General features: G+C 38.0%; 2 protein-coding genes across 5 annotated transcripts; one reads left to right on the forward strand and one right to left on the reverse strand.

The window, feature by feature from the left end:
- Positions 1-3,898: 3,898 nt before the first annotated feature.
- CFTR (CF transmembrane conductance regulator) lies at positions 3,899-105,411 on the forward strand. Of its 2 annotated transcripts, none has more exons than XM_087934050.1 (27): positions 3,899-4,117; positions 29,544-29,654; positions 33,984-34,092; positions 38,249-38,464; positions 39,734-39,823; positions 41,362-41,525; positions 43,501-43,626; positions 47,852-48,098; positions 51,179-51,271; positions 52,790-52,972; positions 54,183-54,374; positions 60,680-60,774; positions 61,172-61,258; positions 64,429-65,134; positions 65,653-65,781; positions 67,020-67,057; positions 68,128-68,390; positions 70,196-70,275; positions 72,290-72,440; positions 73,940-74,167; positions 75,278-75,378; positions 81,093-81,335; positions 81,484-81,639; positions 90,428-90,517; positions 95,453-95,625; positions 100,746-100,851; positions 104,366-105,411. In XM_087934050.1, the coding sequence occupies exons 3-27, from the start codon at positions 34,063-34,065 to the stop codon at positions 104,570-104,572; spliced, it is 4,194 nt and encodes a 1,397-aa protein (XP_087790176.1). In that variant the 5' UTR covers positions 3,899-4,117; positions 29,544-29,654; positions 33,984-34,062; the 3' UTR covers positions 104,573-105,411. The 2 variants fall into 2 exon arrangements, with proteins under 2 accessions (XP_087790176.1, XP_026568943.1); XM_026713158.2 differs by lacking the exon at positions 3,899-4,117 and adding an exon at positions 4,146-4,349.
- Positions 105,412-112,585: 7,174 nt separating this feature from the next.
- Positions 112,586-218,714, reverse strand: CTTNBP2 (cortactin binding protein 2). 3 transcript variants are annotated; one of them, XM_026713155.2, is made up of 23 exons: positions 218,402-218,714; positions 208,795-208,902; positions 181,589-181,813; positions 168,569-170,219; positions 160,649-160,849; positions 159,420-159,519; positions 150,632-150,782; positions 145,615-145,863; positions 144,438-144,555; positions 140,861-141,136; positions 139,765-139,860; positions 138,668-138,747; positions 136,773-136,859; positions 136,589-136,688; positions 134,061-134,213; positions 133,689-133,876; positions 128,988-129,166; positions 122,388-122,593; positions 121,926-122,111; positions 121,634-121,694; positions 119,981-120,113; positions 116,979-117,080; positions 112,586-114,713 (listed from the first exon to the last, which is right to left on the reverse strand). In XM_026713155.2, exons 1-23 carry the CDS (start codon positions 218,462-218,464, stop codon positions 114,483-114,485), a joined length of 4,944 nt encoding a protein of 1,647 aa, XP_026568940.2. In that variant the 5' UTR covers positions 218,465-218,714; the 3' UTR covers positions 112,586-114,482. The 3 variants fall into 3 exon arrangements, 2 of the variants coding, with proteins under 2 accessions (XP_026568940.2, XP_087790139.1); XR_015743739.1 differs by lacking the exon at positions 128,988-129,166 and having other exon boundaries at positions 218,402-218,628; XM_087934013.1 differs by lacking the exons at positions 112,586-114,713; positions 116,979-117,080 and adding an exon at positions 119,631-119,844.
- Positions 218,715-288,358: the final 69,644 nt, after the last annotated feature.

The raw sequence follows: 288,358 nt of genomic DNA on the forward strand, positions 1-288,358 counted from the left end.
GTTCTATTCCCCCTCCCCACCTGAACATAAATCTGTTCCAAATGCAAAACACAAGCAGAGGAGTTTGAGTTTTAGTTTCACAGCACCAAGCAGCTTTAATACAGAACAGTTGAGCTAAACCACGCCCAGGCTCCTTGTTGTCTCCTTGCTCACACAGCAAATACTGTTTTAGTTTCCAAACAGCCCTCAGCTTTCTCAGACTGACAGGACACTAGCCAGATGAATGCTGATGGATGCTGGTAGGCAGAGGCACAATGTATGGATTAAGGGTTTAAAACTTGTGGTAAGGCAGGTCTTCATTCAGAAATGTTTGTTTTCTTGAATTCCTTTCTCAGTTTATTCAGTAATATATTTCTGCTATTACTTCCTTGGTCTCACTTGTTTCCAGTCTGAGAGATCTTTGTCTTCATGTTGACTGAAAGTCAGAATAGATTATTACTGATCCGATTTAACCAAGAGTGGTTCATTGAAGTGAAATAGCGAAGGTAAAGGAGAATTTACTGTATGCGTCTTGGTGGATTAGAAGCTACTTAGCCACAGCTAAGTAAATGAGTAGAGAATGACAATGTATTTATTTTGGGAAATGCTTGATTCTTGGAGGCAGAGGTGGGTATTCAGTAGGTTCTGGCCAGTTCTGGAGAACGGGTAGCGGAAATTTTGAGTAGTTCAGAGAACCGGCAAATACCGGCTCTGACTGGAGATTTTACAGTCTCCTTCCCCTGCCACGCCCACCAAGCCACTCCCAGAGAACCAGTAGTAAAAAAAAATTGAATCCCACCACTGCTTGTACCCATTTTTCTTTCCAACCTGTCCGTGATATCAATGCATTAAGGAATGTACTGTTAAAGTATGCTTGTCTGATTTTTTAGACTCTCTGTTGTCTAAAAAACAGGGAATGATATAGCTGCAAAAAAAAAAAAGAAAAAAAGATCAAGGTAATACTAGCCTACATAAATTCTATGACAGTGTTGAGATCAAGAAAAATCATTATTTCTTTCTATTCTGCATGACTCAAACCATACAGAATATTGCCTTCAGTTCTGGACCCTGTTAAGCAAGAGCGTGTCCAGAAGAGAGCGAGGAAAGTTGGAGGTACTGGTTCTGTTCAGTCAGACAGAAGACTATGCAGAAGTCTTCAGAGGTCTTTCAGAAGAATTAAGGAACACAGCAGGACATTTCCTAACTATAAAAGGTGTTCAATAATGGAAGAAACTACCTTTAAAAAGTAGTGAACTTTTCTTGGCTCTGGAAGTGTTTAAACAGAGGTTGGATGACCCTCAGTCGGGAATGTCACAGTACTGAATTTCTGCTTTGCTTAGATTATATCCATATCTCTTGCAACTCTGCCATCTTTGATTCTTTAATCCCTGGTTATTGGAATTGGACAAGGAGGGTGAGGTAGAACAGGGAGGTTTAAATAAAAGAGGGTTGAGATTAATAAAATATGTGGCAGTTTGCTTTAGATTGTGGGTAGATATTGACTACAATTTTGTTGGTTATACCTAAGGAGAAATAAATTCCATGCACACCCAACCTTCCTGTTAATTGCCAGAGCAATTCCCACCCAGTTGCAATGGTAGCTTATGTATTCCAGTGAGCCATGGTTTCCCTCTACCTGGGCTGAGCTTGGACCTTTTCAGGTTCCCCTGACCAGGCTCAAGTCTAAGCCTCATACATACCAGATTACTCACTTCCCACCGGATTCATTGTTCCTACCATCTATTAGCCCATACGTAATAAATTATCTTAATTTTCCTTTTTCCATGCTAGTCTGAGCTACTTCTCTGAGGTCTCCAGCACTGGTCTGATTGTATAAATGTGCTACCCCTTAGCTCCTGTGTGTCTGATGTAGCAAAATAATTGATGTCCAGGTATTTGTACGGAGGACGAGCAACTTGATATATGGAGAGGGGAGTAGCAAAATGAGACCCAAGATTGCATGACATAACGTGCACTTCCTGGCCACTAGATAAGCAGTGTTATCATAAGAGTTATGATAACCATGTCATTATGCAAACTGGCATGCATGTGTGCCACTGAACGATACTTAGGCCATATATTTCCTTGCAGATAATAAACAGTTTTGTGTGTTTTAGCGGATTTTTTTTTTTAATGGGCTGGTATCAAATCACCATGGCTCCCTACCCTTGACCACTTGTTTCCAAGAAATCAAGCAGTTCCACAAGAGACTTCCTTCTTGGATGCAGGCAGTGGCTCCCTTCAGATGCAAAACAATCCTTGGCTCTTCCCTCTCACTGCAATGCTAGACAAAGAGACGGTTCCCTATCCACCTACCCCACCCAGGTAAATAATCTCCGGAACCATGCATCATTTCAGACCCAGCTGACACAGCACTTTTTTTTTTTTTTTAAATGTTCTCAAAGAGTAAAATTGTGCGCAGGGAATGGGTGGGATCAGTAAGGTGTCTCTTGTTCAGTTGGCGGAGCGTTTGTTTGCCTGTTTGATGAAGATGCCTGGTGTCATCCAGAGCAAACATTCCAAGCTAGGGTTTGATCAACAGGTGGTGGTGTGGAAGACAAAAATGTGCCTTATTCTCACCTCCATTATGTAACAAATAAGCAAGGAGTTTTACGATTCTAAAACTAGCTGCCGCTATAAACGTTGGTGGAGTGACTTCATAAGGAAATAAATGGGTGTGACGCGAGAATCTTTGCATCACACCAACGAAAACATAGAAGTTAAAAAGAGGCAGGGTTTGCTCCAAGGCCATAAATCCCTTTCCAAACAAGCTGCATTCGTGCCATGCACTTTTCAAGTTAAAAAGAGGCAGAGTTTGCTCCAGGGCCACAAATCCCTTTCCAAACAAGCTTGCATTCGGGCCATGCGCTTTTAACAGGGTAGGCTGGACCAGTTTTCTCGGTTCTGACACAGGTACACGAACTAAATGGGCTGCTTCGAACAATAGTTTATAAAAACAAAACAAAACAAGAAGCCAACATTAAGACTAGCAAGAGCCGCGAATGCTCCAGCACAGAGGTCTCCAACCTTGGCCACTTTCAAACTTGTGGACTTGTGGACTTCAACTCAACAACTTCAACAGCTATGCTGGCTGGAGAATTCTGGGAGTTGAAGTCCACAAGTTTGAAAGTAGCCAAGGTTGGAGACTGGCTAGAGAATTCTGGGAGTTGAAGTCCACAAGTTTGAAAGTGGCCAAGGTTGGAGACTGGCTGGAGAATTCTGGGAGTTGAAGTCCACAAGCCTTAAAGTGGCCAAGCTTGGAGACCTCCGCTCCAGGCAAGTCCTCCATACTCAGCCGCTAAAGCGGGAAAAGGTGGCACCTGAAACTTCGTGGGGGGAAAAAAAACCAAACAACCCCCAAGGGGCCAGGCCCATAACGCGTGTCTAAGCAAGGCGCCACGCCGTCGCCAAACCGAGCGTTACGTTCTTCCTCGCCGCGGCTGGATAAAGCTTTTTGGTCGAAGCCTTGACAAACTTGAGTTGCAGGACCGAGATCTCGTCCCGTGTCGAAGCCCCCCAACTTCGGGAAAAGCCTCGCTGAACCTGAAAACAACAACAAATAAATAAATAAATTTAAAAAAGGCGCTTGGCTTTTCTTGAAGACGGCAGGCTGCCAGCTACCCAACCCGCGGACATACATACATACATACAGAAAGAAAGAAAGAAAGTAAGAAAGAAAGAAAGAAAGAAAGAAAGAAAGAAAGAAAGAAAGGCGCTTGGCTTTTTCTTGAAGACGGCAGGCTGCCAGCTACCCAACCCGCGGAGGGGGAAAGCAGCGCCGCCGGCGACGAAGTTTGAGGGAATCCGATTCCTCTTCCGAGGCCGCGACGGTCGCTAAGCAAAGCTGAAAAGGAAAAAGAGGGAGGAACGGCGGCTTCTTCTTCGCCCTGAGGGAAACTCGCCAGGCGAATTTCGCCGGGAGTCAGGGCGGACGGAGAGAGAGAGAGAGAGGCACCTGGCGCTCGGAGAGCGGGGCCTTTGCAGGTGTGTGAAGGGGGGGCCTTTGCGCTTATGAAGCGGGGAGGGCCGGCTTATGAAGGGGGAGGGCCGACTCGGAGAGGCGGGCTGTGTGTGTGTGTGTGTGTAGGGGGTGAGGGGCAGGAGAAAGAGGGAGGCGGTGACCTCCGAGTCGGAGAAGGTAGGAGAGATTCGGCTTTTATTGGGGAGGGGGGGGGGGGAGAGAAGAAGAGGTGAGGGGGAGGGCAAGGCCAGACTATAAACGGCGCAGTCCGCTGAGGGGAAACTCGTCCCTCCTTTTTTTTTTTTCCTTCCCTTCCCTTAGCTTGCTGCCCTCGGCGGCCCTGCCGGTAGGGGACCATGCAGAGGTCCCCTCTGGAGAAGGCGAACGTTTTCTCCCAGCTTTTTTTCAGGTGAGCCGCCGGGCCCCCGTCGTCCCCCCCCCGGCACACGGGCTACTTTGGCTTGGGTGGGCGAACGGGCAGGTGGGAGGGAAGGGGACGGGAAGAAGGCAAAGCAGCGAAAGCGGACCAGCGACCCGGGACCGGGAGCGCGCGGCTGAGCTCTGAGAGCGCCTGCTGGAGGGCGGGGGGCGCGTTGGCGCCTAGGAAACCGGGGGGGGGGGAGCGTCCTTTCAGGTGGTTGGAAGGGCCGCGGGAAAGGCGACCCTCAGGGACAGTTTTAATGGGGAAAAGGGGTTTTTTATGGTGGTTCTCCTCCTCCTCCTCCTGCTGTAAATCGTCCATAACCTAGAAAACGGGGGAGGGTGGGCGCGTCTTTTCAGGTGGTTGGAAGAGCCGCGGGACAGGCGACCCTCAGGGACAGTTTTATTGGGAAAAGGGGGTTTTTTATGGTGGTTCTCATCCTCCTCCTCTTCATCCTCCTCCTCCTCCTCCTCCTGTAAATCGTCCATAACCTAGAAAACGGGGGGGCGGGTGGGCGTGTCCTTTCAGGTGGTTGGAAGAGCCGCGGGAAAGGCGACCCTCAGGGACAGTTTTAATGGGGAAAAGGGGTTTTTATGGTGGTTCTCATCCTCCTCCTCTTCATCCCTCCTCCTCCTCCTCCTGCTGCTGTAAATCGTCCATAACCTAGAAAAGGGGGGCGGGGGCGTCCTTTCAGGTGGTTGGAAGAGCCGCGGCAAAGGCGAGCCTCAGGGACAGTTTTATTGAGGAAAAAGGGTTCTTATGGTGGTTCTCATCCTCCTCTTCCTCCTCCTCCTCTTCCTCCTCCTCCTCCTGCTGTAAATCGTCCATAACCTAGAAAACGGGGGTGGGGGGGGCGTCCTTTCAGGTGGTTGGAAAGGCCGCGGGAAAGGCGAGCCTCAGGGGACAGCGCTTAGCTTTATTGGGGGAAAAAAGGGGTGTTCTTATGGTGGTTTTCCTCCTCTTCCTCTTCCTCCTCCTGCTGCTGCTGTAGTAAACCGTCCATAACCCGTCCTGCGGCCCGAGGGTATGAAATGGTGGGAGTCAAGTGGAAAAGCCCTGCAGGGAAGGCCCCCCTCCCGTCGACCCTCCTGCTTGGCTTTCTCTCGCGCAAATACCACCGCGCACCGCTTGCCGGAGATGCCAGTAATTAGCCCTTGCAAACAGTTGGCAAAGGAGAGAGAGAGAGAGAGAGAGAGAGAGAGAGAGAAAAGGGGGTGTGTGTGGAGAAATATGCTGGGTAGTTCTAGGAGGGAGAGGAGGAGGAGGAGGAGGAGGAGGGGGAAGACTCTCTTCGCCCCCCCCCCTCTGGACTTGACTTTCCTCCTTTTTGTACCCTTTTGGTGCCCGCCCCGGTCCACAGTGCGCTCCTTGGAAATACCCGCCAAGGCTTCCTCGCCTCAAGCTGCGAGGCTCGTAAAATCGCGCCCGAAGCACGAAGGGAAACGGATTTAAAGCAGATCACTCAAGTAACCCTTGGGTGGGCGAGATGCCGCCTTCCGATGGGATAGAAAGCGACGACTCTTCCTAGGGATGGTTTGCTCAGGAAGCAGGATTTATAAGCGACTTCAGTTTTTCCTAAGGCTGTCCCAGGAAGAGCAGGGCTTAACAGCCTCTGGGAGGTCCTGCTCAACCTTTACAAACTCCGAGTGAGCTCAGAGTAGTCCCTGTTGACTGTGCCACTCATTGAAGTATTGCATAAGAACAATTATTAACTAATGCTTATTAATAAATCACCATATTTCACAATAATCTGCTAGTTCCCATTCACGTTTTTCTTTGTTCCATCATAAAGCCAAAGCTAGAGTCCTTGAGTTTTTCCCGTGAAATTTATGCCAGTAAGTAAAAATCAGATCTGCTGAATTTCATCAAGACCATCATCAGAGCCGAGGAGACCATGGGGGTCTGGTGGTTAAAGGAGACCTACCTTCTAATGGACTGTCAGTCTTGGAAGTGCTCTAAATGAACTATGGGAAGTCACTCTTCTTTAGCCCAGCCTATATCACAGATTTATAAAGGAAATATTTAGGAAGGATTATGTGTATAATTTGAGCTCTGGATTGAAAAGGCAGGATATAAATGGAACAGACCAAAAAGTATGGACCGTGCAATATTGGGTACTCCCTATAGTCTTACATGCCTGTTTTCAGAGCCAACAGTATAGAGCCATAGTTGGCTCTATAGTATAGAGTTGACTGAATTCTTAATATTAGGAATTAATCCATTGCAATGCATTCCACTAATGAATAGAGCCATAGTATAGACTATGTTTTCTGGTAGAAGAGTTACTCGACTGTATGATGGAAAAAGACAGAAGTCTGTGGTTTTCATTTATCCAACACGAATGGGCAAAACAACGTGCGCTATTCATATTACCCTATTAATTTAAGAGTTGATGGCCATCAACATCATTTTGGGTTTGCATACATCATTTTAAAACAGGATTGGGCAAACACAATAGCACAGAATGTATGTGTTACATTCAGGATGGGAGACAGCTTGTTATCTAAAAATGCTTTTAAAGCTGCTTATAGGCTTCATTGATGCTGGGTTGGATGAGATTCTGATTTGAAACAGCAGGTTCTTCTTACGTTCAGATAATTCTTAGTCATTTCAGCTCTAAATTATACTTCCCGGGTAACTTTTTCTTCTTTGCATGTAAGGGCAGAGACACAGATAGCTACTCTTTGCTTCATTTTGGTCTGCTAATAAATATCTGGTCTGTTCATAGATACCAAGGTAGGGATTTTTCCCGGGTAGAAAAGGTACAGACAGTGACATAAGGACACACTTAAATGACAATAACTTTATTAACTTAAAACAACTATAGGCTATTGTCTATAATTCTGTACCCACAAAATTAGGATATCTATTTGACATGGTCACATTGAAGGGAAGAGATAATTGATCTTGCCTTTTGCTTTATGAACAACAGATTAAATATAGCTAAAATATCTTCTTAATATGTATATTTGGGGATGTAGTTTAAGATGGAGAGCATTTAACCCTCTCCCACATCTTCTCTTCCAGTAAATGGAAACAGAGTAGAAGAACGACGTTCAATTGCTTTAAATATATAGCAGGTATGCTATATTAAGGACAAAAATAAAATACGAATGCTAATATGATGTTAATAAATTTTCCATCTTTGACCAGTATATGACTTAGTATTCAGCTTTCAACATTTTACTTCTTCATGTTGAGTTTCAGCAATCCTGTGGAATAATTTTTTAAAAAACACGCAATTAGTGCATGTGCATGCAAGGTGTGTATTAAAAGTACCACACAGAAGCATATTATATTAAAGAGCATAGCTTGCACAAAATTCATGCATTTAGAAAAAAACGTACTGAGAAAATGAAAACGTACTTTTTGATTGATTTAGAAAAGTATTAACCCTAATGCAGAAATTGAAAGACTGGAAAAATGGGGAATAAAATTGGATTTTTTCTCTCTGTTTTGAGAAGAATTTAGTTGGTGTAGTTATAGTTGGTTTATCATTATGAAATGATCAAGTCTTTTAATCTATTCGTTTACTCACTGTACGTGTGTATATGTTTATATGCACAATTCTACTATATAATATGGGATACCAATGCAGAAAAGGCAAAGCATGCTCTATCTGGAATAATGCATTTCCTCACATGTGAGGTACACAAGGCATATTTCTTCCAAGTCAGGACAACAAAGTATACATTTTCTAAAACAATCTACATTTTCTAAAACCATCTACACCAGCCCCATTTCCCCCTTTGTGTATTTTGGAACAGGTCAAGCCACCACAAATTTATCAAGATCAATATTTTGACAGCACAGTTTTTAGATTTGCTGAAAAGTACCATACCAATGACATAGGTCTTAAGATTTATCATAGCCTAATCCCCCAAGGTCTGAAAAATTAAACTTTCCTGCTGATGTTGCCATATTATTCAATCACTTCCTGCAGAACTCAGAGGGTTTTTTTAAATACATGCATATAAACCTACAATTAGTGCTGTAGGCTAGGGGTCTCCAACCCCTGGTCCTTGGACCGGCACCGGGCCGCGGCGTGCCAGAAACTGGGCTGTGCAAGCAAGCAAAGCCCCACCTGCGGGATGTGGGCAGCACACGCAACGACACCTCCTCCAGCCCATAGAAAAATCTTTCTCCGCGGAACTGGTCCCTGGTGCCCAAAATGTTGGGGACCGCTGCTCTGAGCAGAAAATAACGCTAATCACATTTAGCGGGCTATCTTAATTGTCCAGGCAGACTTTATAAGAGGAAAAAGACAAGTAGGAATGGGCAATCTGTATCCTTGGCCTCAATTCACAGAGACTTTGGCTTTTTAAGAATTAAGATCTTGGTTCCTTTATCCCTATGTGTGATTTAGAAAGAGAAACAGAACAGCAATAGAAGGGAGGGGGGAAGGGTGCTTTTTGGTGTCATCTCCATTTATGACTCTTCTTCTGCCCATTGCTTGTTTCACTCTTATCTGCGGCTGAGGCCCTCAACAGATTATCTCTAAAGGAAAGTGTTTATCACCAGAAAAATGGTTGCTTAGCATAAGAGAGTCCCATTCTGTGTATAGAAGAGGAGATAATCTCCACAGCTATTCTTCTTAAAGTCAATTTGTACTACCTCAATTATTGTTTGATTAACATCCAATTTGTCATTGCTTCACATACCTGGTTTATACTTTATCAATTGTTAACCAATGAGCAATATAATTGTATTTGGCAATAATTGGCTAATGCAGGGTACTTACTTGGTATTTACTTCTGAGTAGTTTATACTTATAGGAAGGTTCTGTAAATATTTTCATAGATCACTGAGCAGTAAAAGTTCAATTAAGACTACCTCTTGGATAACAACAAACAGATTTTATTGTTATAAGCCAGGTGATTTGAATCAGGAACACTCCTTCCATAGAGAAGCTGATGCTAATGGATGAAGTATGTTTATGGTCTACAGTTCCTCTTTTGTTAGCTTTATTTTTGCTATGCAACCAATTAAAATATGTAAACATTAAAAGAGTACAAATAATGAATTTACATAATAAACCTTGTACCATGTGTGCCTCGATTATTTTCATATATACCTGATTTTTTTTTAAATGCAGCCTAATATATTATATATTAAATTCTTTTACAATATTACCTGGTGTCCCATCTTCTTCATAATCATTAATAATTGCTATGTAACCATATTATCAACTGGGGCAACCAACTATCCTCACTTTTATCTTTGGTTCACAACTTGTCTTGCTAAGATTGGATGATGCAGAACTCTATCCCAAACCCCCCATTGTCTGTGCAGCTTTTCTTGTTTATATTAAACAAGCTTTTTTCCATCACAAATGGGCTACAGGTAAGCTGGATACAGCCAGTTTGATGTATGAAAGACTAGTCCATTAAGAAGCCTTGTTTGCGTAGGAGAAAACCGATTTATCTCTTGTAATTTTTTCCTTCCCTATGTCAATTTCTAACTTACTATTGGAAAATGAAAATGGCCGTTGAATTCTTTTGATTTCACAGTTATTTGCAAGGATGTTTTGGCGATATCTTCCTGGCCATTATTTCACTTATCCATATTATAATTTTAAAAAATGGTGGTACAGTAGTAAGTTGGGTAATTTCCAAATTAATATTTATGAATTTAAAATCAATGTTTAACTAATAGACATTTAATTTTATATACAATCTTTTTTGAATCCCATGGACTCAAAGATACTGGAATTTAAATTCATAATATGTATAATTTCACATTGATTCAAATAAAGTCAAAGTACAGGTGTGACTAAATTGGTGTTTTCTTCTGCAATACTATGGTATTTAAAGCAATGAAGTAGCCTTTCTTCATTTTTACTAAAATAAATAGGAAAAATAAATTCTATTGACCTTTGCTGACCTCTCTCTCAATATCATACAATATTAATAGTTTATTATAACAATATAGAACTTAAGGAACTATTAATTTAAATTCCTAGAAATAATATGTAGAACTTAAGGAGCATATAATAATAATAAAAAATTAAATATTTAGTTAACTTTAATATTTAGCAATTTATTTGCATTCTTTTGTGGTGGTCAGTCATGTTTAAATTAGGATAAAGTAGTAATCTTGAACAGGTTATTTTTTCTTTGTTTAAAAAAAAGTTTCTCCATTTTAATTTTTCAAAGATTTTTGAATGTAAGACTGAAGACAAAAAAGCTGGTGGTTTTTTTTTCCCCCTTCATACATTTTTCTCACTATAATTTCAGAACTGGCAACAAAAATCCATAGGTCTATTAGATGTTAACAAAGAGTTATTTGCTGCCATCCCTTCCGTGTATCCTTATACCTATTATCCTGTAAGTGATTGACAAATCAAATAAATAAATAAAAATAAATCCCCTCTTGATCAATTTTTTGCGGACCAGAAATAGTGGTCTTACACATTATGACATGACTGCAGGATTTGCTATAATGTAAAAACAGCAGTGGAGCAGGACCAATAATGCTGCATGCATCTTGATCCACCTTTTGAATACAAATCTGTTTCCCCTTTTTGGCTTTTTCAAGTATTTCTGGCATATAGACACTTCCTTTCTATCAGATCAAACTATATGCCCAACAGTGAGTTTCCAACTGTTCAAATAGGAGTTTTTGTACTTGATGTTAGTTATCAAACTTAGGACTTTCTCCATTACAAAGCAAAGATAGTGCTGCCTAAGAATTCCAACATTTTTCAAATGTATTTTTATTTTCTTTGGAGTGGAAGTTTCTGGCTTTGAGTTTGAAATTGGCCTGCAAGAAATCCATATTTGCCCTATTAGGGCTTAATCGAAGACCATTCAATATTTCAAAGCCCCTATGTTTAACTGAGGTGCCCACTCAGGTCAAATGGATTATGTATTACTCCATGACACTTTTTTAAAACCTTATTTGCATGGCGAAAGAATAGCATATATGCCAAAGAGAGCGCCTTACTTTTCTCTATACATAAAGAAATTTGAAGGAAGAAGTCCAACCTAGAGCATCATATATTCCTGGTATTTGGTGTAGAAATATCATTTTTAAATTGCAAACATTGGGAAGAGCAGCAAACAGCTAGAATTTTTGGTTTGTTACTGTTTAGTGATCATGCCACATCTTGCATGTCAGGTTAAGCCGAAGCACGATGAAGAGGGATTCAATAAGAATTCAGTTCTTTATTTACTTACACACAATAGACAAGAGTCTTGACAGACTAAACCTATACTACTCTAACCCTATCTAATCCTGGTGGATTCTAGGGAGTGACTATTGTTAAACTCTTCCTCTTATCTTATATCTTATCTGTGGACTGTGCTGCCTCTTGTCTGACCAGCTCCCTTTCTGGTGTACGATCCCGCATTCCTGAGAAATTGCCAGTTCACTGTAATCCATCAACACCAGTTCCTCTTCTATGGGCACCATTTCTCACATTGCAGCCCAGTTATGGTGCCTTAATCTTGGAAAGTAATAATATTAAAAGCAAAGGCCCTTCTTAGTCCTAGCATGTATTAATACTGGATTTGGAATACTGGATACATCAGCTTTGTCATATGATCATAAATCCAGACAAGAAGTACACCCAGGACTACTAACTCTTAATTTAATGGCAAGGTTATATTAACTGAATCTTGAAAATATAAAAGTACATCTCCCCACCTCACCTTTACAGTCAAGAAACTAGCAAGAGGCCCTACTGAGATTGCTATTGCTTCTGTAGGCTAGGTTGACCCTTGAAGATGACAGTTCCTTGTCTGAGGTTGTGATTTGATTTCTGAATGTTTCATTACCAGCTAGGTCACATTTTCAGTGCTGTTTAGGGGTTATCAATGTCAATGTTCTTCTGTTTATAAGGGCTTCAGGTGCTGGTGTGTTAAGCCTTGTGATGGGTCAAGAGTGAGTCATCAGTGAGTCTTGTAATGGGTCTTTTGATAAGGAGGTTACATCAGGTCAGGGTCATTGGGAGGTGAACTGCTGGTGGGGAGGAGGTTGTGTGGATTGCTTGAGGTGGATGTTGTCTCTGGTTGGCTGTGTGGTTGATTTGGATTCTATGGTGTTCAAGGGCTGGTTGTAGGTCAATGTGTCCGTTGTGGCATACCAGGCTTTGATAAACTCATGAGCATGGTGGGTCGTAGTGTGGCCGGTTAATTTTTTTGGGGTTGCTCCAATCAAACTGGTGTTGGTAGGGGATTAAGGATTTGGGATCATGGCATTTGACTTCCAGCTGGTGTTTGTGGATCCTGGTTTATTTAGTGATGTTTGTCCCAGGTAGAATTGGTTGCAATGGTTACAGTTGATTTTGTAGATTACATTGTTTCTTTCATTCTTCTGTATCTTGTTGAGTTGACTCTTATTTGCCATTATGAAGTTTGTGACTGCAACTCCTGTCTTCACAGGAGGACATTACACCACATGCCTGCAAGGTAGGCATTCTATCTTTGAACTTTAGGTCCTTATGTTGTCAGCTAACAAATACATGTGGTAAGAAATGAATAATAATACATACATCTGTTGTTCTGAAACATGGATTCCTCCAGGATACCTATCCATATCATTTTATACACAGAAAAATGGTCTTTCACCAGAAGATATTTTCATGGATTATTCCTCTGTAACACAATGCAAATAATCGGCAGCTCTGGAGGTAAAAACAATAATTGTGATTAAGTGTTGTGAGAATATCATGTATATACAAGATTTATGAAAGTTTACCTGTTATTATTACTCTTCACATTGAGCATGTTTAGAAAAACACATTATAACCCAAGTATTTTAGTATCATATTTTCATATATTAGTTTAGTTATACAATCTTTGGTACTTCATTACTGAACAGTTTGCTTGGAAGAAAAAGTCAGTGTAATAAATGTATAGCTTTGTAGATACTGAACTCTGGCAGAATTAAAGTGCCAAAATGTTCTTTCTAACCTTCCTTATTGAATGATGCTCAATTTTAATTTAGGCTAGAAAGAACATTTTGGCATTTTATATAGGACAATGATTCTGTCCTATATTATTATAACTGAAATCTTTCACTCAATATGAACACAAAGAAAATATTTTTATTATTACAAGTCATTCTGTTTATGTGTTAATGCCAATGCCAATGCTCAGGAGACAGTGATATTTGTAACTTTATTTGGCATTTGAGCCAATCAACCCAATGAAAATTTGACTTAGAGACACCAAGACAGAATTCACACCACTAATTACTTTGTTTGGACTTGGTTTGTATATTATGTGAACCCAACTATTGAGATTTTGGAAACCATGCTGTATAGTTTACCATGTTTAGGATGCAAAGTTAGGTGATAAATCTCTTGTAATCAATCTTAACGGAGCTCAAAATGTTCAGAAAGATTAGCTAATAAGCAACAAATAAATCAAAGGCTATCAGATTAATCAGCTAATCAGATTAGTCTGGGAGGTAAAATTAATAAATATATTGAAGGAGTATAGTAACAAAATATTTCAGTATTGTTGCTAAGAGAAGTAAGTACAAGGTATGTGTCTATGAACCGAGTCAAGCCTGATTCAAAGGAAACTTACATTGTGTGAACCAATCCAATTGTAACTTTTGTAATAAATCATAGTAAAAAAAATTCTGATTTAGTATGATGTGTAAATGGTTTAGCATAATTCCCTGGCACCAATTTATTCCTACCAATTCTCTATATTAAACAGTTGTAAAGGCTCTTGCTCACTCTCAGCTGCTCAAGTTATTATGTATGAAACATGCCAGTATTTAAAGCATCTATTAATTAAAGAACCTTGGATTTTTTTTTTCTCTAGACCTGCAATAGATGGAGGATAATGGAATCATTTTAAAAAGATGTCTTGCTGAGCACTGTAGGACAACTCTTAGCTGAAGAAGCTTGATATAAATATTTCCGAGGCATTTAGTCACCTGTTTTTCTCTACAGCTTTTACTATTTCTGTAATTAGTCCTGTAAATGTTACATTAACCAATCTAGATTGAAACAAATTACCATATGTGAATTATGGATTTGAGAATTCAGGTATTATCATTTAAGATATTTAAAAATCATCCATAGAGATATAATTTTTCTGCACATGCTTCAAAGTGGGTTGTGGTCAGTTAGTTGTTGTCCCCAAAATGAATACTATAGCTTGATAGGATAAAATACTTATAGTTGTTGTACTTAACTGTGACCCCCCATATACCGGTTGATGATAGCCTAGTCTAAAAGCTAGCTGTGAGAGATCACTCCAGACTTCTGATACGAGCTATTTATCCGTCTCAGCAAACTGCTTCTTGAACAGGAAAAGGAAAGCACATCAGAAACAAAAGAAAGAGGTTGCCTATTGATAACATTTATCCTCTTCTATTTTTGACTCCAGCTCACCCACTTATTATTTGTGCTGTGCCTAAGGTGAGGACTCCAACAGGTTAGGAACCTTTCTGCAAAAGAAAGCACAGATAGAAACTCTTACAAGAATTATTACTGCTCTCCATTGGTGCCGAAACTTTTTTTTTTTATTGCACTTCTAAGCTGATATAATCTTGGGTCTCCCATATACTTATAATACTCTGCAGGTTCCATATAGGCTGAGGGCACTTCTGAAAATTTACGGCATTAGCAACTGATGAAAATTCTTGTCTTATCTCTCCCGAGTCCTTAGATTTCCCTCATGTTGCCTGAAATCAGAACTACTGTACGAGATATATTTGCCACCTGCTTCCACAGTAATCTCTCCCGCCCCACACACTTTTTTTTACAGTGCAAGAAAACCCAGTAGGGAAATTAGATAGGCGAGATCCAGGGCACTAGGTGGAATGTTGATTTTCCCGCTCTTCCATTGGTTAATCTGATGGATTTTTCTTCCTATTTTTCGTTTCTAGAAGATCCAGCACAGGCACAAGGACTTTCACGTAGTGGTGCAAATAAGCTGCAGATATTTTAACGGATGGTTACGTGGAAAGACCATTGCTCTTATTTAGAAGTCTTATATATAACATATCATGTATGTAAAAGTATGTTCTAATTCGAATCAGTGATCCAGTGTTACTTGGTTTGGAAGCTCTTTCTTTTGATTCTCCATACCAGTTTTGGAATAAAGTAGTTTATTTGAAAAAGTGTAGTTGATGGATATAATAGTTGGAAAATGATAATTTTGATAGCATTCTGGCACATGCAATGGTATGTGTGCAAGATTGCTTGTGTTAAATTTGCTGGGAGAGAGTGATATCTTGAGAAATACCCAGTGCTGCTGTTAGTTAGGAGATGGTAGCTGCTCTCAAATAACCTTACGGAGCCTTCCAGCTGCAAATGAAGTCTTTATTTTTACCTGTAACATTAATTACATAGATTTAGGAATATTACTGCTGGGAAGTACCAATCTTTCTTCAATTTATGGAGCAAACAGCAGGTCTGTAAAATTCAATTTACATTAGCTTTTACCCACCTAGCATATTCCAGATGTGCTTGAAGTATATTTCCCAGAATTCTGAGAACTGCAAGCTCCAGCGCATAAGCAAAGTTCCATGTTTGGGAAATCTATTTTAAAGTCTGAGTAAAATGTTGTTCTATTATTCATAATTTCAAGCACAGATAAGAGTTTCTTCAAGAAGGACAAAGGTTGCTGTAACTACTCAGCGTACCTTTTGAACTATTACTGTGGGACACTTAAAGAAATAATTCCTGGGGAACAAATTTCACGATCAGTAATATTAGCACACCCATTTCTCTTTCAAGCACATTTGTCAACCTGAAGAAAAAGAAAAGAATCTCAATTTAAGATAATTACATAAAGTTTGCTGCTTAGCATATTATTAGAATATTAAAGCCCTACAAGGGGTAGGTAGTTAAACATTGTACCTAAGGACAGGAATTGTAAAAGTCTTGAGACAGCTTCACAGAAAGAAAAAGAAAGCCTTCTGTATTTTCATTTACTGATATAGGAAGTTGAGAAACGTTAGAACAAACAGAAGCAAAGACATTGATTAAGGGAGGAAATGTTTAAAAGGGAAAAAGTTATAAAGCAAATAAGAGTTAAGACAATGCCCTATTTACACTGGAGCTTGTATCATTCTTCTAAAGAGTATTTGGTTACTAAATGGTGAAAAGAAGAGGTGGAACTTGTTTTCCTTCTTTTACCTATATAACACTCTTTGTATGTGGCCCTAACATCCCTATTACTGTCAAATGACTGACAGCAGTCAGATGTTTCAGGAAGACTTCCTTTAAATGCCAGCCTATACTACTGAAACCATATACTAGTACGATGCAATAAGTTCTACTTGTCTACCACTTCCTTCCCTATTCTTCCCCGCATATTTTATTTCATTCCTCATTTCAAGATCCTTCAGACGTACCTTGAAGGCTTTCCCCTTAGACTCTGGATAGACTGGAGTGAACTGCTTGAATGACATTGTGTGATTCTGGTTGGCCAAAATATTTAAAACATCTTGTCACATGTCAAGATCTTCTGTCCTGACTCTGAAAATCTGTAGAAGAAAAATCAATTATAGGAAGAAGAAAGTACACGAAGTATATTTTTATGCTTCAGTGACGGATAGCTCAGGGGAGATAGCTAAGACATTATCTCTATATATCTTCATAGATCTTACAAATTTAAATTGTATGTGTATAATTCCAGATTCTCTTGTCTTGAACTAGCTAAAAGACAGCACTGAGACGCTCATTATAACAGCATAGGAACAGGCACTACTAAACACCAGATCTATATCAATAAACAAGTTCCAAAATGCAGATTATACAGAGAGGCCTAGAGAGAGTCCAACATATATTTATTTTATTGATTGATTTGATTTGTCAATCGTTTACAAAACAATAGGTATAAGTATAAACATGGTAAGAATAGAGAAAATAGGTATGATTAAATGGGGACAATAGGACAGGGATGGGAGGCACGATGTTGCACTTATCCACGCCTCTTACAGACCTCTTAGGAATGGGGTGAGGTCAATATAGTGGCAGGATGTAAGATGCAGGCAGGAACAACATACACTGAATGACACAACCAAGTACCTGGCATTCTGTACAGGAACATCTGTACAACGCATTGTCTAGATCCTCCTAAGCCCAGATGGGAGACTCCACAGAACATCATGGAGAATTCAGGATTAAGATCCTGTGGATCTTAACTTTCAGATCTTCCAAGACAGGCAGATACTGTCCAATCAAGCAGACATCATGGTAGTAAACGAAGAACAAGTGACAGAAATATCACACGCACAAAAAAGAACTATGAGAAGCTGGACAGTACCAGACCCTGAAAGAGGAGGAATTTGAGAGGATGTGGAAAGTAAAGGCCAAAGTGGTCTGGATGGTGATAGAAGCCTTTGAAGAGATGATTGCTAAGATGGAATAATGCTTCCAACAATCCCAGGAACAACGTGAGAGTTCTTATACAAAATAGTGCAATGCTAGCAACGGCCAGGGTACTGAACAGAACCTCCAGACTCCCAGGCACCTTATAGCGGACCTGCGATTGAGGAAGACATATAACCCCCTAGGGGTGAGAAGGGAATCTATAATTTTAATTTACAAATGTACAGTATGCCTTTAAGTACATTGGGAAGGTCTATTTGACCTTGGCTGAACTTGAAAAATAAACTACGTTGAACTTGGTTAATAAATGAGTGAAGGAGGAGAAAATCGCAGGAGTATGTATTAGATTGGGAAATCAGAAAAGAAGAATATGGACGTATCCATGATGAGTTGTGTCAAAGAAGCAATGAGCTTGACTGAATTAAGTCTTTACCATATATAGGAGAGTCCAGCAATCATGTAAAAACTTCTGTTTTATTTTGGATCAACTTATTGTATCCTAAAATGTTGGCTACTCAAAACTGTTATTAGAATTATAAGTTAGATTATTGTTTTGTAGTTGATTCCAAGAAAACATGTTATACTTAACAGGACAAAGAAAATATATTAATAATTAGCATCACATTCTTTGTTAATTGCAGAATAATTTGTTAAATGAGTGTGTAGTATAAAGATATACTTTTGAGAGTGCTTTTGAAAGATAAGAGCATAGTACTTCCTACTTATTTTGCTATGGTCATAAAGATAACGGAAAAAAAAATCTCAGCCATGTTTATATCGTATGGTATAATCATGCCACATTCTTGTCTTGATATGCAAACTGGTTTCATTGTTTTTTTCTGTAACTTTTTTGAAACAGAAAATTTTGTGCTATTACATCCACATCCCATATCTAAATTCCTTTAGTTACCATTTTCTGCTCTCAGTTTTGGGTTGAATTTAAACCTTATAGAGTGGATCAAAACATCAATATTAGATTTTTCAACTAGTGAGTATGTGGTTTTGGAGATACACAAATTCCACCTTTCTTTGGTGTAAATCATCCCCTACACAATAATTAATTTAGGTAATAGATATGGAATCAAGGAGGAGTGATTATGAAGTTCTTACATGTCTGGAAAGATTTTTTTAAAGTTTAGAAAAATAAGCGGTAAGTGCAAATGAATAGGCTAACTTTTAGTGATGGCAAAATCAGAATACCAGTTGGGTGGAAAAGTATAGCAAATGGGTATCATGAATATTGCACGCTATGACTGTCTGAAATGCTGAATAGGAACATTCCACCCTGAAAGATTTGGAACCAAGTCCAGCTTGTTATTTTACACTTGGTTAAGCTGCGAATTCAAGCTACTATGTTACTATGCCAGTAATGTTAGAGCAAGAGTCTAAGTTGCCATGAAAATTTATAACTTTAACTGGACACCCTAACTGAGTTAATAAATATTTAAAATGTTTTCAAATATTTTACCACCTGAGCTTTAACTATTTATCCTTTTTATTTTCATGGTTACTTTTCTTTGCAATTCGTTACACACATACGTCAGCTCAACCATCTTTGCTACGTGTCGCTAAGCTTGCTGGCATCCTGCTATCGATGGAGGGATGGGGCAGAGGAAGTTAGGAAAATTATGCACGTGGTGTGAAGAGCGGTGTAAGGGGAAAGTGAAGACATTGACAGGAATCAGAGGTGCCAAATGGCCAGATTCACCACCTCACTGATGCCTGACCTGGGAAAGAAAGGTCATGTAATCACCTTTTGCAAACTTTTGACAAGCAAAATAAATGGAGGAAGCCAGATCTACCTAACAATCATGTTACTAACTTATCAACTACAATGATTCACTTAACAACTGTAGCAAGAAAGGTCATAAAATCGGGGCAAAACTCACTTAACAAATGTCTCACTTAATAACAGAAATATGGGCTCAATTGTAGTCGTACGTCAAGGGTAAGAATCTGTAGTTCTTTCCTGTATCTCTCTTTCCTTTTTCAAAATGTAGATCCAGAATATTGCAAAAGCACAACTTTTGACAATGAGATACCTTTTTTACTCTATTCTGTTTTAACATGTATTTTCAAGAATGAGGAATGCTGATGTTCTTTAAAGTACTTATAACCCTTTTGTTTGTAAACTTTTATAAAAAGAAATATACTTGTTAGGTGCTGTTCTTAAGACAGTATACTCTGTGCTGAAGGGTTCAGTTTTTGTTTGGGGCTCAAAAATCAGATTTTTCCAGTGATGTAACTTCAGATTAACTATTTAAGTTGAGGACTACCTATACTTCTTTGGGTTCGAAATAAGAAATTATTATGAGTAGAATAAAGTCAGTGTTGCACTATCTGGTCTGGGCTTTTGGAATAATAAAACTGAATGTTCCAAGATGCCATTACTTTCTGTGCTTTGATGATTAAAGATGCTCTATCAATGATTAGACGATCGAATTTAATTATAACACTCTGTGTATAGTTTTACTTAATGAAAAGGCTGTACTGATTAAAGATTGAGGTCTACTGAAAAACCTATTGCTTATTTACCAGCCCAGAATTCTCTGAATGGAAGATGTACAGAAAGCCTTGCATGAGAGAACAAGATCTTTACTTCTTGCCCCACTGAAGCAGGGACAGCCTTCAAGTGATAACAAAACCAGAGAACATATAGAAAATCCATATGCCGTCATAAAATTTGAGCAGAAATCTAACTGCTTGTTATGGTTAATAATATAGGTTGCCAAACTTACTACAATGGTTATTGCAAATGGAAATTTGTTGAACAGAGCATTAGCCCTACTCAGACATGTTTTAAATTTCCCTACCAGCCAAAATCAAATAATTTGAACCCAAGGTGCCAGGAAGACATTTCAAAGTTATTTGTAGAATTTTGGCAGCCCAGGAATAATGTTGAAATGTAATACTGTATTCCGAGAGGGAAAAATGTTCTCTGTGTGTGAGATGGGCAGTATACAAATTTGATAAATAATTAAATCATTACATGATCAGCTCATGTAAATAGGAATATGTACTATATTGGATTTCCATAAAATGGTAGATTGATAGGTAGGAGCATTGGTGTTGAAATAGTGGAAAACCTGGACAATCAGCGTGAATTTGAATCCTCCCAAACACTTTGGGGGCTTCAAAATATTTTTTTAATCTAATCTTTTTCGATAGGTTTCCACTGATCAGCAGGGGTAAAACAGTGCATATTTTTGGAATGTCAAAAGTTGCAAAATAAAACGCCCAACTTAGAATACGACCACATTTCATGCTGGGATCCTCTGGTACTACCGTACTGAGGTGGAAGCCATTATAAAGTCATATTGAATATTCAGTATGACTTTATAATGTAATGATTAATTGTCATTCGATAGGACAATGAATTTGGAAAGCAAAAACAAGCTTTCATCAGGATTGAAATCAAGAACATGAGTTACAAGTTGTACAAGGAAGGAATCTACCTTATATTGACATAATCACATACATCTTAGAACATACTTTGGCGTATAAAAATATTACCACTGGAAATGTCTACACTTGCCAAAAGATTACATATTGTGAAAACAAAGAAGGAAATAGAAGGTAAAACTATTTTATTTGGCTAACCTCAAACTCCGAATCCATTCCCAATGAAGTAAGAATGAACCGTTTCCTATTGCTACATGGAGTTATACCATAGTAGCAGCAGCAGTGGCAAGCAATAGTAAGTGCTTGCTTATCCTAAGGTCAGTTTAGGCAGTGGACTATGTTTATCTAATACCAAGTTTTATTTCAGAAATAAGCTACATACTTCATTTATCTGCAAACAATATGACTTGGATGGCTAGACAAAGATAAATAGGTTCATATCAAAAATTGTGCAGCATTATTTTTCTTTAGTTGAGTACAATTATCATTAGTTATAATTATAATTAATTAATTATAATTAATTATAATTATAATAAGAATAAATTCATGCCAATGGGTTTGAAGTTGGGAATGAACTAGATGTGCCCCCCTCTCTCTCTCTCTCTCTCTCTCTCTCTCTCTCTCTCTCACACACACACACACACACACACACACACACACTTGATTGCTTGAAAGGGACAGGCTGTGCTTTGCTTCCACCATAACCACACGCTTCCCACAATCTCTCTCTGTATTCCAGTATAACTTTTGATGATTAGGCATGCATGCAGACCAGGGGTGGAATTCTACCGTTCACATTTATTCGCTAGAACCGGTTGTTAACATTCTGAGCAATTCAGAGAACCAGTTGTTGGAAGAAATCTTTTGGTTTTCCCCCCACTTTACTGGCCTAATCTTGTAAGGAAGTCAGGAAGGAAACATTCTGGTGTTGCTTACATAAACTGCCTCTCCGTTAACCCTTATTACATTCTTAGCAGGACTAGATTTCCTGTCCCTGGAGCTTTTCTGGAGTTTTATTTTCCTCCTTTGCTGGTACTTTGCTTGTGTCAAGCCTGAAATTGACATGTGTAGCTATTTCACTTGGAAACCTGACAGCTTGACTTTCTTAAAAGGGACGGATTGTTTTAAGCTTTTTACACTGCTGTTGGGAGGAAATACTCCCCTGTTGGAGTTTGCCCTTTGAAGAAATAATTGAATAACGAAGCAGAACTGCTGGAAAGAAGCTTTTGATGACAAGGAACCAAGATGAGTGACATTCAACAAGACTTCTTTGCTAGCTGGAAAGATTGATATTCAAACAAGAGTTTACATACCCTTTCTGAGTTTTGGTCTAAACCTGTTTTTTGGTGAAGTTTGATCCTGTGTTTATTGATGGGATAATTTTCCCTATTCAGCTTTGTTTGGAAGGTAAAAGGTTAATCTCCGCTCCTGAAAAGAAACTGGGTTGAGAAATCTGGCTAGATCCTGTGTCTATTTGTTCTAGTAATTGGTTTAACAAGCAACAGCTACCTTTGTGATGTAATATTTGTGTTGTGTTTGAATTTTTTCCTGCCTCACGGTTTCTTTTTCTATCTGGGGAGTGGTATTTGGCATTGTCCTTTTGGGGTGTACTTCCAAGAGGCAGGATGCAAGCTTGGCACTGATTTTTTTACTGCCTTTCTGGGGGGCATGTGATCTTTCCTTAAATCTGGATGATTTCCTTAAGATATCTTGTTGGGTAAGTGAGACCAGCTGGTATCTTTAAGTAGTGTAAATGGATCTAAGGATTGCTTACCTGGGTGTGCTCTTTCTGGAGAGCTTAAATGACCTCTCTGCTAAAGGGTTTCAATTTATGAGCAAGAGTTGGCTGCGGATAGTTATCATTGCATTTTAACTATTTTAATTCCTTAAAGTGCTCTGGCACACTGCCTGATTTGTAACTCCAGCTTGCAGGTATTTTTAATCTAATGATTGGTATTTAGGGCAGCTTTTTGCAAGAAGATTTTTGTATTTTTATACAGGTAATCCTTGACTTACAACAGTTCTTTTAGTGACCATTCAAAGTTACAATGGCACTGAAAAAAGTGACATGACCATTTTTTCACACTTAAAACAGTTGCAGCATCCCCACAGTCACAAGAGGCCAGGTGAGGACAAGTGCCCCTCAATGTGAGTGATGTTGAGTTGGCCACATGACCACCAACCCATGCCCACCAACTAAGCCATGCTCACAGAACCAGTTGTTAAAAAAATTGAATCCCATCCCTGATGCAGACATATATTAATTATACACTGCTCAAAAAAATAAAGGGAACACAAAAATAAGACATCCTAGATCTGAATGAATGAAATATTCTTATTAAATATGTTGTTCATTGCATAGTTGAATGTGCTGACAACAAAATCACACAAAAATTATCAATGAAAATCAAATTTAGCAACCCATGGAGGTCTGGATTTGGAGTTACACTCAAAATTAAAGTGGAAAAAAACACTACAGGCTGATCCAACTTTGATATAATGTCCTTAAAACAAGTCAAAATGAGGCTTGTGTGTGTGGCCTCCATGTGCCTGTATGACCTCCCTACAACACCTGGGCATGCTCCTGATAAGGTGGTGGATGGTCTCCTGAGGGATCTCCTCCCACACCTTGACTAAAGCATCCCCCAACTCCTGGACTGTCTGTGGTGCAATGTGGTGTTGGTGGATGGAGTGAGACATGATGTCCCAGATGTGCTCAATTGGATTCAGGTCTGGGGAATGGGCAAGCCAGTCCATAGCATCAATGCCTTCGTCCTGCAGGAACTGCTGACACACTCCAACCACATGAAGTCTAGCACTGTCTTGCATTAGGATCTCATCTCAGTACCTAATGGCAGTCAGGCTACCTCTGGTGAGCACATGGAGGGCTGTGCGGCCCCCTAAAGAAATGCCACCCCACACCATTACTGATCCACTGCCAAATCGGTCATGCTGGAGGATGTTGCAGGCAGCAGAACATTCTCCACAGCATCTCCAGATCCTATCACGTCTGTCACATAAGCTCAGTGTGAACCTGCTTTCATCTGTGAAGAGCACAGGGCACCAGTGGCGAATTTGCCAATCTTGGTGTTCTCTGGCAAATGCCCAACGGCCTGCACGGTGTTGGGCTGTAAGCACAACCCCCACCTGTGGACATCAGGCCCTCATACCACCCTCATGAAGTCTGTTTCTGATCGTTTGAGCAGCCACATGCACATTTGTGGCCCGCTGTAGGTCATCTTGCAGGGCTCTGGCAGTGCTCCTCCTGTCCCTCCTTGCACAAAGGTGGAGGTAGCGGTCCTGATGCTGGGTTGTTGCCCTCCTACAGCCTCTTCCATGTCTCCTGATGTACTGGCCTTTTTCCTGATAGCACCTCCATGCTCTGGACACTATGCTGACAGACACAGCAAACCTTGCCACAGCTCACATTGATGTGCCATCCTGGATGAGCTGCACTACCTGAGCCATTTGTGTGGGTTGTAGACTCCATCTCATGCTACCACTAGAGTGAAAGCACCGCCAGCATTCAAAAGTGACCGAGCCATCAGCCAGAAAGCATAGGAACTGAGAAGTGGTCTGTGGTCACCACCTGCAGAACTACTCCTTTATTGGAGATGTCTTGCTTAACAGTCTATGCTTTCCACCTGTTGTCTATTCCATTTGCACAACAGCATATGAAATTGATTGTCAATCAGTGTTGCTACCTAAGTGGACAGTTTGATTTCACAGGAGTGTGATTGACTTGGAGTTCCATTGTGTTGTTTAAGCGTTCCCTTTATTTTTTTGAGCAGTGTATATTAATTAGTTCACTGTAGCTGTACAAAAGGAGTATAAGATAAAATGGAACACCCCTTGATTCATAGAACAATCTTTGAGGTTCACACTGGATTTTCCTGGAATGATAGTCACCTCACTTCCATCATCTTTTTGCCTTTCATATTGGCAAAATGCTAATCACATTTTTAATAGAAAAAAATAAATATGTTGTCTATTACACTATATTGGAAACATTTTCCCCAAATATGATATGAAATAGGCTGGGATGATTTATAATCATTCTAAAAATTGTTGAAATGTTTTAGTCATATGAGTAAAATCAGAATCATTCAGGAGGTGTAACTACCCTGGAACGTTCTGTTTTGCATTACTTCTTTATCTTTTTGTTATCAATGGAAATGAAATAAATGTTCAGGGTTTTCTTATCTGAAAGATAAGATTGCATTTATGAAGAGGGAGGTACTGATGCATGTTTTACCATCCTTCTTTTTCAAAAACTTCCACATTTTGGACTTTTTCTCAACACTGTACTCTCCAACTGGGTCGGGATTGCAAGTCACAGATTTCTCAGTCAATATAGTATTGGGCATATTAGGAGGGTGCTAGATTCAGAAAGACCTCTTGTATGTAACAGATAAATAAAAATAAGTATAGCTGTAGATTAATTAATTCATTAAAGAATTCTCAACAGTTTTCACAACAATGCTGTGGGTGTCATTGTGCAGTAAAAAAAAATGCAACTGGCTTGTTGCCTGAGCCCGACATCATAGGTTGAGAGAGAGAAGGACTAGCCCAATGTAACCAAGATGACTTTCATGCCTAGAGTGGGTTCTACAACTCATGGTCTTCTGGTTTCTATCTTGGTGCCTTAGCCACTAGAGCAAATTGGTTCTGTCATATAGTATCTGAATACTGCACACCAAATCGTTTATTTTAACCATGTCTTTAATACTCTTTTTTGTAATACTTTAATTGACACATTTCATTTCTTAATGCTTAAGCAACATTTTAGGCCTTGCAAATTATTGCCCATTGTTTAGCAAATTCTGATGAGTGCTATGTGATCTGATGTCCTGTTGGCATTGGGACTGCACTTTCTAGGAAAACGGCAGCTGGATGCTTGGTCCAGATTGGCAAAATCTCTCTGGAGGAAGGAGAGATCATTGAGATAACCCATATGGCTCCGAACAGCCACTCCTTATAAAAAGACCACAAGAATATGCCGTTTTGTGGTCTGCTGGATGTGGCTTGGAGTCAAGAGATACCCTCAAGTTCACACTTGTAGCACTATTTTTTAAAGACTGAGCTTCATTTTGTAATCAGTTTCCGGAGGGTTTTTTTCTGTATTGGAAATATTAAGACTCTTTGGATTGGCAAGTTTATTATATTCATCAGGTGATTTGTTTTTTTCCTTTGAGAAACAATTATAGCTACGTTGTTTCTCCAAAAATACGGCCTCCCCCAATAGGAAGTCCCAGCATGTTTTATAGGCATGAAATGAAATTAAGCCCCTCCCCCCAAATTAAGGCCTATATTAAAACATGCGAAATGGGGGGGAATGGTGGGAGGGTTTGCCGTTAGGAAGTACTTTTATTGCACACCCGGATATGGTGCTGCCTGTGTTGACCCTGATACGAAGTGTCCCACCAACGCCGAGGTCAACATCCAAGCCATCGCTAGAAGAAAGTTTTATGTTTTTATGTTTATGTCTTATGTGCGTGTGTTTAATTAAGAATTAAATAATAAAATCTCGGAGGAAGACTAGATGAGAATAATTATAAACAAGCCAGAGGAAAATATAAATGTGATGACTGAATAGCAGATAAATTAGAAAGGAAATATGATTGAATAATGATTAAAGAGAAACAATGTGGAATTTGGTAAAGGGAATTTACGTGTTTATATGGAAATGGGATAAATTATAAGTACGTGATATAAAACAATATGTTACCTGCTTTGTAAAGATCTACAATGGAAAGAGGTTTTATGTTTTTAATGTTTAATGATGTTTTGTTTTGTTTGTTTGTTTGTAAAATCAATAAAACTTGTTTAAAAAAAACAAAACATCCAAGCCGTCGCCGCCTGCCCGCTCGAAGATGCAAGCGGGGGGAATTAAGTCATCCCTGAAAAGACAGCCTAGCCATTTTTTCGTGGCTCAAAAAAAAAAAAAAAAAAAAGACCCGGCCTTATTATATGAGAAACACGGTAACATTTTTAAAGTTCTGGAAAATGCTATTTTTTAATTAAATATTGAAAGCATGCATGAAATATGGATTTTAGAAAGTTAACAATGGACTAAGGGTTCAGATGGACTTGCTGTCAATTCTGAATAGAACCTGGATGAAGCCACCTTGTGCTGCTTCATAGTTGTCCCACATTATAGCGGGAGGATAAGGGGGAAATAGCTAGACCATCCCGTAGACACAATAAAGAGCTCTCCCGTGGGAACTAAGATCATCCCAACGGGTGGCAGCGGGAGGAGGAGCGAAAGTGGCTGAGCGGAAATGGCCGACAACTGCTTTGATTGGACAATGTGACTTGTGACACTTGGGAAGGGAAACTTCTGCACTTTTAATTACATGGCAACAGTGGGAAACTTTTAGAGTTGGTTTTCACTGGCTGTGCTGATGAACATGTTCTTCAAAGAATGTTCCTGCCTTGGAATTCTGATTTCTTTGGATGTGTTACTCAGAATGCTGACATTAAATCAGCTCTCCTAATGTTCTGCTCCATCCGGAGCTGGTCTCCAGGGTTCTGAGCCCCGACTGCTCACCCAACTTTAGAGGGGGCAGAGAAGACTCAAGGAAAACCAAGAAGATGGAGTGAGAGAGGGCCACCAGTGCTGGTGCGGTCCCTACTGAGAGCCAGCAGACCACGGTACTACGGGAGGAGGTTGCACTATCATCAGTAACTCGGCCGAAGGTCCAGAAGGAGGCCTCAGCCACTGGAAACCTATACCAGGCCGAGGAGGACCTCAGATGCCAGGACTCAGGCCAGGTATTTGGAATGGAATTCCCACTGACAACCACGCAGGATTTGTCTGCCCTCGCTGCACGCTGGAGGCCAAGAAGACCCATCAAGTTGAACGAATCAGGGGAATGGCGATACCTGACCACCCTCCCTGGCCAGATGGTGGAAAACCTCTGGAGAGGTTTGACTAGATGAGCATTGAGGGGGATGGGACAGGCGTGTAGGTTCAAGCTGCCCAGGTTGCTTCAAATCCAATCCACCCTATCGTTTCCACCCTGCCGCGATTTGACTCCAGCTGTAGCGGCTTGGTCAATATAACATTCAAGAAGAGTTCTTCTTTCAGTATTGAACGGTGTCTGGAACATTGGGAAGGGGCTGGTAAACATCTTAATTAATTTGTTATGTTGCCATCTGAGATGCAGATTACAGCTTCAATAAGAAGACTATTATAACCAAGTCTATGGAGAATGGATACATTAAACCTTATTTATTCATCCCTTGCAGCCTCTGGCTACTGTTTATATTTTTAAAATCCAGAATTAGGTAATGAACACCTTGCTAGCTTTGCAATATAACTTTGAAAGAGAAGCAAACGGTGTGATCTTACTAAAAGTGTTGCTGTTTCAATTTGTATATACAAATTATCTTGTAATTCTTTTTATATGCAGTATACTGTAAATGAAAGTAAAGTCAGATTGCTATAAATTAAAAGCAGTTTATTATAGACAGGATTAACATAGAAAAGATTTAATTTTCAGAAGGGCCACTGTAAACTGCTTCTTTACAATGTACTTTTGTGCAGTTAGTTGTACCAAGATAATGACACCAGATTAAAAATCAACATTTCTACACTCAGGCTTCACAAGCTAATGGATGTGTTTGGGCCTTCAATTTAATATTTCGTTGATGTAGGTAAACATCCAAAGAATCATGCACCCCCTTTTTTTTTTTTTGGGAAGCAAGTAGTTTTAGAATCAATGGCATAAAGCAATGGAATTGTGAAACTTGTGGAGGTGACGGGACTTCTAAAAGCTCTATGCCAGAAGCCTAAAAGAAAAAGAAAAATTGAAATTCTGTTGTTATCTCAAGGGTTTTGGTGTATTCAAAATATTTCAATAAGTTTTGTGAGGGAACCAGGAAGTATTGGAAATGGTTTTTTCATGGCAGTTCCATTATTCAAGTATGCTTCATTCTAGCATATGAAATCAGGTTAAAAAAAAAATCTATGTTTAGGGCAATAAGACATCATAAGCATACATTATGGTTGATAACCGTGTTTATTTATAAAAACTGTGCTCTGTTTTTAAGTAGAAATGAACCTATGTTGTAATCATGCTTTATAAATGTTTGTAAATAGTTTAAACATATTGATCCAAATCATACTTACAGGTATATTCAGGATCTTAGAGGCATTTAGTACTATATTAAGTTTCTTTTTTTCTCCTAACATTTCTCGGATTTAAACATTCACCTGGGTTGAAAATTATGTTGGCCATAAGACATCAGTAATGCGTAGGTTCCCCTTGAGTACTTGCAACAAATTATGCCAGATTTGTTCTGCATCTTCATATTTATTTATTTATTACACCAACTTGCGTGTGCAATCATCACATGATTCTGGAGGGCTAGCAGAACCTAAAAGAAAAACTAGAAACCTAAAAACCGATTTATAAGTCATATGTTATATAAATTTGTAGGTTTAATTTTGAAACACTTGTATTATTTTGCAGATGGACAAAGCCTATTTTGAAAAAGGGCTATAGACAACGCCTAGAATTATCAGACATTTATCAAATCCCTGCTGCAGATTCTGCTGATAATCTGTCTGAAAAATTAGAAAGGTATGTATTACATATTTAGAAGCGTATAATGTTATTTATCCGCCGATTATTTTTCTCCTACTTTTTCTCTTGAATATTCTACATGGCATATATTAGTAGTTTCTTATTTCACTTTCCGAAATATAATTCTGTAAAGGGGATTGGGTTGAATAAAAAAGCCTGACCTATTGTTACTCAACAAATTATGGAGCTGAGTGGAGTTTAGAAATAGACTCCAAGGCCCTGTCTACTTATTACCTTTAACAGAAATTACATTGTAGTCACCCAGATATCATAATTGGTATAGTGCTGATTTAAAAAATATTAATGCACAGCAGTGGTGGGATTCAAATTTTTTACTACTGATTCTGTGATTGTGGCTTATTTGGTGGGTGTGGCTTGGTGGTCATGCGACTGGGTGGGCATGGCTTGGTCATGTGACTGGGTGGGTGTGGCTTGGTCATGTGACTGGGTGGGCGTGCTTAGTAGTCATGTGAATGGACGGGCGGGCTTGGTGGCCATGTGACTGGGTAGGTGTGGCCAACATCCAATGTCACTCACATCAAGAGGTGCCTCGCCTAACCTCTCCTGTCCCAGACATTCTTTGTCAATTAAAAATAATGGCACATAGTTTTTTTTCTCTGTCCCCCCATCCTTCCTACTTCTTTTTCTTTCTCTTTTCTCTATTTCTCTCTTTCTTGCTCTTTCTCTCCTTTCCCTTTCTTTCTTTCTCTCTCCCTCTCTCCCCCACCCCTCCTCACACACACACACACACCTGGTTGGGAGGATGAAACTGGCCATTACACACACACACACACACACACACACTTCCAACCAGCTCTCGTGCCTCAGCCAGTCGCCAGAGTAATTTCCAAGCGCTCAGCAGCATCGCTCATCTTCCAGGAAACTCTGGGTGATTGACTGGGGCGCACGCACCATCTGGCGGTGTGCTTGGATCTGTGCCTCTGTCACGCAAACAAGCCTCTTTCTGGAGCAGCTGTAGGAAGGAGGTGGATTTGCAAGGAGTTAGAAGGGGCGGTGGTCGGGTGGCTTGATTAGACCGTGCGTTGGAATTCCCCGCAGTGGACAGAAAAATGACGAGGTTTCTTCCTTTCTGGGCAACAGTCCCGTGTTGCCCAAAAAGGCCGGCAGGAAAGGCTTCCAGGTCCAAGAAAGGGGCCTTTTGGGGGGAGATTCAAGGGCTGGGAACTTCAAGCGAGGTGTGTGTTCAAGCCTCGCCCACCCCGCCGGCAGCTCTTGGCTAGGTAGCGGTTCGGCTTTCCCGACGGCCTGCGACCTTACCTTCCTCCCATGGCTGGTGGCAGAGGGAAAGGCAAGCTAGCCAGCCCCTGCCAGCCCGCATCTCACTCCAGGCCCGGATTCTTCACAGCTGCTGGAACTTGCCTGCTAGGGGCGACCTGGGAGCACGAGGCTATGCTGCCCTCATCACTCCTCTGCCAGCCCCCCTCCCCCATGGGGCCAAGCGCAAGGAAGGGGCAGCAGGCAAAGGGGCAATGAGGGAGGCGTAGTATTGTGCTCCCTACTCGCCCCTCAGCACCCAAGGCCAGCAGCTGCAGAGAATCCAGGCGGGGAGCGAGATGCAGGCTGGTGGAGACTTGAGTGGTGATGGGTCAGCCCTGGCTCACCTTCCTCTCTGCCACCAGCAATCCAGGCAAGCTGGAGGCTGGAAGCAAGCCAGGCAGGGATGGTGGGCGGGGACGACAACTAGCTAGTATCTCTCCCACCACTCGCTTCTTTTGGGGGGATGAAAGGAAGTGGGAAGCAGTGGTCCTGCTATGGGAGGCAGCCCCAGGAGTCCCTGCCCTCCTGGTTGGAGTTCCTCTGCTGCCACTCATTGCACTGTGGCCACCACGTGGTAGGGAGAGCTGGGAGAGCTTCATGTGGCAGCTTAGCCGAGCCTGGAAATGGTGGGGGGGCAGCTAGCTAGGCCCCAGACAGCGCCACCACCGGGGATGGGACCGCGCCAGTGGGAAACCAAGTCAGCCGAGCCCGGGGACACAGGGGGTGTCCTCAACAAGCTCCAGGAACAGTGGAGGACTAACATGACTCGCAGGCTTACCTGTGAGTAGGCAGATCAGGGCTGCTCAGTTGGGGTGCAGGCACCACGTGGGAAGGCAGGTTAAAGGCAAGTTACAAGAACCCAGTGTGCCGCATAGGAGGTGAAGAATGACTGGGCAGGAGCAGGCATTGGTCAGGCGGGGCAAGCCAGTGGCAACCGGGCGACTGGGTTGGGGGCATGGCCAGCCAGAAGTTACTACTGGCTTGGTGACCCACACCAAATCCTTGCTACCGGTTCAGTTGAACCAGTGCGAACCGGCTGAATACCATCACTGATTTTCCCCCACATCCTATGATAAATAAATCTTTATATCTCTATATTTATTTATCCTGTGATAAATAAATCTCTTTATTTTCAAGCAAATAATCATTTAATGGTTGGATTTTGTTCAAGGTTGGTATATGAACCAAATCTTGTGGGTTATAATCTGTGGTTACAAAATAAAATAAAAATATTCCCAAAATCTGTTAAAAATGGTTTAAACAACCAATTTGGTTCATACCCAAGAACCAAACTAGACCATATAAAAAAGGACTGAATTGCATTAATAAATTTAAGATCAGTACATCTGAGTTCTTTAATTCTAACCAAAACTTATTGTTATAACTAATAACTCTAAGATAAATATCAATAATATATATTCAGTATGGATTTTTTTCTACTTTGTATTTCTGCTACTTAAATAGAAAACTTTCTCTGGTTCAGGGTAAAATAATAAGTAAGTTAGTAAATAATTAATTATGAAAAAATCTTACCTTGCATCTTAGATACTTAAAATTTATCAGAGTATTTATGATTATGTTACTCCTTTTTCAATGGAAGTTGACTAAAGAGTCATTCTGATCACAAAACAAAGCACCCTGGATTCGTGTTGTTAAATTAGTCAGAGAGCTGGAGTTCTATAACCAAATGAACTACTTGTTTTGTGGAGATTTGATTTTCAACTAAAAAATATTATCTCATAAAAAATATTTCACAGGTTTCCCACCGAGTGGAATTTTTAATATCAGATCATTTTCTGGTTAGTTATTTTAATGACTTGAAACAGTGAATATACGTTACAAGCATCATGCTTTTGGCATAAAAAGGACTTGAATACATCAAGGAAATACATCTTAGAAACCTCTGTTTTGCACCAGAGCCTCCTGGTTGACATACTCCAGTTCAGACAGAACGTTGAAGCGTAAGGCTTAAGTCAACATGTTTGTGGTTGGGTAAACAGCTTTTAATGAGCTAACTTATTTAGGCTATCAAATTTGGCCTGAAACTCTGGATAATTCTATATAGTACCAAAAACAAATAAAAACTTGATGATTATTTGAAATTTTGCAGCCCAGATATAGCTCCAAGCAATGATCCTATCAATTATAACCCCATCTAATACCAACTGCTAGACCTGGAAAAAAAAATTGTGCATGCATTTGATACTCTGAAATTTCTCCCTAATTAGAATGGTTACCCTATTGAAAGCTCTAGCGGTCTCTTTAAAAGATACAGCTTAAATAAATTTTCCATAAAACTACATTAGTCTCTCCTGGACTCTTCTGTAAATAACAATAATGAGGTCATGGTTCACATGTCTTCAGCAGTGATTGGATTATACTATGATAGGGTAATGTCTTAAATCACTTCTGAAAAAAATGCCTTAGTATAATCTGTCATATCAGTTGCCTTTTGATATTACTTAATTCCCATATCATATTCAGTGTAGTTAAGAAGTGATCAAATTCCATTTTGATTGGAAATTTTATAAGCATCTAAATATTGTGATTACTTTATATTCCATAAATAATTGTATTATCTGTTAAATCCGATTCTAAAAATGCATCATTCAGGGTTGAATTACACAGGTTTTCAATGTTAGCTGACATGCTTTATTAAAAACAGAACAGAATTGAATTTTTCCTTTTCTTTCCCTTGGTACTGGAAGCAATCCAAAACCTTTATTTGCCTATTATTTGTTTAGTGGTCTGAAGAAGTACAACAGGTTTCTTTAAAACATACACTGTGACCTTTTTAATGAATTAACTTTCTGCAAAATGATGTGTAACGAAGTATTTCCATTGCCAAATATTTAACTGAGCTACACTTGAACTTTTATTGAGCTATCATGTCATGGCGGGTCAGGTCCTTGGGGTCTTTGCAAAGCTTTGAATTCAATGGATTCCTTAACTAAATCTCCTTGGATATTCTTGGATGAAATGAACTATGCTTGGGCCAAAGAATGGTTTATTTGGCCACATAATTCAATGTTCTTTTTTATTCCTCAGAGAATGGGACAGAGAATTGGCTTCAAAGAAAAACCCCAAACTCATCAATGCACTTAGACGGTGTTTCTTCTGGAAATTTATGTTGTATGGAATTATACTATATTTAGGGGTAAGTTTCCTTTTATTTCAGTTAACATATTGCAATATTATATCCTTTTGTAACATGCCTAAGAAATTCTAAGTGGTGTATTTGTCTATGGAAATTTTCAGTCATGGTTGTCCCAAAGGTGCTATAAAGGTATAAATCTTTCTATTCAACACCATCCAGTTAGAGCTGAAGAAACTTCTTGGATGAGAAGCGAAATGGCTTCAAAGAAAAACAAGAAAGTCTAGCTGCCTCTTGAAAAAGCACTTTGGGGACATGAAATTTGTTTGTTTGTTTATGCAACAGAAATCAAGTTAATTATATTAAAGCATGCTTATTAATACTGTTCCTAAATATAAATATTTTAATTAAACTATTTTTCATCTCTGTAATCAAATCCGCATGAGAAATAACGTACAGTAGAAAATTACTCTAATGCTTGTCATCTGGGACAAAACTGAAAATGAGCATGCATAAATACACGGACCTCATTTCAGACAATTTTTAATCGGAAGTGGGGAACTTATGGAATGCCAAATTTGTCAAATTTCAGATCATCCATTGGTCCTAGACATGATATTGAAGTTCAAGAATATTGGAAACTGTAATCCTATATTTGGAAGGCTACAAATTTTCTACCTCGTTCTTGTAAAATATTAAAAATAAACGAATTATTTTCAGATATTTTTACAGTATATCTTCCAGAGATGTTCTTTTTCATGATACACTAGAACAGGGGTGTCAAACTTGCAGCCCGCGGGCCGGATGCATCAAGTGCTGGCCCCGCCCCTGCCAAGTTTAGTGAAGGGGAAAAAAGTCCCAATACATCACGTGATGCCTCTGCGACCACGCGAGTTTGACACCCCTGCACTAGAAGGTAGGATTTTAAGAATAGCATAATTTTAATCATTGCCATAATTTTTAAAAATATTTCATTTATTAAATGTATATGCCCATTACATTACAAGATAAGGGTTATTTTTAAAGTACTTATAGGAAATATACTGGAACTTAGTTATACATACACTTTGAAATTATTTAATAATTAGAATTCATTTGTTCCTTGAATATAGATCAAATTTCTTCAGATTTAGTGGAGGTTTATATTGTTTCAATTGTTTATTACCAGTATTAGCATCTATTTACCCCATATACATAACTTATTTTTCATCTTAGATTTGTGGGATGGAGAAGAGAAATTTCATGGGATGATAGATAGGTAGGTAGATAGATAGATGGATAGATAGATGATAGATATTCTAACTGAAAATTTTCTATAATATACCCAATTCTTTCCATTGAAAACTGTAATTTTTGTTATATACGTTTGAAACTAGGTACATATAACTGATTAAATCCTATGTTGATATAGAGAAAACTGGAAGCTTAAAAATGTGACACATGCTCCTACTCTTTTAACACATATAGAAAGAGATTGGAGAAAAAAATAATCTAAATTAAGTTTAATTTCATGGCTGATAAAGAATTAGAAAGTTGGGATCACCATTTTTATGTGCGTCTGGTGTGTATATGTGTGCTTATTAAGATAGTCACGAACATCCAGCATTAAAATCTGTTGTAAAATTGATGGAGACTTTGACTCTTAAAAATGATGAGTGTATAGTATCCTATGATGAGTGTATAGTATCCTATGCTACCAATATTGTTATCTCTCATAAATATAATGAGAATATAGCAAAGGCTAATAATGCCAGGTGTGTCTACAAAGATTATCAAAGGTAGTTAGAAATTTAAATACACATTTTGTATTCAGTCTTTGCACGTTTGCAAAGAAACAACTGTTAGTCTTGATAGATGGATATCCTGAAGAGCTTGATTTCAGCTTGTCCCTATCACTACTATCTTGCAAATAGTACAGAAATTCTGTTTTTCAGATCATAAGAAAAGCAACTAGAGAGCAAGTATTAACACTATTATTTGGAAAGAGTTTTTCTTTGTTAATCGTTAAAGTGTATTATTGTAGCCTTTTCTTGTTCACTGTTGTAAAAAAATCTATAAATCACTTTGTAACAACAATCTGAAAACACATTGCTATCTTTGTATGGTATACATAACAAACAGTCGTAAAATACAAACTATAGTTCTACACATACGCAGTGTACATATGCAAAGGAATAGAGGTGTGATTTTTTTTTAATCAACTGAAGAGGGAGTTCCAAGGATTTGGAGGATTCCATTATATTCTCTAGCATCATTAAATTATGTTATGTGATTTGACACTAACAGGAATTTTTACCAATAGTGTTCCATTTAAAGGTAATCTGAAGTTTATTAATATAAAGGTTGTTATCTTTCTCTTTATACTGTCCTTTTCTTACACATTTCACGGCCACGCTGTTTCAATTAATTTTTGTAACCTCTGCCCCATCCTGTGCTTTGTAATTTCTGATCTGATGACAGTTTCTGTACAAGTCACAATGTTTTGTGACTCTGTTTAGTTCTGAAAAATGTTCTTTCCATTGTCCAGCTGTGAGTTTTATTCACCAACTTTTTATTTTTGTCCTTTAACATTTATGTATATGTATGTATGTATGTATGTATATGTATATGTATATGCATCGTATATAATCTATCTATCTATCTATCTATCTATCTATCTATCCATCCATCCATCCATCTCTCTATGTAAAAACATGTTTTATTATAGTCTTGATCCTAAACATGGATGCACACCTGCCCAATTCTTTTTTTTAATTATTCTTTTATAAATATTCCTCCTTGTGTACTAAAAACATTGCTCTGTTGGTCAAACATAAGTCTGTTTGTCTTTTTCTAAAATTATACGTAATCACGAAAAACAATGTGAGTACTTAAAACAGGAGCTATGTGATTCAGAGTGTCGGTTTCGGTCCATTTCTGGAAATAAAATGTGTTTTTTTCTAATGGGTGACCACTGAAACCAGTTTTTTCATGCTGACCCATTAGGAAATGGCTATATATAATAATAATAATAATAATAAAGCAATTTGCAATGTTGACCTCAGGTTTAAAGGAGAGTAAACAAATGGTGCTGTGACCTCACTTACAGTATATCTTCTGATGGCATTAACAAAATAAATTGTATGCTATATGATCATTTCATATCAAATATCTAAAATTTCATTTGGGAACTATAAATATTGTTTAATAAAAGTTTTATTTCTAAAATTTGCCATCCTTTTATATATTGTAATAATGCTAAACAATGTATCAAAGCTGGATTTTTTTCCATTTGTTTTAATTTTCATTTAAATATAAAATGAATTTATTAACAATAATCTATGTAAAGAGTCAGATATGATAATTATTAAAGATTTATTAAATTACGACAAATGCAACTAGATGGGGAATCCATCCCCAAATTGCCACAGTTGTTATTGTGGTGAACTTTAGCACCCTTTAATAGACTTGTAAGGAATATGACTCTTATAAATATAGTCCTTTCAGTAATTCAGAGTCATAACTTCAATTTTCATTGTAGGAAAAAAAAATAAACCTTTCTTTATGCTCATACTGGATCCCTGAAATATTCATTATTATCCTCTCCAATAGCTCTCACTGTCATTATAAGTCATTATTTCATTTATTAATGAAATATATACATATATAGCCACCCATCTTACTAACACAAACTAGTGAAAAGTATATAACAAATAATATAATTCTTTTTTATATATATAATTCTTTATAACCCTAAAATTATTTATTCTACAATAAAGAGCAGGTTAGAAAGATGCTACATATTGATCATAAGGCTATTAAGGGACAAATGGAATATGAATTGCTCTGCAACTTTGCGTTTGTTGGTTCCAAAGCAGACGTGTGCAGCTCTGTTTTCCAATATGCCCCAGCCAAATGAATGTTCCCTGAGCCAAAAGACAAACGCTACTATTTCAAAGAACATTGAAAGCTTTCCCTGTAATTCCATAAATAAGAACAAATCAGGGTAGCTGCTGAATTTTTATTTTCTTACTTCCCCTTCTGTTCTTGAGGGAAGTTATAGTTTAGGAAGCATAATATAGTCTGTGACATGCATCCATTTTGCCCACTGCTAACCATCACTTCATCGTCTGAAGATAAGGTTGTAATTCTTCATGCTTAAATCTGCTGAATAAGTGCTCATATGTATTAGCTATTCAAAAAACTGACAAAAATATCTGACTTCTTATTTTAACCACAGGAAGTTACTAAATCCGTGCAGCCTCTTTTACTGGGAAGAATAATTGCTTCTTATGATTCTACTAATATACAAGAACGATCAATAGCTTACTATTTAGCCATAGGACTCTGTCTTCTCTTCATTGTACGAATGTTACTTCTCCACCCAGCAATATTTGGTCTTCATCACATTGGAATGCAAATAAGGATAGCCATGTTTAGTTTAATTTATAAAAAGGTACGTTTGCTATTTTGGTTAAATGAAATTCAAGGCTAATTAAACTGCATAGGAGATTGATAATAACATGCTGCGGCCGCATATTGCTACAGTAATGAAAGCATACTATGTCAAGAAGCATTTCTTTTTTGATGATCTACCCTTAGTTTGTTGTGCAATTTCAGCAGGGAGTATCTTAATACTTTGTTCAAACCAACAGTAACAGAGAAAATGAGAGTAAAAATATGAGTTGTTACATAAGCTACGTGACCAATTTCCCTAGTTGTGAGTAGAATGAAGCCTACATGGACCAATAAGGACTAATTTTGCCTCATGAAGGAGAGAATCTAAATATGCTAGAAAAAAAGGTAGCTAATGAGCCAAGAATGACAGAATTAATTTACCATTACATATAAACTCTCCTATTGCACAAACCTAAAACAAAAAAAACCCTTGTCTTTGTGGATTATTTCTTACAAATGTAATAAACTGTGAAAAGAATCTGAAATTAAAATAAAAACAGAGTCTCTAATCTGATTATTGCATCTACTATAAACTTACTATTTACTTATTTATTTTAAAATCTACCTATTCCTTTTCCATTCAGGGTCCTGAAATGGATGCACAATAAATAATAATAAAGTTAATTTATAATTACGAACACAAAATATAAATTTCAATGGAAATCAAAATTGACCTCAGTTTACTCTCCAAATCTTAACTGGAAAGTATAGTTTAAAAAGATGAATTCAGTGTGGAATTAAGTACAAATCAGAGTTCATCACTTCAGATGCAATTTTTTGCCTGGTTCTTGCAAACTGAAGAGAGAATCAGATGTGAACAAGTAGGATATTTGTGAGTCTGACACTTTATCCACATATACATTTAACTGTACTTCAAAGATGCTTAATTGTTTTTTCAAGAACAAGTCCCAGTGAAGTAGCTTTTACTTCATCTCCAGATTATAAGGCCAATTTTAACTGATATAATGTTAAAATGTTTTCAATTTCTTCCTGGAAAGAGCCTCATGCTATTCATGATTTGTTGTTCTTACGTGGTGATTGGTAATGATACAATCAGGATCTATTGAAATATTTTTTTTACAGAGTAAACCCTTCTGAATATTGTAAGTATTTATGAGTAATCCTGCAGTAGATGGAAAAAAGTGTGTTTGTAATAAAAGAAAAATTATATTGCACAGACCATACTAACATCCTCTGTTGTTTTTATTTCTGTTTGTGCTATTACATGGTTTGGCTGATAAACTTCTTCTTTTGTTCTGTTTTACAGACTTTAAAACTGTCAAGCAGAGTCCTAGATAACATAAGTACTGGACAACTTGTTAGCCTCCTTTCAAACAATCTGAACAAATTTGATGAAGTATGTTGACGATCATGCGTTTAATACATTTCTTTGAAGGAGAAGGAATTGGTTCAATCCATTATTAATGTGCTTAACAGTACTAGAATTAAAGTAAATTCTTTGCAACAACAACAACAACAACACTATTATGTATGCTAACAACATCACTCTTGCCTGAATTTTTGGATCTAAATTATCTGTTTGTATTACATTATTCTTGCTATTTGAAGTGACTTCTTAAACTATTAACAAACTCTGAGAATAGGATATATAATACTAAATTCATAACATTTATCTCTTTTGGATGTATCTATATTATATAGCAATAACACTTAGACTTATATACCGCTTTATAGTGCTTTACAGCCCTCTCTAAGTGGTTTACAGAATGAGCATATTGCCCCCAACAATTTGGGTCCTCGTTTTACCCATCTCGGAAGGATGGAAGGGTGAGTCAACCTTGAGCTTGTTGAGATTCGAACTGCCAAATTGCAGGCAGCCGGTTGTCAGTAGAAGTAGCCTGCACTACTGCACTCTAACTACTGCACTACTGGGGCTCTATATAGTTATTTATTTCCCTACTTTAGTGTTACTCTTCTTTTGGAACAAATGCTACATGTGCTAGTGCTATTGTTTTCCTTGGCTAGCAATAATCAAATGGCAGTAGGAAAATACAGAAAATTATTTGTTGATTTTTAGTGGATGATATTTAAATTGCTTAAACTTTAAGTAGGACAAAAGAATAGTCAACAGTCAGAGATAGACTCCTCCTCCCACTTGAGTGTTTGGTTGGTCTATAAGAATCTTTTTCAAGCTGAGGTCAAAACAAATGACAGCAGCATGGATGTAATTTCTTATTAAAGTGATCATACCATAAAGAATGTTGCACTTCACTGCTGAGATTTCTGCTAGAAGAAACTAAAGCTGTTTATGAAATTATGGTATACAGTTTTATATTTCAGCACCTGAAAGTTGTTGAGGTTGCACTCCCAAGACACTTTCAAGGTGCCGGGTTGCTAAGTCTGGTTTAGATAAAATTCTGTGTTATTCCCAGATTTTGAAATCACAAAAACAGATTTATCTGCTCCGTCGTGTGGTGTTTTTAGGAACAAAATAGGCATTGCAACTGCAGGACCATTAGTCTGATTAAATATGAGAAAATGTGTACAAAGATCAGTGGCACAGTGTAAGTCACTACTGCTGGTAATAGACAGGGAGAGGTTTATATCAAGAGAAGACACTTTTAAGAATTTGGCCACTAACCACTAGTGTTTGTTGTTGCATTGACTCCTCTGTCAACAATACTGAACAAGTCAGGTCATGACTATGAAGCATCAAAAACATCTGCCAACCTATTCCATTGCCTTGACATGGTTGATCAGAAGCTGCATGGAAAAACACCACCTGAAATGGAATAGCTGCTCAACATTGTTGAATATACAGCCAAGATATTTCATTTGGATTGGACAAACACGCCACATTTAGCCAGCTTTCATGTTGCGTTCTCTGTATAGTTTCCTTATGCTTTTATAACGATTTTTCTTTCTTTCTTTCAGGGTCTGGCCTTGGCTCATTTTGTATGGATTGCCCCTTTACAAGTTGTGTTGCTGATGGGGCTTCTCTGGGAGATGTTGCAGGCATCAGCATTTTGTGGGCTTGGATTCTTGATTCTTGTTGTCTTTTTCCAAGCCTGGCTAGGACGAATGATGATGAAATACAGGTGACCCAGTTTTCTCAAATAACGGTAGTCCTCAAATTGACCTGAATTTCAGCCGCTAAGCAATGGCAATCGTGACGATCCCTGTTACCATCTTTAACTGAATTCCACTAACTGAGGACCCACCACAATCTAACCCATTTCAGGTTTAAGTCCCATCCAGCCCCAAGCCTTAGTTCTTATAAGATAAAGGACTGCTTTTACTCCACCACCACCCCCACTCCCTCAATTTCTGCCCTTTTTGCATCCTGCCTTGTATGAAGGCAAGAAGCCTCTTTTGACTCTGGGCAACAAGAAGCCCTTGTTCTGTAGAATGGCACAAAGATGGCAAGGAACAAAATAAGCATTTTTGTTCTGCTGGGAAGCTCCGGCTGTACCAATAACCTGGTGCAAAACTCAGCCACCCCGGCTAGTCCCAGCTGTAGTCGTCCTCATCACCCTGCACTCCGATCCATCTGCCATCTTGCACTTTTTTGCCCCAGCTGGCCTTTGCTGTCTTCTTGGGTGCTGCTGCTGAGGCATGCCCCCCAACCAGGCCCTTCACGAAACAGTTTCTGGCTACACCAGGCCATCTCCCCCAGGTCTCCCGAGGATCCACTGTATGTAAACTTGGGAAGAAAGCCTCACATGGTCAGAAGATGCCTCACACAAGGCCAGGCAGGATACGCTTGGTCATCAGTGGGAGAAAGAGGATGGTGAAAGTCAACAAGGGCAGCAGAGACCTGTAGAATGCAGGTTGCCAAAAGATTGGGGGGAGATAGGAAGAGACTTGAAGTACTGAAGCAGCCATAAATTTAAGCGGACTTCAAGGTGTCTGAATTTTGATCACATGACCACATGGGTGCTACAATGCCCATAACTTTAAGGATTTAATCCCTTTGTTCAGCATCACTGTAATTTTGAACTGTTCTCGAATGGATGCTGTATTAAGGTTCTTAAATAAAACTTCTTAAATAAAGAAGTTGAAACATGGAGCAGAAAAACAGGCAAAAGTCTGGTTGTGGGAAAGCCATGGCCATACTCCTAAGGGAAGAAGCATTTTAGATTTTTCTTCAGCAGCTGAGCCTATTGTATCTGCCTGACCAAGAGTATTTGGAACATCAACTCTGTTTCGTGGGCAACACATATAATCTATATGTAATTTATATATCTGTTATTAAAGGAATAATGTCAAACAAGTGGCTCTATCTTGACATAATTACGATACAGTATATCTTCCTTTGCCTTGATTCCAGTAGCTGTGCTTTGAGAAACTGGAAGTGGCTGAAATAAAGAACAAAACTTGGTTAAGTGGGTAACTCTCTGACTCCTAAGAATTATACTTAACCTTTTGTGGGGCAAAAACATTTAAACTTTCCACAGGTAGCAAGAACAGAAGTAACAATAGTTGATGATTTATTTTAAGCTAGGCCTACTTTAGCATTTATACTACACTTTGCATGCTTTTTCAACTTCCAAATGGCAAAGGGCATGAGCAATTTCCTGTAGGGCTGTGCTATAAGATGCTACCCCTTACGTACAACAAACCTGGTACTACTATTACTTGCTATTTCCACATGGAGTTCAATATACTTCTAAATGTTTATTGTTACATGTTATTCAGAAAAAAAAAATGTTTCATGGACTCAGTGGAAACACACACACACAAGGCTAGTGTTTTTACGTCTATACATAAGGTTACTGTTCTCAAATAAATTTTTGGTTTCTAGCTCTGTATTTTGCATTAAGTTTTACATAACGGCACATCTATACCAATGCAGCTTTTTTAAAAAAGTATTGAATAATCATTTAGACTTGATCATAGGACATTTTAAGTATTTTAGGAACTTGTTATTAGAATAACAAACAATTTTCTGTACACTTCTAGTTTATGGCATGTATAGATAGATACCTTATTGATACCGATAGTATATTGTGTGCAGTGCTTATCAGATTTTCAGTATGATGAATATTAAATATAGAACATAATTATCTACAGAGATCAGCGAGCGGGAAAGATCAACGAAAGACTTGTAATTACCTCAGAAATGATAGAGAATATACAATCAGTAAAGGCTTATTGTTGGGAAGATGCAATGGAAAATATGATTGAAAATCTGCGACAGTAAGTATTTATATTTGTCCATCTTACATGCATGGCATATATGTTGCATAACCCAACAATGAGATAAAAGTTTAGTTTGTAACATAATAGTAGTTTTATTCTTGTTGTAATAAAACTGTTGGGTCATGCTGATCCAAACAATTATTTTTTACCTGCTGTGCTGTCTGTCTTTGTCTATGTTATGATGGCCTATCTGAATAAAAACTTTGCAGAAATCACTTTACCCAGGAGTCACACCTGATTCTATATTTTTATCTGGAAATCAGCCATATAATGAGTAGAATTCATCTTTTAATAGGTCATTTAGAATAGCGTCCCCAACTTTTGCAGCTTGGAGGCCCAGCTGGAGGGGGGGAGAGGGGAACCGGACTGCATAAATGATGGGTTGGAGCACACATATGCGCCTACGCACCTGAAGTCGTGTAAGCGGCAGGCCAGTGCATATGCGCATCCCACATAGCTGGACTGCAGGTTGAACTGCACATGCATGCATGTGCACCAACTGCCTCTCATGCAGCCCGGTTCCAAATAAGCAACAGCTCAGTAGTGGGTGGTGAGCCGGGGTTGGGGACACTTGATTTAGATCAGGGGTCGCCAACCTTTTGGACGTCAGGGACCGCCAAACTCATAATTTTAGATCCCAGGGATCACTAACTGGTTCTGTGGGTGTGGCCTAATTTGTGGGTGTGGCTTAGTCATGTGACTGGCTGGGCGTGGCTTGTATGTAAATGTTATATTTATATAAATATTGATTTTTTTTTTAATTAAAAAAGAGCAACGTTTACCCCAAATCAGGCAAAGCAGGCAGGCAGATTGAGTTGCTCACAGAATCACAGATTCATTCAGAGATCTATCTATCTGCCATTGGCTAGCTCAGTCTGTCACATAAAATTTGCTTGCAAGCAAACTCACAAAATTAACTCACAACACACCATGCATGTAAATATTGATTTTTTTTATAAAAAAAGAGCAACTTTTACCCAAAATCAGGCAAATCAGGCAGATTGAGTTGCTCACAGAATCATTCAATGATCTATCTATCTATCTATCTGCCATCGGCTAGCTCAGTCTCTCAAATTTGCTTGCCGTGAGTCTGCACTGAATTTGCTTGCAAGCAAACCTTCATTCCTAAGGGAGGTTCAACTGTACTTAAAAGCAGAGCCGAAGATTTAAAGACGAGCTGGAAAACAGGAAATCCAACCATTTTCTGCTTCCTAGCTAATCTAAATCTCCCAGCACAGAGAACAGATGATGGTCGGAAAAATGAAAAATAGCAATTTAGCAGGCAAGTTTACTGGGTAAGGACTGAGTGGGCGGGGAGGGTTCCCGCGGGCCATGTGGGCGGCGCAGTACTTGTGTTTCTGCGCAGCCTGGATTAATTGCTTTGGGGGGGGTGCTCCTGGGGTGTGAGTCTCTGCGGCCCACCCAAATTTTCTCACGGCCCACCAGTGGGCCACAGCCCACTGGTTGGCGACTGCTGATTTAGATCGTATAGAATTCTTTTGAATTTCATATCATCTGAAACTGAGATACCCAAAACGAAATGAAACTTTAGCCGTATGCAATTTATTCTGAGATTGTTAAAAAACAATGATATAAATGGAAACATTTTAAACTACAGCCCTGTTTCCCATTTCCTTCTCTCTTTAATTTTTGGAGGCCAGCTGATTTTTTAAGGAGCTATTGACATGGAACTCCAGGGCAGAAATTTCCATTCCCCCGTCTATGGGGGCTGCAGCATACCAGAAAGAGGGCCCCGCAAACAAGATATTTAAAGTCCCACCCGTGGTATGGAGGCAGCACATAAAACCACATCTCCTCCAGGCCACTGGAAGACCTCTTTCCATGGACCTGGTCCCTGTTGCCCCAAAGGTTGGGGACCGCTGCCCTAAGGAACATATTTTTAGGTTTCTTTAAGGTGTTTTTTTTTAAAAGGACACCAAATGTCAAAGAAGCAAAAAGTAATCATTTGTTCACATTCCTGTGTAATTCTACCTCTGTGCTGAAAAATTTAGATAAAATGATAAAAGCCCATATTTGTGAAGAGGTATTTTTCTCAGACTTTGTATCTGGGACTAGATTATTTGCTATTTAGAATTATTTTATGAGTCATTTCCGTAAATATTATATGATTACTCTATGTTTCCCTTAATAAATAGTTTATTATTTGTTTTGCAGAACTTACTGTAGAACTGGGTGTGCCATTGCATTCTATTTTTTCAAAAAGAAAACTTGGAGACTTAGTATCTGGTACACAGGGTACAAATTATAAATAATAAGTTAAAATTTATTAGAGACTCTACTTTTTTAGAAAATAGAAAGAATGCTAAAATTACAACCATAAATCTTCTCAGGTAAAAGAAATTCAATCTAATTTGAAGATCCTTTATACCCTGAAAGTGTGATATCGAAACACAATATTTAAGAATGAAAGGAATGAAAGGAGCTCAGAATAGTGATAGAGAAGTGTTGGCAATGAGACTCTAATTGATATTGATCAAAAATATTTGAATAGATTTATACATTTATACATTGTCAGTATTAAATTGCTTAAATTGTTTTCTTTTTAAAAAAGAAAAATAATAGCCATTTCTGATTTTCAAACATTAAAATACCAGTCTCTTGTTTCAAATTTGTGTTGTATTTAATTTTCTCATTTACTTTTTCCAAATTGTCCGTGAATTTATACCTTAACTGTTTCACCTATACTGATTCACTAGTACCGCTGATTATTTCAGTGCTAAAGATATTTAATTGGAGGTGTGTCCAACTGATTTTTCATATAATATTAGCTATTGCTATTTAGAATAACAATAATATTAAATTTTCTGCAACTTCTTTCTCTCCATTGAAACCAAATCAAAATAATTTAATTGTACCTGGTTTAAGCATAATCTTGAGGCAAAGAATTCCCCACCCTTATCTTATCATGTTCCAAATCTCAACAGTGAATTTGATTTGCTGTCTTTTTGGTCAGATATTTCTGCTATTTTTCTCTCTCTAAAACTCTTCATAATCTGCTTTAGTGTTTGACTGCTTATATCAAATCAAGTCTACTAAAATCTCTGGGAAAAGAGTTTTTCTTCTCAATTCAACCTTGATGATACATACTCCTTGATTGATTGACTTCCTGTTGCTACAGCACTCTGCTAGAGTGAAGTGTGCTTTAAAACAAAATTTACTGTTTTCTCTTCATTATATCACTGTACATATTTCTGTCTGGACTTACTTTAATAAGGGAGCTTTGTTATTTCCTGAACTGTTGCACATACACCCATGCATTCTAACAAGTCAACAGGAAACATTTACTGCACTTTACTTCTCTAGTTAATTTATATTTCAAGACTCCGCTTTCCAGAAGTAATAGAAGTAGATAATTTCTCAAAATGCTTGAATTATTTTATTTGGCAGTAGTTAATTTGAAAACTTCAGATCTAGAATCTTTTAAAAGTCACATTAGAGATCAAGTGAAATAAATGTTAAGACAAAAGAAAAGGGAAGTTGCTTTCATTGTTCTTGTTTCTTTTATAGTATATCACTCTTCCTTACCACGGACATACCCATATTTACACAGAGAAAATAATTATCCTGGCCCTACCCATAGATTCTTTGACTTATATAATTTTCTGAAATCTCTAGAATTCGGACAGCAAAACAGATGCCGTAGCAAATATAATGTCATAACTTGCCAGCTATATCTAATGATGGTTTCAGTGTAATTTGAAGTTGTAGAACTGCATTTTGCTTTAGAACAGGGCTGTCAAATTCCCAGCCCGTGGACCACATGTGTCATGCAGTGGCCAAGTCCACGTTCAGTTTAGTGAAGGGGAAAAAATAGTCCCGATATGTCACGTGATGCCACCATGACAAAAGCTGGGGTTTAACACCCCTGCTTTAAAAGGTAGAGTGTTGTTGTAGCAGTAAGCCCCTTATTTCAAACTTAAAATATTAATCCATGCAGACTATAGGATAGTAGTAAATTCTTTGAATTTAAAATTCCCACTTAGCCCTGAAGCCTACTGGACAATCTTTTTGTTAATTTCTATTACTCAGTTTAATTGTTATGAATAAAAAGGTATTGAGAATACACATTCCAAACTACTGTAACTTTCAAAACGTTTTTTATTTGCATTCATAATCGTTTCATATTTTAGAATTATGCCATTCTAGCTGTAGAGTTTCAATTTTCGTATTGGATTTTCAGTTTTTGCCTATCATTTTACAGAAGTGAACTGAAGCTGACTCAAAAAGCTGCATATGTGAGATACTTCAATAGTTCAGCTTTCTTCTTCTCTGGTTTTTTTGTGGTATTTTTGGCTGTCCTTCCATATGCACTGAGCCATGGAATTTTTCTTAGAAAAATATTTACTACCATATCATACTGCATTGTTCTTCGTATGACAGTCACCAGACAGTTCCCTTGGGCAGTGCAGACATGGTATGATTCTCTTGGAGCAATAAACAAGATACAGGTATAGTATCTAAATCTAATTCATTGCAAGTTATAATTTATTCTTTTGTGGTGTCTTATCTTGCCAATTTATCATACAAAATATGTTAGAGTATTATTTTACTGACTTTTATTAAATGCTATTTGGGAAACCAGTTTTAACTTAGCAGGCAGAAATTCCACCAGGAGGGTATCCCAGATGATGTGGGCAGTGATGGAAAAAGCCCAGAAATGAGGCTTCATTAAGTGACAGTACTGGATTTGGAGACAGTTGATGCTATAGTATACAGATGGAACTCGAAAAATTAGAATATCGTGCAAAAGTTCATTTATTTCAGTCATGCAACTTAAAAGGTGAAACTAATATATGAGATAGACTCATTACATGCAAAGCAAGATAGTTCAAGCCATGAATTGTCATAATTGTGATGATTATGGCTTACAGCTCATGAAAAGCCCAAACCCACAATCTCAGAAAATTAGAATATTGTGAAAAGGTTCAATATTCTAGGCTCAAAGTGTCCCACTCTAATCAGCTAATTAAACCATAACACCCGCAAAGGGTTCCTGAGCCTTTAAATGGTCTCTCAGTCTGGTTCAGTTGGAAACACAATCATGGGAAAGACTGCTGACCTGACAGTTGTGCAGAAAACCATCATTGACATCCTCCATAAGGAGGGAAAGCCTCAAAAGGTAATTGCAAAAGAAGTTGGATGTTCCCAAAGTGCTGTATCAAAGCACATTAATAGAAAGTTATGTGGAAGGGAAAAGTGTGGAAGAAAAAGGTGCACAAGCAGCAGGGATGACTGCAGCCTAGAGAGGATTGTCAGGAAAAGGCCATTCAAAAGTGTTGGGGACTTTCACAAGGAGTGGACTGAGGCTGGAGTCAGTGCACCAAGAGCCACTACACACAGACGGATCCTGGACATGGGCTTCAAATGTCGCATTCCTCTTGTCAAGCTGCTACTGAACAACAAACGTCAGAAGCGTCTTACCTGGGCTAAAGAAAAAAAGAACTGATCTGTTGCTTCTGTTGAGAGCAACTTTTGCATCTCATTTGGAAACCAAGGACCCAGAGTCTGGAGGAAGAATGGAGAGGCACACACTGCAAGATGCTTGAAGTCCAGTGTGAAGTTTCCACAGTCTGTGTTGGTTTGGGGAGCCATGTCATCTGCTGGTGTTGGTCCACTGTGCTTCATTAGGTCCAGAGTCAACGCAGCTGTCTACCAGGAGATTTTGGAGCACTTCATGCTTCCTTCCGCAGACGAGCTTTATGGGGATGCTGACTTCATTTTCCAGCAGGACTTGGCACCTGCCCACATTGCCAAAAGGACCAAAACCTGGTTCAATGACCGTGGGATTACTGTGCTTGATTGGCCAGCAAACTCGCCTGACCTGAACCCCATAGAGAATCTATGGAGCATTGCCAAGAGAAAGATGAGAGACATGAGACCGAACAATGTAGAAGAGCTGAAGGCCGCGATTGAAGCATCCTGGTCTTCCATAACACCTCAGCAGTGCCACAGGCTGATAGCTTCCATACCACACTGCACTGAAGCAGTAATTGCTGCAAAAGGGGCCCAAACCAAGTACTGAGTACATATGCATGCTTCTACTTTTCAGAGGTCCGATATTGCTCTATGTACAATCCTTTTTTTATTGATTGCATGTAATATTCTAATTTTCTGAGATTGTGGATTTGGGGTTTTCATGAGCTGTAAGCCATCATCACAATTATGACAAATCACGGCTTGAACTATCTTGCTTTGCATGTAATGAGTCCATCTCATATATTAGGTTCACCTTTTAAGTTGCGTTACTGAAATAAATGAACTTTTGCACGACATTCTAATTTTTCGAGCTTCACCTGTATGGCTGGATAGGTAGATTGCCAGAGGAGATGGTGTCTTGAATAACTAGAGCCTGGAATGTTGTAGGTGACAAATGGCACTTTGAATCATATTCAGACAACCAATGGATCTTCCAAAGCTAAAGATCACCTAAATATATTGGGGCACACCTATTATGATATTGTCTCACAGATGGGTCTTTTCTCTGAAACTATGTCATCTATTGGGAACCAGCCAGCATGTGTACCTTTTTTCTAGTATCTGCCCTTTGGAACAGCCTCATCTCTGTATTAAGATGGCTTCAACTCTGTCGGTCTTCAGGAAGATCTTGAAGATCTAGCTCAAATGCAGAATTCACTATGTTAGTTGAGACCAGTACTTGTGGCCTGTTTTTGTGTTTTGGTGGGGAAATTCTCTGTTATTTCATGACTTTGTAGTGTGGTATTTTATGCATATTTTTTTATTAACTGTTGAGAGTTATTTCATTAAGATAGGTAGCCACATAAATTTGTTAAGGAAAAAAAATACATTGTTGTATATGCTGCTTCTTGATAGAAAAACAGAAAACTGACAGCAGAAAAATATTTAGTGGTTCGTTAAGTCTATCCTTTGAGTTTTTAATATTTTTTTACATTTTTGTCATATAATGAACATGCATTTATCTCAGGCATGTTTAAACTCAGATGATTGACCCATTACCTCTGCTAGATGTTGGTTCCAAGCCCTCACTACTCTTTCTGTACAATTTGCTAACGTTATTTTTGAACTTCCCACCTGTCAGTTGAAGTTATTAATTTTTGCTTAATATTGAAAGTGCCGCTTTCTAGAGCCTTTTTTACATTAATATATTTAAAGATTTAAACCATGTTCCCCCCGTTCCCTTATTCTTCAAGGATAGCCCCAAGTCCAACTTTTTGTAATAGGAAGCAACTATAGCATAGATTTGGTTAATAGAGGTGAATTTAACTTGTTCATATTTTTGACTTAAGAAGTAATAAGAATCCAGATATAATAAGGAGGACTTGTTTCACTATTAAAATATTTTGCTTGACATTTTCCCACCATATTATGCCACAGCTTTCAATATACATTTTCATTAGAATAGATAGGCTATTTATAGTTATTTATTTCTGTCTTGTAATTAACATTATTTGGTATGAGAACCGGAAAATAAAAAAGAAACATTTAAATGTCCAAAGTTCAGTATATTGTGTTACATTTGTCTTTAAAACTCTCACAATTAAATTTACAGGATTTTTTGCAAAAAGACGAATACAAAACACTGGAATATAATTTAACAACCACGGGCCTTGAACTGGATAAAATAACAGCTTTTTGGGATGAGGTAATACTACAATTTGGTTAGTATTGCATGTCACCATGCCACACTCTAGGAAGGCTGACTATACTCACAGAGTAGTTTCACCCTTAAAATACGACAATGTTTAATGGCTTTGGCAATGGTATAAAAATAGACAGATTAGTATGTAGTAGCAATTGGAGCTACTTCAACTAATTCATTATTACTGAAAGAAGACGATTTGCATTCTAACAATGCTAATAAGTAACATTATTTTCATATTACAAACCTTGTTAGTTGATAACTAACAATGTAAATCCATGGCTATGACTTCTTTAGCTGGTATTGGCCTTCATATACACTGGTTCTTCCCAAGAACCTAGAATGTCATAATATATCGGCATTGTAATATTTTTATTATTGTTATTATTAGTCAGTCTTGTATTATATTCCTTATAATACTTTTGATTACAATAATATATCCAATTAACTATATCTATTCAAAAGAAGAACCAGTTTGATTTTGTGGTTAAGGTACTGGCTTAGAAACCAGGCTGTGAATTCTAGTTCTATTTTGGATATGAAAGTCATCTGGGTACCTTTGGGCCAGCCTCTCTCTCTCTGTCTCACCCCATTTTTTGTGGAGAAAATAGGGGAAAGGAATATTGTGTATCCTTGCTGCCTTGAGTTACTTATAACATAATAAAGGCGAGATAAAAAGCTAATAAATAGAAACAATTGATTTATAGAAAAGATTAATAAAATTTCTTTTAATTCAAAATCTACATCAGGATGTCAAACTGACAGCCCATAGGCTAGATGCCACTTATGCAGGCTATGCCCCCCCCACCAGCTTCGCAAAGGGAAAAACGATGCAATATATCACATGATGGCAACGTGACACCACAAGTTTGACACCTGGGATCTACATCAAATCATAATACTGGATTATGCTGGAAAGAGAAATTTAATCAACCTTGATCATAATTAAAAAGTGTGCTGTGAAATCGCTTAATTGCCAGTAGTATATGCCAGTAGTAGTATAGAGGGAGTAGGAGTCTATCCTAGATCAATAGATAATTGAATTTAAAGCATGTTTTTTAAAGTATATATAAACAAACACATGGTACAGTCTCACTGTAAACTAACAATTAATTCAGATATGCCAGATATTTTTAAAATAACAGCGATGAATGAAATAATTTAATGGGGTAAAGAAATGGACAAAGGATATGAAATAAATATTAGATGGATTGTTATATCTATGAAAAATTCTAGAATAGCAGAGTGTTATACTGTCTCTCAGCCAAACCCACCAATAATAACAATATTGTTATTGTGGTAAAAATAGGAAGTGGGAACATTATGTATCACATGTCCAAATTGTCAAGTCAGACGTACAGTAAACAAACAAGCCTACATTACTCTTTGGCATTTTACAATTTGAAGGACTTTCTTTCTTTCTTTCTTTCTTTCTTTCTTTCTTTCTTTCTTTCTTTCTTTCTTTCTTTCTTTCTTTCTTTCTTTCTTTCTTTCTTTCTTTCTTTCTTTCTTTCTTTCCAGGGAAGTGGAGAGATCTTCACAAAAACAAAACAGGAACACGGTAATAATAAGATACCATCAACAAATGATGGTCTCTTCTTCAGTAATTTCACTCTTCATTTTACTCCTGTCCTTAAAGACATCAATTTCAAAATTGAAAAAGGAAAACTGCTTGCTGTTGCTGGATCTACTGGAGCAGGCAAGGTAAAAAAAAAAAAGGCTGATTGCTAAAGTATAAATATGTTAATCCAGCAATATACTCTGTGTGTGTGTGTGTGTGTGCATAAGGGCATATATATACTGTACATACACAACATACCATACATACTAAGCTACGCTAGTATTGAGTTAAAATACAAATATTGTTCTGCCTATAACATGAGCTTTGTATCTTTGAGTATTGCAATGCAGAATCCACGCCATGTGCCCATGCCATGTGCCATTCATATTCTGTGCAACTGAGATATCAATATAGTTGAGGAAGTCCCCAACATTTAAAATATTTTAAATGAAACATTGTTTCAAAATGTTACAAAATAAATGTTACAGAATAACATTTTTTACAAACATTTTTACTACTGTTACAAAATAAATGTTGCGATTTTTTTTTCAAAAACACTGAAGAGAATCAGAAACAAGGTATTTCCATTCTATTGATGCTTAAGGAATAATACTCTTGACTCTTTAATAAATATAATGTTTTTTTACTCTTATTGTGCTCAATGGTTTTTCATACTAGGTGTGACTGCTTATTTATTTCCATGCTAAGAATGCCAAAATGAGTAAATTCTGCAAAGAACTAAGGAGATCAGATTCTGTGTCCTCAAATAACACATAAAATTGTTTAAAGCTACTTTTTTATTTTGGTGCTTGCATTTACTTTTGACATATATTCTCAATTGTTGATATATGTTGATTGCTAGTAGATTATTATTTCCAATTAAAGTAGGTTCTTGTCATTTGATTTTGGAATATGTATTCCATAGCTTTCTGAAGATTTTTCAAACTAGTATTGAAATAAAATGCTGAAATAAATATTAAGAAATGCAAGACCAGCACAGATTATTTATATAATGAATTAAAAATTAATCAATTTCAAAAGGCACAGGTAAGCACCAGATTTAGAGTTTACAGACAGTTTCACATTTCTTTTGCCTTTGAAAGTTGAAACATTGCCATTAAGACACTAATATCTAGACTGTTTTTCCTGAGTTTTTAATAATTGTACATTTTGAGCTCTGCTAGAATTAAGCAGACACTTAAACATTTCTCTGATATTGTTTTAAAGATTAAATATGACCTTGGTATGTCCCATTAATCTAAAAATAGCCGAATAAGAACAGTTAAGTTTAGTAGACTTGTTGTACAGATCTAATGAACAAATATTAATTATTGCTATCATTCTCAATAATAGACTTCTCTTCTAATGCTGATCATGGGAGAGTTGGAACCTTTAGAAGGTAAAATCAAACACAGTGGAAGAATTTCCTTTTGCCCTCAAGTGTCATGGATTATGCCTGGAACAATTAAAGAAAACATAATATTTGGTGTTTCTTATGATGAATATCGATATAAGAGTGTCATCAAAGCCTGTCAGTTAGAAGAGGTTAGTCTTCAACCTTGTACATTTTCTTCATGATTATAAAAAAAAATACTTGAAAACAAAAGATAATTAAAATTAATCGTAGCGCATTTTAGGAAATACCGTGTAAATTTAAAATAATTAAAACATTTCTATAATTCAGAATAAAGTTATATGAACCTCATCCATATACCATTAATTTCATTGTTGTAGTTATACATCTTTTTTGTTGAAAAGGGGCAATTTTATGCTGATCTTATAAATGGAACAGTGTGTATCATGATAGACCAATCTACCCTCAGAAGTAGACTAAACATTTCTAAATAAAGAAACGAATATTTCTAAATTACAATGATCTTACAGTTAGTTACTTTAAAAAAGTACCCCATTTTGAAAAATATATACTTGTATTTAAGTATAGCTAATCAAAATATGATCTAAAATAAATACTATCAAGAAATATTATTCTGAGCTATTATATGCTGTTCTACAAGCTATTAATAAGCATACCTGAAGAAGAATTAGTTGGTTATATTTTGTAGTATGCCAAATATTACTGTTCCATGAATAAACCCTATTGTCAGGCACTCTGTTTTGAAATCCTGCTACCCAAAGTAGTAAGTAAACTATGTCACAAAGTCAAATGCACGCCACTTGCTAGCTGAATATGGTTAGCAAAGAAAAATATTTTAAAACGTCAATATATTAAATCAAAGGTTCAAAGTCAGAGTCTGATTTATGTATCGCTACAATCCCAATTGTAAGGATGAGGTGGCGGTCATGGCTTGAAGGTCTCTGAACAGCTCTGAATTGTGCATCAGTTATGCCCTTTCCTGGACCCACAATCCTGCTCACAAGTCACCCACACCTTAGTCACCATCTATCTTAATTACTGCAATATACCCTACATGGAGCTGTCCTTGAAAGTATCCAGAAATTCCAATTGGTTCCAAATGGGGTAGCTTGATTTTGTGAAAATCTAGATTTGCACAGCTGTCATCTCTCCTGCAGGAGCTACATTGGCTACTGATTTACTTCTGGGTCCAATTCAAGATGCTGGCTTTAAAGCTTTAAAGGCCTCCATGGCTGGAAATCAGGTTATTTGAAGAAACATCTTTCCACAGTTATATCTAACGGAGTGCAGAGGCAGGATGTGTTTCAGGTCCGCTCTCTTAAGGAGCTCCATCTGGTGGGGTCAAGAAACGCCTTCTTTGAGGGGGTAACACTCTCCCTACGGAACATCATGCAAAAAATAAACGGCCCTCACTTTGACATCTTTCAAAACATGGTTTGCCAATGAAACTGGGGATCCCATGGTAATATGAAGCAATCATGGGTTTAGTTTAATTGTTGTGCCAGGAGGGGTGGAAATTTATTGGCTTTTGTATTGGGTTTTATTTCTGTAAGCCATCCAGAGTCACTGTGTGTGAGTTGACCAACCATATAATTATTTTTTTAATAAATTAAAAACTCATTTAGAATGCTGCATAATTTGGACATCTTATAGTTCTGATATCATCTGATAATCTACAGAATGCCATGCATACAGAAAGTCAGATTAGCTGCTATATATGTATGTTAGGACCCGGAAATACCAGTTCAAAAAAACTATACAGTGTGATATCCAGCATTAGCCCATCTCTGCTTTTTTGCTCATGTATTCCACCTGCAAGATACTGTTATATTTGAATTTGTTCTGGAAATGCCCTGTTTTTGTATGTCATTCATATTATATATTGTCAAGTGAGCAGTCATGTAATTCCTCCTCCGTTCATGCCTCAGTTATTTGGCATCTTGGATTAAGACATTTGTTCACTGAAAGGTTTTTCACCTTTGACTGGTGTGCAATCTGTTCCCTGATAAATTTATCATCAAATTTCTCTGGAGCAATTACAGGAGATGTGTCAGGTATTTTATCAAATAAAATTATGCACTTACGAAAGCAGAAGAAAATAGTTTACATAACTTTCTAGGTCTGAGATATCAGGAGAAAATATTCATGCTGTAATGTGGAATGAAAGCATATTTGAGAGGGTGGAGTACTTTGTTAGTTTTTGATTTTGTGTGTAAGAAGTGTTGGTATAGGTTTCGGTACAAAAGTACTTTGAGCTAGAATTGGGAATATTTAGGTGTCTGCTGTTTAACTCTGAATCACATTATTTTGTTAAATAGGTTTTATGTGAATTAGGGATGCTTTCTCTTTGCCAGCTCATCTTAAAGAAAAAAGCAAGGACAACATAAATTCACATTTAAACCTTGGGACTTAAATTAATGTAGATTCTAATGAGAATATAATAAACAATATCCAAATATTCCAAGTGAGCTGGATTTCGGTTTACATGTAGGCAGAAAACAGAATGACAGTTACCCTCCAAGATGATTGGAATGGAGTGGAATGCAGTAGGTAGAGGAATAGAATAGAATAGAATATTTCCTAACTCACAGTCAATACAGATGGCCTTACTTCTAAGTTACCACTGTGTCTGAACTGTTAATTTATCAATTAGACCCAAGAAATATAGGTTGCTTTCAAATAAAGGATTTTCATAATCAGGGCATTTCTATTCTAATGCAGATATTTAATAAAAACAAATAGCAGCTGTGCTCAACATGAATCTGGATTGTTAAAAATACATCTATGACCGGGTAAACAAGGGTTAATACTCTCACTGGGCTAACCCAAGTTTACAGCAGTTGCAAACTTTTGAGCTTTGCACAGGAAAAGTTTTGATAGCTTGTAAGTTACATGTTTTCAAACGGTTAGGAACTACTCTTATGGATTTGTGATTTTGGTGTTTTATATTTAATGAGTAAAGCTTTTTGAATATAGATTTTAAAAAAATCCTCCATATGGGTTTTTTAAAAAAGGAAGACAAAACAGTCTAAGCTGTGTTTAAATTGCTGTGAGAAAATATGCTGAAAAATTGTTTTGTCATGAACTCAGTCCCTGCAATTTCCCTGTCTCCTTCTCTTTAATTCACTTTACCTACACCTTCCTATTTTTCCTGTGGCCAATTTAGGGCGCATGGCTCTGAAGCCCTAGGTTTAATATTAATCTATAGACGGCTAATGTTTTTAAAACTCTTTCTTTATTCTTTGCCTAGAATGTTCATATTATCTTTCCCTTTATCATTTTCACATTGAATTGAGTGTTAAATTGCTTACGGCTTTATCTTGCATTTTTTTCGTGTTGCTAACTGTTAACTTTGTACCTTTTAGACTGTTTTATAGTTTACGGTATTGGTTTACCATTCTCATTTATGCCCCAGTTCAATCCTGAAGGATGTATCTGTAAGCTTCAAATATCATTTTATAAAATATATTGATTGGTTAGTAATTATAGTTTTTTTTAATAACCTACAATATTTGGTCCCAATAGAATTATCACAATGGGACATTCCAACTTGTTTACAGATGTTTGGGAGTATTTTCTGTTTATTTTAAGATTTGTCTTAGATAAACATGAAACACTAGCATAAGACAAAAATCTATGCACAATGTAAATATATTAATCCATTCAAAGGAAATGTATAAAGTAATTTCAGGTCTATCAAGACTATTTCTTCTTAAGACTTAATGTTACCTCTGTATTAGGGACAACATCCCTTCAAACAGTTGTAATGTAATGTAATGTAATGTTGGGAATAGATCTATATCTTCATCATATTCCTACAAGCATCTCAAGGCTTTTAATTGGCCATTGTAAGAAACAAAATTCTGAATTAAAGTATGCTTTTTATAGTACAGGAAGGCTGCTATGAACTTAGTTGTGTGAGCAACCATAGTTTTGGGTAATCCAGAATGTATATTATTTTTGCAAAGTAATTATACTACTATAGGCAAATATTTCAGATGACAAAATGCCATAATAAATTGTTTAACTAAATAATGTTGTCTTATTAATATGCAATAGTCTTAAAATGCAATTCTGTGAAACAGAATTTATGGCTCTAATTTATGTTATGCAAGAGTGTTAGCGTTAAGATCAACACGAAAGTCATATTGAAAGATCTACTCACACACCTTTGGTAAACATCCATTGTGGTTTGGGAATCTTTAACAGTTGATAAACAATAATGTTTAACTGTGTACTCAGAGTCTTGAAATTCAGGTGCTCATTTTTTCACTGAACAGATTACAGAAATCAGATATGGGAATGTGGAAAGAAAGAATTATGGTAACTTTTGGCTTGTTTTACTGAAAATGAAAGTGCTTAGACTAGGTCAGTTATAATCAGGCTTGTGCAGTTCATCAAATCAATCAATCTATCAATCATCACCTCTTGTTTGACAGATTTGATTCATTGATTATGGATTAGCAAGCTCTTATTAACTTTTAGTCATTACATATAGACCAGGATGATCTGTCCCTAACATGACCCTTCAGGTTTTCCAACAATTCAAGTGTCACTGCTGTAATTGCGACTACCTGTTTGGCTCCTCCTATCTTATGGGGGTGAGTTATGATTGCCTTCTCCTACACAGTATGAAATGATGCCTTTGATGGTATCACCCATATCTTCTTGTATCACCTCTGCCTGCTATAAGTGTCTGTTTGTTTTAGCTGGGCAACTAGGATAAACGTCATGCCTTGGATGATCCTACTGGAAGTATGTTGTCATATATTCTCACTGTTTTTCATTCATCCCTTCTGGAACATCATGACTGCCATCACCCCACAAGTCACATATACTGTCACTATATGAGGCAGTGTAGCAGAACTTCAGAGGCAACACATTTCTAGAGTTTAATTAAAACCAGCCTTTTAAGAACCAAGCCTGTTCTTAAAGAACCTCATGTAAAATTATTGACTTTGTTACTAAATGAGCATTAAATGTTATCAATGTAATGCTAGATAGAAAACAAAGAGAATTCAGGAAATATCACAAATCAGTAGAAAATGTAATTAAAGGGAAAGTCATTCATCCTGTCATTAGTTCCAGAGAAGAAGTCCAATACTTCTTCAAAGGCAGTTTCTGGTACCTCAGCCCCTTGGGATTCCATGACAGTGTCAAACAGAATGTGCCTAGGAATGATTCATTAGCTATTATACATTAGCATATTGCCAAGAATATCTGCCAAGCATCAGGTGAAGCCTATTTAATAAACTAAGCATTGTGGGAGAAGAGTTTTTTCCCCTCTGGTTTAGAAATTATTGAATTACAGGAAAACAAAGTTTAAAAATAAGTTATTATTTGTAATGAAAGGAAGGAATTAGCAGTTTCCAGATGGTTTCAAAAATAGGGCTGGAATATTATTCTGTTCAAAAAAGTTCAAGGGTCAAATACTATGTTGAGTCCCATTAGCTAAATTTTGAATACAAGTAATTTATTAATGACTGATGCAAATATGAAGTGATATGAATGTTGAAAAAAATGAAATAAATAACAATGAATTCTCTGTACTGATAATGTTCAGATTTGCAATTGTTAACTAAATAATAGTTATGGCACATCCAAGGATATTACCACCAAGTTTGCTATATCTATAAACAATACAAATTTTATGCTAGAAATTATTGGGGAAAAAGTTTGAACATAAATTTTCCTGAAATGATTGCCTTACAATTGCCATTATTTCATTAGTAGCCATATGTTATTTAGTCTTTTGTAACCTATATTAACCATGAAACCTGTGCATAAAAATTTAAAAATGCATGATTTCATTTTATTTTGGTCTTCTAGACTTTTTATTCATGTGTTGTTTATGGCATTTTATTAAGGTCTGTGAGTTTTACTCTTAGGTATTTTATCATTATTAAAATAGCAATAGCACTTAGACTTATATACCGCTTTATAGTGCTTTACAGCCCTCTCTAAGCGGTTTACAGAGACAGCATATTGCCCCCAACAATCTGGGTTCTCATTTTACCCACCTCGGAAGGATGGAAGGCTGAGTCAACCTTGAGCCTGGTGGGATTTGAACTGCCAAATTGTAGGCAGTTGGCTGCAGCAGAAGTAGCGTGCAGTACTGCACTCTAACCACTGCGCCACAGAGGCTCCTAATAATTGACCCTCAGTCAGTTATGTGAAAAAAATATTTCCTAAAGAAGAGAATATATTTAGCTCAGCATTGAATTGTGAAGTCCTTGGAGTTTTCCAAGCTTAGTTGTTAATTGCAAATGTTTTATTATCCAACTAGGTAATATCACTGAATCTGGGGTTTTGCTCCCTGTTTTATACAAAGTAGCTTATCTTGTCAGATAAACATAATATTCATCTTCTTAGCCTAAACTAAGAGCATTGTTATGAAAACTTATTCATTTGTTTTGCTTTGGATGCCGTATCTTAAAAATAGAAAAATTAATATCTTTATACAATAATTCAACAGGATATTTCAAAGTTTCCAGAGAAAGATGACACAGTTTTAGGAGAAGGTGGAATAACTCTCAGTGGAGGTCAACGAGCCAGAATTTCTTTAGCTAGGTGAGTAGAAATAATGGTATGTTGTTTTGAATGAAGAGAATTAAATTTCACCTGTTCTTAAGGGGAAGTAACCTTACACACATCTTAAATATTTTTATTTCTAAAGTCAGAATATTGTACCTTTTAATTTAATAGAACTTACTTCTGATGAATGGATATATAAGATTAAAATGGAATATTACATAATTCCTCTATTTTAAAATTTTATAACTGCCAGTTGCTGCATTTTACCTATTTCTTATTTAATTTAATAAAAGAATTTGCTTTGGCTAAATATATTTTATCATATATAACAATAATTCAAGTATAATAAAATCAAAACAATTAATCAAAACAGTATTTGCATTTTAGCATATATTGAATGAGAGCTAACTAAATTTCTTTGACATCTGTTTAGAGCGGTGTATAAAGATGCCGATTTGTACCTTTTGGATTCTCCTTTTGGTTATTTAGACATGTTAACAGAGAAAGAGATATTTAAAAGGTAGGATATGTTTTTATATATTTAGTTAACTCCTAGGTAAAATGATACTGTACAAAGAGATAGCAAATGATTTATAAAGAGCAGTTTTGACATCCAGCAGGGACATCTAACAGAGAACATCAGTTTCTGAAATTTGTACTTGTTAAATTATTTAAGGGCCTATAAATAAAAGCAAACAAATGCTCCAATTCTAATAAATCCTTATGCTCATTTCCACATCATAACTCAATCAGAATATTCATGTTTTATGAATTCCACTATGCATGATAACATTTTCTGCTTGTTGAACTTCCTTTGTAATTTAGCATTATCAGGTTTATAATGGAATTTAAATGATCTCCATCCTTTACAAATGCTTGTGTAACTGAGCCTCAAAAAGATAATTGAAGATCTATTAATCCTCTTTATAAACCTACTGGTATATGATGGTTTCTTTTGTCGATCACTTACAAACGTAAGAGCCACAGCAAATTAAAAACCCATTTTGAGTACCCTTCTCTCGAGGAATCAGAATAGAAAAGGAAATAGAGCTATGAAAGACTTATCCTTGCAGCCAGCTTGACCCATGTCCGGAATGGACCAGCAATCATTTTTGGAGAGAAGGAATGGATTTCATTATCCTGACTTCATCTTCTACCCATCATGAATGTGATTCATTCAAGATTCATTTTCTGGTTCTTTTTAAAAGTGGTGTTTTTCTGCTTTTGTCAACACAGTGTTTCCAGTGTTCCTGCTGCACTTCTAAGCCAGCCATGCACTTTGATTGGTTTCTTTTCCGATGTAAAAATATTCCCCTCATGCTATTTTCCCAGCTTTTCCTGAATAAAGCCTGCTGCAGCTTCTGTTATTGTATGTCTTTCTTACCAATATAATATTGTATAACCTTCCTGGCGTGCAGTTTGAAACTTGCTATTTTTTACTATTTATTTATTTTTCTTCATTCCTCCCTCGCTCCCTCCCTCCTTCCAATGTTTGGTCACATGACCATGGGAACACTGCAACAATCTTAAATGCAAGGGTTGGTCACAAGTCACCTTTTCCAGTTCCATTATATCTTTTGAGTGATAGCTGAATGAACAATTGTAAATTGGGGATCACCTATACCAGGGGTGTCAAACTCGATTTCATTGAGGGCTGCATCAGGGTTGTGTTTGACCTTGGAGGGCTGGGGGCATGATCATGGTGGACATAGCTGGGGTAGGTGTGGCCATGACACAAGACTTGTGTCAGAGGGCATCTGTGGTAGCCAAGTACTAAGACATGACTTCCCTCATTCTCTTCCTCATTCTCATTTCCCCCCCTTTCTTGTCTTCTTTTTCCTTCCTTCTTCATTCTAATTTCTTCTTCCTTCCTTTCTTTCCTTATTTTTCCTTCTTGCTCTCTTCCCATCTTTTTTTTCTTTTTCTTTCCCTTTCCCCTTTCTTGTCCCTTCTTGCATGCTTAAATGCAAAAGGGGAAACATTTCTCCTTTTGTTTTGTTTTTAGTTTTGATAGCCTTCTGCCAGCTAAAATGGGGCATGGGGTCGATGCTAGTCAATTTGAAATAAGAATGAAACCATCAGGAAAAGTCAGCTTGCTTAGAGTTTGTCCCTTTCCTCAAGAAAAGAGTTAGTAGAAGTCAACTCCATTGATGAGCAGGGAACAGAAAGCAACTGTGGCAATTTGACTTTAGTTGAATTATGTGTGTAAAGAGAGAGGGATGGAGGGAGAGGAAAAAAAGACAGAAAGACAGAAAGAAAAAGAGAGGCAGAATCCAAGTCAATATAAGACTCCAGAAACCTCAGCCAAGCCACCGGTCCCTTTTCTGTGACAGGTAGAATCTGTTAAAAAGAAGGACACGTTTAATTACTCTCTGGGGAATATAAATCAGAAAGGGGGAAGATATGATTTTCTGAATAGTCTCAAAAAGAAGAGAAAAGGTGAGTGGAGGAGCAAGTTAAAAAAAGCTGACTGTGGAACAACAAAGCAAATTTGCGAGAGCTTCTTGAACAAAAGTCACAGCAGGAGGTTGCGGAGGAAACTCCAGAAAGAAAAGGAGATTTATCCCAGAAAAGGCAGCGAAGGGAACTGCCTAAGCAAAGAAATAAACCCTTCTGGCTATAGCAAAAAAAAAATGACAATGGATGCAAACTAGAAAGTGCAGTGAAAAGTTGGGGTTAGAAAAAAGCTGAATGGGAGAAAGGAAAGAAATGCCGCTAAGGAGAAGATCATCTTGCCTTGACTAGTTGTAGGCAAAATTCAGATTAAAGCTGCCTAAAGTTGAGTCTGTGTAACCTCAAGAACCCCTTCTGTTGTTCTCTCTGCCACCAAACCAGAAGTCTTCCAGTCCTCTCGATGAGTGTCAGCGAAGCAAAATTAGGGGTTAAAATTTTCCAACTCAGAAACCTCTTGAACCTGCCAGTGCCCAATTTCACTGCCTTAAGAAATTGACCCTGGAAGAGGGATTTCTTGCAACTGGACTGTGTTATCCAGTCGACAGTGTGTTTTTTAACTGCTTTTCTCATTTCTATGCCATCCATATTTTTTCTGTGACAATGTGTCTCCCTGCACTTTATATTGGGACTCCGCTCTCTTTGGCCACCTACTTTTTTGGTGGGGAAAATGCTTTCCTGACCATTTTTTTCTTCTTCTGATGGCTTGTGTATGTTCCCAACAATTTTCTTTCCCAACTATTTTCCTGCAACACTCTCAAAGCCAAAATGGGGCACAGGGGGAACCACCTGAGCCCTTCCCCGCCGTGTCTCATTTAAGGCTTGGATGGCCTCCTACACCATCCTGTCAGCCAAAATGGGGTCCGGGGAGCTACCCATAGTCCTTCCATGTCCGGTTTTGGGCCTGGTTGGTGGTGCTCGGGGCCACTCATTTTGGATAGCAGAGGAACCATGGGCTGGTCCTTTGCTATTTCCAGGCCGGGCCCACAGGCTTGATATAAGCACCCCATGGGCCGGATTGGGCCCATGCGCCTTGAGTTTGACACTCCTTATCTATAGTCAGATATCCAGCACAATTATGATTTGCCTAGAAAATAGGGTTCTTTTTCAATCCCCTAATTTTATTGTCAGCTAAACGAATATAGGATAGCTTTCTTGAATTAGGAAGCACTCGTATAATAAAGTCATCAATATGTAGTACCTAACTTCACATCTGCATTTTTCTTTCTTTTTCTGAAGTTGCGTCTGCAAGCTTATTGTGAATAAAACTAGAATACTTGTCACTTCAAAGTTGGAACACTTAAAGATAGCAGACAAGATATTGATTCTCCATGGAGGATGCTGTTATTTCTATGGAACATTTTCTGAACTTCAGGGTCAGCGACCCAACTTCAGTTCTGAGCTGATGGGATGGGATGCTTTTGACCATTACAGTCCAGAAAGAAGAAACTCCATTCTTACGGAAACGCTGCGGCGCCTCTCTGTTGATAATGATGGCATGACTTCACGAAATGACATGAAAAAAGCATCTTTTAAACAAACACCAGATTTCCCTGAGAAAAGGAAGAACTCTGTCATGAATGCACTAAATTCTAGCCGCAAATTTTCTCTCCTGCGAAAAACATCACTTCAGGTCAACGGTAAGGAAGAAGGTCTTGGAGAACCAGTAGAAAGAAAGTTGTCTTTAGTGCCAGAGTCTGAACAAGGGGAGGCAATTCTGCCTCGCAGCAATGTATTAAATTCAGGACCCACAGTCAGAGGGCAAAGAAGACAATCTGTACTTAATTTAATGACCAGAACATCAATTCGTCCAAGTCAAAGCATTTACAAAAAAGGCAGCATATCAGTGTTTCAGCGATCTTCTGAAGCAGACATCTATGCAAGGCGTTTGTCTCGGGGCAGTCTGGTAGAAATAACTGAAGAACTTAATGAAGATGATTTAAAGGTATATATTTCAAATAATTGTAGCTAAATGGTTGTAAGTGGCCCTGTTTCTTGGATGTCCAGCTTGGTATTGCAAGATAATATTTCCAATTCAGAGAATCATTAGGTTTTAGTTTAATATGCTGATACATTTATCAAGGAAACATGTACCAAAAAAAAAAAAAATGTCAGGGGAAATTGCATTTGAAAGCGTGCTTTCATTTTTAAAAGTAAATGATCCTGAATAGGACATTCTGTTCCAACTACAATAACAATATATCAGGAGAAATCTCAAAGGGAAGTATTCCTCTCACTTTTTAAAGAGCTATGAATATGAATGAATAAGAGGATAAACACAACATTCTTAAACACATAGTTGTCTAAAAGAAAGCTGGAAACCAAAATTGTAAGCATATTAATAGGAATTCTCATGAAAACCAACAGCAATAACACCTAGGCTTATACTGATGATACCAATAGGGTACAAACTAGACGTAATGATATAAAACAGTCTAACTGTATTCTCAATTATTTTGCCAGGAATGTTTCTTTGATGATTCAGATGCCATGAATGCAGTTACTTCATGGAATACATACTTCAGATATATAACCATCCACAAAAAAATGATTTTTGTATTATTTGTATGCTTTATTATTTTTTTAATTGAGGTAAGAATATTATAATCATCAATTCTACTTTTAAAAAATTGCTGATGCAACAATTGTTAAAAAAACAAACAAACCCATTCTTATTTCGTACATGCTGTACAAGATGTATAGAAGAACAAGGCTCTAATAAAGAAAAGAGTGATAGAAACTTCCTTCCTTGGTCATTAGCCAGACTCCTTCTCTGCTGGGTTCACCTCCACCTCAAGTCTCCCCCTCCTCACCCATTTTGCCCTGTATCTCTGCTCTTTTGGCTACTTCGCGCTCTGCTGCCGCTGCCATCTACATCCCATGCCATCCTTAGTTGACTTTCACAGTTTTCTTCCTCCCGCTGCTGCTGAGGCATGCCAGGTAGAGGTAGCTGCTGGATCTTTGCAAGTGTTTTGTGAGGCTTCCCCAAGTCTTTCCTAGCCTTCGCTGTGGAAACCATGATCATTATAAATTCAAGGATTAGCCATAACTGCGTTCAGTTAGCATTGTCCTAAATTTGAACAGTCACTGAATAGTCCTTAAGCAAAGATTATCTATATCGCAGAAACCAAATGTATTAATTCTCGTATTTTACAAGTTTATTATTGTTTATGTTAATATATTTGTATGGCTTTCCATCTTAAACTTTGGCAGCTCCCAGCAATAAAACTATAAAAACCATTAAAAACATAAAAACCTAAAGTCTACCACCTCAGATGTAAATTTTCACTATGTTAAAAGCCTAGACACCAGGATGTTTTGATACTGTAACTTTTTAATTGAGTGATCTCCAACAATATGCATGCAGAAGTACATAATACGGACATTCACTGAACAAAATAAAATAAAAAATGTATGCATTGGGAGAAACAAATGTGAAAACATACACACATTTTGATTCTAACTTTTTTTAAAAAAACCCAGCAAACTAATATAGAAACAGGATGAAATAAGATTGGGAAACGAGTGAAATTGAAATTGACAGATGCATCCAATTTTCAAGGGGTACTTCAACAGGCCTGTAGATAAGAGAATTACAGCACCTGAAATAATTCCTTTGTACAGAATTATTACATTGTAGTTTGGCAGTTCTATTTTATAATTGAACACTTTATAAATTAGAGTAACACTGGACATAAACTTCTGGTTGACTTTATACATGTTACAATCAATATGTGAAATTATATATTTTATAGAATGTGTGAGAAATGTATAGAATGCCAAATATGGAACGTCAAAGTATGAATTAACTATCAATTTTCTATTTTTAGGTGGCTGCTTCCCTAGTTGGGGTATACTATATCAATAGGTGAGTACAATAGTACAATATTAAAGATTTATTTATGTTATGTAACTCTAACATTTCAATGGGGCTAAGTTTTAATATTTAAAGCTAAAGTAATTACCACATGCCCAGTTAAGTGGCATCACATGATGTTGGTGGATCTCAATAAGCTAAGCATTGTCTACTTAGTTGGTATGCTAAGAAATGCCCAGAACAGGTGATGCAAGGAAGCTGAAAAAGACATATCAGAAGATGATAATGGAAAACCATTTCCATTCCATTGTCATGGAGTCATCAGGAGTTGAATTCCACTTGAAGGAGATTGTATTTTTAGTCATAATATTAAATGCATAACTATAATTAATGCATAGCTTGTTCTGAAGGTTGAACAGACCAAAATAATTTCTCTCTTTCTCTCCCTGCCATAAAATGATAAAACTGCTATTTCTATTTCAAGATTCTCCATTGGCATCAATTGGACTCCCTTTAATTTATTCCTACATTTCAAATTTTCATTTGGCTGCCACTTAAAACAAATCTATTAACTGGTAACACTTTTAATCCAGCGCTCGCTTAGTCCTAAATGGATAATTTGTTATTATATGCTCTAGCTCAATTCTGTACTTTTAAAGGTTTCTGTCTCATCTAATTATTCTCAAACATGACCTGCAAATGTCTACTAAAAATATATATTCTTTGAATTCAATGGGATTATTCCTGTGTAAAGGTATAAATGACAGTTTTCCTGTTGTCTTTTTTTTGGACAGGAATATCTTTTATCAAGTGTGGTAGTATAATAATAAATGAGGAATAATGCTAACAATAACAATTTTGATGTCTTATTTTAACTTCATAAGACATCAAAATTGCTGCTGTTAGCATTATTCTTTGCTCCTTTTCAAATACTTAATCATAAATTCACGTCCCTTTAAAACAATCAGTTTTATCAAAACAGCATTCCCATAAACTATCAAATTGTGATTTCAATGCTAGTATGACATATCTTGCTTTTAAAAAATGAAACTCAGTATGCGACTGTAAATTTATAAACAACTATAAACTGATAATAATATGTGTTTGTGTCTATTTTATAGAATTGCTGTTTCAAATGAAACAGAGTCAACAAAAAACAATTCCTCGGATGGACTGAGGAACAGTACAGTTATTGTTACTAAGACTAGCAGCTTTTATATCTTCTACATTTATGTGGGGGTGGCAGATACCTTGCTAGCCCTGGGGGTCTTTAGAGGCCTACCCCTAGTACATACTCTTATAACAATTTCCAAGACTCTTCATCACAAGATGCTTCATGCATTACTTCAAGCTCCTATGTCTTCCCTCAACAAACTCAAAGCAGGTAACTAAGTCACACAATCTGTAGTAATTTTTATATGCTTAGGTAATGTTGAGTTCAGGCAAAGGAGACGTTGGTGATTCATTCCATCATTCAAAATTGGAAGACATTCTCAAAACAGGTTGCAATAATCAGTTTTTAAACATCCAAATATATTGGAGATAGACGTTCGGACGCCATCTTTGATAGAGGATGTCCTCTGGATATTTTAAGAATAGAAGGCATGAATTCTTAATCCAGGTCCATTGCCAGCTTCCACACATCTCTGCATATATTAGCATTGGCAGATTAGATCCTCTCGTGCTATGTAGCGTATCAGGCAGCATGTATGCATAAGAGTGGCAAATTTAAAGTGCAACGGAGATATCTTATAATAAAGCACGTATAGCATAAGCATTTAGGGCAGAATGGGACAACTCGGCATAGCCAGCTTGGCATGGCCAACTCACCAGTACCAAGTTGCTTCTGCTTTTGCCAACTACAACCACTAAGTCGCTGCAGAACATCACAGCCAATTTGCTGTGGGGACAACTTGAGATGGGCAGCTGGAAGGAGAACTGGGTGGGCAGGAGCATGACACAGCATTGGCAAAAATGTATGTGCAAAGGGGGAAATGCCAGGCCTCCACTATCTCAGTGCCACCTGCCCAGCCCACCGCTGGCAAACAGCCCAAACATTGCTACTACCGTCCAATGGCCCGAACTCCAAACATCCCAGAGCTCATCACAGTAGCGGCAGCAGTGGCACTTGAGGTATGTTCAAATAGGAAGCCCCTGGCTGCTGCCGCTCTGCACCCTCCTCACCCACTCGCTTGCCCTCTTCTCCAGCTGCCACGGCATATTGTACCTGCAGTGAAGTGGCCATGTTGAGTCGTCCTACATGGCGGTGTAGTTGGCAGAAGTGATTTGGGTGGCGGTCTGGTAGCAATGAGCTGGTTGCACTAAACTGGTTGCACCAAGTTGTCCCATTCCATCATTACAAGCTTAATTTCTTAAAAAGCAAAACTTTAACTCCACTGCACAGCACACTTTTCACAAGTGAGGTTCGATTAAAAATAGAAGCAATTATTTCTGAACGCTGTCGTAAGTGTACTGAGAAGGAAACAATTGGTGAATCTTATGTTTGCTTAAACTCATCTATGATGTCAAATATTTATTAATTTTATATTATTTATAATCTGCCCTAAGTTTGAAGGCTTCAGCAGCATACAGTATACAGAGCCTGTTCCATCTAGTGGTTAAGGCGCCAAGCTAGAAACCAGGAGACTGTGAGTTCTAGTCCCACCTTAGGCATGAAAGCTGACTGGGTAACTTGGGCCTGTCAATCTCTCCCAATCCAACCCACCTCATGGGGTGTTGTGGAAAAGAGGAAGAGGAAGGAGTATTAATGTATGTTTGCTACCTTGAGTTACTTTAAAATAATAAAGGCAGGATAAAAATAATCTAATATATAAACAAAATAAAGCTTCAAATGTATAACATTATTGGGGGCTGCATCAAATTGATTGGAAGATGCATAGGCATATAAATGTTTTATATGAATAAGTAAAATAACCTTATAACCAAAAAATGTGAATTGTTAACCCATATCCTAAATTAGTATATAAATCTTTTTATGTAAACATTTTCCTACAGCTAATCTGAATGTAAACTAATCCAGTAATAATAAATTATTATTTATTATTAATAAATAATAATTAATAAACAAATCCAGTAATAATAAATTATTATTTATTACTAATAAATCAGTAATCAATACTGATAAAATATTCGATTGATAATTAACTTATTTTTCCCTTCAACATATAGGTGGAATACTTAACAGGTTTTCAAAGGATATAGCAATACTGGATGACTTATTGCCGCTTGCAATATTTGACTTCATTCAGGTTTGTAAATGTTATAATAAACGTTGCAAAAATTGGGACAGTTTAAATCATGATTCTTCAGTTATGTTAGGATTATCCTGAGCTTTTCTTCCCTAAGAATACCTTAAACCAAAAATACCGTAAACCAACGAACAGTAAGACAAAAGTAAGAGACAACTATTTTCTTCATTTTGTAGCTTTTAGAAAAATCTGGTTGTCATATGATACTGTTTGGGGTGAAATTTGGTCTTGATGCACGTCTGTTCAAGTGAGGAAAAACATGTTCCATAAGAGAAATTGTAATAGTACTTAGATTTACCGTATATACCACTTCATAGTGCTTTACAGCGGTGGTCCCCAACGTTTGTGGCCCAGGGGGGAGGGGAACCAGGCTGTCGCTTGCGCAAGTTGAGCTCTGTGCACGGACCAATTCCAAATGGGCCAAGGCTTTATAGTGGACCGCATTCTCTAAGCAAGTTTACAGTGACCCCACATTGGCCCCAACAATCTGGGTCCTCAGTTATATTTCATATAAGTAGCATGATTTATATATTTATGTACTCATTGGAACAAAAGTGTATAAAAGCAGAATTGGGTCATGATTTCATCATGTTTGCCATCATTGTGACATGGTGGTGATGGTATTGTCCCGTAGGATTCTTATCTATGCTGAGGGGTACATTTGGCTTAATAATAATAATTATTTTATAATATATCTAACCTAATATTTCAATAAAATTCCATCAGCATTATTATTAAGTTTCACCTTCCTGCTACCAGCCTAGCCTTGCTTATAACCAATTCTAATATTGTTCAGATGTCATAATTTAGCAACAATGCATGTCAGGTCATGTCATGCCATTTCATAAACTAGTTAAGAAATATGTTTTTACAAACTAATTCCTCACTGTTTAGCATCAGGTCATCCTCCAGTCCTCCACAAATCATATACATACATACATACATACATACATACATACATATTTGCCTTTTAATTAAAATAAATATCTAATTTGCATGATTATTTTGATTTGGTATATATGAAAACAGTATATACTCTCTCAGTTCAAAAATTCTAGGAATTCTATAGGTGATCTTGAAAATCATTTAAAAAATGAGAAGGCTATCAAAGATTTTTGCTAACAAGATTGCAAATTGTGTAATTTTTCATGGCAGAAATCTATCACTAGGATCTATTCCAAGAGAGCATATATCAGGATGTAAGAAGGATCAGACTGAGTGACCGTAGAGTGACCAAATTAGATTTCAAGGGAATGGACACTGAAAACGAACTCAAATTGCTAAGATATTTTGGAGTACAGTTACAGATAGTCCTCAACTTACAACAGTTCATTTAGTGACCATTAAAAGTTACAATGGCACTGAGAAAAGTGACTTATGACCATTTTTTACAGTTACAACCTTTCTCCACGATCATGTGCTCAAATTCAGATTCAAATTCAACTGGTTCATCCTTGTGACCATTGCTGTGGGTCAAGGTTATGTGATCACCTTTTACAATCTTTTGATAAGCAACGTCAATGGGAAAACCAGATTCATTTAACCACCTGATCAATTGCAGTAATATACTTAACAGCTGGTCATAAAACGGGGCAAATGTCTCACTTAACAACAAAAATTTTGGGCTCATTTGTGGTCGTAAGTCGAGGACTAATTGTATAGATCTGACTCAGTGGTGGGATTCAATTTTTTTTAGTATTGGTTCTGTGGGCATGGCTTGGTGGGTGTAGCAGGGGAAGGATACTATAAAATCTCCAGTCAGAGGTGGGATTTGCCCGTTTTCCGAACTACGTTTTCCGCTACCGGTTCTTTAGAACTGGTCAGAACCTGCTGAATACCCACCTCTGATCTGGTCTGACTGCACAGACTAGGATGATGTTCAAAACATTTGAATGGCACCATGTGGAAGAAGGATAATATTATCATAGTAACCTTAGGGAAATCATTTCCTTATAACTTGTACAATTTTGTGAAAAGTTTGCCGTATCAATAGTATTTTTCTTTCCACCCGCAGTTAATGCTCATTGTGATTGGTGCTATAGTAGTAGTCTCTTTCATGAAACCCTATATCTTCCTGGCATCTGTGCCTGTGATAGGAGCCTTCATTATGTTAAGAGCATATTTCCTGCACACATCTCAACAGCTAAAGCAACTGGAGTCTGAAGGTATGATCTAATATAGATACAAATAAAATGAAAAGAGATTTTCTCTCTGTTGCTTTTCATCCCACTCCTATTTTAAGATCTCCTGTCATGCTTTGGTAAGGCCACACTTGGAATACGGCATCCAGTTTTGATCTCCACAATGTAAAGAAAGATGTTGGGACTCTAGAAAGTTTGCAGAGAAGAGCAACAAAGATGATTAGGGGACTGGAGGCTCAAACATATAAAAAACGGTTGCTGGAATGGAGTATGTCTAGCTTGATGAGAAGAGGGACTAGGGGTGACATGATAGCAGTGATGATCCAATCTCTCAGCATAGAGGGAGTCACTCTGTTCTCCAAAGAACCTCAGGGTAGGACGAGAAGCAATGGTTGGAAACTAATCAAGGAGAGAAGCGACTTAGAACTACGGAGAAATTTCCTGACAGTTAGAACAGTGGTCCCCAACCTCCAGGCCCCGGACGGGTACCGGTCCATGGATCATTTTGTACCGGGCCACCTATTTTGCTTGGGCGCCGCCATTCTTGTTTTATGGCACTTGAGAAAGTGCTTCTGGGTGAGCTTGTCGGTCATCGGTTGTTGGAAAGCAGCATTTGGGTGCTGAAGGAATCCTCGCGCCTTAGTTTCATTGAAGGGGGGGCGGCTTCTAACGAAGAGCTGCCCCGATGGTGGTGGAGTCTTGCGTTACTCAGGAGGAGATTAAGAAAGAGCCCGAAAAGCCCATTGACCGCGAGAAGGTACAAAGGAGGAATTGAAGGTAGCGGGGAGAAGCGGGGGACGGCTGGCTGGCCGGTCGCTCGGCTCGCCTTGCCTTGGTCATGCGTGCTGATGCCGGTACTGGTCCATGGATCATTTTGTACATTTTGTACCGGGCCGTGGTACAAAAAAGGTTGGGGGCCACTGAGTTAGAACAATTAATCAGTAGAACAACTTGCTTCCAGAACTTGTAAATGCTCCAACACTTTTAAAGAAGATATTGGATAAACATTTTGTCTTTGTCTCTGAACAATGTTCTCTACAAATATTCAGTGTTTCTCCAGATGCTGATATTAAAGACTACGAATGCTAAATCTGAGGATGAAAGAAAGAGAATCATAGACATAATTAAAATACAACAGAGATAAAAAATAAATTTGGTGTATCTATCTGTTTATAAAAAGTTTACATTAAAAAAGGATTACTGTCTCACATAAAACATTTAGCAGTTCACGAATTTAAGAAGCAACTTACAGTAAGATAGCTTCAAATACATAATAATATGAAATCATAAAAAATTAAAATAAATATATCAAAAAGGTATTATCAAGGACTATGTATCAAAACAATATATAGTCACGTGAGGATTACATACTATTTTTAATGTTCTGTTGACATGATGCAATTAGAAAAGAATGTTTGTGATGGAAATACAAGAATTAGTTGTGTTTGCATCTTTATGCAATTCATTTTTAAAGAAATAACAAACATGTAGTCTTTTTATTTTCATATTTGCATTCCTTATAGCTAGAAGTCCAATTTTCACACATCTTGTTACCAGCTTAAGGGGACTCTGGACATTGAGAGCTTATGGACGGCAACCATATTTTGAAACATTATTCCATAAAGCTCTAAATTTGCATACGGCGAACTGGTTCCTGTATCTGTCTACGTTACGTTGGTTTCAGATGAGAATAGAAATGATTTTTGTAATCTTCTTCATCATTGTGACCTTCGTTTCTATTGCTACTACAGGTATATATTTCTTTGTTTTTATATTAAAGAGAGAAAAAGAGATAGATCAAGACATGTCTGTATAGACAAAAAATATGGTGATTTAAATAATTAATGGACATTAGATGCCGATAGTTTAATCAATGCGCTTTAATCGAGAATGACAAATTTATTTATTTTACTTTTTTATATAGAAAAGTTATGGCTGCCTATATTGCATACATAAACAGCGTACAAAAAAACAATATCATGAACTATTAATCAAGGAAATCCCAAAACAAAATTAAAATAATCATGATACAGGTAGTCCTCGACTTCAGACCACAAGAGCCCAAAATTTCTGTTAAGGGAGACCTTTGTTAAGTGAGTTTTATGACCCCATTTTATGACCTTTCTTGACTCAGTTGCTAAGTTGCAGTTGATAAATTAGCATCTTGATTCTTAAGTGAATCTGGCTTCCTCATGGATTTTGCTTGTCAAAAGGTGATCACGTTACCCTGGGACACAGCAACGGTCATAAATATGAACCAGTTGACCAGCATCTGAATTTGGATCATATGATCATGGAGATGCTACAAATGTTGTAATTGTGAAGAATGGTCATAAGTCACTTTTCCAGGTCCCTTGTAACTTTGAATGGTCACTGAACGAACTGTTGTAAGTCAAGGACTTCCTGTATAACAACTGAGGCACCATAATAACAATCCCACGATGCCAGTCAAAACTCTTAATTGGCTCATGTGGCGTCTCCGTGCAGCACTAGGGGAAAAGAGTTATGTCTTCACAGACTTCCAGAAAGCCAGAAGTATCAGAATCTGCCAGATCTTGAGGAAGTGGAGGCTGTGCCATGAGACAGCAGCTGTTACATAGGAGATACTTAATATTTTTGAACCACATGTATCTGAAGCTGTTAGGGCTAAATTTCCATTGCAAGAGTGATTGCCCTAAATTTAAGGGCTGCCCTAAAGAGCTGATAACTTAGGATATCACTTGTCTTTCCTTCTGTGCAGATTTACCTATGCATAGATGTGTGCATGTGTGCATGAGTTTTATATATGTGCATAATTGCAAGCTAACACATACGCGCACTATGTTTTATGCTGGGATTTTATACATGTTTCTTACTTACAGGCAACGGGGAAGGAAGAGTTGGCATTATTCTTACATTAGCCATGAACATTATGGGAACGTTGCAATGGGCTGTGAACACGAGCATTGATGTAGACAGCTTGGTAAGAATTTTAAACATTTATTTGAAAGTAAATATTTTAATAAAAAAAATAATTAAAAAAAGAAAACGAAGGTAAATATTTTATATTAATTTAGTAAGCTTATGAAATATCTTACATTGTAGAATATGCATTTGATATTAATTTTATAATTGAAGATAAGTATGTATTGATACATGATTAGTAAACAACATATTTTCTTTAAATTTGTTTTTTCATAATTGCGTGTATTGTTTTTAGCACATCCTCAGTCTTCTGTACTTATGATTTTATTTTTACAGATATCAATGTGCAAAACTGCATAGTTGAAGTTCAGAGCTGGAAATGATTAATTTGCATGTCAGGGAATTGTTTCAATTTGGAAAATTTCATACTTCTTTATTTAATATCTCTGTAAACTTGTAATAGATTCCTAGCAGTTAGTTACACAAAATATAAAATCATTATTGTTTTTAACTGTGCTCAACCGCTTAGAATCACTTGGGCGGCCATACAACTTGAATGAATAAATAAATAAAACAATCAAACACAGCAATTACTTAAAACTCAGAATGAAGATTGATCTATCAAACCAAGATCTGAAGCACTACAAGGCTGGTAAAGTCAGGAAATAAAAATCACATGAATTTCTGGAATGATCTTCCTCCTTATTATGGGGTAGAATAATCAAATCTTGAAGGCCTGTCTACAGAGTAGTACAGAAATGGTCTTGAAGAGGGAATGCAAGAATGGATACATGAATACCAACTTACCCCTTAAAGGGAAGAGGGAGCATGAAAGATGCTCAGGATTGCCTTGGTTTGTAAGAGGGTGTTGAGGTAATTCCCTGTTAGGAGAAGGAGCGCATACAGGGAGACATATATGAGAGAAGTGTTTGAATAATACACACACAGCACACAGATACACCGTACAGTAAATGTAGGGTTTTACCTTCAATAAAGTAAGCAAAGTTCAAAATAGGCAGTCCAAAGTCATTCACAGGTAAGATTAATCAGTTTTTCAATCCAGGGGTAATCCAGTAACAAAGTCCAGTGTCAAAAACAGTTCAGTATCCAACTTACATCAAATCCAGAAATAGCAGTCAATTAGGAAAAATGGAGGAACGGCAATACTCTCCAACAGAAGGAAACAGAGACTGACTCACACTTTCTTCTGAGACTAAGACTAAGACAAACCAGGTTTCTGGCTCCAACTTATGGCCGTTTGAGAAACCACACCTAATTACAGTTTTGCATTTTCTTAAAGATACAGTTTTAAAATGTGTATCCTGGTTTATATATTTCTAACCCAAATAGCTGTTAGGTGACTTATATTCCTAACAGAGGGCAAGAGAAAAATTCTATCAGATTTTCAAGGTTCCACAGTTCCACTATTCATTCTGGACTGGCTTCCTTACCTGGCTTACCTTAAAGGGCTAATGCTGCTAAAGCAATTCTAATCAGACTTACTCTTAATTTTTTTTCCTCACATGTATTATCTGCCCTGAACTAAGTAACCTTTTCTGTAACAGGGCTCCTTCCTGTGGATTTGTTCGATTTCCTTGACCTTCCATCACAAAGAAATTCTTCCTAGCTTCTCCCAAAGCCTACCTGAACGATTCTGGCCTTACCACTTATGAAAAACCATTAAAGTAGACGCTAACCTCATTTCAGAGTAAGCTATTCCATAGATTAGAGATTATCGCGTAAAAACACTATAATTGCAGTCCCTAGATTTTTACCTCACAAAATGGAGGGACTTTTTAAAAAATTCAAGAGCGATATTGGATCAATCAATTCCACTTTGAAGAAACAGCTCTGAAGATCCCAGGGAACCAAACCATGTAGGATTAGTAAATTAAACTGATACTTTTTATGTACAGTATCTGGAAACCAATGCAGAGGCTGCAACACAGGAATCATATATCTATTAACTCTTACCTGCCAACAAACTGACCACTGCACTGATGCACAGACAAATGGCATTCTCAGTGGAATAAATTAATAAATACTTCTGTAGATCTCCATTGCAGCCATCATTATCAACACTGCACAATTAGAACTATGCAACTATTACCTGTTTGTCACTAGTCTGCTGTTGTCGTCCATTAGGTTTAATCATTCTGAATGTACAATCCATTCCCCTATATTTGCAGAGCTTCTAAGAGAAAGAAATCATATTGTTTTGGACTTCTACCTCAGTTCTCTAGGATATATGAACTTGAGAGAGAAACTACAACTATTTCTCCAATGTTCTTTTGAGTGTCATTACTGGATACCACGATGGTCTTATAATAGGTGGCTTTATTTACACATTCCCAGGGGTGGGATTTATTTATTTATTTATCTATTTATTTATTCAAAAGCTTACAATACAATAGAAATAAGAATAAACATAAGTTTAAATATAAGAAATAGCAACTAATAATTGGGGACAATAGGACAGGGACGGTAGGCACGATGGTGCGCTTATGCACGCCCCTTACAGACCTCTTAGGAATGGGGTGAGGTCAATAGAGGTTAGTTTGAGGGTAAAGTTAGTTTGAGCAGGTGACAACAAAATCAGGTAGTGAGTTCCAGACATTGACCACTCTGTTGCTGAAATTGTACTTCCCGCAATCAAGTTTGGAGTGATTTACATTAAGTTTATGTCTGTTGTGTGCTCTTGTGTTGTTGTTGTTAAAGCTGAAATATTCATTAACTGGTAAGACATTGTAACATATGATTTTATGGACTATGCTTAAGTCCAATCTTAGCCGGCATAGTTCAAGGTTGTCTAAGTCTAGAATCTCAAGTCTGGTGCTGTAGGGTATTCTGTTGCGAACAGAGGAATGTAGTACTCTTCTGGTAAAATACTTCTGGACTCGCTCAATTGTATTGATGTCTGATATACAGTGAGGATTCCAGACAGCAGAGCTGAATTCAAGTATTGGTCTAACAAAGGTTTTGAATGCCCTAGTTTGCAAATCAGTATTACCAGAGGAGAAGCTTTGTACGATTAAATTTGCAACTCTTAAAGCCTTTTTGGCAATACTGTTGCAGTGAGCTTTGGCGCTTAGGTCTTTCGATATGAGAAATTCCACTGGTATGACAACTGGTTCAGTGATCGCGCCCTTCGCTCCATGGGGAGTCAGAAATTCTGTTGAGGTGCGGGGAGACATCAGAGATGGAATCTGAATATCAGAGGGCGAAGGCAACCTTTTCCGGATTTCACACAGGATCAAATCTCAAAGCAGGGGAATCTCAAACTGCATAGAAAGGACATATGCCAACCACACTCTAAATTCACATAAAGGACCGGGTCCTCCTGTCAAACAAAGCCCCTGTGCCCCATTTTCTTCAAGAGTAGAGCTTTTGTTCTTGAGAATAACATCTTTTGCACGGTATGTCTGAATTTCAATTTTCTTTGATTTGTTCTTGCTTTACCCTGGCTCGTAGAAATCTCAAATTATTCTCTTTACACCACAATCTGTTGTTTTTGCTGCTAGAGCAGATTTTTGGCAATGCTTTGGCCGGATTTGAATGGGAACACTTAGGAATGACCCAAGATAGCTTTTGGACAGCTGTGCATGCATGTGGGAAGGGAACTCTTAGAAGATTCCAGTTCTCTTTGAAATTGGTGGGAAAGTCCTCCATCTTTCTGTTAGTAGTTTCATTTTCTTAAGCACACATGGACTATTAACCTTCACTTTTTGAATTTACTGTTTCATTTTGTTCTTTGCTTTTAAAAGTGGATTACTGGTTGAATGTTGATTTATTTCAACTCCTTGCTGGACTCTCACTTTGATTTATGTTGTTTTCAACAACCTTAGTTCTTGCTGCAAGGAAACAGGCTTTTTGTGGGGATGGTAAAGTATTTCATTTCATATATTAATATTGAATTTCTGTATTTTCTTTGAACTTGAAAAATATTTTGAGTTTATTTCTTTTGATTCTTTTTTCTTTTGACTTTGGATTGAAATATCCAGAAAATGCCTTCCCTGTTTTCTTCTGCTTCTGTGTTTTTTATTCCCCTGATCAAGGTACACACAGCAACAATGAACCAGACGACCTGCAGTTTTTAGTTGAAAGTTTATTAAGAAGTTTGATGAGGTGATAACGCTTGTGGAGAATATACAGAGACATTTAGTTTTAGACAAATTAGATACACAAAAGGACGTTCATTTGAACCAAAGAGATATTCTTATAGCTGTGGAACTGAGTTGATTCCACGCATCTCTTTGAAGCTTAAGTCTGCATTTTCTCACAATACTACAAAGCTTTGCTATAAAGCTCAAAGTCTACCGAGCAGTAGTACTAACTACCATGATGTATGCCAGTGAGACTTGGACTGTATAAAGGAGGGGCGTTAGGCAATTGAACCACTTCCACACAACCTGCCTCAAATCTCTGAGGACTCTGAGGACTCTCTGAGGACTCAGTGGCAAGACAAGGTGCCACACACAGAAGTCTTCTCCAGAGCAGGATGTGGACTGATCAAAGCCCAGACATGCTGGGCAGGCTATGTTGCAAGGATGCCAGACCACCACATCCCTGTCTCAAGGAAAGCGATTGCAAGGGGGATAAAGAAAGGCTGAAAGCCTCTCTCAAGTCTCTGGATAGCGATACTACCTCCTGGGAAACTCTGACACAAGATTGATCGACAATGGCGTATGTTGAAGTCTAACACATTAGCGACAGATACAGTAGTGGGGTCCAATTGGTGGCTGGCACACCAACCACAGAAAACCTTCCACGTGGCATGGTCTTCTGGCCAGCTGGATTGTCTGGATGACCTTTCTGGAAAACGTCTCCTGTTTTAGCCGCCTCCCCGCTCAAGTGCCAGACCATCAACCAGAACCATGCTGGCTCCGGATACTCGATTGGACCGTATGGTCCAATCCCTGTGCGGGTGGATTCTCCTGTGAGGTGCATTCTCCAAGCAGCATTGGGATTTCTGTGTTCTGGCATTTCAGCAGTGTTGAAGAATGCTACTTGAGGGCTGAGGTACTTAAAAAGGTAGTTTAAAATTGCAGCATAACTGAAAGTGTTGAAAGACTAAGTGGAGAATAGCAGTTGGAGCAAGAGATGCTGTGGCTCCATTTCCTCACCATAGGAAATTCCTGTTGCTAGTTTTAACTTCAAAGCTTCAGGTCCTATATGGCATTGCTAGTTCTTAAGTATTCTCTTTCTAGCTCAGGATAAAAGACGAGGGAGAAATCGAGAGATTTTTATCACTCTCCTTCTCTAGCACTAAATTTACCAATGTGCAAAGTGCCAAGGTGATTGGGTGGACAGTGGTTTTCACTTTTCATAGCATCTCCAAGCCAGGGATATGAAGATCACCACTGAGTTAGGAAGTAACATGCCAGCAGTGTTAGGCTAGCCTAAGTGGACCGCAAAAATGAGGATCATCACTAAATTACTGTAAAGAAATATAGAGTTACTACATAACTTTTTGCTATCATCTAGTGACCATCCATATCTTGGCATCAGATTTGGGACTCTAAGTGCTTTACTTTCAGTAACCAAGAATTCCCAAGGACTAGACTGGAGGATATCATTAAAGAAGGAACTGCCTTGGGAAGAAATAAATGTCAGTCCAAATAGTCTGTACTCACAGTTTGAATAACAAAATGTAGAGATAAATGTATTAACATCTGATGTTCTCACTCATACTTTATATCAGTTATATGTGTTTGACCAAGATATATTTCAAGGAAATCATAGCATTTAAGATAAATTTTCTCTGGTTTTCAGATGCGGTCAGTGAGTAGAGTATTTAAATTCATTGATCTGCCAACAGAAGAATCCAAACCTTTACCCGCACCAAAAACTAAAGAGCTTTCTCAGGCTGTCATCATTGGGAATATGCATGCAAAGGAAGAAAACATCTGGCCATCTGGTGGGCAAATGACAGTGAAGAATCTTACTGCTAAATATGTAGATGGAGGATTGGCAGTGTTAGAAAATATTTCCTTTTCAATAGATTCAGGACAAAGGGTAAGACTATTTTCATTTAAGCCTTACCCAACCCCAAAAACATGAAATGGAAGATCCCCCCCAAAAAAAGTTAATTTCTAAATTTGTTAATTTAATCCAATGGATGCACGCCAGTTCCTTCAATATTATATGTTTGTCCATATTTCAGGTGGGCCTTTTAGGAAGAACCGGCTCAGGGAAAAGTACTTTGCTCTTTGCTTTTTTAAGAATCTTGAATACAGAAGGAGATATCCAAATTGATGGTGTTTCCTGGAACACGGTCCCTGTACAGCAGTGGAGAAAAGCATTTGGAGTAATCCCACAGGTAAATCTGTACCAGTTTGTGGATTTTTTTCTTCCATTCATTTCCAATTCTCAGAGACTGCCTGGCCAAATATCTGCAAGATTTTTCAGAAATAACTTTCCATTGCTTCCCTTCAACGGCTGAGAGAAAGTGACCAGACCAAGTTCACTTATCAATACATTTCATTCATATACAACCTTCAGATGCGTTTGAATATTAAGGTTTTTCATTAAGAGACATACAAGGAAGAGAATATAAGTGGCGGATACAGTTGTGAATTTGCAGTGCCTTTTACCTCATTGCATGGGTTTGCTCATACATGTCTGAGTTTTAAATAAATCACAGTTTAATATGCTATCGGAGTGGACAAAGTGTAATTGCACATATTTTATTGACGAAGAAGGTGAAATGCAGTTCAAATTAAATCTATTTGTAAGGCAAATATGTATGCAAATTTTACTTTTCCCAATATAAAAATCATGACACAGTAGAGCATTTGTGGACAACCTAAAATATGTGACTGGAGAAGGAAGCACAAAAAAATGACTCACTTTCATAGAGACATAATTTGTATTTAGAGGAAAATCAGATGATTTTCAAAATGATATTGTAGCGAAAAGGCAAAGATGTATCATATAAGATTGAATATAAGCCATTAATTTCCTAAATTACAATCAAAATTACAAAATATATATATATATCTCTCTACCTCTGGGCTGAAGGATCTTCTAATCCTCAGCTTTGGTCCTCTTTTCCAGTTTGACATAAATCAATATGATATACAGTTTAACTGCTCAGTGAAAAACATTTATTTATTGTATTTTTATTTATTTATTTATTTATTTTTGTCAATTGCTTACAAGATAATAGGTATAAGTAAAAACATAGTTATGAATATATGGATACATATAAGAAAAATAAAAAAAAGAAAGAAACAATAGGACAGGGATGGTAGGCACGTTGGTGCGCTTATGCACGCCCCCTACAGACCTCTTAGGAAAGGGGTGAGGTCAATAGTAGACAGTCTAAGGTTAAAGTTTTTGGGGTTTGGTGAAGAAACCACAGAGTCTGGTAGAGTATTCCAGACATTGACCACTCTGTTGCTGAAGTCGTATTTCCTGCAATCAAGTTTGGTGCGGTTAACCTTGAGCTTTTATCTATTGTGTGCTCTTGTGTTGTTATGGTTGAAGCTGAAGTATTCATTGACAGGTAGGACATTGCAATGTATGATTTTAGATACTATACCTAGATCGGATCGAAGGCGGCGTAGTTCTAGGTTTTCTAGGTCTAGAATTTCGAGTCTGGTGGCATAAGGTATTCTGCAACGAGTAGAGGAGTGGAGAACTCTTCTTGTGAAGTATTTCTGGACTTTCTCAACTGTGTTAATTTCAGTTATATAATGTGGGTTCCAGACTGATGAGCTGTATTTGAGTATTGGTCTAGCAAATGTTTTGTATGTATATGTTATGTATATTAATGTATATTCTAATCTAAGTTTTTTAGTCTTTCTTACAGCTATGAGATTTCTGGTGATCTCCTTCAAAGTAATCACGTATTTTGACCCCTCTTAGCTTTTGGAGATTAGCTAAGATTAGCTCACAATGTTAACAGTTAAACACAGAAGTGAAAGGAATTGCTCAAGTACAGGAGTCACTTTGTTGTAATTTTAGATGCTGTCTTAGTAAATTTTTAGTGTCTATATTACAATTTAATATAGGCTGCATCTTGGACCTCATTTAAAGTGGTTAGTTAGGTTGTTTTATAAATATATTTAACTTTGTCTTAAACTTTATTTTATTTATCACCCACTAAAATAGATTAAACCCACATAAATGCATTTCTACAGAGCGCTTTCCTTGAAATCGGCTATGATGGCAATAAGCTGAATTAAATACAAGAATTAATTAAAAGGAGATGATACAATCAAATTGCATACAATATTTTCGAGCAAGCATGAATAATAGGCTTTAAAGTGACCGTTGAATTATGAAGCAATAAGCAAGAAGGTCCTTCTTTAGGATCTTCAGGATCCTATATTCCAGGGAATAAGATTAATGTTAAAAATGTAAATGTTTGCATTTCTCTTTGTTGGAAGTTATCTTGTTAGTTTCTCCCTGAATCATGATACTGGCATCTAAGTGTTTCCTATTCCCCCCATTTTTGTGTCATCTGCCAATTTGATAATATTTTCTAATCCAAGTCATTTGACAAATATGTTGAACAATAAATGACCTGTTATTGAATCTTATGTCATTCTACATTTCCCTCCATCTTTGCACAGAACAACTATTACGGTATTTAGTTGAGATGATTCAACTAACTTGGTATTCATCTACCAGTAGTGCAATCCAATCCACCCTTTGTCATATCTTTTTTTTTTATTACTGGAATCTCATGAGAGATTGCTGAACTCAAAGTATATATACCTTGTCCATCATGTTCCTTTGGCCAAGTAAATTGATCACTTTATCAAAAAAGGAAATTGGTTTGGTTTGAAATAATTTATTCTGGATAAGCCCATTCCTACTTAATGTTCAAATATTTTGTCTGGCATCTATGTCAAGTTACTGAACTGATCTGTAATTAACAGGATCTTTTCTTCTCCTGTTGTTGATGATTTCTCCATGAACATAAAAAGAGCCTCCAAGAGACCTTCACAACTCATTAAATATCCTTGCTCCCTAATTCTTGACCTTTTTCCTTCCTTGAGTGAATAATTAAAGTAGTGTTTTATTGAAAGAATAAAAACAGTTATTCCACTTCTGTGGTGAAAAAAGTATTTTCACTTGTAAGCTGTATTTCATCATAATTTCTCATTGTGAACACAGGTAGTCTTCAGCTTATGACCGCAACAGAACTTGGACTTTTGGTTGTAAGTCATTGTAGTTATATGTTGAGGTACCTTGTGACTGGATTCAATTTTATGATTGTTTTATGATGATCCTAAAGTAAGTGACCATAGTTAATAAGCAAACCACATGGACATTAAGCAGATGCAGCATATCCAATTGACATCGAAAACACTGTGTCACAAATTGCAGTCACCTAACTGCGGAATGCTTCAACTGGTCAATGCAAGCTGGTTGTCAAAGTGTCAGATGTGATCCCATGACCATAGGTTGAGGTTAGGACAGTTGTAACTTCGAGGACAGTAGGTAGCTTTTTAAAACTTTCTTGTAACTTTGAACAGTTGTTAATGACTGGTCATAAGTTGAAGACTACCTGTACATATCTAATCAAATAAAGAATTGGTCTCTTGGAAATCCAAAGAATTTAAAATCATCCTGATTACCCTATCTTAACAATGGAGGGCAAGCCAAAAACAAATAAAAAATCACCAAAGAAAAGTATTTTTTAATACTTTAGTAATAATATTAATGTTATTCTTTATGTTTCTATATTTTTCTTTTCTCTCCTACAAAAGTTTATAAAACCGAATGAAAATGCTACACTGGCCACAGGCTTTGATAACTGGTATAATAGATTAGATAATGATAGAAGATGAAAGAGAGAGAGAGAGAGAGGATAATTAATAGACAGACAGATCACTGCAGCTGGATTCAATTCTGTCAACATCTCAACTAAATAGGTAGAAAAACTCTGGTTTTTCATATCTTGTGCTCCAGTTTGTATCAATTAGCAAGTAGGGGAGGGAGGAATTGCATTGCACAAATGGTATTATTATGTCATGACATGCCTGATGTCATTTTGATCTGTCATGGCTTTTAAGACCGGGGTCTCCAGCCCTCAGACCACGGCCCACTACTGTTCGGAAATGGATCATGGAAGCATCGGGCAACTCCAAGTACATGTGAGTGCTCCATTTACATAAGCAGTGGATGTGAATGCCCTCTGCTTGTGCAAATGGACCTGGTCACACGCACACTTGTCCACCACTCATGCAAAGCCAACCCCTCTTACCCTCCCATTGGTTTGCGAAGCTTATCTGCAATCCTAAAGATTTGCCATCTGGGATGAAACAGTACAAAATATTTGCAATTCAAATATGAATGAATAATTAGTTCGAAGACTTACATGGTGAGATTATTTAGTTTTACAGCTGATTAATTATGATTAATTAATTGCGCTACATTATGTCTTCTCCGTGAAGATTGAAGTGCAATTATGCTTAGTACAAGGATGTAAAAATATGGCATTTTAATTCTGATGAACTTTATGTAACTCAAAGCCATGGCTCTTATTTCTAATTTGCATATATGAAGTGTTAAGGAAATTTGCAGAACAAAAACCAATAATACTTTGTTTTAAATTTTGAAATGGTAAGAAGCATATCACAGGCATCTCTCTCTAACTTGCTACTCCCATCTTCCTAGAATATACTAATAGTGATTTTTTTTCTCCCAGGATCTGAATTAATATAGGTCTGTGGGCATATCTATTTTTTCTTTGCTGATGAGAAATGTTTGGGTTTTTTTTCCCTTTGGTTGATGTTATCTGTTGGGTTTCATTATTTTATTTTATATGTCTTTCATATATCTTTTAGAGTTGGACATTTATTAATAAATAAATCTAAATCAAATAGGCAACGCAAACAAAGGAGAGGAAATCACAGTTCAATAATAGAGGGCATATCCTGCTGAGATTTTAGTGGTCAAAAGGTTGGACCATTAAGGGTAGGGCTAGATATAATGATTCACAGCATGCATGAGATACAAGCACGTAACCATATCCAACACCTTGAAGAGAGCAAACAGGAAGAATTTTAAACAATATATGTTTGTGTTGAGATAATGGTCAGTCTGACTTAAGCTCCATCTGAGAGACTTAATAGTCTACCATGTTTGGAGAAAGATGCAGTACTACTAAGATATATTGGAACAGGAGTGAAAAAGTAAGTAGGTAAATTCAAAGGAAAGAGAACAAAGAAATTATGTAGATAGACTTGGCCTTTTCTAAAATCCAAGATAGCCTTGAGTAAAAAAGGAAATGAGAAAGGTGCTTTCTCCTTAGAATTGTGGTAGCAAGAATAAAATGTTACAAAATATAACCTAATATAAATGTAAAAAAATGTGAAATATTCAAAACAGAAACTACAAATAGATTTTAACAGATTAAGAAACTAAATGAAAAATTATATTCTAAATTCAGAATAGCAATATTCTGAATATTTTACAAGATCTCCTTTTGCAAACTGAGCAGTACAGTTAGGAAATTCATCTGTTTTAGGAAAGCAAAATACATTGCTCAAAAAAATAAAGGGAACCCTTAAACAACACAATGTAACTCCAAGACAATCACATTTCTGTGAAATCAAACTGTCCATTTAGGTAGCAACACTGATTGACAATCAATTTCACATGCTGTTGTGCAAATGGAAGAGACAACAGGTGGAAAGCATAGGCAGTTAGCAAGACATCCCCAATAAAGGAGTGGTTCTGAGGTGGTGACCACAGACCACTTCTCAGTTCCTATGCTTTCTGGATGATGGTTTGGTCACTTTTGAATGCTGGTGGTGCTTTCACTCTAGTGGTAGCATGAGACGGAGTCTACAACCCACACAAGTGGCTCAGGTAGTGCAGCTCATCCAGGATGGCACATCAATGCAAGCTGTGGCAAGGAGGTTTGCTGTGTCTATCAGCGTAGTGTCCAGAGCATGGAGGTGCTACCAGGAGACAGGCCAGTACATCAGGAGATGTGGAGGAGGCTGTAGGAGGGCAACAACCCAGCATCAGGACCGCTACCTCTGCCTTTGTGCAAGGAGGGACAGGAGGAGCACTGCCAGAGCCTTGCAAAATGCATGTGGCTGCTCAAATGGTCAGAAACAGTCTCCATGAGGGTGGTATGAGGCCTCGACATCCACAGGTGGGGGTTGTGCTTACAGCCCAACACTGTGCAGGACGTTTGGCATTTGCCAGAGAATACCAAGATTGGCAAATTTGTGCTCTTCACAGATGAAAGCAGGTTCACACTGAGCACATGTGACAGACATGACAGGGTCTGGAGATGCCATGGAGAATGTTCTGCTGCCTGCAACATCCTCCAGCATTACCGATTTGGCAATGGGTCAGTAATGGTGTGGAGTGGCATTTCTTTAGGGGGCCGCACAGCCATCCATGTGCTCACCAGAAGTAGCCTGACTGCCATTAGGTACCGAGATGAGATCCTCAGACCCCTTGTGAGAGCATATGCTGGTGCAGTTGGCCCTGGGTTCCTCCTAATGCAAGACAGTGCTAGACCTCATGTGGTTGGAGTGTGTCAGCAGTTCCTGCAAGACGAAGGCATTGATGCTATGGACTGGCCCGCCCGTTCCCCAGACCTGAATCCAATTGAGCACATCTGGGACATCATGTCTCGCTCCATCCACCAACGCCACATTGTACCACAGACTGTCCAGGAGTTGGGGGATGCTTTAGTCCAGGTGTGGGAGGAGATCCTTCAGGAGACCATCCGCCACCTTATCAGGAGCATGCCCAGGTGTTGTAGGGAGGTCATACAGGCAGGTGGAGGCCACACACCCTACTGAGCCTCATTTTGACTTGTTTTAAGGACATTACATCAAAATTGGATCAGCCTGTAGTGTTTTATTCCACTTTAATTTTGAGTGTAACTTCAAATCCAGACCTCCATGGGTTGCTAAATTTGATTTCCCTTGATAATTTTTGTGTGATTTTGTTGTCAGCACATTCAACTATGTAATGAACAAAGTATTTAATAAGAATATTTCATTCATTGATATCTAGGATGTCTTCTTTTTGTGTTCCCTTTATTTTTTGAGCAGTGTACATCACCTCATGCCTACCAGATAACTAATGGTAAGAGATATTGTAGGTATTATGAAGCTATTGCTTCCTTTTCTTAAAAAAAAACTGGTTGGTTCAGTTAAATGTCATGGTCTTTATAGGACTGCAAACTATTTAATTGATCTTCACAAACCTAGCCAAGTGTAAACTATGCCAGACATAGTTTCGCTATTGTATTAGTACAACCACACCCACTAATCTCAAGAAACTATTATCACAGAGAACACTGCTAATTCCATTTAGTTAAAGAAACCTATAGAAGCATAAGAAAACGAAGATCTTAATCAACAGGCCCTGCCTCAGGCAAGTTATTTTTCTCTAACTAGGCATAGATTTTCAAATAATGTTCCATACAAACTGAATAAAGTAGAACATGTGCTCTTTTCTTTGAAGCATTTCTCTTTCATAAGCTGCTGAAGTTCTTAGGACCTATTCTCAGGAACCATAGGATAATTTGAATATCCTGCAGAGATCAAAGAACGGTTTTCCTACCATTTTCTCATGAAGTGTTTGTTTCCTGAGGTTGGATAGGTATATGATATTGTTTGAGCAGGGTCTGTGGGCCTTGAGCCATTCCTTTATCTTGAGGGGAATTTAGAAAGCTGTCTTGGAGTATTAATCTAGGGCTGTAATTCTGTGCATCTCTACTTGAAAAAAAATAAAGTTTCTTAAATTAAGTCAACAGGCATAGATTGATTTGCAAGTCTGCTATTGCAAATAAGTGCTTTGAATATGTACATGCTTGATTAAATATTGTTGTCAAATGGCAAATGTTAATGTGACAAATACAAACATACCTTCCCTCCTCAGTAAAAAATTACCATTTTATTTATGTAGTATTTATATATAGTATATAATTATTTACATGCTGTTTTTCATCCCACCCAGTGCCCAAGTATACAACTAAAGACAGTAAAATCTCTTAGCAAAAAAAGAAAAAAAAAAGAACGGGAATGACAAAAGGCAAAAACTCATCAAAATAAAAAGATCATAGCAGCTCATCCAAGGTCTGAGAGGATGGAGACCTATTAGGCACCTCTTGGAGGATGTAACACCACAATTGAGGTGCCACAATACAGATTATCTCTGTGATAATCTTTCACTAATCTCAAATGAGTGCCCTGAAGGCACTTGGGCTGGGCTGACGATCTGATTAGAAGTTATACTTGCCAATAAATAATTGTCTCCGGCACAGGAAAATCCATTAAATGTATGGAAACCAATCTATCTTAATTCCTGGAATTAGGCAAAACAATGAAGAAGCGGAATGGAAGCAGAAACTTCCATTATATCTGCCAAGGAGAAGTAGTTTTAGTAGGGAAGATCAGTTAAGAACTCAAAGTAGAACCTTACCATATCACAAAATGACCCAATAGTCAATGCCAACTAGATTCTTAATTATTTACTGTTTAAAATAACTAACAATGTAATTTATTACCTAAAACCAATAAAACTGAACAGGTAATGTCTTCTTCAAGTTGAAATTTTTGTGACCTATGTAGTTGTCTTGGTTATACGGTAGTAACTTGCTGTTGTCGCTGTCCTTTCTTTTTCTTAACAATCTGTCTCCTTTCCTGAAGTTATTGTATTTATGATTAGCTCTGATTAGCTGCCATGTTTAAAGAAATCAGCCAATCATAGTCTAATCATATACTGTACTCTACTGTACTGTACAGTTTGCTATGCTATGCTATTATATCCTATATATTTCTAGATAGTATAGAAGTATAATATTGATACAAAACTACAACTATACAGGACTGAAATATCTTCATTTATTTTGAGAATAGAAAATAGAAAACCACCAGTGAACTCAGTGGTACTTATTAGATATGTTTCATAATGTTTATCTATAGTATTTATTCAAGGAAAACAAATCTCTCTTTGTTCTTCTTAGAAAATAGTCGTTATTTGTGGAAAGGAAAACTGTTAACACATTCAAATATCTGATTTGTTAATTCAGAGAAAACTAAAAATTATTTCTTATTTCTAGCTGGTGACATTGTTTTAACAATATTTTTGTTTCATTTTTTTTCCTGCTTCCTCAGAAAGTGTTTATATTCTCTGGATCCTTTAGAAAAAACTTGGATCCTTATGGACAATGGACTGATGAAGAACTATGGAATGTTACTGAAGAGGTAGGAAATATTCACCTTTGTTCTCTAACTTTTAAGCAAGATCTTTATAATGGATGCATGAGCATCCATTTTAGAAACATGGCTTATAATTTTCATGTAAACATATAAATAGGAGATTTGCCCAAGAACTCTGTCACCTATCTGACAGTTTATAAAATAGATTTCGCCTTGTTCCTTAGAATATGCACTCCCTTGGGAAAAAAAGACACATATAATTAGGGAAATCACTAAATGATTTTATTGGTTTGCTTGAAAGTTTGCAATGTTAGACTCTCCACTGCCTTGATGGGTTTATTTATTCTTGTCTGCTTACTTTTGCATTGTCTTTGTATCCTACATTTGTTTGTTTATTGGGTTTAAAGCTAGATTTGGAAATGTGGCAAAGAGCTGTGTCAATGGACCGGTGTTTCCCTGAAAATAGAAGACTCTGTCTTATATTTTTTTGGGCCATTCAAAAAGGTACCAGGCCTTATTTTCAGGGGATGTCATCCACTGACTAACCTCATTTGTGCGCGTCACCCCCGGCCTCCTTTTTGCTGTCAGAGGCCTTCAGGAATTTTTTCTGCAACCGGCAAGGCTTTCCTGAAGACCTCTGCATCCGATAACAAGAGGTCTGGATTGATCCAGAGCTTTCTTACCAGCTACAGAGGCCTTCAGGAAAGCCTTGCCAGCCTTGCTGGCTGCAGAAGAAATGGGCTGGCAAGGCAGGTGTTGGGGTATGCGAGGCCTGACTACAACTGTCCAAAGGTAAGTAGTAGGGCAGCTCTATCTCCCCACCCCAGCTTAATTTTTGTGCACTCTGGACTGGGCGGGATCTTAATTAGGGCTTATTTTGGGGGGAGTAGGGCTTGTATTGGGTGCACGTGTAAAAATCAAGCTAGGACTTACTTTTGGGGGGAAACAGGGTACAGTGCTCTGATTGTAAGGATACTTTCAGGAATGACTAAAATCAAACCATGATAGAAAGTCAAAACTAGAATTATGAATCAACTTTCATCATAAGGTATGCTCCTGCAGAATAAAAACTGGAATTCTGTGTAGTGAAAGCTGAAAAGTAGACAATTTTAAAATGTTTGAGCACTCCTAGGTATTATACCACATTTGGGAAACTTATTGCTTCCATGACTAGTATAAAGTTAGAAATAAAACAATATTCAAAATGACATTTGTTTTGAATTTTTCCAGTATACTTTTATAATGTTTATTTTATGTTTTATATTATTCTCCAGCTGAATTCATCTGGAGTTGCACATTTGAATATTCTGTATATGATAAGATGTGAAACATTATATAAAATAGAGCTAATATGCTAATATTTTGAAAACACTTAAAAGTCATTGGAAAATAAGACACACACAAAAACTATACACAGCTTAATTAAGGCATCTCTTTATTAAGTGATCTCTTTACCATTTAATATGCCAAGATGATGACTATTCGCAAACTAGCCAATAGGTAGATATAGATAGGTGATCCTTGAAATATCAAAGTTTCAAACGTTTTTTGTTTTTTAAACCATCAGCATTTGGGCTGGAAATAGAGTGGAAGTCATCAGGTACCATAGCATAAACTTAATTGACAATGTGAACAGATTCTTAATTTTCTAATCATCTTCAAAACAGTGGAACAGGTACAGTGGTGTTGAAAGAGTTTCCAGGACTAACACTATATATGCCACGAAACAGATTACTCATGGGAAAAAAAAGAATCGTTCTATGACAAGTTCTGCCCATCACTAGCTGGCAGGAAAACCATCTGCCAATTATTGTGCTGAGTAAGAACAGAGCAATTCTGTCTGTAGGATTTTGCTTATCCTCTTTAAGTCTCAGATTCCTTTCCTCTTATTACTCATTACTCATTACTCATTTTACCATAAGATAAGCTGATAATATTATTATTTTGTTTCTTTAGAAAAGAGATCTGAATCAAAGAGCATTTTATTTAAAATTTACCTTCCCTTTCAAGTGGGAGGGCTCTTCCCGTTTGCCCATTGTTTTCTTATTTCAGTCTTGCGCTAAATAAGATCCAAACAGTTACAGCACTTGCAGTATAGTTGCTATCTGCCAATTCAGATGGCTCACCAACACGGTTTGTTTCTGTTCATTTCTTTAGAGAGACAATAACCGAATAGCCACAGATGACAGTGTGCATGTATATGTGTGGTGTGTGTGACCGAATGAACTTTAAACGGCCAAGAAACACTCCTATCATTCATTGACCTGCAACTGTTTCATTTCCAGTGTAATAGGTGGTAAACCACAATAGATTTTGCATTACTAGGCACTGTGGTGGCGCAGTGGTTAGAATGCAGTATTGTAGGCTAACTTTGCCCATAGCCAAGAGATGGATCCTGACTGGCTCCAAGTTGACTCAGCCTTCCATTCTTCCGAAATCAAGTAAAATGAGGACCAGATTGTTTGGAGGCAATATGCTGACATTATAAATTGCTCAGAGTGATGTAAAGCACTTAAGGAGCGGTATATAAGTCTAAGTGCTATTGCCAATGCTATGGCTATTATTTCAGAAGAGCTAAGGTCAACTTAAGCGCGCCAGTGTGCGGAAGCGAAACAAAAGCATCTGAAGGAAAAAACCCACAATTGGATATTGCAATTGGATCAGATACTTATTCGGTTCTTATTGACTTAGTTTACTGGATGACCTTGAAGGAGTAATTTTATTTCAACTCTGTCTATCTTACAAGGCTGTGGTAAGGGTAAAATTTAGAGATTCCTTTCATGTATCTCGGAAGAAGAATTAGGGTTAGGAGGACTTTGACTGTGCTTGGTAACGAAGGAGAATCAGGCTTAATTAATCCTTCAGGGAATACCAAGACTGGGAATTAAAGAGAAAAAACCCATAAGAAGGAAATGGCAAAGCCTTTCTGCATTGCTGCCAAGAAAATTACAAGGACATAATAAAAAAAAAAAATTACATGTAGTGTGACTGAAAGGAAACTACTCATCTTGCCAGATGTATGAGTTTTTGAATTATCAGAGGAAAGGTGGCGTGTAAATGCAAAAAAAACCCAGAATATAGGAGTCCCAGTTTATTCCCAATCAGCAGTCTCAAAAGTAGCATAGTTCGGACCACTGAGTACTGCTGAGATTCAGAATAACAAAATATTCTTGTATTTTTAAATTATATATAGTGTTTATTATAACACTCTGTCTAAGTCTTAAAGGTAAAGATAAAGGTTTCCCCTGTCCAGGTGGTGGTGCTTTCAAACTGCTAGGTTGGCTGAGGCAAGTAATGGGAACTCACCCAGTCATGTGGCACTAGGGTCTTGAACCCAGGCTGTCAGCTTTCTAGCTCATTGTCTATTAATTGGTAAGTGTAGATAATTTATCAAGGCTATCATACTTTAGGACAGGCACTTCTGTCCTAAATCAAAGCCCGAAAAAAGACTGAAATGAGTCCAGAAATGCACGGTTTTCTTGGCTTCAGAGCATCAGGTCGTTGTGGGACAAACCAATATCTTCACTTTCCTTATTTAATTATATATTAATTTTGACATTATTTGAAGGAAGCGAAAGTAAAACCACAAAATAAAGTGCATCTTTTTTTCTTCATCAATGAAGGGATGTCATATTTTACATTGTAACGGCTCCCTCTGGTGATAAAACATTTTTTAAATCTGTTTTCTTTTGAAACAGGTGACTTTTTTTTTTATTTTGGTGGTTTGGGAATTATTTTGAGGCCAGTGTTCAGGGATAATAAAAGGCTACAGTGATACTTTTTTAAGGGCACTATTTACCTATTATCCCAACTCAAAAGTATCTTTTTTTAAATGACACAAAAATCCAATCCCATCTTCTCGGGGTCTTCTATAAGGGTTACAGAAATGATACTGGGGGTTTATTTTAAGAGGTGGTTGAAACTGTGCAATTAATGCCCTATTTTTGCATATGCATTGGGTGGGCATGACCACCATTTGGTTGGACTTAGTAGAAAATGAAATGAGGCAGAGAAAAATGAGCATACCTGTTCTTTTAAATACTTGACTGCTCTCAGCTTTAAGAAAGAATATCTTGAAGTGTTGCTTCTGTCATTGTTAACATTCCACACAAAGGCTTGTTAACTTGGCAAACCTTTCTGCCAAACTCCCCTGTATAAACATCTTTTTCCTATTGTCATTCTTTCAGTTAATATTCACCATTTTCAGTACTAAAACTTGATTAGTATGGTTCCTTTATATACACAAAATACTTGGGTGAAGTATTGCAAAACAGATTTTAGCAGGAAACGATAGCATGGTAATGCTGAGATTGTGTAATTGTGGTTTCATGCCTGATTATGGAATTGCCCCTATTGAATTATTCTCATACGTTGTTTAGACTAAAGATTTGTATTTAATATGCATTCTTTATTAGATACAAACCCCTTATGTCTCTTTTTAAAAAAAATCGTGGCAAAACAACGGAGGTGACTTCAGGGAACTGAACAGGGAAACGAATCCATTAAGAGACATGCAACGAGGGGGAAATTGTTAAAGTGCCAGCAACAAACATTTCCTTGCTGGGAAAGTGCTTCTGTTTCAAGCCACGTTTATTTATTATAGTTAAGGAGGTATAGAATCAAGCAGCATATAAAATAGAATTCCTGTAACTCAAGATGCTAAGTCCAGATAAATTATCAACTCCACAGTGCAGAGTACTAATCAACCAGAAATTGGCACCAGAAGTACAAACAAGTCAGAATGAAGATAACAAATTATAGCTTTGTGTTAATTCCCAAACATGCGAAATGAGTTTCATGTGGTCCAAAGGTTTTATGTCAATATCCTGTACTGGCTTTATCTCACGTGGCATATCAAACATTACATTGCTCTATGAATAATGCTCCAAGGTTTTAATTGCTGAAATAAAACAAAGCCATTTGTGTGATACACAACGTTTATTTTTCTCTCCTCTCTTTGTCCAATTGTTATGCTTTCAGGTTGGACTGAAATCTGTAATAGAGCAATTCCCAGGCCAACTTGATTTTATTCTGATTGATGGTGGCTACGTCCTCAGCCATGGACATAAGCAGTTGATGTGTCTTGCCAGATCAATTCTCAGTAAAGCTAAAATTCTCCTTCTTGATGAACCAAGTGCTCACCTTGATCAAAAGTAAGTACCCCAAAAATACTGTACAGGTGGTCCTTGACTTACCACAGTTTGCTTAGGAACCGTCCAAAGTTATAATTGCACTGAAAAAAAGCGACGACCATTTTCACACTGACTGACAAATGAGTTCACATTTATGATGGCTGCATGATCATGGAGTCATGTGATCCCCGTCTGTGACTTTCTGACACACAACGTCAATAGGGAAGCCACATTCACTACAACCGTGTTACTCATTTAACAACTGCTACGATACCCTTAACAAATGTAACGAGAAAAGTCGTAAAGTGAGGCAAGGCTCACTTAACAAATTTCTCTTAGCAACATAAATTACAGGCTCACTTGTCATCGTAAGTTGAGGACTACCTATGTTCATATATATCGGCTATAATGGAGTGATTCCGGTTTGCCTGCATTCAGAATTTTACACCGCAAAAGTACATGCTGAATTGATAAAAAAAGTATACGCATTGCCCTATTTATAGTTCAATATAAAAATGGCTTTCAACAGTTTGGATGCCATCTTGCAATTCCCTCTTCTAATTTCATTGTATACATAATGCTTAAATGATCAGAGAATAAATACAAAAAATATGGCAACTCTCTGCAACACTAATCATGCTGTTGGCATTAGCCAAAACTGCATCTTAAATAAACAGATCAATGGAAGGAATTTTACCATTGTCTGAAAACAACCTACAGAGATTCAGTCCCTGGTCTTAATACGGCATCGAGATTTGGAATGAAAGATTGGGTGGCACTAGACGGAAGCTGTTTTCCTAAAGGCATTATAACAGAGGGGTGATGTGGTTTTATAAATTTAGCAGGCATATGGCATGGAAGACCAGTATTCTCCCCTAGGATCAATATAAAAATTTTCAAAAGAGCAGAACCAAAGTTTGCTTTACAGACAAAATAACATCCCAGGCCCAGGCAGCGAACGGTTTTTATCATATACCCAAGGTCCTTGTAAGTTACATCTACCTTAAAAGGGTAGATCCATATTTGCACTGTATTCATTTTTCATTTCTAGTTGGATTGGTCTCTTGCTCTGAGCTTGGAAGGGTTTTGATTTATTATGTACCATCAAGTTGGTGCTGATCTTAGTAATCATGCAGACTGTCTTCAAGATAATCCGTCTCCAATCTGATCCTTCAGATCTTCTATCAGTGCACCTATCATCATTCTAACTGAGTGTATCCACCTTGTTGCTGATAGCCACAGGATTATCGCATCCTTAACATTTAGAGATGATAGGCAGAAGTTGAACAAGTATCTTCTTAAAACTAAACTTCTATTTAGTTAGGCCCAGAAGTAATATTTGGCACTCTTCAAGCTTTAAAATAGTGTAATAATTTACAATAATAAAGGCCAGTATGCAATCACTTTAGTCATTGTCTATGCATTGCAGGATGAAAGGCCTCTTCTGCATGTTTCCAACCAATACTGTCCTGAGCTTTCTTTTTCCAATTGGGGCCGCAATTCTGGCTGATGTCATCAATCCATCTTGTTTTAGGTCTCTTTCGCGGAAGCTTTTTTATCAAGTGGGATCCATTCTGTGACTGTCTTGGTCCACCTGCCACCAGTTCTTCTTGCTATGTGACCAGCTCATTTCTATTTCAATTCTTTTACTCCCTTAATGATATAATAAACATTTCATTTGTTGTCTAATTCATGTGCAGGTCTTTCTACCTTGTCTTGTAATTCCATGGTTCTTTGTGCCACTCGGAGCTTTTGTATCGATTGTCCATGTTTAACTTGTATATATTAGAGCAGGTAGCACACACTGATTAAAAGTTTGCTCTTCAGGCATACGGGGCGGTTGTTCTTGAAAATTATACTTCGCTTGTCTAATGCTTGCCAATCACATTTAACACGCTGTTCAATTTCCTTTATTGTATCACCTTCCATTGAAATCTGTTGGCCAAGGTATATGAACCTGGTTTTTTTTTCAGGTTTACTTTTAAGCCAAATTGTTCTTCTGCTTTGTGCATTTCTTTTATGTGTCTTTGTATCTTTCCTGGTCTTGTGAGAAGAGAACAACATCATCTGCAAACCTTAAGTTATTTAAATAGGCGCCATTGCTTTTTATTCCATCTTTTGCCCAGTCTAGTTTGTGAAATATTTCTTCAAGGCAGGCTGAGAAAAGGAGAGGTGCGATGGTATCACCTTATCATATGCTTGTTGTATGTTGACTTCCACTTTAAGATCATTAAGGCAAATTGCCGCCATTGTTTTTTTTTTTCCATATATTGATTGTAGTAAGTTTATGCGAGCAGTGTCCATGCCTTGGTTGAGCAATGCATTAATTATTGTTTGCTGGAATACTGAGTCAAACACCTTTTTGGAGTCAGTCAAAGCCATGCACAGTGGCATGGTGTACTCATACCTGTCAGGTCTCCCTGCTATCCTAAGAAAGAAAACCCCAAATCCATTGATTTAGAAAAGAAGTACTTTTGCTAAGAATGAACTGATAGCAGAAAAAGCAAGGCAAGATCTGAAAGTCACCTCCAAACATTTCCCACAGGATCCAGCCCAGAAAGACTAATCAGGGTCCAAGAGGATGTTATGGGAAAGGCTCTTCTGCAGGTATTGTGTGCCTCCAGAGTCCCAGGAAAGTTGGCTTTGAAAATGTCTAAACAACTCCACTCGGCAGCACCATAGTTCATGAGTGAAAACCTCCCACTTGTTATGGGAACTCTTCACAATGGCTTGCTTCCCCGTCCCAAATGCCTAAGCCACCCCACCCTGTTTCTACGGCAGCCGAGAGCAAGCAAGCTGCAAACGCCATATTGGGGATCCGGCTGATAGTGCCTTTCAATGAACAACCTGGATGTGATCCATTGTGCTATTGCTACTTCTGCCCTCTGCCTGCTCCTTTGGCTGTGCATCATTTAATGTTCTCAATATTCCTTTTGCTATTATCTTGTGTAGATGACTGAAAGAAGGCTTATTGGGCAATAGTTCTTTAAATCATCTCACGTCCCTTTTTTGTGCACTAAAATCACTTCAGCATTTTTCCATGAAATGCTTTGAGCATTTCAACCATAACAGTCATTTCCTGAAGCTTTGCCATTTTTCATTGATTTTATGGCACTTGATTCTTCCTCCGCTAGGATGTCTGGCATTTCCTCTTTCATGGGTAGGTGTTGTTACTTTCGTTACTCTTGATTGCTGTATAGCTCTCAGGAGAATTTTCCAATTATTTCTAAAACTTCCCCAACACAGAGCCATCTTCACATTTTAACGCAAAATCCTTCTTTCTTATATTTATAAACTTGCATTTTTCTCTATCAATCCCTTTGGGTTTTTTTCAATTGTTTTTTTTTACAAGCTTCATGTTAAACTGATGTGTTTCTTCTTGGATACATTTCTTATGATCTTGCAAAGTTAAACATACTCCAGTTTATTAGTGAAACATCCAGTATTCTTCATTGTCCATCATTTTTTCATTAAATCAATAGTTTCATCAGAGATTTGACTGTACAAAGTGGTTTTTTTTTTGGTGGTGCTATAGATGTAGCAGATTCAAGGATGTTTTTGACTATTTGTTCATTTTGGTCCGTAATGTTAATCTCTTCCAAATCTTGCAATAGAGCAAAGCAATTTGATAGATCAATCTCAAAATTGCTGTTCTCTTCTAACAGCTTATCACTCTTTATTTTGGGGTTTTTTTTGGGTGTGACATCTTTATCATTTTCATACATTCTTTTTATCAGTCTATTTTCACTTTAGCTTGTACCATTCTATGCTCACTTCCAATGTTAAAACGATTGATGACGGTACAATTGCAGAATATAGTTTTATCATTTGACTTGATGTTGTCCATTTCACTTGTGTACCCAAATGGACTCTTCCATGTCCATTTACTGCTAGCATTTTTTCTTGTAAAATGAGTTCATGATATAAAGTTCCTGTCCTTCAGCAAAATCTATTAGTCTGTCGCCTCTATTATCTCATCCACCACTTCCATATGGACCAGTTGCTTTTTCTCCAGGTATTGTTCTTCCTATTCTTGCATTGTCATTGTATTGTCATTTTTCTTTGTGTTGAAGGTAGGCCACATCATCATAAAACTCTTCGACCTTATCATCACTATAACTTATTGTTAGCGTGTAAGCTTGTATTGTTTGCTCAATTGAATGATGCATTGGGCAGCATTCTCTGTTTGATATACTTTCAAATTTTACTACAGAGTCTTTCAGTTTTTGGTTGATGAAAAAACCAACTCCAGCACATTGTCTATCTTCAGTACCTCTAGTGCAAAGTAAATGCCCAGTCCTATTAAGTTCTACTACATTTTCATGCTATCATCATGTTTCACATAATGATATCCAATGTATATAGTTGAGTTCAGTCAACAGTTCTTCCAGTCAACATCCATTTTCACTGTTCGAATGTTGACTGTCCAAAGTCCAAAGGCATCTTGATTTAACCTGGTGATTCTTAACACCTTCTGCCTAGGGCTTCCAGGGAATGAGGGCTGTTTTTGAGGTTGTATCGGCATGTGGAAGGAATAGACCATAATCTGCCATGCTAGTCCAATGCAGGTTGGCAGATGTGATCAGTGTTAGTCTGCAATATAATGCAATATATGCAATATAAAGGGCAATATGCAATATTCTCTTGTTATAAAAACACTACAATAATGTAAGCTAATTTAATTATTGCAACTATTGCAACTTTCCACTAAACTCTTGAGAAATAGCTTGGTAATGATGTTTGATTCCTGATCATTGTTTGATCCTTGTAATCTTGTGCCTGCTTTAGGATAAAAAAATAATTATTAAACAAATTTAACCAATAGTCTGTTTTTTCTTTCTTGTAGCAAGTACTAACTTTCTAACTTTCTTTGGCTAAGGCAAGAAACATAATATATACAGGAACATAAAATAAGCACACACTTAATCTTGATTTGTTTTGCCATGAAAGTTACCTAAGTAACTAGTTAGGCCAAACTTTAACTGTATGTATCACTATGATATTGCATCTGAACTTTAACCACCATAGAGTAATATAATAAAAGTGGACAAACATTGTAAAAACGTCTGTTCAAAATCTTGGCATTTAACTACATTTTTATATTGCATTTGCTCACATATTAAAAAACGTTTCTCTTTCAGGACCTTCCAAGTCATCAAAAAGACGCTCAAGAAAGCATTTGCAAACTGTACAGTGATTTTATCGGAACATAGATTAGAAGCTCTGCTAGAATGCCAGCAATATTTGGTGAGCAGTGATTAAACAAGTAAATCCTGAGCGATATCAAATAATTTACTGTAGCCAGTACATTTGTGCCTCGTTTTATTTTTACAGCTGACTACTACCTCTCCCAGTGTCAGAAACTACTATGTAGAGTCCCCTCAATCTCTAAAGTGGCTTATTGTGTTTTGTATAAATACCAGTTTGAAAAGCTCATTCTTGTTTGGGTTCCATCTAATAGCAAGCAGCTAGATAGCAGTCCACAAGTTGGCGCTCCTAGACTAGAATTTCCAGAATTCCTAGTCAGCGTGTATCCAATACATACGAAAAATGCCTTGTGATGAAGGCCGTTGAAACAGCAAAGCTGTGCCTCAAGAACAAATGGCTTGGGGCCTTCCATTTCCTGTCTCAGAAACACTCTGGGTCTCTAAACCCTGGGCTTAATTGCTTGCCTTGGTATAGCTGCTTAATAGAAGCCACTCTTCTAGGAAGACATATTTACTTGGCATCTTCCTTCACACCAGGGTTAGCCTGGTGTGTAAAATAGGTAGGAATTATGCAACCAATTTTTCCTAGCCATTAAGAAAATGAAAACAAATAAAAATCAAAATGAATTTTATATATCTACTGCCTGGGTCTGTATAATGAGACCTGTGACTAGGGAAGTCTATATCTTCTCTTGCTGGAGAAATAGATCAACCTTTCCACATGTAGACATAATTAATTTACTTTCAGAAAAACAGAAACCAAAGAGAAAAATAAAACTCTTCTTTGAAGCTTATGTACAGTACTCATTGTCAACGTACCAACTGATAAACCCAACCAAAGCAAACACCTCCGAGATCTTCCAAAGTTTGAATCCAAAACTTACATCATTTCAGCACCGAAGAAGGCAAAACTAGCTCTAATTCCCATGCTAGCCCACATAATTACAATATGGATTTCCCTTTCCCTCGATTAGTGCAAGTCACATTGTCCAATATTAAGTGTCATTATCTTGTTATGAGAAAAGTCTCTGATCTTGGCAGATACTGTCAATGTGTCCTTGGTTCTCACAGTTACTGCTTGAAGTCTGGAGCCTTCATTCCATCTCGCCCTTCCTTCCCCGCTGCTTCTTTGGCAACTTGAAAGCACTAATGTTTTCAACGGCATAAGCAATGCTTCAATCTTGACGCTCATAGACAAACGGACGAATAGTAGAGGAACTAATGACAGAGAGCTGTGATAGCATTTCACGAGAATCTCCAATGAGATAACGCAGAAGGAAGAAAGCTCTGAGCTAACCAAGGCTTACAACCACTGAATTTCGATAAGAGGAAGTATACATCCAGGGAAACACATTGCAGAGTAAAAGTGATCTAACGTAGTATTTCTAGATCAGATTTCTTACCCAATATTTAGAGATAAAATTTCTCAAAAGTAAATGTTTTTCTGCTTCCTTCTCTGGAGTTTCCAGATTCTAATACTTTAATTAGAGACTCAGCAATCTGATGTAGCTCCTTTTGCTAGCTCCAATATGTTGCTTCTCACCTGGACACTTAAAAGGTAAAAGGTAGTTCTCTATAGGAGAGGAAGAACTGGGAAGGATTTCTGTCTCCTAATGCCAAGATAAGCACCCCTCCTCCCAGAGTGACCTGCTTCAAGCAGAGAGAGGTATACAGTATATTAGGAAAGTTGGCAGTTTACATAACAGGCAGCCAGCAATCTGAGGGACTGAGAGCAAGTTGGCATAACAACAATTGAATGAATAGATGTAAAAACAGTAGAAAGTAAAGGTAATAGAGGAAAAAAAATGGCGGGCAGCTCCATTGGTAAAACCAGCTTCCTCTTTTTCCATTCTTCCAAGGAGAAAGAAAGGGTGAAGCCAGGATGGCAAACCCCAAATACACACAAGTAGATTCCAGACACAATCTGAAGAACAAACGGGAGAATATCGACAGAGTAACAATAGGAAACTAAGCAGTATTTTGTTTTCTGCTCCCTCTACAGTTCTCCTGGCAAACTAAATAGTCATTCTTTCAGAACAATATTTTTAAACATTTCTATGCGTGCTAGTAATTGAAAATCTGGAACAAAAAGTGAAATGGTGAACAATTTTGTTTGAATGCTACTGTTGCTAGCTTGAAACTACTGATGATCTTCAAAATACTTTTTTTTAAAAGTAATATATAAACAGAAACACCGGGTTTTGTATTAAAGCACTCATTGTCCTGAACACAACCTTCCTTAAAAAGAAGTGCACAATTAAAAAAAAACTGAACAATTATGCTAGCAAGAACATACGTGTAAGTCAGAAATAGCACATATTGTTTCATCAACTTGTTTCATGCATACTTTTATTCACAGTAGAAGAATCATAAATCAAACATGTTTGTTTGCTGAATGCTTAACGTATACCTACTTCAAATGTTTATTTCTATTTCTCCACAATTATGAACACATAAAGGTATTTTTATATATTTTTCATATTTTTATTAACACTTTATGTGCTAATTTTATTAACACATAAAGGTATTTTGGCAGAAGGAGACGAATTGCACTTCGTTCCATAAGTATTTTTCAACAATGGTACCAAGTTTGTCAGGGCCCTCAACAGTCTCCTCCAAATGAATTTCTCAGCTATCCACCTGTCATGTGTCACAGTCACTCTTTAAAGGTGATATCAACAGAAAAGCTTGCAGAAATTTTCTTCATCAGTAACAAAGCCTTCCTGACTGTATTTTCTTCCATTTCACCTTCCCCTGCCCTCCTGTTCCCCTTCCCTTGAAGCAAGTTGGCACTAGCTGCAGTAAAACTGCATATTAATATGCAGGGTTGTTATGTACACAACCCACAATTTATGAGAGATTCAACATATGGTGGAAAGGGGAAAATAGTATGTGATGGACCAGTAAGTCCTCCTGAAGATGGAGTCTACTATATTAACATTCTTTAGCTTATGCAAAAGGTAGATACCACGCTCCAATAAAATAAAATTGCAGGGGGAGGAGAAGAAGAAGAAGAGAAGGAAAAGGAGGGAGGAGAAGAAGAGAAAGAGGAGGAAGAAGAACATAGCAGGCTGAATTGTTCCTAGGCAAATACCAGAACAGAAAGAACACCACTAAAAATGCCGGAACAAGAACAGATTTAGGAATCTAAATTAATGAATGTATAATCCGTCTGCATAAAATGCTTCAAAATGCAAGGGTCAAATTAGTTATCAAGAACAAATGCTGTGTCTGGCTCTTGGAAATAACATGAAGATAATTGTCAACAAAGTGATAGAAATATCTATTTAAAGACTCATTGACTTTAATGTTGCTTGTTTCCTAGTTAATTATAGAATTATAGTCCAAGATGCCTAATTATGGCAGTTATTAATTCATTCTGCGTAATACATAAATGTATATTTTGTAGAGATATGAAATAATATTCTTGCATAATGGGAATAATACAAATGCAGTAAATAATTTGCTGATTATTCTAATTCTGTACGATAGCAATTGATTCCTGGATATATCAATTCATAAATAAATGTTATTTTCTCATTCCGATTTATTAGGTCATAGAAGAAAATAAAGTCAGGCAATATAAATCAATACAGAAGCTCTTAAGTGAAAAGAATTCTTTCCGTCAAGCTATCAGCTCTTCCGATGGAGCCAAGCTCTCCCAAATATATCCTAGGAACTCAAGCAAGCGAAGGTCAAGGCCTAAAATCAGTGCGTTGCCGGAGGAAACAGAGGAAGAAGTTCAAGAAACGCGGCTGTGAAGATGCCTCAAGATGCTGTCGCGTAGAGCTTCCTAGAATTGTTCTCAGGCAAATACCAGAACAGAAAGAACACCGCTAAAAATGCCGGAACAAGAACAGATTTAGGAATCTCAATTAACGAATGTATAATCCGTCTGCATAAAACGCTTCAAAATGCAAGGGTCAAATTAGTTATCAAGAACATGTATGTGAGATCTGATCCCAAAGAATTTTTTTCCATAAAATATCTTCTTTTTACAGACATGGGATGATCAGGATGATAATCAAGTTTTAAGTTATGAATTGAATTTTACATATATCACCGTAGGTATTTTACAGTACGTGAATATCATACAAAACAAGCATAGTTTGTACTTTTTGTATTTTAAGCTACAGTAAATCCATAAGCAAGTCTGATTTTAAAGGGCTGTTTTTGGTTTTTTTTTCAGAGAACAGACCAGGGACAAAGCATATATCTTTTGAGATCATTGGAAAAGAGGTCATGAACTGTATTTATTGCTGGGCAAATTATAGATATGTCAACCAAAATGAACATTTATGTCCTGGATTAACATAAATTGCCAGTTCTTTGTTTTTGACAAAATTGGGCATTTAAATCTTCAAACGAACATATGAGAACTTAAATTTAATTAGGGATTTTAAAATTATTTTTCCTATGTGTGAAAAGGACATGGGAAAAATGTGATTGAAATGTATACTGTTTTTATAATGCAAAGGCGTGAAAGCTGCATAACTTAAAAAAAAAGATTACACCTATTCATGTGATAGACATTATATTTAATTTCAAATATATTATCTGTTATAGTAGCCAAGAAAATATGAATTAAAAAGTAGGAAGTGGAATTAATTAATTGCATTTTTCTTGCTCTGAAATAATTCAACTTTGTTGGTAACATTTGTTGGTCCATTGTGTTTGTCAGATTAATCTCTTCCTATATGAGGTGAAAGGCACCAAATTGTGCTGTGTGCTCCTTTGTGTACTCCTGTGTGCTAGACTGCTCCTGTAAGATATAGTAGCTGATGTTTCATAATGTAAAAGAAAGGGTTAATCTACTGCTAATCTACTTCTCTATTGTATATGGATCAGGAGAATTTAGCGTTTTATTGTTTTTATAGCCAGCAAAATGAGTCTGAGCATTGTTTTCATTTTTTAAAATTTAGCATTGTTTTTAATTTTTAGAATTTGTAATTTTTTAGTGAAAAGAAGAAAAATATATTTGACTTTTGTGATCTTTTATACCGTACTATTTTATAGTGAACTGAAATTTCTCTAGCATATTTATTTCATAACTTCATTAAAATTACTGTGGCAGTCCTTTAATGAGAATGTTCTATATATTTTGAAAATAAAACGTATAACAAATTGTATTTGAATTTAAAGGGCCATCACAATTGTTTTTATTTTACATTTTTATACAATTTAGAGAAAAATTTGTAATGAAGATCCTAGCTACTGACTGCTGCATTACATATTTGGCTTATTTTTGTCCTCTTGTTTTAATGTGCAATAATGACATTGATCCTGATCAATGAAGTTGTGTAATGCAATATCTTGAGACCAATTTTTTTTCTTATTTCTACAGTGAATTTAGCCGTAGTCTTGATTTGGTAGCCAGGGTTCAGATTAAATCAGCAATGTCACAGTATCCTGGTGCTATTTTCTAGATCTTTTTAAGTAATCAGTAGCATTTTATTTGGTCCAAAGGCCCACCAGCCATTACCACAATGACTTCAGAATTGGTGTTTCTCTGCTGATCCGTTTTGTAACATTCTGTCCATCCTATTCCGTACAACCTGCAGCTTCTGAGGTAGATGCACATGGAGTGAATTGCAATATCAAGTGGGTATGATTGACTATTGTCAGGGCATCCAATTCCAGAAACATCTATCTGTAACTGTCACACAGTTGCCAGAGCTGCACAAAAGCTCTCCTGGGCTGGATTTCCAACTGCTCCTTTAGAACAGGGCTGTCAAACTTGTGGCCCGTGGGCTGGATGCTTCACGTTCTGGCCACACCCATGCCCTGTTTAGCGATGGGGGGAAAAGTAACGATACGTCACACAATGATACCGTGAAGACACGAATTTGACGCTCCTGCTTTAGAAGAACCTTAAAATTCTAGAAAACAAGCAATCAATTATTGCTTCATTGCTTAGCTTGTTGACTTCCTAGAAATTCTGATTGGTCATTCTAGTAAAAAGAAATTAGTCCCAATAAATATGTAAGCGGTCAACTATTTAAGTATTTGAGTCCCACCCATTCAGTGTATGTTTTAAAGATGATTGGACTATAACAGATACAGGATTGTATTCCACACTCCATATTTTATTTGCTGTGAATATGCTTGTGATGCATAGATAACTTGGCAGATCATATACACTGCAGATTTAAATGAAGAGTGTACAAAATATAATTCTTTTTTTACTGATCTGTGACCATATTATCAGTATAAAAATATTAGGTGGCATTTGTAACAGGCTTACCCATCTGCTGTGGTTGTAATCGGGTAGTACAAAAGAACACTATGCCAACACTGCACTTTTTAAAGAACATTGATTGAAATGGTTCACTGACATTATTGCATAGGATATGTTAATACATTGAAAGCTTTGTATATAACCTTTGCTATATGATCATAATAAAAATTAAATGAGAGGCTGCTCAAGTGAACAGAGGTAAATGAAAATTCCTGAATTGTCAGTCTACCAGCATCCAATATAGGACCAAAACCTTACATAAAATATAAATATTTTTTTATAAACTTGCAGAGTAATAACTTTTTGTTTTCTTGTCACTAGATGGTGCTGAAGAGTTGACACATTGCCAGAGTTTTATATCTTGATTTTAGACAAACACGGTTGCAGAGTTTACTTGTATATGGAAAAAGTACTTTTCAATTGTAATCTCATTATGTATTTACTTCCACGCATATCTGATTCTGGATGACCATTCGAATTGGAGTTCTGTATCTGTCTTTGTGGCCCAGATATAAGCTCTCTTCATACCTGTGCGTTTTATTTGGCAAAATAAGCTTGCAGCACAAAAGTTTATTAAAGATTCAGTCTACAAAATGGTTTCCATTATTTCATAATCTACAATCTAAATAACGTGTGATTTATATTTATTTGCAATTAACAGCCAAAGAGAAAGAAGATACCCTAAATATGCTTTTGTAAAATGTGGAAGTCTTACTATTTATTATACCTACAGTACTGAAAAGAAAGGCTTCAGGTGTGAACCATGAGCTTTTCTGATGCCATTGTACTATTGGCTGCAGCTGCTAGGAAATGTGGTTCAGAAAATCTGCCGCATTATCAGGGGATGCAAATTCTGATTCAGAAAGCAGCTGTCAGATAAATTTGGAGAATCCATACTGGTCACTGCAACTGAGGCAGTTGGGGGAATCAGAAGATAAAAGAAGTCTGAGGTAAAAGGACACAGCAGGCCCAACCTGAAGTGAACACATGCAGAACAAATCCCAAGTGTGTTTTCCAAAGGATAATTATATCCTAAAGGCCAGCTTATTCAGGTTCTGATAAAATGCTAGGTAACATTGCAAGCAAATTTAATAAGACACAAGAGTTGCCTTCTTTTAATGCCTTGGCTTCCTTTGCCAAAATGCGTCTCCTGAGACATGTTCTAGAATTAATTCACAACTGGAGCATACACTGTTGTGTCAGGTTTTCAACTCTGCATCTTTACCCACAGGAAAACGTGTACCCGTTGGAAAAAAGCACTGTTAAAAAAAATATCAACCTTTCCGGTTTACAACTACAAGGTTTTTTACATGTTTTATTCAGGGATTTGTCTGTTAATGTTTGAAGTGGAGATCAAAAAAATAAAAAGATCTAAACGCTGTGAGAAACTGCATAGCCACAGGATTTTATTCAAATTTTGGAAAGAAATAATTCCTTCATTCGTGGAACCAAAGGAAAGAGGAATCAAACTGCATCTTTTCAGCCAGAAAAATGATAAAAATATTGCATAATATGAAGTAATATACTAAGAACAAAAAAGAAATCCAAACTTAATATTTATATATGTCTTCATAACACAGAAGGTTGTAGTAAGTGATAAAATCAGTATGATGATTGATAAAAAAAACATCTATACAATGGTCATATAATATCCTATTTAATCTACCGGTAAGTCCTCATTTAGCAACCATGATTGGTACCTGAAACTCAGCCATTAAGTGAAGTGGCCACCAAATGAAACTGCTTATAATGTTACTTCAGCCGTCTTGCTTTCCTTTTCTGCAAAGATGGTAAATGTGAGGAGCGGTAGTAACGTTACTTTTTCATTTAATTGTGAAAGGTCACTAAACAAGGCGGTCACTAACTCCTTGCATACAGCTTAAAACATAAGGTAGCACTTAGAGACTGAGGTGGAGCAAAGAGAGAAAGGATTTTGGAAAAGGTTGTTATAAAGACTGTAAGCAAACAGAGATTTTCTATAGCTGCATTACTCTGAAGCACATTGTGTGGAGGGCTTCACAATAAATATTTTATTTTATTTTTATTTGTCAATCGCTTACAAGATAATAGGTATAAGTAAAAACATAGTTATGAATACATGGATACATATAAGAAAAATTAAAAAAAGTAAAAGAAACAATAGGACAGGGACGGTAGGCACGTTGGTGCGCTTATGCACGCCCCCTACAGACCTCTTAGGAAAGGGGTGAGGTCAATAGTAGACAGTCTAAGGTTAAAGTTTTGGGGGTAAAATAAAATTAAAATAAAATAAATAAATAAATACAAGTCAAGATGGCAGCCAACACTGCAGCTGAAGCTCCACTTGTAACACAAGAATTTTTTTCAACAGAAAAATTAGGCAAAGCTTCAATCAGACCTTCATGACAGCCATTTTCACTTTTATAACCATATTCTGCAGATACCCCTGCAAAAAAAAAGTTATTTTTTGTGACAATTGTGTGTGTGTGTGTGTGTGACAGAAATATATGCAAAAATTGGGGAATGGGGGGGGCAGGGGGGACAGAACAAACCTAAACTATGATAGTTATTTTCAGCAACACCACCAATGGCAGCAGTAAAACAAATGTTGAATTTTGCTCTGTGAAAAATAATCCCAAATGCACACAATGAGATAGGGGAAATGCCTCTTTCTTTCAAGGGTCAAAAATGTATTACAAATTTTAAGACAGCAAAAAAGTAACAGAAATGAAGACATCCTAATTAAATTAGAACAGTAATCCTAAGTCATAACTATCCAAGAAGAAGCTGCTTTCTGAGGATGAAAGGATGCCTACCACTGATCACAAAGCTTTGTAACAGCTCTACTGTTTTTGCAAGAAGGACGCAGGAGGAATATGGTGGACCTCATGTATGTTTCCATGTATAAGGCAAAGGGACAGGATAATATAAGCCAACTCTGGAAACACTTTAAACCTCTTCAGTTAGTGATGCTCATTTCAACGTATTTGGGGAAAAAACCTAAAAGGAGACCACAGGAGGACCAATATCATCACAGAACCCAAAAGGAACGACTTTCTCTAATTTCAGGAAGTGATAACCCACAACCTGGGAGAGAAGAGCAAATCCCACAACAACAACAACAAGAGAACCGAATCATTACTAGGCAAAAATCTAAGCAGACGTAGATAAATGGTGGAGGGGAAGAAGTTGCTCTCCATCAATATAAACGGATTAAATTCATTATCAAAAAGAAAAAGGATATTTTCAAAACTTATTCAACATAACGCAGATATAATATGTCTTCAAGAAACACATATTTCGAAAAATGACAAAAGACATCTAATTTGTCCAAAATTAGGGAAACTTTTTACGGCACCGGCTGACAAACACAAGAAAAAGGAATTGCAATTTACGTAAAACAAGATGTAAAGGCAGAATTAATCTGGTCGGATCCGAAGGAAGAACTCTGGTTATACAAGTTTGGATAAACCACATCACATTTTTACTTGTAGCAATCTATGCCCCAAATGATGACCAGGGAAATTTTTTAAACACCTTCACCAAAAATAGTAGGCTTTGAAAAAGAAACATTTGCTTGATTGGCGATTTTAACTCCATTGCAGATTACCAGAAAGACCATAGTAATATGGGAAAAAACAAGAAGGGGAAAAGGGAACTTTCATGGCATGTAAGGAAATGTTGAAAGAGTTAAATTTAAAAGATTTATGGAGGCATCTTTTAAAAAATCAAATACATCATTTGATATCCAAAAAAAATATATATATTAGTCAACTGGTGCCTTGTATTCTCAGGAATTTGAACTGCAAGAGAGTAGAGATTTCCGAACAACAGTCATTTTGGGACAAGCTATACAATGTGCTGATCCTGTTCACACCAGTGATTTATTTTGAGAATACAGTGGGCATTCAAACATTTGAGCTTCACATTCGGACAGAGCTTGCGTGAGAGGCAAGCTAATTTTACAAGCACCGAGTCTAGGATGAAGACCGCATATCACGACTGCATTCAGGGAGATAAACAACTGATGCCTTCCAAGTGTTTGTACCATGCCTACCACTCCCAGGTGCAAAAGACCAATTGCGTGGAATTGTGGAAAAATGTTAAATTACCCGAAGAGCTTCAGGTTCTTTATCTTCTAGTAATGACTTCAAGAAGGCCAATTTATTTTCAGAGATTCGTGGCAGCATCCTTACTATTACCTGCTATTTGATTTGGACTTCTGACATCTTCCTGACAACACTGGATCTGGGTTTCTGCATTGGGATAATTTTGTAGAAGCACATGATCTTAGAAGTGTGACAGCCTGAATACTTTTAAACTGGTAGGGATTGTTGACAAGTAGCAGTAATTTAATGGTTAAGTTCCCCTAAGGTTATAATAGTGCAGAAGTTACAAAAAAATAACTTAAGTTTTTAATCACAGATACGATGAACTCAAGAAAATGACCGGATTGAATTTCAGGCTGGAATACAGAGAAACGTTTCTCCTTTTCATAGGGATTTAAATGAAAAGTGGATGCATTAGGACAAATAGCTATTAAAATCTTGACTGTATGGCACCAGCCATTTCCATGTCATTAATATGTCAGGTTTAACTAATTTTTCATTTCATCTACTATCTAATACTTATTGTCCCAAAGGTGTTTTTTACAGAGGCAATTGGACTTTCTAGTTTGTCTTTGAAGATGTTTCACTTCTCATCCAAGAAGCTTCTTCAGCTCTGACTGGAGAGTGGGGAATGGAAGGATTTATACTCCTTGCAGACAGAGCTGGTCATTTGCATTCTTTGACCATGACTTGGATGACCGAGAAAGTCGTTTCATGCAGATTGTTTTTCCTTAAGGAACCTATTAAATAGCTTAATTCTTTAAAAAAAATTCATAGATTGTATGAACTACCCAAAAGCAACTTTCAACGCACTGAGCCAAATCATATCGATTTAATAGTAAGTGCTTTTGGAAACAAACTTTTGTTTATTAGAAATTATCTGAAATGCATAACTCTGGAAAACCAAGGTATAAAAAGTATAGCAGGAAAATACCGTGCAGCACACGTGAACTTTAGAAGTTAGTCCATGTTGTTGACAAAATTGTTTAAGAATTTTCTTCTAAACAATGGATCCGCACTAGGGGAAGAACCATTTCATTCATTCCGTGTTGTAGCAATTCTGCTATATTTCTATCTTCTTAATGTAAGGATTATAGTGTTATCCTCTTTTGTCTCTATGTGCCAATTGTCCCCAAGAATGCATTTGACTACCAAGTGTGCATGAAAATATGTGTTTCTGGAAGGAGGAAAACTCAGAGTTTATTGGAAGTCAAGACTGGTTTTATCTTGAGCATCCTTCCAAAGTAGTCCAAGTCTCACTTACTTTCAACCCTAATTAACCTCCCCCTGAAGCCTGTGAGGTATAAGGTTGTTTCATTCTGCTTTAAAATAAGAACGCAGTAAGCCTTCAAAAATTAAAGTTAGTGTCAAATTCCAGCTTTAGCACATGGAGACAGAAAAAAAAAAAAACTAACTACGGAAACACACATAACACAGAAACAAAGGTATTGCAGAAACTGCAGTACAAAAGGTTTTATTGGCATGATAGGTGAAATACCAGATTATTTAACTTTTAACTGCTTGACTTTTACAAATGCTCTTGCAAAGATACTGGGTTGAATAGCTTTAGAATGTTGTCAGTCAGTACCTAGCAATTTTTCAGGTCACAGAGAACCTTTTTTTTATTTTTTTAAGGCATTTGTGTCTTTCATAAAGATATCCCAGGAAGAAGGAACAGGAAGGTCCACCATGAATGCTGAAAAGCTACACTCTGGGAAAAGAATGCAGTATAGAAGACAGAAGTTTCCCCCAGGGGGAAATGTCCTTTCAGACAACATGTAAGAAAGAGGTAATTTTTGTTATTGCAGCTTCTTTCTTTCTCGATTATCGATTGTATGGAGCTGTATTGCTAACAAGGAAGAAAATTTTCTGGGTAAAATAGCATAAATTCCTGGCAGGTCAATATTGGTGAAATAGGAGGAACTTTCTATCATAATTATAATAATTATAACACGGGAGCCTCTGTGGCGCAGTGGTTAGACTGGAGGACTGCAAGCTACTTCTGCAGCCAGTTGCCTAGAGTTTGGCAGTTCGAATCCCACCAGGCTCCAGGTTGACTCAGCCTTCCATCCTTCCGAGGTGGGTAAAATGAGGACCCAAATTGTTGGGTGCAATCTGCTGACTCTATAAATCGCTTTGAGAGGGCTGTAAAGCACTATAAAGCGGTATATAAGTCTAAGTGCTATTGCTGTAATTATAGGGAATGATATAAATAGAGTTGAGTTTAAGGGAGATTTCTCTTTCCCACCCCACCCCAATTATCAGATCACTAATCAGACTTTACTCTTAAGGAGGGCTGTAGGATTTTTGCTTTTAACGAAAAAGGACACAGAACCCAAACAACAAACACACATGAAACTATCCAATAATACAGGTAAACCGGAATATTTAATGTGGTTTTTCTCACTTAAAATAACTGACCTGTAGTCCCAGTTCTTCCCATTATTGCCACATGCCACTCACTTTTCAGAAAGTGAACCTGGTGGTTTTTTGCTTTTGTTTTTGCCTTTCCATATATATTAACTTTAAGACACTTCTGTACAGAATTGTGCAACCCAAAGAGTATGAAACACTGGAATTCAGTATAGAACTAGATAAAACTTTATTGTCCTAAGGAAGTGATCCCGTTCGGTAGGCGGTTGGGACGTTACACAGAATAGACTTTATTGGTGAGAAACACTTTGCAGGTTCTCATATGGGGGAGAGGAGGAAAGAAGTAGATTGAACCGCTTAGCTTTCCATGCAGAGAAATCTACATCAGACCCTACTACATGGAAATCCAATAAAGACTAGCAATATGAACCTGCATATTAATCTCAGAATATGTAAAATGATGCATATTTACAACTGGCTGCACTAACAATGGAATATTGATAGACAGCCTTTTGTGTCAAACTAGTTATCTGCATCCACTGAAGCATTCCACAGAGTACTAGTTCTTTTATATACAGGTATCTCTGGATCAGACCCAATATATTTATTTAAAATTTTATTATACACACCCATACACGCACTTTCTATGGTGATCTCTTAATTATAACGAAGCAGAAAAGCACTTTCAGATTAAAAAAAAAAAAAAGCATGTATGAAGCTATCACCATTTACTTCTAAAGATCAATCAGTATAATACAGGATAATATTTTCATTATAAACAGCATGTTGGCATAAAAGTAAAACTGTGGTCCCACGGGTATATTAGAACTGGGGAAATTATATTAAAAATTATTTACACCTGTAGATGAATTTTGTTTTCCAAGATAACTCATTAGGGAAGACAGAAAAGGAAATGAACCTTTATTTGCTTTGTGTGTGTGTGCGTGTGCGCGTGTTCCAAATTTCTTCTTTCTAGTCACAGATTGCCTCTGTTTGCCTTGTATTGCTGCTGCTGCTGCTGCTGCGTTTAATGTTCTGAGAAAACTGGCTGACTTTATTTCTGGGCACAGGAAGAAAAGATTTCACTCTTGAAATGCTGCCGCTGCCGCTCTTGAAAGAAGACTCCATTTTGGATTTATGGTTGCTGCATTCCGCAGATTGGCTGCTGCTGCTGCTGAGAGGACAGACCTCAGGATTCTCATCCTGCAAATAGAATAAGGTTTTATAGCATCATATGCAATTGCCCAAACAACAGCAAAGAAAGCACATCAGTCTGTGATTGAGCAGCCTGAATTCACACGGAGTTATCCATTAAAAAAGACAGTATATGGAGGGAAGTAAAGTATATTAAATAACTTTGAAGGGTGACAGTCTCTCTCTCTCTCTCTCTCTCTCTCTCTCTCTCTCTCTCTCGCCTGCAGCTTTCTACTTGTGAGAGAAACCCGCTAATAAACGCACGACCTTCACAAGCAAAAGCTAAAAGGTGCTAAATGCTGCCGAAATTTCTTTGCATCAGAGCACAATTCTGGACACGATTCAGACACGTTTTGTTTCTTCTTAAACAAGTAAGTCATTGTGACTAGTATTTATCTGCAGTAGATGCAGCAACAGAGGCAGAAGCACTACTGAAGTAATAATTAAATGTATCCAAAAATTATACACTTGTCATCTCGTTATTATGACACACCTGTAAATTAAATATGAAATTGTATTAATCTCATATTATTTGGGTAAGAAATCTTTTAGATTTTGTATTGGGAGCCTCCTTTTCCTTCCAAATGAATAGAAATATTGTATTTTCTTACAGTAAGTAGCAGTGACTGGATTATTGTTGCTGTCCCAATGGAATGTTTTTATTTGATATGCGAGTTTCTTCAGTTTAAGTGGTGGGAGATATTTTTTAAAATGACAGCAGGCAATTCTGTCAAAAGTTCCATAAAATGTCTCCAGCCAGATCAGCACATTTCTTCTGAACTCACCGATATGATTTGAGCAGGTACCACCATGGCCTTTGCATAACTCCCACCAGTTATGACCATCCTGCATCAGAAGGCCCCGCCTGCAGTCATTGTGTCAGGCTACAGAACTTTTTTCCCATTCAATTAACAAGAATGAGCTTCTGAAAACCAAAACGTCTCAAAAGGAATCCTTTATTGAGATGAGACAATTCCTGTAGGAGTTCAAAGCAGCGTCTAAGGTCTCTCAGGCATACAGGGATAGATAAGGGAGTTTAGAACCCCTTCCTTTATCTCAAGGTGTATTTAGTGAAACAAAAGCCACTATGTTAATTCCCTCCCCACCCCTTTTGTAGAAACGATCTTTTTCACAGTTTCCCAGGGCATACCTAATTTCCACCCACCCTCTTTTCAGAACGAACTTTTCCAGAGGTTCCCAGGACACGTCTCACTGTGGAATTTTTATGGTCTTCTCATCCTCTGGCTGTGCCTCTCAGAGGTGATAGGTTCCGGCCATTGTATCATGTGTTGGTTATACAAATTCGATATAAGATTAAATATATTCAGGTTACATCAAGAAAGGATTTGTTTATCAGCCTCCCCCCCTTTTCTTCTTTGACTGAAGAAATGACAGATACACGGATCTGACATCCTCGGACACTTCTTTTCAAGTACATTAGGAGTGTTGCCATGGTTGAAAACATTGAGCAATCTGGTCAATAAATATCTCAGAAATGATGACCCAAGAGGTTGTCTATTACTCTATTTTTTCATTCTATCATTGCATGGGAGTACTGTACATGCTGCTTAGAGGTGTTTGTGGCTGAAGCAATGTATAAGCTATGTGAATTTTAAACAAATCAATAATGCAAAATTCCGGAATTCAACTACCAGATCAGCCACTGACGAACATTTCTGCACACTGCCTGCTTTTTTTTTTCCATTGCAACCTTTCTCTCCTCAATTTCCTCTGGGTCTCCTGTTTGCCTAAAACCAGCATCTCATAAAGGCCTCAGCCATTTTTGTTTTTTTTTGCAAATGTTTCTAAGCTGGATTCTCTGTTTGCGTCCTCCTTCCTTCTTTTCCAGAGAAAATTCTGGGCGGGGTGGAAGGTGCGGGGGACAGAGAAGAAACAGAGAAGCCCTTCAATAACTCCACATCTTCTATCAGCCTCCCTCCTCGGTTCTATTTCAGGCAGTCACTTCCTTTACGTCTTCTTGGTTTCCATGACAATTGCAGCCATCTGGAAAACTCACTGCATGACACCAGTGTATTTCAATGGCCAAAACCCAACGTTCTCCTCAAAATGCTGAGCTGCTCAACTCTTTTCTTCAGAGGATGTTCTTTTTAAAATGCTTTTTCTTGTCTCCTTGACAGAAAACATCTTACATACAAAATAATATACCCATAACATAGGTTCAGTTAAGCTCAGAACTGTCCTACTTTTTTCAAATGTAAAGAGCTGAACAAGCACTGCAAACTTCTATCACGTGCCCTGCAGCTTCTTATGTACCTGCTGTGATGTGATGTGTGCATTCCTGATGTTTGCTGAAAATACTGGATCCTTCTGAGGAGAGCTGATTGTCAGAAGCAACTCTTCCTCTGAATCTATTATCTGTGAAAAATGGATAAGTCAAGAAGAGGGGAGGGTCGTTCTTACATTGGAATTTCTAACAATATAAAGCCTTACCAACCATATACTCTTAGAGATACTGTATTAAAATACATCATTGCATGAAAGATTTATACATTTTTTCTTGAATTACCAAAGGTATTCCTAGTCTTTAATAAATACGCATTCAATGTTTTATTAATTTAAAATGTAATGTTTAAAGAATATCCATAAGCCAATCTTTCTTTTTTAAATTGCTATATTTATTCAGTAAAATCTTGCAAACACTGGGTGAGAAAGTTTGGGATTCAGATTTTGCCTTGCAGCTTTAGCTTCAGACAAATAAATCCATGACATCTACAAGAAAACTTTCTAGGACTAATGAAATTATCTAGTTTGAGAAAGACATGTCTGCAAGAAAACCACCAAGGTCAGGGGGCACCAAGACCTCACAAGAATTTTGTTGGCGAAATTTGGAGTCTCCCCATTGTTGTATCTCTCTGCAGGTGAATTAATTTATACAATATATATGAAATCTAAACACAGAAGAGATACACATATGGGCTTCCCCAATTCCCCATGTGACAAATGCAAGTTTCTAAACACATTCTTAAACCAATGTAAAATCTGTGGTTGTCCTCACTATTTAAAAGAAAGTTTAAGACTTTCTGTATTATGACATCTGTCTGAGCATGAGTTAATTTATACAATACAAAATGAAATCTGAACCACCGAGGAGGAGACACACGCTTGAAAAAAAGGAAAAAAAAAAGACTTTTGGAGAGTGGTAGATGGTGGAGTGAAGAAGAAAAAAGACCCTAGGGAGGTATATTCTGCTAGATCCGAGACAGAAAAAAAATAAGCTGATTAAAAAATAATAAGCCGATTCAAGGACAGGTGCCATCTCAATAACAGAAGAATTGGCTTATTTTGGCAGAGCTCTGCATATAGGGTAGCATGCTAAGGCCATACAATGGAATCAAAGAGAAAGCTACAGGGGGGGCAGTCACATAAGAATAAATCACTCTTCTTTTTTGAAAGGACAAAACAGAGAAATGACCTGACTAAAATGATAGACTCAAGACCTTTCCCGATGCAAAAGTGCTGCTGATCAAAATCAGTATTGCCTTTACACGTCTCCACAGTGCCCTCAATGGACTTTCAATGGTCTGTGCATGCAGAGTCAATTAACTTAGGGAGGTAATTAGTTTTGCTCAATTGCTGCTCCAGAGGAAATAATACAAAGACATTTTTGGGGACAGGCAATTTCTCACAGGTAAGTACTTCCACCTTACTCTGCCATCCAGTTTTCAGGATTGTTGATAGTGAAGATGCATTGCTTTGCTATTGCCTCTTCTTCTTCCTCCCACAAAAAAGGGTTATATTGTCTGGTTTTGTTTGTGTGTTTCTTTGTGCACGTGTGTGTGCATGTGTGTGTGTGTGTGTGCGCGCGCATGCTTTGTAGTTTGGTTGACTCTTGGCAACTGCCTGGACACCTTAGTTTTCCTGGTACAATTTCCTAAGTGGTTTACCGTGCCTCCTTCTGGGGGCTAAGAGGGAGGTACTGGCCCAAGGTCACCCAGCTGGCTTTTGTGCTCCTAGGGTGACCCTAGAACTCACAATTTCCTCATTTCTAGCCTGATACTTTAACACTACACCACATTAGCTCTTGATTTAAACTGTTGATTTACTTGGGGTGAAAATTAAGGCTAGGAAAAGAGGAACAAGAAGGGGTAGAATATCAGCTAGATGTCAATTTTGTGTTTCCCTCCACAGGCCAACGTTGGTTATAGTTGGCATGGGAGTGGAATGAATCCAGTAATCTCTGCCAAAAAGGCCTCACGATCAGAACAAAGTGAGGGACAGAAATCAAAGCTGTGTCTAAAATGGAAGAGGGCAAAGTTTATGAATGCTCAAAATATATGAAGAGAAAGAAAGGAAGATGAAAGATGAGAAATACATTTTTGGACAGGCTGGATTTGATCTAATCATCCTGATGATAATGAAAACTCGATCAGCTCTCCATTCAAAGGTATGAAGGTGAAATAAAAAATGGTCATATAGTAAGGTGACCAACTTTTTTACAATGAAAAGGAGGACACAAATAAATTGAAGGGAAGAAAAAAAGCCACTTGCGCATGGCGCACTCTTGCGTGTGGCACACTCTTGCATGCCGCGCTCTCTTGCGTGAGGTGCACTCTTGCACACGGTGCACTCTTGCGCGTGGCACACTCTCTCAAAACTATTCTCCTTTGTGGAACACACAGTCACATCTCTCCGCATTGTACCGAGCCTTGACGAATCGTCATGTCAAATACAAATATGTCACATCACATACAACGGATCGGCATCGATCAAATATGGAGATTTACAGATTAGCCTTCAAATATCAAAAAGGAGGACACGTAGAAGGACACTTTTCAAGAGAGGACAGAACTTACAAAAGGAAGACCGTCCTCCCTAAAGGAGGACGGTTGGTCACCTTACATATAGTCCTAAAATTCAATTAAAACAAACCGAATAGTCATAAAGTAACGGAAAAGGCAGTACCAGAAAAGAATACTAGCTACATATGAACAAACATTTTTAACTGAACATGCCAAATATATATACTCAGTGCTAGTCAAGACTTCTATGAGGCAACATAACAGGGAATGGTGATTGTGGATTAACACATATTGTATGCGAGATACTTTGAAAAGAACTTCCACAGCAGATGGTAAGAGGAAGGCAGGCCGAAGTATACGGCACAGGGTACACAGTGTAACTGTAAGAATCAAAGGCAAAATTACATAAGAAAGCTTGGAAATTTTTGCAGGGGTTAGAGAAAATACAAGGAAAAGAAAATAGAATACAGAGTAATGTAGAGCTGACTACTATTTGTGGAAGAGAATAATACATACTTTACTGATGTCAGATTCCGATTTGCTTAAACAAATACTCTGAAGTTCGTGCAGAAAGTCCACTTCACCATCGGAACCAATAGTCAGTCTCTGTTCCAGGTTTAACACATTTAATGGATCATCGTTGGGAGACCTTGGAAAGAAAAACAAAATTATGTTGAAAAATATAGCAGATGACAATCTATAAGATGGAGTTAAGACAATGTTGTTTATCTCTTACAGTTTAATAGAGAAAGTATACATGGAAGCAGGGCAAGATAATTAGATTCATGCAATAAAAAATTCAATCTAGGCCTATTTTTAGTTGGCTGAAAGTATTTCAACTCGTTTTTTCTAAACAGGTTTTAAAATAAAGGGTACCATTTGAAGATAATATGTGTAGCTCCTTGGTGCTGTCTTAGCTTGATTGTTCGCTTGCAAACATTTCATTACTCAGCTAGGTAATATCATCAGTGCTAGTGAGTGCCAGAGAGCAAATCACACACTGTTACCAACTCAGGTAATGAAATGTCTGAAAGCAAACAATGAAACTCAGAGAACACCAAGGACTTTACAAAAATGTTTATAGTGTATAAATAGAGATTTCTTTCAGACATAAATGAAAATATACAATAGCTAATGATCAATCCAAATGGAACGTTTTGGGAAAAATGGTTTTCACATACTTTGTTCATATCTAAAACTATCTACTAGGGAAGAAGAAAACAACAACTTGCTACCCTTCCTGGACATCCTGATCAGCAGAAACCACAATGGCAAACTAGAAATGCAAGTCTACAGAAAAAAATCCATGCTAACCAGGTGTTTCACTACCGAAGCAACAACCCAACCTTCTGCGAGAGAAGCGGTGTAAGGATTTTATTCAAACGAGAACAGCAGAAAAAGGAAATGGAGCATCTATACGACACTTTCCAGCAAAATGGATATCCACGCAACTTTATCAAAAAGTGACTGACCACTCAACCCAATACAGCACAACCAACACAAACCCTAAAAGGAATTACACTGCCACACATCAAGAATATCTCAGAAACCACAAATAGACTATTAACAACACATAGAATCAGTGGAGCCAACTAAAGCCCTTCAAAACATCCTAAGCACACATCAAGACCCAACAACAAAAAACAGGAGTTATCTGCAACATATAATGTAAGGACTGCAACAACTACTACGTAGGACAAACTGGCAGAAGGCTGGCAGAATGCATCCATGAACACCAACTGGCAAGCAGAAGACAGGACGAAAATTCTTTAATTTCACAACGCATAGAGAGATTAAGACATAGTTTCAATTGAGAAAATGTGATAATCCAAGTTGATTATCATATTGGAATACCATCCAATATGATATTCAGAGTAAACTCTCCACATTTCTTTCACTGATTTGTTTTTAATATTTTGCAATATTTTGGCAATATTAGAAAAAAAAATGTATTTGTAAAAGGCCTAGAGAACATGGTTTTCATTACAAAATCCAGCCATCGTATTAAAATTGTGTAAGATGTATTGACTGCTATAATTTCTGTGCAATAATGGAGACACATATACTAGGTGACAAGTATGATGTATTGATTGATTTGATGGCTACAAAATTGTATTCTGAAATCTCCTTGAGAAGGGGCCAGACATCACATGCAAACACAGAACTTACTTTTTTTCTAAGGAAGACACCTTATTCCCATTTTCCTTCAATATATTATTTGATTTAATACCTATGGGAGAGAAAGGACCGTAAGTCCATCTTTTTTTCCATCTTGCAACTATTCCTGGACAAGTGTGAAAATTTATATTCCAAAATTGCTTAATGGATTTAAACACGGTTGATTAAAAAAGGTAAAAAAATGAAAGCCCTTGACTGTTTTTTTTTTTAAATGCCAATAAGGGGTTTTCAAGTGTCCAAATAAATCATCCCTGTTGCTTCCCAATTTCCACCAGTGTTTTACCTTCTGCCCCTCCCTCTGGCTTACTCCAGGACTGGGCTGATGAGTGGAGTGACTTCTTACGTGGACTTGTGTTTGTTTTTTTCCAAGCAACATTTTCTCCTTTTTTCTTGGGGCAATTCTTGTAGTTTGTCACCATAGAGAGAGGAAAGTTTCCTCCCTTAAAATCTGCAAGGTACAGCTCCATTTCTGTAATGATGGAAATGAAAGAAGCAGGCGACAATGTAGCGGTCCAACGTGGTTGCCAAAGTATTAAGGAAGTGCAGGGCAAGTTTGTCAAGGTATTAAATCTTTCGTTTAAAAGAATATTTTTTCCCACTGAGTTTCATTCTGACCTTATTTTCACTCTAAGCTCATGATCCCAGGAATTAACAAACAAACAAAAAAAGCTTATGCAAAGAAAACTAAAAGATCACAACAGCAAAAGTAAATGTTCCAGAGACTTACACAATGACCACAGCTTACCTGATCTGGGAAGAGGGCATCCGTGCAGAACTGCTTTATTTAACAAGATGCTGAGTGCAGCTTTTACTACTGCCTGCTGCCCTTGGCTTGGACATTTTTTGACTGCCATTTGTCCAGATGTGGATAATCTTTTCAGAGAAGCCCTGGAGAGAATTGCTTCTTGGACTCTGGGAGCAATAATGGCATTCCACAATTTTGACATCCACCTTGAAGTAGAAGGAAAAAAGAAATAGGGTGAAGAGATTAACTATCACGTCCATACACTCCATACAATATAAAGGAAAGGGTAAGGCTAACACAGATCTAACTACCAGTCTGCTATTCAAGTTACAAATGGTTTTATCTACAGTAATCCATTCAATGTGGTAGCATGTCTGTTTTGTTATTCTTCTCAACAAGAGTGATATTCACTAAAAAAAAAAAAGTACTCAAAGAAGCAGCATCATTGTGACAAAATTTTAGTTGAAGTTTGGGCTTATAAATCAGCATCAAAATGCTACCTGACTCAAAGCACTGATTTTCTTCAAACTATTAAAAAAACTAGTTGTCCAAAGCTGTTGAGGGGGAAGGGAACTCTGACATTGAATTGGCACAAAAAGGCACTGACTGTAAAACCAATGGATTATAGAAAAGGAATATTTTTTTAAAAAAAAATTTGAATTATAGTCCAACTTTTATTCAGAATGAATGAAGGCAAATACAGGTAGTCCTTGACTTACAGCAGTTCATTTAGTGACCATTCAAAGTTACAATGGCCCTGGACAAAGTTTTTCACATTAATAACTGTTACAGCACCCCCAGGGTCAAAATTCTCCGGGCATGTATCTCCGACTGTTGCAGTGGCCTGGGGTCATGTCACCTTTTGCAACCTTTCTGATAAGCAAAGTCCATGTAAAAGTCAGATTCGCTTAACAACCAAGTTACTAATTTAATTGCAGTGATTCCACTTAACAACTGCGGCAAGAAATGTTGTAAAATGAGGCAAAACTTCAGAACATAAATTGGTGGCCATCCATCGAGGACTACCTGTATGTGTGTCCCAGGATAATATTGCAGGATCCAATCTGGGTTTGTCACCAGGACTAGAGGTTGAGTCTTCTGAGCTTTCGGTCTCATGTTGGAATCCATCCTCAGGGGACTTTCTCTCCACCAAAAGTTGCCTGAGAATGGGCTCCAGCACGAGTCCTAAAGCTCTGAATACTAAACCTCTGGTCCATGTGACTGACCCTGATTGGATACTTTATCCAATAGTTCACAGACAGTATTCCATTCTTTTTTCCCTCCTGTAATAATTCATGGGTGAAATAGGTAGGCAGGTTAAAAAAAGAATAATTGGTCATGGTAAATCGGAGAATTTCGACGGTGAAGATAGAATCTTTATTTGGGTCCTCCCATGTTTATTATTCCACTATACCCCCCAAAAGCCCTAACCCCCAAAATAAGCCCTACTTAAAAGCCTACGCAGCCGGACATACCATCTGGTCAGGGTGCTGTGGCCATGAGGCGAGGTGAGGTGGTGGAGAAGCTGCCCCCCACCCCGCCTCCTGCACTGGCTTACCTCAGGACCCCGGCAGCCAGGCCATCCGCGCTTGCTTCATAGCAGCACCACCAGCTGCCATGTGCAGAAGGAGCCCACGCGGCTGCCAGCCCACTTCTTCTTCTTGCTCGCAGCCACGACAGAGCAGGAGGCCAAGCAGTGTGCTGGTGCCCTGGCTACAAAGTTGAGGCAGGTGTCGCGGTGTGGATGGCCTGGCTGTGGGGGCCCCTGAGGTAAGCCAGTGCAGCTCTTTTCACTTCGCCTCACGACCACAGCACCAGCGTTGTCACTCAGCCTCCTCACCATTGCAGCTGTAAGCATGCAGAAGAAGAGGGCTGGCGGCGACACAGCATCCTGCTGGATGGGGCTGCTGAAACCACCGCCACAAGGTGAGGCGGGTATTGGGGCATGGGTGGCCTGGCTGTAGGTAAGCCAGGGCAGGGTGCATGGGGCAGCTCCACCACCACCAACCCCCGCCTTGCAGCAGGGGCACTGGCACACCACGTAGCCTCTTGCTCCACTGCAAGCAAGCAGAACTGGGCCTCCATACATGGGGAAAAAAATAAGACACCCCTTGAAAATAAGACACAGTGCTTATTTGGGGGACCAAAAGAAAATAAGACCTGGTCTAGCATTAATGTGCTGGTGCCCGTGTTTTCCCGAAAATAAGACCCAGCCTTACTTTTGTGGAAATACAGGTACCAGCACATTAATGCTAGTATAGTGTCACTGGTATATTATAACAATCATTATACAATACTATGATTAAGCTTATGGCATAAATTTGTAGATATGAATATATGGGAAGGAGATGAGATCTACTCAGAAAAGATTTGTCCCAGAAGATTTCAGCATATGCAGCAGGTATTAAAGTACGAGAAAGCAGAGTTCAAAGAAGATGAAAATAACGGTCTTTAGAACAAGAGATTACTCCCAAATAAAAGAGAGGAAGTTTCAACCTGAACCATGATAAAGGCTAATCATTTATCAGCGTCAGAACTGCCATCTAAACAAGTTAATATATTCTAATACAAACAAAACATTCATCTTGTTTCTCTTTGGGGAATTATTTAAAAAAAAAAAGAAATATTTAAAAATAACTTTCAAAACTAGAAAGGTCGGTCGGTTATAACCTCCTAAAGATGTAGAACAGGGATGTCAAACTCATGTTGTCACAGCGGTGTCATGTGACACATCAGACTTTTCCCCCCTTTGCTAAACCAGACGTGGGCGTGGCCAGTGCGTGATGCATCCAGCCAGCGGGTCGGGACTTTGACAGCCCGTATCTAGAATGAAAGTAGCAGTCAAAAGCTTTTCATTGCTTAAATACCGGTAAAGATACCTCTTGTTATGGTTCGCACTTTCCTACTAACGCTGGCCAGCTCTTGCATTTGGGATTTCTTAGAAATGTGAGTCCTCCCCCTTTTTTGGGGGAGGGGGAGAGGGAAGAGGGATATCAAAGGATGTCCTTATCAAAGGATTTCATTTAAAATTAGGGAGAGGTACTAAGTTTGTTCTGTAGGTTGAATTTGAACAAATCTGCCTTCCCTACCTCATTTCCATTTCTTTTTTCTTCTTTCTTCATATTTAATTCACGAATAGGACAAATTAAAGAGAAGAGTTAAACTGAAAACTGTACTTCCTGCATTTAATTTCCCTCTAACCTCAGTGTTTATAATTCCCTATTTCATAACTAAGCTTGTGGATCATTATAACAGCTTGGACTAAAATATTTATAATACCTTGGACCAAAATATTTTACCTTTAACGAAGTGCACTGCTGAAAGCTTGTGCTGTGATAGATTTACTGGTCTTAACAATACTATAGGCCTTCTTCTGACAAGATAGAGGCAAGTGATTACATTAACCATCCCTGTAAGAAAGCTCTTTTTGGCTGTGTTTCAAAACATTCCTTATGACCAGCTTATAAATTGAAATTGAAAAAAAAAAATCTGAATTAAAGCCAAAAAGAGAAGCATTGGTGTATTAGAACTTAAGAAGCAGCATGGCAGTAAGGAAATAGGAATATATCTTTAATATCATCACCCACATTTTGTTGTTCTTCAGTCTGTTCAACACACACACACACACACACACACACACACACACACACACACACACACACATTTTCCCCCTCCCATGGAAAAGATGACTATTTCTTCCTATGAAAATCCAAGCACAGTATATCAGCAATCTTTGAAGCAAAATTTCCCAAAAGATCCATCCTTATCCCAAATGTAAAGGCTGACAATTGAGGCGGACAGAGAGGGTTCGGATAACAGCCAGCTATACGCTAGACAGTTCAGCTTTTTAAACTGTTGGGAAGCCTTAAAAGCAGTGTTAAATATGAGTGATGGATGGCCCAAAATAAGCAGGACTTTCTCACTATTACTACTATCCATCTTACTAATGGAAAGGCAGGAGTGCCCAACACTTTGGAGCAAAGGACCAGAACTCATCTCTGATGAACAAGGTCAGGCAAAACCTAGAATTTGATTTAACGTAATTAAACATTTCAGCATGATTACTTCCTAGTATTTTTTTTCTTTCCCTTTGAGAATATTAAAAAGTAACAGCTTAAGAAACATCTGTCCTCTCAGAAATTTAGTTAAGCTTATCTCAGCCCCACCCATTTGATCCAGTCTGGCACAGTGATCCTAGGTGGGTTTTGTTTTTATCAACCTTAGTCAATATTTTAATATGTCTAATAATTTTGATGTATTGTAACTGCATTGTAAGGTGCTTAGAGTCATGTGATGGAAACAGCACAGAAGTAATGGTAATCAATAACATTTTACTTAAGGTTGTTAAATGTTTTAAAAATTATAAACTGTTATAATGAACTTAATATTTTGGGATTGTTTGTAAGAATAAACACGTTGGGGTACAAATAAATGATAAAATTCAGCAGCAAGTATTAGATGACTTCTGGATTATGAGATTTATTAGATAGATATAGCTCTGGGATCACAGACCCTGAACTCTGCCTCAAAGGTTTTAAAAAACTCTCTAATAGAAAGCTAAGATTTCTGGTTTGCTGAATTTTGTTTAAAGACCCTCTATCTGCATTTGCACAAACCTCAAAAACTAATAAATATATATTCATCAATGATAAAAGTTTTTTCAAAGGTCTTTATATTTTGTGGGGGTTCCCTATATCTCCATCTCATCTCATCTCCTCTTGTCTCTTCTGGTCTCATCTCATCATCTTATCTTTCCTTATCTTAAATTTCCTTATCTTTTACACATCCTGTCAATGTATACTAAATGATACCCTTAAAAATATATGTTGCTGATGAATATACTTTAATAATATTTAGTGACAAATATCAGTTAGTTAGTTAATTTTTGATCCACTCTTGATTGTTGGTGACTTCCTGGACAAGTCTATGCAAATTTATGCGGGGGGGGGGGCTTTCGAGAACCTCAAGATGTACGAAGGTCTTGCCCAAGCCCCCCAGTCTGACGCATCAGCTGGATCCAGCCTCAGTGACTGAGGGTGTGGCCACATTCCCCTCAGCATGCAACGGTGGGACTGGATCTGCATCAGCAGCGGCTTCTGCAGCCCTGGCACCTGGGTGGGGCAGACTAGTGTGGCCCTCCTGTAAGACTAACGTCAGCAAGGAAAAGACCCCTACCGCTCTTTGATGAAGAAAACCTTCAGACATTGTGGTTCTTCCTGGCCCAGGTTTGGACCTATATGCAAGAATATTATCCTGAAATAACTATGGAAGCCGGCAAGGGAAGATGTGTCACCATCGCCCTGGAAGGGACTGCAGAGAGGTGGATGGTCACCGTTCATAATGATGAGGCTTTGGAGCTGAGAAACTTCAACGGCTTCATGGCAATGCTGGACCCCTTCACTGCCGGTAAAGTCAAGGACCGCATCAGAACCATTAGTCAGGGCTGGAGGAGCATGGCTTGAGTACACACAGGACTTCTGTGACCTGGCCTGCTGCAGGCTCAACAACCGGCCACAAGACATTCTGATCACTGTTTGAAAGATGGGATAGTCTATGAAGTCTACAACACCTGCGGGTATGTCCTGGCTGAGGAAGTAGAAATGGACCTTGCCCCAAACAAGCATCGCCCATGGAAGGGATGGCGAAAATCCTTCCTGGAGAAGAAGGACACCTCAAAAGTACAGATGGGTACCCAGTGCCCTCAGTGACACTCCAGAGGTTGCTTCTAGGGCAGGAAGGAGGGGCAGCAGGCTAGAAAATGACCCCAGGACCCACCAAAATGTCTGCCAAGCCAGACCCAAGCACCTGTGAGACAGCCCTCAAAGAAATCAAGGTTGTAGAGTTGACATCTATCCCCAAGGGAAGAAAGAAGGAAGGAAGGAAATGTGTAGGTTGAATGCAATCGTTATTTTTAGGGAGGTAGGAAAAGAGTGAGGAAAGTTCATTGACTTCAGAGCTTATTGTTGACTCAAACAAAAGAGAGTTTAAAAATGGCAGCTCCTGAACAGCGGGAAACACAGCAGGCATCCCAGGATGCATTGGCTTCACAGGGCAGGAACCAGTCAATAGAAGCAAAGGGAGGGCGGAGGGGTAGCTAATCTGAGTTGGTTATGTCACTCGACTGAAAGGAATGTAGCAGCATTTTTGCAAAACTTTGGCAAATAATCTATTGGCAATGACTGGGAATGAGTAAGGGACATCCTTTTGCACGCTCAGGAAGCAGTAAGTAGCCCATAGTTGTGATGGAGTGAGTAGAAAGAGTGAATCTGCGCTTATTGTCTGGTAAGTGAATACATAGGGTTGGCAACAGAACAGAACAGAATTTGGTACTTTGTATGCACTTAGTAGATATAAGTCCCAATGAATTCTCCTTGTAGAATAGGAATGCCCAGTTCTATGGGATTTATATTTCAGGGAATATGCCTAAGATGGTTCTTCAACATTTACTATTACCAAATATTTCTACCTGTGCGGAAGTTATATATTAACCAGGTTAATGATTGGGCAAAGAGTGATTAATTGGAAGGCTGGAACATACTGGAGATGGAAATATATTTAAAGGATGGGATGGCATTCATAAGAATTATATAAAAGACCTACTTTACTGTTACATGATTGTGACCAGGCATCACCGGACAAGAAAGAAAATGACTAGGCCCAACAAGAGCTTCGGGTGCACCAAGCCGTGACAAACATGAGTTCAGTTGATCCCACACTGTAAGAATCCACTCAACCATCTTGCATACAGGATCACAGGGAGGTGGCATTTGTCCCCTGAACTGCATAGAATAGAACAAATGATTACTTTTTAATGATACTCTTATGTTTAAAGAAAGTAAGCAATTTCCAGAGTTGTACATTATGAATCACAGGAAACAACAATTTTTAAAAACAGATTTTGGGAGCAGGTTAACATGTGGGAATTTACTGTTTGATAATTAGCTTCAAGTTGTGATTACCAGTATAAACGTCTTCCTTTAAGTGTGTTACAAATACTGTATTTATCCCAAAGAAAAATGACTCTAAACGATTTGCTCTTGCCGCCCTCCATGCAGAAAAATATGACACAGACTTTAAAACTCAAACATAAGGTACTGTTTCTCAATTCTACTTTGTAACCAAAGGTAACATAATCCTCCTTAATGTTTCAGAAATTCTTTCTTTCAAACTATTTATTTCATGAATAATTAATTTTGCTGATTTAAACAATAATAATTCCATCTTGCTCATCCTTGTCTTTTTGTTGTGTTGCTTCTACTATTATTAGCTTTGATTTCTAATTATGTTTACCATGGATTAATTATCTGAACAGTTGTTGTATTGCTGTAAACTGCAATGAGTGTTTTTACTTGATGAATGAATATTAGACAATTCCTTCCTTCTCCCCTAGCTCCCTCTGAATAAGTGAGTTGTAGTTCACAAAAACCTACTCTAGTTTACTCCACTCTACTCCTCTCCCCCCTCCTCTTCACTCCTCTCTCCTTTCCATTCCACTCCACTCCATTCTTTGCCACCTATCTCGCTGTGGGGCTACCCTGGGCAGCTAGAATTTTCTTGGAATGTATTACTCGATAAAGAGGTTATCAGACGTCTTCTGATTTTTGGCTGCTGTAGAGTAATACAGCTCTCCTTCTGCCGTTTGTATCGGTATGTTCTCAAAAAGGAAGTCCTCAGGTAATGGTAACTGGATTCACAATCGATATACTACTAATACTCTTACGTCTGCATTCTTTAACTGGGTGAAACGGGCATCAGAGACCAAACACCTTTCCAGTTGCCTTGCAAAGGGCCAGCGGCTGCCTCAGCTGGGTGTGCCTCATCAGCAGTGGAAGATAGCAAAGTTTAGCTTAGAGCAACAAGTGTGGCAGATATAGAGTAGAGTGCATTCTGGTCAAAAAGGCAGAGATAGGGGACAAAGGCAGGTGGAAGAATTTGCAGCACACATTGCCATTGTAAATATGGGCAGGCTACCAAGTGCTTTGAGTTTTGATTGTGTGACTATAACTTTGAAGACTGGCCTTAACTACCCTTCATTCCGTGTCCTCGTAACTTCAAGCAGTTTCACATTGTTCAGCAAGGTCTATCTGCATTGATATGTATATAGCTGAAACTATGTGTTGTTGGTTCTGCCAATGATAATAAATGAAGAACTGGACAAGCTCTATGAGAATGAGCAAAATATTTGCAAAGACAGATTCTTACAGATTACAGTGGGAGTTTCCATCCCACTGGACTGGATCCAGAAACAGCACAGTCTAATAAACACACCCTTGTCAATATCCTATGAAACTGTTGTGCTAAATTTCCACGGAATCATTTACAGAAATGTTTGCTACACAGATTTTCCGCAACTGACCTGCAGTCACAAGAGGATATAATATCACACAAATGATCACTTGCAGAATGTGCTGTTTAAAGTAAACCATCTTGCAGAGATGATCTTGGGGCAAGTGACGGATGTACATCATGATTTGTGCAAAAATAAAAGGCACGTGGGAGAGAAACATTTTTCCCAATGACTCTTTTGTCTATTCACACCATTACAATGTTGTTAGGAAAAATAGTTAATTTAATGATGTAGAAAATTCTCAGACATTCACATGTTGAGTTGTAAATTTATTGGCTCAGATCACAAATGAGCTTGGTGCAGAGTTAGCCCAAATGGGAATGAGAGCAACTTTCAGATAGGATAGATATGGTTTAATGCAAAATGAGGGGGCAGGGAATCCAGCCTTTTAATTAAGAAGGTGGGATTGACTCAGTATAATGGGGGAATGGAGCTACTTATGTACATTTGGCTCAATTGTTGAGAATTCTCAATTTTTAAAAGTATACAAGTCCATAGCATTTTTTTCTAAGAAGAAATGTGAACTTGTAAGTATCACTAACAAAAGATTCTAGACCATTGCTTTCTGAAGGCCTTCTCCAAATATCCTTCTCCAAGGATATATGAATTGGCGCTGAGAAGTAGGACCAGTTGTAGCATGTCAGGGAGGGTCAACTACCAGGTTTCTAGCACTCTGAACTACTGACATTGGCCTTCCTAACCTCTAGGCGTTTCTAAATTTCTCATAGTGATTGATGCTACTCCTATTAGTGTTCTTGAGAGTACCATCAATCGAAGACAGTTACCAGGCACCATTAATCAAAGCTTCCCTCAAACAGTCCTGCTAAGACATATTTTTATAGTGATAAAGGCAAATCAATGTGAAGGATATAAAAGCTCAATAAATAGAATTCTGCAGCTTAGATCTCAGTTTTGCATGAGCCAATCCATGATTATCAATAAAGAATTAAATTTCTTCCTCTGCACCTTCTGGTGACATCTCCCTATAATAATTTAAGTGTAATTTGATTAGCTTGTACATAAAAGCACTATTACTTTTAGGGTAAATAATCTTATGTCTCTTACAAAACAAACATCCTCTTAAATCTGTAACACTGTTAATAAGCTGCCAGAAACACACATTTTCACATGCTATCAGCCAAGTGCTGTTAACAACTTAAAATTATTCATTCAGTTTTGAATGTGCTGCCTTGTGAATCTGCTGCCGTGATGGGCACATGCATATATATACATGTCTAATTTGGCTCATCTTAATGATGACATTTGTACAAAATCAAGAGCACTTCAGAGGTGTAATAGAGATAGAAACAAAGTCCAAAATGTGGAAGAAGTTGACATAAGTATTCAGTTAAGGCAATATATTATAAGGTAATATTGCAGATTTAAGTTAAACTGTACCTAAAGTCTTGATATTCCCAGAGCGCTTAAGGCTCCTATTGGGGCTAAACATCTTACAGATTATAAAGGCTTTGGGTATGGCTGTAAATTTATTACAGAATACAGCTACCTGTACTGTAAAAAGAAATATATGAATAGCATTTAGAGATTCTTCTAGCTCCTCTACCTAGACATTCCTGGAATGCCATTGACTATGCTAGTTTTGGAAAACATCTAGTTTGGTCTGCATTTTCTGACTCAAAAGTTGGGGTTTATCCAAGAAAACTCTTATCTCCTCTTTAGTTATCCTTTATCCCTTGTTCGATTATCTGAGTATGACTACTTCAAAGAAAGGGACCCCTTTTCCATTGCTGGCACACAGTTCTACTGTGTGAAAGGTTGGAGGATTGTTGTTAATCAAACTGGAGAAAGTGAAGAACAAACTGGCTTGTTTTTGGCTTAGGATCAACTACAAGACCATGAAACTACCGTAGCATTGCTATCCTTGTCCCACATTTGAAGCGAGCGTTGTGATGCTCCAACGTTTTTAAATCTTAAATTTACATTAAGATGTTTTTTTTCCCCTCCACATTCTGCCAGAAACTGAATTGAGAACCAGGAAATTTCAGCTTCAGTCTCAAACTGCCAATTATTGCAATGACTCATACTGAGCCTACTTTATACAGGCTATTGTAGTGATTATTGTAATAATATGTGGGCTCTGAACATTCCAAAGTGGAAAATGTAAGTGTTCTAATCGCAGTAAGCTTAGCTTCCTTTTTAAAATAGCAAATCACAAACTGATGAGTAACTTTTCAGTTGCAGTGAAGGAACCATCTTGGGGTTGCCATGTATTAATGTCCTTCTTAATCGCTGTAAACCAGACATGGCTTCTTTTGAGGAACACGTCCGATCAATAGTGCAGATCGAAGAGCACTAGGAATTGGCATTCTCACTCTCTCCATTAAGTAGCAATATTTATGACTACACTTTGAAGAGAAGATGATGTGCCATCTCTCACTGGCTAGACTTGAGGATTGGAACTCGCCTTATTAGCAAAAATTCTGCAGTCACAGCAAAAAACCTACTGTGGAGGTTCAACTCTGAACTACACGTATTCTCTTCTATTGCAAAAAACAAAAACCCATACTGCACCTCAGTAGCTTTTGAGTAACGTGCCCAAAGACAATTTTTTATTCTGTGGTTTGACTATGAATCAGGACAAAAAAATAAGCTAGCATGGAATTTTTTTTTTAAAAGCAGCAAGAACTTCATTGGAAACAATTCAATAATACAGTAAGTGTCAGCTTAACATAGCTTGACAACCTCACTGATGAACCATAATCTGATATTAGTCTGCAGCTATGTTATTAAAAAATGACAAAGCACGGTGTACCAGTCTGCCTCTGGATTCTAGAAAATTACCAGCTGTTGATAGTGATGACTCCTAAAATTTATCCATAAAAAAGTTTATTTCTGCATCAGCTTGACATAAAGTGAGGCTGACTTTAATAATCGCATGAAATATATTCGGTTGTGGGACAACCGTCTCAAACTTAAACATGTCAGATTCCTACCTTGCTTAAAACCTTCCTTCGCAAGGATTTCCGCAGAAGGCCATGGATTGGTTCTCCATCCCATCTTAGCTGAACCCAGAGGAAATGTTGCTGAACCATCAAGTCCGAGCCCTGAAGCCGGGATTTTGCAAGGGTCCCCATAAGGAAACAATTCTCGTGGAAGTAATACGCATGTGATACTCCATTGGCTGAAATGATTTTAAAATATAATTCAATGGTATAAAGAATCACAATCCAAATATAAATCAATTCAATGAGTTAAAAATCACTCTAGGAAGAAGACGGAAATAAATAGAATCCTATTCTTTTAATCTTTCTTTTCTCTTCAGTTCCTGATTACAACCAATCCAAAGGAAATAATGTATTTTATACCTTTTTTTACAGTGTAGAGGTTATCCAAGCCGCGATTTTCAAGAGGTTGAAGGAAGTCCCCGAGTAATTCTGATAAGGAGGCTTTTTCTAAATGTTCTAAAATGATGATGATTCTGTTGCTTATGGAAGGCTGTTTCACTGGAATCAAGCAACCTGGAAATATACAGAGTTTATTGGGTCTGGCCAAAGAAAGTCCATTTCACAAGTCTAGAAGGTATTCTTATTCTGTCTGATGGGGGAACGGAACAATCTGAATTATCAAACATGAAGAGCTGATATCTATTTGTTATGTCTCCCTTCGAAATTCAAATGAACAAACAGAAAGCAGCCGTTTCACAATCAAATCATACTGAAGGAAGTAACAAGATAACGGCTGGCAGAAACTGTTAGGATTCGAAATTCAAACAAACAGAGAGCTCTTTGCTGTAACGTCCTCATTCAAATTAGTTATTTTGTTCCTGGCGAAATGCACCAGCTCAGCTGTGTCCTTTTATACCCATTAAGGCAACGTGCTAATTAACTGGCTTGCCCTTCAGATTAACGTTTCCTGGTTCTGACGTCAATCCACGATCTAACAGTCATCAGAGTCAAAACTCCCAATAGGATCGATCCTTCCAATCACAACATCTATTTAATCGTGAGTAAAAAAAAAAGGGAAGGAAAGGTGACTGCTCTAAAGCAGGGGTGTCAAACTTGATTTCATCGAGGGGCGCATCAGGGTTGTGTTTCATCTCAAGGGGGTAGGTGGGAGTGGCCAGGATGGGTGTGGCCAGCTCAAGGTCACTCGTCTCAGGGGTGCCTGTGGTTGCCCAAGCGCTCTGCCAGCGAAAACGGACTCCCAAGCTCCGTTTACACCTTCCACAGCCTCCTGCAACCCTCTGCCAGCGAAAACGGAGCTCAAGGGCCCGTGTTTTTGCTGGCAGAAGCACCGTGAGCCAGTCCTTTGCTGTTTCCAGGGAGATCCCCCATGGGCCAGATCTAAGTACCCCGTGGCCCAGATCCAGCCCCCAGGCCTTGATTTGACACCCCTGCTCTAAAGATAGCACAACGAACAAAATTATATGGTTGCCCATACGCTGAAAAAGTCTGTTATTCTAATTATAACGAATCACCAGCAGAAAAAGATACACACAGAGGTGTGGTGGGTTCTCCAATGAGAGTGGAGGGAAGAATCGAAAACACTGGTAAGGTTGGAGTCCTTCCAGGGAATGAAGTGACAGGTGTCCAGACTCCACCCCCTAGCCCCATGACAAATCCTGAAGCCTTTATCTAGATGTTTCCAAGGAAATATTCTCAGTCTGCTGAGATTCTTGTAAATGGGAAGGCAACAATAAAGAAGCAACCCTGATCAGCTCACGGTGATCCCTTGCATCTGACATCAATCTGGCAAGACTGATTGTATACTCTTAGTAACAGTCAGTTCTTGGGCGGGGGTGGGAGGTCTGGACTCCCTTGCTTCATTCCCTACAAGGACTCCAAGCTCTTCAGTCTTTTCATCCCCCCGCCCTCCACTCTAGCTGGGTATTCCATCACAAGGGGACTCCAAATGTTAATGTCCATATCATATTAATAGATCAATAAAAAACTAAACTATTTCCAACATTGTACTCTTTATAACAGTTAATGAATGACAATTAATGAGTATCCATGGAAAAGCACTAATAGTTCTCATTGTGCCTCTCTCTCTCTCTCTCTTTTTAATTTTGATAAAAGCATTGCTTTATAATGTAATCAATTTCTGTTGGAAATAAGTCCTGTTGTGTTGAATGGAATGTACTTTCATATAATTACTTGTTTGTATCCATGGCCTGTCATACTCCAATTGTTGTGAAGTCCCCTTGAGACGACTGGGTTTTTCAGAGGTGGCCTATTAGTATCCTAGGCCTATTAGAAAATGGTCTGAGAAAAGTTCTGATCATAGAGAGGAGGGTCTTACAATGAACAACCCTCCCTGCTCCTTATACTTCCATGGCAGAACTTGAATATTGAATGGAATGTACTTTCATATAATTACTTGTTTGTATCCATGGTCTGTCATACTCCAATTGTTGTATCCATGGCCTGTCATACTCCAATTGTTGTGAAGTCCCCTTGAGATGACTGGGTTTTTCAGAGGTGGCCTATTAGTATCCTAGGCCTATTAGAAAATGGTCTGAGAAAAGTTCTGATCATAGAGAGGAAAGTCTTACAATGAACAACCCTCCCTGCTCCTTATACTTCCATGGCAGAACTTTAGTCATGCTGGGAAAACACTACAAAGCATCTTAGAGACAAGTCATGAATCTACAGTATTGAATCGATTCTTTTTGCTACCTTGGATTCATCTCAATCATTCGAAAAAAAAAATAAGCCAGTCTTGGACATAGCATACTGTACAGTATCCATGTCCCCAATGAAACAATCCAATTTAAAAAATGCTTCTCTTATAATAAGACTTTAGATAACTCAGAGATTTTCTGAATTAAAAAGTAGCTTTGCCAATGAAAGCATCGATAAGTATATGGCTTAAAGTCAGAAATAATTCATACCACTGTTGATGAATACTTCCGCAAGTTGCTTCTTGGATAAATCGGCATCTATCTTCACTTTGACTATATCACAGCAGAATCCTGCAGCCAGTTGCTTGTGCTACGTCAAAAATTTACAAATTTAATAAAGAATAATAGTATGTCCTTTCATTTTTCCAAATGCTGTGCAGTTTTATCCTTTTACCTTTAGACACAGGGCTATCTGATAAGCCACGTAGTCTTGTAAACTTCCTTCTGGACCATGAAAGATAATATTACGATACTGTTCCACCTAGAGAGAAACACAATAATATGTACAATACGCAATTCAAAGAGGTGGTATTTTGGGCAGGTCTGTTTCAAAATTAATAAACACACAGACACAGGCACACACAGGTAGACACACATATTGTTCTATGGGGTAAATGTGTATGTACATACTCAAAAGTAGAGTTCAGTTGGATTTATTACCAGGAAAGTAAGAATAGGATTCCAGTATTTAACAAACCCCTTCCTTTCCTTTCCTTTTATATTGAATAATGGTGCTCTACAAACCATCTGGTAGGTGGATTCCTTATGTTTAGCTAGCTTTCATGCTAAGACTAAATAGATGGCATTCATCTTTTGTTTTTCATGAATGTTGGTAGGAAACAGCTTCTTAATTTTTAGCAAAATAACTTTCCTGTAACATCAGAAATTGAGCACTAGACAAAATAACAGTCAGTGTGCCTAAACAGGTCAATTCCTTTAGTTGTAGAGCCAAGAATACAAAGCTGATTAGATTTTAAGAATATGTTAGAGGAGATTCAGCCTGATTGGAAGCCTAACATTATTATTTTTTACTGGGAAGCTCTAGGAACAAGGAATCTATCAGTAAAACTTTAAGTTATCACACTCCCATGACATACCCTTACATACCCTTTCAAGCCAACAGAACTATCAAAATGGAGAATGACTACAGGTACACTTAGAGCTGGGACATTTTGAATTAAATTGCTGAACTACCCCCCACCCCACCCCAAACTGCAGTTGTGTCAGGAGCCCTGAAGAACTTCTAGACTGAAAGGACTGAATGGTGACATCACTGCTGCCATCACTTCACATCCCTATTAAAGTGCTCCCTTAAGTTTCAGGCATTTATCTACTTGCAGTTGCTTGCTTTTGGACTGTTGGGTTAGCAGGAACTGGAGCATGTAACAGGAGCTCACCTGGTCCCATGGTAGCAACTAAGTGAAATGTGAGCCTGACAATCATCAGCCTGGTGCCCTAACCCCGTGAGCCACTTCGCTCTCTGCAAGTGCCAGAATTCCTGTCTTACAGGTGTCGTGAGCGTTATGATTTCGTATCTTGCAGCAGAACATGGGGACAGCTGATATATGTTGTTTCCTCATTAAAGCACCTTGAATATACCTGAATATAAACCGTACTAGATCACCAGTCTTGGTGATCTTAGAGATAAGTGTTTAGGGATAGGGATAGTTAATGTTTTGATTCACACACAGGAAGCAAGCAATATAAAGTCAAATGTCCAGGAAAAAGTTTCTGCTTCTCCTGAATGACTCTTTTCGCAATTTATTCCAAGCAATGAAATGATTAATTGATTATCTGCATCAACTTCTAGTGACCACATATATATATAGATTTTCTTCAAGACAACTGAATGGAACCAGGGGGGAAAATAAAAAATTTCATAGGCCAAGGGAGAGAAGTAGACACAACCTTCCAACCTCAAAATAATGTCACATATTCCAGTTACAAGTTGACACACAGTTATTCAAACAGTTAAAGCTGTAATATAATTTGGCAATTATTTTTTTTGTCACAAACAATCTGCTTCTTAATATTATAAATCAGGGGTGGACAAAGTATCATCCTTTACAAGCTGTGGGCTTCAACTTTAGTATTCTTGAGCCGTTCCTGATCCTCTTTTTCTCATTTATGTCAGGGAGTCCTGACAGGAGTAGATATCCATAGACCTTTCCCCAAACGCTTAGGTAGGAAATAAAGAGTATTTTATAGGATTTTATTTCAGCGTAGTTATAGAAGTGGTGAGGCGGAAAGAAATATAATATTTTTAGAAAAAATTAAGCATCTTCATACCAGCCTGAGATAATTCTGTAAAGTCTGAAGATGGATCATCGATGCATAAGTCACACTGTGCAGACATCCTTCTTGGGGACCTAGAATAGGAGAAAGAGTAATGAGTACAATTCCAAGTTAAGGAGGGGCTAAGTCCGTGATGGTGAACATAGGGCACACCTGCCGGAAGTGGCACACAGAGCCGTCTCTCCTCGGGCATGCCAGCTGTCTCCCATTGCTCTTCTAGGTTCCAACACATGCATGCACATTGGCCAGCTGGTCTTCACATGCACAGGAGCACTGGAAAACCAGAAGAACAGCTCCCTGATGCACTGGTCTTCACATGTGCATTTGCATTAGAAACCAGAAGACCAGATGGCCAGTGCGCATGTGCGCTCCAGGAAGCTGAGTTTCCAGGTTCTGGCGCTTCCGTGCAGCGCACCGGGAAACTGCTCTCCCAGTTTCTGGCATGCATGCGCTCCCATTTTGCCACCACTGGCCTAAGTATTAAATTACACACTAACATTAATTTAACTAAGCATTAAATTAACATTCACCTACACCTATAGCGTTTATTAAATTGATTAATGCGAACTGCCTTGAAAAAATCTCTGTGAGTTATTCTACCTATATTGGATAAAAATAAAAAACAAGAAAATTCTATGCATGCTTTTGGCAGCATTCTGGAAAATTCAAACCTCTTTAGATACATTACACAATTATAATAATCATAGTATCTGTAATGTACGACAGAACTGTTGTTTCAAGGTGGTGAGGCTGAGAATAGAAAAGCCACCAGAATGATGATAGTGGGAATAAAACCTTCTTATTGCATATTTTTCATTTCTATAAGAGAAAAATATAAAATTGTAGCTCAATACCAATTACTGCAAATAATTTGCATATGATGTGTATTAAGCTAAGAAAGAATTATCTAGAAAGATGTTTAAAAATTAGCTGTTCTAGCTGAACTTCACATTTTAATTGTGAACATATTCGAGGAAATGGATTCAACTTTAAAAATTAAAAAAAGAATATATTGAAGATGAACAATCCTATAATTTTTCATTAAAATGTTCGTGTAATATTTGATGCCAGACAAAAATAAATGAATTTACCAAGTAAAGATATGAGGACGTGTTCCACCTCATTGCTTCTCAAAAATTCCCAAGGTGGCTGGGGAAAGGTCTGACCTACCGACCATGAAACATTACCTGAGAAAGAAAGAAAGTTCAGAGACACACCCAGAGCACGTGATAGCTCTATTATGATGCAATTTATATAATACAACACACATTTTTATATTTGCCACAGTGATTACAGTACAACTCATGTGGGGAACTGAACAGTCCATTAGTTTCCGCATATTTGAAAACTGAAATAAAGGTAAGTAAAGAAACTTCACTGTCCTTTCCATATGTAATTCAAAGCCCAGGTATCACTTCTATTACTTCAAGAAATGTTTTAGATTAATGCACACCTTTTTCTCTTTCACTGAGGTAAAAAAATAGAGCCAGCTTGGTCTATGGTTAAGGCACCAGGCTACAAAGCTGGAGACCTTGAGTTCTAGTCCTGCCTTCACCATGAAAGTCAGCTGGGTGACTTTGGGCCTCTCTCTCTCTCTCCCTCTCTCAGCCGAACCCAACTCACGGAGTTGTTGTGGGAAAAATAAGAGGAGGAAGGTGTGTTGGATGTATTAATCATTTTTTGTTGTTTGTAAAAAGAATAAAGATGGGATAAAACTAAGAAAATAAACGATGACTCCATTCCAATCCCTAATTCGTCCTGGTATGCTCACCAGGAATCATAGTTTCAAATTAATTCACAATTAAACCAATAAACCAGATTATAAGGGGGGGAGGGGAGAGAATGAATTATCACACATCAGGATACATTAAAATGTGGTGCACTGAATAAATCACAGTTGGTTTCATATATCACACTAAAACATGAATCGTGCTTTAGAAATCAATGACTGGGTTAATACAAGACAGTAAGTTAAAAAAAGCCAAATATCAACATTACAGCTGAATGTGATGTTATATTATAGGTTTAGATGCAGGAAATAATAGAGAAGGCCAAGTTTTCCTTGATTTCTCTGGTGAGTGTTAAATCTGAGGACAGACTTTATATTTTACCAGCTCCTTATAACTGGCTTAGCTTTATTCAAGGTAGTTTTTACATGTGAAAGATCTGCGAAACACCAGCGCTTACCCAGTTTGATGGATAATATACTGCTCGCAGTGAGGCCGATACTGAATTCTGTGGTGTTATTAGATGTCAAATCTTCCAGGCTTGTCCATTCATCAGAGGCGATTGCTTGGAAATGGTTTGTCACCGCCTGAGTCACTGCTTTGGAAAAATCATCCCAGGTTGTCTGTTTTCGTATATTTAACATCCATACTATATTTTCTATATCAGGATCATCCATGCCACAGCAAGTTTTCTCCATCTGGGTTGCAGCAATCCGTAAAGGGATTTTAAAAGCATCTGTTTAAGTAGAATTTGAAATCTGAATAGGTCTGCAACAGAGGCATAGCATTTACCAGTACATTTTCAAATGCCTTGGATCCAAAGCTAGTTCTGCAGATACATTAAAATATGATTCCAAGAGAAACAATGATTTTTCAAATAAAAATTACTCCACTTTAGAGCAAAAACTTATCCAACGGTGGTCTCAGATCTAGCTTCATAATATCTGATTATTGTATGATTCTTTTCTTTTGTTAGATGAATATCAAATATATCTAAAATGCCTCAAGTCATAATGGATAGTACGGTAGCCATTTGCATCACACAGTTTAAAAACATTATGGCTGGAGAGATCACCTGAAAGTTGTAATTAAAATCTGACGAAAAGGTGAAATATTACAAATTTATATTTTCATTTCATGCTTCGCGTGATGCTTCGGAAATGAAAAGAGTGTGAAGAATCCTCACAGCCATGCTGGAAGGAAACTTTTTAATCGATTGCAATGCTCCAACTTTTACATATCTTGATGATAAGGCCCAAAAGTGTTGCTGCCCACAAATAATGTAACGGGGTGGGGATATTCTTTTGGGGCGGTGATTGGTTGATCGGTAGATTCTTGTTGTCCTTTTCCTTCCTATCTAGCCTCATCCATTGCGGAAAAATTCAGGGATGTAGGTTAAAACGGGAAATTGGACAATAGCTACAATATGTACAAAACTGCACGGATATGTTTCACTTAATAAAAATCAAGCTGAGTTCAAGAGAGCGTTTACCTTTTAAAGTATGTACTTACTTTTAATCAGCTCTTTTCACCTTTGTCCATATTACTTGTATTTTAGTCGGTTTTTACAGTACCTTTGTACAAAAGAAAAACCAGGAAGGCCATTGCTTCCCCTATTTTAAATTCCAAGAATATCCTACCATATTATTGTGATTCTAGCCAAATCATAAATTCTATATCGTGTGAAGGCTTCTGCTCTAATATTAACTTATCCTACTGTATATCAGCTTTCCCTAACTTGGCATCCTTCAAATATATTGGGATTACAAATCTGACAATCCCCAGAGAGCTCATATTTACTAATCTTTATGATAATTGTCATCCAACTTATACATACAAGTCATCTAATTGAGGAATGCTGGCCTAACTATTAAGTACAAAAACAAAAAGTGTAGAAGTAGGATTTCTTTCTTCTGTTCAGATAATCCCAAACTAAAAACATGTTTACTTAGAATACTATTAAAATACACATGCATTTCTACTAATCACTTTTTGATAAGCTGCCCTATACAGCAGCACGCTTATGTGCATGTGCCTATGTGCGTGTATGTTTGCACACACGCACACACACACAGACACACACACTTCAGCTCTAAAGAAAATAAAAAAGGAAAATTATTGAAATCATTAGATTATATTTTCTCCCAAAACACTCCTGCCAATTTTTGCTGGGCCGTGAAGTGGGATGGCATTCCAAATGTATATGGTTAAGGAAAGAAAGTTGCAACGAATAGCGAAAGTAAATACCTTAAAATTATTTTCTTCAGCACAGCCTGTATTCTGCACATTCTTTTTTTTTTTTTTTCTTGCTTTGGTAGGGAAAATCTACTTTATTCCTTCATTTAAAATGCTGGTTGTGGTTTGCTACAATAGATGCTCTGGTAAAAGCTCGAAGATATTTTGCTACTGCATAAGCCAATTTCTCAATTGATGTAAAAAGGCTAAAAACCTGATTAACCCTCCCATTCAAAGTTCCAGGTGAGAGTGTCTTGGGGAAAAATCCATTCCATGCTAATTTAGGTGTCTAGATATGCTACTTCAGACTGCTCAATTTTTAAATGGGACAGAGGAGCTCTGCCAAACCACAGGGCTCAAAGGGGTGTTTACAAGAAGAGCCTATATGGTGAATTTTCTCTGTCTGTTTTCCAAATTCCGGATAATAGAATAACAGTATCCCTGGGACAGGAGAAGTACCGGTCTTTTCAAAGGATGCATCTCACGTTTGCATTTGAGTAACATGATTATAAACTGGCAAGAAGCCACGAGCAATGCAATTGAGAAGAGTCTCAGTGGAAAACCCTGAACAACTAACTATAAGATTGGTCTGCAAAATTGAAATAATGATATCCTCTCACTGAATTACCTTGAAAAAATATAAATTTGGCATGAAATAATGAGCAATTTATACAACTTCTCTTTAATAGCGGGACATAAAAGAATGTGATTAGTGCTAAAATGATTAAATGTCGCCAATAATCAACGGTGCTCTAATGTGCCTTCAATCTGTACCATGTATGGCTAAAAATTATGGCAAGGCAAGTCTGAAAATCTCTGACAAAGATGGCTCAAAAGAAATGAGTGCAAACACCATAAAAATGGTTACATGAGGAATGTCTGAAATGTCACAGCATAGTTTACCTTCTACTTACAAGATCCATCCTTATTTTAAAAATATTTTAGGCCATCTCCACAGAGAGATAGAGAGGTTTACATCCTGTTTTCCGCAAGGAGCTTCAAATGGCATAGAGATCTTTTACCTTTTCAAATTTTCTCTCACAAAACAATTATGTAAAGTAGGTTGGACTGATAAACAGAAACTGGCACACTTTCTCTCTTTGGCATGATGTGAACAGCCCAAGCCATTCCAACATTCCTCTCAAAAGTTGACTTTTCTCACCTCACCTCTTTTCTTTCTTCTCTTGGCAGAGCAAGTCCAAACAAATGCATCCGTTGTGCTACGATAACAATTATCACCAGCATGGATTGCATGCATCTTATCTATTTTCATAGTCCCATTATTTCCCATCTGGCTGTGGGAGAGAGCCCAAACTATGCCAGCAAGGAATTACTAAAGAAGCTCCATATCTCAAGGGCTGCCTAGGATGGTCTTTGGATAAGGAGCATTTTATGCTCCGTTGGTATTTTGGATAAGGATGGCTAGGGGAAGCCTGATTTAATTTCAAACAAATCAGATCTGTTTGGGGCTAAATTTAATCTCTAAAGACTATTATATGAAAGTGTCATGACAAACTGCCTATAACCACAAGATCTAGTCAAACCTGTCGAAGGAACAGGGCCAGTGAATAGCCATGGCTGAGAGTGGACTTGGACCCAGTCCTTCGACAATACCACAACCATTCCATCATTCAGGCTATCTACCAGAGGACATTCTCTATTGTCACAGTGCATAGAAACAGAGAGAAATCTTAACATCTGTAATTAGTAGGATATTCTGCACCATGTGGTAATTGTGCAGACTTTATGGGTTTTACAGAAACATTCAGGTCCTCAGTACGAGTATGAGACTGTTAACTTACTCAAGTTCTCTAGAAGATGTTTGCAATCATCAGTAGCAACATCATGTAGTGTTCGGTTACACTTATCTTTTCTTTCAGCCTCCAGTCCCTCATGGCTACATAAAACTTCTAGGCAGCTCTGGAAAGAGAATAACAATATATTAATATTAATGCAATACTAATGCAGATAATAAATAGACTGGATTAGATTACAAACCCCATTATTCCTTAGGAGCGGATATACAAAGTGATAGAAATTATAGTGTTTATCAAAAGGCACTGAGCTGAAGAAGACCATGGTGTAGGCTTTTTATGATATAATTGAATAGGAAAAATATATGCCACAGAAACCAGATTTGAGGAAGTGATGCTCTGCATCCATTTACTTTAGAGGGGAAAGATGATTTATAGATGTATCTATGTATCTGCTTGCCAAAAGCCCAATGAGTTGATTGTAATAAACCTGATCATTGTTTATTAGCTTAAAAGTCTAAGAAGTATTTTGCTTTAAGTTGGAAACAAGGCAGTTTATAACCAGGCAATTTTTCACTGTCTATACATATAGCCGTTGCTACTGTAAAGTCCGCTGCAGTTTATATAATTAGCCAAGTAACACACCAGTTTGAGTTAGTTATTTTAAAAGGACACTTGCAAAGGGGCAATAGGGGTACAAGATCTATGACTTGAAAATCTAATTTAGTCTTTCCAATTATACCCAGCTAAAATGTTTCTATTATGTCCCTTACAGGATAAGAAATAGCATAGAATTTAGAAAGTAATCTTATAAACCAACAATTAGGAAATAACAATCCCTATTGTTGGTTCCTCAAGGCACAACATTGGCCACAATTGTTCAATGAATTCAATTAATAGCTAGTTGCTTTATCTTCCTTTGGTGACAATGAATCTGTAAAGAATTTTCATGTTTGTCTTTTGTTTAGATAATTTTGAATTCTATAATGCAGGATATTTACCTGAACCATCATTCTGGTCTTAAAACTGGTTTACATGTCCTTCATCTTCATGACAACACATTCATATTGTTTATTCCCCAAACTAACTTTATCCCCTTTGTAAATAGCATCCTAAATTAAGATTAAATTTGGCCTCAAATATATCAGCCATGCATACCAGCGCAATTGTCATTTAAATTTGATTGCTCAATATCCTAAGCAATGTGCCAGGTAAACAAATTGACCTTAAAGCCTTTTGACGCTGCTATGTGGGCTGCAGTCCAGCCATCTTTGTTCACGTGGTTGATGAGATCTGCAGAAACAACGGGCTTTGCTTGATGGCGAAATAAATCTTCACTCTCTAAGCTCAAGATGTTATTAGTATCTGCTTCATTCTCAAAGTTTCCATCTCTTGATTTTCCATAATACATCAAAAACTTTAGGCAATCAACATTATCAGCATCAACAGCAGCATGAAATGGAGTCCAGCCATCCTAGATCAATTAAAAAACAAATTTAAAACAACTCAGAATTCTAGATAAATGAATTGGTACAATGAATGAATGAATGAATGAACGAACAAATGCACAAATAAGCAAACATTTTCTTAAACCTGCTCTCTTCTTAATAACTCATGTTTTTGCAGTACTTTTGGTAAAGACTCCCTATTATTATCCTCCATATATCAGAATTTAATCAGAAAAGAAAATAGTTTATCTGACTTTTTGACCCTAGTTGCTGCTTTTAGAAGGAGAGAAAAGACTATAAATTAGCAAATAGCGCAAAATGAGCGCAAAGGATGCTTTTAGCTGTCTGAAGCAAAATCATTAAAAAAAGCATCATACAGAAAGCTCATTGATAAGAATGTCTTATATTCCTTGGAAATGTAGAAAAAATATCATAACAAGGGAACATTGATGCAGGTATAAATACATGCTTACCATAGCAATTTCTATTGTTTAGAGAAATGCATTTGTTTTGCATTTGTTTTCTTTAACTTCCACTTTATTTTATGCACACCAACTTCTAGAAATATGAGGTATGTCCCTGGATAACGTATTTTTTAATTTGCTTAAAATATTGTAGCCACTATTACAGTTACAGATATAACAGTTTATAACATATATACTGGTTCTGTTTTTTTTAAAGGCAATTCTTATGATCAAAGCAAAGCATTTTAATTCATGTCCTCACTTAGATCTAAATGTGGCATGGGAGGTGATAATTCTATTGGTTCACCTCTACTAGTGAGCTACACAAGATTGAAGTTATAAGAAAGTATAAGATGTCCCTGAGGAAGCCCCTCATATTTCTTCTCCCCCAGGCCTTTTAATTTTGTAGCAGTTTCAGAGGTAAAACAGATATATTAATTTGGGCAAAATGAATGCTAAATCTAGGGATTAGAGCTAGATCTAGGGATAAATATCTGGATGATTCCTCACCATGTTGGCTGGAAATTTTAGAAACTGCACTTAATCTCTAAATAACATCGGTTCAAGAAGGCCTCCAGACAGTAGATCACATGTATTTGGGCCAGATTTCCAACTTATTGTTCTTTATTGGATAAAATAAACAATCTTGGTAAATTCTGTGGTACGGATCATATTTTTCTTGATAGGGGAACAAATTTTGGGATTTGGTCATTGCCAGCTATGTAGATACTTCTATTGTGCAGCTCACCAGTAAGACAATTATACTCATTAGTGGAACTTTGTGAAATATTTAATTTATTATTCTGGTTGGTTGCACAGTCAGCCAGATGCTTAGACCGAACTTGGCATATTTATCGATTTACCGAGTCCTTCCCAAAGAGGTGGGACAGGTGGATGTTTATTATTATTATTCATCGCATAGTCAGCCAGATGTTCAGACTGGGTTTGGCATTTTTGTCTACCTATCGAGTCCTTACCAAGGACCTGGGATAGGCAAATCTGGATGTTTGATGGTATTACAGATATTGCCACAGGATGGAAACTGTTCCAAGTAAAACTGCCTTCTGCAGTTGACTGATGGCAAATTTGTCAATGCCTATGGCGTTCAAATGATGCTCCAGTTGTTGTGGGACTGGACCCAAGGCACCTATTACTACTGGTACTACCCTTGCTGATTATTATTATTATTATTATTATTGTTGTTGTTGTTGTTGTTGTTGTTGTTGTTGTTGTTATTGTTATTATTGCAAATCTTATAATGTATGTAAGTATATGATTATTTTTTGGCACTATGCAGTACCAGAAGTCTTTTTCTACATTAGCTTAATAGAAAGCACAAATGAAGTAAAACTCCTTTGGAAATAATTTTCAAACTTTAATTTTGTTTGATTTATTTATTTTAAACAGCCAACCTCTGAATGCATATATTTATTTTATTACTGTACTCTGGGTTCTCTTTAAGTTACATAAATCTTACACTTTTTATTACTAATCCTTCCCCTTTTTCCCAATCAGTACATTTCAGCTGACAGAATAAGGCTCCTCTGCCCTTAAATGGCAAATTATAAGCTGCAGTATTTTCCAGTGTTTCTTATTCAGACAAAAAAACGCAACCTGTTTCTTCAAAACACAGTTGCCTTCACCAATTTGTCTTTCATCCAAGGTCAAAGGTCAAGTGGTCAAGATTAATTGGGAAATAATTTTGCCAATTAGATTTTTTTCTCCTGTCATAAAGGCAATTGCAAATAAAGGATGGAAGAATAATATTGATATTACTTTTAAAGATCCATTTCAAACAGTTCTTTATGCCTTGTGGATTATGCTCCCAAAGTAATTAAAACTATAATTATTCATTATACCATTTGACTGAAATTCAATGGAAATGAATAAAAAAACAATACATTTTACCAGCATGACTGACCACATACATTTTGCTGCCAGTATACCATTTTCCATGTTATTACTTTCTTGATTTTTGCAGCATAAATTACCATAAATATTTCTTGGATATTAAACATGCATTAAAAACAAAACAAATAACTAAGAATTTGCTGCCCGCTCATGAAATTTGACACGCTTGCTAAATAGTGTGGTTCAGCTGGGTAAATGTAATGGGATTTTGATGTGAAATTATGTGTATACAAATTAATTTACCTATCAATAATATTCATTTGATTATTATATAAATTGATATACTTTAGAGGCTTTAGAGACAGGACATTAAGAGAAACAGCAGGTAAGCAAAAAGGTCCAAATGAGACAATAGGAACATTTTTTTTGGTATATGTGTGTGCATATACACATGTCTATAGAAATAGGATGAAAAACTATCTTGGCCAAAACAATAATACTGTACATTCCTTAAAAATATCCCTGGATTCAGGGATTGCACTTGAATTTTGAAGAAAAAAGCATTCCTCACAATGTGGAAGCATCTAATACACCCACTCACACCCACATATTATTTATAACATGCAGCAAAGTCAGATTCTATCACGTCTACATGATATATATTGTTTCTTTGTGAAATGCAATAGCTTATACCATAAAAGCCACTGTAGCCACAATCTAAACACATGCACATGTTTGATTGCTTGTGTCTAGATATAGAAACGTATACTGCATGGAGAGGAGAAAATGGATATTTAAAGCAAATGATCACATTATATATTGTATAGGGCAACACACTCCTTTCGGTGGGACAACAGCTCATCTGATTCAAGATTCACCTTTATTCATTGTGTCCTTCGTGAGTATGGCTTTAAAGTGTGACAATGTCTTCACTGCTTCATAATACAAAATGAGTAACTCCATGAAGAAAATTAAGGTGGGGAAAGTTTTTAGACAAACTTCAAGGGGAGAGCAATAAAAGGCCCTTGTCTTATTGTGATATGATGTGCCCAAGGTTTTGTTGCAGAGATAAAACAAAACTCTTCCACATGGAGATCATGCAAAGAAAGACGACAGAAACATTGTGAACAATGTCACTTCTCATCTTATAGCTGCCGAGTATGCAAATAGGAAAGAAAGTTATTTCAGGAATCTTGGGAGGAAAAGTGTCAATTAAAACTTGTTTAAGGCAGCGGTCCCCAACCTGGCTTGGTGGCCCGCTGGGGGGGGAGGGGATATTTCCTTGTGACTTGAGAACGGCCCCCGTTTGGATGAGGGAAGCTTCGTGCGCAAGCGCAGACCACATGATCTTGACCACCACCAGCAAGGCCCGGTTCCAAACAGGTCGCAGCCCAGGGGTAGGATTGCCATGTAAAAATGAAATATTATTTTATTCCAAAAATGTCATGGAATAGGTATTTATAGTGAGTAAATATGAGTAGATATATAACAGAATAACAGAGTTAGAAGGGACCTTGGACATCTTCTAGTCCAACCTCCTGCCCAGGCAGGAAACCCGATTCCAGTGATGGCAAATCTTTTTGGCACGAGTTGCCCAAAACACACGCGCACCCCCAAAATGCAACAGGCGCATCTCCTTGTGCATGTGTGCATCCCACGCATGCGTGCACCCCCTGCATCTGCTCTGCTCCCCCACATGTCTGCACCCAACGCATGCATGCCCCCCACGCATGCGACCTGCCCCCCATGCATGCACAGCAGAGACTCAAAGACCAGCTGGCTGGAGGGAGGCACGCGCACATGCGCAGTGAAGCTCAGATGGCCATAGGTTCACGGGCCATAGGTTCGCCACCACTGCCCTATTCTATTTCAGACAAATGATTGTCCAATCTCTTCTTAAAAGCTTCCAGTGTTGGAGCATTCACAACTTCTGGAGGCAAATTGTTCCACTGATTAATTGTTCTAACTGTCAAGAAAATTTCTCCTTAATTCGAGGTTGCTTCTCTCCTTGATTATTTACCATTCGTTACTTCTTGTCCTGCCCTCAGGTGCTTTGGAGAATAGATTGACCCCCTCTTCTTTGTGGCAACACTGAGATATCAGAACACTGCTATCATGTCACCCCCAGTCCTTCTTTTCATTAAACTAGAAATACCCAATTCCAGCAACTATTCTTTATATGTTTTCATTTCTGGTCCCCTAATCATCTTTGTTGCTCTTCTCTGTGCTCTTTCTAGAATCTCAACATCTTTTTTACATCATGGCAACCCAAATTGGATGCAGTATTCAAAGTGTGGTCTTTCCAAGGCATTATGAAGGGGTAATTAACACTTCACGTGATCTTGATTCTATCCCTCTGTGATGGGGAAGAAGAGATGTACCTTGAACTCCTGAACAAAAGGAAGGAGATTAAAAGCAAACCAACAAAAATAAGATACATCTCAACGGAAACGTTTACTGAGAAAGAGTTCAGACTTACAGAGGTATTTGCACTTCTATCTGCTCCAGCTTCCACTAAAAGTTTAACACATTCAATATTTCCATTTCTACAGGCCAAATGTAAAGGAGTCTCCCCTCTTTCAGCAGCATGATTAACATTGGCATGATACAAGATTAATAATTCTGCAGATCTAAGGAAAGAAAAATTGACAAAAACGGGTTGGCGGCGGGAAAGATCTGAAAAAAAAACACCTGACCTTTACAATGACATTCAACTACAATCTTTTTAAGCATGCACACATTAAAACTGGGTCAATCAGTTATATAAACTGGCTAGATAAATCCGGTACCTAAACCAGAATAATTCAACCCCAAACAAACTGTGCATCTAGAAGGCATAAGAAGCAAGCATAAATAAAGAACTTCAAGCAAACAAAAACTACGCAGAAGCAAATATTCAAAAGATGCAGAGTTTGCAAGAATACATAAGGGAGACTGTAATCTTAAAAGCAGATACAGAGTTTTAAACATCCATATTCCATATTTCTGTTTACAAAAACATAGACATTGCATAGACAGATGTAATTTAATAGAAATGGAGTAGGCGAGAGTAAAGCAGTCCTTAATTCAAGAATCTTTGCTGCTTATTGTTGTTCCAAAATAATTAATTACCACTAATAATGTACTTTTCCCAATATCCTTAAAAATGTTCAACTATACTTCCTCAAGCGGAACAGCAAACTTCGACAAAACACAGCTTCAAAGAAATAATACTGTTGATGAATTATTTTCCTAGAGAATCCTAGATGACTGACCAAAATAGTTTTGTAGGGAATATTATAGTAATAGCAATAACACTTAGATTTATATACCGCTTCACAGTGCTTTTACAGCCCTCTCTAAGCAGTTTACAGAGTCAGCATATTGCCCCCAACAATCTGGGTCCTCATTTTACTGACCTTGGCAGGATGGAAGGCTGAGTCAACTTTGCGCCACTGAGGGCTGAACTGCTGAATTGCAGGCAACCCGCAGTCAGCAGAAGTAGTATGCAGTACTACATTCTAACCACTGCGCCACCATGGATGATGCCATATAGTTCCAAGTCTACTCACCGTGTTTAAATCACAGGCTCTCTTCCCAATTTTTAAAAACTTTTGAGACAGCCTGTTACATTTACTACTAGTTTTGCATATTCCTTTGATTTAAATGGTGTCTATTTACTCTGTGCTTTACATAGCGCTAATATTCTTGCCTGTTCAAGATATCATAAGCTTAAGAAGACTGAGGACACCTCATTAGATTAAGGAATTTTTGACCAGTTCTTCTGAAAAATATACTCAGAAACAATAGGTTTCCTATCAATAAATAATGTAGGAATCTTGGAAAAGAATATTAAGAAGACTTTTAGGGCTAGTCCACATGACCAGCCTTCTTCTATGGAAGAATGGGGCACTGCCCTAAGGGCAGGTTTACACAGCATCATTACTGCTCTACACTCAGCCCACTGGGAAAACAATGTCTGTTGCCTTTTTCTGTTATGCATCATAAATAACATTTTTTGACACAAACTGTCCAAGCAGTGATGTCTGGTTCATCTCTGAATTATATTTCATTGTAGACAAGCTTCCTCATTCCAATTGGTTATTGGGCACTGTGGCAGGAAGCAAGGCTCCATCAAGGCCGATTAATGCCCAACAATGGAGCCTTTCCATTGCTTAACTGACGAACCCTGAAAACAAAAATATCCAACTGCTATTTGAGATCTGAATTTCAAAAAATAAAGCTGGATTAAAAAGAGTTTTCTGGAAGATGGTGACTCTGCTATTTACATGTTCTTCGCAGAGTGCTCAGTATGAGAGTATCAAATATGAAAGTGCAGAATGGACAAGTTGTGTTACAGACAAAAAGGAAATCCTTCTGGCAAAGAAGAAAATTCAATTTAGGTCCACATATGGCAATTCTACAGTAGTTAACTTTGACGCTTATGCCAAATCCCTTTCCAGAATCTTTTCAATATGAGCTCCAAATATTTACTACTTGGTCTCTCAGTCTGAACTGATTACAGCTGAGTTACTGGATAAGAATTCACAAAAAAATATTAAATAACTTCACTGCCTTCAGATTATTCACTATGAGAACTATACATACGTTTCAAATGATTTGAACCCATTTCTGCTCCATATTTGTAAATTTTTGCACCACTCAAAGATTTATTTTTTAGTTACATGGATCCACTGGGGTCCTTAATATTTTTCTCCCATCAACCTCTTTGAAAATCTGGTCAAAGCTATAAAAGTCTTTTCAGAAAAAGAAATATTTAAATGCATAAAGTGACAAAAATCAAGTTGTAATCCCTCCGCATTCTAGTTCAAGAATCCTCTGAAATCTATCCATAGACACCCAACAGTCCATGGACCATAGGTTAAAAACCCTTACAACTGGTGGTAAATGTGTGTTTGTGTGTGAACACACGCACATACACAACACAGCACTGCAGCCTCAATCTTGGATTCAGTTATAAGGAAGTGTTTATACGATGAACTAAAAAGCAACTTGAGTTTGAGTCTGTAGAAAAGGGATCCGCAGAGCAAGAACTAGCTGAACCAATTTGAAGTAAGTTTAAGATGAGATAATACTCATGCATAAAACAGAGGGAAAAAAGCACCTTTTACAGCTATTAGACTTAAGCACCTATTAGACCTATTAGATCTAAAGATATACAAGATTTTTTCAGAATGAAGGAGGACTTTTCAAAATATCAGAGAATTGAGATAAGAGAGAAAATATAAAAGTAAGATAGTCCTCAACTTATGACCACAATTTGGGCAAGCATTTCTGCTTTTAAGCAAGTTAAGTGAGTCACACTCAATTTTATGACCACCTTGCCATGGTTAAGTGAACCATGCAATCATTAAGTGAATCTAGCTTCTTCCACCGACTTTACTTGTTGGATGCCAGTTGAGGTTGCAAATAGTGATGACAATTCCAGGACACTGCAACCATTGTAATTACATGCCGGCAGCCAAACACTTGAATTATGATCATATGACTGTGGAGAAGCTGCAGTGGTCTTAAATGCAAGGATCAGCCATACATCTAAACTGATGGGAAGCAGAAATTAATTCAAATTCTCGCTATAATTCTGTGCCATGCCACCAAAGAGAAGTGACAATCTCTGGAATATAAACAGGTTTGTCACAGATCAGGGATTATTTGAGAAGACAGCTCTGCAGAAAAACCTGCACCACCCCTCTCTGAACTGTGCACAATTCCAATATTTACAGCCTCTCAATGATTTGTGAATACAAAGCTTTATTATGGCCCCTAGGCTAGAAAGTGCTGTATTGAACGCATATACTACAATTACAGATGTAAGTAAGTAAAAAGCAGGCATAAAAACAATAATTTATATAACAAATAATATAATGCCAATAATATTGGTGATCACCTAGGTTAGCACGAATCTTGAGTCACAGGTGGGATGACTAGAAGAAATAGAAGCACAGAATTGAGCAATCTAGGATGTGGTTTCAATGAAGCGGCAATACTAGCTATTGTAGAGAGATGTTGAGGAAAAACTTAACAAAATGGGCATCCGTCTGAATTCACACGATATGATTGGAGAAACTTCTAAAACGTCTATTACAATAATTGCAATGCGATGTGAGAATTTTTTTCTGCTATTTATGTCAGAAATACAGATCAGCTGAACAGTGCATGAATGGTCTTTCATTTTGTTGCCAGACACATGCACAAATTGTGTGCCCCTCGATATTTAAGGTTACAATTTCCATAATTATTGGAAGTTTTTAAATTATGCTGGATGAAGCTTATGGGCATTCTAGTTTAAATATTTGGAAGGTATTTGCCTTAACAGAACTAATATGATGCTCTTAGTGTTAATTGCATTTTTAAAAGTTTAATTGTATTTTTTTTGCGGGGAGCGGGGGGGAACAACTCCACTCAGTTACTCACCCAGCCTCAGAATTCATTTTTAAGAGCGAGGCTAAGCGTCATCCGAAAGAAACTTATAATGAGGACAGAGTTCCTGCTTTGGCAAATGTGGCACTGTGAAGTTTCCGTTCTGTTTTATTGTAAACAGGAACCCTTCCCTTTTCCTTCCTGGGGGGAAAATTTGGGGTGTTATAATTCGAAATATCTGGGAAAATATGATACAAAGGAAAATGGTTAGCGTGGCTGGTGTGTGACTTCCTTTTCTTTTCTTATTGCTCTCCAGGAACCCAGATATCCTGCTTACATAACTGCCACAAAGCACTCTGCCTGGGCTGCCCTTGAGAAGTGTTCAGAACCTTAATAGGTGGACAGGCTACACAACGTTGAGGATGTAGGGCAGTTGGGTTAAAAGACTCCCACTGTTCTCGATGAAGCAGAATTTAGCAGGGGTGTCAAACTGGCGGGTCACGGGCTAGATGCAACCGAAAGTTTTGTTTTGTTTGAATGTTTCAGCTATAAGCCATTGCCAGGCTTGATTTTTTTATTTCCTTTCCCCGCTCAATGTTTTGTAGAAAATTGACTGTGTCATGCTTTTCCTTGCCAGCATTCTGTTCGTATTTTTATTGTATTATTTGGATATTCGTGTTTTGTTTTCTACACGTTCAGTAAAGTATCCGTTTTTAACTTGCATCAATGCTTGTTCTGAGATTTATTTTACATAATCAGCCAATGCTTCCTTTTCTTCAACTCTTTGTTCGACTTGAGATAAACCTTTGCCTCCATTTCTGTGGGCGAGGTGTAATCTATCAGTATCACTACAGAAATGTAATGCATGACAAATAAGCATCAGTTTTCATGGGTTTTGGTCCAAATTGTCCAGGTCAGCTTTTTGATTCCAGTTTTTAATTCCAGCAGAGTATTATATCACAGGATCCACATAATGATGACTTTGGTGGTGTTTTCACCCTTAAAAAATACTGTAGCCAGAGTAGGAATGTCAGGAAATAGTAGCACACAGTAAAACCCCAGACTGTTCTGCACATCTATTGCAAAGTAAAGCTAAGTTACCTCATGCCTTTTAGCATGCACTGACATCCCCAGAAAAAAACTAACAAGGCTTTCGGCAAATAATCTCCACAGTCTTTTCTAAAGAAGCCTAAGCAATTAATGTAAATGCCCCCAGGGTTACATTTCTCCAAAAAAAGAAAGATGGGATAAACAGAGAAGAGAGAGCTCCTCTGAAGTAGAGGAGGATGAAATAAGAAAAGAAAAAATTCTGAGGCTGAAACCACCATATCTGTGTGGGGAAAAATACCTATCTGAATGAAGAAATGAACGAAGTATATTGCTAAAAGAGAGGAAAAAAGAAAATTTTGCATGATGTCTGTACATATTATCATATCTATCATTATATTAAAAACCTTTTGGAGAGATATTAATTTAACTGTTCCAAAGTATGACACGTGATATCAGTAGTGTGCAGAATTACTTGTAAGATCATTCTTTGGATTGAATATTCTAATTTTTCTATTTCTCTGATTCATTTCCAACTGCTTCAAGGACTAGAATAGTTCTAATGGATATCTATAGTATAAATCATATACTAAATGTAAACAAATACTTGAACTCGGCCCTGGTTCTAAATCTAGACTGTTTCTCAACCATATGAGAAACATTTGGGATGACATATAACTGGGACATCATCTATCCCACAGCAGAAACTTATTCATGAATGAATTGGCAAGGGCAGTTGTAGAAAAATTAGATATCTTCAGGTCACTGAGCTTAACTAGAAATCCTGCTATTAGTAGTTGATTCTTGAGTAGTGGTACAAGCAGGACAGAAATAGCTGTTGTCATTAGAACCATGTCTAATAAAAACACTGAATGCTATGTTCGTGAGTCTTCACCATTTGCCGGAACAATGGTTGAGACCATGATAAGTACACTTGAAAGATCCACTGAAGGAATTGTATAAAAATCTGAAAGGCCTGCAGATGAATTAAACAAGATAAGGAGGGACTGTAATATGGAATCGTCCAAATTTATCAATCCCAGAATTTGCATCATTAGGTTAAACCAGGAGCCAACAGAGTAACTTTTATTAACCTATATAAAAATGAATTCTTCCCAGAATTTTCGCCTACATATTCAAATGAAGAATAGCAAAGGTTTGGTGATTCCAAGTAGGAAGTTTGGATGATTCTAACAAAAAGACTAGTTTTTAGTTCCTATTATCTTGTCCTTTTGCTGAATTGTCTTATTCCTTTTCACTACCAAATTCCCATATGCTTTTGATAGCTATTTGGACAAATTTTAAGGAAAAAATAAGAAGGTGATTTTGGGTGGTGGTGTGGTTGTAGGATTAAATTGCTAATCCTCCTAGGACATTAAGCTCTTAATAGTTCTAACTGTAACAATAAATTTGTAGAAGGTGTTATTGCTACTTAGGTGGCTTATGGACCTAATCCTTTTATTCTTATCACTAGATAATGCCTCCTTTATCTATGATTTTGGAGTCCAAGTGGAAGTACTTCATATTTATATGAACACAAGATCGACGAGCAGGCCAATAACTTGAAGAGATAGCTTTGGAAGCCTGGAGCACAGTAGGTTCTTTAGCTGATACATTTATTGTTGACTTTCTCTTTGTGAATTTGTTTGGTTCTTATTGAAAAAGGAAGCACTAGCAATAGCACTTAGGCTTATATACTACTTCACAATGCTTTACAGCCCTCTCTAAGCAGTTTACAGATTCAGCATACTGCCCCCAACAATCTGGGTCCTCATTTTACCCACCCCAAAAGGCTGGAAGGCTGAATCAACTTGAACTGGTGAGAATCAAATTGCCAAAATATAGGCAGCCAGCAGTCAGCAGAAGTAGCCTGCAGTACTGCATTCTAACACTGCGCCACCATGGTTCTTGATGAATGCCTCTTTTAAAAGGGCTTCTGAATCAGATTGAGGCCTACAGGGAAATTTGGAGATGTCTTCTACTGTTTAGATTTCTGTGAAAACACATGCTGAATCATTTAGAAGAGATGTTCTGCAAAGGTCTGTGTTAAAAGAATGTCCACTTGCCTTTTGCTTCTGTTTTTCTTGGGGTAACCAGCCTGATGATAGCCCATTTCCTAATGTATTAATCCCTGGAAAAAAGCCCATTGAATCCTTCCAGAATTGTGGTGTATAATTCATTTCCGAGGGACTGAGAGGTGTAGACTGAAAAATAGTGCTTATCCTATACTGCAGGTCTCATGTTTTATGGCAAGGTATTTTTTTTTAATCATCCCCTTCCCTTGATCTCCATGCTATTGGAGTCTGTGGTTGTCATGGGCTGAAATTGGAGTAGTCAATCCATTATCTTGTGCCCATCATATGGGTCGAGAGAGAGTGTTGGGAGGACCCATAGGTAGCTGGAAAGGGCAAACTTGAATGCACATGGGCGTTCACGGCTGTGCAATGCTGCCTTTTCTGTTGCTATGGATTTTACTAATTTGTTGAAACAGTTCTGCAGCGATAGACCAGCCAGAATCATCATCAAAGTCTGTACCATTTTAATGTTCTGCTCAGGTTGGAAGAAGGCAGGGAAAAAAGAAAGAAAGAAAGAAAGAAAGAAAGAAAGAAAGAAAGAAAGAAAGAAAGAAAGAAAGAAAGAAAGAAAGAAAGAAAGAAAGAAAGAAAGAAAGAAAGAAACCTTTTCACTGGTCAACAAGTGATTTAATGAATATTGCAGACATTTTAAAGAAGATATTCTCTTCTCCACCCTATCTGGTTAGCCTCCAAGATACTGCATATACTTCAACTTTATCTCCTACACATGTATGTGAGCAAGCACATCAATAACAATTCTAGCACAAAGTTGTCAAATATTCACCTTTATTAATTTCTTTAAAAGATTAAAATTTTATTCAGTCCATCACTCTTGCAAACAGCTTAAACTTTTATGCAATTTTTCTCAGGTGGTTTCAGAAAATGAATTATCCCACCCTGTTCTATTCTAATTGTCTGCAGTTAAGTGAAGTTGATAAGAGGTTTTGCCTTCTAAACAGATTAGTTTTGAAGATTCAAAGGGAAAATCTCTATGTGTGCAATTTGTTCACTGGCTGCCAGTAACTGCCAATGTTTTTCATTTCATCATAATTTGTGTCTGCAAGGAAATGTCTGATAAGTTTGTCAAGAAAAGTCAAACTATAAATCAATATAAAGCTTCATTTTAGAGATGCTCTTGAAGAAAACAAGGCACAACACCCCAGTTTTCTCTCTTCTACATACATAATAGGAAAGCAAGAATATGAACTATTGGTGGAGGGAGGTCTACAACCTTAAATGTGTCTCTGCACTTATACAGAAGAGTAGTGGTGTGCAGTGCCTGGATCCAGCACGGGCCTCCTTTTTCTGTTTTTTACTGCTCCTTAAAGAACTCCTGGCCTCTCCTTGCCTATGTGGGAATGTCGGTGCTTGGAAAAATACAGATTTGAGTTGCTGAGTTACTAAAAGAAAAGTAAAATAGTTGTAGCCTTTGCCACCTGTTTATCCCAAGCACAGTTTTATTTTTCCTGATTCCAATGGAGTCTTGGCATAAGCCCAAGAAGAGGTACAACTTTTTTAAAGAGTAGCCCACAGGTAGAGAGGTGTCTATCTCTAATTTTAAAAAAAATCAATTTTAGGCATGAGTTCCCTGTAACTTAATCATAAAAACAATCCTAAATCATACTGCATACTCAATAATGCATACTTCAGGAAGAAATATAGGAGGGCCAAGCATTTTTGCATTAATTCACTCACAAAATTTATACATCCCAAAACTGAAACTTAAAGAACATGTCATTTTGCTTGGCAGAAAAAAAAAAAAAGACGTAATTGCAAATTACTTACTTGCAATGTCCCTGAGCGATTGCTGAACACAAGGGGGTAAATCCGTTTTTATCAATAAAGTCAACTTGTGCTTCTGAAGTCAGCAGCAATCTTACACAATCTATGAGTTGAAATATATGGAGGGAGAAAACGGGAAGAGGAAGAATAAATTACAATTAAATTTAATGCCAGTTTCAAAAGTCTTTGCTTTTTAAAATTTCCTGCAGTGTAAACTCTTCGGAAGTTTTGAGAAGTTTAATAGACTAACTCCTAAGTTGGTGGGATATGTCCCGCTCTGAGTGACATTTGGTACTGGGCAGCTACTAAATTCATGAAATAAATAAATATATATGTTGTATTTTATAGCAGCCTTAATTAACTATGAGCACTGACATAAGAATGGAGACATCAGCAAAATGGATTGGAGGTTTCCTGACAATTAAATTTTCTTCCACAAGATGTAATAGGGCCCTTTAGCTTAGTACATTAAGCAAACACATACACAAAAGTATACATCTGATTACTAGTTATAATGGCTGTCTTAGAGCGCCAAGATACAGAGTTCTTGCTGATTACTACGTTTTGGCCTTGTTTAAGATTTTCCCAGAAAATTGGCCTCTGCAGGAAATAAGATATTGGATTAGATAGATTGTTCATTTGCTCCCAACAAATCATCACGTTTGTTGTGAGTTTGTTCCTTCTTAGTCATTGTGGGTCTACAAAATCATTAAATTACTTTCTAAGTCTTCTTTATTCGGTGCCGATGAAGAGTTCTCAGCGGTCTGAATCAGAAACTAGAAACATTTTGAAACAAATCTCTGTATGTGCAACATCCAATGCCAAGTGCAAAAAAAGAATTGGTGTTACAAAATCCTGATGCTAAACAGCAGGAGCTGTTCATGGTACCAAGAAGAGCAGCTACACAGCCTATTTAATGGTTGTACAAGATTTTATCATGTCTTTTGAGCAGGACCACACAGAATAATTCTTATGGGGATTTAACACACTTTTTTTTTTTTTTACAAATACACAGTAAAATTACATCGTTGATAACCAGTGATTTCTCACCAATTTCAACCATGTAATTCTGACGGCTTTGAGAACTGCCAAAACCACTCTGGGGGGCATATGTTGCTTATGGCCTATAGGTCGCCTACTCCTAATCTTTGGAACTGCAATATCAATTGTTAATTTGACAACAGCATTTAGGTAATGGCGCAATATAATAAAATCTCTGAGAAATTTCACACCTGTATGTCCATTCCTAGCAGCAGAATACAAGGCAGAACAACCATCTTCACAGGAATCGTTAACGTTCAGACCTTCATTAAGCAGCACTGACAATAAAGTGACATTTCCCTGGGCAGCAGCTTGGTGAAGAAGGGTGGGCCTGCCACCCAGGGGAACAGGACCACCACTCATTAATAAAGGGGTTAGGGAGGAAGACCAGCCTGTGAGTTAAAAGCAACATCCGTTAGAGAGAACACACGAGAAGTTAATGCTACGCACTTTGCAAGTTACACACAATGCTCAACCAAATGAAAACTCTGACATTTTGGCTTTGTAAAAACTGAGACTAGTTCTGTGTTATTTGAAATCCTGAATCCCAAGAAAATTAAAGTCACACTTAGCTCTAAAAGGTTATATTCTTTGTTATTTAAAACGGAAAAATATAGTTATCCATGAGCACAAGGAAACTTAATTGAATAGCAAATCTCTCCAACTTTAAAGTTAGCTAAATTTAGCAGAAAAACTGTGAGATATTTCACACAGAATTATGTCTCTTCTTAAAAAATCTGAAATACCATGTCTTACAAATAACATTGAAAGAAATTTGCATTTCAGAAGAAACAATTGAGAGCCCTGTAATTGATGCATACTTGTTTTCCTGGTGATCAAATCCTTTTGCAGGTGTCATTTTTAATGGCACTGCTGCATTTTTGTGGTGTTTTTAAAAATAAAGCTACAGTGTACTATTAGTAAATGTCATAAAACATTACTTGGCAAAGGTCCACATCATCCTTTAAGAAAGGCAACTGACAGAGCAAAACTTTAGAACATCAAAAAGGTTATCTTGGTTAGACATTCCAGGTATCAGAGGTTAACAGCTTTAGAGGACAGCTTATTAAGGACATGAAGTTTGCTGTATATGGTGCGAAAAACTTTGTGAACTCTTCTTTGATCAAAAGGCTGCAAAAGGAAATAGAGAAGAGGATTGAAAATAAAGAAGTTTGCAACTATGAACTGCTCACTAAAAATGAGTAAGCACAAAGGAATGTCTCTTCCTTTTTGAAGAATATTCATTACAAATAAACTATTCCTATCCAATTCCCAAGAAGTCATTAATTTCTTTAAGTAAAGGATCATGTATGGCCACTTTCCATAACTGGATGTCTTCCCAGTATATTCAACTTCAATGACCATAATTTCTTGCAAACATCTGGAGGGTACCATGATGGAAAAGTAGGATTCAGAGTAACGTTTGCATTGCAATTTGGCAGCTATGCTCTCAAATATCAATGTAGAAAACCATTTAATATCATATCCATATTACAATTCGTTATTAATGAATTTCCCAAGTAGAGCTTTTTCAATTTAGACTTAGGCTTCCATTCTATTATGAAATATTAGTAAATCTCATTAAAGATGGCGTGTTTGCAATGGCAATAATCAGATTTGGCTAAAACAGAGAAAGAAGATTGGGCCTGAAAGTAATTTCAAATAGATAGATACAAAATGCACATAAAGAAAGTAGTTATAGTAGTATTACAGCCCAATTAGACTCTTGATCGGGGTAGGGAATTATGGCCCTTCTGTGACCTGTGGACGTGAACTCCCAGAATTCCTGATCCAGCCATAATTCTGGAAGTTGAAGTCCACAAGTCATATAGGGGCCATAGTTCCCCACTTTGGTTCTGGATAATGGAGTTATAGTCGGTCCCTTTGGTCTTGGATAATATTTAATGGGCCAAAAGGAAGGCATGAAACTTAAACATGAGAGTACAAAAACATGATGGGACAAAAAAAAGAAAGTGCAAAAAAGAAGAAAGGCAGGCAGGAAATGGAGTGCAGCGCCACACGCACTCTTGAGTTTACTCTTGAACCGATTTTTGCCGCTACTGACAGCAATGCTTTCTTATTTTCTCTGTAAATATTACTTTTTTGTCTCTAATTAATGTATGCCATTCTAGAAAGCTATTCTATAAAAAAAAAAAAAAGAAAGAAAATAATTCTATTCCGAAGCCAAGATTCCAACAGAGACCTCAAGGTCAGGCTAGTGATTGATGCTGGGGGAAGAAGGAGACCAACTTAAGACTTCTTAGTAGTTAGTGTGAAGTTAGCTTTTGTCAGCAACTTATGGCAAGCCACAATGACTCCCTGAATTCCAGGCTAGTTCTTCTGAGCCTAAACATGTTGTGTTTTGAAGCACTGAGTTCCTGCAGAGCAGTCCCTCACAGAAAGTTTGGTGTTTCACCGAGGAAAGGAAACAATACAGAACCGTTTCATGTGAATTTCACAAGATTACTTTTTATCTACGGAACTACAAGCAATTGCTGAAAAATTTTATCACATTTTTAAGAAACAAAACAAAATCATTAACCATAATTGAAAACAATAAGAAACAAGAATATAGGCAAAACAATCAGGTGAAAAACTTTTGTAATTTAAACCGTGATGTTTCCCTTGATAGATTGCTAATTAGAACTTTGATGAATATGTCTCAATTTTTCATTGTTCAGTTTGATTGATTGGGGCCACTTTTGTGGAGAGGATCAGCTATTTTCTTCATGTTAAATACAAAATTAGAATTCATGCTTCACTCTTCAAAATACAAATAGAAACAATTATACAATAATTGTAACTTTTATCCTCTTCATCAAATTATTTTTGCACAATAGAGTCCTTGGGCTTAATATTTTCTTCTCAAAACAACCCAGTTTGGTTCTGAAAATATGGTGGTGGACACTGACTTGACATATAATTTCATTTTTTTCTTAAAATAGAATAAAACAAGGAGGAGGAATTCTAGATAATATGATTATTGTGGAAGCAACCCATTCTTGCTATTATGATATTTTTAGCAATAAGTCAGAGCAGATGTATGATAAAAAGACCAGTCCACTTCACAAACTGCCACAGATTTAAAGACTTTATTTTTATGGACTGAGTTTAATGATGAATTTATTCCTAATTCCCTACAGTATTGAATGATGCTTTTTCTTTAAATATAAAAAAAGGAGAGAAAAGGGAAATAAACTTCCAGCATCAATATCTTATTTAGCACTATTGTGAACTACTGCAATCAAATGATAGCATGGGTTTGTAATAAAGGTAGTCCTCAACTTACAACTATTTGCTTAATGATGGTTCAAAGCTACAATGGCCTTAAAAGTGACTCATACTTATTACTACTGCACAGCTTCCATAATCACTTAAACACAATTTGAGTACTTGTTGGCTTGCATTTATGGCAGACTGTATCCTGCAGTCACATAAATGCAATTTACAGCCTTTTTGTAATGATTTCCAGGAACAAAAAAAATGACAAACAGCACGCATTGGGGAAACTGGGTTCACTTAATGATCACTGTCAAAATTATCATAAAATTGGGTCTGACTGGGTTTATGACCACAACAACTTAGGACAAAAGTTCCAGTCCCAGTTGTCATCAGAAGTTGAGAGCTATCTGTAGTAACTGAACAGAAAACAATGTTGAGAGTAAAGCTCTGAAAAAAATTCCGTTTCAGGAACGCAGTTATTCATTAAAGATCAAATGAGTACTATGGGCTATGTGGTTATTATTTATACAGCATTTTTCTTCTTAGCAATGCTTATGTTTCATCTTCTTTATAAGCTCATTTGCAATTAACAGGATTCGAATATTGAATGCAGTGTCTATGAAAAATCCCTGAAACATTAAAGGTAGACTGCTACATGCAAAATATGGCACAAATATATATTTTAAAGGAAACGTGAATTCAGTGTAGGGACACATAAATGAAGCAGCGCGGTGTGACGGACCTAAGGAAGTCTTCTAAAAGAACACTAAGGAGTTAAAAATTAAGCAATAATCGTTGCACTGCATATTAATTAAGCATAATGTTCAATCCATGATAATTCAAAGACCTTATAAACAAGCAGGAGCTTGGAATACACTGAGGGAGTTAAGTAATAAAATTAGGAAACGCAAATAAGCTTTGTGGTTTTGTATGCAAAAGTTAGTAAACATAAAACACCTGGAAAGGAGAATTGGGCATGCGGTGATGAAGAATGAAAGGAACAAGGAGGAAAAAACAGCTTCTGGCATCAGCTTCAGTTTGTGGAGATGGTTAATAAAGAATTCATTACCAAACTTTCCTGTAATTATTTATATTAGAAACAAACCACATGGAAACATGTAGGTTGATTGAAAGGATGTTTTTTTTAAAAAAAAAAGAGGAAGAAAAAAGAATATATAAGCTCGGGCATGGGAAATTCAATTGATCAGAGCATTATACAATTTCTCTTTCTTGATTATAAGCCTAACATCTATTGGCTTTAAGAAATGTTGTGCTAATCTTCAAAACACCTTTCATAAAGAATTATAGGCAATAAATTCTAAAGGTGATAGTCTGTTCATAAAGATATAATGAGCTATAAATTCCCTCCCCCTCATTTTTTTTCTAGATAACTAATAGCTTTGATAAAGACCAGAGGAGAAAGCAATTTATTTATTCTAGATCAGTGAAACAAAGCCTCCAATAGCTTCATATACTATTTTTGGGGGTGTAGCAGAATGTGACTGGACACACTCAGCATAAGGAGCAAATGTGGTCCTATGCCAGTTTTGCTTTCTTTAAGTGGTGTCATGAGAATACTCAATGCACGCAAAAACAGAGTACCCTTCCTACGCTCGTGAAGTTGGACGAAATTCACACGACAATGCAAGTGAAAGAAAGAATCAGAATGCCTTAAACCATGTGGAACTGCAATCATCACATGAAAGTAAATACAGTATTATGCAACATGGGTATTTCATACCCCCTGAGGCCTGGTTAATATATGAACCATTTGGTTATTAATTGTTGAGTAGGAATTTGAGAAGTACACTGTCCTGGCTTTATCAAAAGAAAACAAACCCTTAACTATATTTAAGTCTGCTTTTACTATTGAAAGTTGAGAAGCAATTATTCAACACATGTTTGACTTCTTAAACTACTCAACATTACATATGGCAAAACATTAAACTTAAACATAACCACAATAAGTTCAACTATGGTTATGCGATTGAACTAATAGATCCTTTCAGAATGATTAATCTACCTTCAGTTAAAGATCACTTAATGAAGTGCAAAGACTTTACACTGAATGTAGAACAAAAAATATTTTAAAGCATTTTAGACTGAAAAAAAAAACCAATTATGCTTAATTGAAGTCAACTGTTACTTTTAATAAGTTTTAAACTAACCACAAACCTAGTTGGTAAGCTGGATTTTAGAAGCCTGAAATATCTGGCAGGCAAACAAAAACAGCATTTTCTCAGAACGTTGCACACTAAAAAAATTTGGAAGGGTAAAGATTTTGTGAATAAAATGTCAAAGACTAGTTAGGACGATAATTTATAGCCACTTTCATTTGCACTATAGAACTATATTGTTCTGCAGAGCTATTAATAAATTTCTATAACTACTGAATTATAGATATAAAGACTGCATAGATTCATAAAATAAACCAATTTCATTTATGACTTGTTCTAAAGGGACCCCAAATGTGATCATGCAGAAGAAAACTTTAACAAACTTACTTAATTCTATTTAGTTTATTGCTTTATCTTCCCAAAGAGCCTGTAAGAAGCCATATGCATAATACATTGAATTAGGCCATCCACTCAGTTTTGTATTAATTGCAGCACTTCTCCAGCCAGAAAGATGGAAATAGAAACCTTGTGCAAGGACAGAAATACCTAACTATGATCTGTCCTTACTGAAAATGTAAGCATGACATTAAATTATCTCTATAAATAGTTATAAAATTAAGTGCTTTCCTGCTTCATTCTCATTCAACCAAAAGCTGACTGTTATTTTTTTTAAAAAAGTCCTGCATTGCTTCTAAAATTCCACTACAAAAAAGTATGTAATTATAACTGAATATTTTCTTAATGTTCTATTCCTATATATATTAGATAAATATTAGAGCAACCCCACGTATTTTAGGAATTCTTCTCTAGTCATATCAGATCTTAGGTGCTAAAGAGTCATGCTGTCCATCATTTGCTGAGCATCAGTACTTTCCAGTTTATAATTAGAATTTACTCTGCATAAAAGGAATGATTCTTGTTTGAACTGCTATACCAAAATTTTGAGGATCAGAGCTGGATGTGTAGCAGTGGTGGGATTCAAATTTTTTTACTACCAGTTCTATGGGTATGGCTTGGTGGGACTGGCAGGAGAAGGATACTGTAAAATCTCCAGGTCAGAGGTGGTATTTGCCGGTTCTCCGAACTACTCAAAATTTCCGCTACGGGTTCTCCAGAACTGGTCAGAACCTGCTGAATACCCACCTCTGATGTGTAGTAAGCATCAGGAAATTATTGATACGTATATCATGCTAAACTAAAGAATTATATTCTTAAAGTTGCAAAATTTCATTTGGAAAATTACATTACTTTAATATAGCACTGATAGAGAAAAGGAAAGTTTCCTTGGTAAGATAGTTTCTATTTTATTGTAATCTACAAGGACTCTTCTGGGCCCACACAAGAAGGATGCTAGCTATTGCAAAGTTGACTTTCAGCTCAAAGCTCTTGTCTTATGACCCTTCAGTGACTATTCAAAGCTATAATGGTGGTGTTGAAGCAAAAGTGACTTAGGACTGATCTTTTATGACTGTTTCAACATCCCCAGGGTCACGTGGGAGCTTTGCAACTGGCACGTATGTATGATGGCTGCAGTGTCCCAGGTCATCTGTGATCTTAAGAGCCAGCTTCTGACTAGTAAAGTCAATGGAGAAGCCATGTGATTCACTTAATGACCAAGGCAATAAAGGTCATAAAATCAGGTGTGATTTACTTAATAATCGCCTCACTTAGCAACAGAATTTCTGATCACAATTGTGGATATAAATCAGGGACTACCTTATTATGAAACACAGGGCTGCATGATTCTATCAATGCCTTCCTCAAGGCAAGAGCTCCTGGCGACCAAGGAAATGCCCAGGTTTCACAGCATCTTTAGAAACTCAAGTCACTAAGGATATAGGCCATAAAAGCAGCCTTTCCCTTAATGCAATTCTCCCGTGGGAACTACAATGACTACAGCATAATGATATAGAAATAAATTACTGAGAAGTAGAGAAAAAAACACCAGAAAACCAAGGAAGAGTTTTAATTTAAAATAAAAAATATATCCCCACTTTATCCCACTCAGGGGACATGCTCTGCCCTTCCTTTGCTGTTTTTAACAGTCGCTGAAGATTTATTGCAGAGAGCAGAGAACAGTTGACCTTTTCTCTTTGGCCAATTTGTTTTGTACTATTATTGTTATGGAATTTGTCATTTTTAAATGCTATAACTGACTAGGAGCAGTACTTCTTCCCCAAAAGGGCAGGTTATAAATGTTTCAATCATTCTGTTTGTTGGCAGCTTTCTTTTATCAGATAAAAGAGTTAACGAAGATGAAGCAAAGACTGGTGAGCAGCAAAAGCAATAAAGGATTTTCTGACCTTTCTCTTCATTTGGCCTATATATATTTTATATATATATAGCACTGAAAGTTCTTTTGAAAATGTACCCTCAATTCTTAGGGAAGAAAGAACTGCAAAGGGATGGATTAAACAAACAGACTTCCCCACCCAATACTACAATACCAAAGAACATGTGAAAAATACTTCTGATTTTAAGACAATGCCTCTAAGATATACCTTCAGCTGCTTTGAAAAACGAAAAAGGTTGCCTGCGCAAAATAATCAGAATTCATGGAAGCAAATGAATTTCCCATAGCCCTGAAACCTAGAAAGGCATTAAGTGGAAGTGCAATGTGACACAGGAAAAGGGAAAAAAAGAGGGAAGGAAGAAAAAGGTAAAAGAGAATCTTAGAGGAAAGGAATCTATGGAGAAATATATATATATATATATCTTGATATGACAATGTTAAAAAAAAGGAAGGAGTTTAGCGGGTACATCATCCTTTACCTGAGGCTGTTACCAGGAGGCTGTCTGAATCACATGGTCTACAGGATGAAGCACTAAGAGGGTTTATGGAAGAGCTACAGGCAATGGTGGTGGGAATGACAAAGGAGCTGTCGGAACATGCAGGTTGGCTCAGTCCAGGGGACGGGGAAGGCCAGGCACCCACCTGAGGCATGTCCATGGATGGAATGGCACAGCCTGCAGATGCCACAGATAAATCTATTGTTGGTTTTGGTGGCAGCTGGGGTGAGGATCTAGACATAACCTCTTCATTTATTACCCTGATTCCTTGAGGTGAGCAGGAAGAAGATGAAACCAGGAGTTTGCCTTCAGTTTTGGCACCTACGTGAGGGGAGCGACCACTATCCATCATGACTTTAAGCTGTGGGTGTGGCGGAGACGGAGTCTGTGAAAGACCTGGCTTTTTGGGAGGAATAGGAGGGGGGTTTCCTCTATCAATCCTCGAAACGCTGGGAGCCTTTAAACTCATCCTGCTAATCGGGGGAGGGTAAGTGCCAACATCTATGGAATGTGACATTCCCGGACGTCCAGGTGCCACGCCCTGAGGACTGGTGAACCTTGAGAGGACTTGGGTGACTGTGTTCCGAGCCAGCTGCTTGGCGACTAGGTTGTCTCGACTTGTCGGCGAGGCGTCTCTTGATGTAGGGCTTGGAGTCGTGTTTCCATTTTGATCTGGATCGTTAGCGTTGGATTGAAATCGAAATCTGGCTGCCTGGACCCGTGGATTCAGGCCTTGGTGCCCAGGAGTGCTGACAGAGGGAGAATGTGGGGGAGGAACAGATGAGGCTTGCAAGTAGCTTTGGGATGCTATACTGGGAGCCGGAGAGGACGCAACATGATCTGGGAACGGGGAAGAGAGACTTGTTAAGTCAGGCGAAGCCGCTGGCCCATTCTCCTCAATTCGTATTTGACTATGAGACAGATTTGAAGTTACAGGGGAGAGAAGAAGGTCGCTGCAGGATGAATGCCTGTCAATGATGGGCTTCACAAATGCTGCATTGGAGGATACATTCACTTTTGCGTGCCCCGAATGCAAAGGGTGGATGGTTGAAGGCTTTACGGGTACTGTTAAAGGCAACTTTCTAACACTTTCATTTCCACTGTCTATTAATACTGCATCTGTCTGGCAGGAAAGTGTCCTCAAAATGGGTCCCTCTGTTCCAGTGGAGACAGAAGCGAAGCCCCTCTCTTTGTTCCTTCGTGGAAGAGAAAGGTGGGGTTTTGCATCGCTTTCCTTGCTGAGCTGCTCGATGGTTTTTCTCATTCTCTCCCTCTCTTCTTTGAGGTCACTTGTGTGAACTTCTTCTCTGCTGAGGCGGGCATGCAGCTGCTCTCTCTCTGTGTCGAACTCAGAAAGCTGCTTTTCCATTTGGGCTTCCATCTGGGTGCTCCGTTGTTTCTCCACAGCAAGAGATTCTTCCAGCTCCTTGGCTTTCTTTTTCTCTTCCTCAAATTTAGCCATGACTTCTTCCAACTTCTGGGCCTCTTCTACCAGTTTGCTGGATAGCTGTTTGCATTCTTTCACGAGCATCAATACGACGTGTTTATTCTTGCCACGCTCCTCCTCCAGTCGAGTACAGAGCTTCTTATGTTCCATTTCAAGAGCTTCTAGCTGGAATTTCTCCATTTCCAACTACAAAGAAATGCAGAAGTTAGCCTCATTAACACAGGGAATATTTTAAACATTTTAGTGCATATTCAGAAGCAGTAATGGTACAGGAATAATAGTCAAACTACTATGACAACCGCCAATAGTCAGTTTTCATATAAGTTTAAATGAGGGTGAAATATGTGGTTTTGCTGATTTTCCAGAAAGTTCAAAGGACAAAATGTATAAAAATGGTCTCAGCTGCAGGTGGGCTCCAGCATGAGTTCAAAAGCTGAGAAGAGTAAACCTCTCATCCCGGTGACCGAACTAGATTAAATCTTGCAATATTATCCTGGCACATGTGTATTTGACTTCATTCATGGTTCTTTGTGTTTTCTTACTATTTTGATTTAATACATATTTTAAAAGGTACTATTCAAATCAATACTGTGAATGTATACTTTCAGTTGAGTCTCAAAAGGCATATCTATCCCTCTAAGGAGTAACTTTACCACAGGATTACTAGGAATTACCAGAAGTCTCTCAAATGTCAGAGTTTGCCCAGCCTTATCAAGTTATACCCCCAGATAAAATGGATGTACATGACTACTCCAGTCCTCACAATGTTATTGTCATAATAGGAATCATGCTACTGTTGCGTTTGGCTGCAATTAACAGCACTGTCAGCACTGAGACTTGATCATAGATTTCTAGCCTTACACTTTTCGAGAGGCAGATCAATTACCATTTACTTTATCACGTTAGGCACCAGAATCTCTGAAGGATCAACCTTTGCAAGTGTGAGAACCCATGAGTAAGTGTGATGGGGTACAAAATACAAGTAGTCCTCAAGTTATGACAGCAATTGGGACTGGAATTTTTGCCACTGTCATACAGTTTGAAATCATGTGACCACCTTATTTAGTTAACGGCAATCCTGTCCTTCCCTATAGATATTGTTAACTGAATCCCATTGGTTGTTAGCCAATGTCCCACCTTTCTAGTCAAACCGTTACAGCCCAAAGACCCAGTAGCCCAGCCCATGGGGTGGCGTAATTCAGACCAGCCCACAAGGTGACGTCAAGTCCCGCTCGCAGCTACCCTCATCACTCTGGACTCTGAGGCCTTGGCTGCCCTGCACTCTGCTGTCCCAAGAGACCAGCGCTGTCTTTTTCCACTCACTGTTGATGAGGTGTGCTGGCCCCTCTCAAATATGACCTCAGGAAGAAGGCCCCACGCAGCCAGCAATTGCTGTTTGAAGAGTCAGGTCAGGTATGTTTGGTGAGTAATGGGAGCAAGAAGATGGTGAGGGCCAACTGGGGAGGGAGCAGAGAAAGAAAATGCAGAAGTGGGGAGGGAGATAGGCAGGTGGGAGGGATTGAAATGCGCCTGTGGATATAAGTTCACCTGAGTTTTGATCACATATCCACAAGGGAGCTGCAACAAGCATGACTTCTAATTAATTTGACAGCCATCTGGTGTAGTGGTTAAGGCACCAGACTGTGAGTTCTAGTCCTGCGTAGAGATGAAATCCAACTGGTTGACTTAGGGCCACTCGCTTTCTCTCAGCCCAACCCACCGCATAGGGTTTTTGTTGTAGTGAAAATAGGATGAAACTGAGATATAAATACACAAACTTCAGGGACTAGGCATAAGTACCATTCATTCAGCACTGCTGTAATTTTGAGTGAGCACTGACTGAATGGTCATAACTCAAGAACTACAGTACCTATTATCTTACGATTTTTATGAATGCTTCACATTGAGAAGCTTGGAAATCTCCGTAGAAACTTGCATTATAGTGACCACTGCTGGGTGGGTGCAAAGAACTACAATGGATAAAGGTGAAGCTCTACATTATCTCTATCCTTAGATATTTCTTCTTCAAACCAGTAAGTAGTATCACAGATTTCAGATGCAGCAACATTTAAATTGTCAAAAAATATATTGATGTCCTGCTGATCAAATACTCAGTTTGCTTATCTTACTGGTATAAATTATTTGTCTAAAAGACAGGTTTATTTAGTGATTTTTTTTTTTTTGCAGGTATCTGAATCAGGTCATTTGCTTGCTTCTTTCCTATCAAGCTAGAGTTGGCAGGCATGTTTGTTGGCTGGCACAGTGTAATTCCCATATTTTTGAATTTCATTATAATTGTTCCCATAAGTCAATGAATTCAGGACAATGCCAAATATGACTCTAATAAACTTTCAAGAGTAAACACATAATCAAGGAGAGATAAATACTACACTTTTCTCAAAAGGGATATCAAATTAAAACAACAATGTTTTGTCAGCCACAGGCTTATGTATTTAAATTATTTAACGTGCATTCATGTACTTTCCTATGCGTATGCTTTAGAGTGCATCTGAGACCACTTAAAGATTCAACAAAGCCATATTTAAGAACTCCCATGTCCTCATTCAGGAGACAATGTCTTTAGAATGGAATGTTCACTATTGGGATAACAAATCACAAAAGCTTTCTATTGAACATTCATCAGCATTATGATATATTTGAATGTCTAATGCTTAGATATAGGAAGTGCCTTGGGTTTGAAATTTTAAAACCAGCAGAGTTTTCTTCCACTTTCATGTTCACCAACTATACAGACTCGAGGACCTTCCACACGAAGTATACTTAATTCATAAAATAAAATCCGTTGCATGAAGGTACTTACCAAGTAGTAAAATATTCAGCATTTTACTAGTACAAATTTAGAACAGAATAAAACCAGAAACAACACAAATGCCATGGCATGGGGGAGCGTTTATGGCATGTTGCTAGGGTCATAGAGTGTGGTCAAGAAAGTAAAGAAAGCAGCCATGGCAGTGCAACTGAAGCTCTGGACAACATTTTATGCATCACACACTCCTGTCAAGAGAGCCACTTTGTTTTAGTTGTTATGGAATCAGGCTAGAAACAAAAGAACTTAAGTTCTAGTTCTGCCAGAGGCATGGGTAATTAGCTGGGTAATCTTGCTCTAATCTCTCTCTGTGTCTCTATCTCTGCTTCTGCCTCTGTCTGTCTGTCTCTGCCTCTGTCTCTCTCTCTCCCCCTTCCTCCCTCCCTCCCCCCCTCTCTCTCTGTCTGTCTCTGTCTCTCTCTCTCAGGCAATGGCAAATCACTTCTGTATTCTTGTCAAGAAAACTGCAGGGACTTGTCTGTATGCATGCATGCACACACATACACACCCCGAGAATGACAAAATATATTTACAGCATGTCTTAGACTAAGCACTTGGTAGTGCAGCCATAAAGGCCTTCGAAAAGCTGTTCAGATACCATGATAAGTCTGTATCTATAAAGAAACAGAATTTCCCTAGCACCAGGTGAACAAAAAGTTTGACTTTGAAGTAAGATAGAAATAATATTGATGCTTTGGTATGTGGTATTGGAGAAGAGTGCTGAGAATACCCTGAATAGCCAAGACAACCCAAAATGGATCATAAAACAAATCAACCCAATATTCTTTCTTGAAACACAAATTACTAGGATTGTATTTTGGACACATTATGCAAAGAGTTCTGAGTCCCTTGAGAAGTCTATAATGCAAGGAAAGGTGGAAGGTAACAAGGAAGACTATCAACTAAGTGGATGACCTCAATTAGAGTAGTGATGGATGCACTGCTAGGAGACTTGACAGGTGGGACTGTGAATAGATCAAAAAATCTACTGATGTAAGCGCTAACACCAATTCAATAGCACAAATTAATTAAAAATGGAGCATACATAACATAGTAAATTATAAAGTGGGATTAAAATGATGTGTATTCTTTTCTTAATGAACAAAAGATATTATTTCAGAAGGAAAAACTAGAGTTACTGAAACTGGATATGTTTTTGTTGATGTCATGTAAAGGAAACAAGGAACCTTTTGAATGAAATTTTCATCTAGTTTTATCAGTCTTTCAATGGAGTGACACTTTCACAACATTTCACAAACGTTTGTAAGCCAAAAGATCAGATGAAAGATAGCAGCATCAGTACAATTAGGAGTAATAAATGTGAACTTTCTCATGTGTTGAAAACTAACCCTTCAAAGATTTCTACCCTGCATCTAATAAGCCACTTAAATATATCAAAATCATACTGTACTACACAATTCAGGCCATTGGGTATGGTGAAGAAGAAAAGAGGACAGGTAGCTTTCAATAATGTTTAAATAATGTAATCAAAAATGAAATTCAAAAAGAAAAATGAAACTATTCCTTTCTCTCTAATAAGGTGTTTGTAGGGATAGGCTGCATAGATTGATCTACTTTAGTTTTGCTTTTTTTTCCCCAGTGGTTTGTTTTAACATACTATACTGTGAAATTGTCACAGACTGGGTTGAACACACTTTTATATGTATCTTGCAATTGGATTGTTGAATGAAAATTATATGAAGAACAACAAGACATAAACCAAGAGTCAATGTTATCCTTTTTAACCCTGCAATACTGAGCTTAAACTAAATGCATATATTCCAAAGGATCACAGATCATAAATGTTTGTAATACGATGTCACCTTAAGTTCACTGATGAGATTCCAATACAGAAAGAATGGTGGGTTTGTGAAATAGATAAGTGGCCATTTCTTCTATTTTACCTTATACATATTTTACATTACACAGGAAGTAACTTTACCACTTGCTTGATCCTCTGTATGATTGCATCAGTATTTTATGGATCAAATTCTGGGCCCCGGGGGCGGGGGGAAGGAAGCATTACAATGGAGGTGGTTGATGAATTAAGAGGTAATATCCACATCCTTCCCAATGCATCCAACTCCCAACCTCCCCATCTTTTAAGTACCATTTTGTTGGGATTTAGTTAGTTTGGCATGCCTAGGGAGATATTTGAAAGAATTCTGATTGAAAATGTACAAAAAAGGGGGAAATCAGCTATATTCGGAAAGTGCCATGAGTGTTTATTCTACAAACCAAAAGGTCATGGAGAAATATTTTACATAGGATCCAATCTGAGTCAGTCACCAGGACCAGAGGCTTATTCTTCCTAAACTTTTGCACTTATGCTGGAGCCCAACTTCAGGGAACTCCTCAATCTCCAGGATGTCTGCACTGGGCTGTTTTATGTGTAGTATTTAAGTGACGCCTGGTTGTGTGTGGCTTTTAGTTCTTGATTGGGGTGTTGATGGTCAACTATTAAGTCAACTATTAAGCTATTGATTGTTGATTCCTAGTGCTGTCGTGCCCTCGGCTCCTATGTAAACTGGTGATAAATCAGCACTCCCGTTGACTGACAAGGCTTCAATCATTTCTCTGGCTATTTTTGTCCTTGCTCAGTCAACAGTCTTAGTAGCTGTGAAATTGAATGCATGTCCTTGTTCGTTGCAATGTGAGGCTATCAATGAGTTCAATTCTCCTTGTCTAACCGCTCGCTCAGGTTCTTATAATTTGGTGGTTAGCTTCTTCCCCATCTGTCCTTCATAACCACAGGGGCAATCCTTGCAGGGATTCTGGTTAATTACATTAGAAGTTTCTCCTACCTCCAAACAATCTTTATACCGTATGGCTTCATTTTTGATTGTAATTCCATTTTTATCATTTGAGAAATATTTCTCTTGTGGTTTTAGGCTTTTAATCCTGTAAGCCACTTAGAGTCACTTTCAAATGAGAAGGAAATCAATGGAAGGAGGGAGGGAGGGAAGGAAGGAAGGAAGGAAGAGGAATTCTATTCCTTTCTGTCATAGAGAATTTTTTTTTGTAAAAAAAATTATTTGGGTTTTCACAAAACACAATACAAATAAAATATCTTTTTTTGAAAATAGCATGATCCCGTTATCACTTCTCCAGACACAAACTCAATTTCACATTCATCTTTGTATTCTATTCCATATCTTATTACTATTTTAGTATTTTCTCTGTGATTTTTCCCTTCCCTAATTTTCCTCAACCTTATTTTTAATCATCTCAATCCTTTCTAAATTCAATTATATATCTTTTTCTAAGTTTCAATATCTTTCAAATCATTATATTTATATTTTTGTCTGTCCTGTTTCAATTTCATATTTTCTTTTATCTTTAAACAAATTTTCCCCTGTAGTTACTGATTGGAGTATGCCACCTTTGTATCTTTTAGTTTTTGTCCATTCAAATCTTATTTAAACTTCAATTTATACCTTTACAATAACAACATTCAATATCTAACCTCTATTTTATAACACATAAATTTTGCCAATCAAATTCTGCTTGGTACATTCTTAAAATACACACTAAGTTCTTAAAGAAAAATTATATGTATAACAATAGTACATAAAATACTTATTCTATTCCAATTCAGCTCAACCATTAATGTTAGTTACAATCTTCCATTAATATTAATTAACATCTTTAACATTTCTTTTCAATTAAATATCATACTTCCTTGGGAACACTTATAATATTTCCATAATTTTTTTTCACATTTCTTTCATATTTCTCTTCACTTAATTTTTTATAAATCATTAATAACAATTAAAATGTTCCCATCCTTTCCTAATTTCATTCTCTCATTCTCTTTATTTCATTTATTTATTAACAAACATTCCATTCCATTACAATTTCTATTTCTAATATAACAATGCTATCTTATGTACCCTTGCAGAATCCTCTCTTTCAATTAAATTTTCACCCATTGTCTCTATGTCTTCTAAATAGGCTTATATCTTTAATCCTTGTACGTTTTCCCTGTTTCTCTATATCCTGTTTCTGTCCTTTATAACTTATTTTCCTTTCCTTCTTCCCACTCTTCTTCCCCCTCCCACTTTTGACCCCTTGTCTCTCTAATTCTAATTCTCTCTTCTGTAATCCTCTCTTCTGTTTCTTCCTAAGATTGTAATTGCTTTTCAAACTCTTCTTTTTTTTGGTTGTTTTTTCAAATCTTAAATTTTTCACTCTCTTTCCCCCCTTTCCCTTTTTCCCCCCTACATAGAATTACTTGGTCATTTAAAATTGCTTCTTCTTTGTCCTGCCCTTCTTGTTCTAGACACATTTCTTGTTTCTCATAGTTCAAGATCTCCATTGAAATACGAAGCCAAAAAAGCCTCTTCCTTCTTGTGCATCTTCTTTCTGTTTTTTTTAAGTTCCATTTTCAATTCTTCCAAGAGTGATGCCATTTTAAACACTTTTAAACAACCACCCAATTGATTTTAATCATTTAAGTCCAATAACCAAAAATCCAAAAATCACCAAATAATCCAAAGCTGTTTCTTCTTGCTTCTTTTTTCCACTTTCTCTTCCTGGGGTTCTATTTATCTTGTTACAAAGTTTCAGTTAGAATATATCTTTTAGGAATCTTGTTAAAGTTTCACTGTTAATTCCTTTTACTTCCAGGTGGTCTCCTTCATTTTTACAGATCCCACCCTTTTATTTTTTCCTTTTCTCTCCTTTCCTTCTTTTTTAAAAAATTTAAATATCCAAAAAATTTTATTATCACTTTGACATTTTATTTTCAGCTTAAATTCCTACTAATGTCAAAGTGAATTTTTAATCAATTTCTTGCTTAAGTCTCTTAGCTGTCAATATGGAGAAGAAGAAAAAAAAAACCCAAATCTTTGCCCTTCCCTCTCTCCTTCATCGCTTCAAAAGTCTTCTTTGGGAACAGTTATTCTTTATAGTTCAAATTCCAAGGTACTTTTTTCAGTTCAACCCGGTCAATAAAAACTTTACCTTCTTATCTTCCTCCTGCACAATCTTTTCCAGTCGAGTTCTTCTTTGAGGTGGCCATTTCCGACCACTGCTGCAACCGCCTTAGGGAAAGGGAGTAATGGCCAGCTGAGGAGGAGAGATGCGGCTCTCCTCGACCCTGCTAGCAGTCTCCCCCCTCTTTACCACCTCTACGGGGTGGCTTTTGCCCTGAATCCAGCCAGCTCGGGGCGCTCCTGTGGCAAGCACAGATCAAAACTGCACACGATCGCGGATTTTGGTCTGTCACTGAAGAAGCTCAAACCAGAAGTCCCCAAGAATTTTGATCAGATGCTGTATGTGATCCCATCAGGGACAATTCTTTCCAACCTGGATCTTGTCAGATGTTTTGATATAATTCCCACTGTCCCATAATATCAATGTACATAGCAGTTGCAGTTTTAAACAGGTTGGAAAAGACTGATTTAATAAGTTCTGGACATTTTCTCACCTATCAACCCATTACCAAACTTTCAGCTTAGGTACTCAAACTTCCTGCTTTCGTATAAGGGAGTCTTAATATCACCCTGTCTACTCTTGATCAAACCTCAGAAACCCCTTATTTGGCTCATGCACGATCTCTCTCTCTCTCTCTCTAATTCAAAGAAGCACAAAAAGTGTTATTTTTCACATGTTAGCCATCTGAGGGTTTGCTTTATTAGTAGAACTGCAATGCGAGTATATAAAACAATGTGTTGAGCATGTTTATCTTTAGTAACTTGGCAAAATATATGTAAGTAAAGTCCAAAGATACTTTGGCTTCAGGTCACGCAACTGAGCTTATGTTGAGTTGTCAAGCAACAGCAGCTATATAAAAAATATTTTGTTTTTGTTAGTTGTCTGCTTATGGCAGGGGTATCAAACTCAATTTCATTGAAGGCCACATCAGGATTGGGTTTGACCTCCGAGGGCTGGATGGGGGGACTGGGGTTGGCCATGGTGGTTATGAGCATAGTGGGTGTGACACGGGACTTCTCTGCAGACAGGATTTAATAAACTTCTAAAAATAGGGAGGCATATATTTCTGTGATTTTGGTTTTTTAATACTAACTTCATCTACTTGATCATCTTATGAGGGAAAGACCAGATCAAAACACCGATTCCATAGGAAGATCAGAACTATAAATTATTGACATAGACTATAGTAGCAGAATCCTGCAAGCCTGAAAGATAAAATATTTTACTTTCCCTCCCTTTAATAACCTTCTGAGTCAAGGAAGGCCTCATGGAAGACTCCGGGGGCCCTGTTTTGGGCCTGGGAGGTCTCCTGGAGCACTCTGGAGGCCAAAAGTGGTTGCAGGGGGTATGCCCACCACCTATGCCCCATTTTTGCTAGCAGAGGCACCATGGGCTGGTCCTTTGGTAGTTCCAGACCAGCCCCGCGGGCCAGATCTAAGCACCCCACAGGCCAGATCCGGCCCGCAGGCCTTGAGTTTGTCATCACTGGCTTATAGCAAAGCTATCAAAGTTTATAGGAAAGCTTTGACTTTAGTCAGGTTCAAAAAGCAGCCACTTTGCCTTCTGCGCATCTTCCAACACTGTTATTAGATTGAGAGCTACAACCTGAACACTGATTATATATTCAATAATCACACGTGCTCTACATGAATTCCATTTGTGAAGGGGTGAAAACTTCAGCAAGAAGCATACGTTAATTTGCTTTCAGTAATGGCAGAATCTTAGAATTAGAATAACAAAAAGGGATAATGTCTTCAATGTTCAATTTATTAAATTAAGGATTGATTTGTCAATCACAAACCATAATGGATCTTCTTCCTGTTTGTGCATTAATTTTCCATTTGAAAGGAGTGGATAAATGGGAATTGATAAATCCAAGGCCAAACTTTAATTCAGAAGAAACATCTTAACCCCCTTGAGGTATTTTGCTTTCCTTTATCTTTGTTGAACGGTATCTGGATATTTTCTAATAATTTTCTAAGCTTTAGACCAGAAATCATGAAACAATGGTTGTCCAAACGTATCACTATCAGCTTTACACTAACGGTCAATGATGAATGATGCTGGGATTTGTGAGTGATAAGTTGGTAATTTCATGAAAAAAAAATGTGTCTGATTGCTAAGATTCAACACCAGTTTGATGTTATATAAACAATCAATCAAAGTTGTTAATTGGAGTTGTGATCTATCCCACTTGAAGGGCAACAAGTTGGAAATGTGATTTTTTTCCTTTATAGCAGAAATATTAGGCAATAAGTACAGAGAATCCTCGATTAGTGAAAATTAGAACTGGCAAATTCCATTGCTAAGGGTCCAAGTCACTTAAGAAAAAACATCACATAAGCACAACAAAATTATGACTGCACTTCCACTTTCATCATTGAGATGTCGCATGATCACAACTTGCAGTTTCACTTATATGTTCTCCATTAATTCTGCTTATTAGAAGCCAGTTGTGAAATACAAAAAATGGTGATCACATGACTGTAAGAGGCTGTGACTATTGTATATGTCCACCAGTTGTGAAATGCCTAATAGCAATCATGTGATGGCCGAATGCTGCAAGGGTCATAAGGAATGTCGCAAAGAGTTTTTTTTTCAACCACTCTGACATCAAACAGTCGCTTAACAAAGTATTCAGTAAGCAAATACTACCTGTATATTCACAAAAAGGATATTCCTTGTCTTTCGCATGAGATATATTTGGTATGACCTACTAAGTAGGATGCTGAATTGTACAATAAAATTATATTTGAAAAATCTTGAAAAGATACACTACAGCTAATCCTTGACTTACAACAATGCATTTAGTGACCATTCAAAGTTACAACTGCGCTGAAAAAAGTGACTTACGACTGTTTTTCATCGTTTACAAACATTGCAGCATCTCCATGGGTCACATGATTAGAATCTGGCTGCTTGGCAACAGACTCATATTTATGACAATTATAAGTTTCCGAGGGTCATGTGATCACATTTTGCAATCTTTTGACAAGCAAAATCAAAGGAGAAGCCAGATTTTACTTAAGAACCATGTTTCTCACTTAACAACAGCAGTGATTCACTTAACAACTGTGGCAAGAAAGGTTGTTAAACAAGGCAAAATTCTCTTAAAATCGCCTCAGCAACATAAATGTTGGCTTCAATTGTGGTTGTAAGTCAAGGACTACCTGTAATGTGCCATCTATAATTGTGAATGATAGTAGTTCTCTATCTCAGTAGAATTATCTTCCTAACTGTAAATTAAAAATTAAAATTCCGGTCCCAATTGTGTCATAACTCAAGGGCTATCTGTAAAGTTTTATGTGTATTCTGCCTATCCACAAAGAGTAGAAGAAACAATTCTTCTTGCCAAAGGCAGTTCAAGTTAAAGTAAAGTGTGGAGTTAGGGTTATGGATTAGAATTGGAGCTACTCAAGTCTGCCCTGTACTGTAGAGTTTTTGGGCCAGTCATTCTCCTCAGGGAAACCATTGAGGATGGAATTTGAGAATGGAAACGTCTGTGGTGCCTTGAAGTGCTGGGAGGAAAGGCAATATATCCATTACTGGAGTTTTTCAACAAGAGACTAGACAGCCATTTGTCTAGAATATATAGCTTAAACAGGGGTTTGGATTAGAAAACCCCCAAAGTCTCTTCCAACCATTTATTTTCTCCCATTAGCATTTCACTATCAATAATAAAATACATTAAATACCGCTAAAAGAGAAGTCTATTTTGATATAAGTTAAAAAAACTAAATCCTTTATTTTCCTAATAAGCATTTAGAAAAGAAAATAACAGGAAGGATACCTTCTTTTGCCTGTTTTCTGCAGTAACCAACTGTGCTGCCATCCTCTCTTGCATTTTTCTGCAATGCGCCATAACAGCTTCCAAAATAGAGAGTGGGTTGGTACAGATAGACTTCTTCTCTTTGGCACCAACTCCTGCTTCATAATCTCGCTGCAGAGCCAAAAATGGGTCACTAAGATTAAATCTGCCATACCGTTCCTGGATGAAAACCTCTTTCCTCCGTGCCTGAAATATTACATTAAGAGACAAACACAAATAATTAATGATCGTTGAATTATGTATTCACAGACTTAACAACCCCACACACCTGCTGCTGTAAAGCAATCAACGCCCTGCATCATGTTTGGATGACTACAAATTATTTCAGGGTCTTTAACAACAAATCAACGCATTTTAGAATATGTATGTTTTGTGGCAGTTATCTCTCTAACATGTCATTCCTTTGAAGCATGACGAGTAACACAGAAAGTAAATATTAACAGAGAGTAACTCACTAGTTTATAAATGGAATTTTTATTTAAAGTTAACAATAAAAAGTGCTCAAAAATGTTCTCAGGATTTTGTTAAAGTGGTAGTACTTATGAAAATCAGTTGGCTTCTAGGGCAAATAGATTTAACATCATTTTTGCATATTTATCAAAAACGCTTATTATTTTCATTCATTTTTAAATTTTGCAAACCAACGAGTTTTTTTTTGCTAACATTAGTTTGACCAGTCAGTGCTACATAACTTGCACTCCTGTGTTCTTTTAGAACCGAGATTTTAAAGAGTATTCATGAAGACAAAATAGGCATGTTTTAGTTGAATAGTCAGCAGTGCTTTTAATCAGTCTTATGGATATATGTGGAACAAACAATATATAAATATATGTGATCCCTTCAAGGGAGGCCAGGTCAGGAAATTGAAGTCACAAGCAAATAATACAAAATTCTATTAATACAGGCTTTAATAAGAAAATCTTGAAAGTGTGGCAACATTTCTCATTTCTCTGTCCACACACACACACCGGGGGAGAGGGGAGGGAGGGAGAGGAGAGAGGGAGGGAGAGAAAGAGATAGACAGACCAATAAAGATCAGTTTGCAGTTTGTAAACATAGTATTATAGTAGATCTCCAATTTTTGGTCCAAGTGAAACAAAACACTTTGACTCATGTAAGTAAATTTTGGTGGATAAATACACCAATCTGGAGATATGGATATGTTTCCGATATAAACCAACTAATACAATCTTCTGTTCAAGCAGATTTTAGATAAAAAATATTGGTTACACAGTGACACAAATCATTTTAGAAATACTGTCAGGGAAGAGTGGGATTGACAAGTATGGGCAAGCTACTGCACAATAACAATGTGTAGCAGTCATAGAGAAAACTATATCAAGTACAGTTCACACTTTTATTGGTCCTGTGACCTTATCTGCAAGTCATGGCTAGCACAAGTCATTTGGTTGAAAATATATGGTTTCTGAAACATAGCTGGCAACCAACATCATGAGATGCACACTCTACAAAGATGGATTTATGGCTACTGTAAGATTAACCAAACAAGAGCTACCCCTTATTTGAAAAGAACTTAACATTTCGTTTATTGTCTCAATGCTAAACAAAAGACATATAGTATGTAATTTTGTTATGACTCTAACATAAAAATTTGGCATTTGCATATATGAAATACATACCCAAAATGCTTGCCTCCTACATACTTCATTCTAATCACTGTGCCACCCTGGCTCTAAAATATATTTGTGAAAAACATTTCAGAGCAGAACATCTTTAACGTTGGAAATTTTGCAAACAAAGAAATTTACATTTCTTCTCAAGTTTGCATTCCATCAGCTTCACAAATATAAGTTAACAATTTTAATTGGGACTGACAACTCCATCATGAAGCAACACTGTCATAAATCAAATAATTGTAACCGTGCCAATTTACAACAACAGTTCCAGATGTGATCCTTAAACATTATGTTACATTATTGCTAGCTTCTCCATTGACTTTGCTTGTCAAAAGCCATCAGTGAAGGTTGGTGATCATATGACTGTGGGATGCTGTGACCATTGCAATTGCACAATGGTTCCCAAGTGCCTGAATTGCTATCTTGTGACTGTGGAACACTGCAACCACTTCAAGGTCTGATCATAATTCTCCTCATTGAGCGTTGTCATAATTTTGCAGTTGTTGAATGAATGGTTGCCAAGCAAAGACTATATATACTGTTTTTAAGAGGTCTGCCTCCCTCCCATTGCCACCAGTATTGCACTGGCCTATCCTCCAAACAGTATTCTAGCATTGATAGTTTAAGTCAAATTCCTTGTAAATTGAAATATTAAAAAAGTATTAGGAACAAGCTGTAGGAAGATCCAGACTTTGAACAGGCAAAAAAATGAGAAAAACTTCTTCTTCATCTCCATCTTATTCTTACCCTACAATTCAGGATCAAAATGAGATTTCGGATGAACCATAGCTATAGTATAAAGGAAGAACTGCCAGGAACTAAATTTCTGAAGAAAATGTGAATCCAAGAGAACTAATACTAGATTTCAGTATGTCTCTTTGTAATAGTTGAAAATCGGAGATCATTTTCCAGAGATTATGTTATGTTATACAAACACATAAGTCAACTTATTTTCTCTAAATATTTGGTTCTGAAATGTGTGTTCTAATAGGAAATCTTCATCAGGAATAAACTGTTTTTACTTGATGATCAAGAATATTCATTTTTCATGACATCAAAAGCATTAGAAAAAAGGAAAAATGCATACTTTTCAGCTGTTTTCCCTCTTGATAGATTGTTCTACAAATACAGATGTTTTATCACATTTGTTTCCATAGTAACAGAATATTGCTACATATACAATTATGATATCACTGGAGAATTAGCTTGAATAGTGGTTGCCAAGGAGACCTCCTCTATTCAAAAAGTTTGCTTTTTTAAAGAATGGAAATAATAAGAAAAATTAGGTTATGCTTCTTTAATAAGTCTTTTTTAATGTTGATTTTGTATTTTTAAAATCATAATTACACAACCTTTCTCCATAGAGAAATGAAAAGTCCCAACTCAGATTAGATTTTAGTATAAATGCAAGTGTTCCCCAAAGGAAACTACATTCAAGGAAATTCACAATAAGCAAAATAAATGATCAATAACAAGACTCAGAATTTCAAAAATATATTTTAAATGTAATACCAGCATTTCAACCATGAATAGTAAAGCTCGCAATTTTTTATTGTCTAGTATGCTTTACTCAGTCAACCTTCTAATAGAATCTGTCAAACTTTCAATAAATTCTTTTGGCTGCACCCAGATTATTTTCTTTCTCCATTACCTTGGCTAATATTATCTACGCTTTCCATTCCAAATAAATTTTGTACCCTGCAAGTCCACAGAAGCATTTCCTGCACCAAAATGGTATACTTAAAAACAACTAGCTAACAATACTATCACTGACACTGCATATTTCTCAATTTAGCCAGATCAGATAGACATTTTCATTTAAATTAGTACACGTAAGACACCATCTGCAAATTGTTCTTTGAGATTAGCATCCAAGAAGACATGGATAAAGTAGTTAACCCTATAAAATGCCCTGATTGGTCAAATGCATTTGAGAGATTCCTGATGGTCAGCAAAAACCTGTAGAACAAAATAAATATTTTTTTTTAAAAGATAGCAGCACTTAAGGAAGAAGAAGAAGAAGAGGAGCCAACATAGTGAACCATGTTGATAATCCACATAGAATAAATTGTAATCTTAAACTCTAATTCAGAAAGATTAACATCTGAACTGACCATTGATAGTGCAGGTCTTAGGTAAGCCATTAGTTTAATTCTGTATGTCATGTATACCAGGTGATCACCTGTGTACCAGGTGATGTCATGTACTTTATACCAGGTGACAGGTATAAAATCTGTATAAGAAGCTCCATAACAATTACTAGGAAGACAGTTGATGGGTAAATAAAACAGGCACACAATTACTTTGGACAGTGTTTTTATCATTAACTTTAAATGATAGTTATTGATATCATTATTTTATTAAAAGTTGTTTGTTTTAATAATGTTATTTTTGTTTATTTTTCATTTATCAAAAGTGTTGAAATCACTCATCTCCCTCACAGAGGGACTCTGGTCAATGTAGAAGACAAATATATTAAAACGCTAGCTGGATACCCATGCTTCACTAAGAAGCTATGTGATCGGGCTTAGTTTTGGGGGAGGAAAATAAGAGGGGAAGGGAATTCTGCCTCTGCCTACCAGCATTCAATGATATTCCTCTGGCTAGCGTCCTGTCAGTGCGTTGAGAGAGTTGAGGGCTGTTTGGAAACTCAAGCAGCATTTGCTGTGTGAGCAAGAAGGAGACAGCAAGGAGCCTGGGCATGGCTAAAGCTGCTTGGTGCTATGAAACTAAAACTGAAACTCCTCTCCTCTGCTTGCGTTTTGCATTTGGAACAGATTTCTTTGCAGGTGGGGCGGGGGAGTAGAATTCCTTAGCATCAGAGCGTGTTAAGAATAATATACGAAATATTAATGGTCTGATGGCCATTTTGAAAAATCCTTAAAAGTCAATTAAAAGGAGGGAGGGGAACTTTTAGGGTGCTAAATCATACCCCTGGCTTCTGTGAGCCCCATGTTAGGCCACAGAGCCACATTTTTACACCTTTCTGACAGGTCAGGAGAGTGGGGTACCATATGGGAGGACACACTGCCAGTTGGACTTCTCCCTAGGTAAGCTAAACTGAGGATACGTGGGGCTCTAAAGGTCAGAATCAACACTTTGAATTGGACTGGGAAGCAAACTGGCACCCAATGCAGCTTGTGCAACAAATGCAGCTTGTCTTGGGAAAATAGGTTCTTCACGATTATTAGATAAACATATTTATATCTATGTCAATTTTTTTTTTTTGCAATTTTATCAAAAATTACAATTACAAGGATAAAAACTACAAACAAGAAAAGGTGAAGAAAAGAAAAAGACAATAGAAAAAAATAGAAGTAAAAAAGGAGAATATCATTAAGAAAAAGAAAAGATATAAAAATGACCCTTCATAACAAGTGCAAAGAATTTTAGTAATGTATCACTTTCTCTTAAAACACTTCAGAAGATCTTTTCTTCCCTTATCCCATCCCTTATCTATCAAAATATCCTTTAAAAATTTAGTCATGATTTTATTCATGATCAGCAAAAGTCTATGAAGGATTACTAGAGAAAACAGCATATCTATTGTAGGCTCGATCAGATAAACCAATTCTAAATTCCTTCCTTTTATTTTTGATAATGTTGGTCTTAGTCCTTTCAAATAATGTTCTGGAACCTGATGTCTTTTCAATTTTTTTCTGTATAGCTTCTCATAAAATTATTCAATGCTTTAACAGGGCTCTTTTGTAAAGCCAATATAAAAAGAGTATACAGGGCAATCTCTTGGTTTGTTATTAGCATATCCCTTTTAATCATTAAGACATCAGGCACTTTCTTTTATATGTCCAATATAGCCATTTCTCTCCCATATTCTGTTAACTTGCCATTTTTAAATCTACTTTCCGATCAGTATCAGTCTTGTCCAGTAAAGCATGTTCCTCTTCCATAACATATTTTAAACTACACTCTATCTGTAGAAGCAGACACTCTTAAAATTAACTTTTGGGTCCATTATTCAAAAATATCCTTCAATATCTCAAATGTTAAAATATTTTGTTCAATTCTGTATTAATAAGTAAAATTTAAGTCTTCCAGAATACATAAATATGATATGGTGTTGTAGATCAATATGAAAACTTAGTTTTGCCAACCTGAAGTTGTACAAGTATGGTGGTTTCTAAAAGCAGCGCCTAAATTGGTTGGAAATGGGAAATAAAGTCTAATATATTTGGATGCCAACCGATTAAAGGAAACTTATAAATTATTACAGTGGAAAAGTAAACTGTAACATTTTGTTTTCTTATGTAAACCATCCAGAAAGGTTCTCAACTTGCCTTTTCTGACCAATGACATTTATCAAGAGATGAGTTATTTTCTTGACTCTGAATTTAAAAAATGACTCAAACTGGTCTTAGTGCCTAAACACCTACAAGACAAAGAAAAGGAAAGGACAATAATTCCTGAAATCATGCTCAGAGTTCTTGACATATGTCAGTTTTGACACTTGTTAGTTCTTTGCCTTTCCTATAATCTTGAGTCTACATTCTCAAATGGCAAATTCATTCTTCCAGCTGCAAATTCAATGACAGTATTCATCTAAGCCTATGTAACCAAAATAGGCCATCCATATGCTGCTATAGTATTGGCAAATATCAGCAGGCTTGGGGAAAAAATACCAAATTTGTAAAATAACAAAACCACTTTAGGAAAGAAAAACAGAAGAGTCCAGAATAGCCTGTGGAGACTGAAGGTGCCTAGATGATACAAAACACTGACTGTTGGGAATGGGAAAAAAATATTAGAAGGAAGGGACAGAATGGAATGGAACATCTATTAAATGATATGGCTAAATAAACTTCGTTTATATTATAATTTGGTCTCCATACTATGAGGAATCTATGAATTAATTTTCATAAAACATCCAGCTATTTCAAGAATGGGAGGAGGGAAGGGAAGGGAAAATATAAGAATTGTTCTTGTTGAAAAACTATGTGATATACATCTGGCACAAATGTATAAAGAGCCCTGCCAGAAAACAGGAAGACTATCAATTTGTATCCAGTGTATTCCATTGTCTACCAGATTTCACTCAACAATCCTATGTTTCCTATTTAACAAACTGAAAGCACCTTTGGGTTTGGCGTTCAGTAGTCAAATATTCTTAGCTATTCAATTTTTATATCATTCAGATTGAGAGGAGAAAATGTACTGTGTATAACACCCTTAAAGCAATTGTTGAGCTGCTTTGATATTATGTTTTCTTGGAAGGCAATTAAGAGCTGCACTACAGAGGAATCAAAAATAAACTATGAGTAATGTACATGTATTCAGGAGACATTTACATATGTGCTTGACATTTCAGGAGCTGAATTGCAGACATTCTTTCAACCCACTGCCACTGCATCAATAAACTATATTTCTAGATGTGTTCGAGCTGATGTGAGTTAGGGTTCACCTTCCCTTCTACCAGTCCAGGAGATCATTAATTAGAGTCTTTCATGAGATAGCGTCACCAGCTATACTTCTTCATAACCAGAGAAATATTTATCAGGAACGACTTGCTGCAATAGTAAACCTGCAGAATCAATCCTTCCTTCCTATTTCTCATATAAGCATGTGTTGAAAAACTTCTAGTCTCACACCCATAGCTAGGATGTCTGAGAACCCTAAGAAGATAACTGCTGGAACAGCCAAAGAAAAGGAGAAAAATCACCTATAGGATTAAATACGGATCAAGGACTTATCCATAGATAACACTTTGAGAACAGTTAAAAGGACTGGACTACGATGTTATGGAAAGGATATTCCTTGATTAACCCTCGTCATAATGAATACATTTTGAATATTTACCATATCACCACTTTTTTTCTTTAACTTCAGTAGAACAACTTCCGATGCATGAGTCTGATCATTTGGAATCATTGACTGCAGGGCTGAAATGATTGTAACATGGCTTTTCACTATTATCCACCAGTTGGTTTTTATTCCATGACTTAAAAATTAAATACTTTTTTTGAGACAAACACAATGCTTTGGTAAATACTTGTTTGCGCCCATGTAGTTTTCTTGGCAGAAAATCAAAATACTTTGTCATTGCCTTTTTGTCAGATGACCCAGGCATCTCTGGTAGTCCTCCACCCAACTCCCAAACTCTATTTGACCAATCAGGGGATCGATCAAGTTTGCTATGGTTGAGGCTGAGATATAGAACTCCCATTCTTGAATCCCAAAGGGCAGAATAAGTAAATTTATCTATTTTGACATATTGCAAAACAATTATACAATTTGAAGAGAAACCAGATGAGCACTATGGAACAACTTCATCCCAAATACAGAACTGTCATCTATTTAATATTTTATTTATTCCTTTTTTCAATTTATATTGTTTATTCATTTTGTCCATGAGATGATGATAACGATGATATGATGGTGGTATCTGTGTTAGCGCGCTCCTTAAAGCAGGAGTAGGCAACTATGGTGGGCGACTATTCTGGGAGTTGAAGAATTGTGGAGTTTAACTCCCGGAATTCCTGAGCCAACCCTAACCCTCACCCCAACCCTAGATGAGGAATACTGAGAGTTGAAGTCCACAGGTTGTAATGTTGCCAGAGCTGCCCACCCCTGTCTTAAGGTAAGTAATGCATTTATCTGAAGTCCGCAGACGTGCAAGGAATTATGTGTGTAAAGAGCGTGGGGCCCACATATGTCAAGAACAACTTTGTTTTTACACAAAGAAGACCCACATTTCAAACTACCTGCTGATGCTCTGCTCTGTTTCTGCCACCAGCAAACATGGCAATTGGCAAGTGCTGTAGAATAGGCAATCACCATCACTGAGGCAATAAAAGGTTTCAAGAATTATTCTAGGGAGATCTGCCTCTCCCTTATTCCTTAGTTTCATTTATGAGATTAAAGCAGTTTTATTACTTCCCAAGGATAATTGAATACAAGGGTAAATTATATGCTTTATTGCTAAACTTTCAGTAGAATCCTCTACTGTGTTTGGAATAATAATTAATTTAAATATTTTCCTTTTTTTTTTTTTTTTTACTGGCAAGCACTTGTGGAAGACAGTTTGGATTTTAAAATTGATGTACTATTTATGAACAAAAATTGAAGCCCCTAAAGTATCACTGATTGCAGTGGGATTCTCAAGTTCCATTTGACTGTTGCCATTAGATTTCATCTTTGTTACCACAAGAGATAATTGTTCTATTTACCTCTGGATAACACTAAAATTGGTTAGGCATAATTTGCTAGATTCAAAGTTCTCTCAAATTTAATTTGACTTAAGAATTCTTCTTAGTATATCGTGAAAGACAGATAGCAACTACCTTGGAAAAAGAATATTCAATTATATGCATATCAACCCTTATATCTTGCTCGAATCACTTCCTCCACTCTAATGGAGTAGCTGCTGTCAAAGGACCAGTGCTAGTTAGAAATGAGAAGAGAATGAAAGCAAAGTTCACGAGTAGTTTTGGCTGTCCAAGAAGACAGATTAAATTTCAGCAGGTGCCTTAAAAAGTCAGCTATAGAAAGCCAGACATTAAATAATACGTACTCGGGGCACCATTCACAGTTTGAAGTCAACAGAAAATGTAGCCCATGGAAGAAAAGGATATACTCTTATTTAATAAAAAAAATTCCTAATTAGTTCCATATGAGAATCATATATCATTTTTCAAATCCAAGACTAAATAAGTATTTTGGGCTACTGAGATGACTGCTTCTTGGCTTCCTGATCTTGGCTTTCTGATTTCAACCAGTAAAACTGATATTGCTCAAGATATTCATCTATAATATATTCAAGATGTAGTGTTTGTACTCTGAAAGAATGTCAAAAATAGACGGACTTTTCATTCTTGGCTTCATTTGATAAAGATCTTAATTGTATTATGTGCATCCCAAAATCAATGGATGGCTTGTCTTCTACAGCTTTGCCTGCTACTAAAACTCTTATTGTATTTGTCTGTTTGTTTGTACTCCCCCAACTTAGTGTATATAATGCATTATATTGCTACAATTTTTGAATCAGATCTGGTAACCTAAAGAATGTATAAAAAAAATCCAGGATCCATTGTTCCATCCAGCATTGGTTAAAAAAAATGGTTACCTAACATTTAATATTCATTCTGGTTACATCAGACTACACTACCTTCTTCTCAAAGCATAATCTAACAGATCCCAGGATTGTCCAGGGATTAATATTCATTCTCCCTCCATGTGTGCATGCATTAATTTATTGAGATATGTTTTGAAATGCTTCAGAAAGGACCAATTTCAAGTTTAAAAGAGCCACTCAACCCAGGGAAGGATTTTTCTAAACTATTCATTAAGAGATACTCAGTTTTTCAAACAACAAAAATGAGTATGAATGTTGATGGCCACTAAAGCTACATTTCTTTGCATAATAATCCAGCACAAGGGTAATCCTTTTTTCTATCCCCTTCTAAGTCTTTGTATGGTCTCTAATGCAGACAGGAGTTACGCATGGAGACACCCCCAAAATAATGTATATCTTTTTCCAGTGTGGGTAAATTTCATAAAAATAGATTAAAGTGATATTGAAGTTATATTGAAATTTAAACGGAAGGCCTTAAATCAACTTAGGGCACACATTTTGTTTGTTTGATATTCCCAAAGGTGCTTTTTCAAGAGGCCGCTGGACTTTCTGGTTGTTGTTTTTTTTTTTTTCAGAAGCTGAAGAAGCTTCTTGGATGAGAAGCGAAATGTCTTCAAAGAAAAACAAAAAACAGAAAGTCCAGCTGCCGCCTGTCTTTGGGACAACCATGTCCTGGATGACTGAGGATCTCCATAGACTCCATTTGTCTGATCTGTTTATTCATCTCACATTCCTGCCCTGGACTCAAGTCTATTTTTATCAGGCTGTTTTATTGACAGTGGCTGTACCTCCTGTCCTCATCGCCTCAACACCAAGCTCCTAACTTACCAGTCTAAAGTAGTTTTCCAAACTGTCAGGAGTGGACAATGAGCATCATCTCTTGCCAGAATGGCAGAACATACTGGCTGGCAAAGGTGAGAGCTATTAAGCCGACTGAGCTATGTTCTAACTTGCTACTCTTAAATTTTGGTAACGAAAGCCAGGGACTGAAATGCTTGCCCTCCTTAAAAGAACATCTTAAAATAGAAATTCAGAGCATTTTGTGATCTTGGTATGTTCATCTGCAACATGTAAGAAATTACAATTGTACTAAACACAACGGACACGCTTACTTCTTCCTCATTTGTTGATGGACGTACAGATAGTTTCCGTGCAGAACTGCCTTGTTAAGCAACCATTCACAGATAGGAAAAAATATGAAAAGGTGGTTGCTAAATGAGGACTAACTCATGGTATATAATCTGTAGCTAGCAAGCAGCTCTTGGAAGGCCTGTTTGGCAGCCTGCTTTTTAATCGGGATTTTCACTCTTTAACATCAGCACTGCTGTGTTTATTTCGAAGTCGTCATCAACCCTAGGAAAGAGCTACCATTGGAGCCAGTGATACCTTGAGAAGGTCCATTGTTGGTGCAATATCCACAGTTGACAGGACTGATGAAATCAGGTGGTTACCGAAGAAGCAACTAAAACTGTTTCTACAGATTCTGTGAATCCTGGTTGTTCAAGTTAACATTTTATGACTAAGAGAGGGAAGGGGTGGGGGAAAAAAGGAAGCGTCTCCTTTATGAATAGCAAGAAAGAAAACCTGAGTGCTGGGTTGGAGCTCAAAGCTTCTTCCTGTTCTTTATTCTCTTATGCTTGGATAACATGTGTGGGGTGCATGGGTGTGTAATAGAGGTAGCCCTTGCGTTACCAATGTAATGGAGCCTGCCAATTACATTCGTAACCCCAGGATTCATAAGAGTAAATCACATCACTTAAACACGATCCCTCTCTGCTTTCGCCCAGGCATTCGCTAATCAAACACGTGGGTTTTCCTTAAGTACATATGAGGTATTTCAGGGTAGGGAAGGACATGGGGACGGGGCTTAGTGCTTTCCCCGACCCCCTGAGATATCTCATGCTTTCCTTCCCCCTCCATCCTACTTGACCAGAGTCACTCTCTTCAGGTAGCTCTCGATGATCAAGGGAGCTGTCTCCTCTTCAGTCTCTCTGCCAGTTTCGCTTGGAGCAAAGTCTTGCCAAGGCCTACAGGGACAAGAGATTGTGTCCCTATAGGCTCCGGGTCATTTTTGCAAAAAGCCTTTTTGCTGATGAGAACGGAGGCCAGGATAGCTGCATGTATCCCTTTGGGTCTCTGGTTCTTATCAACAAAGTCCTCCTCAAGCCCTTTGCTGAGAATGGAGATCTCGCGCTACTGATCTTGCGCGATCTTGCAGTACTTTAGAAGCCTCCATTCTCTGCAAACACACCCAAGGCCTGAAGCACCGAGCAGGTCAAGAAACCAAAGGCTCTCTAGATCTTTGCAATGAAAGGATCCACAAGCCTGTAGGGACTCGGCAGAGTGGGGAGGAGAATAGGCAGGGTGAATGTTGCAGAGCCTCCATGGTTGCTCATAAGTATGAATGACTGCCCTGTGCTGCAGCATTTGTAACTTTGGGACTGTGTCATAAACGTAAATGATTAGGTCGCAATTTTGAACAGTTGCTAAGTGAACTGCATAACTCAGGGATTACCTCTTGAAAGGAATACTTTTTTATTGAAAAGATGACTTATTTGGAAACCTTTTCCCAAATCTGACCTAGAGTTTAGATTCCCATGTGAGTCTTAGATACAGATCCATCTCTTGTTTCAAAAAGTTCAGTAGAGGAATCTGACATATTACTTTAGCAATCTACATGGGAAGCACTGCATTTCTAGCTATACAAGTATTTATGTATGTGGTCCTTACTTTTCTATAACCACGCCTGAAACTGGCAATGGTTTTACTCTATGCTTGACAATTAAATGTGCCCATCAAGAAAAGTGTGTTATTATTTGCAGTAACATCCATGTGACGAACTCATAACATCTAGACTTTGTGATTCCCTAAGTCTGGGAATCCAACAAGGGGACTGTAGGTGCCTGTAGGTGAAACTCGAAAAATTAGAATATTGCGCAAAAGTTCATTTATTGCAGTAATGCAACTTAAAAGGTGAATCAAATATATGAGATAGACTCATTACATGCAAAGCAAGATAATTCTAAGCCGTGATGTGTCATAATTGAGGTGATTATGGCTTACAGCTCACCTGTATTTGCATCTAGGAATGTCCCTTTCCATGACTTTCTAGTCCACCTGATTTTTAAAAAAAAGATTTTTTCTTGAGAGGCTAGAATGCTACAAATGCTACTTTTTTTTAATAAGTTTTTATTGGTTTTTAAAAACAAACATAAACAAACAAAACATAAAAACATCAAACCATCTTCCATATATGTACAATGCTACTTGGATTACGAAGAATACCTTTGATTTCTTATAATCCCCCAAATAAAAATGTAACCCAATGTGCTCTTTGAAAATTTGCCCACTGTCTTTAAAAAAAAAAGTATGCTGGTGGACAGAAGACAATGAACGAGAGGTCCAGGCTGATTATGGGGAAAGTCTCAGGGTCCTGGAGGACAAAGGAAGAATTCTGCCTGTGCTGGGCATCTTTCATTACGTGTAGTTTTCTTTTTAAATGCAATGTTCAAAATGCTCCGTAATTTTTTTAGTATTGGTATAAAATGGGATAGTATATTTGATCTAGATTTTATGTACCGTAGGCAGGTATGTAAATATGTTTTGCCTGGCTGTTTTTTTTTTTTTTTCCTGTTGGTGGAAGATGTTAATGTTGTCACATATTTCTGAGCTTTCATGGCTAGGCATACAGCTTGGCTTTAGAGGCGGAAACCTATCTCTGGTATTCAGTTACGGGGCTCTCTTCTGAGCAAAAATCTGGCGTTGATCGTAAGATCCAAGTTCCATTATGGTTCTTCCTTGAGCAAATTCTGAAACAAAATAATTCTCTTTAACCTCAAGGAGTTAACTGAGAAATGGAGCAGAGAAGGGGGCATATTTTATCACTGGCATGTTGTTGGATGTGTGCATAATGTTCACCATCACAGTTGCAGCCATGTTGTGAGAGCTACCGTTACATCTCTCAAAATTCCAGTACTGTATGCTCATCACTAAAAAAATGTTGGGGCTCCTATTTCACTGATAACTGATATAGTGGCTGCAGGGGAGGAGAAGGAAACACAACCCTGGGAGAGACGGGGGGGGCAGGCTATGTTTGCTAAACCATATTCCAGCATAGTATGTAATTAGGATCATTGGATTTGGTGTTATGTTGATTCAGCAAAATTTACATCTAAACCTTGGCAGGGTTATTACACACACACACACACACACATGGTATTCAGCTTTGTTCGGGTATTTTCCCACGTCATTATAGTTGTGCTTTTAAAGCTGTAGCAACGTTTCGGCAGAATCTCATCTGCCATCATCAGGCTTCTGTATTGTGTTCGTCTGTGAGTCAGGCTTTCACAGCGGTTTCAGTTTTAAATTTGGGGCTAGCCTACTGCTGTGCCAGAATGTTTTTTTCTTCATCCTGATTGGTTGGGAGTCTTGGTCTGTGTCTATTGGTCTTGGAGTTTGCTGTGTTCTGCTTGATTGGTGTTTCTAATATCTTTTGTCTGTTTTGTAGTGTTTTTTTTGTCTTGATTGGCTGGCAACATTGTGTTTCCTGTATTAGAGGCTTTTAGTGTGGCTTGGCTCCGAGTAAACGGACAGCTATCATTTATTAGGAAGCCAGGTTTCATCTGGGTGCCTGGTTGGGGTGTGTTTGAGCTGGAGGTATGGGGGGGGGTCTGTTTGTGCCCACGTGTTTGGCTGGCTTGTGGTGTGGAGATTTTTTTGTTTGAGAGTGTAGGTTTCCAGATAATTGACAGATAATTGGATAGGGATAACCCTATCCTCTAATAATTTAATGCATAAAAAATTAAAACACTCCAATCAGTGATGGGATTCAAAAAATTTTTTACTACTGGTTCTGTGGGCTTGGCTTGTTTGGTGGGTGTGGCTTGGTGGTCATGTGACTGGGTGGATGTGGCCAATTCGGCAAGGTGGTGCAGCACTTTGCTGAGATGACGTTGAGTTGGCCATGCCCTCTCAGTCACATGACCAATGCTGCAGAGCCAGGGTGATTTCCTACATACCTTCCCCCCTCCTCCGCCCTTGGGCTGACAAAAAAAAAGCCCAAGTAAAGACCGCGACTCCCTGACGAGTCTGCCTGCTGAATGGGTTTGTTTTGGGGTGATTTTTGTTTTGTTTTTTTTCAGAAGCCCCTCGGAGATAAGTTTGCACCGCCAAATCTTACTGTACCTCTTTGTTGCGGCGCTCGCTGCCTGTTGCTGCTGTGGGTGCTGCTGTGGGTGTCTGGCTGACCAAGTAAAGAATCGCACTGGCTCAGGGTGACTGTGAGGAGCAAGAGGGGAAGCCAAGGTGCTCACCCCATAGCAGCCAACTTTGCTCTCTCTGGCTCCGATTAGGTGCTCCCGGTGTGCACAAGGAGCTCAAAGGGAGAGCATACTCCCTCCCACAGCATGCTTTCTTCCTTCTCCCGGTGGACCTGCCTGTTCCAGCCAGCCCGGCCCAGTCAGCCAGCAGGTCACTACATGTCCTGGGGCTTCTCGCCCCCCTTGTCACGAGATGCCCTCAGCTTCTGTGTGCTTTTTTCAGTGCTGCTGAGTCCAGCAGCCACACCGAAAGAAGCACATCCTGTTCTATGTGCCAGGCCCGGCACGTCGGAGCAGCCGGCACATAGAACAGGGCGATGCCAGACCATTGGAGACGTGGAGCGGAGGCGTAGATCAGAAATTTTCACTGCAAGAAGCCTGCAACTGCTGCATGTTCTCCAGCCCCGCCGAAAAAAGCACAACATGCGCCAGCCCATTGGAGAAGTGGAGCGGCAGCTACAGGGTTCTCACACTGAAAAAGGGGTGGCTGGAGGCGACTCTTTTTGGGTCTCCAGCCGCCTCTTTCACGGCGCAAGAAGCCTCCCCCAACTGGTTGGCTGCTGTCCTCCTCCTCCGCCTGTTTGTTCTGTATGGCTGAGGAGGAGGAAGAGAGCAGCCAGCTGGTTAGGGGAGGCTTCTTGCACTGCAAAAGAGGCAGCTGGACACCGAAAAAGAGTTGGCTCCAGCTGCCCCTTTTTCAGCGCAAGAACTGGACTCCAGCCGTACCAAAAAAGCGTGCAGCAGCTGCAGGCATTTTGCGACAAGGGGGGCAAGAAGCCCCAGGACATCTGTCCACCCACCTGCCGACTGACCGGGCCAGGCCAGGCTGGAAGAGGCACATCCTCCGGGAGAAGGAAGAAAACATGCTCTGGGAGGGCGGGCAGGAGGGCGGATGTCCCGGGGCTGCTGCACATGCTTACTGCATGTGCAGCGCTGTGGTCACCACATGGTAGGGAAAGCTAGGAGAGGGACCGGGGCAAGTGAGCAGGTCGGGGGTGTGGCCAGCCAGGGGTCACTACCAGTTCAGCGACCCATGCCAAATCACCATTACCGGTTCATCCGAACCAGTGCAAACCAGTTGAATACCACCTCTGACTCCAATTTAATACAATAAAACCATATTCTCAAACGAATAATGCACCATCAACAAACATTAGCCTTTCATGGGAAATCAAATGGTATTCTAAATCATTATGTGTTCACCTGCCTTCTGAAAAAAAAAAGGGGGGGGCCAGCATTAATAAGCCTAAGGGAATTCTCGAATAACTGGAACAAAAACATTTTTCTTAATTTTTTATGCAGTCATGAAATGATTACTCCTGACTATGGTAGGAACAGACAAATTATTTAATACTACATTTTAAAAACAAATATTTTTCTTCATTTTTTATGTGGTCAAGAAATGCACATATTAAAAATAAAAAACACATTCTGGACATCTGCAAACAAAAATGACTCATAATTGGAAAAACAGTATCTAAAAAGCATATAATAAATTGTTCATCAAAACACATATAAATATGTATTTAACAACTACATATTTAACCCAATAACAAGGATGAAATAGGGGGAAACGCTTCCAAAAATCCAGAGATGAAAGCACAATTCTTCTTCCTGATCCCAATAGTAATACTCCAATCCATTTTTATTGAATTGCTATTTAGTTTCTTCCAAAGCCTTCAAAGATACTGGCTCTAGCCCAAGTATAATGTACATAATACTTCTATAGAATATCAAGATCAAAAGCAATAATATTGCTATTTATTTTATAGAAAGCCCCTTTACTCTTTATTCTTAACATTAAAAGAGGCAGGATAGAATATTTCCCCAAAGGAGAAATAGAGAAAACACGTTCTTAAAGGCAGAAAGCAGCCTCAGTCTTTCTTAATATCCTCCTCCAGAGATGGATATTTTGTGCCCATAAAGACTGGGTGAATCTATTCATAAACAGAACCCCTTCAGCTGATGGTATGAAGAAGGACAGGACATGACCTTTAGGACATAATAGGATTAACCCATCACCATTGAAACAGTAAAAGACACAAAGCTCACTATATTGCACAACCAACCTCCTGGAGCAGGGATGTCAAACGCACGGCCTGCAGGCTGGATGTGTCATGCACTGGCTACGCCCATCCCCATTTTAATGAAGGGGGAAAAGTTGTGATATGTGACATGACGATAACGTGACAATGTGAGTTTGACATCCCTGCCCTGGAGCATCTCAAACACATAAACCCCGCCCCCCGAACCTATAAAGATCCATCCACACATTCAGCCATTTTGTCAGCCACCACAGAAACATGCTTCTGTCACTGAAGTTTCTAGCATCCAAATAATTCCTTTTCAATCAGCCTCCACTGATTCTTCTTCCCACAATTTCAAAAACTAAACTAGTACATTTAAAAATAATACTAGATTCCTAAAGAAAAATCATTCCAATATTTAACTTTTAAAGATTTTGTTCATAATTTTGCAGTGCAACTGTATATTGTAAAGGTTTTCCGTGCTTTAATTTTCCGATTCAATGCATATGGTCTTTCACATCTAACATATTAACAATGAAGTTGACTCTAATTATAAGTCTGGTTCAAATCATACATTTAGCTATGAAGAATAAGGATAGGATTTTCCACTTTTTATATAAATGCAAGGATCAAGCATTGCATATCAATAGTATGAGTAGGTTCCCTATGTTGAGTTACTTGTAAAAATAATAAAGGTGGAATACAAACAAACAAATAAATAAATAATTTTCTCCAAAAGATTTTCCAGATGAAAAAGCTAGCTTTTCCTCATAAAACAAAATCTTCAAATTTCCAAGCAATTTAATAAATGCAGTTTCAGCTAACACATGCATCCGCATGCACCTGCACATGTACATATGTATGTTATTGCAGGCATCCCCAACCCTCAGTCTGTGAGCTGGTACAGACTCTACGGCCTATAAGGAACCAGGCCACACACGTGAGCAAAGCTTCATCTGTGTATGCATGGGATACCATCATCCCCTGCTGATGGTGGTCCATGGAAAAATTGTTTTTCCTGAAACCGGTCCCTGGTATCAAAAAGGTCAGAGGCCACTGTGTTAGTGGATGTATCTTTAATCTGCTGAGTAAAGTTGCCTGCATTCTAATTTTACTATACTTAGTTAACAGTGTTCTTCATATCCATAATTGTTTTCTTAAGAACCAAATCATCAACAAATGCAGTCTCAGTAAGGAGGAAGAATGAATGGATTTTAAAGCAACCTACACATCTCTCTAGCTTTTCACAAAAGAAGTGATGCATATTACAAAGTGTGATTATAACTTTGGCTTCAACATTGAAAATATTTTCACACACAAGCTCATAATGGTGAATGAAATTATAGAAATTATTCTCTTTGAATTTTGTTTCAAATATCAGAAGCCATTTCTGGAACTCTAAGATCTTAACCCTCTGGATCAATTTCTTCTACATTCTGTTGAATTTCATTCCCTCTTCTTTCTACTCAGTCAGCCCTTTGATCTTTTATCTCTCTTGGCAAAATGCCTTTTTAAGTATTTTGAAATAGCAGAACATAGTAAAGTCAACCTGGACTTCCAACTGAAAAAAATTATCATTCTAAATAATGAGCTGGGAAATTATCTGAACAGCATTTTTCACACTTAGCAGCCATGTTCACAGAAGTTGTGGTTAAATCAAATAAGTAAAAGGAGAGTGATTCTCTGGAGAGAAAAGAAAAGAAATGAACAGTGTATTTTTTAGATTATTTCCCAATTTACACATCAGAATTTGCACATAACCTATAAAGTCGAAGACTTTAGCATTTTTACTTTGCTATTAGTATTAGGCAAAGTTCTGGAGAATACCTATGCTGCAGTCAATCAAATTACACTCAATTTTCCCAGAAAAAAGTTCCATAATCATCTCTGTGGATTGTGCATTTCATTTCAGGATTAGGGTCAAAAGTATTTGAAACTCCTTGCAATGTGGTGTTGATATTAGATTCTGTTTTATATCAGAAGACAGTCTCTGAATATAAGTAGACTTGGTCATAATGTCTTAAGATATTATGTAAAGAAAGACCACATTAAATTAACATAACAAAAAAAAAAAAAGAAAATTGCTAAATATTCTTGTACCATCACCAAGCAGTGAATTGGTAGTCATAAAACATTTTTCTTGTCTAATGGTGTAAGATAAAATCTAAACATAATGTAAGCTGGTTTATAAAGCATGGAATGTACTATCTACAGAAAACCACGTATACTGTATACACAATGCATCTTATCTGTCTAACTATTTACAAAGTCGGCATTACTATTACTGTTAATCTTCTCATCACTCCTTATTACCCGTCCCCTCCCACTTGTGACTGTATGACTGTAACTTTGTTGCTTGTATCCTAACGATTTTTATTGACTGTTTCCTAGAATGATTTGATTGCTTATTGGTAATCTATGACAGTATTAAATTTTGTACCTGATGATTCTTGACTCTTGACGAATGTATCTTTTCTTTTATGTACACTGAGAGCATTTGCACCAAGACAAATTCCTTGTGTGTCCAATCACACTTGGTCAATAAAGAATTCTATTCTATTCTAACTATTATATAGTATATGCAATATTGTTTCCATTTACTTATTCTTAGAAGTTATTATACACATGCTGCTTCATTAGAGAAACATTACCATTTATGAAACACAGTGTATTTTGTGTGGGCTATGTTAATCGTCAAGCCTGACACAGAAACAGCAGTTAAAACTAAACATTTTCTGACAAGTTGTTTGTGTTTTATAGGCTTCAGTGTCAATCACAAACCATTTTAGAGGGTTCTATATTTTTAAATACTAATATTTTCATTGTTCAGTTGATGGCATTAATATTCCTATTAATTTTAACAAGCAGAGGAAGATTTGAAAACACTCATTTACACAAAGAATGTTATAATGTGGTGATGCATCTCCATGTACATCTACATAAGCATTGCAATACTTCCTAAGTCATAGCGTTGCTTGAATATTGTTTTTAATGCATCTCTATCTGGGCCATTAATTGATGAACGTGGCTAAAATTGAATGGCAGACACTACATTGGATCAAGCTAAGAGAACAACGCTGATATTTTTGGCCAGCTGAAGAATTGTAAAAAGATAAAAGAAATTAGAAGTGAAAATGCAACAATCTTATCTAAGCTGAGATGTCAAAAGAAAGTTAACCAGTTGATGACTTAATTACTCAAACCTTATTTAGCTGTTAGGCATGCTACTGACAATTATGGATACTGCCGGCAACTTAATTACCAAGTAACCTGCTGTTATGTGAGCTACACAGGCTCCCAGTTTCTTTTCGTGTGCCGTACAAGGTGCTGCTTATCACCTTTAAAATCCTGCATAGAATGGGTCAAGGCAATTTGCAGGACTACCGATCCTTGAGGAGACCTTCCCATTCTACCAGGTCAGACAGGGTGGATGTTCTGTCTTTTGACGGCTGACTGAATATAGAGACAGAACAGACGAACTCTACAAAGGCTTCCATACAAAGTTTCTTTATTGGATCACAAGGCATTCTCAGACCAGTAAAGAAGAGTCAGAAAGCAAGTGTCAGGAGGACCAACAAGAAGATCAGCAACAGGGAATACAGGAAATGGACCAAGAAGAGAGAGGCAAAGAAAAGAGAGAATACCCAAGGAGAGAAGGACTAAGAGTAAGACCCAGAGAGAAGCAAGAACAAACAGAAGATTTAGGTAGACTCAGAATTAACAATGGAAGAAGAGATTAAATTACCCTCAATAAACATCAATGGGTTAAACTCCCAGATCAAAAGGAAACAAATATTAACCAAACTAACTAAACAAAACGTTGATATTATATGCCTACAGGAGGTACATATCAAAAACAGCATAAAAAATATCTAGAATATCCCAAGTTGGGTGTATTATTTACAGCACTGGCGGATCAAAAGAAAAGTGGGGTAGCAATTTACGTAAAAAAGGGATAAATGCAAAAAAAAAAAAATCTATGCAGATGAACAAGGCAGAATTTTAATGATACAAAGTAATTTACATCAAAAACAAATACTATTAGTGGGGATATATGCCCCTAATGATAACCAGAAGTTTTATAAAGGATTGTATGATAAAATAATTAGTGTAGGTGAAAAAAATATTTGCTTGTTTAAAAAAGACTATATTAGTATGGAAGGGACAGGAAGAAAAAAAAGAGAATTTTACCAATTTTTTTTTTTTGATTTTAACACATGAGACCAATTTGGAACATGTATGGAGAAAGAGGAATCCAAATGAGACGAAATATACATTTTATTTGAGTCCACAAAAATCATGGTCCAGAATCGATATGGTATGGGTTAACGGGGCAATTGAGAAAGACATTAGTGAAGTAGAGATAATGCCTAATAAATGGGCTGGCCATAGCCCGGTTAAAATTACATGGAAAGGACAGTAAAAGGAAAAGGAGATGGATATTAAATTCACAAATAACAAAGGAAAAAGAATATATCTCAAGAATGAAAAATGAGTTAGAAACATTCTTTAAGGTTAATTTAAAGCCAACATACTAGTTTACAAAATTTATGGGACACTACAACAGCCTTCGTGAGAGGCATATCAATAGCCTATATAGCTAAATAAAATAAAGAAAAATGGAAGAAACAGAACGAATTACAAGAAAGGATTAAAAAATTTGAATATGAGACCCAAAGAATATGGAAGTTAAGAAAGAAATAGGGATGATTAGACAAGAACTAAATTTGATAGATATTGAGGAAAATGCACGTAACTTAAAAACTCTTAAACATAATTTTTTTGAATCAGCAAATAAACCAGGAAGGTGGTTGTCCCATAAATTAAAAATAGAGAAAGAGAAAAGACTAATTCAGCAACTCAAGGATGAGTATATTATCAGTTGGAGGAGAAAAAGAGAATTGCGTAAAGGTATTTTGGCGAGCTTTATAAGCAAGAAGATGTTAGGGAAGAAAACATTAGATACTACTTGGAGGGAAACGGTCTGAGTCCAATCTCAGAAGAAAAAAGAGAAGTACTTCATAAAGAAATAACATTAACAGAGTTACAAAAGGTGATACCAAAACAAAAAAAATAATAAAACACTCGGCCCGGATGGTCTACCAGGCGAACTATATAAAAATTTATCTGAAATATTTGAACCAATATTACTAGAACTATATAATGAGGCATTAACGCAAGCTAGACTTCCGAGGTCCTGGTCCGAGGCATACATCTCCTTACTTGCAAAAGATGGCACTGATCAACAATTAATTGTGAACTAAAGGCCAATCTCGTTACTAAATACGGATTATAAGATATTTATGACAATATTAGCAGAAAGAATGAAACCAATTTTAAGTGAACTTATACACACAGACCAGAATGGTTTCCTGCCAAATAGACAAATTAAAAACAATATTAGGACAGTACTAAATTCGACTGAATTCTATGAAGCTCATCCAGAAAAACAGGCAGCTTTAATTTGTTTAGATGCACAAAAAGCATTTGACAATCTTAATTGGAAATTCATGCTATATCAAATTAAAAAGCTGAATTTTGGCACTAATATAGAAAAAACACTACAAGAAATATACTCAAATCAAAAAGCAAGTGTATTATTAAATAGAGACCGTACTGAAGATTTTGAAATTGCAAAAGGAGTGAGACAAGGGTGTCCTTTATCGCCTCTGTTATTTATCTTGTCTTTAGAAGTGTTGCCTGCTGCAACCAGACAAAACCCAGAGATTTATGGAATTAAGATTAGAAATGAGGAATATAAAGTTCAGGCATTTGCTGATGATTTGATATTTGTAGTGGAAGATCCACGAATTTGGGACCAATATTGTTGCAACAAATAGAAAAATTTGGGGAAGTAGTAGGATTTAAAATAAATAAAAATAAAACTAAGATGATAGTCAAAAACTGTACAACAAAGCAGAAAGTAGAATTAGAAAATACAATAGGACTGCAAATAGTAAAAAAGGTGGAAATACCTGGCAATTTGGATATCACCCAGATGTTCATAATTAAAAGAGGACAATTATGTCAAACTGATTAAGCAAATAAGAAAAGAATTGGAATTATGGGCCAAATTGAAACTGTCTATATTAGGAAGAATAGTAACGTTGAAAATGAATACCTTACCAAAATTAATATATCTATTCCAAATGATTCCAATTAAATTAGGGAAATCTTTTTTTATAGAACTAAATAAAATGACATCCAAGTTTGTCTGGTTGGGCAAGCAGCCATGTATTAAAATGAAACTATTACAAGATAATAGGAGCAGAGGCGGTCTAGCACTACCAGAATGGGAACTTTATTATCAGGCAGCGGTGTTGAGTTGGATTAAGGATTGGATTAAATTAAGAGACAAGAGAATCTTAACATTAGAAGGACATGACCTCTTGGTAGGTTGGCATGCATTTTTGAGGGAAAATAAAAGTAATATACATACCTATTTCAATCAACACCTAATAAGAGATTCATTGATTACAATTTGGAAAAAAAATCAAAGGTAAACACTATACAGAAATCCCATGATGGCTGTCAACCATGGAAGCCATAATACATCCAAATAGATTAGACCTACGGAAAATGGTAAGCTATGAAGAATTATTAGATAGACAAGGAAAAGGAAAATCAAACCAAGAACTGAAAGAAAACGGAATTATAATAGATTGGTGGCCATATTTGCAAATTCAAAATAAATATAAAAAAGACTCAAAAGATTTTGGATTTGACAAAGGGCAGAACCAGATAAAATATTAATGGGACCAGAACAAAAATTTATAACTAAAATATATAAATATTTATTAGATTTTAAAACGGAAGAGGAAATAGTCAAAAGTACAATGATTGCATGGGCACAGAATTTTGGATACACTATAGAATTAGAGGAATGGGAAAAAATATGGAATAAAAATTATAAATTAACAGTCTCTGCCGCATACAAAGAAAACATATATAAAATGTTTTATAGATGGTATTTAGCCCAACAAGATTGGAAAAAATCTACTCCAATATGAGTCCTAAATTTTGGAAGTGCAAGAAAGTTGATGGTACATTTTATCACATGCGGTGGATGTGCCCCGAGGCCAGGACATACTGGATCCAAATTAAAAATTGGTTAAAAGAGATTACTGGCTATCAGATTGAGGTCAGATCGGAATCCTTCCTATTAGGAATTATTAAAGAAAGACGACCAAAAGAAGTAAAATACCTAGTGTTACATATTATAACAGCTGCCAGAGTAGCTTTTGCGCAGGTATGGAAAACACCAAATACCCCTAATGAAGAACTAATAATACACAAAGTAACAGAAAGTGCTGAGATGAAAATGCTAACAATGAAATTGAAAGAAAAAGACGACTCTGAATTCTTTAAAATTTGGAACAATTGGTATAAATTAATTGAAACAACCCTTAAGAAAGTAAAATAAAATTTTGCAAACTATATAAAGATATAAGAATAGTAATTATAGCTAAAGATATTATTTAATAGTAGATAAATGTAATATAATGTATTATGATATTTAAATCATAATCTTGTATAGATGCCAAGAACGTTGTTGATACCATGATGTTTTGCGATGTTAAAAAAAAAAAGAAAATTAATAAAAATTATTCTTTTAAAAAAAGAATGATACACCAATTCTATATGTATGTGAGAAGAAAATTGTTTAGATGTCACACTGGGTAGTTTGATATCTCCCTTTCAAGACCCTTGTATTAACATGATACAAACATGGGAGAAACTTCACTTAGAACCAATTATAACTCACAACCCATGGGTACTTGAACTAAAACATTGTCTCCCCAAAGTGCAAATTTCCCCTGAATCTTACTTCATTGCAGAACATAGCTAAGGAAGCAGGTTCCACACAATTTGTGTGAAATTTCTTCCATTTGTTTTTCTGCCAAGAATTGGAGTGTAAAATATTGGGGACTGAGATAGGAAAACTCCAGCTCTCTTTCAATATCGAGTTCATTGAGGTCTCTGAAGCTTTTTCGTTTCTTTTTCCCAAATGGTTTGCATGACAAGCTATTGGTTTCTCTGATAAACCATAAAGGGCCTCTTCCATCTGTTCCTTGTTTGTGTCTAGAGATAGCCCTCCCCTGTCTCCTCAACACAATCTCCTACGTTTAACAATATAAAATTAAACCTTCATGAAAAGGAAATTCACGTGAGTAAACTTTGCAGTTGTTTTTACAGAAAATGATAGAAGTAACTGTTTAAGAAATTCCTTGTTAAATTCTATGTTAATTCGGGAAGAAATCTCATATATCCCATGGGACTTATCTCAAATATAGTATATAACTCCAAAACAATTAAAACCATTTATACCAGTAAATTCAGAATGACATATAACTGCCACATCCAATTATCTCATTTTGAGGTCTGAAATTATTGTCATATATGATTCTTCTCACTGGCAGATAACTTACTGACAAAAGCATTCATTTATTTCCTAAATTGACTGTGATGTTTGTGTTGCCTGCTTTGTTGCACAAAATTAAATATAAAAAACCCTGTAAAAACTCACAACAGAACAGAATCAGATAATGTCAGTGAATACCTCTGTTAAGTAAGAATGCTTCCTACGCAAAAGTATTCAGGCTGTGGGAGAATGTTTTTTTTTACAGAAAATTTCAATCTGACAGGGATTGTAATTTAGAAGAAGTTTATTTTGATCCTAAAATAATGCCCAAATAAATAATAAATAATTTATTATAAAAGAATAAATAATTAAAAAAAATAATGCCTAATAAATAATACTTGAAAATAAGTATCATTATTTTACCTTTCCTAAGTATGGAAAAGTGAAATAATGATAATTGAAGCGGAGAATTCAGAGATCACAGTGGATATGAAAAGGCGTTAGAGGCAAATGAATAAGTCACTTAAAACTTAAATTAGAGTAATCTTTTCGAGGGCTTAATAGTATCTTCTTATGCAAAAGCATCTATGGGACATATTCCATTTCATGCAAAAGGAGACGCAAAAATGATGGACTGCAAGAATGGAAAGAAAATGCCCCTTCAGTTCTGCTCAGAAAATCCACATTACACAAGATTCTCACTATTTATTTAGTAGTTTCTATCACAGTCCAGAAGAGAGACCCAGTCTGGGGAAATAGTTATGGCGCTAGGCTAGAAACCAGGAGTCCAAATTACAATTTAAGTCCAAACTCAGCTGGGTGACATGGGCTAGTGAGAGTCTTTCAGCTCTAGGAAGCAGGCAAAGGCAAGCCACTTCTGAAATCTTGCCCCAAAATTTGAAGAGTCTAGTCCAGGCAATTGCCAGGAATCGTCAAATAATAAAACAGAGAATAAAAAATAAAAATAATAAAATATAATAACATAAAGTAATAAAATAAATCACAGCCCGGACTTGTTAATCAAGATGGAACAATCACGTATAGACAGGTAGAAACAGCTTAACTCTCAGTAGTCGGAATCCTTTTGCTGAGAATTTTAGTTGTTGTTCTAGTAGTAGCCGGAGTAGACTCTACTCTTTGTCCCTCTATGGAGTATATATAGTTTCTATTCATTCATTTAAAAAGAAATTTCCCCCTCCCCAGTCCCCAAAATCATCTGGTTGTGATCGAATGCCTATAGACTTAGGAAATACAGAAAAGGCACCAATGCAATTCGGGTGAGAAACAAAGCCATTACAGAAGAGGTTCCGGAGTCCAGAGGAAGTGAGGTGAAGAGAAGATGGGTCTGAGAAAGATTTTAGCTATATACAAAAATTATTTGGGTAGTAATTTGCACGATTTTAGTAAATTAGCTTACACGATTGCTCAAGAAATCCAATTGGTACTTGAAGTTATGAGCCACAAAGGGCTTGACCGTAGTGAAACTTGCCCAGTATTTTTTGTATTGATTATCAGTGTATTGTTTAATCAGACATTGCAGGATAATCTTTTGAAAGATCCTGCTCCAACACTATACCAACAATCCTGAAGCCTGAACAGAAATTCCAGAGTTCATCAAGTAGCATCCATTCTGATACTGAAATTTAATTATTCATCTATAATTACTAAAATCATTACACCTCTGCGATATTTTTGTTCTAGACTGAAAAATGTATCTATAATAAATCAATGACATACCCTCAAAGCTTCAATCACAAGATCTCGTGCTTCCAACTCCCCTTCTAAAATACTCAGAAGCATCCTCAATTCTGATTTGCTGAGACTGTCCACATCGAATTCTCTTTTCTGCAAAATAAAAGTAAATAAATGAGGCTCTATGAAAATGTTCCATCTAATAAAATTACTCCTGCAACAAGGTTCATTTATAAGTAAGGAAGAAAAAAACAAATGTTTTCCACCAGAATCAAGCATATGCACTACAGCAAGCAAGAAACTGAACAATTCCAAAGTGAAACTGCAACGATGCACCAGGGATTCAAGTTTAAGATAGTTAGCCAGGGACTGGTTTGCTGTAAAATTTTGGTAGTTCACATTTTAAAGCTGCCTACAAGCATATTTATCAAGAACATCCTATGAGCGGTCAATTTTGCTTTTTGCCTAACTTTTGAGGGGATACAACTACATCCGAATCACATTTAAAAAGACTATTTTAACAGATTCTGAATTTCAAAAGTAAAATAAAACGTCTGATACTGTTATTATGTCTACTTTATTAGAAAAAAAAAATCTTTGTAAGCACATTGTTAAAGAAAGTATGAAAATACAGTAATATCTTGGTTAGGATTAGCAATATATACCATGCCAATATCAGGCAAATTGTACTGTAATTATATCCAGAAGTTATATTGCAAACACTATTCTAGGTTTTAATGTATTTTTAAATATGAAGGCTTGATAGATCTTTTGTTCCAAAGGATCATATATCTGTTGGCAAAAAAAAATAAAAATAAAAAAATTGGAAAAACCATATAATAGATATTTGCAACCTTAGAAAGTTTAAACCCTTGCAAATATATACATTTACTGTTCAACTAGAAAAAATTAGTGTGAGTAGACATTTTCATTAAGTTTCTTTCCTTCAATTATAATCTACTAAAATATAATTTTGCAATTTTTGATTGGACTTATTTATAATTTGATTTGTATAGCCACCTATCTCACATATGCAATCTCATGAATCATGCAATTTTTTTAAAAATCCATCCATCTATTCACATATGCTCATATTTCTTTACAGAAATACAGACACACACACACACATATATGAAGGAAGTTTAAATTTCTAAGTAAAATATTATAATGTGTCCGCTTTTTTGTAAAGAAATATGAGCATATGTGAGAAAACTGCATACAAAATATGGTCTCATAATGGGTAGCCACAAGTAAGTATTACTGGCCTTATTTCTATAACAGTTTCTTAACCTTTGCAACTTTAAGATACATGGACTTCAACTCCCAGAATCCCCAATCAACGTGGTTGGCTGGGCAATCAACATGGTTAGGTAATTCTAGGGTGTCAAACTTTGTGGCCCACGGGTCAGATGCGTCACGTGCCGGCCCTGCCCCCATCCAGTTTAGCAAAGGGGGGGAAAGTCCTGATATATCACGTGACGCCACCATGACGACACGAGTTTGACACCCTTGTTTTAGAAGTTGAAATCCACATATCTTAAAATTACTAAGGTCGGGAAACACAGGACCCAGTCAAAGTCTCTTACTAGTAATTTTGGCAGCACATTTACCATAACTGGGTCAAACATCACAATTTCTGAAATTACCGGATCACCATCCACTTTTTCTAGGAAGTATCCGAATCCCACAAACTTCTACAAGATTTCATGGCATTATCAGCCCCTTCCCACCTGATCATGCAGAAAGTGTCGGGGTAGAGGCGGGGAGAAAACTAACAATTTACAGGGTAAAGATGGCAATTATTTAAAAATATCACGACCACCCAAGATTATTAAGTAATCCATTCAATCTTTGTGAATTTGGGAAGACTAGAAGGAAACCCAGTGCGTAATCACTTGAAGGGGGGCATAACATCTCTGCACAGTAATGAGCCATTAGCTTAGAAATGTTATTCCTATGTAAAAGGAAGATTGTTTTAGTTGTGTGGGAGTTGGTGATGAAATAATTGAAAACAGATCCTTCAAAATATATAATGCTTCAGAAAAATGGACTACAAACCTCCTAAAATTCTGAAAGGAAAATAAAGGCATTCACATGATTTGCAAACATTTTAAAACTTTCATTTGAAAAAGTATATAGCTACACTTGGATCTTTTAACTTCTATTTTCACTGGAACCTATATGAAATGAAACATTTTAACTCAGTTGAAACATTTACCAAATGGAAAAGTTGTTGGATACAACAACCAACAAAAGTTGTTGGTTAAAATGAAACATTTTAACTCAATTGAAACATTTACCAAATGGAAAAGTTGTTGGATAATTTAAAGCTGATATGCACTAGAAATGTAGATCAAGTTATTTCATAATTTGCAACAATAAAATTTCACAAGCTTTTTGACTCCAAGGACTAAGTTAATGCCTAGAAACCTAAATGTACTTACTCAGAAGTAAATTTTGTTGACTGACAGAACAAAGCTACCCAGAATTTTACTGCATTAGCAATTCAAATGATCAGACTTGCAATCCACATCTGGAGGGCCCTAGGTTGCCTTATTCAGAGCCAAGGCAGCTGTATCAACAAATGCACAGGTTCTCTGGCCTTCTCCTTTGCAGGGACACATATTTTCTCTTCTTGTCTTTCAGCACACCTTAACATTTTTCCCCCTTTCATGTTAGCTTTTATGTCATTTGTGGCCCTGCAGCTACTATAATACTGAAGATATTTCAGCCTTTGATAAAAATATATTATATAGGGCTATTGTGTAATATTTTCTGTACTATTACAGAACAGTTTTAGTTGTTACATCATTTTATGTGATACAGTATATTCAATTCGGAGAAGCAATCAATATTTGTGTGTGTGTGTGTGTGTGTGTGTGTGTATTACTCCTGTGACTCCACTGCCAAACCTTACAGACACACCAATGCATCAGCAATTTATGACAATATATCTGCACTCACCTGACAATTAAGTCCTGCCCATGTTATTGACATTGGACAGGGGTTATAACTGAGATGGCATACTATGATAATCTTTGATAATCTCTCACTCAGAAGTTTATTCATGTTTGCTCAGTAGCAACTTTACTTCAAGGAGTTTATTCCAATCATGCATGTATATGGATGGTGACATGAGTTCTCTTTACATAGCAATCCAGAGTTTACTAGTGTAGAGGGGTCTGGATCAACTCCTTTAATATGCTACATTAATGACGGGCCATTGAAATCGCCCAACAAGCCATTTAATGGGCAAAGACCTGCCCATGGAAGGAACAAGACTTATAGACTAAATTGGGCTAGAGACAACGCAGCGGAGTCCTATCCTTTGCTCCCCTACTATTATTTGGAGTAGATCAAATCTTCAGTCCTTCCTTGTTACCTGATCAAACAATAGTACCAGTTGTAAGAAACAAAAGTAAACAGATAAAGTTCGTGACAAGAAAAGTAGGTGCATTTATAATAGCTTTTATTTCCTATGGGAAGGTCTCTTTCTGCTCTTAAACATCATTAAAAACTCACTTGTGCTGGAAAAAAAAATCAAAATATATTTGCAGTAAGCACTCAGCCAATGTAACACAAGGATAACATCTGTGCCAGAATGAGCCTGCCTAGAAACTCCTAAGTATATTAAAAATTTAGTACAGCAAATAAGAAATCTGAGAACCCTGTATATAAATCTAGTAGGGTTTAGAAGAAAAATGGGATTAAAATTCTCAGTTAGACATTTTTAAACTTCTGCTGGTTCTATTTACATTGATAAACCATAGCATAAATAATATTAAACAGGTACATTCTCAAGGTCACTGAACATTTGAGATTGGCTGTTAGCAGTTTTGTGCTATCTTGTTATATTCACAATAAAGTAGAAAAGGGGAATTTCTTTCCTGCACAACAGTCCTTTTTAAGAACATCAAACAAGATACTGTGCACTCAGTCAAATCACAGGTCTGTCAAATTCAGTATTTCAGTAGATGCTGATGTTTCCCATCTGTGGTTTGTGATAGCTGAACCCAGGTATATGCATATCTATACACGTACAACTATTAGCTACAGACCCAAATGCATTTCAGTGCATTCAGTGCAATAACAGCGGCAGTCAACAATTTACTTAGGAAACAAGTACTTATGGTTTATATGCAAGAGCGTGTTTGCTTGTGATGTATGTAAAAAATCAGATCTGAGTTGCAAAAAACCTAGAAGACCACCAGATGGCTGGCTGATAGCCCATATCTATGGATAGTTATTTACAAGTATTAAAATAAATTATAAATGGGATATATAACCCATAACTCTCATACCAAATCTTGCCAATGCAATTCTGTTCAGTGCAAGCTTACAAACTACATATAAAGTCCTTATTACTAGCTGACATAATTAGGTGTTTCAAAGCAAGAGTAAAATCAAAATAGCACATCTGCTTTTCCATGGTGAACATTATAATGAATGCAAAATAGATGTCAGCTACATTCTAAGTCTGCACAATGCTTCAAATACACTGTAATATGCTACCAAAGTGTCAAGGCCACCTTTCATAAAACCAAGATGTATTATATACAAAGTCTGTAACTGTACACCTAATATAAATGTGTGATGGCAGGAATGGAGGATGCAGTAAGATCACAATATTTTTGTTATTTTATTTTTAAAAGAATTAAAAGTCTTGCTTTCTTCTGAAGTACATTGACTACCCTCTACTGGTTCCTAGGTGGCCCATTATAAGGGATTGTATGCCTATTATTGCAAGATTCACATGTGCAACCAATTGTGTTAAATAAACCATGAAATCCCTAGTGAAGCAAAGTGTACAAGTATCGTGAAAAAAGGCTTGTTCACCACATTTTTTACAAAGGGCAACTGCAAAATATGGCTATATAAAGTATATATTCTCAGTTCAATATCCCTGTAGTAATGTTTTTCAACTTTGGCAATCTCAAATGCTATGGTCTTCAATTCCCAGAATTCTCCAGCTTCCATGCTGGTTGGGGAATTCTGGGAGTTGAAGTCATCAACTTATCTTGGTGCCAAGGTTGAGAAACATTGCCTTAAAAACTTGATCTCTGCTCCTTGTGAAGCAAGAATTTGCTGAAAATTGCTGCCATCATATGTGATGTTGCCCCTAAAACTAGTTTCAAAGGGATTTAGGCCAATTATTCAGGAAGGAAAATAACTGATTCTAATCTACATGGCTATGTGGCACACTGTCTGAATCACAGGCAAAATAAAATATTATTAGTGAATGTCAGTCAGAGTACTGTCATTTTCTTGCTAATTCTTATAAGTCTCTAAAGGCATGGGACTGACCATCAGGAGAGACAGCATATAGGACAGAAGTCCCATTCTCATGTTTTTACAGTAAAACCCCTCCATATTCTGGGATTCTAGAATATGTCTAGAATTTACTGCAATACAATCAAATGCACAAGAAGGTACCACATGTGAGTCTGTAAAATACAAGTCCCCAAGAGAAGATTTGAAAAAAAAATGCAGTTCACAGATCTGTACATCTCTAAAAAATCCAGAAGCACCTGCATTAACTTAATAGTGAATTAATTTACTGTAAACTAATTACCATCAATTGACAATGCATATGACTATGGAAAGCAGAAGTTCTATTATGCAATGTAATGATTGAAACAATCCTTGCGTTATAGCTTACAAGTAGCGTCAGGCAAATTATTATATTCTTAATATAAAATAGAAACCAAGAACAACAAGCTTCTTGAAAAATCTGTAGCATATAGTACCATCACTACATATGTATAGTTGCATGAATGTTGTTTGAAACAAATTTCACATGGAGCAAATGGAATTAACACAAGTCAAGAACCTTCCTATGCAATGGAGCAATAATTAGCATTGCTGTTACTCGGGAAATGTGACTTCATGAATCATGTGAAGGTAATCCTATCAGCGCCAGACGGCATAGCCGAGGACCAACAGATGCTCTCGATGCTGAAACCTCTGAAACATCAAAGGTTGCTCACCTCATGTAAAAATCAGAATATGTTTGGTAGGAAATCCAGTTACTACTGTATCTCCTTATGGTCTGGTCTGCTGCAGATTTTCTAATGTCTTGTAAAAAGGCATCGAGGAAATGAAATGGGAAATGGGATGTAAACCTGTGCCTTTCTGAATGTCATGGGGACATCAACCTTTTAGGACTGTTTCTCGAGATGCTTCTCTGAGAAGGTGTCTTAGAGCTTCCTGTAGGTGTGAATCGTGCCTTCGTGTTTTTCCCTTGTCAGTATTACCATGGCAACAAAGCAGATACTAAGGTTTGCAACCCCCTTCTCCCACCCCAACTAAGCTTTGCTTAGTTCAGGAAAACATAGATTGAGAAGAATTTTGGCTTCATTCCCAAATATTTCTATTAAAAAGCTTTCCTCTTCACTCCTCTCCCAGTCATACATTTCCTGCTGACATTCAAAGGCAGAGTTATTTTTCATAATATTCTCTACATTTTTTTTTCCAGCAAAAGCCTGCCAACATTGTTGCTAAAACTTACTGGGTTCTGTTTTGTTTTTCCTTTAATAGTATGTTCTGAAGCAGTAGTTAGAATAAAAGATTGAGGGCTGACAAATTCAAAATGGCAATCTTATCCCAAAACTTTATAACAAAAGAAGGCTGCTGTCCAACAATTGCTGTTCCCTGTTTAGAACGTGATATTGCTAAATTTGGGGGTCTGTAAAAAAGCAAGCCAAATTTCAGTTCTATTGAAAGGCCAATGGTGGAAGGATAACTGCTCAATCGCACATTAATTTGAGACCTAGCCAACAATGCAAAATCTACCTATTAATAAAGAAATGAGCTTTTCTTCATCATAAAGCACCAGTAACTATTCCATTCTTACGCACATTTAATGAGATACAAGTTCCACTCATAGCAAGGAGGCTTAGCCCAAGGTGTGTGCCCCTCACCCACCCAACAAGTTTTTTAAAATGTCATTTTGGCTGGAGCTGGATCTCTTTTTACGTTAATTTAAATGCACTAGTTATAAGAATGAAAAGTCTTCCTTCATCAACCTTAAAGCAGCAACCTTTTAGTAGGGGGACTGCTTATAAATAGCCTTCCAGGCATGGGATCTAATGACAAATTCCCCATTCTTTGGCTCCAGGGGATGGTAAGCTTTTCCAGAACAGATCAGAAGGCTTGTACTGGGAAGGTGGGGGGGGGTTGCAGGGGCAGAAAAATTCCCTTGTACAAGTAGAAATCCATTTCCATATCTTGACTTCCTGCATATAAAGTATGTTTCTACTTTCATAGGGTGTTGCAAATGCCCTCGACATATATGTTTAATTCATTCTGCAACACGGAAAAGGACCTTAGTTTAATTATAGAACATTTTGATCCCAAGTTCAATTACCAGAATTTCCATAAAAGGGGGGCTGGGGGGGGGGGAGATAGTTCTATGTGAAACCTCATCCTGCAGCCAAAAAGCAGTGATCAATTAGGTGGACTGGACTAGACGGGTCATGGATTTGAACGGCATTTTTCTCTTTTCCTAAATACAGTACTTGAATATTTATTTGATGAAGCTCGCCTTGTTTTAGGTAGGAACCATCAGTTCATCTAGGTAATACTCTATGGCCATCCCAGAATCTATTCAGCAGATCACCATGATTTCAAGTCGTGTAAATGATTGCAATCGAAATACGGGTGTTGTAAAACTAAATAAATACGGCGAATTATATTAAGAAACTGGGATTTCTTTTACATCATCCCCAGAAATTATTTTTTCCAAACAATCAGCACTGTGGATTCCACAGTCCAATTTCGTTTCTCAAATTCATGTCTTTAGCATGAATGATTATACACACAGCCCGGTGTTCCTGTTTGTTTTGCGCAGGAAATACTGGTTGTGACCTACTTTTCTTTTTGACCGTTTTTTTTTTATCCTCTCAATCATTGCCCTAGAGATTTTGTCTAAAGGTCAAGTTCTATAAAACCATCTTCTCATCAGATTTCCTCAACTTTCACCCCCTTCTCCCCCAAATGTCTTGAGCTACAAGAGCAAGATTTCCAGACCACACAGGAATCGGAGAATCTGCTCTCCAACACGATCTGAAGAGAACCAGACTGTGAAAGGCTGCTCTAAAGTTTTTTTTGTTTTGCTTTAATTACTGCAAAGAGAAGAATTTACTGGAGCAAATGCCATAATAATCCCAAAGAACAACCTTAATGGGTGGGATAAATCTCAACTTTCTGCTAATTTCCCTCAAAGAGCGCTAGGGAGAAATATCCTTTCCCAACTCCTGGACAAGCAACACATGCTGCTCAGCTGACAAGAGGTCTTTGATTTACAGCTTTCAGGGGAATATAATCAAAGCATGGATTTTTCTCTCTCTCTCTCTCTCTCTCTCTCTCTCTCTGCAGTTCCACAGAATCACCACCAAGATTAAATCAGCTAAACAAGTGAACTAGAAAATCGGGCGGAAGAATTATAGAATTATTGAGGGCATGCCTATAACATTGGGGGGTGGGTGAGTGGGAGAAAAAGGGGGTATTGGATGGGAAAGGCTGCCAAGTTGGAATTGGGTCTGATGAAGTGAACAAAGCCTCGAATGGCTTGTATATTTGTATATTTCGGGGGGGATTTCGAAAAAGCTCGTGAGAGAAAGCCTGGAGCCAAAGCGATGAAAACAAGAGACCCAATTCCAGCTCTTCCCCTTTGCAATGGGCGCCTGACGTTATAGAAATAAGGGCATCCCGAGCAAGTCAATGCCTCTCCAGTTAAGCGGCCTCTTTCTTCCTATTCAGCATAATATCCTTCTTTCCAACCTGGAGACACCCCCTCAATTCGAAAAAGCGTAGGAATTCAAAACGCTCGCGCAATATATATATATATATATTTTTTGGCCCGGGTTTGATGGGGAAACGGAAGCGACCAACCCTTAGAAAGAAAGCGGGGCTGCGGCTAGCTCGAGACCTTCCCCCCCTCCCCATAACCCTCATCCGCCCCGGGCGGGCCCGGCAGGTTGTGGGGCATCCCACGGCCCCGTCCCAACTAGAAAGTACCGAAGGTCGAGCCGCCGGCCGACCTTACTAGAGAGAGAGCAAGCGGAGAAACAATGAGGGGGAGAAGAACCAGGCCCGGCTCTAACACCGTCACCGCCTCTTCCTCCCTCTGGGGAGACCCTCGCCGGCCGCCCTTAGGTCGAAAGGCGCCCCAAGCAGGGTCACGAGGGAGGGTCGTCCGGCCCTCCCCGGCTCTTCCCCTCAAGCGGACTATCTACCGCAGCGCCCCGGGGTCGGCTCTGAGCAGGGTCCCGCGCCCATCCCCTCTATCCCTGCGACTGAGGAACCCCCCCCACACCCCGGTCAGCGTTCTCCACACGGATCTCTCCCCCCGCCCCGCCGCCTCAGGGGACGGAGCAAGCTAAGCCGGTCGGCGCTGTCTTCTCCCTCAGCCCCTCCTGGGCCCCGCGCGCGCCTTTCCTGGCGCTCTCTCTCTCTCTCCCCCCAGGCTTGGGCGCCAAGACTCCGGACGCCGCCTCCCCCGTCTCTTTTTTTTCCAAAGCCTGCCCTTGCCCTCGGCCGACCGGGGGCGGTTTGGGGGCAGAAAAAGGACGCGGGGCTCGCCTTCCCGCCAGCGCCTCGCGCGCGAGCGAGCTTCTTCTCCTTCATCACCATCATCTTCTTCTTCGCTTACCGCCGCCGTGGGTTCCTCACGACCGTTGGAGCCGGGCTCCCCTCTCGTTCCCTCCGTCGCCATTTTCCCACTGGCAAAAGAAGGGAGCCCCCGAGTTACGGGCAAGAGGAAAACGGCGCCGAAGCGAGCGAGCGAGCGAACGGCGGGCGCCCCCTCAGCAGCAGCAGCAGCAGCAACGGCGCCCTCCGCCGCCGCCGCCGCCGCCGCTTAACTCCTTCGGCCCCAGCCGCGGAGCGCGCCTCCCTCCGGGCCCCGAGATACCGAGCTTGCAAGCCCGGGAGGTGGAGCCGTTGAGGTGTTATTATTTTCCCGTCCCTGATGATGGGTTTTTTTTTTTTTTGTTTTTTGTTTTGGCACTCCTGCTTTCATTTGCAAAATGCCCTCTTGGATTGTCCGATAATTATTATCCCCGCGTCGGATGTTGTGGGCTTGTGTTTGAAAAAAAAGCAGCTACAAAACGGGAGGCTGCGGGGGCTTGGCGGGGTGAAGTCGTGCAACCACAAAGCTGACATCGTAACGCTTTGCCAGTCGGTGTCCCGGTGCATCCCATTCAGAAGCGCTGGGTGCCAACGGTTGCTCTCCTGAGGATGCGTGTATACAGCCCATCATAAACCGAGGGACTCGTTTCTCTCACCCCTCTTTGCTTCCCTTTCCTTAGCCGGTGAACCACCATTAGACCCGCCAGCCAACCCAGTAGAAACCATTTGGGTAAATGGTGCCTGAGCTCTAGGTTACTTCTTGAGCGATATTTCCCTTCCTACACCCCCCATTTCGTTGTAGTTCAGACTTAAAAACATTTTAGAAATAAGGTCATGGAAATCAGAAACATCACTTTTACTTAGCCTTTCCCTTCTCCCTTCTCTTTCCTTCCCTTTTTACAGACAACAAATGTAGGCGTTCAGAGCCCTCCATTTTCTGTTTGAAACATAATAGTCCCACGATTATACTCTTTTCAGCCTCACGCTAAACAAGGATGGATCATAGTGTTAAACCTTAGTAAATCATCTGGTTAAGCCATTGAGAGCTCTGGTGTTTCTGTTGTAGACCACTCCTTATATTTACCAGTTGCTGGTTGTCCGAAGGGGCTTTTCCAAAAAAACCAAACCGGATGAGTGTTTATAGCATGGAACTCTTTACATGGAGCTAGTGTGGAAATGCTTGAGGAATAGAAAGAAAACATTTATGCTAGAAAAAGTATAGCTCTCTCCCCGGTACAAATCAGCACCCAGTGTCACTGTCCAACTCTTCAGAGTGATGGTAGATAACACTGACCAGGGACTAAAGGGGTCATGTTGACAGAACTCTGAAACATCCAGAAAAGTGTCTCTGATCCCATGCAAGATTGAACATTCGACTTTGCCTCCAACAGAAGACATTGTATATACTTTGTAAATCTTCTTAGATACTGGATAGATGCAGAAAGGGCAGGGGAAGACACTATTTTATTGAAGCCTGTCTTGGGTTGAGGATGAGTTGCAGGCCAAGTCATGAAGGTGTGAGAGACAGAAGATGTTCACAGGACATATTTGTACCACGTTAAGGTATAGGAAGGAAAGGCACTTAATATCCAATGACATTGACGTTAAGGTATAGGAAGGAAAGGCACTTAATATCCAATGACATATTGCCTCTCTAAGGGTTTCCAGCAGCTAGATATACAAACTGATACACAAGGATTTAGTGATCCAGTCTGGCATTTTCTTTTCTGGGAGTTTCTTTTCTTTTTCAAGGTGATAAAGACATATTTTTTTCTATATGCTTGAATCAAATTGGTTGGCCCTCAAGAATCTTAGCATCCAAAGTGCCAAGATATGTAAAGAAGATTGTAATGAAACAACTAATTTTGGAAATAATATGAGGAAGTTTGCTAACTCTCCAACCCACAGGGCTGGTCCAGAGAATTTTGCTGCTTGAGGCCAAGATAGTGGATTCTCAAGAAAATAAAAGTTTGACACTTGTGTTCAGAAAACACTAAAAGAAACAGGCAGTGCCATGGAAAATCAATGCAACCAACTTAGTGGTATTGTCACTAAACTTATTTACGCAACCATAAGTTCTACTTGTTTCTTCACTGCCACTGAATTGGAGCTGGCGTGAACAGCGTAGTAATATAAACAATTCACTTGGTTGTTAATAATAAACTGGGACTTAGTTAGGAATTAATGTGTCCGTTTATATAGAAAAATTCAATAAAGGCAAGAAGCACAAAGGTTGTTAAATCACTTGGCAAAATCACCACACAAACCAGAAAATTCACGTACAGTGGAAAGTCCTGATTTTAGAATTATTGGCTTTTCCTTGGATAGTTTGAAATTTGGGCAATGCTTTTCTACATCGTTCAGGTCCAAGATTCAATTCCAATCTAGATGTGATACTGAAATACATTAAATTTAACTATGCCTTACAAAGAATAGTGTCTTTGTGAATATTTCATTGTATGTCACAGACTACCCAAATGTATCAGAATAAAAATAATAATATCAAATATAGGACAATTTTAGTCAGTGAATGGAAGGACCAACTAAGATAACAGTAAAAGAAGGTAAAAGCAATCAATATAGTCTATGCAATACTCTGCTTGATAAAGTATAATCCAAGCCCGATCTAAAATGAATTTCCCATTAGACAAGAATGAATTCTGCAGGTTGCAAATGCAAAATTAACCGCAGTGTGTGTCATCTTAGGATCTCTGTCTGCCAGAAGGAGAACCTGATAAAAATCATTTGGTAGTCTCGAGAGTGGTCTGATAGGGAATATTAAGAGCTCACTCTCCTTATCTCTGTAGAAGATACAACAGTGTAATATATGAGTCAATAATTTGATGATCACAGTCTGACAGGCACTTACCCTTTTTGCAGAAGGATTTTTCTGAAACCTGGCTTCTAGTATAGTTGATAGGAAAGGGTTCTTTGCTTTCTAAGGACTGGACATATCACAGCACAACAAGTCAATACATTGCTTTATTGCAGTACAAATATTGTCTTATTTTCTCTCCACTTCTAGTTTGGAGTGTGCCCCATTGTTTGGAAGAGTTATAAGTGACCCCCAGGGCTAAAAAAGAACTGTATCATTTTATCTAATGAAAATAGACCGATCACAAAATGGACTGCTATGTCACAGTGTAAATACCATCAAATCAGTATTAATAAAATATTAATATAGAAGTGATGTTAAAAGATCTGGAGAACATAAATGTCTTTGTACCAAACAACATTAATGAAGGGGCCAGGTGGCTGCCATCTTAACTGAGGTTTTAAAAAAGTCTACTTTGAATGCAATTTAGTTCTTGCTGACTTCACAAATACATTAATATAGTTTTCTTGGCAGCAATAGGGAGTTGATTTTGCCATTTTTTTCTCGGAATATTTTTATTTACTTTATTTATTTTTATTGGCTATAATCCTAGCCTTCTATAGTAGTTTCCCATTCAAGTTCTAAGAAGTTCTGATTTGACTTAGCTTTTAGATATCAGCTTAGATCAGCTGGTTGCTATCCCTTAGTGAGTAAGAAGCCACCACTAAAAGGGTCACAATGTTGAAAGGGTGAACTAATGCCAACAAATAATTTGATTAGTCAGAAAATACTTGACTGCACTGAAATGGACCTACTCACACAAAAACTTAGGAATAAGAAAGACTCAAGCTTGGGATAAATGGTATAAGTGGATTAAAGAGAGAAAAACAGGAATTTAAAAGATATGTATTTGATGAATGGAGTAGTTAAATTAAGAATGTTTACCAGATAAGAAATGAATAGTGGTAAAATCATTACCAAGAAAAAAGCACATCATCTTAGTTGATTAGAAACGTACGTTTTATATGTTTATTTTGTATTTGTCTATGTAGATTTTGTCTACAACGTTAAGTTGTATTTGATGTACTGTACATAGTGTTTTTCTTTTTTTAATCGCGAATAAAGTTTTTCTTTTAAAATTAAAAAAAAGGGGTCATCTCCTTTGATTAAGGAGACATTTGGAGGAAAATTAGCATTGAGGTTTCATATTCATTTCATGGAAAAGCAGTCAATCAGGCTTGGATGGATACTGTTGACTTACATATTAAAGTTCTGTGAGTGTTTTTCACGTAACCATACCATCTCAGGGTACATACCCAACAAGGTATGTTTAAGCCAAGGTATGTGGTTCCATAGCTTGTGGTGGATTTCTACAAATAATTACATAACAGTAATGCTAGGACCTACATATTATTATTGATTGTTCTTTGCTTGATTATATACAGGCTTTTATTCAGGAGCTAAAGTCACAATGTCTGTTCTCTCATTTTTCCTCACAACAAACCTTTCAGGCAGGTTGGGTTGAGAGACAGTGACTGACCTAACATCATCCACTAAGCCTTCATGACTGCGGGTGGACTTCAGCCTGGATTACTCCAATAAGGAATATTTTTTTCTTAGAGCAGGACAACTATCACAATCCAAATTAATCTTCTGTTTCTTTGCTCATCAGGCAAGAAAAACCAAAAGTACACATATAGACTAGGTGAAACCAGGCTCAATAGCAGCAACTGTGAGAGAGATCTTGGAGTCCTAGTGGACAACCAGCTAAATATGAGCCAGCAGTGTGCAGCAACCGCCAAAAAAGCTAATGCAATCCTAAGTTGCATCAACAGAGCGATACAATCAAGATCAAGGGAAGTACTAATACCACTCTATAAAGCCTTAGTAAGACCACACCTACAGTACTGGATCCAGTTTTGGTCACCACATTGTAAAAAAGACGTTGAGACACAAGAAAAAGTAGAGAGAAGAGCAACCAGGATGATTAGGGGACTGGAGACTAAAACATATGAAGAACGGTTACAGGAACTGGGCATAGCCAGTCTAGTGAAGAGAAGGACCAGGGAGACATGATAGCAGTGTTCCAATATTTGAAGGGCTGCCACAGAGAGGAAGGGGTCAGGCTATTTTTTAAAACATCTGTAGGCCAGACAAGGGATAATGGATGGATATGAATAAGGAGAGATTCAACCTGGAAATAAGGAGAAACTTTCTGACAGTGAGAACAATCAACCCATGGAACAGCTTGCCCTCGGAAGTTGTGGGAGCGCCATCACTTGAGACTTTCAAGAAGAGATTGGATTGCCATCTGTCAGAAATGGTGTCGGGTCTCCCGCTTGGGTGGGGGGTTGGACTAGATGACCTACAAGGTCCCTTCCAACTCTGATTATCTGTTGTCTGTTACTCAGATTTAAAAAATGTTCTTTTCCCTTTCTATGAGAAAACAGGTTTAGAAAAATAAATTTTTATTTAAGAGAAAGCCATTTTCCAGTCTAGCTAAAAATAACATTAAAAGACTAGACAAACCAGCAGGACTTCCGCTAAATTCCACCCCTAGAAAATTTGCTTCTGCTATATGATCCAAATGTTTGAAATTATTTAACTTGTTTTTGTGACAGAAATGATCAAAGGCATATCATCTACAAAGTTGAGAAGATAATTTTCTATGTCAATATCTAATGCATTATTTTCAATAGGATTTTAGATTATGCAAACACTTAGTAGGCTTGCATAGAATATGGATGATTAATTTACATCTTTTTTAAAAAAAATTGGCTTACATCCCTGTAGTCAGGGAGGATACAAATTACAGTCTGACATGCTGAGACTCTAGAACACGGGTGTTAAATTCGCGGTGTAACATCTGCAATGTTTTTTCCCTTTGCGGAGGTGAGGTGGACGTGGCCTGTGTGTGATGCAGGCCGCCATTTTAACACCCCTGCTCTAGAGCCTCTAGAAGAAATTCTTACTGAATTTAGTTAGGTTGGTTCCCGAGGAATTGCCTTTTGTTTTGCACAAAAGACCCATAGTGAAACATGATTTATTCAATACATTTTTTGTTTGTACAACACTGAATCATAAATTAACCATTTGTACGACATGCAAAATGTAGGAAAAGAGAAAAGAGATTCTGGAAAGCAGTGAATCCATTAATTAAGGGTATTTAATTTTGATTACATATATAATTACACAGATATGCCTGTTACTATGTTTCAAATGCATAGTAGCCAACTCACCAGTACTTGTTTAAAAAGGAAGCATATTAAGTAGAATCTGAGTTGATTCAGAGCTCAATTAAATTCTCTAGCTCTAGTGTTTAATGAAGAAATTTATCAAGCTAGTCTTCCATCTAGGAAATTAATGCTGTAATTCTCTACATAGCAATGATTACATCTCATGTTAAACTATGATTTCCTGATGACAAAAAAAAAAGTTTGAAATAAATATTTTCCATTATTTTATTACATGAATAAAGGAATAGGAAATCTCCATTTCATATAAATAATGGGAGGCTATCTTAATGTTTGTCTCAAATATTTCAGTAGAACTTTAATATTCAATATAAAAATATTTCAAACAGTTTTGTACATCAGTTATTGCACAGAAGATGAATAATTAAACCATCATGTTATTAGAAGTCCAATAATGTTTCATTCAAGAACATGCAATGTTTAATAATTGTTGTATTCTGGGAAGAAGTCATTATATTGTCAATTTAGTTTTTAAGGTTTTAATATTTTCAGATACCCATATTCTTTTAAATTTCATATCTGAAACATGGAAATTGAGGGGTGTACAACAGTTGAAAAATATCCACTACTTTCTTACTGCTAAGAGACAATGTTTTTCAAAACAAATTAAAAGAAAAATTAATTAGTAATCTTTTGCTTTTTTGTGACTTTCCCCCTCTTTCTTCCTCCCTCTTTCTCCATGCAGGAGATCTCTCACCCACATACTGTACATTATTCTTTTTCTTTTTTTCCCTTTTCCTCTTTATTCTGCTTAATTAAAAACCAAATAAAAATGTTTAGTCATGGTTTACTTTAGCCATCATTTTTTAATCAAGCCATTGTGAAGTGATTCACATGGGCCAAATGCTGAAGGCCTAAAGAGAAGAATTAAAATTGGAAAACAGTAAGAAACTGGGGAAGACATAAAAAGAAAGTATTGAGGGCATTCAAATCCTCCGCAAAGGGGTTACCACATTTCACTAAATCTTGTTTTACAAAGATTGGCTGTATAACAATTATGGTTTCAAATCATAGTGACTGTCCCAGCAGGTACGTGGAAGAGAGTAGGTTAGTATCAGTAATGTAGAAACATTGTATTCTAGTTCATTAGAGATTGTGGAAGATGTACTAATCACCTCAGTTATGAAATTAACCAAACCAAACCTAATTAATGTAATAGTAGCTGGGTATAATATCAGAAAACTTAGATAAGGAAAGTATGTATTTAATATTACATGTTGTAACAGCAGCAACGTGCTGTTCAAGCAATACTGGAAAAATGAAGAAACACCACAAGATGAAGAGATAATTAAGAAGATACTAGACTGTGCAGAAATGGATAGATTGACATTGAAAATTAAGCAGAAAGAAAACACAGAATACTATCAAATGTGGAATCTATTTTATCAGTGGTAGGAAAAAAAGGGGGTGGAGACTAAGAATATAATTAGAATTGTTAAGCAAATTAAATACCCAGAGAACACAATGTTTATTAAGCACTAAGAAATGTAATTAATAAAAAATCAATAAAAATTTTTTGGGGGGGATATAATAATAGCTGGTGCTAACTTACATTTAGTTCATGCCTAACCTCACAGGAAGAAACACTGGTGATGTGAAACTTCTTTGAGAATCAGCATGCTTGTAATAAGAAAGAAAGGCTTTATTCAAGGCAGGAAGTATCCCCTGTTTGGAGATGTATCCATCTTGTAATGCAGATGATGACAGGATGCTACAGAAATGGGTCTTCATTCCTCCCTTTCCTGCCTTATTCTGAAATTAATTCCATTATTTAGCAAATAAGGCATCCAGCCGTGTTAATCCCTTCCACTGTCAATAGAGTTCTTTACCACTGAAGAGTTAACTCCCTCAGGTCCAAGTTTAAACCTTGTTGCTGGAGAGATGGCTTGGTAATGAAGCACTTTCGAGATTACTTGCTAATGAAACTGTTTCCCTGGATTGTTGGTTTTATCACAGACACAAAGGAATAGCCGTTTTCTCTCACAGAAAAAACAAGGAGAAAAGTTCATGGTTAAATCTGGTTGAGACTCTTGAAGACTCCAGCAAACTTCCAAATTCATTGCTTTGATTGGACCACAACACAAACTGCACCCCTTTCCACTGATAGACGAAGCAAATAATGTACCCATTTAATGTTCTTACTTGATTTGTGCTCTAAAGGTGTTTTTCCTGACTTTTGTTCTTTCTCTTTTGCTAATGCTCATCTTATACTTTTGTTTCTCCAGACCAACAAATATTATGTCTTACATGCCAGTCCAAAAGTCAACTGGATTCAGATAGCTACTGCTCTCCTCCAACAGCACAATAAGTAGAAAATTCTTTCATTTTCTATAACCCACGAGAATTATGTGGTGGTAGAATGGCAATCTAGGGGCCACATTTGATTTTAATTACAACATAACCAACAGGAGTTCATTTCATACCCAGATGGAAGGCAATTATCACTGCTCATTTAGATGGAAGACAAGTGAACTATTGTTTGCTCTCCATTTACATTGCAAAACCAACACACTTCAGAATTTACACTGGAAGTTGCTAGTTATTTCCTAGAGAGGTTAAAAATAACCGACTGAGGAAAGAAGCTTTGGAGAAGCAAGCATTCAATCAAGGCAGCGTTTTCTCCTATAGTTTGTGAGAGCATCACACAACTTAATGACTTCAACTAAAAATGTACCCAGAGTAACTCAAAAATACATCCGGGCCTGAACTGTAGGAATATTAAAGCCTTTGTTTTAGAAATATAACTGTGTAACAGTCTAGCTAGCTTTTAAAATTTATTTTTTTAAAAAATAGAGAAAAAGTTCTGTTTCATTGAATTATATGTTTCGTATGTTCATTGGATTATATGTTTCCACTTTGTTTTGCTGTTTTGTTTTTTATTGCATAAAATCAAGACTGACGTCTAATAGAGAAAACGAAGTCTGCTTGAAAAGAAAATGGATCCGCTGGTATGGGAAACAGGGTGAATGCCTCTTCTGGCTTAAATGTCTCTTTCCTTTCTTTTCTTGCCCACTGACAGGTCTATGATTTGTTGGTTGCCATGCAACAACTAAAGCAGCAGCGTTTACATGCCATTAGGTATTAATTATCGTCATGGGTCCTTTTTCTGTGGCACGTTGTGAAAGTACAGATGCTAAAACTTAAATCTTGCAAGACCACAGCTCAGCTTGGTGAGAGAGAGCAATTGATATATGCAGCCTCAATGATTCTTGGATAATTTCTCTGTCTTTAAAATATCGAAATGGCACTATTGACATTTTATTGTGTACATTACATTACATTCAACAGCCAGATATGGAAGAGTTACAAATAGGTTGAAGTTTTTGTACAGTTTAGGAACAACAAGAAAATATTATGTACAGATTTAGCCAGCCGATGAAGCGCGTGCTAGTGTTCTGCTTTATTCTTAAAAAGGTTACTTATTTTGCATGGTTTAAAAAGAATCTCTTCATAAAACTATTAGATTTTTTTATATGCTATCTATAGACATTAGAGCAGTGGTTGTCAAACTTTTTCAGGCCACCGCCCCCTTAGTGCTACAAACTCATCCTCAGTGCCTCCCACCCAGGGCTGGGGTTCAAATTTCTTAACAACTGGTTCTGTGGGTGTGGCCTAATTTGTGGGCGTGGCTTGGTGGTCATGTGACTGGGTGAGCATGATTTGGTGGCTGGGTGTGGCTTGGTGGTCATGTGACTGGGTGGGCATGATTTGGTGGCTGGGTGTGGCTTGGTGGTCATGTGACTGGGTGAGCATGATTTGGTGGCTGGGTGTGGCTTGGTGGTCATGTGACTGGGTGGGCATGATTTGGTGGCTGGGTGTGGCTTGGTGGTCATGTGACTGGGTGGGCATGGCCAGGTGGCCATGTGACTGGCGAACCAGTCCCCCCTGCCGCTTCTTAGCACCCCCCTAAGGCATCCCACCCACCCTCAGGGGGTGGTACCGTCCACTTTGGGAGCCACTGCATTAGAGGTTAGATTCCCAGGCAAAACATGCATTCTGCTTTTGATGCATACATTTTAGGGCCAGCCATACCAGTAGACAAAATGGAGAATTTCTTTGCAGCTATAGAAGTTTTATAGAATGAGACTAGAAAGTCTTGATGAAAACTCTTTGGCCACTCTTTTTGAGATATCGGACATTTCTCTTTCTTAGTCTTTTTAAACATGATGCTCCTATTGCAGAGGTGGTATTCAGCAGGTTCTGACCAGTTCTGGAGAACCGGAAGCTGAAATTTTGAGTAGTTTGGAGAACCAGCAAACACCACCTCTGACTGGTCCTGCCCCCATCTATTTTCTGCCTCCTGAGTCCCAGCTGATCATCTGGGTCTTCTTTTGTTGTCCTGTACAGGAGAACGGAGCTGGAAATGGGATTTTGCAATAACCTTCCCCTGCCATGCCCACAAAACCACAACATGCCCACCAAGCCACACCCACAGAACCTGTAGAAAATTTTTTTTGAATCCCACCACTGTCCTATTGCCTGTATTATAGTAAAATTCAACTGCCAATGCAGCTGATTTCAATATATGTCAATTCTCTTCACCCTAGCTATGCACTTCAGCTACCAGAAGATTTTTTTTTAAAGACCTGTTAGCTATGAAATGCAGTGATACTCACAGCAGTAGGCAACACAATGGAAGCATTACTTGTGGCAAAAGGCCTGGGTCATAGATACTCAGAAGGCATAAAAAAACTGTAGAGACGACAACTAACAAAGACTTTTATAGCGTCGTCATGCCCTGCGGCAATAAAACACGATGATGCATTTAAATTAAATCCACAAGCACAAATGTATGCAAATGAGATGAACCTTTAAAGTCAGTGGCCCTCATACCCAGGGACATTTTGGTCCAATGAATGTAACCATACTTGGAGGGCGCCAGCTATTTTTCCAAGATACGTTCTCACTTAGCTCATGAAAAATGAAAGACGCTTGTAGGCCTGTATGCAGCCAAATTTTGTCAAAGAGATCAAAGAACAAAATAAAGCGCAGTAAGGTAACCGCTTAGAACAGGTTTTACAATTACGTGTTTGTACTCTACTAAGCAGTTAACCCGCTGGACTCTATTTTTTCCTGCACAATAAGAATATTGTCACAGACTATTTGAAGGTGACCGCGTACCTCTGACTGCAACTTTGAATTTTGTATGCAAACGAGAGAGGGGGGGGAGGGAGGGACGGAGAGAGAAAGAGAAAGAGAAAGAGAAAGAGAAAGAGAAAGAGAAAGAGAAATCCAGATTGGGAAACAGTTCTGCTAGGACAGCCATCATGATCCCATTGGAGCCTGGGTCTGAGGAGGAGATGGAGCCGGGGCTGACAGAGCGGGTGGGCACAGTCCCTATAACCCCTGAGAAATGACCTGGGGAGGAGGACAAGGCGGTCACAAGCCCCTCAGGCTTTGAGAGGCAGGTAGGAAGAGAAGGCATAGGCTGACCGAGGAAGTGGGGAGGAGATGGAAAGGGCAGGCAGTGGATCGGAGGAGGGGAAGAGCTGTGGAGATGAGCAAACGCTTTCCTGCCCAATCCCTGAGTGTTGAGAATGGAGAGGAGGCAGAGTCAGTGCAGGGCAACCAGACTACTTGGGAGGAGGGCGCCCCATCCTTTCTCATGAGGATCACCTGGAGAGTAGCATTTAAGGAGACACCATGAGGAGGGGCTTTTTTTGTCAGGAACAAGTGTTGTATTTTGTGGCAACACTCTCCACGGCTGCTAGAAGAACGTTGCTCCAGAACCCTTGTTGTGGTTGACCGAGGTTTGATCCTTTGCCTTGACGTTGGTGGATTTCCACTGCCAGGAAGTTGCTCGAAGCGTGTGCAGGCATGTGGGTCTCAGCCTGGCTCTTGGACTGTAGGTATACCCTGTCGGCAGAGACTTTGAGGAACGGACCGTGAATCGGTAGATTGTGGGGGGGGGATTTTAAGGGACGATGGTTGAATAAAGGCTGATAAGCTTTGGCCTAGCATGTATTGCTTGTGCGCCAAACCCTGGGTCATAATGACAGCTATCGATGGTATTTGCTTCGGTTGAGAAAGAACAACAGAATCAGCTTCGTAATGCTTTCCTTGACAAGAAGCAGGATATTTTGCAAAAGCGCAAGATGATTAAAAATGATTTAACGTATTCAAAAAAATTGGAAAAGCAATGAAATACGTACAGTGTAGTGGTGGATTATCACGTTAACTGAACTTGCAGAAATGGTGAAGCTGACCAGTTTGATCAGGGGAAAAAAAAATGTCAGTTTTTTTTTTTGTTTTGAAAGACTGGAAATTTTATATGGATTTTTGGTGTTGAAAGAAAATAAAAGATGGAATTGATGATTTCAGGATTTGGGGATTAAAAAGAGCCAAAGAGGATTGGGAAAAGATTAAGATGATGATTACTCGATCAAAAGAAGGGTGAAAAAAAGGCATAATTATATGCTTTCTTTCTTTTTCTCACTTTCTATCTATTTTTTGGTATAATTTTACTATAATATAATGAAAAAATCAAAATACACATATATACAGATATATGTTTTCTTAAGTTTTTGCGGGTACTTACTAGAGATTGAAAAAAGACCTGAAAGCATGAATAGAAGAGATGATTCCACCAGACTGTCAATTATTTGGAAGCCTGCACTCACAAGCAAAAAAATCTCCACACCACAAGCCAGGCAAACACCTGGGCACAAACAGATCCCCCTCATACCTCCAGCTCAAACACACCCCAACCAGGCACCCAGATGAAACCGAGCTTCCTAACAAATGATAGCCGTCCATTTACTCAGAGCCAAGCTGCACTAAAAGCCTCCAATACAGGAACACAATGTTGCCAGCCAATCAAGACAAAAAAAGCCACAAAACAGACAGAAGATATTAGAAACACCAATCAAGCAGAACACAGCAAACTCCAAGACCAATAAACACAGACCAAGAATCCTAAACAATCAGGATGAAGAAAAAACATTCTGGCACAGCAGTAGGCAAGCCCCAAATTTAAAACTGAAACAACTGTAAAAGTCTGGCTCACAGATGAACACAATACAGAAGCCTGATGATGGCAGATGAGATTCTGCCGAAACGTTGCTACAACTTTAAAAACACAAGTATAATGAAGTGGGAAAATACCTGAACAAAGCTGAATACCATACATATACAGATATAGTATACACATATACATTTACAGATAGACACACATACACCTACAGGCATTATGTATCGGAACATCTACACAGTGTATGGTCTAGACCAGGAGTGTCAAACAGGATTTCTTTGAGGGCTGGATCAGCATTGTACTTCTCCTCTGTGGGCTGGCCAGGCGGGGAGATGGGACGGGTGCCTCCTGCAGCACCCTGCCAACCAAAATGGGGCATGGGGGCCACATGTGCCACTCCCCCCCACAACCCATTTTTGGCCTGGACAGCTTCCTGCAGCACTTTGCTAGCTAAAATGGGGCACGGGGAGCCTACACACACACACGTCCTTGAGTTTGACACCCCTGGTCTAGACCATCCAAAGTTCACACAGGAGATTCCACAGAACATTATGGAGAATAAGAGGGCTAAGATCCTGTGGGAAAACAATATCAGAAAATAGGAGTATGAGAAGTTGGAGAAGTACCAGAATTAGAGGATGTGGAAAGTGAAGGCCAAAGTCGTCCCAGTGGTGGTAGGAGCACTCAGGACTGTAATTCCTAAGCTGGAAGACAGTTTCTAATAGATCCCATTACACATCTCTCTCTCTCTCCCTCCCTCCCCCTCCCTCCCTCCCTCTCTCTCTCTCACACACACACATGCACACACACATACACAACCACACAATTTAGCTGAGAGAGCATTGTAGATTTGGGTCTGCAAGAAGAACGGCCTATGAATGACAATCATTTCTTCATTGCACTGAAACAAAAACCTCTAGACCAGGAGTGTCAAGTTTGCAGTCATGGCGGTGTCACATGACGTATCAGGACTTTTCCCCGCCTTTGCTAAACTAGACGGAGCCAACACGTGACGCATCTGGCCCACGGGCTGTGAGTTTGACACCTCTGCTCTAGACAAAAACACCTAGATTTAAGATAGCATTCTATTCACAGGGATCACATTTGCAGGCTTCCAGTACTGTTTGTGAAAGACCTGGCACAGGTGTGCTCACAAATCATCCGATGTAAGATAGGTTTGCAATCTTTTAGGCAAAATATGCCTATGGGGCACTAACCATTAATTGTTGAGAAAGGTTGTTGGGCCATGCAACAGGTTATGGTGAAATGTTCCATGAGTTAGTATAGATGGTGCTGTTATACCGAAAAAAAGGGACGACACTGGAGCATTTGCAGTTGTACTGCTGCCCTTTCTACAACACTGGCTAAGTTTGTATATGTTAGATCTTACCATCCAAAGTGTTTTTTCAAGCTATTAGTTGGATCCATTATTAACCAATGCATAATAGACTTTATTCTGCACCAATATGTAGTCTCTATATGCTCTTCTCTTCTAAGAAGACAATAGGCTGCTCACTTTTACTTTTGGTAACATTTGACAAATGAAATCAGTGATGCATAGTTGCAGCAGTTACTAAAACCCTGGTTCTAAATCTGCCTAGGTACAAAGGAAGCAGATGCTTGAAATTTTCCAAATGCTCCTTCTTTTTAAAGAAGGAAGGTAGAGAAGTCACTTTGGTTTGAATCACCTCGTCCTCATTTTACCAAATACAAACTAAGCACAGTTTAGCCTGCAAAAATAAAAAAGGCAGTTCATTCTGCCCTGATACAAAACGCTAAAGCTAATTTGCAATTCTCAGTTTGTATTTGTAAACCTTGTCACCACAGTGTGATGTTCGTTCAGATTACAGAGATAATCCAAGTACGAGTAGTCTTATTTGGCTCTAAGAAGCACTGAAATCAATAGTATTCACTTCAGGAAAGTCATATTCTTCAAAGTAGATGATGAAGGAATTTTAGGAATAGACTTTTAGGTCATTGTTTTTCTATTTCAATATACAGGGGGAAAAAAAATATCTGCCAGTCCTTTTAAAAATTCTATTTCAAAAAGGAATACTTGCAGTTAATTTATAACTGAAAAAATTAACAATCTAAGTGCTACAATTTACACATTGAAATAAGAATCGTTGCATCAGTTTTGCATATATACAAATAGAATCTGTGCTGGAAAACTAAACAAATGTCCCCACCCCTCTGCTCTTTCCCCCCTCCCCTCACTACCATGTGTTGTTCACAATGCAAGCGATGCAAGTCTTGTGTTCCTGCAGGCCGTGTGGGTGGTGCAGCCTTGTGTTCCCACGCAGCCTGGATTAATTGCTTTGGAGGGGTGCTTTCGGGGTGACATTTCTCTGCGGACCACCAAAATTTTATTGCAGATCACCAGTGGTCTGTGACCCACCGTTTGGCAACCACTGGACTATAGGTCTTCTCATGCCTGATCAAAGGCGTGTTGAGGACATCAGGTTGATGAAAGCTGCTACGAAATAATTCACGATTAGGAGAAATTGATAGACTGCTCCTATTAACCAGTCTAGTCCTTATCAACTTTTGCATGTCTTTTCTGTCTAAATAAATGAATGTTAATTGTTTAGCTGTGACATAGAGAAAACTCAATCATTTCCCACCATTCAAGGCTAGCAACTTTATTGTAAATCAGATGGTCCACCAAACAGCCATAGTGAAAGATTAGAGAATGTTCTGTGGAAAAATAAGAAATTACTGTAACATCTACGCTTGGGTAAAAAACATGATCAGTACAATGCCTATTGTGATTATTGTACAAGTGGGGAATTAAATCACCATTGGCGATTTAATACCTACTGTATTCCAGCTTAATGGGGCAGAAGAAATTAAACAAGTGTGGGTATTTTACCAAACACACACTTATGGGCACTATAGCTGAGGACCCATAAGCACATTTTTTCACTAGTTTTTAATTTCTGTTGCAATTTCTTTTCCTACTGGAGCACAGAGTGAGCTGATATTTCTTACTGGAGCACAGAATGTGCAGGTTAGCCTAGGCATTAGGAGCTTCCTGTTCAAACTGCTTGCTTGTAGAGGAAATATTAAATGTACAGTTGATATCTATAGTATTGTTTATACATTATGACCCTGCAGTCCAAACAAAAAATCATAAAAAATCTAGAAACCTTGCTTTATTATACCTTCCTACTATACCGTAGTATCAACAATAATAATTACAATTTCCTTTTATTTATTTTTTTCAAGAAATGTCTATGCAAATGAGTCAATAGGTCATTTGTAAAGATGAGATAAAATGAAGACCATAATGAGCAGAAAGTAAAATGTCTGACAGGTGACTTTGCAAGCATCATTCTTGAATGTCAAATCCATTGCCCTTTACCAAATTAGCACACAAGCCTAAAATAGGTGACCTGTCCCAGTGCAAGACATTTAAAGTGGAACTATTTAAATTTCTTCTTTAGTCCTGCAAAGGGACCAAAGCAGCTTAAAACGAAACACATATTAGCAGTCATATAAAGCATGGGCTTCTGAAAAGAAATGTGTTCTCATGTTTGTTTGGAGGAAGTCTAAAAAGAGCATGTGCATTTGTGAACTTACTAAATATGATACCCAGTTTTCTCAGAGACAACCCTACACTTTGGAAGACCTGGACTCGCTGTTTATTGATTCACTCATTTTGGTTTGGAATCACCCAGCCCCCCTTGCTAGAATCTTTAAAATGTGTAGCTTTCTTCATTTATTTTAATCCTTTGTTATCTTTTCTATCAGCAACATGAGGTTTGCAAGGTATTTGTACCTGGCAAGCTCCTCAAACTAAAATAAAATTCTGTAGGAATTAAGTACTTTACTGGCTTTACATCTCTTTAAACACACATGAAACAAAGTTAAAATGTGCTAAAGGTGACCCAAAGTCTGTTCTGGCAATGTGCAGACACATTTCTTTTACACCTCTTTGGTGCAATTAATTGTTATGATTTCTTGAGCTTCTGTTCTCAAATTCCTTCCAGGTTTGTGTTGTGTTTTGTAACTAGGCAACTTGTACTTCTGGTCTCCTTTTTCAAAGTACATTTTATTACTTTCTATTGAAGTCTGCTTTTACACATGTGTCTCAAGTGATAATATATATGTGAAATCACTACATACTAACAGTGATGTAGTGTAGGGATCCATTAAAGACATGACTGATGGAAGATGTTTGCTTGGCATCCTTGCACAGAACTGTGAGTGAAAACAGCATTATATTTCTAACTTCTAGACCTTTCTTTGCTACCTTGTAAAGATGGCAGACTAATCAAGTAAAAACTGAGCATTTGTGAACTTTCAATATATATATTTTTATGTTTTCGCAGGTATTTGTATGTATGGTATTTAGGTTTCTTCTGGTATTTTCCCACATCTTAATATTTGTGCTTTTATTATAGCGATGTTTCGGCAGAATCTCATCCGCCATCATCAGGCTTGTGTATTGGGTTCGTCTGTGTGTCAGGCTTGTGATACACACGATTAAAAAGAACCCAGTACACAAGCCTGAGGATGGCAGATGAGATTCTGCCAAAACATCGCTATAATAAAAGCACAAATATTAAGATGTGGAAAATACTCAGAAGAAACTAAATACATACACAAATACTCATAAAACATAAGTATGTGTATGTATGTGTATATATATATATATATATATATATATATATATATATATATATATATATATATATATATATATATATACATACATACATACATACTTATGTTTTCGCAGGTATTTATATGTATGGTATTTAGGTATAGTATATATACACATACATACATACACACACACACATTTGCCTCACATTTTGCCATTGTATTTTCTTTCTCTTTTCCCCTCTTCTCCGGGGAAGTAGAACCAGAAGTGCTCCTATAATTTTTATATTTTAAAAATAATCTGAGATTTATTGTTGTTAATAATGTGAGTGCTAGAGACTGGACCTACCACATAATTTTTAATCAAATGAGAAAATACCCACCAAGTTAGGTAAAGCTTGATTGATGCTATAGGAGAAGCATAATCTTTAATATGGTAAGTGTGTCATATTTTAATCTATTATACTTTTCTAAAACCATCAGTCTCATCAACATTCTGCTGAGTACAATATATGGCACAGTTGAAGGGCCTCATTCAAACTATTCTGGTACAAAACTTGCTGCAGATGAATCATATTCTGCCTTAGTTGGTGCTTATTATTATTTTACAGTGGAACATGCTAGGAAAGAGAGAAGTCCTGACTTCATTTCTTCTGCACCAAGCATTGATGGCTGGAAAACTGCTACCAATCCTTCTCCCTAAGAGGGGTGGAGTAACCATGAATTTATCTGCATCTTTTATATTAAAAGGTAAATGTTGGTAACTTTTGGTGAGGCTTGTGGGGGCGGTAGACCTAGCCTCCTGGGTCTTCCAACTGAATATACCTGGTTTAAATGGTCTCTGGATGCATAAAGGGTTCTAGGAGCCGGCTGAATTTAGAGGTAAAGAAATTGAGTTAAAAGAAGTATGCAAAAGTATCTTTCACACTAGTCATTCTTGACATGGGATTATCTTATTTATGTTTCAAAATGCCCGGTAACTAACTTGGATTAGTCAGCTCTGAATGTAAACCCAGAATCAGCAGCAGTGGATCAACACTTGTCAACTATTGTTTGGTCTGCTTTTGAATATAGATTTATCATCTTTTAAATGCCCATTGTTTAAAAATAGTCTGAAAAGGGCAGAGAAAGGTGGGGAGAAATAGTTTGAGGTCACGTGGAGGAACTCACTCACTACAAACAATCATTTCCTTGTCTACTGGCACTTCTATAAAAGAGCAGCAAACCTATGCTCAGGACTAGACTAAATGGGTTTAGAACTTTTTCCAAAGAGTGTGAAACCCATCTTTTTAAGTAGCCTGGAAAACAGCTGACAAAACACTAAGTGCATGTGGTCAACCAGAACATGATGGCTAAGGAGGTATCCCAATTTGTTGCCAATAATAGGCAGGTCATTTCTTTCAGCCCTGGCAACTTTAAATCAGCCGCTAAAATAGTGAGGTGAGAAGCCTTGGCAAACCCATGGCCACAAGGACTGCCCACTCCAATTCAGCTGCGCTGCACAGCTTTTACATTAGAGATTTAAGTAGTAAATAATCAAAGGGCTATGTAGATTAAGTAGAAAAATGCTAAGCAGGATCAAGGGAGAGTGAAGACATGTATTATATTATAACCACGAGACATACAGTTTTAAGAATCACTGGATATTAAGTCATTCCTAATTCATATGATGTAGGCGGTTGTTTTTCATGTCCGTAATAAGTACGATCAAGCAAGCAGAAACTGTTTCAAATTTTAAATTTTTTCCTAAGAGAGCCTTTAAATGTTTTAATTACATTTGTCTTCACCAAACTATATGAAATTGGCTTTATCACAGGAAGGAAGGAAGGAAGGAAGGAAGGAAGGAAGGAAGGAAGGAAGGAAGGAAGGAAGGAAGGAAGGAAATGACAGGGAGGGGAAGGAAGAAAAAAATGTACACCATGAAGTCACAGACTAATTGAGAAGAAAAGACCTGGTCAATAAGCTCCATTCTGAAACTAAAATTCTTATTTTCTGCGTCTCTTGTACAATACTTTACAGCACAACACAAAGACGTATATACAAATGATAGGGGAATGTTTTCTTTCATTTACCTCTTTCCTATTGCATTTTTCCACGCTGAAGCCACATTCACACAGAGATAATATGGATTTGTATGGTAGATAGAGAAACAGCTAGTGGGAAGTGACACAGAGTCAAATGTGGATTGGAACATTAATTTCCTCTGATACCCCCATTTGCTCTAACATATTTCCCCCCTTTTCCCCCCATTCTCATTTTCTTCAAGCATCCTCTCTCTCTGTTTTGAGTAGCAGCCTGCAGGCAAAGGGCAGATATATTTTTTGATATCTGGCTTGACCTACTTTCTTGAAGAGGGATTTAAAATTAGGCCAACAACCACATGGAGGCTAAGGGTTCTATAAAGTCCTAGTGCTAGTTGCCCACGGCTGCCCTGTCAGCTATTTTTCTCTCGATAGAGTACTAGATACACCTGGAAAAAGCGCATATGCCTTTACAGAGGAGATGTAAAGGGACTATTAGCAAAAAACAGAAGGCAGGTTAGAAATTAAACACCATAGACACAAGCACGCACGTCCCCTGCCCCAATGCTCTGAATCGCAATTTATTTTCTTCTAAGAACAGATCCTAGTATTTAAATTTGCCTTTGTGCATAAGGTATCATTCATGCCCAAGAATTCCACGTTTTCCTATATTCCAGCAATGTAACTGTCAGCCTCAAGATCTCTTCGGTACCCCAACTATTATCCTTTATTTCTCCCTTAGTATCTCTACTACTAGGCTTACTTCTTTCGGCTGTCATTAGCAACGGGGGGAGGGGTAATTGTGGGGGGAAGAGAGCTGGAGGTGTTTTGCATTCTTTTACTGTGGGCAGAAGAAGGGGGGATTTCTTCTTTCCAATTTTCCATTTCTTTCCTAGCCTCTATCCTTTTGCGCAGCTGCAGGTCTTATCAAAATATGTCAAGGTCAACGGACAGAGGCCTCATCACTACCTGAAGATGCTCACATGATCATATTCAGAACTTTTAATTGGCAGAGACTTCTGGACTTTGGGGGTGGGAACAATTCCATTTCTTTGTATGTGTGATCTGCGCCAAATTCTCACTGAATTCCATTTGTAGCTTCCTTTTCATCTTCCAGTAAAAGAAGAACTTTGCTCTGAACCATGGAGTCTGAGTATTTCTTTCTTGGATTTTGAAAGGAGCACATACCGACATTATTCCGAAAGTCCCCATCAGCCCACCCGGAGAAAACACCAATTTTTCTTCCGAGGGGTTTTCACATCATGTCATCTCCAGCCAGCGAGGAGGATGAGCAGGGAGCTGTGGGGGCAGCAAATGCTGTTACCAGAGATGCCAGCCACCGATTTGTTAGCTGACCTTACACTGGAAGAAACTCCAACCGAGATGCCCAGATGGTCGTTAGGAGTTGGATGGAAAAACCGGAAGACCCCTCCTGGAATCACTGTAAGTCGAAGAGGTGCGAGGAACGGCTGTGGCAGGGGGAGGAGATGGAATGCAGGCTGGATCAAGCCGGGAAAAGCTTTAAGGATGCTTCTGAGAAACCCGGCAGGGCTCCAACATATGAGGGGAAGAGAGAGCGAGTTCAGCCTGGGGAAGTCGGGCTGCCACCACCCCCTGGCCCATCCCACGCCGGCGCAACCACCAGCTCCCGTCTGGGAGCCCCAGCAGCGGGGTAATGCCTAGAAGACGCCACCCGCCTCCTTAGATGTGAAGTTTGGAGGAAATCCCAAGGACTTGGGGTTTTTCCTGGTGCAGGTTGGAAGCTATATGGCAGAATATGAAAGGGAGTTCACCTCTGAAGCAGCCAAAGTAAGATGTGTTACCAGAACCCTGGAGGGGATGGCAGCTGACTGGGTGGTGACTCTGTATAATGATAACTCCCCCAACTGCGAAGCCTTGATGTTTTTATGACTGCCTTGAGGAGGAGGTTTGAAGACCCTCTGGCAGAGAGAAGGGCCAGGATCAGGATGAAAACCATAACTCAAGGGGGAAGATCAGTTGCTGACTACACCCAAGAGTTCAGACAGCTGGCATATCGCATTCGAGGCTGGTCCCAGGAAGCTCTAATAGAAGCCTACAAAGATGGCCTAAATGAAGAGGTATACCACATGTGCATCTCCAGAAGGGATCCCCATGACTTGCAGTTGTGGTACCTGTTAGCGGAAGAGGTGGAAATAGATCTAGCCCAAGTAGACGCAGAGGAGGCTCCGCATGGAGCACCATGCTCCCTCCTCGGCCCGAGAGATCCCTAAGCCCCGGAAGGGAGGGGTGATGACAAGGGCCAAATCCACTGCCTGTTTCCGTTGTGGGAAGGAAGGCCACCGAATTGCGGATTGTCGAGTCAAACCAGATCCAAAAAGGACGGGCCCTGGAAGGAAGCCCGAATCCTCCCCAACCAGGCCTCGCGAAACCGGGCTAACAATAGGGGAGGTTGTAGAAGTCACCCCCAGCGGAAAAGAGCTGGGACCCCGACTCCTCCCGACGAGAGTGAGACCGACTCGGAAGATGACGTCTCGGTAAGTCCTAACCGGGCCCCTTACCATTCCAATTAAATTAAGGGTGCCCACCTCGGGTACTGAGGGGGAAATGCTGGCCTTATTGGACTCGGGTGCACGAGGTGCCTAATTAGCATGAAAGTAGTTAAAGGCATGGGCATTGGACTGAGAAATTTGAAAACGCCCATATCCTTTTACCAATTAGATGGGTCTGAAGCGGGGGTTGCCCTGCACGGTTTATAACGGAGCCCTTAGAGATGACCATGGGAACCCACAGCGAGACCTTGTGCTTTATTGTGGCTCCCGGATGGAACACTCCCTAATCTTGGGATTGCCCTGGCTTCGAAATGGAATCCCCAAGTAAACTGGAGAAAGGGGTGGATACGGATTCGTACTGACCAACCTCCAGGGAGGGAGGAGCAAACCCCCTTAAACCGGGGAGAATCCCCATCCCAAGCCCCAAACCCCTGCTGAGACAGCTTCCACAGGGGCCGAACGCATAGAAGGGGAGGAGAAAATCCCGAAAGAGTACTGGGACCTAAGAGAAGTTTTTAGCGAAGAGGCCTCCGATGAGCTCCTCCCATCGGTCAACCGATTGCAGCATTGAATTTCTACCGGGGTGACACTACCGAAACCAAAGATGTATTCGATGACCCCAAAGGAGTTAGAGGAATTGAGGTCGTTTATCGACAAGAATTTGAAACGAGGGTTCATCCAACCTGCCAGACCTCGAGTGGCGGCCCCTGTGATGTTCCGCGAGAAGAAAGATGGCTCCAAGCGCTTGGTGGTGGACTACCGAAATTTGAACGCGGTATCCGTGGAAAATGTGTACCCCCTCCCTCTAATGAAGGACATGTTGGCTCACCTGGCCAAGGGGAAGATCTTCACGAAACTGGACTTGAGGGAGGCCTATTACCGAATCCGAATTAAAGAGGGAGACGAGTGGAAAACTGCATTCAATTGCCCAATAGGTTGCTTCCAATTCAATGTTCTCCCGTTTGGCCTACAGGGGGCACCAGCTGTCTTCATGCAATTGATCAACCAAGTGCTCCACGAACATTTATACAAGGGGGTTTTGGTCTACCTTGACGATATCCTTATCTACTCGGAGACCAGAGACCAACATGTGAAACTGGTACGGTCCGTGCTGCACAAATTCGCGCGCTGCCAAATTGTACGCCAAATTGTCCAAATGTGAGTTCCATCAAGAAAAGATTGACTACCTGGGATATCGATCTCACCCGAGGGTCTTGAGATGGACCCGAGAAGGTACGAGCCGTATTAGAGTGGGCCCCACCAAGAACCCGAAAACAACTTCAAAGTTTCCTTGGATTTGCTAACTTTACCGCAATTCATCCCATGTTTTGCTAAAATAGCCATGCCTATCACCAACCTCCTAAAAACAAAGGGAGAAGCGAAGCCAAAGCCTAGCCAGCCGTTGAATTGGTCTATGGAGTGCCAAGCCGCTTTTGAGAAGCTAAAAGACTATTTGCTGCCGAGCCAGTGCTAAAGCATCCGGACATGGATGTCCCTTCGTGATCCAAGCTGATGCAAGTGATGTAGCGGTAGGAGCGGTCTTACTTCAATTAAACGAGAAGGGGACACTACAACCGTGTGCTTACACATCCCGTAAATTAACTGACACTGAACGTAGATGGGCTGTCTGGGAGAAAGAAGCTTTTGCAGTCTGCTGGGCTCTAATGACCTGGAGGCATTTTCTGGAAGGCGCGAGGTACCCATTTGAAGTTTGGACTGATCATAAAACCTGGAGGCCTTAAAAACGCCTCGGAAACTATCTCCTAAGCAAGTTAGGTGGGCCCAGTACTTCAAACGATTCAATTTCTTTCTGAAGTACATCCCAGGAGGAAAGAATTTTATGGCGGATGCTTTATCTAGGATGCCACAATACAACAGTGTTCGAAAAGAAGTGATAAGTCCGATTGTGCCCACCACACAGCTGGCAGCACCGGTGGTCACCAGGGCGCAAAGAAGAAACAAGAGGCAGATCTGTCCAATGATTTGATCGAACAATTTAAAGAAGCTTTGAAAACAGATGAATGGTTCCAGGCAAATGCAAATAACTGCACTGTTAGAGATGGGTTAGCCTGGATGGGAGCGAAGCTGTATGTACCTAAAACACTGAGGAGCCAAGTATTACAACAAACTCATGATTCCAAGGCAGCGGGTCACTTTGGTTTCGTGAAGACCTTACACCTAGTGAAATGGCAGTTCTGGTGGCCCTCTTTGAAAAAGACATTGAAACTTATGTAGCAAGCTGCCCAGTTTGCGCCTCAGCTAAGAGACCTCCCGGTAAGCCGCCAGGTCTGTTGCAAAATGTGGCCAGGCCAACTGCCCCTTGGAAGGAAATCTCTATGGACTTTATAGTAGATTTACCTGAGAGTGCTGGGCACACGGTGATCTGGGTGGTGACCGACTTGTTTTCCAAACAGGCACATTTCATACCTTGCACCAAGATTCCCTCGGCGAAGTCGTTAGCCAAACTGTTCATTATACACGTCTACAGACTGCATGGTGTTCCTGAACGTATAATATCAGATCGAGGAGTTCAATTTACCTCGAACTTCTGGAGGGAATTTTTGAAGTTGATAGGCTCCACCCAAGGGTTAAGCTCCGCCCACCACCCCCAAACTAATGGGGCCTGCGAGAGGACTAACGGGTGCTAGAGCAATATCTCCGATGTTACATAAATTATCAGCAAGACAACTGGGTGGACCTGCTACCTTTTGCCGAAGTAGCGTATAACAACTCCGTTCACAGCAGCACTGGTTTTACCTGCTCAAAGTGGCCACGGACAAGATTTTGTACCCATACCTGAACTTCCTCAGAGAAACCCAATATCCAGTCATTGGATGACTGGATATCTCAACTACAACTCAATTGGCCAGTCGCCGCAGCTCTGGACGAAGCGCATCAATCCCATAAGAAATTTGCAGACAAGAAAAGAGCCCCACAACAGTCGTATCAAGTAGGCGACAAAGTATTCCTCTCAACCAAGTATCTGCAAACCACTCAGAGATCAAAGAAGTTAGGCCCTAAGTATGTGGGGCCCTTCCTATTGAGCGAATTGTGAATCCCGTGACAGTTCAATTGACGCTACCAAAGACTCTTCGTCGCATTCATCCTGTTTTCCATGTCAGCCTGCTAAAACCCGAACACACCTGTACATTGAGACCGACCCAGACTGATCCCCGTCCCATTGTTGATTGAGGGTGAACAACATTTTGAAGTTAAAGAGATTTTAGACTCTCGAAAGGAGGGGTCGCCACAATATCTTGTAGCCTGAAACATTTCCCCTCTCATGCTGAGTGGGTGAACGAAAAGACGTTAGGGCTCCTGACCTGCTAAAGAAATTTTATACTAAGTATCCTGATAAACCATAAGAATGTATGCAATGCTTAACATATCTTTTTATTCTCTCTTACAGGGACTAATGTCCTTTTTCTAGGGGGTCCGAATGTCAGCCTCAAGATCTCTTCGGACCCCAACTATTATCCTTTATTTCTCCCTTAGTATCTCTACTACTAGGCTTACTTCTTTCGGCTGTCATTAGCAACGGGGGAGGGGTAATTGTGGGGGGAAGAGAGCTGGAGGTGTTTTGCATTCTCTTTTACTGTGGGCAGAAGAAGGGGGGATTTCTTCTTTCCAATTTTCCATTTCTTTCCTAGCCTCTATCCTTTTGCAGCTGCGAGGTCTTATCAAAATATGTCAAGGTCAACGGACAGAGGCCTCATCACTACCTGAAGATGCTCACATGATCATATTCAGAACTTTTAATTGGCAGAGACTTCTGGACTTTGGGGGTGGGAACAATTCCATTTCTTTGTATGTGTGATCTGCGCGCCAAATTCTCACTTTCGAATTCCATTTGTAGCTTCCTTTTCATCTTCCAGTAAAAGAAGAACTTTGCTCTGAACCATGGAGTCTGAGTATTTCTTTCTTGGATTTTGAAAGGAGCACATACCGACAGTAACGATCTTCATCAACTCAGAGAAATTTATTTTGCATGTCAAGTGTTCTTATTACTGGATTTGGATGTGAGTAGTGTTAGATTTTACATCTCTCTCTCTCTCTCTCTCTCTCTCTCTCCCTCCCTCCCTCTCTCCCTCTCCCTCTCCCCCCCTCTCTCTCCCTCCCTCCCTCGCTCCTTCACTCCCTCCATTCCTCTATACAGAGAAATAATTGATGTGCCTTACATTTTTGCCCATTCTGTTACTCTTTTGCAGCAAGAACTATATGTTGGTTTCTGCAGATGCTTGTGCAGGGATAGCTTTATTCAGTTAAGAAGGATTTGGTTCTTCAGTTACATAGGAAGGGTTACATTAATTGCATATTGCTTTATTTAGTCAATGCATACATAGCTGCTATGCCTTTTCACCTTAAATATAAATACACCATTTGACAGCAGAAATGATTTCCTACAAAAAGAAGAGGAATGTTGGATGACATGATGGAGACATGTAATTAACATTATTAATAAAATAATTCTGAAATAAAGTTGGCCTTTTCTTGTTGCTTGAATCCCTTGTTTTCTGACAGTATGATACATTGCACATATATAAAGGGTACAAAAAATTAAAGTGAAATTGTGATAATGAAAGACCAGTTTGTTGTCTAATACAATATTCTGAAAAGTCAGGACGTCTTGAAGAAATACTTCTGAACTCAGTGTCCATTATGGACATCTAGAAACCAAAGGAATGATTTCAGGCTTCTTTCAAATCTGAGATAGCCTACATTATTTAGGATACTGAGAGATTCACTGAGCTCAGTGCTGAACCAGAAGCAAACATTGCCATAAGATCTGCTGTGAGACAGATGGACTGCTCGGTATTAAATAGCTGGAAATGCAAAATAGCTCCTCAGTGAATTAATTGCTGTCAGGAAGGAAATTAAGCAGTTCTCCCACATTTCCAGTAGAAATACGAAGCAATCTTGCTTAGAATGGGAACTTGTTCGTTTACTCATTGTATATGCAGTTGCATATACAATGGTTCTCAACCATTCTCAATGGTTCTCATATCAATGGTTCTCAACGTTTAGATCTCTCTGAAGACCCCTGGGGGGTGGGGGGAGAGGGCATGATGTCATCAATGGAAGTGCATGAAGTCTTGAAGTCTCATGATTTAAATATTGAGTTAAGTCTTGGTGGTCTGTGGCCATGGGCCATGGCCACAAAAGATATTTAAAGAGGGGCCTGTGGTGAAGAAAAGGTTGAGAACCATTGGCTATATCAATAGGAAATCAAGATTTCCATTTTAGTCAACAATTACTTAAATATTTTATCTTTTAATAATAACTTTATTAAAATGACAATGACAATCATATTAATGAATACAAAATAAAAATAGAAGAAAGAAAAAATAGAAAAGGAAAAATAATACAAGAAAGAAACAGTGAAATATATAAAGAAAATACTTTCTTTTTCAAAAGTACAGACAATTTTAGTAATTTATCACCTTTCTTAAAATACAACAAGTAATCTCTGTTAGTGATTGGGGACAAACCCCCAAAACAGAATGTGCAGCAGCAGTCAAGCCAGGCAGCCAAATGAGAGAGGAAGGGCCCTAGAGTTTACACACACTGATGACAAACACTGTTTTTGTAGTTTAAATAGTTGTTTAATCCAATTAGAGTTTAAACATTGTCAATCAGTCCATATGTCATTCACAAATATATCCATTCAGTAACTTAGTCCATTTACTAGTCAGTTCTATATCCTTATCTGCTTGTAAAGATATCTTCTTCTCTGATACCTTTCCTCTTGAAGACAACGCTGAGTATTCACAGGATATCAGCACATCAATGAAAATAGTCCTTTCGTTCAGGTATTCAAACAGTTGTAGCAAACAGTAGCAAACAAAACAGTAGCAAGCAGATAACAAGCAGAGAGATGTTACGTTTCTCTTACTGCCTTTTATTGCCGTTTGTAACCGCACCCTTAATTAGTTAATTACAAGCAGTTTGGTGCTTAAAGCTACAAGTTACAAACACCCAAACCTTGGTTTATATATTTATTCACCCAAACTTGGTTGGTGTATCAATGTTATACCCAACATTCTCCCCTTTTGGGTGATATAAATATATAATACCCTTACAATCTAAAACCATACTTTACACAACTCTCTTGGTGCTTAATGGCACCTTGGGCTTTAGTAAAGTTATCAGCTATATTGTCCTCCGACATGCAGTACTCCAGCTGTATCATTTTACTCTTTACAGATTGTTTAACGTTTAAGTACCTTAAATCTGTATGCTTGCTCCTAGTTTTTACTGCAATATTTGTGGCCATTTGAATTGCTGCCTGATTATCTTCATGTACAATTATAGGATAATTTACAGTTAATCCCATGTCATTCATCATCTGCTTATACATGATTAATTTAGTACATAATAACGACAAACAGGAGAATTCTGCTTCCATAGTTGACAAACTGATATGCTGTTGTCTTATTGACTTCCAACCTATTAATGTCTTACCCAGCATTATGGCTGTTCCCGAAGTCGACTTTCTTGCCGTTTGTAACCGCACCCTTAATTAGTTAATTACAAGCAGTTTGGTGCTTAAAGCTACAAGTTACAAACACCCAAACCTTGGTTTATATATTTATTCACCCAAACTTGGTTGGTGTATCAATGTTATACCCAACAATCTCTTCTTCCCATATCCCATACATAAAAAAAAAATCTTTTTTAATTTTTTTATTATTTTTAATATAATAATTCCATCTTCAATTGAACACTTTGTCATCCAGGAACAAACACCCTTGTAAAATAATAATCAAAATTTACAGCATTATTTATTACATTACTATTAATTCTACAATATTAAAATATTCAACATACTAATCATAATATTTGCTTCTCTCTCTTAACATATCTTCTTTATTTCACTAATCTTTTATTTCCCTAACTTTCTAATTTCTAACTTCCATTTTTATTATTTAACCTTTGATAAAATAAATCCCATGTCATATAATACTCACCTTGCTTTCTCCTTAATTGCAAGCATTAGTCTATTCATTTCTGCGCACGCTAATATTTTCCTGATCACATTCTCATCTGTGGGTATCTCTTCACATTTCCAGTTTGTGCCTATAGAATTCTAGCTGCAGTTAATAAATGACTATGTATTTCCCTTGCCATATTTTTTTTGGTAAAATCCCCGACAGAAATATTTCTGGCTTTAAATCAATATGCTGCTATATCATTTTTTCCAGCCACGTATGTATTTTTGTCCACTTCCAGCATTTAGCTGACTTATCTTTAAACATCTTTGTCAACCTTGCTGGCACGAAATGCCATCTATAAAACATCTTATACAAACTTTCTTTGTATTTCTTTGTATGGAGTTAATTTATAATTCCTGTCTCACAGGCCATTTATCTAATTCAATTGTATAACCACAATTTTTTGCCCATACTATCATTGTCTCCTTCAATTGTTCATCTTTCAATTTAATGCTTAATAGGTAGCTGTATGTATTACCAAATCTTTAAAGCCTTGTCATTTCAGTCATGGTGTCAGCCAAAGTCCATTAAGGATTTGTGCACTGATAATGTTACCCAGTATGGGTAATTAAATGTCTGCAAGAAAACCAAGATCAGAGAGCATCAAAGACCCTTTGGTTCAGTCCTGAGCTAGAAATATTTCCCTTTATTGGAGTCCATTAAGGATTACTACTAGCAATAACACCATATGTATTTTAACTTAATTTAATTGAATAAACCAACTTTACGTTCCTCCCTCTTACCTTTTCCAATCTTGACTTTTAGTCCCTTCAAATAATGTTCTAGAATTTGATTAATTTTAATTTTTTTCTTAAAATTTTCTTTTCCTAATCCGTCTCATTCTTCAACGCTTTAACAACCCTGTTTTATAAACCAAGATAGGAAAGTTATACAGGTCAATCTCTTGGTTTGTTATTTATATAACCATTATTAAAATATCAGTGGGTTTCTATTGCCTGTCCCAGTAAAACATCTTTTCCCATGTCATTCTTATAGCCCATGGTTTTAAATTTTACCTATTTCCTCTTCCATAACATCTTTTAAACACATTTTATTTATAGAAACAGAAATGCTTAAAATTAGCATACGTGTCCATTGTTCAAAAGTATCTTTCAATATGACTAAAATTAAAATATTTTATCTTATTCTGTAATTGTAAATGGAGTATTGTTCTTCTTTACCTGTAATCTTTCATTCCTAGTTTCCTTAGAGTTTAATTTATAAAGTCCTATGTATTTTTTAAGAATTCAAAACAAAACCATTTTCCTCCGGATTCTGGATTAAGGATTCTTTATAATTTATTCATTCATTCTAAAATCTTTTTTTAAATTTATCTGGTCTCTCAATCTGTTTGCAACTTTTCAGAATCAAAGTTGTATTCGCTCTTTTGCTGTTTATTCCAAAATAAATTTAAAAATAAGCTCTTAAACCTGAATCTAAAACGTCTTTCAGTAGGGATTGATGGATGGAAACTCACCTGGTGCTCTGAAACTTGTCAGTCCTAAGATTCTAACAGTTGAAAAGTAGTTAAAAAAACAATTTGCAAAAATTATTAGAAAAGGAAATATGTGGACCCATTTTTGTTCCAAAGCCTCTAACTATGGTTTGACAGGTGAAGCTATTCCTTCATGCCCACTGCTCTAAACCACCATCTTGCAGTTTCAAGGAGCAATTATCTTCAGCACTGGAGGTCAATCTCAAGTGCATCTCTTTGTCAGGATCAAAGAACCAGCCTACTCCTGTTTCTTCATTCTGTTGTGGTTGGTGGTTGTCTATTTTGTAGAGCTATCTTCTGTCCACCATTTGTTTTCTGTAAATTTCAATGATTACTTAAATTTCTGAGCAGAAGTCTCTTGTGCTTTGAGGAGCAGAGCCATTCTCTATCAATCCACAGAGTGACCACTGTAGCCTAAAATGCCCAGTGCTTGTTTGCTACTGTCTATATGCTTCATTCATACGAAGTTGAGTTCTTCAGCTTAATGACTGAACTGGCTGTTAAAATGCATCCTTCCAGTTCTGAATTGTCCGCTTTTGCAAAAAAAAAAAAAAAGGGTGTCTGAAGAAATGTAAGATCAGAGCACTCAGAAATTTCCAGTCTGGACTTGTGCAGATGCTAAAAAATACTGGACTAAAATCCACATGTGGTTGGAAAAAATGACAAAAAAAAATATAGATTTGAAACCAGAGATATTTTTATTGGGAATTTTACCTGAAACATATAGTAAAGATTTGAAATACCTGATTGTAAATGTATTAACAGCGGCTAGGATTGTATTTGCTAAAAACTGGAAAAATGAGAAAATACCATCGCAGGAGGAAATCATTAAGAAAATATTGGAATGTGCTGAAATGAGTAGATTGACATTTGAAATTAGAGAACAAGAGGATAAACAATTTCATAAAATTTGGGACCTTTTCTATCAATGGTTAGATAATAAAATACAGTAATGAAATATGTAGATTTTTAGAAAATAATAAATATATAAAGATGTACTTCTTTTTTATTATATCTACAAAATGTTTTTAGGATAGATTTGGGAGGATAATATGAATTGTTATAAAATAAAGTAAATTATGGTTAACTTGTAAAATATGAATGAATAAAACTATAGTCAAATGATTGATTAATAATGATACTAGGGTACTTAATTTTTGATTGATAATATGAGCATTTATGTAATGTAACTGTAATTGAAGACTATGAAATGGATGCACAAAATAATTTGTAAAACAACCGACACACTTTTGTATACTTATGGAAGAAAGTTTGATGTTTTTATGTTTTGTTTGTTTACGTTTGTTTTTAAAAACCAATAAAATTTACAAAAAAATAAAAAAGAAGCTTCCAGTCTATGTGCAAAAAGTATTTGCACCGGGGTGAAATTCAAAATTTTTCTCTGCTGGCTTTGTGGGTGTGGCTGTGGGCATAGACTTGGTATAATAGTAATAGCAACCAGAGGGGATTTTTTTTACCAATTCAAATCATTCCTACCACCTCTTCCGAAGTGGGCCAAAGTGGTTGAAGTTCACCTCTGATTTGCATGCCAACAGGAAGCTTGATGCAAGGTGTTTTCATTACCCCAAAGCTTCCCGTCAACATGCAAATGCTTTTCTGCACTGAGACTGGAAGTTTTGGAAGGAGACGCATGGAAGTTGCACACTGCTCCAAAAGTGGCATGTAGCCTTGGGGAATCAGAGAAGCCGAGCAGGATGTACTCGTCCGTCTCTCCTGCTGCTCTCACCATTCTGGTTTTGGAACACTAGGAACAGGCAAAGAAACAGGCAAAGAAAACAGGCAGAGAAACTGGCGAGGAGACCACTCGCTAGATGTTGAGACTCTAGAAAAAGTACAGAGAAGAGCAACCAGAAGATTAGGAGACTAAAACCTACAACGAACGGTTGCAGGAACTGGGCTTGGCTAGGCTAGTGAAGAGAAGGACCAGGGGAGACATGATAGCGGTCTTCCAATATTTGAGGGGCTGCCACAGGGAGGAAGGGGTTAAGCTATTTTCCAAAGCATCTGAAGGCCAGACAAGGAATAATGGATGGAAACTGAACAAGGAGAGATTTAACCTGGAAATAAGGAGAAACCTTCTGACAGTGAGAACAATCAACCCATGGAACAGAAGTTGCCTTCGGAAGTTGTGGGAGCGCCATCACTTCAGACTTTCAAGAAGAGATTGGACTGCCATTTGTCAGAAATGGTGTAGGGTCTCCCACTTGGGCGGGAGGTTGGACTAGATGACCTACAAGGTCCTTTCCAACTCTGATTATCTGTATCAGGCCAGCCTCTAGAGACCCGGAGTGGGTGGGAATAGACAGAGCAAATGTTGCAGTGCCTCTGTGGTCATTTGTAAGGGTGAATGACTGCTATGGTGCTACAACATTTGTAACCTTGGGACTGTGTCATAAGTACTGGGGGGTGGGTTATGTTGCAACTTCGAACGGTTGCTAAGTGAACTGTCGTAATTTGGGTATTACCTGTACATATTTTTGTCCATCTCATTTTGTTGCTCGTAGAGAACCAATTTAAATAAAACCTTCTTCATCATATAAAATAAATACTACATTGTGTGATAAAATTGTTTTTGTTTAATTTGAAGAAAATGATCATGCACAATATCAAAAAGTGGCTTATTTAAGTGTTCAGAAATCTCTGGCAATTAAATCAAGGAAAACAGTTAACATAAAATATGTTGCTGAAGATTACAATAGCTTTTATATTTTCCATTTTCTCAAAGAGCTCAAAGTGAAAGTTGTCATGGAAGAATCTGTCTAATATCCCCACAACCAGGGGATAGAATAACGAGCCAGAATCACGCAGTAGGGATTGATATATAAAAGTTGATCTCCTTAGTTTAAGTCCAGGACTTTAATCACTATGCTATAAAACTTCCATACATACTATATGTCCAAAAAAACAGCAGTTCCAGATCTGTTTTCTCCTGAATATGAATAGTTGGAATCTCATTTAACTTTGAAGCAAGATAATAACCTGTAAGCAAATGCCAAATATTACCAGCTGGAGAAGTACATGAACCATCATGAATGTCAACAATATAATAGAGTGCTGTTAAAACAACCACGCCAATAATGATTCCTATATCTCCCTTTTTTGCTATTTTTGCATGCAGATAGTCAATAGGTTAGCAGTGGATAATGGGTATGATGATGATGATAATTTGTTTGAACACACCAATGTTGTTGATAGCTGAGCTAAGCTCATTAAACTATTTTGATTAGAAGGTGCTGAAATCTTCCCAACTGAGACCCTGGATCAGGGCCAATGCAATTAAATAACTTGCCTAAGCTCATAACGTATTGAGCAAAAGAAAATTAAATCCTTATTGCTAGCTCTTGTCTAGTAATTTCACTATGAATGCATCCTTCAATTAGAGTTAAGTGGCAACATAAATGCTTGGAATGTAAGCAATGAGGAGATGATTATAACAATAGCTAGTCCTGCCTCCTCCCCACCACACAAAGGTGAAGGCTTTTGACCAAAATAAATCTGTTCTGCTTGACTTGCACATATTTTCCAAAAAAGGATAATATCCTATCCCTTTACAAAGCATTCTTAACAGCATTTCAGAGAGCTCATCTCTTGCCATGTAGGCCTTATTGGTCTTTGAGTGGCAATAGATCCATCAAAGAAAGGATTTTGCGGAGGGAAACATGGCATACTGTGCAGAGTTACATTGCCTGATATTTCAATCTCTCCATCTTTGCAGCGTTAGGCATTGCTGAGGAAGAGAGATAGGGATAAGAAATGTTTGAAGCTGCAGTGGAGAAACTGCTATTAATAAATGATTCTCTAATGGGCTTTATTCCAGCTGGCTGGAACAGCTTTGGACATGTATTCACATTTTAACAACAGTTGATGAATACCTAGTGAAGAAAGAGCCTTATGCCTCCCTGGTAGGCAAGAAGTTCAAACAAACAAAATATCATCCTCTGTGTGTGTGTATCCATGTAGAACGTATATTCTGAATTTTTCATTCATATGTAAAATAGGATAGGGTGATTTTCGCAATAAAATCTTTGCTGGAAGCATTCTGTATTAGGGATCAAATAATTTAAATAATATTGAAAATAAGTGGTGTAAAGCAGAGGTCCCCAACCACCGGGCCCCGGACCGGTACTGGTCCGTGGATCATTTTCTACCGGGCCGCCGGTTTGCTGGGCGCCGCCATCTTGTTTCGACAGAAAGTGCTTCCGGGTGAGCTTTTCCGGTTGGAAAGTGGCGTTTGGATCCTGAAGGAATCCTCGCGCCTTAGTTTCATCGAAGGGGGAGAGGCAGCTTCAAACGAAGAGCCGTCCCGATGGCGGAGGAGATCAAAAAAGCACAAAAAAGGTACAAAGGAGGAGTTGAAGATGGTGGGGAGAATTGGGGGACGGCTGGCTGGCCGGTCGCTTAGCTCACCTTGCCTTGTCATGCGTGCTGATGCTGGTACCGGGCCGCAGATCATTTTGTGATGCCGGTACCGGGCCATGGCACAAAAAAGGTTGGGGGCCACTGGTGTAAAGGACCCTCAGTTTTGGTATATGGAAGTACTACAGGTCTGGAAAATTAAATTGAAGGCAGTAAGGAGGTACAAGTCTTTTTAAAGTGACCTATGGGAAGAGCATTTCAATAACAGCCTACAAGAAAGAGATGACTGTATGTCAGTAATAACGATGACATTTTCAATCTTCTGCTTCATGGTATTGCTTGTCTTTTATCAAGTTAATTTAAACAGATCAACTTCCAGAAGTAATTTAATTTATATGAGCAGAAAGTACCAAGTATCCTTCCAGTCTGTATTTATAAATGTTTGTATATAGCTTAGATGTGTCACTAACAAATGCAAAAATTTCATTAATATTATTTCATTGAAATGTATTATTAATATTATGCTCAACATGCAATATTAATTTATTTTAATTATTTATTAAACAAATTTAACCACCCACCTCACCTCTTTAATTGACCCATAGTTTAGTAATTAATCCAATGTTTTTTAAATGTTTTATTTTTATATAGCATGTAAAAATTCAATAATTAATCCAATATTTGGATTTGCACTGTACCGCTAAACTAATCACATAGACTCTTTTCATACAGTCTGCCATGCTAAAATGTAATTGGCTAACTCATGATTCAATAAATGTAACATGAGCATAATTACAGATACTACATCAATGAAATTTAATATTGTACTTTCTAGGTATAGCTTATTGAAGAAAGAAAAAAAATAACATAATGAAAAAGGAAATTGGTATGCAAATTCAACTTTCTGTTCAAAAACACTTTTTTTGTGATTTTAGTAAAATTATTCAATCATTGTACAATTATGGGTTTTTAAAGGTTTAAAAGTTATATATCTTTCTGCTATATAACTTATGAAGATCCCAAAATATCCATATTCAGTTAATTCTTGCCTAATGTTGATAATTGTCACTAAGTGATGTGGTTGTGAAGAGTGATGTTGTGGCAGTACTAGTTGACACCATTAGGTCTGTGAGTTGTTAAGCAAACATCTGTTGCTATTCCAAAGGTGCTTTTTCAAAAGGCAACTGGAGTTTCTTGTTTTTGTTTAAAAAAACTTCTTCAGCTCAGCACTGAACACCTTATGTGGTTGCAACTTCCTGCCAGCTTCCAACAAACTGGGAAACTGGGAGAAAGTTGCAAGTCCCAGTCTCAACAAGCTTTTCGTTTAAGTAGCTCACAAATGTGGGGCATTCTCAGGGGTGGGATTCAATTTTTTTAACAACCGGTTCTGTGGGCATGGCTTAGTTGGTGGGCGTGGCTTGGTGGTCATGTGACTGGCTGGGTGTGGCCAACTCAATATCACTCACATTGAGGCACACATCTCCTCGCCTGGCTTCTCATGACTGTGAGGATGCTGCAACAGTCATAAGTGTGAAAAATGGTCATAAGTCACTTTTTTCAATGCCATTGTAACTTTGAACGGTCACTCCACACAAGCAAAGTACCAGCAAAGGAGGGGAAAAAAACTCCAGAGAAGTTCCTAAGACAGGAAGTCTAGTCCTGCCAAGAAGGTAATAAGGGTTAAGGGAGAGGCAGTTTCTGTAAGCAACACCAGAATGTTTCCTTCCTCCCTTCCTTACAGGATTAGCCCAGTAATTTCTTCTAACAACCAGTTCTCCGAACTGCTTAGAATGTTAACAACCGGTTCTAGCAAATAGGCGCAAACTGGTAGAATCCCACCCCTGGGCCTTCTGTGGTGCAGTAAGAGTGCAGGCTGGGAATTAGGTGTTGTGACGTGGTGTGAATGCAGGCAAGGAAGTGATGCTGCAGCATGACATGATAGTAGGGAGGGCATTGGGCACTGTAGCATGGCATGAGTGCAGTTGGGTGGGCAGGGTTCTCAGGAAGAAAAACAGTGGAAGTGGGAGCTACTTATAGGAGCAATCAACAATCTTCCCTGCCAGCTTCTTCTTTGACTTTGCTTGTGGGGAGCCAGCATAGGGAATGTTGCAAACGGAGATTCCATGACCATGGTATGGTAAAACAGCTACAAGTACTAGCCAGTTGCCAAGCTCCTGAATTCTATTCACATTCTTGCCGGGATATTGTGATGGCTGCAATGTTAGGACCCTTTGTTCAGTACTATGGTAATTTCAAATGGTCATTGAACAAGTGGTAGCTAAGTGAGGATTATCTGTAAAGAATAAGGGAGAATTTCAGTCATATCACATATGCTAATTCTGATATATTCATATCTAAAAAGAGAAGATACACACTTCTCTAAATGGCATAAACCTTGCAGGAAAAAGAACGTAGGAATATATTCAGTGTGTAATTAAGAATAATGATGTATAATTAAATGGAAATTTAGGCTGATTACCATGAAATTAGATATATTATAGAACTATATACAGTGGTTCCCTTACAGAAGTGGAGATGGCCAATTAATGGTCTATTTTTTTCTCTCTCTAATTTCTGTAATAGGCTGGTGAAGGTGCATAACAGAAGAAATATGAGTATATGGTTGTAAATATGCTATACATTTGTATTTAAAAAAAAATCAAAACAATCTCCAATTTGTGTTGTACCTTGTAAATATCTGGAAAGGAATAAATCCATTCTTGCTAACCATCAACCTTCCCCATATCTTGTTCTATTAATCTATTTTCTGAAAAGTTCTTGACATTCCCCAGAGGAATAATTCATTGTCCATTTCATATCTCTCATATCAGTTGCCTTTTTTTAAACCTACTTCTGTTCTGAAGAAAAGTGTCCTCCCACATAATTTTCAGTGGTCAATGCACTGGCAGAAACACTTCTATTCTGAAGTAGGATTCGGACTTACATCCACGCTTCTTGTACTGGGTACATGGGAGCAAATGATGTTTTTGGAGTTTGTTCATTCCGTAGTTCACTTCTTCCTAGAGCTCTATGGGCAGGCCATTGAAATGGGTTGTTGGAAAACTAGTCTCGGTCAGAAAACAGTGAATTACTGTGTGGTATTTTGATTGCCAGCATTCAATTTGTCCCATAATTCCAATAGCTTGAATCTAGCTTTCTCCAGTCCTAGTCCAAGATCTTACCCACAGCCTTATGCTTGTCTGTGATTAATAGAATACATAGAAGGGATAATACTGGGAGTTAACTAAATCCTGGTGGGTAGTGCCATAGATCAATGTTCCTCAAATTTGGCAGCTTGAAGATGTGTGGACTTCAACTTCCAGAATTCCCCAGCCAGGTTAACTGGCTGGGGAATTCTGGGAGTTGAAGTCCACATATTTTCAAGTTGCTAAGGTTGCGTAACACCATCGTAAATTATAGAATTTTACATACTTGTGCTTTATGTCGCTACACAAAAGCGATTTCCTCCTTTCTCCGTGGTGATTCAAACAAGAACCAACAAAATCATGTCGTCGAGAGCAATTCTTTCTTTACCTCTTAGCAAGATGCATAAAATTATAATGGTTTAAAAAGTTGCAGAATACCATGGATAGCTTTGGCATAGCAAGTGTTCATTATTTCTGATCTTTTACTTTAACAGCTGAGTCACTGGAGACATATCCTCCCTTTGAAATTACTGATTATTGATTGCTATTGATTCTTTTTACACAGGTTAATCAGTTTGCTACCACAAACTCTCTTAACTATGAGCCTGTTTGTTTGCAGAGGCAATGGACTTTATTTGAAGCATCTAATGCATGAAATTGGATTGTTTGGACCATGAACATAATTAGATGAAGATTACTTAATTAGATGAAGGATAGCAGACTTTGCAGCAAGTTTCTACTCCTGTAAGCCAGTGCCTAATTCTACAACATAAATTTGAAATACATATTTTCAGACCATAAGGGACAAATTTGTTGCTTTTGTTGATTTAAACTAGTATTTGACTCTACAGTGCACCCAGAGTTAGACTGAAAAAAAAATGTGGATATATACCAATTTCAGGTTATAGAAGCTTTTCTTATTTAAGAATTACATACAAATAACTATTTACAAATAAGGTGCAATTTTATCATGATTAAGATTTAATCTCAGAGAGGGCTGATATAGGCTATATTTTCGCTTGTTTGCCGTTAGATTTTACTGTATATATGTTCAGTGGTTCAAACAGTTTTGGTCTTAGTTTTTGCTTCCAAAATTGGTAGATGATCCATTCCTGTGTTTTTTATGCAGACAATACAAATATTTAGCCATCAGCAAGATTGGCAAAAATGTTTAGCGATAAGACCACCAAATGTTGGAAGTGTAATCAGATTCCAGGCACTTTATTATAATATGTGATAGACTTGTGTGAAAGCAAGAAAATATTGGATGAAAATTCATACATGGTTGGAAAAGATGATTAAGCAACATATAGTTCTAACATATAAACCAGAAATATTTTTGTTGGGTATAAATGCCAGATGGCTCTGATAAAGGGACTATATATTTAGTTTTGCATGTATAGATAGCAGCAAGGATTATATTTGCACAATATTGGAAAAATGAGAACACTCTATTTGATGAGGATGCAATTCGGGAAATATTAGACTGTGTAGAGATGGACAGATTGACATTAAAAATAAAGGATAAGGAAGACACAGAATATTATTTAACATGGAATAGATTTTATGAATGATTAGATATAAGAGGTAGAAATTAGATAAAGAAAGATTAACGCTATATATAAATTAAATATAAAGATGGATTATGATTATGAATATGCTAATATAATTAACAGAATTATAAATGAGCTAATATAAAGAGAAAACTAATTAAAATTATTCTGTTATACTACTACTATTGTTATTAGTATATATATTAATATTTCTGTTTGTTTTTTCTTTGTTTTTCTGTAAAGGATATGCCCTGTCAATACACTGCATTCAAAATGTTTATGAATAAAAAAAACCTTATACTTAAAAAAATATTCTATCTTTTGTAGCAAATTCATCAAGACAGATCCCTGTTGCCTTAGCGATTCATTTTCTAGAAGAAAATGTACTATAAAGATAATTAAGGATTTTTTTTTTCTCTAGATGTCAAATCAAACATAAGTATAGTAAAGCATAGATAAAGCTAAGTTGGATGCTGTATCCCCCTCAGATGCTCCTGGGTGGGAGGAGCGGCACAGATACCTTATGCTACCAAGGATGCTGAAAGAAACTCTACAGCAAATGGAAATGTGTGGATTTTTGGAATGTTTGATTCATATTTTATCTTTCTGCAATTAACTTGATTGATTGTGGTTTTTTTTTTTAATGCTGGTCTTGGAGTGTGAAGAAATGATTGACTGGGTTACTGTGTTCTAAGAGGACTCAAAGTGGTCTTCTGCATTTGTTTGATCAGTTAACCACAAATAATATTTAGCAGAAATGGGCTTTAGAGAAGCAACCACACTGACACTTACACACTTGACTGGCTATAATTATATAGTAGTTTTGTCTTCAGAGTATCGTTTTAAAGCAGGCAAATTACAAGCATTTCTTAATCGGAAGTCCAAGTAGAAAATCTGTTTTACCACTTATAGGAAGCTCGACCTTTTAGGAATCGAGGCATTCCATTTACAACTCATTAATAAAATATATTTTAGACTGGGATTTACTGAGGTGACACCATTTGTTATAAAGGACATTCATATAATGCTAATAAGGCTAATGCTAAAAAAGAATTGCAAGTATGTAAAGGAGAATGAATAGTCAGGTGGAATGTCATTCAGTGCACACTAATCCATCACCTAAATCCTTACTCCCTTGGATTTTAGTTATCTAACAATAAGCACATGGTTGGGATCAGAGACTGTTAGTTCTAACTCTGCATAAGGCATGAAAAGCTGGCTGGGTGACTTTGGGCCAGTCACTCACTCTCAGCCTTCACAGGTTCATTGTTGTGGGGAAAATAGGAGGAAGAAAGGATATTAGGTTTGCTTGCCACATTGAGTTATTTATAAAAAGAATAAAGATGGAACAAAAACATAAAAAATGACATCTATTCCTCTTTTGAATGATCAGTGTACATATTATATTGTTTCTAGAACATTGTACACATAACACTTACAATGTGATCATAGTACCTTCTTTTTAGTTTATGGGCTATGTAACAAGTATACTCATTGCGATTCAGTTCTAGAGACCGCCTTGTACAACCAAATAAATCTACTTTAGTTATTAACTATTTTGCTAATTTACCTGGTTGTGATAAAGATCAGAAGTTACTTCTTTATGTATTTCTTTTTCTTTGTTCTTTTTCTTTCTTTGTATTTTTAATCCTTCTATTTCTGGTTTTTTTCCTCTGAATTTAGTTTGTACGTGTCTATAATTGTTATTAAAATCTCCGATAAAATATTTTTAGAAAGAATAATAATAAATTGTAATATTTTTTAAAAAAATATTTTTAAGGAATTTGGTTTGGAAGAAATGCTTTGGAAATCCTTGGATATCTGGGAATTAGCAACTCATTGCTGATTTATTCAAACTGTCACTACTTTTTCTAAAGTTGCGCAACTCTTTTGGAAGCTTTGCAACGGCCTGATCTTGAACAAACAATGGGCCTACTTTAATAAATCAACTAATATACCTCTTCTGAACTGAATTTTAAAAAAATTGTACTGATAAATTTTGTAATTTAATAAATAAATGTATTTCTTTTTTAAAGTAAGAAGTATGATTTGGGCAAAACATAATATTATGAATGCTATCTGTGCTTACTTGTCAACCACTCTTCAGAAATACATCTGTTCCCTAGCCCTACTTAGAGATGCTATGTATGCTGGGCCAATTTACAGTCAACATATGTGATTGAAAGATACCAATTTTTCCAAAAAAAAAAAATCCATTAACTATTAGTGAAATTGACCCATAGTAGTCATGAAACTATATGTGTGTGTGCTTTACTATAATAATGAACAATATGCCTTTTTTGTGAAAAAGGTGTGATATTTTCCTTCTTCTTAGAGATCAGGATGTTCCCACATAGCAAAACTAAAATCTGGGAAATTTTAATGGTTCTTTACAACTTATTCCAGAAAGAATCCACTATAAGCATCAGCTGAAGACTTCCTAGTTAAAACATAATTTTATAAACAGCAAGCTGTTTCAAATTAGGGTTTGTGGGTACTGACTTAAAATGTCACCATATTTTTCAGGAAGCACAAGGAACCTGCAGCATTGTTCATCTGGCACAAGTATTGTATTCATTACAGCTTTTGTTCAAAAGAACTTTGATTTAGGTTCTATTTTACCCCGTGCAGCTTTCTTAAATTACCATTTTGAGTACCAAGAAACCTATGATTAACCACAACTGTTCTTACCACTTAGAATCATTCTTTTCCTCTGCCATCTCTCCTCTTTTAAGAATAATTCTATCAGGGTATATGATTAAGTCCTTCATGTGTACATTTGCAAAATACCATCAGCAAATTTGTCAGAAATTAACTTATTACCCAAGCCAAGGCACTGACTCATATTCTGAGTAACTAGCTTTCTCTAATCTGCTGGCTTTTGAGATTTCACTGTAGATTTAAATTCTTGTAACCCTTATCCATACTTTGTTGGCTATCGATTAAAGAACCAAGGTCTAATGTACATATAAGAGGGTACTAGTTAATGAAACAGTATGGCAAGACTTTAATGGAAACCAGCTGTTTGAAGAAGTTGCATTGAATCATCTGCTTTGATTAAGTACTGTTTTATAAGCATACGCGCACACATACAGTACAGTATACATCAGTATTTATCAGCAATACATTTGCAGATCAACACCCTGAATAGCATCAAATTGAGGGAAGGCTGCTATATAAAATATGAAATTACTTCAGAAAGATGAACACATCACATGAACCACTCTTATCAATACATGTCAGACTGGACTCTACCGAGAATCTAAACTTCTACTTTCTTTTTAGGGGTTTCTTTATGGCAACATTTCTTGTCAATGGTATAATGCTGTATTTACAATGTTGGACTACAACTGAGCAGAACCTGATTCAAACTGGCACTGAGCCACTGAAGCTAATTGGGTGACTCTGCACCTGTCCTACATATGCTGGCTCAAACTCCTGAAACACGAATGGCATAGAAAACTAAAGAATAATAAGCCAAAACAATAAGATGGATTCATTTGACAACAGAACTGGCAAGAGTCGTTTTTGGTAACAGCAGTCAAATCAGATGGTCTTTATAAACCAGGTCAATGTAGTTATGTAGTTCTAATGGCTCTGGCAAAATTTCTGCAGAGATGTCACACTGTGCTTCTTTTTAAAATGACAATTTGCTAAATGTGAAGCAAATAAGAATAATCAGGCCAGGACAATGCTGCTCAATGGATTTGCCAAGTTAAATAGAGTCCCATTGGCATAGCGTGGGAGCTTCAATAGGACTGATATATTTCTTCATTTCAATGCCAGCTTATAAAAACAGGGTGAGAATGAAAGTTACCAAGCAAGGCTTTGCAGGGACATTGGGCTGTATTCTGCTGGCAGATCCTGAGTTGTTAAAGCTGGTATAACTTCATGAAGCACATTTTGTTCCATCAAATGCTTGATGCTTTCATCTTCATTTGTGTACATTTTAACTCTTTCTATAGAACCTTCCAACTTTGGGGGAAATTCCTCTTGGAGTTCCTAGTGAAATGTTCTGTTCTATAAGAGCCAGTGACTTCCCATAGATTCCTTCAATAGAAATATATCTGCTGAGCAGTGTAAAGAAAATGTAATACATGTATGACTTCTCCTATTTCCGGCACATGTGCCAACCATCTCGGGCTCACTATGGAATCAGTTCAGATATGCAGAAGAAGCGCAACCTCAGTTACTGAGTGAACCACAAAACTCAACATGGTCTAGTTGGTCCTATGTAATATTTTATGGCTTTGGGTCATCTTAGAACAAGCAGAGAGATCTGTTCTGAAACGTTCTTCCTCAGATTCAAGCAATATTGCCAAATAAAATGTTCGATGAAATATGTGTACACATCAGAGATGGTATGATCCTGCAAAAGCATAACTATATTGCTACCGCACATTGGTGCTAAGGCAGGTGTGCAGTAAATGTAAACTTGGATTAAAACACTCATGTAAATTTTCTACTGCTTTATTAACACTCAGATTGCTATACACTAAAGTGAGATTTTGAAAATTGAAGCGTCAAAATCTGTCCTTTTCTGTCTTTTATTAAGCTTTCAGTTCTTGAAATTATTAGCATGGCAATTCTGTTTCCATTTTTTTTTCTTTTGTATATTTTCTGTCATAATAACAAAACAAAAAACAAAAACCTTGCAGTGGATATGTTTCAGCTACAAGCAGGCTTTGTCCCAAATTTTGGAGGATTCCAGATAACTATTTTCTTTCACCCTACATATATATTTACCTGTAGAATAAAGATATACTGCCGTGTTTGTAATTCTGTAGTTTACAGCAAGAAAGCAGTGGAGCAAACAATGTGTCCAGGCTTTATTAAAATCAAATCGAACAATCAAAAGGGGATCCCTTCCATTGAAATGCTATTTCAGTGAGTATCCAAAAATAACGTGAAAATAAAAGGTTCCACAGCAAAGGGATTATCTAGTCATCTCATGAGTGGACTATTGCAATGCACATAGGCTGGTGACTGAAGGTTTGGCCTGCTGTGACAAGGTCCGGTAATGAGGAAGACGAATTTGGCCTTGAGGTTTGAGCGTATGGGAGACACCAGAGAGTCAAGGCAGAGGAGCTTTGGCAGGTTTGAGCTGCTTTCCTGGAAGATTGGAATCACTTCCTCCACCTCCTCGGACAGAGAGACAGATCTAGCCCACAACTCGCCGAGGAATGCTGGTTTCATGCAAGGCAAAGACGCAGGCAGAAGCGTGAAATGCAATGTAAAAGGAAATGTCAAATCTGGGACTGACTTGAGAGACTGACATGCCCCTCAGGAAATAAAAGAGGGCGTGTTAGCTCTGAATCCTCGTTCGGGACAATTTGTTTATTTGGGATTGTAGCTTTGACAAATTCTCTGTGTGGCGTTTGCCTTTGATTTATGGTCTTGTCTTGTTATTGGACTTGGTAGGCAGCTTTTGGAAGACTACCAAGGACTTCTCCCGTCAAAGGAATTTAACTCTGTCGTTCCTGGTCCTGTCTGTTTATTTATATTCCTTTGGAAACTTGGACTCTCACCTCGTGGTCACAGGTGAGACAGAACATGGGGCTACCCTTGAAGAACATTTGAAAGCTACTGCTAATACAGAATGCAGTGGCACAAGGGGACCGCAAGGGTGGCCCATATCACACCACTGCTGCACAAAAACTACAGTGGCTGCCAGTTTGCTTCCATATACAATTCAAGGTATTGGTAATCTCTTTTAAAGCCATATGTTGCATGACTGTCCATTTGGGGGACTGTCTCATAGCCTCTACTTAAGGGATTGTCTTATCCCATTGGGATTGGTCCATCCCCAGCAGAGGAGGCATGTTGCGGGACCATCGGCCATGGTATTCTAGCAGGTGAGGTCCAGCACAAGGGCCATGTCTGCTGTTGCACCTGCCGTTTGGAACATCTTGGCACCCAAAGTGAGGTCTGCTTCAACCCTCCTGACCTGCCACAAGAACTTAATGACCTGGTTCTGCCAACTGGTTTGGGGCTCCAAAGGAGGGGCTTCTTGCGGAAGGTGGTTGATAGATGAATATCAGATCCTGCCCCCCGCACAGTCATCCTACACCCCCCCTCCACATCATGTGTTGCATTCTCTATTTTTAAACTTTTGTAGTATTTTATTTATATAGTTATATTGTTTTTAACATCGTTAGCCATCCAGTGTTATTGGTGACCAATAAATTAGTGACCAATAAATTGGATGAATAAAATAATAAATTAGTGCTGACCTAAAGGTAACGGTAAAGGTTTCTGCAACCCAACAGGATAGACACAGACTTCGGAGGATAATTAGGACTGCAGAAAAAAACAATTACTACCAACCTGCCTTCAATCAAGGACCTGTATATTGCATGAGTCAAAAGGAGGGCTGTGAAAATATTTACAGACCCCTCACATCCTGGACATAAACTGTTTCAAATCCTTCCCTCAAAATGATGCTATAGAGCACTGCACACCAGAACAACTAGACACAAGGACAGTTTTTTTCCCAAAAGCCATCTCTCTGCTAAACAAATCATTCCCTCAACACTGTTCAACTATTACAAAGTCTGCACTACTATTACTGTTAATCTTCTCATCATTCCTTATCACCTATCCCCTCCTACTTGTGACTGTATGACTGTAACTTTGTTGCTTGTATCCTTATGATTTATATTGACTGTTTCCTAATATGATTTGATTGCTTATTATATGACTATCATTAAATGTTATACCTCATGATTCTCGACTCTTGACGAATGTATCTTTTCCTTTATGTATACTGAGAGTATTTACACCAAGACAAATTCCTTGTGTGTCCAATCACACTTGGCCAATAAAGTATTCTATTCCCCTCTCACATATGTGCTAGTCGTTTCTGGCTCTAGCGGGCAGTGCTCATCTCCGTTACAAAGCTGAAGAACCAGCGCTGTCCTATGGTCATGTGACTGGCATGACTAAATGCTAAAGGCACACGGAACAGTTACCTTCCCACCAAAGTGGTCCCTATTTTTCTACTTGCATTTTTACATGCTTTTGAACTGGTAGGTTGGCAGAAGCTGGGACAAGTAGAATAGAGTAGAGTAGAGTAGAGTAGAGCAGAATAACAGAGTTGGAAGGAACTTGGAGGTCATCTAGTCCAATCCCCTGCTCGAGCAGGAGATCCGCCTAGGATTGAACTCACAGCCTCTAGATTGTGAGGTGAGAGCTCCAACTCTAGGTCACTTGGAGCACCACCAAGTAATGGGAGCTCACTCCGTTACACAGTGCTAGGGGATTCAAACTGCCGAACTGCCAACCTTTCTGATCGATAAGCTCAGCGTCTTAGCCACTGAGCCAATGTATGCCTCCAATTGCTGAATTACCACCCACTAAATAAATTCTAAACTACCACCCACTGAATAAATGGGCTCTAAAGTACAGCAGCCTTGTGATACAAACCTACTGAGGAGCCCTATACAGGGCTCTATATTAGCTATATACCACATTATAAGAAAGGAGACATGCAATCTGAGAGTAAATTTAAATATAAAATGCTAGTCAATGACAGATGAAATGAGTCATTGGTAAAATTAAAAACTCCATTTAGTCTTCAAACTTAGAGAACATTTTTGATATGGAAAACCAGGAGAAGACAAAGTCTGGGCATGTCACAGAAAGATTAAAAAAAAGTCTGTGCCACAAAATGAACAAAACAGATGAAAAGCAGACAGTAACAAATCAAAAGAAAATGATATTAAGGGGGGTATATAAGTTAATCTAACAACAACTGCTGTCACTTTCCTTTCCTCCTTTCTGAATGTCTCCTGCTGCTGCTGTTGTGCTACACCAGAAGAGCAAATAATAAAAGTCTGAGATTCATTCAGTCCTCCGTTTCTCTTCTTTGACTTGATGGGAAACACGATGGCTAGAAGAATCACAATATGTCCCCCTTAGTCATTTCTCTTCCTCAAAAGACTCTTCTTTTGACTATGAGTTTAGGCCAGGGGTCCCCAAACGTGGCAACTTTAAGACTTGTGGACTTCAACTCCTAGAATTCCTCAGCCAAACCAAGCAAAGGACCTCTGGTTTAGGCAGTCAAATTAATCAAAAAGCACAATAAATAATAGTCAAGAACTGTTTATTTTAGACAGGATTAGAAATGATTATACAATATATAAGATGCATTAAAAAATCAGATCTTCACTTCACAGATGTCTGAAAACTGTTAGGAGCAAAAATTCAGAGTTCCATATATACTCCAAAACTTTCCTATGGGGAAAATATGGTTAAAGCTATAGGAATTTATTTTAACAGATGCTAGTAAACATGAGAGAGAGAGAGACTGCTGGCTAATGCTGGAAAGGTTTACTAAGAATTTTCTGGGGTGGCTAATTACTAAGAGGAAGAAGAAGATGCCATAATTGCTGCTCAAAGATTATATTCTGCATAAGTATATGTATTGGCAGGAAAATATTTTATAGTTTATAGAAACAATACTTTAAACCAAATAAGGCAAAAGCCTTATTTTAAATGGCAATGGCAAGAGGGAGGGAGAGAGAGAGAGAAAGAAAGAAAGAAGAGAGAGAGAGAGAGAGAGAGAGAAAGAGAGAGAGAGAGAAAGAGAGAGAAAGATGTGCTCTTGCATTAAACTGAAAGAATTCTGTTAAATTAATGGTATGCAAATCTGGTTGCAAATATCAAGACCGACCATGTTGCCTGGCAGCCCCTATACGCTCCGAAGATTTTCTAAATCACTGCTGGTTAAAGCTAAAACCTTTGGGCTAAGGCAACTAAACTATGATTTGCACTAATTAAAATCTAGAGGGTGGGTTGCGGACCATCTGAGAGCTTCACCGCTGGAAACAATAATTCTGCACACCTTCTCCACACTTTTTGCTTGAAATAATCACCAAGAATAATGACCCAAACTGTTTCCTCAGCATGAGGTCTGGGAAAGTATTCTGGATAGATACGAAACCCAGAGAAATTTAATCGTAGGTTGAAAAACTGGACTATGTAGGATTACTTCTGTGATTCAAGTATTATACATGTACCAGTTTTATAACCAGTTCTTGAAAACACAGAGATGGATCATATTCTGAGACTTACTGGAATAATGTTAGGAAAGAGAAGAATAGATTTAAATAGATGGTTTTGGCTCAGAAATTGTTATGTCCTGAGGACTCAAGGAGTTCTCACTCAGGTCCACTCACTTTGTGTGGGCGTTATTCCCCCATTCCCATTGGTCGGTTTCTTCCCCAGCAGCCAGCTATAAAAGCAGGCTGCGGGGTCCAACTGGGCTGATTGCTGCGAGCCAGTTCCAGGCTTGGCAAGCACGGTCAGCCCTTTATTTGTAAAATAAAGTACTGTTGCACTCATGCTCTGGTTCAGCCTCTCATTGCTCAAACTTAACACTGGCGACGAGGATGGGATGGCTACCAGAAGCACCTTGCAACCGCTGAGTCACCAGCCACCGATCTACAGCCCAGAGAGAGCGATCGGCTGGCGACATTAAGGGAAACGCTGATCCGCAGCCAGAGAGAGCGGTCAGCTAGCGAAACGAGCGATCAAAAAGAGCAAACGCAGATCCGCAGCCAGAGAAAGCGGTCTGAGTCAAATAGTTAGAAGCGCCTGTAGCCGCTTGTTAGCCTCGCTACGGGAAAGTGAAGCGCCTGCGAGCCGCAGCCGCTTGCAGATTTGGCGCAAATTCAAATGGGTGTCATTTGAATTTCGAGCCAGTAGGAATCACAGCACAGCGCTGTAGAGAGTCACTAACGCCCACTTTTGGCGCGAATCAAGACACCTCCAACGGCTAGCAGCCAACGTGGTAACCCAGAGAGAGAGAGAAAGAGAGGGTAGCAAGAAACCTCTCCAAAGCTGATATCACTAGTAACTCACGAGCGTTCGTAGTCCCAGAGAGATTTTTTCCGCAGGTAGCCCAGCCGCCCAGCACCATGAGTTCCAATCCAGTATTCCCGGCGTTTAAACCAGACGAAGAGAAGTGGGAATCGATAAGAACCGTTTCAATCATTACATCGATGCGGGTCGGCCTGGCGGATGCGGGAGAGCATCGGAAAAATCCTATTTCCTAATCTACTGCGGAGCCACTGTTTACGATACCGCTGCAGCACTCGTGGCGCCGAGAGAATTAAAAACGCTCCGTGGTCCGGAGTTGCTTGAGATCCTCACAAACCACTACGCCCCAGGCCTTCACAAATCGCCAGGAGGTTCACGTCCCGAATGAGGAAGCAATCAAGTAAGGAGACCATCAACCAATATATGGCCGCCTCAGAACAGCAGCCCTGCACTGCAGGTTTGGAACATACCTGGAGGACATGCTCCTCGATCAATTGGTTTGTGGGGTCAAGGATCTCAACCTACAGAGGCGTCTGCTGGCTAAGAAAGACCTCAACCTCACAAGCAAGCGGTAGAGGAGGCCCTAGCAGCCGAGCTAGCAACGAACTCAGCCACCGAAATTCAGGGCCCAAGCGCCAAGCTAGCAGCTGCGTTCCCAGTCCATTCCCAAGAGGTGGAAGCGGAGGAAGGCCACAACGATGAGAACGATGTCCATCGCCTCACCAATGACAGACGGTCGCAGGTAGGGGCCAAACAAGAATACACCGGTCCACCCAAGCACATCACCCTGTGCCTAGCCTGTGGGGATCACATCAAAGGGCCACCTGCAAGTTTAAAGGAGCCGCTTTGCAACAACTGCCATAAGAGGGGCACATTGCGAGAGTCTGCCAAGCCCCCAAAGCGCTGCACAAAGACCCCCGTCCTCGCACTCGGGACCACAGAGGCAAGTATTAAACTGTCGCACGCACCGCCTTGCCAGGCGTGCATTTGCCACTCTGTTAGTAAAATTTCTCTCCTCCGTTTCCCTAGAAGGTAAACCGTGCACATGGAGGTTGACACAGGGTCAGCGCTCTCAATAATCTCGTGGAACACCCTCAAGAGACTCCACCCCAGCCTATCTACTACCCGGCTTCAGAGATGCCAGTTTGGTCTGAAGGACTACCAGGGGAAGGCCATTCCCGTGATCGGCAGGGGCAAGTTCTTTGTCAGTTTTAGAGCTTTTAAAGGCCACCTACCTCTAGTGGTAGTTAACGGCAATCTACCCACCTTATTGGGGCTCGATTGGTTTCCCCACCTCGGCCTAGGGTTAACAGGAGTCCATGCTGTCTCAACCTCAGACACTGACTCTTATTCGCTGACTACGCAGATGTGTTCAGTGAGGAGCTGGGGTGTTATAATGGAACCCCATCTCGCTCACCGTTGACCCCCAGGCAGTCCCAATCAGATTAAAACCACGTAGAGTTCCATTTGCTATTCGACCAAAACTAGACGCTGAATTGGATAAACTACTAAAACAAGGGGTCATTGAGCCAACAGATTTCGCCAAGTGGGAGACGCCCATTGTCACACCCTCAAAAAGATGGTAGCCTGAGAATTTGCTCGGACTACAAGACAACAATCAATAAATATTTACAAGTTAGCGCCTACCCCGTGCCCGGCCATTCAGCACTTATTGCACACATTCGAACCGGGCAGTATTTTTGCTAAATTGACATGTCTCAACATATCAACAGTTCCCTGTTGATAACCAAACAGCGAACTTCAGACCATTGTCACTCACAGGGGTGCCTTCCGATGCAAGCGCCTCCAATTTGGCGTAAGTGTTGCCCCGGTATTTTTCAATCCTCATGGAGCGGATTTTACAGGGCCTCCTGGTGTAGTACCCTACTTGATTACATCTTGGTCTCGGCCAGGGACAGACCCCAACTCTTCCAGAGAGTGCGAGCAGTGTTAGAGAGGTTCAGACAGCATGGCCTCAAGTTAAAAAAAGAAAAATGCGCCATTGCCACTAGACAGGTGGACTTTCTGGGTTATAAAATTGACGCCTCTGGCATTCACCCCTGAGTCCAAGGTCAGGGCGATCCACGAAGCTCCCACACCGACCTCCAAAACGGAGCTACAAGCTTTCTTGGGGCTCCTAAACTTTATGCATCCTTTTTGCCCCATAAAGCCTCAGTAGCCGAACCCCTACACAGATTACTAGACAAAAAGTCACCATGGCACTGGGGGCACAAAGAAGACCAGGCGTTAACGCCGCAAATCACTACTTTACGCCAGAGGCAGTGCTCATCCAATTCGACCCCAACCTTCCTTTAGTACTGGCAGCAGACGCATCCCCTTTTGGAATTGGGGCGGTCCTTAGTCACCGACTCGCCAATGGCGCCGAGGCCCCCATCGCCTTTTTTTTCTCCAGGACGCTCTCGCCACGGAGCGAAATTACAGCCAAATAGACAAGGAAGCCCTAGCAGCTGTTGCAGCCGTGAAAAAGTTTCACGAATTCCTTTTGGCCACTTCTTGAACTGGTCACCGACCATAAGCCCCTCCTGGGCCTACTGGCCGGCGACAAACAGACACCTCAAGTCCTCTCCCCTCGGATGACAAGGTGGACACTTTTCCTAGCGGCCTACTCATACAAACTTATCCACCGCCCGGCAAAACTCTATCCCACGCTGACGCGCTCAGTCGCTGCCCTTATCCGCTCCGGCTGAAGACCCAGCTCCTGTCAATGCCATTTTTGAAATCACCCAGTTGGACCTGCCCATCACCGCCCTTGACATCGCCGCCAAAACCAAGGCAGACCAAACGCCGCCCAGGTGCTCGACTGGGTGAGGAGGGGTGGCCGGGAGGCAATGTTGATAACAAATTCGCACCCTTTAAGACTCGCATGCAGGAGCTGTCCAGTTTGCAGGGTTGTCTACTGTGGGGCACTCGAGTGGTCATCCCGACCTCGCATGCGTCCAGTCCTGGAAGCGTTGCACGAGGACACCCGGCATTGTGAGAATGAAGGCGTTGGCACGCAGCTACGTGTGGTGGCCGGGTCTAGACGAGGACATTGTCAATTGGGTAAGTTCCTGCAGCATTTGCCAGAATCCGTCCTGCTCCCCATCGCCACCCCTACCAGATGGGAGCGCCAGCGCCCCTGGTCTAGAATCCATATCGATCTGGCCGGCCCCGTGCATGGAAAGATGTTCTAGTGGTCGGGACGCTTATTCCAAGTGGATAGACGTGGGCGCAGCTATCCACGACCACCACACTAGCAATCAGCAACGTGTTAACGCGCCTGTTCGTTACACATGGACTACCCGACTCCTTGGTCTCCGATAATGGCCCACAGTTCGCATCAGTAGAATTCAGCCGTTTTGCAGCCAACCCAGGCATTCGCCACATTTTCACAGCCCCATTTCACCCTGCCAGTAATGGGTTGGCTGAAAGGGCTGTCAGGACCACCAAAGAGGCCCTCGCTAGGTTTGGCAGAGATGACTGGCACCACAAACTCTCACGGTTCCTGATGAGCCAGCACTCAACCCCTGTGCAGTCACCAATAAGTCCCCAGCGGAACTTCTGATGGGCCGGCGCCTGAGGACTGTATTAGATAGACTGCACCCACAATACTGCCCTGACTCTCCCCTCGCTTCCACTTCGGGGTTAGACATTTTATGTTACAGGAGCCGATATTCGCAAGGAATTTCGCTGGGGACCCACTTTGGATTCCGGCGAGGTCATCGCCGTCACCGGGCCGAGATCGTATAGAGTCAGGCTGGAGGATGGTCGCGTCTGGAGGAGACACATAGACCAACTCAGAAGGCGCCTCAGCAACCTCGCAAACAAGAATCCAGAGTCTCCAGTCGAAGGGAACCGTCCCATCCGCCACCCAGCCACACCGCACCCAGTGACCAGTCTGCGCCAGCGGTCGCCCGGTCAGCCCAAACTCGGACAACAGCGCCCAGAGAGTTGACCAACCGGATCCAACCCACGAGAGTTTGACTCCAGAAACCAACCCGTGGGTTCCGAGGATGCCCAGTCCAGAGAGAGGTTGGCGACACTATGCCAGCTCAACCGTCACAGACTGATACCGAACAGTCAGACAATGTTCCCGAGTTGCGCTGCTCCGGCGCCAACACAAACCCCCATCTACCTCAAGGACTATGCGTGTTCGCATCTGGGGGAAGGGGTGTTATGTCCTGAGGACTCAAGGAGTTCTCACTCAGGTCCACTCACTTTGTGTGGGCGTTATTCCCCCATTCCCATTGGTCGGTTCTCCCCAGCAGCCAGCTATAAAAGCAGGCTGCGGGGTCCAACTGGGCTGATTGCTGCGAGCCAGTTCCAGGCTTGGCAAGCACGGTCAGCCCTTTATTTGTAAAATAAAGTACTGTTGCACTCATGCTCTGGTTCAGCCTCTCATTGCTCAAACTTAACAGAAATACTTATTTCCATTGTTTTATTTGAAAAAGACAAGCAATCATTGCCATTGGATTATATAGCTTCCTAGACCAATAGAATAATTGGCAGATTCTTTTGGCATGATTATATAATATCTGAGTAATATCCTCCTCCTCTAGTTTCTAGCCTTAGTGGAAGAGATCTACTCTGGTCTTTTATCCACCAAAGCTGCTATAATAGTATACATGGAAATTTGACATGCGCTATTCTAACCTTCTCTTTATATATAGTAATTTTGACCAATCTCTATTTACTGCTCTTTTATATTGAAGATGTCACTAAATTAAGAAATAACAAGAAAGAAGGGGCAAAGTTATATATAATAACTTTCTAGAAAGCTATTACAGATTAAAATTAATTGTAAAAGTCCAACTGTTCTATATAGTTCTCTCTTTGATCCAAATTAAGATCTAATTCTAAAGTTTCTTACACAAATGTTTCACTTAATATGCTAATATAGAAGATCAGCAGGCAATCCTGTGGTTTGAGTGTGCTCTCATGCTCATTTTACTTTTCTGAAATATTCTGACAAAATAATATAGTAACTAATCAGTCAGTGCTCGGCCATCCAGAGAGTTTGATGTAAAAAGCATACCAATATACTTTTCAAGACCAAATGTTAAATGAGGAAATTGTGTTATATTGTCTGTAAGCTTCTCCTTGCTAAAAAATGCAGTGTTAAATTTAACAAGAATCACAAATGGGTAATTTAATAATTCCTTTTTTTCTCACTGATAAGAATGCATATAAGTTGACATAAAGCCAGAATAATTGTCTTTTTTTTTAACAAAAAAACAACAACAATTCTTGGAATTTTGAAAGGATTCAATTTAAAAAAATGATAGAAGTACATAGTAGTAGTCAGGTCTTACTATTGCTAGCTTTACTACTGCCCATCCCAGTTTGAAGTCATTAATGATTAACAACTTTGTTAACTATTAATAATGCTCAACACAGTGATGGGAGAATAGGCTATGGTCGCATCTCCACTATTTCTGAATTCAGCATAATATTTGAAAGATGAACGAACTTACAGGGGTCTTTCCAGCTATAGAGAAGAACCCAATCCATAGAGGGCTATCTTATTAAGTGTTGAATTGATAGCACACACATGGAGAAGGAGGGTTAGGTCCAGTTTGCCCCATGAGACCTGCAATCTTTGAGATCAAATTATTTGATATAAAGGGAGGCATTCCTTCTAATATCTATGCAAAAGACAGATTTTACTACAGCCAGAAGGGATAGTCTGCCATCCAGAGTCACCTAAATTATGAGATTGGTGGCAAATAAATTTGATAAATAAATAAACATAGTCCAAGGACTACTACGGCACAATGGGGTAATCAAAATATTGGACCTTTAATGCATGAAAGAAATGAAATAAACTGTATGGTGATTATGATAGCATTTGATGATTCTGATTGCTGGAGTCTTTGTTCTATCAGTAATTTTCTCATACTTTATTGGTGATGAGCAGGATATACTTCCTCCCCAGAAGAAACAATGTTTGACAGTAGGAATGGCCATTCTATGGTAAATACACTTTGTCCTTTACTAATGACCATTCGTTTAGCAGCAGTTCAAAGTTATAACAGCATTGTTGAATTACTTCTATTGGGGAATGTGACTTTTTGCGGGGGTTGTTTCTAACTTCTAATATGGGGGGTAATTCAGGGTTGTGTCAGATCTGGAATTACCACGGACTTTGCCAATTTGATGCTGTCCTAAATAAAAGAAATTGTATTGGAAAATGGACTTTGTGCTTTTCTTTTTAAAATGGATTTCATCCCTTGGAAACCTGACAGGTAGAATGTCGGCCTTCAAGATTTCCTTCCTTTGCTTTGCATCTTTCAGCTGTCATAAGTAACGGGGGAGGAGGGGGACAGAGTTATGGGAAGCATGCTGGAGGTTTTATAAAAAAAGAAATGTATAAGTTGTGGAGGGGAGTTTCTTACTTATGTTTCTTTCCTATGCTATGTGCAAGTGGTGCTCTTTATCAAAATATGTCAAGGTCAATGGACAGAGGTCTCATCACCACCTGGAGATGCCCACATGACGTTATATACAACTTTTTAATGGTTGGACAGTTTGAACTATTGTGGGTGGGGACGCTCATTTGCTTGGATTCGGAATTCCTTTGACTTCCAGTAAAAGATATTTTTTCTCTAATTAATGGAGTCTAAGTATTTCTTTCTTGGATTTTGAATGGCGCACCAGCTGACATAGGATGATTGTAGGGTCCTAGCATTATGTTATCACCCTTTGAGACCTTCTCAGCTGGCTTCCAACAAGCCAAGTCAATTGAGGAAGCCTGATTTGCTTTACAACCTCATGATTCACTTAGCAACTGCTGTGATTTGCTTAACAAGCATGGCAAAAAAGCCATAAAATCGGGCACAATTCACTTAACAACTGCCTTGCTTAGCAATGGAAATCCTAGTCCCAATTGTGCTCATAAGTTGAGGACTAACTACCGTGTTTCTCATATAATAAGGCTGGGTCTTAATTTTTTTTTGAGCCCCGAAAAAATGGCTAGGCCGTCTTTTTGGAGGTGACTTAATTCCCCCCCCCCTTGCATCTTCGGGCGGGCGGCAATGGCTTGGATGTTGACCTCAGCGTTGGTGGGGCACTTCGTATTGGGGTCAATGCAGGCAGCCCATATCTGGATGTGCAACCAAAGTACTTCCTAATGGCAAGCCCCCCCAACCATTCCCCCCATTTCACATGTTTTAATATAGGCCTTAATTTGGGGCTTAATTTCATTTCATGCCTATAAAACATGCTGGGACTTCCTATTGGGGGAGGCCGTATTGTTGGAGAAACAGGGTACCTACATACATTTACCGTTGTGAGCTGGCCAGAGTTGCATTTTAAGATAGGTGACAATAAAAATCTTTTAAGTAAATAAATAATCAAGTTCTTTAAACAATAATTAGAAATTGCCTAAAGGGAAATGTGCAATACTACTGCTGGACACTTCCTATGTCCATCCTTTCTTTGAGGGGATTCTTTTTCTTTAAAATGTTATGTGATTTGAACAACCTTTCAGATAATGCAAATGTAAAATCTTCTTCAGGATGAGCTTGACTCCTGGGGACTTCATGAATAGGTAATATATGTAGTGATCTTAGCAACAAAATGAAAAAGTTTTATATTGCCTTTTTAAAGGATGTTTTTACAATTTTCCAGTCAAATCTTCCCTTGCCTTGCATAGATTTGCTTAATACTATCCATGCCAGAGCCTGCTTAGTTTCCAAGCCTACATAAGATCCATAAAGGGTAACCTTAAAAATGGAATAAGACAAAAAAAAACAAGCAGCGTTAATATTTTTAGATACACAAAAAGCCTTTGATAATTTCAATTGGCAGTTTATGTTACAACAAATAAAAATAATGAATTTCGGCACTAATATAGAAAAACTGTTACAAGCAATATATTCTAGTCAACGGGCAAGTGTATTATTAAATGGAGATCACACAGATGATTTCAAGATAGCCAAAGGAGTGAGACAAAGATGTCCACTATCTCCTCTGCTGTTCATTTTGTCTCTAGAAGTGTTACTAGCCGCAGCCAGACAAAACCCATAAATAAAAGGGATTAAAATCAGAAATGAAGAATACAAGGTCCAAGCAGGACTCAAAATAAATAAGAGCAAAACTAAAACGATAGTTAAAAATTGCACTACAATATAAAAATCAGAAAGTAAAGTGGGATTACAGATTGCAAAAAAAGGTGAAATATTTAGGAATATGGTTATCTTCTAGATATAAGATGATAATTATATTAAATTAGTAAAACAAATTAGGAAAGAATTGGAATCATGGGAAAAACTACAACTGTCTTTGCTAGGAAGAATTGCAGTCTTAAAAATGAACACTTTGCCGAAATTAATGTATTTATTTCAAATGATCCTGATAAAACTACAGAAAAATTTCTTTACTGAATTAAACAAAATGACAACTAACTTTGTCTGGTTGGGCAAGAAACCAACACATTAAATTAAAGATGCTACAGGATAGCGGGAGCAGAGGAGGTTTTGGATTACCAGAGTGACAGCTCTATTGTCAGGCAGCGGTAAATTGGATAAAAGATTGGGTTAAGCTAAAAGATAAGAGAATTTTAACACTAGAAGGTCATGACCTCCAGACAGGTTGGCATGCATTTTTATGTGAGAAAAAAGGCAAGGCACATGCTTACTTTAATCGACACCTAATAAGAGTTCATTTATCCAGACATGGAGGAAGATCAAAAAGAAGCATTATATGAAGATACCCAGTTGGCTGTCAACCGTGGAGGCCATGATCCATCTGAATAGATTAGATATAAGTAAAATGGTAAATTATAATGAATTATTAGATAATCAAGGGAAATTAAGGTCAAATCAAGAACTCAGAGATCAAGGGATTATAACTGATTGGTGGCCATATTTACCAATTCAAAATAGATATAAAAAAGACAGAAGAATCTGGATTTGACAAAGGGCAAAATCAATTCGATAAAATTCTAGTTGGATTAGAACAAAAATTTATATCTAAAGCATATAAGTACTTATTGGAATTCAAAAAGGAATAAGAAATTGTGAAGAGCACCATGATAGCATAGGCTCAGAACTTTGGATATAACATTGACTTAGAAGAATGGGAGAAATTATGGAGCATAAACTATAAATTAACGACATCCACAGCATATAAAGAAAATTTATATAAAATGTTTTACCGGTGGTATTTGGCACCTACGAGATTGGCTAAAATATATTCCAACATAAGCACAAAATGTTGGAAATGTCAACAAACAGATGGTGCCTTCTATCTTATGTAGTGGTTATATCCTGAGATCAGGAACTATTGGATTAAAATTAAAAATTGGATGCAGGAAATTACAGGATATCAAATTGAATCAAAACCGGAACTCTTCCTACTAGGAATAATTAGGGATCAATACGTAAATGAGATAAGATATATTATTTTACACATTCTAACAGCAGCCAGGATAGCTTTTGTACAAATGTGGAAAGGACCTAACACCCCTACAGAAGACTTATTTTTACATAAAATACTGGAATGTGCGGAAATGGATATGCTTATGCTAGAAATGAAAGACAAGGAAAACTCCAAATATTACTCAGTTTGGCATAAATGGTACAAATGGTTAGAAAATAGATATAAGAAATAAGAAGAATGGATTAACGTAATTAAGAGATCTTAAGAGAATGATACAGTAGATATATAAAATATATAAATATATAAGATAGAGATAATTATAGATAGAGATAATAGTTATTGGTTGATGTCTATAAAATATAAGATGATTTATAAGATGACTATATGTGTTGATGTCAAAACACTGTCATAGATATGAATGTGATTTGTATAGGTGTAAAATATAATCAAAATCTATTTTAAAAAATGGAATAAGACACATGGGTATTATTCTTCCAAATTCTGCTCTCATACTTGATTTATTTTATCTTACTCTGCTATGGCTTTAATTCCTCAGTAGTCTTATCTGGAAATGCTTCCAACCCACCATCTTTGTGGTTATAGAAACCATAAAATAACAGAATGATCTTGAAAGATATGAAAAATGGCTTCGATTTTCTTTTTAATAAAATAATTACTATTTGTTGAACCACTTTATTCAATTTAATCTTCCTTTTGTTTACTGGATTCATCCTTGTCAGATTAATTAATTATAAATAGTATAAATGACTGGTTTTCAATTAGGAGAGGAGAAAAATCAGTCATGCCTGAACTTTAGGTTAATGTAGAACAGAACGTAATTCACTCATTCCGGCCTTTGGCAGATTGTATTCCCTTCCTTAGACTGTGGCTTGGAAAGATTCCGTGGAATAATAAAAACACAAAAAGCCGATCATGCATATATGCATGTATATGTGTGTTTGTGTGTGTGTGTGCGGCATGTGTAGGCACACATAGTCGAAATGATGCTTATCAGGTACTTCAATAATTTTTTCCTTTTCAGCACCTGCTCAGAGTTCTTGGCAGAAACAAAGCTAGGAAAGAAAGCAACTTCCTTGGAAGACTTTGTATGACTTGGTTCAATTGAGCAGTAAGTCCAGCTGTCATGGGCTTAACTTGCAAATCAAAAAATTATCTGGCAGCTGAACCCTCTTTCTTAAAGTTCCTGTAACTGACTGATTAATTAATATTGGTGTCTTTTCAAATATTATGCCATTCCATACAAATGATTGTTCTACTGAGGATGTTGATCAGATGTCTTAGTTGGCGCTGTTGAGACTTATCAAAAACTAAAGAGTTTGTGACAATGAAACAGACTTTGAACTTGTTTGGAGGTTTTAGCAGATGAACTTTTTAAATATTTGTTATCATTGCCTTTATTACTTTTATAAATACCTTTCAGTGGCAACCATATTTCAAACTCCTTCCTCCTTCTACAGAAAAACAATCCTATGAAGTGAACTGAGCTGAGAGAAAGCGACTGGCCCACAATCACCCAGCTAGCTTTCACGACTAAGCTGATCTAGAACTCATAAAATATATCGCAGCCAGACTGTACTCTCTTCCTTATTATAGTGAGACATCCAAGGATCCAAAGAGATTTGCCCTCTTTGTTCCTGAGACATAGTATATATTGCTATAACAATTCAGGAGAATATTGCTTAAATTGCCTTCCCAAACATTATTTGAAATTGAATCTTTTCAGGCCTAAGTGGGCTTCAGAAGAGCCCTTCACTCTAGCCACTATACTATCAGTTAATAATTTGGCTCTAATAATATGCAACTTGTTTAAGATTGGAATACTTGCTATAATGGTAATGGCCCCATCAAAAATAACAAATAAATGAAAAATGATAAAACTAACATATGTACACAATACCTCCTCCCTCCCTACAATACTAATTTTAAAGTTTAATATTTAAGCCTCCATTAAAAAAATAAAGACACTTCAATACACTACAACAGCTGGAACTGCTGGTACAAATGGATAGACCAAAGACAGATTTCACACTAAAAGGCAAAAGAGGATAGGATAGAACTGTAGTCGTGATATACAGATATATGTAAGGATTAAGTGTGTATATGGTATAAAATAAGGATAGAAAGGAGGTCTCACAAACTGTTGAAGATGAAAATGTTTTTAATTGTTTTCTATCTTTTTCTTTCTATTTTTTTCTTCCTTTCTTCTTTTCTTTTTCTCTCTTACATCTGTGTATGTGTTGTTGGTCTGTTTTAATTGTAAAATCAATAAAAATTATTTAAAAAATATATATTTAAGCCTCCTTATGCTGGAAATGAATCGATTAAGTTTAGCTATTCCCTCTCCAGCTCTGATTCATGTCAGAAAATAACATAGTGCATTCTATTCAAATCATACTAGGATTCTATTCTCTGTATACGAAAGGATGTGATAAGATTCTCTTCCCTTTGTCCCCTAATTTACCCTATTTTCTCTACATATTGAATCAGTTAACTCCTATCCTTCAATCCATCTACTACCCTTTCTTTTCTTTCTTTAGTAGCAAGCCCCGAAATGGTATTATACATCATAGACTATAATGCTGCATGGTATATGTAGAAATAAACCTGGCAAAAATCACTTTCCTTAAGGTCAGGATAAAATTAGAAAATAACATGCAACTCATATCTCCATCACTGGCTATGTTTGCTATCAGTGGTGGGATTTTTTTTACTAACGGTTCAGTGGGCGTGGCTTGGTAGGCGTGGCAGGGGAAGGATATTGTAAAATCTCCAGTCAGAGGTGGTATTTGCCAGGTCTCCAAACTACTCAAAATTTCCGCTACTGGTTCTCCAGAACTGGTCAGAACCTTCTGAATTCCACCTCTGTTTATTATGGGTTGAAGAGCAAACAGGGCCACAAATTCTGATCTGCTGTTCTATTGGGATGTATGTTTTTTGGCAGGCAATGATCCGCAGTAAGGAAATGCAGCAAGTGTAGTGCTCAGAGCTGACTGTGTTGTTAAATCTAATCATATAGGAACCGGTCAGATAGATACCAGCACTCCGATTCTGTTACTATATTTATATGCCTACTGATTGGGATCACAATAATGGGAAATGGATGGAAAAGCACAGAAGAAAATGCTATTTCAGTTGTTTTCATCGGCTAGGAGAAGGAGAAGGAGAAGGAGGATTATTATGCTCCTGAGGAAGAACATCCTACTGCTGTAGACAAAAGAGACAAAATAACTCCAGCAGAGAATAGCTAAGCGAAAGATCACCAACCCATGAATAACAGCTGTTTCTGCCTAACAGGGCATCTCTTTCCACAAGGAACTCGGAGCTGTTAACATTAAGATTAGACAACAGATTTTCAACACAAAGGGTTGCAGCTATTGGTTCTTTGTAGTTCTTTCTTTAAAAATATTTCTTTTAATTTTATTTTTAATTTCTCTACAAAAGCATTTTAAGTTTTATTTTGGATTGTGGACATTTTGAAACCATTGGATATACTGAAATCTTATTCCTATTTACAAATTTAGAATTCATTTCTATGAATCTATCAAGTATATCCTTTATCCATGTAGATACTACCTCATATTTCATAGATTACTACTGAATGTTGTGTGTTTTTTGAGCAGTTATTTACATGAATAAGCTGTCTATTTAGCATCTCGGCTGTAGTCATCTACATAGGCTTGTAATAGAGCACAGAACAGCAAATGAAAACTGGAATTGGGGTCTGAAAGGTGCTTGTTGTGGAACAATCACATTATAACATGTCTGATGTAAGACATATTATAGAGCAAAAAAGATGGGCAAAACCAAATAGAACAGACAAACTCTTACAGAAAATCATACGCTATCGTGTTTCTCATGTAATAAGGCTGGGTCTTATTTTTTTTTGAGCCCTGAAAAAATGGCTAGGCCGTCTTTTCGGGGGTGACTTAATTCCCCCTCCCCCCGCATCTTCGGGCAGGCGGCGATGGCTTGGATGTTGGTGGGGCACTTCGTATCGGGGTCAACACAGGCAGCACCATATCTGGGTGTGCAACAAAAGTACTTCCTAACGGCAAGCCCCCCCACCATTCCCCCCCATTTCACGTGTTTTAATATAGGCCTTAATTTTGGGGGAGGGGCTTAATTTCATTTCATGCCTATAAAACATGCTGGGGGAGGCCGTATTGTTGGAAAAACAAGGTAGGAAAGTTGGCACTTTACCCCAAAAGAAATCTTAGCATTTTTAGACATCTAATAAGAAACAAGTCTAATTACTTAGCACACTTTCATTATCTAAGTATATTTTTTAAAAAACAGACACTTCTTTAATTTGATTAAAAGGAAAAAAAGAATTAGAGGTTATAGAAATCTCAGCAACAGAATCCAATGTATCTGTAGCTCTCTTGATGCTCCTTAGAGATAGCTTCTATTGATTATTATAGTTGGTAGTACAGTCAGCTCGGTGCTTAGACTGGATTTGGCCTTTTTATTCACCTATTGAGTGCTTCCCAAGGACCTGAGATAGCAGATATTGTTGTTTGATGGTGTTAAATGTGTTCCGGACTAGCAGGCTCGAAAGCCTGCAACTCTGATTGGCCCGCGAATAGCAGATCATGATTGGTCACCGCAGACTGATCCGATTGGCTAGTAAACGGGCTGCCGCAATTGGCCCTGCCAAGATCGGCAAACTCAAATCGCCTTCATTGGCTGCCTAGCCGCAGCCAGCCCTATATAAGGGGCTGCTGCGGCTGGGATTCTAGCTCAGATCTGAAGTCACTAATAAAGAGCTGTTGTTGTTATCTGAGTCTTGCCTCCGTTCTTGAACCATCCTCCCAGATCTAACAAAATGTATACTAAGAGGAGTAAGCTGCTTCAAGCAAAACCTTTGCAATTGGCCAATGGCGATTTTGTCAACGCCGATGGTATTCAAGAGGTACTTCAGTTGTTTGGAGGTTGCACTCAAGATGCCTATTACTTTTGGTACTATCTTTGCTTTCTTTTGCCACAGTCAATCTATTTCCATTTGCAAGTCTTTGAATCGTGTCATTTTCTCCAGTTATTTTTTACTCTGCTGTCTCCAGGTATTACAACATCTATTTTTCAGAGGGTTTTTTTTTTTTGGTCTTTCTTAACAATTGTTAAGTCTGGGACATTATTATTTATTATTCCCAACTGCTGTTCTTAAAACAGGCATAAAGCCCCATGAGTAATAACTCAAGAGAGGAGGGAGAGAGTGATCTAGAAGTCCTGGAAAAGCAACAAAATCCCTGACGGTCCAATTTCCATTGTGTGAATTTGCCCTACTGGTGGTCCTTGGTTAGAGACTGAAGTTACTTATAGCTTGGTTCTATATTTGGACTGCTGTCCACCCCTCAGTCCTAAGGACTCAGTCCTAAGGCCTGTACTCGTTTAATGGCTTAAAAAGGAGGAAAGGAGGGTAAGGAAGATGGTTCTGTTGCTGAGGTAACAGTTAACCTAGGAGATGCAGTGGGAAGGTTTGGTGTACCACTAACGGTTCTTCACTCCCGCCACACTTATTTTCTATTATATTCCTATGCAACTAGATTCTTCAGGTGTCCGTCAATTACAGAAGTAAATCTAAGAGAATTTTCACAAATGCTGATTCTAATAACGTGGCTTCTCAACAGTAGAGTTTCTGTGAGGATAATCTTCAGATAGGATAATGCCTTATTCAACATAATCTAAACATAATTTTCGTTAAGAACTAAAAACCATGCCTTACATAACTGCTGTCATCTTTTAGAGTTTCAAAAGAGGCTGTCAGTTTAGAAACTGTGACAGTAAGTGCTCAAAACCACACCTGATTCTTGTCAGTATTATAAATCTTCCAATCTAATCCATTCTGGTCTGAGTTAAGTGATTATCATGTCAAGCTGGGAATATGAGCCTGAAGGATTGCATCAGCTTTGAAATACCCCACAGCAGATTACAATGTTCAGAACATTAAAAAAAAAAAACCTTTCTGCACATTTACATGAACAAAATGTACCCATTTTTGAAATGGAGCCCAGTGTAATGAGACCAAATGTTCTACCATGTATGCAAAAATACCACTGTGATGTGTAGCATTGAACTATCTCCCCTCTCCATGTGAGTTCTAGGATTAAATGGAGACCAGAATCTCTTACAAAAATAAACAGAATCTTAAAAAAAAAAAAGTCTGTAGACTGGGTAAGTTTGAAAGCATGAAAGCAGATGTCCATGGGTGTCCCCTGCATATTACATGGACAATTAGTTTTTTTAGGAATAGAAGAAACTGCCTTGTACAAAATCAGACCTCTCTATTTGGCCTAGTAGGACCTACATAAATTTTCTAAGGTTCCCAAGGATTTAAGATACTTCCACCACCACCACCCCATCCTTATATAAAAATGCTAAGGTGTGGTTGTGAGAACTTTTGTATGCAATGTATGGGGTTAACCACTGAGTAAAATGAAAAGCACGCACAATCTTGTTTTCTAATATTCTGAACTGGGAACAAATTACTTGATGTTGTATTTTTCTCTCTCCTATTTTCTGCCCAAAGGTAATTTTATTGAGTTATGTATTGTGCAATTATCCTACCTTTTCCTCAGACTGTGTGGGGATTGTTTATGTGAAACTGTCTTCTACTTCCAACTTTCCTCCATTTTCCCAATATTGCTTTTTTAAAATCAGAGGTAATCTCCGAAAGAAGAGAAAAACATTGCCTTGGAGTGACAACCGTGTAAGTAGCACAGGAGACAGAGTATTTGCACCCTGATGCTCCATTTCTCGTGCTCCTCTTCTGAAAATGGCATGTCAGTTCACTTTCACTTGCACAGGCATGCTTAAAATCCCTTCTTCTTCAAACAGTTCAGAATGGTTTATACAGAAGAAATCACTTTGAAGTAAGGTTAAATAATAGCTTTGTGAATTTGACTCATTAAAAGGACTAGGGGCACTTTCTGAAATGGGACAAACCTTCTGGCTAAGTCTGCCTAAGTATATCTACCTTTGTTAGGTACATTCTTAATTAAACAGCCACTAAGTATTGTCATAATAGCTAGGAAATAGCTGGATATTGTCAAATATATTCTTGGAGATGGACATCTCTGTATTTAGAAATCTATTGCTAACTTCTCTCCTATTTGTCTCCCTGCCTCCCAAAGAAAGTTTCCCCAAGAGGGACAAGTTATTGTTTTAAATTCAGTACATGTTGGCTGAGCTGCATGATGGTTTCTTACAGCAATACAATGTTCTTGATGGAGAAGCTTGGTTTTACTCATCTGGTGCTTCCTGCAGTGATGCTGCAACCACAAAAATATTACTTCTCTGTTTGATTTTGTTCTCTTTAGTGTTTTTTCAACTACCCAAATGAACAACGCTTATCCTACAAAATTACCATGTGCCCGAAGCCAGGCAAATTATTAGTTTATTAAAACACGATGCCCCCATCAGCATAAAGTAGAGTTAATGCAATATTGCCCTTTAGTGTACAAAGGATGGTTGTGTCCCAGAGCAATTAGGGGTTTCATCCTCCCTTCCAAAGCTCTTTTTAATTACTTGGGCAAAGATAGGCATGTGCTATTAATTTCTAAAAGGGCTGGAATTGAAGGGTCTGATTCTATGATTTCAATAAGTGCTGTCTCCATTTCTATCCATTGTTCTTGCTGATAACATTTGAAAATCTTGAACTGCAGTATTTTGGAGATAAGGCTGAAAAGTTTTGCTCAAACATCATTATATATCTTGGCACAGAAAATCTGCCTCCGCTTTTCTTTCTCATTTTCTTCCTCCAGTCACTGACCCAGTATTTTCCATGTCTATCTACTTATATATGTGGTGGCAGTATCTTATAGGGTTGGATTTTAAAAAAAAATTGCAATCATGTCTTAGAATTTTGGTATTTTGGTATAAGTATCCTCATTATGGAAAGCCTCTATTTTTTGTTTTGAAGTATTAGTAAATTGAATCCATGCTGATGCCTGAATAGACAAAATTCATTTTCTATTTCTTCCCCATTTGCACAAATGTCTTCTGTATAATGCCTGTGACATAACTGAGGAAAACTAATCAAAGATTGCTGGGAAGGTGATTTCAGTTAGTTTATTGAAAAACCATTTGCTGGTTGATTCCATGACATAAGACACTCTTTTGGTTAAATTAAAAAAAAAAGCAGTAAATCACAGATCTCCTGACGCTTCATAACTCTTAAGCCAGCTTTGTGGACAGGCATGGCTAGAATAGAATCTTAACTGTAAACAAGAATGAAGTCATACTGAACAGCTGACTATTGCCAAAGACAAGATGTAAATAACTTTTATAACCTTGAATGTAAACTCTGGTGGAGTTTTTTTTTCCTTCTGCCTTTCTGTGTATATGAAGACTTGGTGGTCTTGAAGCAAAACATTTAACATAATCTACTATATTTCTGGATTTGCTCATTTTTACCTTGTATCTAATAGCAACAATGAATCTTGTCAAACAAGCTAGCCTTAAATTTCTTCCACCTTTTATAAAAAGCAATGGCAAACAAGACCTGCTAACAACATTTAGTAAGGAAAGCCAGATGACTTCTGCCCGACCATCCTTCTCTGCAATCAGTTCTGAACATGGTCCCAACTTCAAGACCTTATTCATGCAGGTTGTAAATAGCCAGTTTAGAAATGCTGACTTCCCTGATTTTGGGGGGAATGCCACATTTAGCTGTTCCTGGTTTCTTTTTCTGCTTTACCCTTCCTTCAATATACATTTTATATTTCTATCAATAAGCACCTTTTATTATTGCTACCCTGGAGATTTTACTTCGTTAGTTTAATAACAGAATTTCTCTGGAAAGTGCTGCCGATGTATAGTGTCTGCTTATGTTTCAGGAATGACAATTTAATTCATTATTTCTGGGTGTGGATCAGAAAACTCCAGAGCACTATATTTTAACATTTTTTTCTTGGAAGTAAAATGAAGGAAGATCTCTTTGATGGAATGGTATAAAACATTCCAGTTGAACTGATTTTGGGGTGTCACAGATTCTTCTTGCCTGTTGCCAGTCTATTATTTTTAACCATTTACCAGAAATGGTTACTACAAACTACAAGAAAAAAGAGTTTGTAGGGAGGTTTAAATTATGCCCGCTTTGTTGTTCAAAGCAATATGAATAGCCAGTCAGTGCTCCACACAATAGGAAATTGGTGCTCCACACAACCTTATTCCAATAAAAGGGAGGTAATTGTATGACAGAGATTACTATTTTCAAGCAAGCACCCTTGCATTCTTCCTTCACATTGTATTAGATATTTCTTCACCACTACCCTCTCAAAATAATGTGCTTAAGTCAGCATAGATGTTTTTGCCACAGGCAGTCCAAGTCCCTGAAGGAATAAATACTAGGCACACGATGGAAGGGACCCAGTCAGCATCTAAGACAATTCAGGAGGAAAAATAGAATTTGTCAAAATTCAGCCAAGTGAAGGAACATAAATGCAATAAAATGTGATTTTTAAATGCCCTCCAATTCAATTGGGTGTCATAATTTTTTTTTAAGAAAAACATACTTTCTACCTACAATGTTCTTAAAACAAGCTTTTCTCTTTAAATAAAAATTCTGTATCCTATAGTCATACTATTTTTTCCTGCTCAGCTCTTATGCCCCAAAATCTGGATTCCTCTCGTTTGCTCAGAATTACAATTCAGATCTTCATTTTGTAATCATTCCTTCTGCTGTTGCCCCTGCAACTGAGATGCTGATTTCATCCTCCTCTTTTTTCTTTCTATACAAGGATTCCTATCAGAACCGGCTGCTTTTTCATGCAGCTGTGCCTTATGTGTAGTTAATGCTCTCTGCTTCCTATCAAACAGGAAGTTTTGGCAGTTGCAAGGATGTTTGATCAGTCACAAATGATCCAGTTTGGAATTTGTTCATGTGTATATAAAGCCTAAGCAAATGGCAGTGCTTGAGTGACATTTTGAGAGCTAGGCAGGTTACCTAACATATCTAACCTCAGTAATTAGACTGAGAAGTCCAAAACCAAAATTATATGCTTTTTGTAATTGTTGACTTCTCTATTGATTTTCCAGGAATGTAGCAAATGTTTTCTGTAATTGCAATTATAAGAAGGCTCTGGGTTTTGATTCTTTTATCTGTATTTTTTTCTTTCCCTTCTTCTCATATGTTTTTGAATATTATCACTGTCCCTTTCTATAGCTTGCTTACTTTAGTGCAGTATATAGAGATCTATTTGGGAGAATCTCTGACTATAAATTAGCAAAGTAAAAAAAAAGAGAAGGGAATGGCAAACTACTGTGATTTTTCTATGAAGAAAACTATATGGACCTATCCACAACGTACTCTGAATTCAACTTGACCTTTCCTTCATTGTTGACTAGTTGCAGCAGAGTTATAACCTCTGAATGGAAAAATTACACCAATTATTCCAAACGGCAGTCTTCGTTGCAATGAAGCGCAATCCTTTGCTGCTCTGACTTCACTTGGTCTTCCGGTAACTTTCTAAAGTGCCAGCTCTGTTCACACAATACACTTAACCCAGTCACCAGTTAACCTTGTCACGGGTCTTTTTCTTGGATTCCGGCAGCATAGAATGATTCTAACTAGGTCCTATGTTAATAACTGAGGCCACGTGGACCCCCTGTTGCTTCTTCCCAACATGCCATATAAACCCGTGGAACAGGACAGTTCTGCCAATACTTCATTATATTGTCAATTCCTTCCCCATATGGTATAAGGACATTTGGGATGTCTTTTCATCCCAAAATTCTGTACTTATATTTAAGTCCAAAGTATTGTACTGAAAAGGGAGCCATCCAAACAGTAGCAGTCAATATTCTTTCCTGCTATATGTGAGAAATATCGATGAAAGGGGCTGTGTTAGACCATGACTTTAAAAATACCAGTAGGTAACTATGTCTTTTTTCTAGTTTTAATGTGTTCTATAATACTCTTGATGTTTTTGATAAAGATCAGGAGTCCCTCACCAGGCTGCATCAGTAGAAGTAAAACTGAAGGGTTTTACATTAG

The sequence above is a fragment of the Pseudonaja textilis genome, chromosome 5 (assembly GCF_049901715.1).
Source record: "Pseudonaja textilis isolate UNSWEBS1 chromosome 5, rPseTex1.2, whole genome shotgun sequence".
Classification (NCBI taxonomy): domain Eukaryota; kingdom Metazoa; phylum Chordata; class Lepidosauria; order Squamata; family Elapidae; genus Pseudonaja; species Pseudonaja textilis.

What these genes read in the sequence shown, in the direction of transcription:
- CFTR (XM_026713158.2), top strand. Translation starts at nt 4,297, where the DNA reads ATGCAGAGGTCCCCTCTGGAGAAGGCGAACGTTTTCTCCCAGCTTTTT. An exon ending in TTAGTTTAATTTATAAAAAG is followed by an intron (nt 38,465 to 39,733) that starts GTACGTTTGCTA and finishes TCTGTTTTACAG; the next exon opens with ACTTTAAAACTGTCAAGCAG. An exon ending in TATGGAATGTTACTGAAGAG is followed by an intron (nt 90,518 to 95,452) that starts GTAGGAAATATT and finishes TTATGCTTTCAG; the next exon opens with GTTGGACTGAAATCTGTAAT.
- CTTNBP2 (XM_026713155.2), bottom strand. Translation starts at nt 218,464, where the DNA reads ATGGCGACGGAGGGAACGAGAGGGGAGCCCGGCTCCAACGGTCGTGAG. An exon ending in GAAGGAAGGTTTTAAGCAAG is followed by an intron (nt 129,167 to 133,688) that starts GTAGGAATCTGA and finishes TATTCTATGCAG; the next exon opens with TTCAGGGGACAAATGCCACC. An exon ending in GCCAGAGGGAGGGGCAGAAG is followed by an intron (nt 121,695 to 121,925) that starts GTAAAACACTGG and finishes TCTCTCCCATAG; the next exon opens with GTATTAAATCAAATAATATA.